Source organism: Adelges cooleyi, unplaced genomic scaffold (genome assembly GCF_023614345.1).
Source record: "Adelges cooleyi isolate 19-005CV unplaced genomic scaffold, UGA_ACOO_1.1 ACOO_flye_CR_arks_rails_tigmint_CR_PRNA_9, whole genome shotgun sequence".
NCBI classification, from domain to species: Eukaryota; Metazoa; Arthropoda; class Insecta; order Hemiptera; family Adelgidae; genus Adelges; species Adelges cooleyi.
Genome location: NW_026096579.1, coordinates 11,578,454 through 11,815,687, shown reverse-complemented (window position 1 = coordinate 11,815,687; position 237,234 = coordinate 11,578,454). Strand labels below are relative to the sequence as shown.

Here is a 237,234-nt window from a genome sequence, read left to right as displayed (position 1 = left end):
ATTTAAATAAAATAGTTATTTAAATAATGTTTATGTTAAACAAATGACAAAAAATAATTTAATTAAAAAAAACATTCAAACTAATCGAAACATTAAAATAATTAATTTGGTATTAATTAATTAATAATTAATTAAAAACTATATATTATGTGGACTGTTGTTGGTTTTTAAAGTTTCGACAATAACCTGAATATTTAAAAAATATAGAAATCTTAAACTATTAAAAAAAGTAGATACAAATTATTTACAAAAATACAAAATCATTTTTACGACAATATTCTTTGACTTTACTCTAGAAATCTTCTAGCATTGGAGTAGTACTTGGTAGGTCTAGCCTGACGCAACTTACAGTGAGGCAGAGACGTGCAGCTGCTTGCGCCTTGCACGATGTCGCCCGCGTGCTAGACAAAGGCCATATCTATTCGGTCCCTTGCATTCCCTCGCGGAGTGACCGCACTCGTGATACCGATAACGCCTCTTGAGTCAAAAACCACGGTTATCTACTCCTCGGTAGATACCAAAACCAAAGTGTCACCCAGCAGCCTGAGCGCACGAGGCACTCGAACCACTGCTATCACCTGAGCTACAGCCATGCTTACAGCCTCCATACCAGAAAGCCCCTGAAGCGTCTCCTCCACTTCTTTCGCCGTTGTTCCCTGGCTCGATGTTACTCATGATAACCTCAACGTGCTTCCCACTAACCGTTACTTCTACTTCTTTCCAGAGGGCGGCGATCACAGCCTCCTGGAGCCCTGCTGTGGATTAAGCCTCGAAAGGACTCCGAGTCAGTTGTAAATGCGATGAAAGAAAGATATATTTAAATAAACTACAGTTAACACGACTGAGGCGTTAACCGCCACCACCGCTACTAACTCATCTTACAGCCACTTACTCGTATATAATTTATAATATTATTTGTACACAATTTACTAGTTTAAAATATAACAAACGTATTCGGACAGTGCACGCGTGTACAAATAAAATGCTTATAGAAATGTTTATATAAAAGGCTTATAAGAGCAATACTTAATGTAAATGATCATTTAAAAACGATTCGAAATTCAACATGTTATTGCGTTTTCGCTAAAACGTAAGATCGGAATTAATAATTCGTTGGAAAATTATGGTCAAACTAATTAAGAAATGTATAAAACTTAGTGGAATAATCTTATGCAATTAGATATACAAAATTAGACACACATATATAAAATTTAACCATGAATTTATTATTACATAATATCTTATATTAGATTCTGAATTGCTACGTAAATTGTAAGAAATAGATTAGGGAGTATAGAGTGAAAACCGTGTATATACTGCGAGGAACGGTTACCGCGATAAACAAAAAGAGAAAAGTATAAGAAAAATTAAGAAGGCAAACACGGAATCAGAGGGAGCAAATAAAGTAAAGCAGAAGCAGGAGTGAGGACAATTTTCATCGACATATTTAATGCAGAGACATGTCTAATTAAATTAAATAAATTATATGTCCCAACTGCCATATAAGTTTCAATCCGATAATTGTTCTCATGTTTTAGTAAGCCAATTGTAAATTTTAAAAAGCGGCAATTTTTTTCTGATTTTATTAGGGGAAATTATTAGGAATAAATGGACATTTTATATTCAATATCAAACAGAGATGTTATGACCTCGTGTAAATCGGTCAGGTGGAAAATAGTTATTAAACTTTCAAACACAAAAAAAAAATTAATTATTAAAACCAATACCTCCTCCGCTTCCACCGAAGGTAAAACATTATAGCTCCAAGCCCAAGCGTGTACAATAGTCAACATGAACATAGTATAGTTTAGTACGTATAGTTGTTAATGTCGGTTTCTTTCTAATTTTCCTGAAAATTTCCAACCTCTAATACAAACATAGTTTTAAGGGTCAACATCATATACGTATTATAATATGTTTGCTTGTTTCTGTAATGAGAAAAGCTTAATCCCTGCTCTTCCCAAAACTTTAAATTATCCAAATTAAAAAAGTTTAATTGGTATTAGCAATGTATGTAAGATAATTAGTAAGCTAGGTTTGATTACGTGTTGTACGAGCCAAAATTAATTAGCTCTTCCTGGGTAAACATTTTCCACGAGCCTGAAACGTAAACATAGTATTTGAAAAATGGTTAATGATTGAAATACATGTTGATATAAAAGCTTTTAAATTTAAAAATTGCATACAACAACTGGCCAACAAAATTAATAGGTACTTCAGCCTTGAGCAAAGCTAAACTATTTAAGTATATATGTATTATATTTATTTAGCTTAAAAAAATTTGTTATTTTTGTTTTTGGCAAAATATAACTGACTCAACTCATGAAATAATTTGCTTGCAGTGAAAACCCTGAAATTAGACTTTATCCTCATCGAATCATCCGTAATTTCTAAATTCATGTCTATGTTTATGAGACAGTACCTATGTATTTTTTTTAAGTATTAAGTGTTCTAAAGTTTTATAATTTATTCTGCAAATTTTTCTCAAACTAATAGGTAAGCGTTAAGCGTTTGTCAGGTGACATTTTTCTATTTAATTTTTACCATAAATGGACTTTTATGAATGCTATTTCGCCTGAGGGCTGAGTAGTATTCCAACATTTCGGTACCGTTGACTTAATTGAAGTATTAAATTATTGTTTATAGTTTATATTAAACTGATGTCTGATTACGGCGAGTTGTAACTGCACCCGTTCAATAATTTTCTTTTCAAACTTACAATATTAAAATAATTATTATTTAGCATAGCGCTATCTACTGTTCTACTCGACATTATCCCGTTTACAGTAGAAAAGAAACAGTTTGGCCATATTAAACACTTTGTAGTGTTTTATTTTATTAATAACAATTTTAGCGTTTTACAATAAATGTTTGTTATCTAGCTTGCCTCGGCCTTTATTATTTTAAATTTACATCCAATCCAACAAAATATAAAATACAATATGCTTGAAGAGAATTTTTTTATTATTACCTACTAAACAAAATATTAAATTTGATCATGTGTTTCAGTCGCTTGTGTTGTGAACTTGAGGGTTATTGTGATATCGCAGAGCTGATTATACTAGTGAAAACAGTAATAAGAAGGGGAATTCGTGTTTTGTGGCATTGTGCTTCTGCGCAACCCACCTATCTCACTGTCCTAGTGTAGTTTTCATTACCGTTACCACTACCATTACCATTTATACCAAGTATCAGCGTGCCGTCTATTCCATTTCAATTGCCAAACAACGGAGGCCAGAGCGTTGTTGCTGCTGTCGCCGCCGCTCTGTTTATTTGAATTGTAGAAAATTACATATCTTTTTTCATTTTGCGTGTCGATATCTCGTCGGCCGTCGCGTGCCGTCCTTGTGAGCTTCGAGTGCGTGTGTGTTAATGTGTTGTGTTGTATTTTTCAATCCAATGGCGTATACGTTTGATGTGGACGACGACGACGGCAATTAGTCTTCAATTGGATTTCGTCTGCTTAAAAAAAATCGCTACATTTTATTTTTATAAAAAATAAATTAAGAAACCATACCAAACGCCTAATATAATGTTAAAAATGATGGCTTATAAACACTCTTGATATTAGGTCTCCGCGCGGTGCTATTACCACTCGGAAGGCCCCCTAAGTAACTGTTTTCTCTTAATTCTTAAAATTTCTTTTTAATTTTATAAATGTTTAATATTAGTGTTTTGAGTAGATATTTTTTGTATATATGTGTATAAATTCGTTTGTCACGTTTTAAGTGTTCTGAATAATATCAGTTAATTGCAATGGGAAATCATAACAGTTTTAATTTAAACCACAAAGATCATCTGCACAATGCAAGGATTAATTCCCTACACAAAGATCCGACTCTCAGTATGTTGCCGATGGAAAAACTAGGAAAGGTTTGTTTCCAGATATTTTTCTTAAGGTATTCGGTAATTCGGGTAAACATTTTAAGCTATAATTTATAATTAAAAATAATGATTCATTTCTATCCAAAAAAATGACTAAGATTATTCATATTATTTTTTTTCGGTTATCCTGATATTTAAGTGCTCTAAAACGTCTAGCTATAATGTCCAACTGTCTTGCTTCTGTATTGATAAAAAATAAATGTAGTCTACAATATTGTTTTAGCTTTTATACTTTTCGCTAGAGCCTAAGTATAGACTGATTAAAACAAATTTTCTATATCACTGGTTTTTACTTTTTTAATATAGATCTAAATGTCTGTTATCAATATTCACCTCCCTTTCCACCATTTCACTCTACTCCTATCCAATACATACAGATAACAATTTATTTGGATCTCAAATGATCTTAAGGATCTGGAAAAGCAATAACGAAAACTTAACGTGTTGCATATTTAGTATTTATTAGTTATGCTCTATCATTGTAATTTTCAACGAAAGTATATAATTAATATATTAATAGTAGAATAATAAAATATTGCAAGATACCAAAAGATTGAGTCTCATTCTATTAGAGCAACAATTATAATAGCATTGCTACCGAGATACACATATACAATACAACTGAAGCATGGACCTTTTTTTTGTTGAAGGGTATCTTTTATTATTTTATTACTTAATTGTGTATACTGCACAAGTTGTGGTAAGGTTTTTCTAGATTGTCATATTAATATAAGGTATAAAAGTTGTGTAAGTTCTTGGTGTAATCTTAAATATATATATTTAAGTACTTGAGATTACGTGTCTATTAATTATTTTATTGATTTTTATAGTTACTAGTTCAAAAGAGTTTAGAAGAAGATGCAATTAATGGGATAGGATGTGGTGTATTTAAGGTATTTATATATTTATTTTAATTCAAACTAACTTTGTTTTTTTATGTTGAAACTACTTTTGTTGTTCTTAATCTACCTATTATTAGTAATTAATTCAAACTAGAATTTATATATTTTATTAATTTTATATTATATACATGTGATATTAGATAAATACATTGGTAAAACTAATCCAGTATTCACACTTGGATCTTGTGTAAGAGTATTATACACTGGCCCACAAGAGAAGGAACTCGCACAAAAATTAAAACACGATACTCTCGTATGTGCCTGCAAAATAAGGAGTAACGCTTTTTATTTTCTGCGTAGGTTCCTTTTCTGGTAGTTCAGAATATATAAATCTAAGTTCTTCCTAAAATATTTTGAAACTAAAATTTACTCACAGGAATAATTAAAACATAGCCCAAAAGAAATATAATTATATCTCCAAAAATATTTTATATTAATTTTATTTCCTCATATAAACATTATTGTTTTTCTTTAGCGTTATTTGTTTCCACAATACCCAGAAATGGCCCGTAAGCTTTTTGCGTTTTTAGTCACATCATCTGGGGGTCCTGCATCTTCTCATGTCATCAGTTACTCCAACTTCAAAAATCAAACGGAGCGATTGCTAAGTGTTCTGGCTGATGACCGCCAAGTATTGATGTACGTCATGGTGAGCAATTAATTTTATTTATTTTAAGTTTTAAAAATTGTCAATTTGATTTTTATTTGCTTCTGGCTATTATTTGAACCCTAGTATACTTATCTTATTTTTACACATTTATTGCTAATAATTTGTCGAAAATGACAATTATAGTGTACATAAATATGTTAAAATTACAATGATTTTTCTATTAATTTATTATAAATTTAATAAAATAAGTAAATAATTATATAAGATCGCTTTTTTAAATTGAATAGCTTCATGCAAAAAAGGCCTTGAACCTTAACTTTAAACTTTTGGAAAAATGAAAAAACTTTTGATATGTTATATATTAAATATGATATTTCATATTTAAGATGCTTGTTTACAATGGGTTCTAGTAATGGGACTAAAGCCGTTTTATCATGTATCGATGCGTCTAAGTAAAGTGATAACGAATCTGTAATAATCATGTTTTTGATAAGATATTGACTTAGGCCCTTTTTGCACAGTAATTTAATTTTACTACAAATAAAAATTACAAAATAGTTTGTAACATTTATCTGAAAAACATGCCTTAAACATCAGTCTTAAATTTAATATTTTTCAACTATAACAAAATGTAATTTTAAGTAGATATTATCCTTCTTAAAAATCTTCTATTTTGTTATCCTGAATTTCACTATCATCTGAATCTATCTCTTTCAGTGTACACATTATGTCCTTATTATCTATAGTTTCACATGCCATTTTTAAAACTAATAAACAAAAATGTAATACTTAAAATAATATTTTACCATAATTTTCATTACATTACTATAATTTATATATACTGTTTAAAATCACCCCTTATTTATTTATAAATATTTGTCATATCAAAGAATCTATAAACGGCATGTACTACAACTATTTGTCAAATGGATGAATAATTACTTACGTGTATTACATACTATTAGTTGATTTGACGATATAGGGTTTGTGCGACCAATGCTTGTTGACTGACTGATAATAGCAATAAGTCGTTATATCTTTTCTTTAAATATACTTATCAACATGTATGAGAGATTAAGTGGGATAGAAGGGCCTATGATAAACATGCTAAAAATAACATCACAAATAGATGTCGGTTCTAGGGTTAAGACAGAAATAATTGTTTTTTTTAGCTAATTGATTTTTTTATTTTCTGTATGGTAGTTTTAAAAAAAAAACTAATTTAAAATTTAATTAAAAACAGATTTTACTAGTCTAAGTTGTTTTTGTTGAATAAGTTAAGAAATATAAATAATATACCTAGTATGTAACACGTCCTAGATTGACATAAAAACTAATTTTAATACATTTTGTGAACTGATTTTAGTCTGATTTATTTATTAAGTTCTAACTATTTTAGTGTTAACAAATTACTATTAGTAAAACAGATTTTGTTGTTTGAAAGAAGTACTCATTCTACTTATTCATATATTATATCTTCAACTATTGAAAGCATTTTAAAATTTAATGTATATTTTTCATTGACATTTTTATAACAATTCTAAAGACCTATAGAGATATACACTATACCTAGTATATTTTACCAATAATGTCCAATTTTAATTTTAGCTTTGATGTGGAACTAATGTAAAAGGTATTATTTTTACAATGTTTTTTTTCTGGACTACAATTTCTTCTCAACTACTGAAACGATTTTTTCAGGTACCAAGTTTACAGATCATAAGTCATACTGGAAAGGTACTTCAGAAGACTAAAAATTTAATAAGTTCACTCTTTCCCCTTCAAAATTGAGAAAATGACCCAAAAAATTTACATATTTTTCAACTTAAAATTATGGCAGCTATAATTTTTTTTAAAATAGTCAAATTTGTATGGAATATTCTTAGATAATTATTCTACTATCAATAAACATAAAAAAAAAAAATATCAAAAACGGTTCTTTAGGTGTAGTTCAGGGACTAAAGCGCTGAAAATTGTACTGAAGGTAGATCTAGAGTGAGACAATTACAAAAACAATTTTTTCAAAAATCTAAACAAACTTTTTCAATATAGAGGAAAAGTCAAAAAAGAACTCAATTGACTGATCCGCTTCCGCTGACGTAGGTTATATTCCGTACTCTCTGCCTCTTCCCGTCACTGCCAGCTGTTTTCTTTGGCAACCCCTCTTCGTATTAGCCGTTTATCGTATGATTGATTTTAATTTCTGTTAACAAAAGTTTCTTGCTGTACTCCAGGCCCTCCCCCACTCTATCCGTCCCCATTATCTACTGGTCCTCTTTTTAACTGATGTATCACTGGTTTCCACGTTTTGCTTAATTTCTATCCATCTTCTCGGATGCAAAACTAATATCAATAAAACTGATATTACTTATATTAGCCGATATTCCATTTTGTTTGTGTATTAGCTGACCTTTAATGCATTAACTTAAGGTTTAAGCACACTTAAATGTTGTATTTTATGTTGCAAAAGGTATTTTATTGTGATTAAAAATACAGGATTCCATTGGCATTGACAGTTAAAGACATTTAAATGACATCTATATTTGTATCTAATAGATCCTTAATGACTCAAATACTATCTATTAAGATTTGAAATATGTAACATTAGATCATAAGCTGTTAATGTTACTATTATACTATTACACATAAAATAATTCATTTCAAGTTTAAGTATAAAATTTTAAATTTATACTTAAATAATAAAAATAAAAACTCATTTTTAACTAATATTGTTTTATAAGATACAAGTTTTATAGCAACAAAATATTACTATTTTAAAAAAAAATTATAGCTGCCATAATTTTAAGTTGAAAAATATGTAAATTTTTTGGGTCATTTTCTCAATTTTAAAGGAGAAAGAATGAACTTATTAAATTTTTAGTCTTTTGAGGTATTTTTCCAGTATGATTTATGCTCTCTAAACTTGGTACCTGAAGAAATCATTTCAGTAATTTAGTAGATATTGTAGTCCAGAAAAAAAACATTGTAAAAATAATACCTTTTACATTAGTTCCACATCAAAGCTAAAATTAAAATTAGACATTATTGGTATAATATACATATATATTAGTGTTTTGGGAGGCCCCTTTTAAATAAATTTACTGATAAAAAGGCACTGACAGTGACCTTAAGTATAGAGTTCTAATGTTGTAGATTGGCTAGTTACTGAACATCATGTTATAGTTGCATGATAATTGATACTTGTTAATTTTTAAGAACGATTTTGGTTATACCAAATTAATAGAAAGAATTACAATAGATAGTGCTATTTCTTTCATGTGGTCAATCTTATTATGTCAGATTGACCACATTGGTCAGTATACAATGTACATTATTTTTTTATGTTATATGTAAATTATATTATTAATAATTGGGATATACTTTAATAATAATGAAAGCATAAAAAACATATTTATAGATCATTGATGGTAAATTATTTTAACATTATTAATTAATTGTATAATATTATCATATAGTTTTATATATTTAATAGTATAAATAACATTTTAATTATGAGTATAATACTGTCAACTGAGATAAAAAAATAATAATAATGAATTTAAGAAACTCGTTATAATTATTATATATTTCAACAATAAAGTAAGTAGAGTTAAAAATATAACTAGTTATTATTATAATTTATAACATAATGTAACATCAGTTAAACAAAATTAAATTAAATCGTGTATATTTTAATAGCGATTTGGCTATGATTGTTGTAAATGACCTAAACAAATCTCAAAACCGATTAATGCAGATTTAAAAAGTGATTTTATATTTTATATTAAAGAAATATCAGTTTTCAGAACAAAAAACTATAATACCATTCGACTGTTTAAATGTTATCACATTCGCCGTCATTTTAAATTAAAATTTGTATTTTGTTGAAACTATAAAAACGCTATTATGGCATTATGAATCACCAATTTGTAATATCACCGTGTTGTACATAAATAACAGTAATAATAAAGGTCTATGTGGTAACATTTGTTGATAAACAAAATTATAATGTTAAATTTAATTTGCATTTGAGCATACGCAGATTAGAACACATAATTTTCTACACTTATTTGAACAAATTTAGGTTTTATTGACAATATTTTAGCATAAATATTTGTTTTTGTTTCTACTAATGAATAACATTTGATAAACATGATTCAGATAACAATGACTAATGAGTAATACATATGTATTACTGTACGTTCGTATTCGTATTTTTTTTTTATAAAACCTTTTGTGGTCTCTTGCAAAGTTACACATTTTTATTGTTTTCTTTTTTTCCTTTAAGTTACATCGTAACTTATTTCATCGTATCGTTTTATTTTATTTACTTATGTTAGCGAATTAACCCATATTTATTTTTCATTTTGCTATAAGTGATATATTACTTGCATTTACGAACCAAATAATAATTTAAACGAATCGTTTTTTAATTGTTTTTAATGTCTACATTACCTACGATAAACTTTTCAAGTATATGGGTTAATGGTAGTATTAAAAAGTATTTATGTTACTGTTCTAGTTTTTCGATCTACTGATAGTGGTTTAGTTTCAATGTCGTCGAGAGATGGTTTTTTTTCTTATATTTAAGTAAATATTTTTGTAAACTGATACTCGGCGTGTGTCAATAGTGTACACCATGTGTGTCGTTTGCCTAATGATTTAGTGTCGTTATAACAATACGTTCTTAGATAATTGTTCTAATTTTCCTTTTGTGTAGTTGTAAATTTACACAAGACGATTGTAATATTACCATAATGCTTTGTCGGCAAACAACTAACAACAGACTGTTAGTTGTTTGTTACTAAACTTGACTAATTACTTTTTCCCTATGTTTAATTATTATTTATTATTTTGTATACCAGTTACACCACCTTTCTATTCTTGTCACACGCATCATATTTTTTTTACAACTTTAGGACTTAACGAATTTAATTGTCGTTTTAATCCGAAAGTACTCGCGTGTTAGATTTGTTTAGTACCTACGAGTACATAATACATTGTTACTATTTGGTAAATATAAAAAATCCTAACATAAATAATATAATGAACATTTTATACTTTATTGGCATCTGATATTTTTTGAGTTAAATTTAGTTAGGTATAAACTATAAAGCTATTTATTTATCTCGTAATAAATAAAATAATATGTTTGTTAGATTTTTCTAATGGTTTGAGTAACCATTTTAATGTTATAAACAGGACAGAGGAATAAAGTGTATCTTTATTAAGATACTAAGCGCTTAGCGCAATGTGTCTATAATTTATGCTGGGATAATTACTATAAAAATTATATATTATATAATTGTGCCCTTGTCCTTGATATTTGTACTGTAATATATATATATGCATAATATATTTGTTGAACACGTGCGAAACGGTTGGTATTACAGAATTTTTGACTGCGTGACGTCAAACAATAGGTAACACGAGAAACTTTTGTCAAATAGTTGTAGATTATTAATAGTCAGTGGTATTTATAACTAATGACTGTATGCTAGTCTGTACCAATTTTTAGGAACTTATGTACTGAACGCGATGAACAGACTTTTGAAAAGATATTTTTTATATTTTTTAACGTCTTTACGAAGAAATTATTATGTATAGCACAGTCGTTAAAAAATAGCACTGTTAATCTATAATAGTTAGTGATTGGATTTTTAAAATAATATACGTTTGATAGATTAATTAACCTTACAACAGAGGATATATCAATGTTATCTATTAAATTCTCAACATTTAAGGTGTTCAGCGCTTGTACTATCTCATGAACTTAATGAATCACTATGACAACGATTTATATTTTGTTTACTTCTAATAAGTTTTGGACGTCAGCCATCTATGCAGAATTACATTCTGCAATTTAACAAACGACTGTGACTAGTTTTATAATTTCAAGTATGCAGTTGTCCTATAGCGCTATTGTTTTTAACAATATACTGTTTTAAGAAATTTACGGGCAAGAATGCATTTTGTCCTAGATAATTTTACACGGTGCAGAAAGTTTTTCACTTGAGGCCATTGTACATACAAAAAATAAAGATATTACATATAGATATATTGTGCAGTATATAAATACATATTTTGCACTCTGAATTATTAGAAAAATTAAAACAACCGTAAATTGTGCACGTGACCCTTTCATTGTCCCTCTTTAATTTAGCTTATGCTCGTATTTAATTAAACACATTTTTAATTTGGGTTTGGATCATTTTTGACAATTAGTTGGTTGTTTGTTAGATGTATGCTGACGGAAAAGAAGAAATCGATCAAGATCAATTCCGGGATCTCCTCTTGGCCGTGTATAAACTTGCGATGGACCATTATCCGGAAGGACCTCAATCGTGTCGATATATATTTAAGACTGTTCAAGCCATCGTCGACTCGGCGGTGAGACCACCTGTTATTATTTCATCGATCGCTGTTTAACTAATTTGTTCGTAAATATTTTTGTAAACAGTTCCACAAAAAGCTAATCCTCAAAGTGGGCTACCTGACTAATTGGATCCTCCAACACTGTCCCCGGCTGATAGTGTTGCTCCACCGGTATATCGTGCACATTCTATCCACCGGCTACAGGTCCGTTATCGAAAAATGTCCGTATTCCAAACCCAATGTGAGTATTACTACCTACTGATGTGTACAGATATTTGTTATTATATTATATTGTGTTGTATCTTTGTAATACATCTCATGTTAGGAATCTAACGTGAGTAATAAACATATAGCGTCGTCATCAAACTTGACGTTTTGCCACCTAACAAAAATGATGGTGTGGTTTTAGGATCTCGAATTGACCACTCCGGTTCTAGAAAAAGAAAACGTTTTCACAGCCGAGAAGAATCCGTTGTTACCGCTGTCTCAAGTGTGGATATTGTCTACCACACTACCGGCGTTGTACACTCAGCCTATTATGCATTCCAAACCGACGCCCAACTGTTTCAACACTCAAAACTTCCTATCGAAATTTGTAAGTGAAAAACTTACTTATTGTACATATTCACACTAGGCGTAAAATACAATAAAACCTAATTATAAATAATCCGTCGCACTCTAGTCATAAACGTCGCCTTGTTCGGATATTACTAGGATTAGTTGTATCGTTAACACGTGCTTTGACGTGCACGTTCACATACATTTCAACGTTTATTCATGTGTAGTCATTTCGTTAAAATAAACAATCATATTATTTAAAAGTTCTTCGTCGTATTCCGGTGGCCTCTTTTCGTTTGGCGTTTTATAATACTGTAACATGTAAGTGAAATTTAATATTCTATTATAAATAAAAAATATTTTTCTTTGCTCACGTGAAATCGTTTAAGGCAACGAAAAGTTCAAATACTTGTTTAATAAAAAATAAATAATAAATTGTGTTATTAAAACGCGGGAGGACAGTTGTGAGTGTCGAGAACATAATTTAGTTGAATTGTGAAATGTTATTTACTCTGTGTTCTGAGGTTATTTCTCGTTTAATAAGAGCAAAAGTATGACATTGCGTGAAAGTTGCTTGAAAATTTCTTCTTTTTTATATCATTTACAGCGGCGCAGAACTCGAATGTTCTAAATGGTATGCAAATTGTTTTTTTTTTCTTTTTCTGCTATCGACCAGTCAACAACTGATGGCTAACCATTGACGATTCTGCAGTCCGAAAAAACCAGTTTCTGTTAACTGTAAAACGTGTAACGCATTTACACACGCGCAGCAGGGGTTTCATTAATTATTTCGCTACTACCTACTATTTATTATTATTATAATATATCATTATTATAATTTACCGTTAGCTTTACAAAGAGTTCGGGTCATTAAATTGGCTACGTGCAAAAATAAAAACATAAATAATAATCTTGATTTTCAAAGAGTGTGTGTGTGATGGATGACGCCGCTACGGCTTGTTATTATGAAATCTGTGAATCTTATTTTTGGCTCAAAAAATATTAATAAACAAATTCTATTATCACAAAAAATAATACCAGTATGTTTGTGTGTTTGTCTAGATAAACCGATTTAAATTTTGTGGCTATTATGTTCCATTTTGACGGGAACTTTTTCTCAAGATCTATTAAACGTAGATGTTTGAAATTTGTACAGTTGATGTGGTTGGCTGAACCCGATATGTGTTAATAATTTCGGCTCTCCAGCTGACAGCTCGAAAACTTGTATAAGTTATAGCTATTTTTGCTTTTAGTCTAATTTAGGTACAAGTAGAATTCGATTTGAAGAAATTATGTGCGATGATTTGGCAGCGAGGTTTTTCATGTGTAAAATGGTTGTCCTATTCTAGAAACATATTTTTTCTTGAGGAATAAAATGTGAATTTTGCCGGAACTTTATCCGGACCCTCGCTAAAAATACTATCGTGACTCAATGTACATCATATCCCCATTGGGTTTCGCTTGAAGTTTCGACCAACTACTACTATTTACTTGCTCATAGTAGATTTATAGGTTTACGATTTCTTTGCTTTCAAAATTAGTCCATATACCGACTTGAAAATGTGCCAAGTATTCCCTAAATGGTACAGGCCTGGCCGTCTTATGACCTCAGGTTAAACAACTCGCTACGCAATGATCTAAAAATGAATTTTTTTACCAACTTGTAATTAAACGTAACAATCCATTTCCTTTCTTCCATCTTTCGTCTTAATTTAAAAATTGTGTATTATCGTGTAGAATTAAAAATAAATAGGATTTAATGGAATTATTTTTATCGTTCAACCGTTTCTCTTCTTTTGACCTTTCAAGTCATATTATTTTGTTTATTATTGTTTATGATAATGATATGTCAAAATGCATAATGTAAATATTATTTTAATAAAACAATAATATTAACTTAATGCCACAACTCGTATGACAATCATCTTTTATAATTTATTCGATGTCGTGTCTATTGATGGAACTTGGGATATAATGTATTCGGTATTGTTTTTAATATAATAACAAAATTGCGATTATATAAACCACGTGTGAGCAACGTGTGATGAGTGCTGCGGTTTCCTAATATATCGTACCTTGGTTATTATTTTTATAGCTGTGTTCCCTATTCAAAACAATTTATATGAGCCTGTATTCGCTATTGGTGGTATCACATGCGCGAAAGTGGTTAATGAAAAAAACATTTAAGTACTAAGAATATTACACTCCATGTTATACATACGCCTTAATTATAATTATTATTAGACGTTTTTTAATTAATTTGACTTTCGAAGATGCTAGGTTAGCGTATTGTAATAATATCATACCTTGTGCTTAGTAACTACAAAACTAAAAAACCTTTTTATATCATACAAATAACCCGCCCAGGCCTCTCAAGGATATTTTGATTTTGATATTACTTGATAGATGTAATCAAATAACATTTGGGACTGCGCGAGTTCTAATCAATTTATTCAATATTGGATAATATTCGTTTTGTTACTACATCGTTTTTGATCAACTACGGTTTATTACATAATATATTTCATAATAATTTAAATTGCGTGTACTTACATTTCATATCCTTCGAAAACTTTCCTGGCATGATCCGTTTAATTTCTTACTTACCGGTACATCACCTATGTTTTTTTTTATATTATCTTTCAGTTACTTATAAGGTTAATCCGAAAAATAATTTTTTTCTAAGCTAAAATATAGACAGGCATTATAAAAAATTGTAGTTGCTTATCAAATACGATTTATAATAGGTTATCGAGGTCAACAAATCATACGGTGTATGGTATGATCTAAATTGCGATAAAATGGTAGCAAATATAAGACTGAAATAGACCAATAACGGTCGCCGATGTTTATTAAATTTAAATTTACTATAATATTAAAAATAGAATGTTAAACTGCGATACATCCTGTAACAATCTTTCACGCGAACTGCTTTTCAATATATTTTGCATTATAAAATTATCGCTGGACTATTGTTTGTATAATATTATTATATAACGTATCGTTTGTGTATATTGTGTGAATCGAGTGACCGTGATATACTATTCAGCCGTTAAGGTCAATGCCGATTGTCCTTGATAAGTAAACGTTCAAAAAAGTGCGAGCACTAGTTGAATTTCCAATAAATCAATCAACATGTATTGCACGGTGTGTCGCGTCAGCTAAAAATTAGTTTGTAAAATTATGAGCAGTCCTCATTTTCCACCAAAATTATATGAGGAAATAAAACGCACAACCTTGACTAAACTTGTCATCAGGGTTGTTATTGGGGAAACGATTCACCCGCCTGTTCAGAAGTTTTTTCATTAGTAACGTTTTTTTATCATTTAAACTATAATCGACGCTCTTCTCGTTTGACCTCGATGTAACCGCTTAATGGGAGTAATGGTAATTTAATTGTTTGTGAAAACGATTCGTTTTGTGTGAGTGACAATCAATAATGTGGAACAATAAATAATAGTAGATAGTGTTTTCCGTTGATGTGGGTTTTGAATGACTTTTTATCGTGTAGGACAACCGCAGCGATAAAATTTTAAATGCGAATTTGTAATACAAGACTTATTTGCTTGTGCATAGAATAAGTTGTAGTAGTTATTTATGCGTTTATCGTTTTCTAATTAATCAAACGGAAAGAAGGTCTAAAATAATGCACATCTCTCCAGTAAAGAGGTAAAACTTGTACCTTTGCTAGACTTCATAAACTAATTGTTTGTAAAATGTGTTACACAATTATTATATTATTAAATAATAATATTAGCTTACATCATTACTTGTATAATAAATAAATTCAGATAATATCGCTACACGAACATAAGTAGGAACGGTTTATCGTATTATGTTATTAATCTAATATTTAATAAATAACCGTTAGTTATAACTTACAAGTATGAAAAAATTAATATTTTTTATTGATAAATATATTACTTAACACATAATTATTATTATTTTTGCTGGCTCGCCAATTGGACAGGAGGACCCTCGTGATTTGGCACTATTATCGCTTTTTTAACTCTTGCGTGGGTATAAAATATATGACTTTTAAAATATTTAATTTGACTGAAAATACATTTTTGTAATTAAACAACTAACGTGCTTTAATTGTGTCATTTTAGCGATTATACATAATAGCGCTTCGAACGTCGTTTATCGCGAATTAAAATTTTTTTTGTTTCGAGTTGTATGTAATGTATGCAAACGTAAATCCTCTCCCTTCTCTCTCTCAGATTGAATAATCAAACGATAAAGGCGTGACCGCTTTCTGTTGATTTGCAAATCTTTGTGGTGTCTTTTTGTAGACTAAAAAAAAAAACTAGTACTTGTAAAAGTTATCTAATTCGGACAAGGTATTTTGCCTTCAATGTGGGTCAGCGTCGTCGGGTGTGCGTTAAGAAGTTTTGTTTCCTCGTCGGTTTACATTTCAAGGCGACTGCAACTTGTGTGTGTGTGTTTTTGTTCAGTTTTTTTGAAATTTTATTATTATTATCACTATTGCTCGGTGTGGAGATAATTCTTCCATATCCTTTTCGGACACGTATGCCGATTAATAACGTTATTATTGATAGTCATCGAGACTAAGAATAACGGACTGAGCAGCGTTGAACATATTACAATAATATAATATAGCTGTTGTTGTAGTGCGCGTGTGCTGTGTCATGTGTGAGAGCATAAATACATTATCTTTAAAAACGAAATATGCCGATTGTTTTAAACGGCGAATAAAGAGACTGTGAGAAAGCCAGTTAGCACTAAATTATGAATAACTGATTTAATGATACGTTTAAATTGACCGATGACGAATTGCTATTTTTTTAATAGCCGGTGGTTAATTTCAATTACTTAAGTAGTGTGACACCAACGACGTTAATAATAACTATTTAGGTACTAGAATAATAGCTGAGTAGGAACACGGCAATTTAGAAATATAGGCCTTGATGGGGAGGGGGGGGGGCTAAAAAAAATAAGGGAACACTAGTATTAGTTGGTAATAGAAAACAAGCTGAAAGCATCCGAGCTTTTATGTTTTATATTTCTATTACAGTTGGACTTTTCGTGTCCATCACATTGGACACTATTGTACAACAGCAATCAACACGGTATCGGAAGTAATAGGTAATTATTTCCAAATAACTAATTTATATTACTTTTATTTATTAATATTTTTTTGATTGAATTCATACGTCCCCAAATGTGTTTGTTTGTTATTTACGTTTCATGTTGTAACAATACCGTATATCACTAAAAACGTGTCGATGAAACATTTTCTTTTTGGTTTTTGTTTTTGTTTTTTCTTGCACAAATAGATTTTTACATCACGTGTTAAGTTACCGAGGACCAACGTTAACGTTCCTGCGTGGCGACGAAGGCGTTCTGTTCTGTATAGGCGCGACTACCGAATGGCGGGAATCCCACCAATACTGGGGCGGAGACGATTCCATCATCTTGCAAATACTTCCCCAGTACAGAGTTGTAAATCGTATGTCTTCCATATTTGATTTTCTTCCGTTATGATTAATTAAGCGAATGATTCTATACTCAGGTGGCCCTAAGTCCATGTATTTGAACACTACTATTCGTGGATATCCTAAGGGCATCAGGGCTGGTAGCGATCCCAGAAAACCGGCCATACAAGTTGACGATTCCTTTCAACACGTTGTCCATTGTGGTATACCATATAAATTGGAAAGCATCGAAGTGTGGGGTTGTGGTACTGTAAAAAACAGGTAACATTTTTTTTTTAACGCAAATATTTTTATAACTACTTTTCCTAGTCTGGCTCGGATGGTAACGGACAATATTTTTTCTCTTGGTAAGCAACTGTAGACAAAAAAAGAAGGAGCAGCCAATCCTCCACTTTTGAGTGTCCAGTATATGTATGATCTGTGTTAAACCCTATTTAAGTCGTGTCTGGTAGAATTTTAATCATAGACAATATATATGTTATATATATATATATATATACACACACACACACATGTATATATATATGTGTTCAACAAGAAGAAAAAAATCAAACATCACCACAAATTATACTTTAAAAACAAAATTGTTATGTTTATATCTAGGGAAATGCAATTGGACATAAAGACATGGCAGATAAAGGAAGCCGAGAAGAATAAAACATTAAAAATGACATCTAAAGAATGGCTTGATCACCCAGACCGATACCTACTAGAGCTAGCTGGCCGACAGTCATACTCAACTACTTAAAATGTTTATATAGTAATCATTTTAAGTTCTTCTCAGTCCTATTTACAGATGTTAATTTAATTTGTGTTTGTGTGTACATGTTTTTTTTATATATATATATCTACCTATCTAGATGAACCATTAATACTTAATCATTTTCCGACGTACTTACAGCTACAAAAGTATTATTTTATCAGTATTAACCGAGTACCAAGCTAAATTTTTATTAAAAAAATCATACGTTTTAAAATTTGACCATCAACTTCTGCTTAAAACTTCTAAATCTTATTGTAGAATTACAATCCAACATAAAATTGGACTTGAGAGTAATGTTATCAGTAGCTGAATGTTTTTATTTCTTTTAAACTGCAATTAATTAACTTAATAGACTGTTCAAATAAATTTGTCAATTTTAATCATCTAAAAGTGGAAGAATATAATTCTTTATCGAGTGATAAGCCTGTGATACACCCATCAGCTCATTGTATAAGCAATTATTTTTTTAAATTAAATTACCGACGAATTTAGTAGCGAGGCTGAGGGATTTTCAATCTCAATATTTCTTAAAGAATTAATTAAAAATATAATCATATTTTTAGTGTTCCATTTTTGTGAATTATTGTCTTTTGTGTGGATAAATCAAGGAAATTATTCTTGATATATTTATTTGGCGTGAAACACATATTCAGAGTTCAAGATTTGTATCTATATAAAGCCATATTAAAATAAAGTGTAACAATGTATAGTTATTTTATTTATTTATTACTATTTATAATACAAATAAGAAATTAAGTTAGTTAATGTAATACTAAATTGTAAAAAATCACCTTAAACCGTTCTGTAGATAAAGTATACAACCATTCATATTATCATAACAAATAATTTTGCAATAAAAAAAATTTTAAAAATAATATCTTTGGTTTTAAATTTGTCATTGCTATTCATTCCTTTCTACTAAATTATAATATTTTTTCTAAAAAATTTAAATTATTCTTGCTTACATAATTTACCATCAAAGTTTGTTTGGCCCTTGATCAACAACATAACCACCATTAGTTTGAAACTAAATAAATGAAAATTATATGTAATATTTATAAGATTAAAAAACCTGTTTTTTAATGTTAATATATTTATATAATACCTTATCTAAGTCCGTTTTGTACAATGTATAATTGTTTTTTGCACTGGGTTTCCACATCATTGCCGCTACAGTATTTTGCACTAAATAATTGGGTAGTTTTTGCTGACAAAAAAAGTATAATCATTTTTAGTATAATAATTATTGTTATAAAGCATTGTTCTACTTTTCTTATACCTCGAAGAATGGTCTACCAAATCTTGGAACATCTGAGTAAAGTTTGATTTCTTCTAAATGAAATGTCTTGCACATAGGCGAAGGCTGTCTGAGAATAATTTTAATCTTGCAAACATTGTTCCACGCCTAGTTAAAACAAATATTTAAAAAGCAATATGGCTATAATTGTGTTTATACATATACCTCTACTGTGAATAGAGAAAAGTAATCTTGTGCATCGTTCTCATAGTGAGGCCATTTCATTAGAGTACGATTCTTAATGGCGACTTCCCAGTTCCTAGATCCCATTGGTGCGCTTTGATTGTTTGAGCGCAACAAAAGTACACTGACGCTAGCTGTATAATAGTTCCTAAACGTTATTTCGCCTACCTACAATATACATTTATCGGAAATATAGTTATATTTTTAATATTACTATGAAACATAAATAAGAGTACCTTGGAGTTTTTTTGTAATTTTAGTTCTATATAAGAACAACCGGTAAGTACTTTCTGTTTTTTATGTATATAAATAGGAACAGGTCCTTTCACATTAAAATCCAAAGGTCGAGCCATAGATGGACAATACAATAAACAATTTAAGCCTAAAGGAACAAAGAACAAAAACGATTTGAATAACAAAAAAGTGATGTTAATCAGTTAAAACCTTGTTGGTTGACGTTCATTGTGATTATCTTGATTTTTCTTCTACATTATCCATGAATACGATTGAATTGAATGTTACCAATAATATAATAACAAGTAAGATCAATAAGTTGTATAGTAGTTGATTTTTATTCGTGCTATATTTTATGGCTTAGAGTTGTATCAATAATTGCCATAAAAAAAAATGGTTGTCTTAGAAACAAACATTTATATGAGTGATCGAATGTAGAAGTAAAACTTCAACTGTAAGAGAAGTAAGTACATAGTTAAATATTTCAAATCTGATCGTTCCCGGTCCCAAACGTGATATTATCAAACTTACTTATTGAAAAACGTATTATCACATATTATCCATTATTTATGCCTCGCTGTATAAGAAGTAGGTTAATATATGGGCTGAATGTAAAGAAGGAGTTACTGACACCTTGCGAATATATTTTTTTTACTATTATTCTATATTATTTCTATTAAATTTCGTTTTTTTAAATTATTTATTATATGACGTACAATATTGAATGTATAGAAATTTAAATTTTAAATATTAAAGAAAAAGGATTATTTATTTATTACAAAAAAATATTATTTACAAATTACAATGTATACAGTATAATAGTATAACTAATTTATTTCACATACCTATAGTTATTAGCAAACCCTTAAAGGTCGTCTTGTATGTAATATGTTAAATTTATCAAACAATTATGTACGTATATAACTTATATCAAGAACAGTCTCAATGAGTATTTATTATAACTAATAAATATCAACACTGTTAAAAGTATAGTAGAGTTATTTAAATAGTTTAGAGTTTTAAATAGTAATTTTCCTTAATAAAAAGTTTTATAGATTTTTGAAAAATCATATGCATTTGTAGGACAACACTCTTAGATCTACTTACAAACCTCAAGTCCAAAAACTACACAAATAAAAAATTATTAAGTTAATTTTAAGTTAGAAAAAATGTAAATATTTAGAGTAATTTTCTCCATTTTGAAAGGAAAGTTGTGTACTTCAATATGTTTTCATTTTCTTCTGTAGTTTGTGTGTATACTTTATGGGACATAAAGTCATATCAACCTGTGTGTAAATTAACTAAAAATTAGTAAGTAGTAAAAGCTTTTACCAATTCCCCTCCCTCAATTCAAGTGCTACAAGTTTAACATCTGTATAGTCCTTTCAGACTTCTTAAGCCAAACTATTCAACATCATGCAGTCAAACAAGTTTTGGCACCTAAGGAAGGGGCTAAAAGTTATTTCTTTCTGAATTCTGCGAACAGTTGCCTGTCCAAAGAAAGGAATGGCCAGAGCCGAGAGTCAGACCACCGATTGTCGGTTCCCATGTTGCAAAATCATCCAATACGGCAACAGAGCTCGCCAATTGGAACTACTAGTCAAAGACAAATTTGTGATACAAAAATAAAGTCATAATATAACCAACTCCATAATTAGATATATGTTATGAGTAAATATATTATATAATGCAGTAACATTCAAATTTTAAATTTTATAAAACTAAAACAAGAACATTTTCTGTGAAACACACAATTACAATTAATATATTTGAAATTTATTTGGGCACAAATATCAAAACTGAAGTAGTTTTACATTAATAAATAATACAAAATATCTCAAGAAGTTGACATTTTTTTTGTCAAAAAGAAAGAAAAAACATATTATCTATAACTTATATATTATAGCCTTAACTATTAGTTTAACTTCTAAAACATTAACTAAATATATATAAAAACCATAATATAACTTATAAGGCTATTGATAGTAATAGTTAGTACAATACAATAATTGTAACAAAGTACCATAATTAAATAATTTAAGTTTAATATATCATTTTAAAACAAATGCAATATAGATAAAATCATAATAGGCCCTAAATTAATATAAAATATACACACAGAATTTTCTACATTTTGTAATTTAATGTAAAAACTCTGGAAGTTGGACAACAATAATATTTCTTACTTCTATAAACACGATAATAACAAATTAGGAGAGAATCCATTATACAATTTCCTTATTTTATCAGACTTTGCTCAGAAAAACTTGATTATTTTTCAGACTTAATTTTTTGTTTTTTATAAGCCATGTCGTAGTTAATATGTTGTGTCATAACGGCTGAAAGTACAAATTCTGAAGAGTAAATACCTGAAAAAAATAATAATATAATAACACAAAGAATGTAAAAATAGGAATATTTTGTTTTATTTCATACATCTATTAATTTACTTGTAATAAAAATGACCTCTACTAAATGTAACAAAATGAAATGATTAATTAATTAACGCATACGTTAAAGAAACTCACCAAAACTTGCTCGAATAAGATCAGCGACCAAATGAAGATCGTTATTGCAAGCAACTACAATATACATGTTGGGTTCAATTTCTTGTATGGATCGCAATGATCGCCTTTGTTTTTCGACTGTGCCACCGGCAGATTCTATTATTTGACGAACTACAAAAGCTGGAGGATGATTCACTCCAGGTGTTACATAAAATATTTTGTCTTTGAACAACTCCTGACGACTTGAATTTGATAATATTTTAGGTACTTTACAAACTACTTTCTGATCAACTGAAACTTCTTCAATAGTATAAATAGCTTCTCCTGAAAGTAAATATTATTTGTTTTTAAACATATTTTCAACACTTAAGTATGAAATTATCAATTTTAGGCTTACCTAAAAACATATGTTGAGTAGACGAATCTTTGAGCCAGTCTGCAGTTACAATGTGTTTGACTGTTGACAAACAACATAAAAATTTAGTTGTACGGACAGACTCTTTCATTACTAAATGGGTGGCATCAGAAAATTTTTTCGCTATTGTACCACCAAGTTGTAAAACCATCTAGTGAAAAACAATACAAAATGATAAAAACACGAATATGTAATATTTTACTACTAAAATATACTCGTTGTTCTTCTTTGGCCAAGCCAAATCCAGAAAGCATAACACAAGGTCGATATTCAATTGGTGGTGGATTGATATTTGTTATTATTATGTCAGCTGTACTCAAATCATTATTTTCTTGATCTATAAAATCTGGAAGACCCGCACCAGGTCTCGGTCGCTTTCTTTTCGTAGCTACAGGATTATTACGTATTCTGTCATACAACTCTTGAGTAACATTAATCGGAATTTTCCAAGCACCTAATTGCAAATACAATTATAAACTAACAAAAATTCTATGGTTTTATTAAAATTGTTAAAAACTGCAAACCCATTAAATGATGCACTAAGCTATAATCAACTCGAAACGGATTACTGAGATTAAATTGCTGATATTTAGCATTCTCAGGCTGGTACATACAAGATAAATGACCAAACAGAATTTCGTTTAACCACTGTACATTTACTACAGGTCTATTAGTATCTCTAGCTTTTTTTACTTTTTTACCCTCCAATCTATAACAAATTAATTTTTATACAATAAATATATTTAAAAAGTAATTTTATTTATTTATTTTCACTTACTTTCGGCTTACTAAAATGTTATTTTCAGCAGAAAAATAAGAAGTTACACGAGCACCCGTTAGTTCTATCATGAATTTAACACGATTACGCTCTTCGCTCTCAAAGTTTGTCAAGGATATCATCATTTGACGGCAAGGCCTTTCTTCGCAATATGGAGTAGGAAAATGAAGAGCATACCACGGGGGCATAAGTTGTTGTTTTGTAATTATGTCACTAAGCCAATACGCTGTAATACATCTTTTACCATCTCGTAATCCCTAATTGTACGTTATAATTATATTTTAATCAAACAAGTAAAATCGGGTATATATTTTTACCTGTTGAACAAGCGGATGTTTTTGTGTTTGACAAAGAATGTGGGTGAGACGCAATGTATAAGAAGGCTCAATTTCACCGCCGTGATCTAATATAATTTGTTTCCAAGTTGGGACATCATTGATTGTATCTGCACATCGATCGTACTCAACAATCAGGAAAACACAACCAAGCAAACACTTATCAGGGGGTACTGAAAAAAGTATGTACTTAATAAATGAAGAACTAGTTGAAACATAAAAGAAAACTGACTAACATTTAAGATTAGGATTGTGTCCGAAAAATCTAGCTTGATGAGGTAGTTGCTGTTGATGACCGACTGTTTGTCCTGCTGCACTTTTAGCTAAGACTGCTGCTACCCTTACAGCAGCAGACTGGTTATAATTTGCAGGAATTACTTTATTGTTTACTGGAGTTTGGAGAGATGCTCGACCTACTACTTGAGCAGCACGATTCGAAGGAGAACTGTTTGTGACGTTATTTAAAACTGTTCTTGACTATTGATCACCAAAAAACCAATTAAAAATATTCTAAAATTAACAAAACTCACATCTTAAATACCTGATATGCTCCTTGAGTTCCTTGTGGTTGATTTTGATGTTGAGCAGCATGATGTTGAGCAGTCATTAGTCGCAATTGTCCAGCGGCACTAATTTCCTGGCCAGACATCTGTTAAAAATAAAATAAGTTTAAAACTCTCTTAACAACAATAAACTATTAAAACTGAGGCTGGATTTATTTGTATGGGGCTAAAGTGATTTGTTTAATTATAAAACCAGGACAAAAAATGGAAAAGTAAAATAATGCCTTAATAGTCATAATAACATAATACTTTGCCTAAATCCAGTCCCATTAAAAATTATTACATATTAACAAATACTGTTAACACATTAATAACATAACTATTTTACAAATTGATTTGTTAATTTCATAGCATGCTTATTAATATATTAATAGGCATTAATATACAGAGTGGCACAAATATTCAGTGGAATATTTAATAGTGACAATTAATAAATTGAACTCATAGATTTGATAGAGTAACCTAGTATTAGTAAGCAGCTAAATAATTTTAATTAAATCTCAATATATATATATATATATATATATACTAAGTTAAAAATAGTCAATTATTAATTATAAGATTATAACTTTTTTGTAAACAATGTTAATACAAGCAACTAAAGTAGTTTAACTAAACTATTTACAAATAAAAATTAGTTTTTTTAACATTATTGTACATTTAAAATATTATACTACAAGCTATAGAAAAATGTACATACTATTTATATAAAAATAGTAATTGTTAAACATTAGAAATATTTTATGAAATCAAGATAAAGAAGAAAAATTGTATACAACATATAAATTTTAAATTTTAATTAAATAATTTGTTTTTTTTTTTTTAAATACAAATTAAAAAATGTCACAATTTGGGTTATGTTCACACAAAAAATAATAATTAATTCTACAATCTGCAGAAGTATAGTCAATAATGTTTCTTGGTTGCTATTTATTATGTTCTGCATGTCACGCAATGACGAATTTACAGAAGTGTCAATACTTTGACCGTATTTAGAAAATTAATTAAAATCTCAGAACCTCATTAAATTCGCCATTACATAAAATATGGACAATTAATAAAACTGATCATGCATTGGTAGAATAAATAGAAAGAAAAAGATTAAAGAAGTCATTGTTTAGAGATCACACTGCTATACTGCAAAGAAAAATAATTGGCCAAAAAACACATTGGTCCAACATTTTCTTTTATTTTTACCTGTTGCGTTGAACTTGATGATGATATGCCATTTTGTAAACGTATACTTAACATATTAGCAAGAGCAGTTTTAGTCTTTGGATTAACAACCAATGCTTGTTGATTTGTTTGAGATGTTTGCTAAAAAAATATGATTTTGGATGCTTTGAGTAGCAATTTATCTTTTTCCAGAATAAATTAGTTTTAATAAAAAATGTTACTTTTATTAAGTTTTTAACAATCCGTAAAAAGATAACTTACTATTTTTCAATTTCAATAAACTATGCTTACAATAATTTTATCAATAATTTAGAAATTATCTTTAATATTATTATTTTATTTGCAATTATATAAATGATCGATTAGAAGATTGTAGTAATTTATTTGTATAATTATTTGCACATGTATTTGTGCAATAATGCTTAACAAGCATTATTCACTAAACTATTTACACCTAATTAATATTCTGCACAAAACAAAATTAGACTTCTTACAAATATTATTGACTATAAAAAAACAATACTTACAGTCCAGTTACAAAACTAAATTTATAATAAATAAAATATAACATAGTTACATAACATATTTTATACATTATAATATAAGTTAGGCCCTTTCAACTGAAATATTACTAAATGCAAATAAACAATATGTAAAAAATGCAATCTTAAAGCGTGTTTTTGTTGTCAATAAAAATATAAAATTTACATGCCTACTTCCAATAAACCGCATTTTAACATAAATTACCCAAGTGAATGGAAAGTGCTATTTATTAAAGGGCAAAAAATAAACAATATATTACAAATATTGATCTAGTAGCCATTTAGTTATTTAAGTTTGCAAACAAAATTAATTCTTTTACTTTAGTGTTATATTATGAAACTTTTATTATAAGACTCAATCAGAATACTTGAGTACCAATAAATATACTTATTGAACATTTCTATTATTATAAAACTATTGACAGGTTTTCTGTCTAGTAACAAAATAAGGTTTGGTATTAAATTAGATACACATCTCACATACAATACACTACTTATTGAAATATCTCTTAGACAAATTCCGTTTTTTAAAAAATTAATTTGTCTACAAATGAATAAAAATACTATTTATGTAATGCAAAAAAAAAACAAATTTACATCCCAGAATAATATTTACAACAATACAAAAATCTTCTGTAACAGAATTATAAAAAGCCAATTCCCTTCAGGAAAAATTTTCTTTGAGAATAATTTTAATAATACAAATTAGTTACATTCTAAAATTAGCTTACGTACCAACAAAAAAGAAAATATTCAATTTTCTTAGAGACATTATTAATAGGAGATAGGTTTGTAGGCAGTTTAAAATACCAGATTAGAATACATTCATAAAATACACCGCTGTAGTCATATTTCTAAATCTGTAGCTAATTTATAGTGTTGAAACTCAGCATTCCAGGTGCCAACGGGTACAGATACGACGGGGGGAGACTATGGAGGTTATATCCACTCCCTTATATACTTAAGTTGTATTTATTAATAGGGAACTTTCATATTATTTTTTTTAATAATATATTATACCTATATTATGTATTGGAAGAGAATTTTTTTTTAGCCCTACCCCTAATTTTCCGTCATAGATCCGCCTCTAGGTCCCAAAACATGAATTTCATCTAAAATTTATATTTTGTAGGTGTTTATGCATATTTTTAATATCTTAACCGGTTGTTTATGTTTCATAACAGTATGTAATGAATACACAGAAAACATGGTATAAAATATAATAAGTTGTCCGTTACCAAAAGCCCATTACTAATTTAAGTACAATGATCCTTCACCATTATAAATTTGTATTAATTACTAATAACATTGATTATAAATATTATAGATAGCCTACTAAGACAAAGTTCAGTTCTGTACATTGACACAGGACGGACGCAAGTAGAATCGTTTCCATAGAAAATGACACTACTAGCGCCTGTTCCTTGTCGGAGTACAGAACTGAAATTTGTCTAGGTGGGTGATCTATAATATTTATAATCAGTACTAATACTTACAGCAAATGCCTCTGAACCCGTAGATGGCGTTTCTGTTTGATCATTGGCTGGTAAAGGTACTGTTTGTTGATTCTGTGCTATTGGTGTTGAAACTGAAGCAACTTGGGAAGGCTGCACAACATTTTGTTGTTGCATAACTCCTGTAATTGGCTGACCAGAAGCAACCTGCTAATGAAAATTATATTACATTATTTCATTTTATTATTTCAATTAAAGCCTACCTGTTGTTGCATGACCTGTTGCTTCTGTGTAGCATCCATTTGTAATTGTTGCTGCAATCTTAACTGATGTATTTGTTGACGTTGATGTAGTTGAGCTAACTGAGCAGAAGACATGTTTGCAGCTGGTGCTTGTTGATGTCCTATGTATATATATATATATATTTTTTTTTAAGTTCTATTCTTAAGTTTAATATTGGAAATTAAATTTCAAATAAACCTTGTTCTGTAACGGCTGACTGTTGCCAAACAGTAGTTTGTGGTTGGTTGGCCTGTTGGTTGTTTACCAATGTGTTATTAACAGTTTTTACATTTGTAGGCAATCCAGTCGTTACTGTTCCCCCTGCCATTTGTTGTTGTTGTTGTACTAATAACTTAAAGATAAAAAGTTATACTTATTTTTTTAATTTAAATATGGCTTCGACTACTAGGTCATTAGCCTTTAGTTTTATACTTATTTGTCATAGTATGTATATTAAAATATATAAATTTGAATAGGCGTGTAATTTACTTGCTGCTGTCGCATCTGATTCCATTGAGCTTGTTGAGCCGGTGTCATTCCAGAAGTAGATATAAGCTGATGATTTAAAGTACGAATTACTGTTGTTTGTCCATTAGGAGTGTTTTGTCTAATATTTGAGCCCCCAATTCCAGCTACTTGCTGTTGACGTGCCTATAAATAACAAATTCTAGCATTAATGATTAAATTTATAATAATCTAATTTAAAATGACTTTTTTACATTGAATTGTTGTAGCACAATATTTCTTTGCTTTGTTAGTTTATTAATGAACACTAATCTGTCAGCTGGGTTCATAGCTTGTATTTGTTGATGAGTTTTAGCATCCATGTGTATCATTTGTTGGGGTCCATGCTAAAATATAAAAGTTTATTTGTGTAATTTATTTATATAAATAAAACATTTAATAATTTGGCTCTATTCGGCTTACAGGTGATTGCTGTGACCAAATAAGTCTTTGATCTAAAGGTTGCTGAATAGTTCGTTGAACAGTTAATGTTTGCTGTTGTGCCCACTGGGTCTGAGTGGTAGGTTGTGTATTTGCTACATTAATATTATTTACAGGCTGTTGTGCTTGTTGTCCAATAACTAAAGTTTGCTGTTGTTGAATTTGTTGAGTTTGTTGTTGATTAACTTGGACACGAGACTATAGTGAAAATTTTATTACGATTATGTGTGATATAAAATTATAATATCAGAATAAATTTACCATATTTGCTGAAGGAGGCGCCATTCGCCACTGAGTTGAAACAGTCCCACCACCTTGTTGAACAATACGTTGCTGAAACAATAATCTTTGCTGTTGTTGTTGTTGTTGTTGCTGCTGTATAAGTATTTGCTGTTGTGTTTGAGATGGTGGCATTTGTTGACCATTGGATACTATACATATTTGTGATGGTTGAGAAGACTGAACATTCTGCAACTGTGGTTGTTGTTGTTGCTGCTGTTGAGTATGAACTTGTGCGTTCTGGACCCCTTGTTGTTGTTGTTGTTGTTGTTGCTGTTGCTGCTGCTGCTGCTGTTGCTGCTGGAATTGTAAAGATTGGTTGTTTCCTGTTTGAAATTGTAATTGTTGAATTTGTTGACCTTGTTGTAATTGTTGCTGTAACTGATTAGGAATTTGTTGCTTTTGTAACTGAGACATCTGAGCTTGTTGGATTTGGACAGATTGTTGTTGAAGTTGTGGAATTTGAACCTGTTGAGGTTGTCCTGATTGCATTTGGACATTTTGTTGTTGTAATTGAGATATTTGAGTTGAATGTTGTCCTGTTTGTAGTTGCTGAACATTTGGTTGTTGTTGTAGTTGGATATGCTGCTGCCCTTGCTGCAACTGGACAGTTTGCTGTTGTAAGGTAATCTGTTGCTGGCCAGGCTGTAGTTGTGGAAGTTTTTGCTGTGCTTGTAAATGTTGTTGATTTTGTTGTTGTGGACCTTTATGCATTAATTGTAGATGAGTTTGTTGTGGTTGAGTTTGTTGTAGTTGAGTATGGTTTTGTTGAATTTGCGGTTGTTGCTGATTTGGTTGAAATTGCAATTGTTGTCCATGTTGTAATTGAATTTGCTTTGCTTGTTGAATTTGTTGAGCTCGTATTTGTTGCTGCTGCGGAAATTGATTTTGTTGTTGAGGAATATGTATTTGTTGCTGTGGCAATGTTTGGTTATTAACGTGGGTTTGTTGTTGTAATTGTAACTGTTGAACTTGCTGTTGTGAAAGACGTTGAAGTTGTGGTGTTGACATCAATGACATAGTTGGTTTTTGTTGCGTACCACTTATCAGTTGTTGTGTTCCCTGAGATACTTGAGGTGATGAAACCTATTTTATTAAAATTTATTAAATTAAATAGTATATATATATACTTATATTTATATGCTGAGATAAACTGGTAATGAATAGGCATATTATGACATGTAAAAATACAGCAATGTTAAACTTTAAAATAAATAAACATCAGTTATTACTTGAATGGGTTGAGATGTTGGAGGAGTTGATGGTTGATTCCATGGTAAGCGTTGTTTCAACTGTTCTAATCCTTGGTTTTTAGTAACAACAACTTCAGGCTGTTCAACAGGTGCTTCAAAATCTGCAAAACCGGTAATTGTTGACAAACCGCTTGTTTGTACTTCTGTAAAATAATTATATTAAAAATGAATAATACAAATAATTACTTATAATACTAAATATTAAATAGCAATAGTTTACTATGTGGTGGATTATTCGAAGTGACTGGTAACATAGGCCTAACAAGCAGTCTAGGGTGATAGATATTCTCAGGACATAATTCTCTTTTTTTCAAACTATCAATTATCCAGTCAGGAGTAACAATTTTGATCTTCTCAGAAGCTTGAGATAGCGCAACATCATATTTTTTCTAAATCAAAGAAAAAAATGGTAAATTAATTATATTAAAAATGATAGAATAGTCTTAAATTATTGCATACCCCTGATGGTTTAGTTATTACTAAATGTGTGGTTTTATTTAAATCTAATGTCAGACTAAAAGTGCCTCCATTATAGGTAATCAACGCCCATAAAGTTTTACAATCATAAGCATTAATTTGTGAGACACATGCCACAACACCTTTAAAAAGGTTATCTTCAAATGGATTAAACGGTTTTGTTCTAGAATTGCATTCTTAAGGAATATTACACAAATGCAATTAATCTATGTTTCAACATAAATTTTGTTAATCAATATTAGGTTAGCTATCTGCTGTAAATTCAGTATATCAAATCAAAATCCTAAATCTATAATGTACATCTACTTATTCAGTCATTCAAAAATTCTGTTGCAGGAAATATTTCATCATAATATATAATATATTAAAAATCAGTCACTTTAACCAGACCACCTTCGATGTTGGGGCCTGGGTATTTAACACAATATTTTCTAGGGGAAAAAACTATAAAATAATGTAAATTGTAAAAAATATGAAATATACAAATCAAATTTTTGGTGGTCCTTTAAGAGCCAGGCCGACCTTGTTATAGACTATAGTATACCTAGATTATAGTATATTTAAAAAAAAAAATTTTAAAGCTTTTAATTTAATTAGTTTATCTCAGAAACTTAATTTTAAATTTACAGCATCCTAAGGTTTAAAAATCTTTTCTTTTACAATGTATTTAAAGGATACGGCATAAGTCTGTTACATATGACAGACATACGAATCCATTCAGGAGCTACAGTTATCACATCATACAGTTCTCTTGCAGCACTAACATCATCTTCAACAAAATTGTCACCAACAATGCAATGTGTAACTGAATCTGACAATAAACATGTAGATTCTGCATTACTATTTTTAAGAATGGTTGATACCTAAATTAACATTAATAAAGATACAAAAAAATTAACATTAGTTTTACTTAACACAATATTTAATGAATTTATATTACTTACGTCATCTCCAATTGAACCGCTGGCAAAATACACAATTTTCGCAAATAAATTATTTGCGACTTCAACAGGCAAAGAATCTTTGATATCATCAGTTTTTGAAGTTGAATCCATATTTAGTGTTTATTTTTAATTTTGAATACTTCCCGGGAATCCAACTTACATTATATTCATAAACTACTAAACAATAATCTCAATTTAATATAATTAAATTCTGAATTAATTACTCAAGGACGATAAGTAATAAGATTGTGGCAAGTTCACATACTTTTCAAATGAAAACTGATTCAAGTAATTCCCATATTTTGAGTTTCATATTTATTTCAATTAAAAATGTAATGACTATACATCGCACTCTCAAAACTTTTAACTTATAAGAATTTAGATTGAAGAGGTGTTTTGATAATGTTGTAAACAAAATACAATCATAATAGCAGAAACGCTTACGGTGTTGCCAACGAAACGATTAATGATTTTGTATTGCGCTTATAGCTGATAACGACTACATATACCATTTATTGTAAAAGTTGGCGCCACTGAGAGGCGGTTTTTTGTCGGGCGGAGATTTGTCAGGCGAAATTTTGTCCGGCGGAGTCAATAGTCAATGAGAATTGAGACACAGATTGAGATTGAGATCTGTGATTGAGATCTACCACGGAATAGACCAAGGTTATAAAGAAGTAAGAAGTAAGAACTCTATTTCTTTATAATCGTGCTGTCTACATAGTTATCAATCTGTATATTGGTTTTCGGGGGTTGCTACCACTTATTCCATAGTGTATAAATTACCAAAGTCTAGTTTTTATCAGTAGGTGGAATTTGTATTGATACGGATTACGGACAGCAAGTCACTGGTTGTTGGACGCTCGCTTGGCACCGTCGCTTCGTTCCGCTAAACCAAAAATATACTTAGGTTTGCAGACTACAGTCTAGGAGGAGGTTGCAGGTTTAAATTTAAATTTAAGTTAAAAAACTGTTAAGAAACTGGTCACTGGGAAAAAATTGTCCATGGTAACGTATGCAATTTGGGATAAGTGGTGTTGGCCCGTTAGCAGCACGAATTGAAATGAATTATTTTAACTCATGGTTTTCAGTAAACACTGTTCCTAAATAGGAGAATGGTGTGGTGGTTTTTTTTGGCCAAGGGTCCGGATAAAGTTCCAGAAATTGTTAATCATTTGTTTCGGAGTAAAAAAATGTTTCTATTTTATTTGTTCCGGAACAAATCAAAATATTTGTTTCTATCCGATATTTGTTATGAAACAAATGAACCTATTCGTTCCTATCCGATATTTGTTCCGGAACAAATCGTTCGTTTGTCCCAGAAAAAAAGTTTATTTGCTTCGGAACAAATAACTATTTTTTTCGGAGCCAATAAACTTATTTGTTCCGAAACAGATGTCGGATCGAAACAAATAAGTTGATTTGTTCCAGAACAAAATAATATCGGATAGGAACGTTCCGTCGTCTATTATCCATTGTCTCGTGTCCAGTCCTATAATCACCAACTCAGACACGACTATTTTTTAAAAAACTTATAGAGTAATTTGAAGTTAAAAAATGTGTACGTTTTTAACAAATTATTATGAATATTAGGTATACCTATGTATATTGTATAATATTGGAATATTAGACACTTATAGGGTTTTTACTTGGTATTATATATTTTTGTAATTCTAAGTGTTAATTCTAGTGTAATTCTAAGTGTTATTATATAAACTATTTAGTTTTAGAAATAAACTTATACTAATTATATGGACTATAGGTATATTCAGTAGCGTATCTAGGATTTTTCCACGGGAGAGGGGGGGATATACAGATTTTAACAGCCATACCTATTCAATATAAACATATATTCATATTATTATATACCTGTTGCATGTAAACAAAAATTTGGATTCTTAACTACAAAACAAAGTCTAATTTTCTTGAGGACAGTGAGAGAATATTGAGTACTTCAGCAGGCATGACCGTTATATTTTAAATTATGTTTCAAATAACCTCCCGGGGGCCCGGGATATAACCCCCCCCGTAAATATGTCACTGGGTTTAATGATATAATATATGACTATTATTGTTTTCATTAATTGCCACAAATTCCAACAGAAAAAGTATATAAAACCAAGCATACGAAATACAATATAATATTATGAAGCTATCTAATAATTTAATTATACATTAAAATAAAACAATAAATGCATATACAAATGCATAATTCCAGTTCATTGGCTATCCTGCATACAGCCCGTTTTTTCTGAAATCCCCCATTTTTAATTATTAATTTAAGACGACAATTCATATTCATACCTATGAATAGGTAAATTATTTATTAAAAATAAATAGTAGGTAGTTCGTAAAATGATAATCACGATTTCGTACTACTAATTAACTTGGTATTTACAGTTTAGTACATTAATTGTTACTTGTTAAATATTTATTTTATAATCTCCATATTTTCATTATACATTATAATTATTATAGTAGGTACTTCTAGAAATATGTATTTAATGCAAGTACAATGACAAATGTTAAGTTGGCTACACCACAACTCGCAAGATACATCTCTTATTAGTTCAGTGGCCGCTACGACGGCAAGAATGGTAGAAAGTGTAGTCTGCATTACCTGAGAATTGGACAGTAATCAGTATTCATTGGTACCTGCTACGTTAGCGTAGCTGTTGCTGGACAAAAATTCAAACGTAATTCAAACTATACTTAGTTTTAATGGAAAAATTCTGTACCAATTTCTCTTCCAGTAAAAGTAAGATTTTTTGTATTATTATATGTTTTTTGATAATAGTATTTACAATAAATTATATTAAATATTAAAAATGTATACTTTACTACAATAATATAATACATATATTTGTATTAAAATATTATATGTATTATATACACCAGTCCATTTTTTTCACAAAGATTTAAAAAGCATTTAACAAATTACTATTGTGTTAAATTGGGTATATTATGTACATAATTGGTTTTCATTGAATTGGTACCACAACACTTACCTATTCAATTTTATTAAAATAGTACAGAAAAAAAGAATGTACGCACAATATTCATTTTTTTATAGTTTTTTATTTTTCCAAAAAATCTACAATTAAATTATTATTTTAAGTGTATCTGCTACGCTTTAAAATAATTTTAAAAAAGATATACCGTAAGGAAAAAATGAATTTAAACAATATTGTTTTGAATCTATTTTATTTTTAAATAAGTAGTTGTCCTTGACACTTTCTTCTATGAGTCTTAAAAATAATGAACGGTATTTCATTTATATATATTGTTTCTTTTTTAAATATGTGGTTTAGTCAACAGTAATTTATTTTCTTGTATAATTAATGATATTAATTGTTTATTTACGTGTGTATTTGATGTAGTGGTATGGACGTTATGGACAGGACTTTTAAAATCTCGAAACTTTTCTTAACAAAGTTATAACTTCAACAAACAAATCTTTACAATAGTTATTCAGGAGAATTATACTTAGGTATCTATGCCCCTTCTTTCTATCATGTGAAAGCAAAACGAATTCTTAAACCATCTCCTAAAATAATAATTAACTTTCTCGGTCAGTGGCGTAATAAATATTTAAATAATTAAGACATTTTACTTGCAAAAACCTGAAGAAAAAAAAATACATACATACATAGGGTCATGATCTTTATCACAATCCTAAAATGCCATATGTTTTCTACTAAAAATGTATTTTTTAATTAATAAAGTATGGTAGCAGAGCAGATTTTCAAATTTGATTGAAACTTATTATATTTTACTCTGATGTATGACTAAATAAACAAACAACTTTAATCATCCTTATGTCAATATTAAATAACAATAATTTCTTTGCAGTCCCCCATTTTGGTCCTACAGTTACTCTACTACTTAAATATTATTAAATATTTTATATTATGTACTCGTTTCGATACTTGGATCTCAGAAAAATAATTTTAAATCATCGCGGTACGTTGCCTAGACCGATCTTCACTCCCTCAGTGTGTTCTCTACCACAGTTTGCTCTTATCATTAAGCAACTTAACGCCTACCTATATTTTTATTCATCCAGCTCTGATTTCTTCACCCATACTAAATATTTTTTCTTATTTTCTTAGTCACTTCCCCAAGAATCTTTCTTTTTTCCATTTTACAATATCTTTCTTTAATCTAATTATCCACTAATTTTCCAAAATTTGTATGGCTTCATTGACGTTTCCATATTGGCCTCGTCGGTAAATTGTGCATTTTTTATTCCTAGCCTTAGAATTTCTTTCTTCTCCAGCCTCCATCTGTACTTTTCTTCTTTTAATACATAATACACTGCCAAAAATTATGTTTGGTCCTATATAGCTAGTAGTTTTTTCCCATTATTACTATTCCGATTCCCGAAAAGGGCATGCCTTTTCGCTCTCTCTACCAATCCTTTCAATTTTAATATTTCTTTCTTTATTCAAACCATAAAAACTCTTGTACAACTGTCTCTGATACGGAAGTCTAGATCCATTGAATTCCGAAATCCACAGTAATAAAAATGTTAATTCTCTTGTTGAATCGTCCTCATTTTTCTTACAAATTCCTTACACAGATATTCTGCAGCTGTATAGTGTTCATCTCTCGAGCGTGACAAGCCAAATGATCTTTCTTCTTCCCATAATTTGCTAACTGGCGTCATCAGATCTATCGGACCATCTTAAATTCTCTTGATTTCATCTACCTTAACTCTCTATTATAAATTTTCCTCCTTTTCCAGCTTTAGAACTTAGTCTGTCTCATAAATAAGGAAGTCACAATCGGCGACTTTTCTCATTTAATCGTATTCCTACTCTTCTCTAGCCAACAATAGTTGGCTAAAGAAGGCTATTAACCCCACTATACGGAGTTAATGTAACGCACCTATAATATAGGAGTCCATCTTATATAGACTTATACTTTTGGTGAACGATTATAAAAATTATTTATAGTAAGAAATCAGTGTAGTGATTTAAAGTTTGTCATGGGTCCAGACGCAAATAAAATGAAAATTATAAAATGTAAGAAATTCTCAGGTCCATATTAAAGCTATAATATTTGATCATACATAGGTATTATACAGTTAAATTGAATGAACTTAAAACTAAGAAAGCCATAATGAAAAAATTGCGTTTATCCCATATTTCGACGAGATGGCGGTCAACTGCTGCTGCACCAGCTGTGTCTTCAGGAACTATCGACTCATTTGATGAAGCTGAAAACTTAGCTAAAGCCAAACCCTACTGTGATGTTCCGGGACCAACTCCATGGCCAATTATCGGAAATACTTGGAGAATGTTACCGATCATTGGTAATGACATATAACTATTGACTTTGATAAGTAAACACAATTGAATTATATTTGGTTAAGTCTTTCTTGGTTCCAATAGGTCCTTACCAGATATCGGATTTGGCTAATGTATCGTACGTACTTTACAAGCAATACGGAAAAATGGCAAAACTCGGTAATCTTGTTGGACGTCCGGATTTATTGTTCGTTTACGATGCCGACGAAATAGAAAAAGTTTACAGACAAGAAGGAGATACGCCATTTAGACCCTCTATGCCTTGCTTAGTTAAGTACAAGAGTCAAGTTCGAAAACAGTTTTTCGGTAGACTTCCCGGAGTAGTCGGCGTGTAAGTGTAGGAAAAAAGAAAATAATATAACTATTTAATACTTAATTAAATGTCACATTGTATATTATAGGCATGGAGAACCATGGAGAGAATTTAGAACTAAAGTTCAAAAGCCAGTACTACAGCCTCAAACCGTAAAAAAATATATACAGCCCATCGAAGAAGTCTCCGACTACTTTATCCAAAGGTATAAAATAATATTACGTAGTTGTACGACTATAGAATATAGTAAAACGATCCCGGATTTTACAAATAAATATAAATGTATTAATTATGTTTAGAATGCAAGAAATGAAAAACGAAAATTCTGAAATGCCTGCTGATTTCGACAATGAAATTCACAAGTGGGCATTGGAGTGCATAGGTCGAGTGGCTTTAGATGCTAGACTGGGTTGTTTGAGACCCGATTTACCTCATAATTCAGAGCCGCAAAAGATTATAGATGCAGCGAAATACGCTCTTCGTAATGTAGCTCTGCTAGAACTAAAATATCCATTTTGGCGTTATTTGCCGTCAACGCTTTGGAAGAAATACGTGTCTAACATGGACTATTTTATCGAGTAAGTTGGTACCTAAATCGTTGTTTGTTTAAATTCAACCATTGGTTAGTAACTTAATAGGTTAGGTTAATAGATAAATTAGTTTTATTAAAGAATGATTTTATAAACAAGTAATTTTACCTACATTAAAATAAACTATGATGTTTTAGAATATGTATGAAGTATATAGATGACGCCATGCTGAGATTAAAAACCAAACCAGCGATAGTCAATGAAAGCGAATTGTCTTTGGTGGAAAGAATATTAGCTAACGAACCCGATCCCAAAACTGCCTACGTATTAGCGTTGGATCTTATTCTTGTCGGAATAGACACGGTATTTTAATTAGTAAATAAATTACAATGTACAAAGTGCTAATTCAGATTATTATAATATTTTATTTATGGCGGATTTTCTAGATATCGATGGCTGTATGTTCAATGCTTTATCAAATAGCGACGAGGCCTGAAGAACAAGAAAAAATATATCAAGAAATGTTAAAAGTGCTTCCCAACAAAGACGACAAATTAGATGCGAGTAAATTGGAAAAAATGATTTATTTGAAAGCATTTATCAAAGAAGTATTACGGTAAGTTTGATCGTGTGATTTAAAGTTATGCAAATAATATTTAATGACATTTTTAGGATGTATTCAACTGTGATAGGAAACGGTAGAACATTACAGAAAGATATGGTCATTTGTGGTTACAGGATACCAAAAGGCGTAAGTAGAGACTAGAGTACCTTTTATTTCATATGTTTATATTAAAATAAAGCCTCAGATATGACATAAATGGCAATGTCAGTCATTGCTAACAAATATAATATCCTGAAATGCCTTGAACAATGTTTTCCCACACTGAGACGAAACATATAAAAACATTATTTATATCGTAAAACACGAATGAAGCTGTTGGGCGATTACTTTTATCGAAGTACTCTACGTAGCAGCCAAGATCACTTACAGTTTTTAACATTTCGCTCGACCTTTCTGTGGCCTGACAAACTTTAGTGCGATCCGAGAATTTCCACTTTGTATTTAAAGGATATATTTTATCTGTCTCCAAATTTAAACCGTATGATGAAAAATCGTGATCACATGACATTCTTAAGCCCTGGAAACTCAAATATTATGATCTTCAAAATATTTACAGCTTATCAATTATCATTATATATTACTTATGATGCACAGTGGTTTATAATCTAAACATACAGGTAGCAAAAGATAAAATTAGTATAAAAAAAAATGTCGTAATATATAATATGTCATTGTATAAATAAACTAATATGTAAATTATCACCCACTTATTGTCCGTAGTAATAATATTTCAATAATAAATGTAATCAATTTATTACAGATTCAGCTAGTATTTCCAACTATTGTTACGGGGAACATGGAAGAGTATGTGACGGACTGTACACAGTTCAAACCCGAAAGATGGATGAAACAGTCGACCGGATATATTCATCCATTCGCATCGCTACCATATGGTCATGGACCTAGAATGTGCTTGGGAAGAAGATTTGCTGATTTGGAAATGCAAGTATTCATCGCCAAGGTAAATAATTGATGCTCACTAAATCGTTTAATGTACAATATATAGTTCTAAATCAGAACTATATATTAGTTAGAACGTCTAAATTTCATACTATGTATAATTATTTTTTATAGTTGATCAGATCGTACAAGCTGGAATATCAATACGAACCGTTGAAATACAAAGTGACATTCATGTACGCCCCGGACGGCGAATTGAAATTTAAAATGACTGAAAGGTCTTAAATGATAGCTGATAATTTATAAGATATGCTATTTTTGTATAATCATAATGATTAATAAATAAATGTATTTTTTAATTTTTTTTTACCTGTGTTGTATAGGTTTGCTCGCCATTCTTAGCTTTTGGCATAAAACGAAATTTCATGTCAGTATCTTGAAAGTTCAGGTCTTTATGATTCCAAATGCGATAATCATAGCAACTCGTGTTTACATCACCCGATTCCAAAATTATATCTGTAGAATAATTCAATTAATTTTGTTCCTCTCTTTTTTTTAAACTACAGTTACTTCGGTATTTAATCGAGCGGAAGTTTTAACCCGTTGAACCACATAAATGTATTGTATGTTTCCCTTTCTTCTGGGAAGATATTTGAGTTCAAACTGTACTCCTGGCCAGTGCCGTTACGTGATAGTTCTTGTACTTGGTTATTAAACGATTACAACGTGAAATATCATAATCATATCGACATTGTTGTTTAATATTTTCTTTTGGATGTACACTGACCGTTTTGTTTTCTAAAAAATATGCATTTGACGTTTGTAATTCGTTGTTCAGTTTATGAGGTCTGTTGTAGCAATATGCAAACACATGGTCCCATTGTTTTCCGATTTCGGCTGTGTTTAAGGGTTGGACAATGTTGAATTGTTGTTCTTGGTTATTAAAAGTGTTTTTAAAATGATCATCAATTTCTGTTTGTTTTGTTAAAGTTTTACAGTTTGTTGAATCCTTGTGGCTTTCAGAGAGTTTTAGATACTTTGATAACCTATTATTTACATATTGCTTTGTTTTATCTAAATCGGATAGATTTTTAAACTCGTGTTCATTTGATAACTCTATTTCTGACAAACGGTATTTATTTTTCCAATATTTGACTGTTTTTTTGTTTTTATTGTAAAACGTTCCTTCATGATTAATCATAACATCATCATCGCTTTTGTCATAAGATTTTTTAGACATGCTAGAAAACTTCGGAAATAATATTGCTCAAATCTGTATCTTATATTAAGTAACTGAAAAGGATAAATGATACAATTATTATTATAATCGTGGGTATACCAAAAAAACTAATATGAAATAGCATTATATGGTATTAATCTAGATTATTTCGATCTGTATTGTTCATAATATAATTAAACTAAAAGGTTACATGTTTTATACCATATAATGCTTTATACCATGTATAAAGCGATACATATAGGCAATTTTTCACAAAAATGTAATTTTACCTAACTTTATTTTGTGAGTATTAGCGTCATAATGATTAAATAAATAACAGAATTTTGTTTTTAATAAGTACATTGTACAATTTTACTGAAAATGAAAATAGAATATAATGTCTTAGCTCTTTAGCCTTCTCAAAGAACTCAAAAATTCCCCCTCCAAGAGATCTTTTAATTTACTTCAAAATCTATGTTTAAAATCGTTTTTTTTTTTAATCAAATCAATGTAAACCAAACAAAATATTACGAAATTAGAAAAAAAGCTCAACCTCAAGCACTTTTAAATTGGCTGTAAATATTATTCAGACTTGAACGTACAAATTACAAAGTACAAATTTACGAATCTTAGCCTATAATCTATAGAAGAAGAAAGTCCTAGCTGAAATTAACAGGTTTCTCGTGCATTTCTATGCACTGACAGTGTCCATCTAAAATAGCTAGATAGGTCATGAGTATGTAAATCAAAGAATGTAGCGTAGTTTTCCGTCCTTTCACTATTTTTGCAAAACTCCATTACTTTTTCTCTCAAACCGGTTAGACAGGTTTTAAATCTAATATTGGCTGTACACAAATGTAAACAAGAGGAGGAACGTAAACGCTGGCTATGCGCACACCAAGCTGGCTAAAACTGTGGTCAATTTATGAAAGCGAAAAACCCTACCCATCCGCAATAATAATGTTATGTTTTGGTGTCCTGTCCGGCGTGTCCTAGAGTAGTATGTATTAAGTCTCGGCGATATGATCATGGAATGGTGAAAATACTTGATTAACATAGTGAAGGCGTGCACCGTAAAATCATTTTTGTTCTTATTCTTCGTTGTTCTTCGTTACTAGCAACATTAAATGTTAGAAAATCATGATATTATATCGTGTTGTGTGTGATTGCAATGTCAATAGTGTAAATTTCAAATCAAAATTTTCTGTTATTTCTTTGAACAAGTAATATATTTTCATAGCTGCAAAATTCGTACATAAGGTAAACAGTATATTATTAAAAACTAGTAAATCGATAAGTCGAATTAGAAATTCATTATGAAATTAGGATTTTCATTTTCATTACAAACTCTAAATCATGGGTCTTAACTCTTAGTATTTTCTTTGGACAGTCAGGAATTCTTTATCTTATAATCTAGATTATAAGCTAGATTAATAGCTTTATTTCAAAGAACATAAGACCTTTACAGTTTATTAAAACAATAAGATAAAGTTTTTAATACGAAACAAGAGCACACATGTTATAGACAAAAGTTAAGTAGCTAAAATATATAATAGAAAGCTAAAATCAAAATGGTATCACATAGTTAAAATAATACGTAGTTATGGTAGTGAATGGTGACTATGACTCAAATTAATTATTTAATTTAAACAAGTAACTAAATATTTTTTCCTAGAGAATTTATAAACATATTATATTTTAATGGTTTGATTAATATTGAATATTTTTTTAATAAATTTGATTAAAATAAATCTGAAGCTTGGTATGGCCACATAATTTTATTTTACGTTTATGCTATTTTTATTTTATTTTATTAGCACGAATTTAAATTTCTTACTACAAAGAAAATTATTAAAAGAGCGAGGAAAAAACAAAATGTATGTGTATTTAATTTAAAAAATGTAATTCTATAACTTAATTATAAATTATGTGAATCGCTAAATTTAGAAAAAAAAAACAAAAGAGAAAGGGTCAGCTTCAAAAATGTTCCTATTATCATCATTATGTTCTAAGCACACATAGCATACATCATTTACTGCAAAAATGTTACCGAATTCGATAGTCCAAACATCAAAAACTAGTACACAGCAATTATTCTTTTGTATTAATGTCTATGCCAATATTATTTTTAGTTTAAGAGACTCAGAATGATTATATATGCTAAAAACTATTGAATGTAAACAACATCAGTCACTAAAAACTGCCCGTCAATTTGATCAATATTTATAAACGCTCTTATTACTTTTTGACTTTCTCTTTTCTTCACGGCTGAACTATTTGACTTTATTACTGAGTATACAAAGACATATTTTTAGGTGTTCGTAATTATATATGATTTACTATTTATCTAAATACCCACTCGTTGACACAATTTACACAAAATACGTGATTTGAAAATCAATAACATTCCTTCCATACCCTAATTTTTAATTATATTACCTGCCACACATGGTATCGGTCACTTTGTCCGAATTTCAAAGAAAATATTTGGTTAGTAAACAGTACTTACACCGGTCAAATGACCGTCGAATACCATCATATTTATTTTTCGCAATCTTACTGGACATTAATAATTGTAATTTCAAGAAGCAAGAACACAGTCACTATAGCGAGAAAATAATAATAACCTACCATTAAAGATTTTCTTGTATGCTCTATAAGTATATACATATACACCAGAGCTTGAATTTAACAGTTTATTTTTATTAAAAAAACAAATAAAGTTATAATTTTATGTGTTTTTACTTTAATTTTTAAATAGTTTTATTTAACTTTTAAAATAAAAATGTTTAATACTTAAGTGATTAAAAACTTTTTTGTACAAAACTAGTATGCAAGTTTTCTACAAAGCAACTTTTTTACAAAAAAAATGTTTTTAAACATTTATTTCAAAAACTTTTATTTTAGATAACTTTTATAATAAAATTATTAAATAACTATTTTATTGAAAAAAATCTATAACTGTTTCAAGCCCTAATATGAATAGTAGGTATTCATATTAGGGATTTTCTTCAGTAGTAATTTACTAGAAAGATACATTAAATGATTCATCAATCATTAAAGTTTACTCTCAGTTGAATGTCCGAAGCTAAATAAACTTAAAACTAAGTATAGACTTTGTATTTATTTTGTTAGGACTTAAACATGTGCTACGCATGACTTAATAGTCAACTCATGTTATTATAAGCGGAATTTCTAATTACCATAACTTGACCGAAATCATATATCTATTTTTTCGATTCAACGTCCTCAAAAAAAGAAAGTAATATCTTCTTATAAGCCGATTGTCTTCGTAATCATAATAAATACTTAATGACACCCATTAAATTAACAACAGATCCGTGATAGTTTGACAACCATGAACTGCGCGCGTACAATACAATAGGTGCTCTCTCTACTAATACATTATATATATAATCATACTATCATGCATTTTTGTCAACATATTGACAGCGATAAATAACCTATAGCATTAAAAAAAGAGTTCCACGGACGATGCTAATTCAGTCTGTTCGCAGGGCTTACCGACGCGATAATGTCGTTACTAAGTAAGCGGCTCCGAGGATTGAGCTCTGTAGCTGGTCATCGGCTTAAATCGAGTTTAGTAAGTGCTAGCATACAGAACGATGCGGACTACGCCAAAGACTATGAGGACATGCCTGGTCCGAGCCCGTTGCCTTTGCTAGGCAACAATTGGAGATTTTTGCCATACATCGGTACGTAACCGTTTATTAAAAGGAATTTCGCCCAACTTTTTAGCATAAAAACTGAACTACGCAGAATGCATTTTTCTCGGTTCATGATAGTATTAAAAAACAAAATAAAAATAATTTTTTTGAAAAAACAACATGTCTGTTTTTTTAGTTAGTTTTTCTAGAGTATTATTCACTGATATTTCTCGCTTGGACCATGTAAAACGCATACTACGTTGCTATATTTAGGTTAAAAAGAAGTTTAAAATGTTGTCACTTGTCAATGAACACTGTGGTGGTGTGGTGAAAAAAATAAACTGCCAATAAAAAATCTCCATAACTATATTGTTTAACTTTAAATACTAAGCGGAACTTTTTATTCAGAACCCCTTAAATAATGGATAATAATGTCTTCTGAAAAGTATACATGTTTGCTTATTTTACAGGTGATTATAATATTACCGAAATAGACAAGTTATCGCTGAGACTATGGAAAGAATACGGAGACGTGGTGAAAATTGGAAAACTTCTCGGCAGACCAGACATGGTGTTCTTGTACGATGCGGACGAAATCGAAAAGGTTTTCAGAAACGAAGAGCTCATGCCACACCGACCATCGATGCCTTCCTTAAACTATTACAAACATGTACTGAGAAAAGATTTTTTCGGTGAACTAGCGGGTGTCATAGCCGTGTAAGTATAGTTAGGTATACTATGGTAGTAGAATACAGATATATGAACATAATACACCATGGAATTCGAAAGGTAGTAGCTCATTTCATGTACAGAGAAAACAACGTGGTAAAAGCGACGAGTGCGGCCAAAATTAGTCACCACGCTGTGCACCTAGAGTTATTTCATTGACGGTTTAATTGTTTTACCATAGGCATGGCGAGAAATGGTATCAGTTCCGCAGCAAAGTGCAACAACCTATGTTGCAACCGAGGACGGCTAAACATTACATTGGGACCATTGAAGAAACGGCCATATCGTTTGTGAATAGGTAAACACTTAGCAGGTGGACTCGCTCTTTGTAGATATTGAAAGCTTACAAACATTTAATGTATCATTATGTTTTATGATTATTATTAAAAGGATTAAAAAAATTAAAAATCACAATCAAGAGGTTCCACATGACTTTTTAAACGAGATACATAAATGGTCTCTTGAATGTAAGTTTCCATATTTAACATACATAGTTTACAAAAATTACACAGCATAGTATTTGATTGAAATTTAATCATAACTTATTATAATTTGGACAGCTATAGCGAGAGTGGCATTGGACCAAAAACTCGGGTGTCTCGACGATGACTACGCGATGAACTCAGATACTCAAAACTTGATAAATGCCATAAACACATTTTTTGAAAACGTACCAGTCCTTGAACTAAAAATACCTTTCTGGAAACTTTTTAGTACTCCGACTTGGAAAAAGTACATCAAAGCGTTAGACACCATTACGAAGTGAGTAATCAATGTTAATATTTGTTCTACGAAATTTGTAATTAAATACCTACCTATATTTTCGCTGTTGTCTAGGATTACTTCAAAACATATTGATAAGTCTTTAAATAAACTTTTATCAGAAAAATCATTTTGCACGGACCATCAATCTTCGCTTTTAAAACGAGTGCTTAGTTTAGATCCATCTAATCCGAAATTGGCACAGATACTATCGTTGGACATGTTTATAGTTGGGATCGATACTGTAATGGTTGATTAGTTTTATTCATATAGTATAATAGAATACAATTCTATCAATATTTGTTTAGACATCTGCGGCTCTTGCGTCAGTTCTTTATCAGCTAACTCAACATCCAGACAAACAAAAGAAAGTTAGAGAAGAAATCAAAAAAGTATTGCCCTACGCAGACACCAAGTTGACATCCGCTAAATTAGAACAACTACAATATTTAAAAGCTTGCATTAAAGAAACGTTAAGGTTAGATATAAACTGTATTGGATTTTTACTTTAATAAATTAATTATTACATAATATCTTGGCACCAGTCTTAACTTTTAACGTTAACGCTTAATTGTTTTATGATTACAGAATGTACCCGGTTGTACTTGGAAATGGCCGTTGTATGACCAAAGATACTGTTGTAGGTGGATACAAAATACCAAAAGGCGTTCAAATTGTATTCCAACATTATGCTATTAGTAATAGTAGTAAATATTTTTCTCAACCAGACCAATTTTTACCGGAAAGGTGGTTGAAAGGAACTCATCATCGTCATCATTCCTTTGCCAGTTTACCATTTGGCTACGGTAAAAGGATGTGTTTAGGCCGTAGATTCGCTGATTTAGAACTTCAAACAGTTTTAGCTAAAGTAAGATTGTATGACAAATAGTTTATATTGGCTGCAGTACTGTTACAGTTACTGGTTACATATATTTATATAATCCTTATAACCAAAATTATGTTTTAAATGTTATGAACGATTAAATAATTTAAATGTGTTATTGCTATAGATTTTACAGAATTTCCAAGTTCAATACGAATATGGTAGTCTTGATTACACTGTTCATCCGATGTACATGCCACATGGACCATTAAAGTTTAAAATGATTGAAGACTAGTGCAAATTATGATAGTTAAAACTATTAAACATCAATAAAAATCTAAATTTATTAAATTATTTGTACATACTATTGTAGTACATTTTTGTAAAATATTAAATGAATACATATATTTTAGTATTTAACCAGTTCGAATTGACTAATGACATTTTTTTCTATCTAATGTGTATTTTAGCTAATAAGTAAGATTTATAACTATCAACAAATTTATCCAAGAAGATTACAAAAAAAGCTTAACTTTGAAGAAGAACCATTTCAATTCTCATAAATCATAACTAAAATAGGTATAACCAGTAAACTGTAGAGTATTGATAGATTAGGGACATATAATTATTTCGTTTTTTAACTAGGATATATATTTTAACCTAAAACTCAAATGGTACATGGGGGGCAGAAGTAAACTTCTCTTCATTTAAAAACCTTAACCCCTACCCTTAACTATCCTAAAACAACTCAGATAACATATAACATATTATACAATTTTGTGTTATACACTTGTAAATTTTGGTCACGTGGTCATTTTGTAGGTTGCTATGTGTGAGTGAATCAATTACCAACAGATATTTGAAAATGTTTTCATTAACTGATAATAACGAAAAATGGATTATGGCTAACTTAAGCAATGAATATTATTATAGACGGACGATCAACCTTTATCGTATCCATCCTAACACAAAAAACTCATATATAAATACATTACTGTCATTACGTACAATGCTTTTATCGATATTCATATTTGTATTTTTCCAATGTGCTCCGACCCTATTGTAAGGTCTTTTTTTAATTTTTAATAAAGTATCGATGAAAAGCATCTCAAAATTCAAACGGCCACACTGTAAGAATCGATATAATAACATTGATTGTTTCTTGTTATCAAGAAAAAATGTTATCACTTAACATTGACATCAACAAGGTATTATCATTTAAAAATTATTATTTAAATGTACTTGGGTCTTCAATTGTTTTTCTTGTTTATGAGCTATTTTTCTTAATAGCTATTAGCTTATATTAAAATTTCAGAATATTAGATACTTATTTTTATTACTTTGAAAGTCTTGGTAAAGAATTCATAATGTCGTATATGTTAGCGCATTTATTTAATGGCTGGCAAGTCGACCAGGCTATTCTTTCTGAAGAAGACAGAGTTGTGGTAAGATTATTGTTTTTTAAAGAAAACGTTGTTAAAAATATGTATGTATGTACAATTATTTTTAAACAGGTTATTCGTTTTGGCCACGATTGGGATCCGACTTGTATGAAAATGGATGAAGTTTTGTACAATATTGCAGAAAAAGTAAAGAACTTTGCAGTAGTTTATTTGGTGGACATAACTAAAGTACCAGATTTTAATAAAATGTAAATCAATAATTTTATATTTTATATTGTTTTAAAACAGAACCAAGATACTTAATACATGTTTTTATGTTTATATTAGGTACGAGTTGTACGATCCATGTACAGTTATGTTCTTCTTTCGTAACAAGCATATAATGATTGATTTGGGCACAGGAAATAACAACAAAATTAACTGGGCACTTGAAGATAAACAAGAAATGATTGATATTCTTGAAACGGTTTATAGAGGTGCAAGAAAAGGCCGAGGTTTAGTTGTATCACCCAAGGATTATTCAACAAAATACAGATACTAAGAATTTATATAATTAACTTACGATATAAATTTTAAATTTTTAACCTAAAATAAATAATTTCGAGGAATGTAAATATTATAATTTTTAAGAAATGTAAACTAATAAATTTAAACGTAATACAGATTAAAAAATAATAAGAATTGGATAGTCTAAATATTGATAAATGATTAAGAGGACGTTATTCCCCCTATATATTAAGGAGTTTGGTATAGGCAATTTTTTGAAAAATCTTAATTTAAAGGTTAAACTGCGATGTATAATTATTAGTTCTGTAATTGGGACTCTTTTTCGGCGGTTAATTAATTTTCCTTAACAGCGATTTCAAAAAAATACAGAACAAAATAACATAGCTACGTCGAATGCGTTTTACTTGTTCCATATTGGTTTTAAAGCAAAAACTTCTATTATAAAATCGATAGATATCAACATGTCATAGGCAATCGACTATGACATATCTGATTTTTTAAATAATATCGTAAAAAAAAGTTGTGATTTTAAATGTTTAATATTAAGTTTTTTAAAAAAATGATATGATCTTGTCTCCAAAATCTTGTAATCTTTTGTTCTGTTTAGAATTATAAATAATAAATAAATAATTGTGACGCGCTTGAGTCATGAGTTAAGGAACTAAAATATTGGTTTTATTTTTAAACTGCCACCACGAGGGTTTGTCAAACCCGAATCATTACGACCATAATATGTAAAATTACTCAGGGTAGGTATAAAAACAAATGCAGTAATAGGTATCCGGAAATTAAATACATCTGTATTTCAACATCAACTTAAACAACACTTATAAACTATTGTAATTGTCAAGCTACAATATTGTTCAATAAATGCTTATAAGGTTTTTTTTTTTAAATGTATGATATGTAAGATTTATAGTTATTTATTGACAATATAAATTTAATTGGATATAAACTAAGATTTGAATTTAGGTATGTGATAATAGATTAAGAATAAAACTATTAAAATTAAAAAAACAATTAAGTAGTTTTAAACTTACGTTAACACTGGTTGTCTCTAATATATGTCATAAACAGGTTTTGAATATCGGCCCACCGACACTTTTCACACTTACTCCCGTCATTTAGCGTGATGGTCGTAAGTTTTTCATTGAAATAAAAAGCTATGTAATATTCATCACTATTGCTTTTGAAAAGTACAGCCATGAAGTTTGCAATCCATGGAACCATTTTGGAAGTTCTCCAATAACGGTCCTCCATGTTATTGTAGTTAGTTGACTTTAACGGAGCACTGTCTTTGGCTAGACCCAGTATCACATATAAATGAAGTATGTTATGAGCGTTTCCAAAATGAAAAGGACCATTTGAGCTGCGTCCTTCAGTTTTTGTTCTAAAAATAAAAAGTAAGTTATTAGTTAAACAGTATAAATAATTACTTATCAAATAACATTTCATTTTAGGATTGTATAGTATGTAGTTCTGACAAAAATTGTGAATTATTGATCGACATAAATTCACACAAATATTAATTACTAAATTCCAGAGATAACGTCTAGATTATATTGTAAAATTTACACGAACCAGACTGTTTATATTGTCACAATATACACTAACGTCGTATAAACTAAGCACTATACAATAAGAACTTGGAGCAAATAGAGGTTAAATATCTATAAACTTGCAGAGGAAGGTTTAAATTAAATTTTAAAAGTATTATTAGATAACTAATATTAAATGACTTAATAACTAACTATTGATTTTTGTCATACTGCGGCAGATTGAGTGAGCTGATTAACTTTAAATTTCTGATAGTACCTTCTGGATTCAACTTCCGAACCATCAATAATCCAAAAAGTCTACGATATGATTATATATTAAATTTTAAATAACTTGTCAAAAAAGTCAATCACCATATCTAAGTCAATACGAGAATCAAAAAATAAGAAAAATTAAACGTGAGTTATTTTAAAATATACCTATTTACAAAACTATAATACACAATCTGAATACTTAAGTTAATTAGTTTTCCTAAAAAAAGTTATCAAAGTACAATTCAAACATATTTATAATGGTCATAATCGATAAACAGTAACCTAGTTGACGAATAATCATTATACCTGAACATTTCAAAAAGACTTGTGGCCATAGGACAAGCTTGTTTTAAGTTCGAAGGGTTTCCATAACCAGCAGTATAGTACCATTTAAGTTCTTCGATGTATTTCAAAGCCTGAACAAATGTTGTTACATATCAATATTTATTAATTTGCAGCCGTTAATATAATAATAATTATCATAATAAAACACTTACTTTGAGATCTTCTCGGCAGAATATCCTGCACGACGTGGGAAATGATCGGTTGTTATAAGACCTTTCTAAGAGACACGCCTCATATGCATAGTTAATGAAACCAAAATCTAACCATCAGAGGTTGTTGTGCAAATTACGTCTTTCGAGTTTACCAAGTTCTCCAGGCTCAACCCCCATTTTGATTGCAACCCTTTCTAAAACATTTTTTATAACGTCACTTTTTTTTAATTTTTCAGATTCAGCAATATTTTTCGAATAGTTTTCATTGAGTTCATCCACCTAATGAAATTATCATTTAATTTAACTAAATCCACCTCATCATAATTTAAACAAGGGAAAACTCAAGTGCAATTCACCGTTACCATTAGTAACTGGTTACTATTCTCCCATTCGGTACGCTGGTAATGCTTTTGATTTGAAAAAACGTTGCAAAAACATTTCTCCAGTATCCTTACATATTTGCTCTGGCCTTGGCAATGCCTGCAGTTTAAAAATGAGGTATACCTTTTAAAATATTATGTTAATAGGGCACATTGTCATGGTAATGTCATGGCATGCCGCATGTCCGCATGTCCGCAAAAATCTTAACTGGTGTATCACCTATTTTACAAAACAAATTGCATGAACATTAATGTCCAATTTGGTTTATAGATTGTTCGCACCATTTGAAACTGAGAAATACAAGTAGATGTACTTACTCGGTTCTTTTTTAATTTCATCAGAGGAAACCAAACTGTATGCTTCGTGGAAAAATGCCAATATGGATCGGAATGTTTGTAGTCCGGGTAATTTGTATCGATACTTGACCTACAACTATAGTCTTGGATATATTTTTCTATCTTCTCTTTAATCTTTGGCCACGGACATTTTTCACATTTACACCCGTCATTTAACGTTATGGACGTAAGTTTTTCGTTAAAATAAAACTGCACGTAATATGTTTGTTTTAAGAGTTTGCCGGTTTTGAAGAGTACAGCCATACAGTTTGCTGCCAATGGAGCTATCTTAGAACTTCTCCACATTCGGTCCTTCACACTTTCATAGTTGGATGACATTAATGGAACTTTATCTTTGGCTAGACCTAACATGACATACAAATTCAATATGTTTATTGAATTTCCAAAATAAAATACACCTTTTAGACCTTTTCCTTGTATTTTATTTCTGAAATTAAAATTAATTATCGTGGTTGCAATAAATAATGTTATGTATACTTTACATATAGTGTATGGATAAAATGATTTGTATAAATTTACTTTACCGGACACCATTTTTTTTGCCGTACCAAGTGCCGTGCCACTAGAGGGCTGAGTAACATACCACGGTACCGTGACACTAGTGTCATATATTTAACATTTTTATTATGTGACCCGCGTGTTATTCAAAATTCAAAGCACTTAGTATCATGCTGCAGTTTCATCGTGTGAACGAGTTTTTAGTGTGACAGTGCTTAACCCACTCGGTCACGTCACTCGCTCTCGACACATTAGGTATGTTCGTTTAAGAAATAAACGGTCGACACGAATCATCTTTTCGATCAACCTATGATGCAATCCCCCGGATTTGATCTCCCCGGTCCCCAGGAGACAATGGATAGTGCTTAACAGACTCAAACCCGGATATGGACGCACAGGAAACATGTTACAATCGTTTTTGATGTTTTGGTTTTGCGCCGAAAATCCGTTACGACACCTCCATTTTCACTTTTTATTTGTCTAGCTTATAGAAGTAATATTATAACTTAAATAATTTGAATTACTGATGTAGAGTGGTTTTTAATTAAACTATTAGTATTATGCGAAACCCCTATCAAGTAAGATTGTGTTTCTTCCGATGCGTGTTGTAGCACAAAAAAGTTTAGTTTAACAAAATAGTTTTATAAAACCATTTTATTTCGCAGTTTATAAAATTCCATGATTTCAATGTAATTTTATTTGACTGCCATCTTGTAAAATTTGATTATAAATTCTCTATTTGCGTCAAGTATAATCATATAGGACTAGATCTATTCTATATAAAAACTGATTATATAAATATATATATATACAACACGGGATAACCTAATTGCACGCCAACTCTCGTACAAAGCGTACCCCTCCAATGCTAAACGGTTAGTTTATCTACCTTTGTGCTAATCATAAGATCATATTATTATTGTTGAACACGTAACACAGTATGCACTATGGAGTATTCGGTACCGCTCAGTCGTTGTTAGTGTTGCGCGTTGTGCTGAAAAGTGGTCAACGTCCGAACACGGGTGCTGTAACGTCGCGATACTCGCTATGCGTAACTTAATCATTTTCGTAACGGTGGCCGCCGTCGTTGCGGGACAAGTGGCATCGTACAACGTGCTGGACGCCAATGATGGAGCGTTGTACTTGACGCCAATGATTCGCCAGGGGGAAATCGAAATGGCCAGGGACGCGTGCAAAGTTAAACCCGTAAAAGGCAACGTAGAAAGCTATTCCGGCTACTTGACCGTCAACGACACGTACAATTCTAACATGTTCTTTTGGTTCTTCCCCGCGGCTAACTCGCCGGCCAACGCGTCCGTATTGCTATGGCTGCAAGGCGGACCGGGCGCGTCCAGCCTGTTCGGTTTGTTCAACGAACACGGCCCGTTCTCGGTGGCCAAGAGCCACGGCCTCAAGTTGCGCACTCACGCCTGGACGTCCACACACTCGGTACTCTACATAGACAACCCCGTGGGCACCGGCTATAGCTTTACCGACAACGACGCCGGTTACAGTACTGACGAGTCGCAGGTCGGGCTGAACTTATATGAGGCGCTTACGCAGTTTTTCACATTGTTCTACGAATACAAGAACAACGACTTCTACGTTACCGGCGAGTCTTATGCCGGAAAGTACGTACCAGCCGTTTCCTACGCTATTCATTTGAACAACCCGAACGCGCCCGTCAAGATCAACTTAAAGGGATTAGCGATCGGTAACGGACTTATTGATCCTATTAACCAATTTAACTACAGCGAATACCTGTATCAACACGGTTTCCTCGACGGTACGATTTCATGTTTTAGTAATAAATAATATTATCGAATCTTTTAATTCTTAACCTAAAGCATGTCAAATATAACTGCATATTATGCCAATGTTTGAATTTATTTAAAATGTAACTGCTCATTATACCAGTTATGAATACTTTGTTTTTGCGGTGTACCTACGCATCTAAGACTGTAAAGACTAAAGAAAAAAGCGCTGCAACGTAACTATAAAAAAATAATAAATATATGTCATTATAGGTATATATTATAGGTAATAATATACCTATTATTTTTTTTAATGTATTGGTTTTTGGGTTTTGCAATGAGTTAAAAGCTTTAAAGTTTAAATTATTATTGTAAAATAAAAATCAATGAGTCATACTATAAATTAAAAATAATATATTATATTATAAATAAATAATAATAATATGAGCTACATTATAATAAAGTCATAATTTTAGTCTATCATAAAAAAATTGGTGGTTCATAAAATTCTGAAGACCCTGTATGCTGTATAATACACATTCGACCAACTATATACAGTGTACTGTGTATATACAACACATTTTTAAGAGCCTTTTTTTTATTGAAAACGAGTTTACTCTTGACCCCTAATGGCTTATGTATTTTCTGGCTACGACTTTTGATCGATTGAGTAATGTGTTGCTCGAGTAAGTCCGTCCAACTGTTCCAAAGATACAAAAAGCATGTTGTAAAAATCAATATTTGCATTGCTTCGCATTGATACTAAAATATTTTTGAATTTTATTCTAATAAATTGTTTAAAAATTTGTCCTCAACGTAAATACATAGTAAACTTCGCATAGAAATATAATGATAAAATATAAATAGATGTACTTTGTAGTTAGAACATATTTGTAATGAATTATGTATTTAGTAGATTCTAGTTATCTAATATATTTATGATTTATATAATACGTTCTCGACGTTGTGGATGTTGCATTATTTTCATTACGTTTTAATAATTATAATTATTCGAATACAATTTCGATAACGATATAATTAACGACAGGTCTTCGTCTTACCTGCCTTATAACAACCAACGCTTTGGTTATTTACACAGCTTAAGTACAATTATAATTGAATAGAAAACGGAAAATATAATATATAAGAAATTAAAACTAATTACTCGACTAGTTTTGCTGTATTGGTATGACCGCATCAACTTGAAACACTATTAGTTACGCCTAAAATAATATTGTATTTTTTTATCTAACTCATAAAACTTAATATATTTGTGCAGAAAACGAGAAATCGAAGTTCCAGGAACAAGAAAATATCGGCTTACAACAGATTTTGGCGGAAAATTACACGGATGCTTTTCTAACGTTTGACCGTTTGATGGATGGCGACATATATCGGTACCCTACACTGTTCCGGAACTATACCGGCATGACGTACTACTTCAACATGCTTTGGGCCAAGGAACCAACACCGTACGGTGACTGGGAATCTTACGTTCAACAGGAGATCATGCGACAAGTGTTGCACGTCGGCAACCGGCCGTTCAACAACGGTTCAATGGTCGAGAAACACCTTACGGACGACGTGATGCGTTCGATAAGCTCGTGGCTGGCCGAGTTGCTCAACTCCGGGGAGTATCGCGTGCTCCTCTATTCCGGTCAGCTGGACATTATCGTCCCGTACAGGGGCACGATGCGTTTGGCTAAAGCGTTAAACTGGAAAGGCGCCAAAGACTTCAACCAGGCATCGCGCACTATTTGGAGAGTCAAAGGAGACAACGACAATCAAACCGACGTAGCTGGATACGTCACTACATCAGGCCCCCTGACCGTCCTGTTGGTGCGAAACGCCGGTCACATGGTGCCGGCCGATCAACCGGTGTGGGGTCTAGATCTCATTAACAGATTTACCGCAGGCAAACCATTTTAAAAGACGGTTTATATTATTAATACATTTTGTTTAAGATGTTAACTCAAAACGAGTTGGACTACAATCTGCGAGTCTATGATTTTGTGTTAGTTTTTAAAAAAAATATTTTATGTTTTAACACGTCATATTTAGTTTTAAGTGTCTTATAAATAAAAAGTAAATCAAATATTATACCTACAGACACCACATTCTTACTTATAATTGTTTATTTTTCTTTTGCATTCATAATTATATTAAAAGAATAAATATTTTGGTAGATTTAAAACTAAGAATAGTATAAAGTTTAAGTTTAAAAAAATCAAGAGTCTGAAAACATGAAGTACTAAGGAATATTATCACGATCAATAGAGTAGTCTAATAGATAAAAACCTCTATTATCCACCAAGTTTCGGTAATGAAACACAAATTATTAGGTATTTGTAAAAAACATGATATTACTTAAACGTCACAGTGTTTTTTTAACTAATAAGGATAAAACCAAATTAATAATAAGGACTTTAGACTATCCACCTCTGAAATGATTTAATTTAAAAACTTAAATTGTTAGATCTACTCTTTTGAGCACCAAACCACAGAATTGATTAAATCAAATTTAATCTATCCCAATATGTGTACAAAGTGTATGCAATATAATCATTGACGTTACTTAAATAACATTATTTTGCTATTAAATACTTTTATTTTGTTTCATACTTACAAAAAAAAAATTATGTTCATAGTCCAAACGAATAATATTAAAAAAATATTAATGGTTTTACAAAATATAACAGTACTACTTAATACCTATTTAATAAGTTATCATTCCACTTAGGTACAGCGTACACATTTAATACATATATATTGTAAATTGTTTTATTATTATGTTTTTATTAAACGTTGATGTACTTTGTTCGTAAATGATAGAATGTAATTATATGATAATTCGCAACATGATAATTACTGAGTGAAGTTCTATTTTTATTCTATTTAAAACCGTCGTTCTTATTTTCATAGGATTGTTGGAAATAGGCAACAGCCAACTCATTTTATTTTACTTTGGTTTTTGGTATTTGATTGGGGAAAAACATTTATATAAAGTAGTTTTCTAATATTAAGAGTAAATCGAATGTAATCTGTTCAGTTATTTAAAAAAAATAATTTTTAATATTTTTAGAATATTCTATGTATAGATATTAAAATTATACTTGACATTCAAATAGTTATCAACTAGAAATATTGTTTTAAGAGCATTTAACTTTCATAAAATATTTAACATTATGACCCAATCCACAAATACATTTATAATTTATTAAATTTTATTTAAACTATCAACTTTATTAAGGTTTTGGACTATTAAGATTAACTAATACATTTTTTTATTTATTAAAGAATATTTACAATCTATGCTGCAAGGCATAATAAGCAAATAGTTACATTGTTATAATATATACAGAGAGAGAAAAAAAATGAACAAATAAAAACGGTGATTTGGTATGAGGAGGGAGGCTATCCAGTGAAAGACCCAACGTGATTTTTGTTCTAATTATTTTTAATTAGATTAATTTGAATTATTGTACTAACAGATCTCGACACCAATGTCTTCGGAGTCGGTGAGGTGGATTTCCGGGGAGTGAATTTGACTTCCGAGGATATTGGGATAAGTACTCCTTGGAATTGCGGAGGGGTGGAACAGATTTTTTTAGTGTGAAGGGAACAACTAATAAATTAAAAGCCAATAAACCTTTTTTTTAATGGCGAGTAAAGTATTTCTTTTTCGTTATTTTTATTTTTTTTTAGTTTTATAGGCATTACATTTTTTATATTTATAGTCTCTTACATAATCGTGTAAGGACTAATAATGTTGTTTAATTTTGCGTTTCCAACATTACTTGGTGTTTTCATTTACGCTATACAGGGTGTCTTGCTGGGTTTTTACTATAAAGAAACGAGTTCTTTATAAAATAATAATTTAATTGAGATGGATAAAATTATAAAAATGAATATTTTCATTTCCTTTTTTCGGTTTTATAATTTTTTTAAATAACTGTTATTATTTACACACATACAAAAATAATCTTTTTAGGATCTACATAGTAATCGTCATCAGAAAACCATTGTCCATGTCTAGTGTCATGCAAAATTCAGATTTTAATTGTTTTCTAGATGAAAGCAAAACAAATTCGAAGAGGTAATGCTCTTGATATGTAAGACTTAAGAGTAGGTACAAGTGTAGTGACCATTTTTTAAAAATCGAGTTTTTGAGTTTTGACAATTTTTACCATTTTTTAATAATACAATTTTCCACTAGTACAGGGACATTGACAACATTAAGAAACAAATGAGACTTAATAACAACATAATTCTTATAAGATAACACTTGCAAAAAAATATATAATAGATATTGTAAATAAATTGCATGTTTTAAAAGCAGTCATATCATGTCTAAATTAATACTCTATTAAATGAAAACATATATTACTATAGGTTATCCTTGTTATTAGAAACGATAATGTAACCTATAACCAGTGAAGTATTAATTAATAATTAATGAGGTAAAATGTAAAGTTTGGATAAAAATAAAATATTTAAAGGTCGAATATAATATAAATAGCAACTTATAATTAGTAGTTTATTAGTTTTTACTTCCAAATCAAAATATTATTCTGGAATTCCTATACATGATATAACATTTTTCTTCCTCACTCCTCAGGATTTTCTGCTTTATTTTACTCAACAGCAAGTACCATATAGTGTTACCACAAAGACTTCCTACATAACCAAAGGTATTATCATATATTATTAGGTATTAAATTCAATATCTAATAATAAATTATTTCTAAATAAAAATATGAAAATGAAAAAGAAAAAGTAAATTATTTACTAAGTTATTTTTAAAATATTATTTTTGCGATGTACAGAGACAGAGAACAAAAGAACTCCGTTCACTTATGGCCGTAAATTTTCAATTAGTAAAAAATTAATTGCATACATCTTAGGTGCAATATAAATGACCAAAGTCGAACGATTCACAAAAAAAAATTGCTACATAAAATCTGAATTCGGAGACTGTATGCAGTACAGCGTTATTGTAAAATAATTTTTTTTTTTTTTAATAATTGAATTGAAATATTTTTTTTTAGAGTTGGCCATTCCGCCTATTTGACCACCCCAATGAAATTCCTTTCGGTAACGGTCGTCGTGCGACCTGGCCTTGGTATTTCGGCTATACTAATATAGTAATATATAGTTTTGGGTTATGTTCGCGGATTAAACTTATGTTATCAAAAAGCTAAAATTTCCTATAAGATATAACTATACTGCCCTACTGAGCAAAAATCGAAAAAAACACTAGCTACAAAAAATAAGTTCCTACAGTTGCTTTTTTACTTGGTTTAATCGGTTTTTTACAATGTTTCTTTTTTGAGTTACGGCACTTTGGCTTAGCAGGCCAGTATAGTTTCAGAGTGTAAGTACTCGGCAAAAAATATATCTTAAATATTTTTTTGAACGCGACTCGCGACATAAGTAGGTATGCGGAACGTCAGTTCCATCGTCCATCTATGTCCGGCCTGTCGCACATAATATTTATATGGGACGGCCTCTAGCGGTAAAAGCAGGAAATTCGTTATCATAAATTGATAGAATAATATGGAATTGCTAGCTTCATATTGTTGTCAGTTGAAAATATTTAATTTAAATTTAAAATTATAAATGTAAAATTAAAAAAAAAATGTTTTACTTCTTAATAATGTATACTTAAAAAAATGTATTGTTTTAAAACGATTTTATTTAATTAACGATTTATGGAAATTTGTTTAATTCCAAGATATGGTAAGAATTTATTATAAATTAAATAAACCACCGTTTTCAGTTTTAGATATATTATTTGAGAATGGCCGCTAACTTGGAATGTCTAAAATGGAACAAGTCTGTTTATAAACTATCAGCAGGTATTTTTTTTGTCTATAAAGCCTTTGGATAGAATAATAATTTTGTTGTGTAACCTAAGCTGATTTATTTTGAATAGAAATATGTAGAACGAAATACTCTCTTGCTCTGAAACCATCATGTTTAATGAATCTAGAAACAAAAAGTGTACCAATAATAAAATTAAGATTTTTAGCAGAATCAAATAAGTTAGCTTCACTGGAAAGTTTGAATATTATTAAGATATATGACTGGTCCAAACCTGATATTAAAATCTCAAGGTATGGTCTTGTTGTATTATAAAATAATATCAATAATATAATATGATTGACCTATAAAAATTATTTTTAGTGCAAAGTATATGGGAAAAGGTAAAGTTTTAAATTTAACTAGTAATTCTACCGGACATCAAATAGCTACTTGTACGGATGATGGAAAAATTCAATTATGGAAATTCAAAGTAATTAATCACAAAATTTATAACATTTGTTTAACTTATTTTCATGAAATACTATTTTTACTGTGAAATTCGTCTTTATAGTTGTCAAATTGTGTAATATCAAAAGAGTTGAAAGGGCATTTTCAACAAATACGTGGTATTGAATTTTCTTTAGACAATAGTAAATTAGTGTCATGTTCAAATGATAAAACATTTAAAATTTGGGATTGTCAAACTATGAAGTTCTTAGCCAGCAACATGTTTCATCGTAACTGGGTTAATATGGCTAAGTTTTTTAATCAAGATAAACTTGTAGCATCTTGTTCCAGAGATTCTCTTATCCAAATATTTGATTGTTGTTCTGGAAAATGTGTTATGAAGTTTAGTCTCAATCCAGGTTGAGTATTAATACATTAACTGTCCAATACACATTTAATTGATTGAAAGGTATTTTGTTACTATACATATAGATTATGCCGAGTCGCTTGCACTTAAAGATGAGTACAATGTCGCTGTGGGTACTGAACAAGGATCGGTGCGTGTGTACGATTTAAGAGTACCAAAAATTGTGCAAGTATATAACGAGCACAAATGTAAAATAAACTGTATTCAGTACCAAAATAAAACACCTTGTTTAATTTCTGGATCCCAAGACCAGACACTTAATGTAAATATTTTTATTTAACAGTAATTGTCTATTGAATAATATTTGTTATGTGTGGTGCTGTTGCTTATTATAGGTTTACGACACTCATGAAGGTAGGTTTTTGTACTCCATCAACCATGTTGATAGTATAAAAACTATGGATATCTCTTTAGATGATCAACTATTATCAACAGCATCTTTTGTTGCTAAAAACCAAGTATTAAAAGAAATGGTTCCTTATTAAAACTATATTTATATAATTCAAACTGTTTTCTCATTACAGATTACCATATGGAAGTCGGACTCTGTAAATGTTTTATGATATAGTGTAATTAAGACGTTATTTAAACTCGTATAACTGATATTTTCTTTTTAAGAGTAATTCATTCCAATGATTATAAATGTAAAGGCGGAATATTTAATTTTAAATTAAGTGTGTAGGTATTTAAAGTATTTTTTGTTTTTAAATAATTATCGAGTTTTAACAAATTGTTGTCGTTAGTAAATATTTTTTATGCTTACTGTACATTTTTTTAACTGACTGATTGTAATTCATAAAATAAGTATTTAAAGTGTATAAAACATTACTATTTGAAATTAAAAGTTTTATAGAAACACGGGTAAGATTACAATTTTTTAATTATAATATAATTATTATTATCATAGAAATATTTCGCATAAATTCATCACTCTCTGTATATATATATATATTTAAACATATTGTACTAATGTCATAATTTAATGGTGAATGAAACTGTATCTATATTTATAGTAATACATTTATTATATTATCAATAATAAAAAATTATTAATGTCATAATTAAGTTTAATTTTAAACGGTTGATAAAAAATATTTGTATTACCTAATTTTTATTAAAATAGTACAGTAAATATGATGCTGGGTGAAATATTATTTCAAATTGAATAAAAAAAAATTAATGATTCATTTTTTAACGCATGATGTAACGATAATTTTCTTATTTGTAAAAAAAAAAAACATCTTAAATTGTGTGTACTTAACAATTATTTCATAAAAAAAAAAAATGACGTTAATGGTATGTATATAAATCATTCGCCCCCCCAAAAAAATGTAGTAATTTAACAATAAACTTATTATTTTATCCATATTTTAAACTATAATTTACATTCATACAAAAATAATCCCAAAATTCAATGTGATTCAAAATTATTAGTGACATTAGATAAAATAGTATTTCACAAAGAATAATTGGTGATGAGAACAAATGTTTAGTTTAACAATAATTAACGAATTAATATCAATTGAGATAGCAGAGTTTTTGTTTGAACACTCACCATATTGTTAAGTAAAAATAAAACTTTAAATCAGCTGTGTTTATTAGGGTGAAAATAGGTACAGTTTAAATTCCCAGCTAATTGCTCAAAACTGTGTAAGAATACACATAAATGATTAAGTTGTTGCCATCGTTATCGTAATGTATAATACATTTGGTGTAAACCATTGATTAAACGACACGACAGTTAATATTATTTATAGTGTGTATTATATTTAATCGGCAGGTCTCTTTTCGCCAAATTTCTTGGCATATTCCTCGGCATTCTTGAAAAATTTCTTACGGTCTTTTAAATACTCTTCAGCCAACTCTGCACGTAGAGGATGCTCAGGTTCAGGATCATTGACTAGTGCTATAAGAGCTTGAATTACTGTAATAAAACAACAAATTATTATCCAAGTAAATACTGCAGTAAATAATGTAGCACATTGCAATATACCTTGGTCAGCTTTAGTAGCAGGTTTCCAATTTTCAGCACTGATAATTGGCAAACATACTTGACCCTTCTCATCTATGTTGGGATGGTATATTTTTGTTTTAAAGTTAATTTTAGGTGGTTTAAACGGATACTCTGCTGGAAAATTAATTTCTATTCTAAATGCTCCTTTATTGTAAGGTGGATTTTCCTAAAATTACAAAAAATATTTTTTTGTATTACTAACTATTTATAATCTTGACAATCTTAAATCGAAGTTCATACAAATAATTTATTCCTCAAATTACACGCCAATGAACTACTTAATTTTTCACATATATACTTAATGTTTTTATTAAACATGTCTTTATACCTATAATAGTGTCTGTAATCAACTTTTAAATGTTATCACTTTGTTTTTTTTTAAGTAGTTTGTGTTTGATAAAGCGGACAAATCGCATTCTATTAATGGCGATTAGCGGAAATTGAACATGTTAAAATTACAAACTAATAAATAACACCAAAGAGGTACCCAAATTAAATCATTTTTACTGTCAAGTTAAATTTATAGTTGTTTTATATTACCTATTTAATTGGGGTACCAAAATTTATATTAAGTAGAACTTTTCTGTGACTAAGCATATTGACACAGTTCATGCAAAATACATTAAATCTTGTTTTTTGCCAGATTATTATAAAACATCCTTAAACAGCAATTAATTTTTTAATCCTAAATTTTAGTTGAAAATATACATCTACAACTTACTGGTAAAATCAAACCTTGCCAAGCTAATATATTTGATTCATCAACTTGAATATCACGAAATGATTTAAGTCCAGAGTCACGAATATCTGCAAGTTCCTAAAATATAAAAATAATATGTAAAATAGGTAACAAGAATACTTGAATTTATAACTACAAATATATCCGGTAAAAATGCCTAGGCAAAAAAATGGCCATAATTACTTTATTTATGCAAAATTATACATGTTAACAAAATACCTACACTTGTTGGCAAATATAGTATTTATAACATTATACTACAATAAAATTACCATTTAATTTAAAAGCCAAACTTGGGTAGGTAACATAATATGCTTATTTATAAAACATGAGTCTTCTATAAATGAGTGCAAAACAATATTTCTTAAAAATGTAAGTTTCTTTAGCATACCGACTTTCTTTATTTCGTATTGTGATAACGTACTACACAGTACATATAAGAAACTTTGGTACATGAACTAACATTTTATAATATATATCAATAACAAATAAAAATCTTTGAAAATTGTATTATACACTTTATTGTAAGTAAAAAATGTATAATGTTAAGCGCGTAAGGATATATTTCCAACCTACCATTTTAAAAGAACATACAAATTTAAGATTTAACAAAGCGCTTTCAACAATTTACATAAACTACTTGTAGGTCATAGCATTATATACATTATTATAAATACTGATAATATATATTATATTGATAATCGTGATTTCACTAAATTAGATTATAAATGTGTTTTAGTATTATTAAATAGAAATGAGTTGAAAACTAAAAATTAATGAAACCTCTATAAAATGTTGAGAAAAAAATGAATTATTAAGTTAATAAAAGTGAAAGTTTATACATTTTTAAAATGGAAAGGCTAAATAAATCAATAAGACACATTTGTTTAAATTGTCAAAAGTTTTACGAATTATCATGGTCCTAACTTAGTTAGTACAATTGAAGTTTCCACACTCATTACCTAGTGAACACATCACACATTTACAAGCAGATGATAAAAATGCATGTCATGGTAAAATATTGATGATTTTTAGAACAAATTTTGTGATTTAATGAATAAAATTATGTAATTTGTACATCAGTGCAACGAAACGCAAGTAAACATATCTCTATACTCACTTTTTGAAGTCTTCTAGTAGCAGCCATGATCTATATAATGAAAGTGCTCACCAAAGAATATTTGACAAGACTAAAATGAATCACTATACAGGAACGATGGCCGTCGAAGTATGTAATAATTGTATGTAAATGCAACAGTATCAGTAATGAGTATTACTACTGGTAAACACGAGTGTATAATTCAATAAATAAGTCTCAATATACTTAAGTAAACATTGAAATTAATAAATTAACAAAATTACACCTAAAAAATAAATCTGTTTTCGAGTCTCGTCTCGCTCGATGCTCTTGATTTCCAGTTTTTTTTTTTGTGTAATCAAAAAAATACCTACTGATCGACAGTGTGGCCACGCCTGGTAATTATTATTACCGCACAGCATGGAGTAATGACTTATCGTAGTGACAAATTATGCTGATTAACAAATTCATATTAATATGAGACATAGTAATTAAACGTATTAAAAAGATATAGGTACTATTGACTAGCATCAAACCATTTTCAAAGCACAGTCGAAAATGTAATATTTAATGATTTTAATAACTCCACAGGGCAAAGATACAGAAACCATGATAATATTGTAAATTTACTTAAAAAACGAAGGATCCGTTTTACGCGTATTAAATTGTTATAAGCAACAAACATGTTTTGTCAAGCCTCTACATAAATATTATTTAAAATTGGCTGTAGTCAATGTTTGGCCTTGATAATGCGACCTGGAAAGCTAAGAAGGGACTTTACATTTAGAGGTACCTACCCCGCAATAAGAGTTTTCCCAACAGGTCGATGTGCCATCAGTTGTACATTAATACAACGAAATCTAAAAAGAAAGCTATTTAGGCATCGCCAATCAAATGCTCAAAAACACTTGTTAACTACTCGAACAAACATAGTTTGTACCACTTTAATTATTACCAAATACTTCCAACTTGATATCACTTGAATTATTTATTTATTAATAGATTATACGGTCTGGGCCCTTTTGGATATAACAATTAAGATAACACATAATACAATACAAATTGAAATATAGATACAATACAATACAATATAGAAATTATAGTTTATACAAAATTAAATTAATAATAAATCATTAAATTGGCAATAATTTTAAAATTTGTTAATTACGTCTAGTTACATTGACAGTTTTAAAAAATTAAAATAACCTAAAGCAGTCTGCGATATTTAAGCTACAAATTGTAAAAAAACTATGTGTGTGTAAATACTTTTGTGATACCAAATTAATTGTATGATTAATTAAAGAGTAAAAAAGAAGAACATTGTTTTTATAGAGATGAGAGGGAAGGGAAGGGAATTGTCTATAATTTAGACAATTGAAACACAGTGTTCTGTTTTTGTAGTATTTGTGTTAAATGATGGATGATGGATTTTATTTATCATTTGATAAACTGCCACCCACGATGAATATCAAAAATAATAGCTAACCATGTGTGTACCTAGATCTTGATACGGTACGGTATGGACTTGATTCGAGTTTTATATATTCCCGTTAACAGTCACTGTTCAGCCAATGGTAGATTGGCTTACAGGGCTTAAAGTGGGAAAAAATTCCAGGGGGGACTAATGTCTCCATATAGTTTTAAGCGTTCCATATTATATAATTTTATGTATAATGTCTAATGCATATAGTATATGTAATATATAAACAGTGATTGTGTTATATACTCATCTCACTTTTAACCCTGAATAATGTTCAAATTTGTAATTTATTTCATAAAAAATTTAAATCACAAAAAATACTACATTTTTATGACAAGATATCAATGAAGAAACTAATGAGTGCTCTTATGGTGCGCCGATACTAAGAAGTGAATTTAATGCCAGTCTTAGAGAATTGAAAAATAAAAAAGCCCCGCGAGGTTAGGTTGGGTCGTGAAAAATGGAGAGAAAAGTTAAAAACGTTGTAAACCAACCTAATACAAGTTGAAAAAAAAACTACATTTTTAAGAATAACTAATGTTTTATACAAATTTAATATTTTGAAAGAGAATATTTTTTCTCATAATATTAAGTTGTAAGTAGTGGTTGTCTTTTAAGAAAAATAAAAAAATCATCCAGACAAAAAATATTTATATCATAAAAATGTAGTGTTTTTAGTGCTTTAAATTGTACAAGATAAAATTCAAATTCTACGCTTGGTGGGGTGAGCATGCTTAAAAAGATATGTGATAACAATTTCTTAATAATCAATGTGCATAAAACCATGGTATTAATACCATAAAGAAACCACAGAACCATATAACATAATATTATATTTTGTTATCACTAATCGAATACCTATTATAGCCGTTTACAATAACTAATAAAAGCAATTATTTTTACACTTATATTAGATAGTCCATAATTTTTATTAAATACATTAATTGATAAAATTAAAGTAACAGTCGATTTAAATAAAAACCGATTTAATTTCAACGGAATTCTGAATTATATTGACTAATGTTTGGTTATAATTGGAGCGTTCCGGCGTACCTTACTAATAATTTGTTAAAGGGGACGCTTTTTAACCACCATTAGAGGTAGAGGGACTGAGTCCCCTTGCGCCCCCCCCCCCCACTTTAACCCCTGGATTTAAAGCAGAAAGAGCGATTATTGTAATTACTGATCTCGTGTGAAATGTTGTATAGAGCGTGTAGAGCGATGTACATTAGTAGTGTATGATGAGAATATCTGCTTTACAAATTTACAAATCTAGATTACCTATTAAACTCTGAATTTTGTCGGATTATCCAGAATATCCGAAAAGGATTATTTTATTTTTTAATCTAGATTTTAGATTATTATTTTAAATAAATGTAATAACACATTATGCAAAAGAAGTTTTATTATTTAATCTGAATTCAAACAAAATGAATAATAGTAACAAATCCATTAAATATCCGGTTATCCGAAATTTCAGTCTTATCCTTAGAATACCCAATATGCTAATATGCTAAAATATGCTAAATTACTAAAACTACACAGTGGATCTGCACGTGTGATATTATGTGGTGGACCGAGTGACAATTACCATAATATCTTCTTAAGAGGACGTTATTCCTTTAAAAATAATCGTAAAAAACGTGTTTATGCCAAAGCGTGTTGATCAAAGTGAAATAGTCATAGAAAAAACACGTTGATACCTTTAAAAGGAGGAAAACTTTTAACTAGGTTCTCTCGACGGTATTTTTAGAAAACCTAATTTTTAACTTAAATACAAGTATTTAAAAAAGTTTAAACAATTTTAGAATTAAAATATAATTTGTGAATGTTGGGTTAATAATATACAAAAAAGTCGACGAGAGAACCTAAATGAAGTTCTCATTATTTTAATTATATAATAAAAAAAATGTTTACATTTATTATTCAGCCAATAGGCATTAGAGAATATTATGGTGAATTACTATTAATACCGAGCGCTTTACATAGCACTTCACCTCTCGTTCTAAACTTAAAACTTAAATAACTTTAAAAATAACAACCTAAAACTGATTATCGACCAGTCAACATTTTATACCAGTATTATATACCAGTCACAAATTATATAAAATTGCAATTAATTTAGAAGATATTGATTGTCTTATTTAAATAGAACACTCAGTATTTAGCTTGTTTACGTATCAATTGAAATTAGTCATCACGGGCTTACATACTTACACGTCATTTGTGTTTCTTCAAAATGTACAAGAATATTGTTTATTAGTTATTATTATTTATATTTTTCATCTCCGGTCAGTGAGTCATACATACAGTAATGAATACTAGTATTCAAGCATCATTTGATTATAATATCCGTTCTATTCTTCAGAGTCGATATACAGTTGAATCAGTTTCCCGTTTACTCGTTGCATGTTTTAGGAGTGGGAGAGAGTTGCAACATAAAGAAGTACAGCAGCTCTACCTGGAACCACCATATGTCGTATGTATTGAATAAAAACCGATTGTTAGACTCATCGCAGTCATCAGCGAGCCTTGTGGTCACGCTAGATAACTTGAATTAAACAAGACGTAAGCGGTCAACAAGCAGTTGCCTGTTGCGATTTAAAAAACAGTAAGTACTAAAAACCCGTAATTGAAATTATAAAATGCTTAACATATTTACAGTACTTTTTGATTTTGTTAGTAAATTTATAAGTAAGACTACCTTGAATATGATAATGATTTAGCCATTCAATTGATAAAACTTGTAATTAAAAACGGTTCAATAACATATGGTAACATAGAAAAAATTTGTTTTTGTGTAGACAACAATTGATATTACTCTATGAATACATTTTTCATTGTGTTTTGTACTTAAATCCTAAAATAAAATAAAAATTCAATGATAAACTGATCTTTTTGTTAAATAGACTTCGAAAAACATTAGGTTTCAATTAATTCGTAAGCGATTGCTTGCTAAATACTCACTAACGACAAACTTTTACTAGTAATTACATCTGTGAAGTTTGCAGTCCTAAGATTACGCGTTAACTAATTTTAGCAATAATTTTTAAAAATAATATTATACTAATACCTTTTTTTTGTTTTTATTGTAAAAGCATTTTTTTTTTTTTTATTAAGAAATATATTTTATTTATTTATAATCTATACAATATGTATAATCAGTAAGTCTGATGACAAAGATACAGTGACAATATTCAATAATGTAGGAATAGGAAGGCTCTCAGCAGTGCCACCTGACCAGAAAAATACTAATACCTAAAAATAATATTTATACAATATGTAAATGCCAACTTTAGTATTAAAGCTATCGAGACTTTCAAATTTGTAAACAATTTGTTTTATAGGTACAATTAAATGTTATTTAACAACTCAAATAATAATAATATAAAAAAATAATATATATTTATTCAACATATTATTATAAGTGTGAAAGACTAATGAATGGTGAAAAAGTATTTGACCGTGTATAAAATATCTTACTTCCTCTTTCCCATCTGTTACTATTGTACTGTTAACTATTTTTCACTACATAAATGTATTTTTGTAGAATACTGCTACTTCAATCTGCTTCAGTTACTAAAAATTATAACTTTATAATCTAATATAATGCATATTTGTTATTGTTAATATGTTCACTATTTTCAAGTTTTTCTCAATTTAATGTTTCACTACAAATGATTGTAATTTGTATTTTGTGTAGTGATTTTTAGTAAAGAATATTTCATTTTTTACCAATAAAAACGATTTTTATTTAAAATTATTTTTAAGTTCCTATTCTATACAAAATAATAATAAACTACAATATAGTTTGATGTTTATTGTTTACACTTACACACCATCAATCAGTAATTGTACAATGTTGAGGGCCGATAATAATCATCAGTCACAATGTACTAACTACTATTCCATATTTACATTCGAATTATTTAGAGATATTAAAAATAAAATTCGTTTTTCGAGTAACATTTAATTTATATCATAAAATTGCAAGAAATTATGAATTTTTGTTTTGTTTTTTAAATTCATATTTGATAAGTAAAAATGTAAAAAACCAAATTTTGAAACTATTTTAAATTTACAAATAATTTTTTTTTTTAAGTAGCCATCAAATCAAATTCATATAAATATTATACACTAAAATTGGTACATCTGAATGTTTGCTAATTATTTTTACATATTCAGATAAGCGATGCTATACACAAAAACGGCCACCGATTTTATGCGTGATTCCCGCCGTCAACAAAGGTACCATCGTCATTGTTTATGGATGGGCGGATGGTATACTATGGTGAGGGTACCTCTGTTGACGTCGGTAATCACGCATAAAATCGGTGGCCGTTCTTGCGTATAGCATCGCTTATCTGAATATTTAAAAATAATTAGCAAACATTCAGATGTACCAATTATTAATTAATATATAATATTTATATGAATTTGATTTGGTGGCTACTTCTTAAAATAAAAATATTGTAAATTATTGTGGTACAATAATCTCTAATTAGTTAAAATACTTTATATTTCAATATTAAGGATATTTTTAAAAGTTAATTATGTAACTATAAAATAAAATACAATTGACTACACTATTTTTTTAATACAACCAAATATTATAAATTTAAGTAAATATTGTACCATAGGTTTTTACAAAAACAAAAATATGTATTGTAAAATATACTAAGGCCGAATTTTGGGGGGTTGGAAAGTCAACCTCTTTCATCAACTCCATTTACCACTTTTATAATAATGAGTAATGACTAATGACTATACAAGTATTTTATGTTTTCTCGCATGATAAAAATTTAAAAAATCGAAAACCCTATCGACTTTCTTTTATACTACTTACTTTATATTGTCCTCTTGAGTAATTTAATTTTTTATGTTTTTAATAGATTTTAATCGTATTCAATTTACACCGTCATACAATGGAGTTCAATAGATTATGTCTATTATCTGTGTTGCTAGCTTGTTCTTTGAATCGCATTTCGGGACATTCTTATCATTTAGGACAATGTCCAACCATGGAACCAATGCCTGATTTTGTAATGGAAAAAGTAAGTCTAAGGAATGAGTTTGATACTTGGTATAGGTTATATTATTATTTTTATAACATAATAAAACAATTAAGTATCAATTTTGATTTTTGTAAACCACAACTGAGATGGTTATCGGTTGAGCTTAAGTAAGATGCCGCAACAGAAATGGATTTGGGATTTTAGAATATATTACTTTTATAGTGAAAATTCGTGTAATTTATTTTCACGAATCGATTAATAGTTTATTGTCATTAAGACAAGTTAAAACATAAATATATATTTATTATTTTATAAAAATATTAAGCATTTTTGAGAATACGGGCTTGTCATTTTGTGTTAGTTCACAAAATAGTCGTAATACAAATTATACAAATATTAGTTAACTGATTTTTTCATACAAACCTTACCTTACCTCACATTTGACTCGGCCAATGCAAATAATTTAAATCGATATCAAAAATGCAGGGTTTCACAAATATTGATACATTTAATGGACTATATCGCGGACCACATAATTAAGGGACCCATAAATGTCTAGAAAAAATGTCTATTGAATCAATAAATCTTCAATTAAATGTAGTTTAATTACAAAAACTCTTTTATTTCAACAACTGTTATGTACGGGAATTATCTTGTAGTTCAAGCCTTATTTAATTGTAAATGTATTAGTTATATTGATTAATTATTAATTCATCAATCACTATTTATATTTCATAAAAAAAATTCAAATTATTGTCTTAAACAGACGTCATCGATTAAAGCGTTGATCATTTTACTAAAATCTAAATTAAAAATGCGATATCAACTATCAACTGCAGTAAACAATGAGTAATTAAAATATAGTTTTTATCGCGTGTTTGTACGATATTTATATTTAAAATTAGTTAGTTATTATTATTAGTATTGCCCAATGTCTTATGTCCATAATGTAGTTAAATAATAATAATAATAATACAAATAAGTTTGTATGTTAAAGAAATAATAAAGTTATTATTATATAAAATATAATAATAATTAGCAATAACTAATAAGTAATAACTACCTACATGACATAATTATGAAATTAATAATAATATTATAATAAGACGTAATAATATCGAATGATATACAATCGCTTTATATAATTATACAAGTGAAACAAACATTCTTTGTGTTTTGTTAATTGTATGACTTATCATTGTGTGTATTTTGCATGGGTTTTTTCCGTATATTATAGCTATATTATTTTTTTAAAGTATTATTATTGCAGCATTATCATATTCAACTGCGCAAAATTACCCAGTAGGCTCTCCACTATATCTATGTAAAAAATGAAATAATGACGTTTATCAATAATAGGCATTCCATTATGCCTTGTAGCCAGGATAGGATAACCTATAATATAGGATAACAATAATATTATATTAAAACATTGCATACATATTTTAAACGTTAAGTGATGATTAATACAAGGTATTTCACAAGATAACATTATGACAAATTAAACAATTTTTTTTCTAGGGAATATTTTTAAGATTTTTTTTAAAATTAATTTATAATTATTTGCGCTATAAACACCACTTCATTTAACTGTTTTACTTTTTTTTTTAAATTCAAGATAGCCATTTTATTAAGAATAATTTGCTGAACACTGACTGGTCGACAACCAGTTTTAGATAATTACTTTTAAACTTAAATAACTGTAAAAGTAACTATTAAAACTGGTTACCGACCAGTCAAAATTCTCAAATTCTTGAATTAAAAAAAAAATGTAACAAAAAAAAATTAAACCACACAAAAATTTCACACCCAGGTACTTAAAATACCTGGGTGTGAATATAAACGCTAATAATAATATGCACAATGAAATAAATCTGAGAATAGCGGCAGCAAATCGAGGTTATTTTGCCACGAATAAGATGTTCAAATCAAGATTAATGTCAAAAGAATCCAAAAAAAAAACTCTACACTACTTATCTTCGACCTATCACCATGTATGGTTGTGAAACATGGTCAACAACAAAGGGTGACGAAGGAAAGCTGTTGAGGTTCGAGAGAAAGATTCTAAGAAAAATCTATGGACCTATAAGAAACCCAGATAATGGGGAATATGAGCGGAGAAAAAACGCGGACATTGGAAGCCTATTCAACAGACCAAGCATTAAATTTTTCCTACTAGTCAAAAGAATAGAATGGGCTGGATATGTCTGGAGGGCCAAACACGATCTGATCAATAACATTTTAATCAATAACCCATCTGGAAAGAGACCACGACGAAAACCGCGACAGCGCTGGATGGACCGTGTAAAGAATGATCTAAAAAGAGTTGATGAAACAGCAGAAGTAGAGGACGCGGGTGACAGAGATCGTTGGAGAGACTAGTGGAAGCCTTCAAGGCGTGTAAAGCAAAAAAAAAAATATATTCACTAGAACAAAAATTATTTAATTTTTCATATATTTTTGAAACACCCTGTATATATATTCATTATACAGTTTCTATATGGTTTGATATTGTAAATAAAGCGATAATATATTACATAGCTTCCGGTTAAAATAAATATATTTTATGTTTTCCTTGTCTCTTTGTCATTTTAGATGTACTTCGTAATTTTATTATATTATAGACCGATCACGAGTCTATATAGTACAAACTTATTATAATTTAACGTGTTGCCATTCATAATTTCGATATCTGACAAAATATGATTACATTTCAGTCAACTAATTTGGAGCGTTTTATAAAAAACACGTAGGCCTATATAATTCAACGTTAATATAAGCAATAAAAATATCTATTTTTTTTATTCTCTGCAGTGGGTATAACCATAATGAATTAACTGTGCATGTTAATAAAACAAAGCTATACCGAGGTGTCATAATAAATAATTATAATTAACACTGCCTTCATTACTTTACCATTTCTATTAAAAAGAAGCCAAGTTAAAAAAAAAATATTGTATTTTCTATATAATAATTTATAAGTAAATAATAAATAATAATACAAGTTGAATGTTGTTTATTCTTATTTATTTAGACATTAATTTATATTTATTTAAAAAAATATTTATAATAATAGTATGATAAAGAGTAGGTTTAATTGAACCCAATGTACTAATCTATCAATGTTTTTAAAGTTTTTAGGACCATGGTACGCCGTACAAAAGACGTCGACGTCAAGTCGGTGTATGGTGTATAATTTTACAAACACACAGGAACCCAATACATACAAATTGGAACAAATTAGCGAAAACTCTATCATCAATGTAGCTAAATCCAATAATTACCATTATATTGGAAACTTAAAGGCCGATTCGAGTTTACCATCTAGAATGTCTGTTTCTTTTCCTCTGAGTAAGTTCTTGAATTTTGAAAAATTAATTATTAAATTCGCTTACTCTCGAGCTTTTTGATACGTTATGATCTACACATATGTATAAAATCCGATCTATTAAACTTATCACCACTAAATTTTTGCCACTCGATTATCCTAATCGTACAATTTATTTATACAATACCGTTTTTATATTATGTTTGTTATATAAGTATATTAAACAGGGTGTTAACTACGACTTGGCAGAATTATACAAATCTTTAAGTAAATTTGTACAATATATAAATTTGTAAAATAAATCCAATATACCAAATATTTATTTTTTATTTTATAAACCTTGATTTAAAATTAAATTAAATTTACTTAACTACCTAACTAGTAATTTCTATAATTTACATTACAGATGTTGCGGGAAAATCGTCTTTTGTTGTGTTCGCGACTGATTATATAACCTATGCAGGTGTATACTCATGCCAAAAAATACCGTTTGGCCATAGACATTCTGTAACCATTTTATCAAGAACAAAGGTCCTAGACAAAATGTACCTGGATAAGGTAAATCCAAAACAACAATTGCTTCTGTATTATTAAAATACCAGGTGATTCTTTTAACGCCCTATACTAGTTTTTCTTTTAAAATAATTGCAATTTTGTAGTGTTTCTTTTTTAGAACATTATATAAATACAATATTTTTCAGACTATCACAGCATCCTTGATAGCAATTTAAAAAAAATTATCTAAAAATAGCTGTGGAGAATGCATTTTACTCGGCCCATTGTGATTTTAGAGCAAAAACACCTATTAAAATCAAAAAATACAAATATTTCGGAGACATCATATTCGATTTTAAAAAAATTAACGTAAATAAAGATGTAGTTATGTGAAATAAGTAAAAAAATTTTTTTTAAATATTAAGTTAACCGAAAAAATGATTTGCCATTGTCTCTAAAATGTTGTAATCTTTTTTCTTGCTCTAAAATCACCACATAGCGAGTAAAACGCATTCTTGGTAGATATGTTTTAATGCTAGAAAATTGGGTGTGTATAGTCGTCTTAAGAATAATATGCTGAACATTTTGACTGGTCACCAGTTTTCAATAATAAGTTTAAAAGTTGTTAAAGTTTTAAATTTAGGACGGGAAATGTTTTGCGTTTGAGTAACGTGTGCACAATGCAGATAAAAATAACTCTATCTCCCGTCCTAAATTTTAAACTTTAATAACTTTAGAACTATTTATTCAAGACTGGTTATCGACCAGTCAAAATTGTTGACAAATTATTCTTAATTTAAAAAAATATATACGCCACCATATAAGTTTTAAAAGTTAATAAAGCTCTAGAAAAAACTAAAAAAGATAAAAACTTGAATGTTGTCTAATATTGCAATGTAGCATAAACAAAAATGTTTTCAAAAATAAAATCTACAAAATATAAAATATTTTAAGAGAAAACTATTCTAGGGCTTCAAAAGAATTACCGGGTATATATTATATTGAAATACCGAGAGAGATAAATTAATCGAAGTTGAATCATCGCAATTTAACATTGTTTTTAAATTTATAGATGCGCAGCCGAATAGCTTCGGCTAACGTGAGTCCATTTGATCTGTCGATCATTGACCAATCAAAGTGTAACCATCTTAATACATCTATGCGTGTGGAAATAAACGATGAGACGTTCAGTGCTAAAAATATCGGACACGCGGTTTCTAAGGTGGGTGAAAAAATTGGACAAGGCGTTGAGTATGTTATTGACGGCGGCAAGAAAGTCTACAGTTCTATCAAATCGAAGCCCGCCGAAGAACCTGACGCCGAATGGATACCTTAAGACTGGCTAAATGCGAATAAATCTTATATTTTTATAATATGACAAAGTTCAGCTAACTTATCAGTATAAGCCGAGATGCAGCTATATGAACAACATTACTTTTATACATATATATTTTGTTTACATAATTAATTATCTATTTTTTGTTACTATTGTATTGTAGTATACCTTTGACTGTACGTTCTCCTAAGAACAGAGACAATATATACCCATAGACTTATATACCCAATAAATACTTGTAAACTATTTAAGTCTAATATACTTAGACAATATTCTAATAATAAACTATAATAACTTAACAAACTATTTTTATTCGAAGAGAAAAAAAAGAGTGCCAATTTTTTAAAAAAATAATATTTTGTTACAATTCATGTTTTAGTATTTTACAAGACTTGTAGTCTTGTAGTTATGTGTAACGATGTGCTTTTTAGCTTGCCTAGTGTATAATAAAATATATTTTTTTATTAATAGATCCCTCAGAGCAGCACTAAACGGGGCCCCAAGCTCTGAACCGAACTGATTATAATTAGTTGGTTCAATTATCTTTATTACGAGGTCTAACCTTAATTGGTTGGAGTAGTCTGGTTCTCCAGGTTGGGGGTTAAGCGTTGGAAGGGCTAACCACTCAGTGGTCCAAAAAGAAAAAAGGTGGCCAAAAATAAATGAATTAAACGTTGGAAAATATATTTTTTGTTTAGGTTGTTACAATACCAGTCAAACAATCGAAATAAGATATCAAAATATTGATTTGAGAACTTACTTACGACTTGTTGAAGTTAACAGAATCGAACATAATTTGGTTGCTAAGTTACGATTTTAACTTCCATGCATGATCGAGTGGAAATTTAAACAGCATGAAAGAGGAGGGGAGTTTTTTTTGGTTTTTGTGTGTTTTAGCCGTAATTTTAGGACTTTTTAGTTTAAAATCTGTCAGGAGGTAAGACTCATATGTAACCATAACTTAGTGAACAGTGAACAAATCGGAAATACAATTTTATTTCTTTGTATTGGCTAAAAATAATTATAATGTACGAATGGTTATAATAAAAATATTTAGTCGTATATTTTGTTAAGGGGGCCGCAGCATGGTTTTTACAAACAAATATTAAGTAGAGGTATCAAAAAAATAAAACCGCCACCTCATAGGTAACGTTTTTCTCTATACATTGTGAGAATTTTGTAAATTTACCCCTTAAGGAGGTCGGAGCACAACTAGTTTTCATGCGTTTTAAATAGAAACATTTAAAAACTAAAGGGACTCTTTTCGGACGTTTCAGACGTAAAACCCTGACAAAATTAGTCCTACCTAGGTTGGATCGATTTCAATTCTGTAAAACTTTTTGAGTTTATCGGCCTCTTATTTAGGTTATTGTTGGAATAGATATTCGATAATTTAATTAACATATTAATTTCTATTGATAATTTTAATTTCTCAAATTCAGTTTTAAGTAAATAAAACAGTTATTCAAAAATCAACTTCCACAATAACCTAGAAAGAAGGCCAATGAGATCTAACAAGTTTACAAAATTAAAATCCAATCATTCTATGTAGGCGTACGTAATTTTATCAGGCTTTTAGGTCTAAAGTGGGTTCTCGCACCACCGAAATAGCTTTAACTATGTTTAAATAAATGATAAACGTTAAAAAATATAATACCCTAAAGCTTATACAAATTAAACTGGAAATAATTGATATGGTCGAAATTTATTGAAACTACTTTTTTCTTAAATATTGCCTATATAGAACTCCTTAAAAACCATCCACTTTCAATTCCCTTAACACCCATTTTTTGACAATTTGAAATTTAATATTGAATCTTATAATATCCGATGTTATAATTAAATTGAAAAAAACTGTTTTATTTGTATTAAATTTCATAATTGATTTATGTACTGGATAAATAAATAAATAATATATACGACTAGTTTATTTATGTAATAATATTTAATATATTTCCATCTAAAGTAACATAATATGATACCTACCAATTCGTTTGATTTTTAATTTAAAATAACGATATACTTTATTTTATTTGAATTATTATGTATTTTTTCGATTAATAATATATTGTATTTTTGTTAGGCTAGATATTGCGTATACGAACGTTTAATTAAATTACAGATGTCGGACCAGACCGATGAACTATACCCAGTGTTTTACAATTCGCCCACGAAGACATCGGTCGTTATGAAGTCGGAATAAACGAGCCGTGGGCCGTAGGCCAGACAACATTAGTCGAAGATATTGTTGTTTTGTCGCAGGATTCTTATAAAAGGTAAGTATTGTCTATAATATTATGAATTTGGTGTTAAATGAGTGTCTTGTTCCAAACGCTATTTTTCGTGTCTCGTGTAATTAGTATTGTATATATGTATGCCTAAGTATATGGTTATTTCCAGATCCGAGCTAACCCGAAGATCGATTTCAACGTGACAGAGAAGTAAGAAAGACGGTGACGCAGTGGCATCGTGTCTCGTGACTCCAGCTGTTGGTCCATCGCTGGATGGCTACTACGTTCACCGGTCTGCTTTAGTCAATCCGTCCGGTCCGTAAAAACGAATACGAAAACATTCAGGAATGTGACGATTTGGTGCAAAGTTTATGTCTTTGAATTATTGGAGCCCAGCAAGTTTGAGAGGCCATCACTTTATTTTAAGACTGTTAAGTACACAATATTTTTGTCGGCCAATATTGATTATTTTTACATTAGAAATAACAAATATATTATTTATAATTCAGTTCGTTCATACATTTATTGTTTTGTTTTTTTTTGTTTCGTTTACTTTTATTTTATGTTTATACATTTTTAGTAATTAATTCCCGAAACGTATTATTTATCCGTTTTTAATATATCAAATTAACTGTTGTATAGTGAGCTTTAAAAAATAAAATTACAATCAATTTATAATTTTGAATAATTTTTTTATTAATTTCTTTCATCACCTTATTGATACATATTCTATGTCGCTAAACACACTGCATTCGTTAGTAGACATCCGTTTTGGTTAAAAAACTAGCTACGATATCTATTAGGTTAAAAAATAATTTGCAAAAAAAGAGAATAAACATTAAAAATTATCCAGATATTGCAGAACAACTTTTAGTTACGTGTGTAAATGAGTTTGCTTTAATAAACGGTAAGCAACAAATAAAAACATATTATTTTGTAAAATACATGGTCAGTCAGTCAATGAGTGTCACATGTTTGGTGTCCTGGATGATATTAACGCTATTACAGTGTGCGTCCAGCCTAAGATTGCGGCGTCTCATCGTTGGCGACCCGTCCGCGAGAGCCGGCGGCTTCTGTTGTTCATCTCTGCGGCGGCAGCGCCTGCGGCATTTGCGGCCAAACTGTCGGTGGCATGGTAACGTCCGGTGCAATGCGTCAGAAGGATTAGGATCTGTAATATTTAAAATAAAATAAATTAAATGATTTTTGATCTGTATAAGTTTGTGTAGACGGCCGTATGAAGATGAATATACGTAATACGAATGTAATATTATGGTGCTTAGTATTATTATCATGAAGAAATAGGCAGTTAAAAAGTCGTCGAGGGTCAAAGTTAACATTTTCTCCTATTTGTAGACCTGCCAGCTATGCAAGTATTAGTAGTTATTGCTAGGGAAAAGTTTCAAAATAAAAAAAAATTAATTTTTATAATTTCTTAATTAGTTACTGCCAACTTTGATAATATATATTATATTATATCAAATACTATGCATAATATATGTGGACAGTTGTGGCTCCCTAAGTACATTTATGTGTGCATTAAATTTGTTTATTGTTGTTTTCCGGTTTAAAACCTATAACGTACATTACAGATTATAGGAAATCCAGGACAGTAAGATCAATGGAGACGGGTCATAGTGATGTTGGCAAGGTCTTCAGGAATTATTATAACAGAAATTATAAAAAGTAATTAATATAATTAAATGTGTTTAGACACAAAACACATCTAAATACAAAAAATCGTGATTACAGAATTAGTAACGGTACATAATTTAAAAACTTTTTGAGTTGAGAATAATCTATTAAAAATTCAGACTGGTCGAATAGAAAAAAGTATTTAAAAAATAATAATATATAAAATCTACAAATTTACTTATCATTAAAAAAAATGTATCTTATTTTAAACTGATTACTACTGAATAATACATTAGAAAATATTAAATATCAACAAAAATTATGCATTACACGATATAATGTATGCTTATAAATATTATATAAATAAAAAAGTATTCCGTTTAAATGCGTTGCAGAAACTGATTTTAAAAGATCTGAAAATATGATGGTCAAAGGGATTTATACAATAAGAAAACTGAAATATGAGTGAAAATTGTGTGCTCAGTGTTAACTTAACATACAATGACGGATGACCCTGTATCAAAAACTTATTCTGTTGAAAGTAAAAAACCATTTTTAGAATTAGTGATAAATAGCTTTTGGTAGTAAAAAAAAAGAATCATTACCATTAATATTTATGTTTTAGCGAGGAAGTAAGTTATCCATCCGACAGAGATTCACTACCGTCTACCAATATAATAAAGTAATGACCCACCAAACTCCAAAGGACACAGTTCAAGTTCATAAACCTGTTTCTTGCGTGTAGTAGCAAAACGGTCCTGATATTCCGTGATAACAATATTAACTCAAATATAGGATTATGCAATTGTACTTATAAAGTTCATTAGTTCAATGACTTTGTCGGCACAACACAAACGTGGTAGGCAATATCCTTACACATATAACAGGTTTCTAGGTATTATAATCATGCCGCAACATAAATTCAGTTTGGGATAAATGGAAGTCGAAGCATATACTTAAAGACATAGCGGATTTCATAGGAAAAAATACTTCATTAATACGAGACTGATAAGGTCAACGAACTATTATATTGCTAATAAAGGACATCTAAAATCCAAAACGGTTCTTTTGTAAAAAAAAAAAAAAAACAACTTGAAAACCCTGTGAGTTGTGGGTACGATATTTTGTCGGTTAACACATTAAAAATGTGTATAAATGAATAGAGGAATAGTATACACGATGGGTAATTTGACAAATGCCACAAGCCGGTTCCGATACTTAAAGTTAAAAAAAACATTTAATTTTTTTTTTAATGTATCATTTAGTGGATTCTGTTACATGCGAGCTTATCTTCTCGACTCAAAGCATACACGGAAACCGCAGGATATGATGCTAAATGCGTCGGAGGGAGACGTTACCTGTATATATCCTTGAATTATTAAACACAACACACTACAAAAACACCAAGAGGTCAAACACTGCCGAGTACCGATCGGCGGTCGTCGCGGTTAGTTGGTTTTGGTGGTTGTGCGAAGATTATCGCGTGTTTATAGCTTAAGTGTTAGAATACAAATAGGAAGTTAAAAAATTTCCTTTGGTATCCTAATAGCTGTAACACAGGATATAACCTTATTGAAACTTGTGTTTTTCGCTACGATAAAGGCACACAGTTTTTAATAGAAAATTGAAATCCACCGGATAAATTCATCGCAAACGCCACAAAGCATCTAACAAATGGACCTTTTAGAGTAATGAAGGTAATATAACAGAAGTATATACAAATAAGTAGGCCTTTTTCTTTTTATGACTAAACCCCCTAATACTCAAGTACAAACATTTCGCGGGAAAATAATTATATAGAGATATTTATACTAATATTTTGTTGTGTTTTATTTAAAAACTATAAATAAGCAATAAAAAAGAATATATGTATGCTAATAATGTAAATTTTTAGACTTAATAACTAGTAACTAAAAATATTTTTTATTAATAAAGGCTATTAAAAAAAAAAAAAAAAAACTAGTTATAAAAATAAGATATAAGTTATAAAATGGAAATAATATTTCTTTGAATAACTTTTAACTTAATTAAGTGCTAATTTTTCATTATTTATAAGGCAAACTCGAAATCAATAGATGCAAAAGTCAGCCCCGACAAAAGTATAAAATTTAATATTTCCAAATTATTGTTAATATTAAAATAAATATGTTTGGTCTTAAACAGTTCAAAACATATTAATACCATTTTTACTATATTTTAAAATGATAAAAAACAAGTGTTGTGCTGTATGGAAGTTTTAGTTTAAATTCCAGTTATAAACAGTTATTTTTCAACAAATTTCAGTTAAAATTTAAATTTAACTAATTTAAACTGTTTTCAATTATATAATTACTGTATTTTAAAGTAATATTGATAAAAACTAAAATCGTTAACAATACGAATACATAACAACGTACTATAAAATTAACTAAATAATTAGAATTCTTATTTTTATAATTCAGCTTATCAATGGAGATTATATTTTACTTGTTTGAAATATTTTATTGAATAAGTAGGTACTAATTTATGGTAAACAAAATGGTTGTTAAAGTGGTACGTCGTATTATTTATTTAAACAGTTCGTGTAGAAATCACCTCCGGGTAATAATTCTGTTGGATGTTTCCTAGTTTCGTCCCTGAGTTCATCTCCGGAAGTACAATAATTCAAATAAATAATACCAGTCAATATATTATAAAAATACAATTCTCTTGAAAATACTTAATACTTTATGGAAATAAATTAATGATTTATATTTCAGATTACGTTTGTTGTATTTTTGTTTTTCATTGCGTCGCCTGTATTGGGCACGTTGATCATAGTAGAGAAGACCAAGGAAAAAGCCCTGGAAATAACACACAAGTACCCAAATTGTCGTGTTCATTATGGCAGGTAAACTATTAAATGCTAGGTCTAGTAGACAATAATTATTTTATGGGGTATGGAGGTACGTAAAATGTCAAGTATACTAGGCGCATGTGTTTTGTTTTTATTTTTGTCGTTAAGAATTATTTTTATTTAATAAAATAATAATAATGCACAAAAGTGGTTTAAAGCTACTGAGTAAAAATTCAAATTCAATTAAAAGGTTCTTCCAATAAGGTTTATTATATTTGTGTAAAATCTACCGCATTTTACGTAAATTGAAAACAAAAGTGCTACCTAAAATAGAAATACTTCTTTTTTGTGTAGTTGTTTGTCTGGTTATTCAAATTAATGATAGGTTTTACATTTTTTTTTCTAGTTCTTTGTTGATCCTGATATACTTGTTGTGTTATTGCTTATTACAAACGTCACAATAATAATCATCGTTTACGTAAAACCCCTTGTTTTAATTGATTCGTAAAATATAACATACTCGCTCCAATGCGTAACAAGTATCCGGTCATCGATGAGTTGGCAATTAAACTTATAAATATTAATTAATATTAACCAAGACGTCATAAAAAAGAAAAATACATCATCAGATTTATGATAAAACGATTTACGAGGACAAAACCTTATTATAATTTTGTTTTGTTAAGATTTCAGCATTTACATTTTTATAGCTTGAAAGCTATGTATGAAGGTTATTGTTATAACTATTTTATATTTTTTGTTAAATTAAATTGTGTAACTAAAACAAACCTACATACTCGCTCAATAAGAACGTCACAGTTCAATATTTTTTCTTTTTTCTTTCTACCATACACTTAAAATTGTAATATTAAAGTGAATGTCCAGTAACATACACTGTACAACACAAGTGGTCTTCATTAAGTTATCAGAAAATAGCGTTTTATAAAATCATTTTATTAAAACCTAATAGTGTTCATAGATGGGAAAAATTATTATTTGTATTCATTTTTCATATGAATATCTTATAACTACTTAAAGATCCGTAATAAAGAGAGAGAGCTTCGTAATAAAAATAAAATCAAAGAATCAAATATTACATTAAGTAAAACATAAATTTCAATTACATTGATTTTATAAAATATAAAAAAATGATCGAATACTTATTGCCATTGAATAAGTGTGGTGTTGTAGATCGACTCTTCGAAAATAGACAAAAAATAAAAATGTATCTGGTTTTGAATTAATTATAGAAAATAGGGATGGGCTGTACCACTTTTTACCGATACCTGATATTCCGATATAAAATTATTGGAATATACGAGCAGTTTGAGGAGACACCTAATTATATTTAAAATAAGAAGAAGTACACCGTTTTCCTTTGCCTCAACCCCCCCCCCCTCCCCTTACACCCTGGATTTATATTTATAGATATATTTTAATTTTATCCAAGATGTAATTATTTTTTAGATTTCGATCATTGTCTGTTGAAAACCTAACAAAATATTATTTTAAGCACATAATAATAATAACAATTGTATACTTTTAAATGAATACAAAATGTATAAAACGAATCAAATACCAAGTAAATATGATGGCGAAATATACTACAAAATATTTTTTTTAATAAGTAATTTTATAAAATTTCGTTTCATAAATTAGCAGATATTTGAAATTACTATGTTCTATATATTTATGAATAAATGTTTTAAGTCTATAAAAATAAGAACAAATAAAAAAATCGCAAATTGGATAATTATTGTTTATGCACCCGGGATGATCATTAAGACCAGTTTTTCTTAACAATAACAATTCGAGGCGTCATTAAGAATATGCAGATAATTGTTACATTACAGTCACAAAACCCGTTTTTAAGTATTGGACACGTTTAAATAATCGCTGATCAAATGAGGTGCGTAGTTACAAAACCAGTCGAACGATTTTTTTCCTTTTAAGATAACAGACGAAAATTAAATTGGTTTGACATTTTAAATTTAAATTCTACAATATCAATGTACTCATAATTTATTTGTTTTTTTTTAAATAAACTGGCGTATTATTAGTGTATTGTAGTATTATAAACTCAATTAAATAAAATTAATATAAACTTAGTATATGGAATTTACAAATTCCATAGGAATTATAGACCGGGGTTGGTTAAAGAACGGGAATTGAAAGCAGGCGGGATTAAGGAGTTTTATATAGGCATTATTTAAGCTTTAATGCTTATTCAGTTATGTTGGAAAACTACTTTCATTTTAAAAATTCAGTTTATTCTAATTAAATAAAATGAATTTACTCGAAACGTTTTTTATTTCGTTTTTGTTCTCACACCTACTGCATACTATAAATATAAATATAAAAAAGACTCACATAGTAAAACATTAACAAAGTTATTAACGAAGTTACAAACAAATTTTTAAAAATAAATTATAGTTTATTTTTAGCGATATTTTACTTATAGGTACTTACCTAATTTAAGCTACGTTACGGGAAGTAAGCCATACACAAAATAATCAATAAACCGAAGACTGGGTGAATACCTATTAGTTAGCATTCCAAAAGTGAGGTCAGTGACTAACCTTAACGGAGATGTATCTGTCATCAATATAACAGCCGTGTGTATAAATTATTAGGTTTACTACAATGTTTCAATTTCAGGCATGACACAGCTACCGCATTTAACGAAATTCATTACCCAAAACCTTGGGTTTTTAGCATTTTCGACCAAGTTTACTTCCTATTATCTTTATAGAATATTAATTTTTATTTTTGAACGAAATGCGCATGAAAAATAAAAACAATTACACGTGATCTAGGTGTTTCAACCGTTTAAAAGATACAATAGGCAATAATATTAACAGAATATAACCAAGGCCAAACGTTGTTGTTATTTAGGGACAAAGTGCAGCGGGTAATGTCAATAACAAAACCGTTGTTGATATACGAACCCCAAAGCGATCAGTCGATAGATTTACTTTCAAAAGTCTGCGAAACGGCATTTAAAGGACCAAGTAAAAATACTGGATTCATTTATCCAGGTGACAAAAATATCTAAAGGCTATAAATAAAATAAACTGAAAACTAAAGCAGGTTTACTTGAATTGCAGGAACAAAATGGTGTGGACCAGGTAATATAGCTAAGAACTATACCGATTTGGGAGTTTATAAAGAGGAAGACATGTGCTGCCGTGATCATGATCATTGCACAAGGATTTTGGAAACAGGCCAGTGTTATTTTAATCTTTGCAATACTTCTCCTTATACGAGGTATATATTATTGAGTAAACAAATTAAAATTAACAAAAACTTACCTAAAAGTATAATAAATACTAATTCCTCATTACATTATATATATATATATATATTTTTTTTTTTAAATGCGAGAAAAGTGAAAATTACTTTAATTTTAAATACTACACAAGGTAAGATTCGACCACTGTGTTTCTGTGCTACAATACAACAGGTGGCCAATAAATAGACTACCTCTATGGAATTCATCATAGCCAGGACAAAAGAAGGATTTTCAAAAGTTTAAACATCTTAAACCCAAACTGTATTTAAGGTACAATTGTACTAATAATAAGTTTAGATTTTTATTATCCTATTAAAAAGAATTTAGATGGTGAGACTATTTATGTCTTAATTTCAGTACAGGTCTGACTATACTATTGAATAAAATATTTTCTAGAATAATTAAAATATATATTTCCTTTTAACTGCTATTATACATGTTTTTGCTATTTACAAATATGAGAAGAGGTTGTGAGAAGAAAAAAATATCTAAGAGAACAATTTAGCTAAACCAAACTATCTATTAAAAAAACAAATGTTGATCAGATATTATGACTGTATAAGATTGAATAATATGGAAATCGTATAAATCTTCATCAATTAAAAAAATGATAGACAAAAAAATAAGATATATACTTAAGGTTTTAATTGACTAAATAGTACATATGTTAGACAGGCTTAATATTATACATTTTTTAATCTAGTATAAAATAAAAATTACCAAAAAAGTATTTTTTTTTTATATGTATTCCCAAATATAACCCTATAAAATAAACTCTTTAAAACAACATTTTCTATTATTCAGGAGAAAAAAAGGGGGTTTCTGATTTATTTGTGCTAAATGAATGAAGCACATATTTAAGAAGTTAAAAAGAAATAAAGTAGGCAAGTATGTATAAAAAAGCTATTATAAACTATTACTATGTACTAATTAAAATTTCTAGCGTGTAAAACGGTACTGTCGATTTTGTTATCAACGAAAGATTAAGTTACCCAAATACTAAGGAGTATCGACAGAGACGGATTTATAGTTTTAGCACCTCTAGGCTATCAACAATTGCAGCCCCTAAATAAGTTCATAATATTATTTTATAATTATATGAGGGAAAAAATCACCATAAGTTTTTTTTAAACATTTTTTTTCTTCAAATTTATATTTTTTGGTTTGCCACAAAAATTTGCTGTCCTTCTAAAAATGCCGTCCTAGCCTACACCTAAAATCTTTCTTGTGTATTAGTGCATCTGTGATTTATCCTATCAGATACTGCAAGTGTCAATCAACCATTGAAGAAGAAATGATCAAATATTTTTATACACTGTTCAAATTAAAATTTTAGGTCGCACTGTGAATGTGATAGAAAGTTTCAACATTGTTTGAACAAAATCAATTCACCAACGGCCCATACACTTGGTGTCATATTTTTTAACATTGTCAAAGTAATGTGTTTCAAAGAAAACTGTTTATTTGGGTATTATAATAACTTAAATAATAATACAGTATTATCATTTTTGATATATTGCCCTTACAATTTGTTTACTCAGGGAATGTATTCAAAGATTTGAAATCATACCAAATTACCATCAACAAGGACGAAGAAGCCAGCGTATGACAACAGACAGACTGTTTAACGTTTTTGTAAACGTCGCATCAGATTTTTTGCGTTTTGCATTGTAAAAATATTAATAATAATAACAAAATTTAGTGTTGAAAATTAATTTTTTTAACTCTATATTAAACAGTGAAAACTGTAAATATTGAAACTGATGCTTTCATATATTGTTAAATATTTATCGCTATTATTATTACCTAAATGTGAAATGTATTATTCAAGAGTATTGTGTCTCAACTATTTCTTGAAAATCTCAGAATAATTTATATGATTGTACTTGCCAAATGTAAATTAATTATATTATTTATTTATGTTATATATTTATTAATTAATGCATACCTTAACACAGTGATTTTTGCTGCTTTCCAAACACAATAACTAATGGTTTCCCTTCTATCACAACACCATTGTTTTCATGTAGTGCTTGGCTTGAAATTTCAGCATCTAAAAAAATTATACTTTAGCTAAATATGTAGTTAAAAATTAAAAGAACACTTTTTTTAAAGAAAATTCCTTTATTATTATAATTTTTTACACAGAAGTATAGTTATGAACAAATTCTATATACTCACTTTCGAACTCTATAAATGCTTGGCCTTTCATTCTTCCTTGTTTCATAAATCTATAAACTATATCTTTATTCTGCAATTTCTTATATTTGTCAAATACTGATATTAAATGGTTTTCGTTAACATTTTTTGCAATATTTTTTAAATAAAGTGTCTAAAAAGTATACAACATTTGATTAGTTCTCAAGAAAAAACATTAAGAGGATGCCATATCTCCCCTCCCCTTTAATTAAAGGGTTAGGCATAGATAATTTTTACAAAATCTTAATTAGAGGTTAAAATGTGATGTGCAATTATTTGTTGAGTAATTAGGACACTTTTTTCTAGTTGATTTATTTTTTGGACTATCACTACATCCTTGTTAGCGATTTAAAAAAAAATGTCATCTTAACATATCTACGCATACTCACTAATATTAAACGATGGCCTATATGCTTTTCCATAAACACGTTTTTACGGTTGAAACTCAAAGGTTATTTGATGAAAAAAATATTTTTAACTTAATCGAATAAATTTGATGAGAAAAAAAATAGTTTTTTTCTTTGTAAAAACCAAAAACAAAACGCATTGAAGCTAATCCTAATTATTGACTTCTATCAATTACAAGTGTGGTAGCATAAAATATTATACATAGCATATTGACATAATTTTAATAATAGTATTTACTTTTGATGGAACTCCTTTTTGATAATTTTTAAAAGGAGGTAAATTTTTAATCTCATCTTCAGTAATTTTTGTAAAGTTATGAAGCAGTATAGAACATGTACTGCTAGACACAAAACGTTGACCATTTACTGAATTCATTTTTGGAGGGTTGGAAGTTTCGTTTTTTACATTTAATACACCAATACACTCATTAATTTGCTTAGTGTCACAAGTGTAAAATTTAAGATTTTGTGTTTTTGTGCAATCTGTTTGATCCCACAATGTATTTGGCTTATTATAATGTCTAATTGGCTTGTGTGATATCTATAAAAAAATCAAGTGTTATTATAAAATAAAAACATATGGGTTTCTAACCATAACATGTTACCTCAATAGGTTTAGATATGGATTGCAGTAATTGTCTTCGTTTTCGTAATATCATTTTTGATGTTTTTATTGGACATACATCAAGGTGACTAAATTTTTCATCAACGATAGAAGGTAAATTGTTAATAGGATGATCTGATGGACGTAAATCATGTTTTTGTTTTTTATCAGCTTTACATGATAAGGCAAACTGTAATAATTTAGTTTCAGTACTATTCGGCTTTACACATAGTGCTAATTCACGTTCATGACGACTTAAACAACTAAAAGCCAAAAATGTACATGAATTACAATACATATGAATATTTTGCCATGTATAATAGCAAAAAACATAAATATAAAAACTCACTCCTCTATTTTCAATTCAGGATCATAGCTATTATTATAATTTCTTTGATCAAAAGCTACCTCTTCAGCTTTAGAGCAGAATTCTGGTAATGTAACAGCTCCTTTCGTGTACTCCGTAACTGACACATACTCATGACTAGTAACAAAATCTCGTTCTTGGCTCAAATGCCTGAAAAATAAAATCATATCATAAAAAAAATTTAGACACGAGCAACCAAATGTTAACCTTTTTATGGAGGTAAAATATAGTTATCTTAAAAAAATTATTAAGTGTATAAAATTCATTCGGATGATATCCAGCATTGTTTAATATATATTATTAACACACACTCTCTCTTACGTTTAACGTTCGTTATTCCACTGATCAGGGCTTAGACGGTTTAGATTTGGCATTTTTGGGCTTATAGCTGGCTGCCGACCTAACGCTTCCAAACAAGTTGGCCCGAGACAGGGGTGCAGGTGGCCATTTCTTCCCCCAGACAGTTACCTGCCCGGATGAACAAACCGCCAGTGGCCGAGATTCGAATCGGCGACCGTGCGTTGATACACTGCCGCCTTATCTCACTTCGCCACGCGCCTGCACCATATTATTAACTCACTATGGGTTTATTTTTTAGTATAAAGATACTACAGCATAATTGTTAGCATACCTCTAATTAAGAGAAAAAAATTATTACTTTTCTAATGTTAGACATTTGTCAGCTTGTTTCAATGCTAAATTTTTAATTAGTAAATCTGCATCAGACTCGACATGAGCATCAAGACGTTCAAAGTCATTAAGAATCAAATACTTCGACTGTTTAGAGTTGGTCTTTTGAAAAGCAGCCATATTTATTCAATGTAGGTATATTGTCAGTTCCTAAAATAATTGTATAATTTATTTTAGTATAATAATTAATATAATAAATGTAGTAAAATAATTTTGTCTTCTCTATCTCCGGCTTACACTCCCAACTATATGGGGTCAGCCAAGTATAATAATTCTATAATGTATGTTTTACAATTATACTATAACTTACTTTAAATTGAAGAAATTACTTTAAATATTTAAGAATAATAATTGATTCAATAAATGTTTAAAATATGATACTTTGTTATGTTTTAAGTGTCCTATTCAATATTGTTATATTATATTTTTAAGAAAACAAGCCTCTTTTTGCCTTGGTAGCTAATACTATTTAGTTTTTTTCCAAAATGATATCACAGATTGGATAAAATCTAATATGTGATAATATTATACATACTAGCTTTAATAAGGTTATACACTCATGGCAAAATATATAGGTATTTCAGCAACATGTGTTATCAATTTTAACAACATGGCGACCGGTTTTCTCTCGTTAGAAATACACGGCCACATTTTAAAACCGAAGATTATCAAAAGTTTCTAACATATCTTGTTGCTTTGTCATGCATGCACATGGTCAACTACACATTATCTATCTTTAATCTTTATCATTTATATTTTATAATACAAAAATTGTAAAACGTGATGTTTAAATGTTGTACTAAGTGAAGTTAAAATTATAATTTATACAAAATGTTACAATATTAAAAATATCTATATGTTGTATGTAACTGCTTTATTTTCTTAAACAAATCTTAACAGTTAGATACAGAATAAAAAATGACGTTTTTATTCCGGACATCAAATACAATTTTAAGTGTACTAAAAACTAATCAAAGTAAGCATAATATGTTAACATTAGTCTTTTTTTTAAACAAGAATTTAACTTAAACCAATACATGTAATTAGTTAAAAATCGACTGTATTTCTTTTTTGTTCTTTCAAAGTACAATGTATTATAATTTTTATTTAAAATATATCATTAATTTTATGTACAATAAAATTGCATCAAAATTAAAAAATACTTAAAAGACAATACTTATAGATTTTTACACTACATACATTTATCATTTTATGATATTATTTAGTAGATGATTAAAATTAACTATTAATTAATTTACAAAGTATAGTAAATATGTTTTTAATCCAAATTAATTTCTTAGGTATTATTTATTAATCATCTTAAAAATAATAGCTTTTCTAAAAAAATTTCATTCATTTTTATAATGTAGTATGTAACTTGCACGTTAATCTATCTATGTTATTTAGGTATTAGACAACCATTTCACAGGTGGGTTGCACCAACACTTAGAGAACTTAAAAAGAGAAAAGATAGATTGGGTCCACAAAAACCAGTGCACCGTAAAACATTTTTAGAATGGTAAGTTATAACTGTTATATGACGTCAAAAAACCCATCTTAAGGAGAAAAAATATATGTTGTAGTAAGCTTAAAAACAGGTAAAATTTATTCTCAAAAAATCATGTTTTAAGAATTCAACGGGAACTTGTTATATATAGCCTAGAGATAATTTTAGCGACCCCCATTAATTTATTCTGCTGTGTTTTTTGTGGGGTAACAAAAATATCTTTAAATTTGTATTTTTTATCTTAAGGTGGAACAAAGTCCTGTGACGCTAAAAATTGTTTAAACCCTTTTTATCAAGGGTTTTTAACTTTAAACAATTTGTTTATTGCTTAGGAATTATGATACAGAACTGTATGCATTCAGCAAACGCATAGGAGAATCATTTGATAATACTTTATTACAAAGAGCTCTGGTTGAACGATCCTACATAATAAATGAAGAAGAAAGACAGAAAGAAGTAGGAATTGAACAACCAACACTAAATTTAACTGATAACAAGGAGTTAGCAGAAAAAGGCTCAGCATTTTTAAATGACATCGTAAAAAGATATTTGCGTACTGTATTTCCTAAATTGCCTGAAGAGGGCATAATGTATGTATGGTAAAGTTATTGACATTTTAAGATTTTATACTAACTTTTGTACAATTTTAGAGGAATTCATGATTTTTTAACTAATGATGATTCACTTTCTCATGTATCATTCCATATTGGTACATCTGAATTGATTCTTTGTGCTGTAAGTATCATATGATATAATGTATAATAACAAAGAATAGTAATAAGCCATGCACTTTTGAAATATTTATAATTTTTTATGTAAAGGAGTGTCTTGGTACTTCTTATTCTCATTTAAACTCTTAATAATATACAACACCTTATTCTTTTTTTGGTAAAAATGTGTGTAAACTTCTGTATCTATAAATGCTAATTAAGGCCAGGGAGGTTTTTGTCACAATCTGTCTTAGAACAAGAGTACTATAGAACACGTTTTGATACTATTAAGTAAAATGTATCATTTATCCTCAATGAAGCTATTAATCCAGCTGAGCATAATAAATAAGATGTTTCAATAAATTACGCCTCGTAATCCCATAGTTATACATTTACCAACCCTTTGCCTGTTCACAGTAATATATTAATTTATAATTAAAAGAGAAAGTATGCTTACAAATGTATAAAAAATGTCAATGTGATAGTTATTCATATGTTTTATTTTAGGATTTTCCTGTTGAAAAATCTACTTTAGCCAACGTCTTGAAAGCATTAGTAGGTGCTTTAGTTGAAAGTTCTGGTGAGGAGCGAGCTACATTATTTGTGAGAGATTTTGTTATGACACAATTAGCTGACAAAGATATACATTCAATTTGGGATCATAATGAGCCTATTCAACTATTAACAGACTTATTAGCAAAGGATGGTATTGGTGCTCCTGAACCTAGAATTGTTGGTGAATCTGGCAAGAACACAATATTAGCTTGCTTTAGAGTAGGCTTATATACACCACATGACAAAAAAATGATTGGTCTAGGTAATTATTTTTATTATTATTTAGTCACTTTCTACTATTAAAAATAATAAATGTTTGTACAATTTGTACTTAAGGTTTTGGAGAAACTGTGGATATTGCTCATGAAATGGCAGCAAGAAATAGTTTACGGCATTTGTTTGGTACCGCTGACACTACTTTGATTCCATTTAACTTAGAATTAAATCAGCTAAGTACGAGAACTGAAAAAAATGCATCCATAAATGAATGGTCACAAAAAAATCTGCCTGTTCGACCAACACATTATAAACTTCGTCAAGCTAAAGCAATAAATACTTAATAAATTTATTTATGTATAGTATATATTATACATTTTTTAAATATTAGTTTTTTTTTATAATGTGTGTGTAAAATCAACAAGAAATAAAATTATCAATATGGTTGTTATTCAACTAAAAATTTGTTTTTCTTTTTTACTTTTAATGTATTATTACTAAGAGGTATTAAATGATTTTAGAATGCACAGAAAGCCAGTAATTAAACAAAATGTTTTTGATTGAATACTTAACTGTATATTAAGACTGTATCTTATGTATATATATTGAGAATGATCAATTTAACATAAAACACTCTCATGATCTATTTTACAATTTTAGATCATTTTAATCTTTTACATTTTTTGATGTTTACAAGAGTTATATTAACTTTTCAAACTTGAATGGTGACATAGAAAGTTTTTTCATCTACACAAATTACTTATTTGGGTTTGTATTATAGTAATAATAATTATTATTTTTAGTACTTACTAGTTTTTTTTGCAAATTGTAATAACATAATATCGCGATTCGCGGGCTTGGAAACTAAAGGTTCTCAATTGTTTGTTAGGGAATAATGTACAATTTTTATTAGGATTATTTGAATATTTTAAATTTTCAGGGGCTTCAGATCCAAACAAATAATTATATTGTCCAATTCTCCCTCCAAAAATATTAATGTGAGTTTTAAATAACAAAACAGTTATGAATTGTCCTAGATTATTTCTACTAAATTCGTCTGTATCTCATAGCGTATAAGTTTTGTATTGTACACAAATATTTTGGTGTGGTATGTTGGCTACCATGTCAAAAGTATATTTCTTAAGTTTGTAGTCTAATTTCAAAAGGTTCTCTCTATTGTTATATGGTTCTATCTATTCGGTTTACATTAAAAGGTTCTAAACTCCGTTTATTTTTAAATGTCGCTACTCGCTAACAAAAAGTTCCATCTCAAGACCCTTCTTGTTTCTCAACAGGAATTTTTTGGTTTCTTATTTTTCATAATTTGAATTCAAGTTTTATTGACAAAAAATGAATAGCTCATTATACTTTATGATTTAATGATATACAAATTAGAAAAATCGATAAGATGAAAGTATGAAATAAATGTAATCAAACCTTAAAAATCGGTTAAAAATGCTCTTCTGATCATTTAGGTAATAACGATATACAATCTATAGTTATTAGTTTCCAAGTCTGTGATATATTGAAATGTTTTATCTATTGAGATTGAGAAGCAAACATAACTGATTTTTTATTTTTATTATTATATTTCAAGTATTTTACAGAGGAAATTTTTGTTCGGTGACATTTTGTCGTACATAATATTTAATTTCTAACACAGTCAATTGAAACAAAATAGTAAAATGAAACTAGCTAACTCACTTTATGTTGATATTGGTACCTATATTACATTAATGTTATTAGAATGTAAATCCACGTGAGTTTCGATCACCGTTACCAAACGATTTAATTATAAGGATAAATCGTCTGTTTTTGTCTTCATGCATTTTTAAAACATAATATTTTTAATATTTCTACCTTTTACCAAACAAGTCACTGCCGGAAATAAGTTAGGGGGCTTATCCCAAATATTTCTCCATTTGTTTCTGTGTTGTAAATAGTATTATACTTAATTTATGCACCATTAAAAATATTTCATAATACAATCATTTCTTATGGTGAAAACGATAACACCAAGTAGAATGATGAAAAAGCCAAATTCATTTATATAAGATTTTAATCCTAATGACTTCGTCAAGTTCTTCTCGAGAATTTAAAACTGAAAAAACTTTTAATATATCATGACTTAAAAGAATAAACGTTGTCCAAGGAATATAATTCCAAGGACTTTGGGAACATTTGAAGATTTTATAAATTTGTTTTTTACATTAAGATTGTTTTATATATATATATATATATATATATATATATATAAATTGTATTTTTTTTTCATGTATAATTAATATCAGTAATAACAGATTACTGGGCTTCACTGAGAGAACTCGTGTGTAGGATAAGATATGTTTAATGTTATATTACCTAGTCCTATTTATAAGCGCTATGTTGTACATTAAAAAAAACACATATGAATGTTTATGTATATACACAAGTTGTACGTATATAGTTAAATGTCGATTCAATATGCCAAAAGTATGTGTCGGACGCTCGTGAGATATTTCAAAATCTGTCAGCATCCAGCAATAATATCAGTTCACACAGGATAATATTGTTCGACGTAGTTTTTAACATTATTGTTATTATTACTATATTATGTGCACTGTTTAATATAACCTGTGTCAACAAATCTAGCTAACCCTATTTTTATTTTCAACGTTTGTCGTCGACGATATTTGTCGGTGTAAAATGTTTATAATAAATTTGTTTGTTTACATAGATGTTTCGATGGTATTTTTTTATGTGGCTTTTACATTTTTTATAGTATCTACTGTATATTATTATATCCCTATAGCCTACCCGATAAAGAACCTTTATTTAAATCCAATAATAGTAGTTTCGTTACAAACCACTACCTTTAACGATAAAATAATTCCATCACCTATATATAAATGCCTAAGTTAGATGTCTTTTTAGGTAGTAGGTACATGGAAAAAAAGATATGCGATTTGAATTATTTATAATTATGATTTTGAATTATTAAAAGGGCACATTACATATAATAGTTAGGTAAACTAAATATTTAGTTAGAGCAACTAAACATTTAGGTAGCCTAACAATTTATTTAGTTATTCCGACTATACATTTTATCGTGCCATTATTTTACCTATATTATTTGTATGTTTAGTTATCTACCTATATTTCCTCTATGTATCTGATTTCTTAATTCTTCCTAAATTCGATAGTTTTTTAAAGTTATTATTATAATTTATAAAATAATCACAATATGCTCTGCATGCCGCATGTACCTATAATAATATATTATATTATATTTTCATACATTGTTTATGCGATAAGAGGAAACGCTAACTAGAAGTGTGGTAGAATACGAGTTTTATATGTATAACAAATTTTATAGTCCAATGAAATGAAAGCTGTTAGGCCATATGGGTTTGTCTCTTAACTCTAAACTATCCAGAAACACATTACATCAACAGTTTGAAATCGTATGTTAATTCTGTGGTCGTTTTATATTAATTTATACCTACCTATATAGTAGTGTATTATTTAAATTATTTACAAAATTAAAATAAAATATAATTTTTATAAAACTATAATATATTTATATATTTTATAGTTTACTAGTAATAACTAAATATAAATAAGTATTATATGTTTGCCTGTAGATAATATACTGCCGTTTGCTAATATATAGCGAAGCCTCACATTATTCGGTCTCGTAGGTATACCTAGCTACTTTTAAGTAGCTTTGCTCCTTTTTATATATTTCCCTGGTAACAAAAATTTTGCCTATCCACCTCTAAGCTAAATTTAATAATCTTGAAAACGAACGTATTTTGTTTTGCTATTACACCACAGAAATACAATACCTAAACGTAAACGTTACTGCGCTATAAACTAATAATAATTACATTAATTAAATATTATAGATTTCATAATATTCCGGTCCATCGGTTTACTTTGTATTTTGATATTGCTCTTGTAGAAAACCATCAAGAAACAATTCCTAATAAGTAATAACAAATAGCCATTATCACATAAAGCTATACGCAACGTGTTAGTTAACAAACGACCGGACGAAGAACTAGCTGACGTTGAATTCATCCAGCGGGTTATTAATTTTTGTATGTGTATGTGTTTGTGTGTGCACGAGAGCTAGGCGATGACAACTCGTATTGGCCTTATTTCCTGTGTGAGTTGTGCGTAGAAAATAAAACGAGAGAACACGAGGGAAATATGTGAAGTTTATAAAAATGAATATGCGCTTGCAGCTCGATGCGTGGAAGTCGTCGTAGACATTTCAACAGTATAATAAAAATTAGGTGCGCGCGTAAAATGAGTATAAAAAACACCGCGGTCGTGTATACAACCACTATACCACCGCATAATAACACACCAGCAGCAGACACCGTAGTCAGATTGTTCTTGGGCGATTTGGATATTTTAAAATAGAATCACTTAAACTGTTAAACAAAATATTTCGGTGTGCGTGAAGAACATAACGAGACGTACTTGTATAATATTATAATATTTTTACACAGTACGTAATAGCAATAGTATTCAAAAACTTACCTATGTCTTCAAATTGAATACGCTAATAAATTATTATAAAACAAAGCAACAAGGATTATTGTTATTTGATATTTAAAATATTAAAATTCAAACAAATTAAGACAAGGGCGTGCTGGTAAATACAAACGTTTTACACAGTTGGGCAAAAACTACGAGTAATTATTGATAATTTAAAAATAATTCCTAAAAGTTAAATTAAAAGAGACAACACAGTGCGGTCATAAGGCATATCCATTCCGGCCTCCTCCTATCCATCGTGGGGGGTGGAGCATAGTAAGGTAGGGTCAAACGTCTGTATAAATTATTATAACAGAGTGATTTTATTAAACTTCCAAAAGCTTCGATGCAAAAATTTTAAAATGTGTTAGGAGAATTCTAGTGGAAAGGGTTAATGATATTTTCTTAGGTTTGAACTATAATATAGTCTAATATATATATAATAATATATAATAGAGGCATTATTTTACAGTAGTATTATATATCAGTATTATATAAAAATACCAATACTCCATTTAATTTTGATTATTTTCGGAAGTTTATAGCGTACCGTAGGTATTTGATAAATAACGATTTTTAGTTTTTATGCAGAGATTAGGTAAATATTTAGATATATTAGATTTTTATGAAAATATGTGATTTTTTTTTTAACTTTTAGTCTTCTACGGAAATCGGAGTAGGTACCTTTCAAATAGATACCATTCATGATCTGAAAAATTAGCATATTATAACTCTTGTACAAACTCCGAAAGATATCAATTAGATTTTTCGTTTTAATTAACCAACAGTTCACCTACTTGTATTTTAAATTAAGAAAGTCAAAAAAAGATTAAGCATTTAAATAAGTTTTCTTTTTATTCATTTTTTTTTTTACTCAATATTAAGACAATATTACATTAATCATACATTCATATCAATAAAATAATCAATTATCAATATAATATAATATGATCATTATGTAAAAATTATTACAAGACTTTAAAGTAACAAAATAAAACCATCAATTATACGGAAGAATCGCACCATAAATGATAAATGTCGAAAGAAGGTCAGTGGATTTGGATTAGATTTTTTTATAGTATTAAAAACGGATATGAGTTACCTACTATATAGATACTAAAATTTGTCATGCCTTTATACTAAATGTTAAAAAAAATACTATACAGCTTTCTCAAAAAAAAGTATCCCGTTTAATAAAACTTAGGAGAGATCTAATGACTAATTTAATGTCCCGACTATATTTACACAGTATTGTTTTTATAATATCGTAGCTTTTGAAGAACAACGACCTAAGTGCCAAGACCCACTTTTTTTGAAAATGGGTTATTTACGGTTTTGGAATCAGAAACGATGAATTTATAAAGTCGATAAAGAATGTTGCGCTATTATTCACTGATAATTTGTCAGAATTACCGGGGTTTTTTTTGTACATATTACACAATAGTTAAGAAAATATATTTTTTTAATTGAAAAAGTAGAATTTAAAAGGTAAGTAAATTCACTTTCCTGTAAACAATTTAGTTTGGCCAACTGTTTATTTAGTTATTCCAACTAGAAATGTATTGTGTCCCTATATTAACCATAATTTTAGTTAGACCAACTAGGTATGTATTTTTTCCGTGTAGGTCGTTCTTGAAAAGCTGTACCGCATAATCGGTTTTAAATTCCACATACTTAGGAGTTAGGACCGACGGTCAGGTGTCGATTAGCAAGTATGAAACTAAAAAACTACAGGAAGAGCATCAAGGAGTCATGTGTGGCCGAAATATCCCTCTGTTAGCATATGCAAACGACGTCGTGATACTAGATGAAAGTGAGCAAAACATACATACGAAAAGCAACGGAGTCCTTGACTAGAAGTGCAAAAAAACTTGGACTAACGGTTAATGAGATCAAAACAAAATATATGCATGTCTCCAGGAATAGACGTCAATTGAATCAAACAACTGGGTTACTGGTCGGAGAATATGTTTTTGAATTAAGTATCTAGGTGCCAACATAAGTAACATAAATGATAACCACGAAGACATTTTTAAGCGCATTACAGCTGGAAACAAATATTTCTACGCACTATAGAGATTAATTCATTAATTGTTATCGAAAAAACCGAAAGAACGGTTAGGCAGAGTTTTAGAAATACCAGTGATAATGTACGTATGTAAAACGTGGCCTAAAACTCGATGTGAATATGTGAAAAAGCTAGCTGTCACGGAGAGAAAATTCCTCAGGAATGTATGAAATTAAGTCAAATATAGAAGTACATAAAATAATCGGAAAACCAAATATAATAGCTGAAATTCGATCAAGAGACTGAGCTGACTTGGTCACATAATAAGGGCCAAATCAATAACAAACTATGTTCAAAACTGAACTCCACGGGAAAGATACCGATAGGAAGGCCAAAGCAAAGACGGATCGATAAAAGCAAGAATGAATTAAGACTGTTAGGGATAGACCATTTTAGCGAAGTAGCACAGGACAGAGAGAAATGGAGGAAAGTTTTTTTGGCAGCGATGGACCTCAATGGCCTCTAAAGCTGTATGAAGAAGAACAAGATATGTACAATGTAACTATTAACTACCTATAGTGACTGTTTAATCGAATTTTTTGGAACGGATATTTCATAAAACCGTGGAGCTATATTGGAAACAATAAACATAAATATATATTTTACAGTTTTATGATGTCGAGAGCTATGAACCGGGAAAAAAAGGTGCGGAAAACCATCAGGGGCCGGCCCACGTACCGTACGGGGATGGGTGTGTACGCCCAGCGGGATCGGCCAATACTTGGTCCGGGCCAATCCCTTGACGGTGCGCGCGGCGATGTGTACAGCAACCAAGGCGAGAGGGGTGGAAGTGTGCGGGTGACGATAAAAATAAAATGCTTTTTTGACGGCAGCAAAACGGGATGACAGAGAAATGGACCAGTGTTGGTGAAAGGTTCGCCAGAGTTTCGGTGTTGTTGTTGTTGTTGCGCCACACCGTTCGCCAAACAACCCCGTCGATTTACATACGGCCACCGAACGTGTTGACAGGCCGATTTACTTGCGAGAAATATCTATTTTTTTTTTTTGGGGCAATAAAAAAATCATCGTCCATCGGTTGAAAGCGCTTTTTGACGTCTAGACATCGACCTTCAGGTCATTAATGTTTTCGCCGTAACGATTCCGCAATGCGATGAAACCCTTTTGTTTTTTTTAAATCATAAACATATTGCCATTGTAAAAAAACAAAACGGAAAACAGTATTGTGTTGACGTAATAAGTACCTATATTTTTTTCGAGAGCGGCAATGCACCCGTTTTACAACACCTACGGTTCCGGTGGTGACGCGGGGTCCGTGGAACAAAACCTGTACGCTGCCGATCATAATTGGACAGTGCCATCACAGTCTGTATCCAATAATACGCCCATGAAAGATATAGAAGGTAAGCAGTCGGCAGCGCTATAGCAATCATATAATAAACATATTTTGCTAGTAAACAGAAAAAAAGAGGACTTTTTTTTCATTTTATATAAAAATTAAAATATATTATGCCTGTTACCTATAATTAAAACTTGACATCTTAAAATGTTAGTTTGTCATCCTATCAATATTTTTTTGTCTATTAAATAAATCTTAAACTACAGTTAAACAATTTTTTAATCATACTTTCCAATTCATTTTTCTTAGTTAAAAAACCTAGGAATGTGAAACAGTCAACAAATCAACGATTAGTCATTGCAAATCTTAGATATTTTGTATAATAAACTGGGTTCTAAATATATTAATTATTATATACATTATGTACGTATGTAATTTTAGTCTAAAATATCTTATTTTAATTTCAATTCAATATATGAAATATTTCAATATAGAACATAAAGCTATAGACGTTTTAGTGAATTTAAAAAAAAGGTACTCGTCAAATGTTTATACTTTTACCTAATATAAAATTAAAACATTTTTCCATAATAACAGTAATTAACTTAACTTACTGTCTGAATTTCTTTCTTTAATTCTTACTGGAAAGCCACTTTATAACAGTCAAATAGATATGTATTATATATTTTATAAAATACATATATTAAAATATATGTAAAATATATTTTAATAAAGGCTTATCAAAAAAATTACAATTTATTCTAACTAGACAATTACAAGCTAGTCTAGTGTTAACTTTCACCAAAAAACCTAATGGTAAATTTTTTTGTACTAATTACAACACACATAGATTACATACATACGTGTGCCAATTTATCATCACATCATCGAATAAGACTAATTGTTATTATGCCAAGTAGGAGATTCATGATTAAAAATCAAGTTCAATTCTAAATTCAGTCTAACTTTTATACCAAATTCAAGTACAAAAACTACACTAAAAAATGTCATACAAAGAAAAGTTTCAACGCTATCTTAGTAGAATGGTTCATGATTTTTTTTTTAGTTTCGTCTGCAGATTTACAGATTACCTCACACAAATTAGTAACTATAGGTAATTTTATTATTTTTCAGAAATTTATAACTTAAAAACTTTAAGTTGCAAAATATATTAATTTTTAGTGTGTTTTTCTTTAAAAAGGGATTGATGAATTTTTTTAACAATTGGCCATTTAAAAAAATACCGTCGGGGACAATTTCTGAACTATAGCCTGGCGTTTTAAAGAAATTTGGCCAGTAGTTATTAAATTATTGTAGGCCTAAACACAAGAAAACATAACATGCACAATTTTCTCCTTTCCGCACTAAACTTAAAAATAATTACAGTTTTTTTTTCTTTAATCTCTTGAAATTGTAACTATAAAAATAAAATAAAAACCTTAGTTTAAATTAATTTTAAAATATTTGTTGATTCAAAACATTACCACTTTTAAAAATACAAACCTTCTCACATTTGTATCAAAGTTGAAAAGCAAAATGTGAGGCGAAAAGGAGACCTCTTGTGGCAAAAATCAAATTGAGTTACTGGTTATTCCAAATTCTGCAAATGTTGAGACCAGAATGGTTCTTCTATCTTGATAATTGACAGAGTTATATTTGTTTGAATTTATTTTCGGAAAAAGGGTTTTTTAAGAAAAAACGCTAAAGTTTTGAAATGCTGCCAACTTTTTATTTTACATGCATAAGGAATGAAACTTCACTAAAAATTCAAATAAAGTTCCCTTAAACACAATACATAATTTTTTTTTTTTACATTTGGTTCCAACCCTGATCGATGTTTTGGACTTTCCTGCAATTTGGATTCTCGCGACAGAGGTCCCTTTTCCCTTTCCGCCCCACGAATGATTGTTTTTTTTAATGAAATTAAAACTTAAGAAAATATAAATTGCTTTTAATACCTGAACACCGAAACGTTTGCTCTACCGTTTACAAAACAAAGTGATTTATTATTAAGTCCGTTCTCTAGAGTGCCGCATTCTATGTCAGATAATTTATATAAGTTTAATTTTTGTTGTAATTAGCGTGTTAATTATAATCTTAATCTTGGGTGTTCACTGTTCAATAAAATAAAATATAGTATAGATTTTATTTTATTATAACACCTTATATCCACAACAAAGATACGATAATATCAAGTTTAGTAAAATAGAATTTAAGATATCTCAAATACAAAATATAAATAAATTTTTATAACATATAATAAAATAATATAGATATATAGAGAAATGCAAATCGAAATATTATGTATGTGTATGCTAATATATTATACTGTTAAATATTATTTATTTTATGTAAATATAATACATAATTCGTAAACTAATGTTTTGTTGTAGCATGCTTGGAGACTGTATCTAATGCCAATATTCATGTCATTAAACCTGGATCCCATCATTCGTACTCAACAACTCTGCAGGACAATAAAAATCCGTCAGATCCAGTACCAAATAATCAAGAACATCCTAAATTGTCCGGAGTCGGTGCTGCGTTGGAAATGAAGCACTTGTGGGAGGAATTTAACGAACTGGGCACGGAAATGATAGTTACTAAAGCAGGCCGGTACGAAACCTTAATTATATGTACATAGGAGTTAGTATATAGCTATGTAAGTAACAGCCTAGGTTTTACCGAAATCCTATAATTCATTAAAACACCAGCACTATATGCTTTAATTACAACTATAATGATCAACTGCAGAAGAGGACATGTCGACCAGTTCAAAATGACTGCCAATGACACGCTTATATTAGTTTTTCGAAAATAAGTTGAAATTATCGTTTCATACGTATTATACTCTGTAGTATTATATAACGTGCTGCACTATAGCATAATTATATTAAAAATCGAATTTTTTTTTTTCATAAGCTACTTTGATTTGTAGGAGAATGTTCCCTACATTCCAAGTTCGACTGTTCGGTCTAGACCCAGTAGCAGAGTATATGCTTATGATGGATTTTGTACCAGTTGACGATAAACGATACAGATACGCATTTCACAGGTTCAAAAAGCATATTTGTAAAAAAATGTTTAAAAACATGTATTCCTGTTTATTAATATCCATCATAAACATTAACAGTTCAAGTTGGGTAGTAGCTGGTAAATCAGATCCTATATCGCCTCCGAGGGTGCACATACATCCAGACTCGCCGGCGTCCGGGAGTCAGTGGCTGAAACAAGTCGTGTCATTTGACAAACTCAAGTTGACCAATAACCAAATGGATGACAACGGCCATGTAAGTCAAGTGTTTTCTGTATTATATTATGTTATTCGGCAGTTGTGATGTGAAAATAGTCGTGAGAAAATTGCGGCAGTGGACCTAATACAATTATCGTCTATATCACACGCTGTTTAAAAATTAAGGTTAACGTTTTATCGGGGGTTGAGAAAGTACTTGATTTTTTTTTTAGATAATTCTCAACTCGATGCATCGGTATCAGCCCAGATTTCACGTGCTATACATTCCCGGACGGGACGAAGGTCCTTCACATTCCTCAAACAACTTTAAAACATTTATGTTCCCAGAAACCAAATTCACAGCAGTTACAGCTTATCAAAATCACAGAGTAAGTTACATGATTTACATGACGTGTGTGGTGTGATCTTTTTCAATAAAATATTTCCCAATTGTCATAAATTTATTAACATCAATCAAGATTCAAATTATGTGATACGATTCATTATTAAAATAAATAAAATAACTATAAAAAAATAATTTCTTAAAACCATATTTGGCATTTAAATATGTTGCATAAGCCTGGTATATAAATATAATATATAATAGCTAATTTATTTGTTCATTGTATCGGTGACACTGACATTATAATATATGTAACATAGTAGGACAAATATATAAGAAATAAAATCTACATATTTATTTACCACTAGGTATAGATATTGTTGCAATATCATAAAGCCATAAAATAAACTATACCTAAATTCACTGAACATAATTAACAACTATGTTATGTAATTGTTTGGAAAACACTTTGGCGTTAGTTTTAATTTATATTTTTAATTTTCAAAAAATTACTTTAACTTGTATACACGATATTCATTTTCTTTTCTATTTTCCTTTTGTTTAGATTACTCAGCTAAAAATAGCAAGCAACCCATTTGCCAAGGGATTCAGAGACTGCGAAACCGAAGAGTGGTAAGATCAATAGCGTACATAGTGAACATAATAAAAAAAAATCAATATTTCGCTTGAAATAGAGACATTGATTATGATCATGAATATGTCTTATTATCAGTTAATTCTCTATTATTAGTTATCCAAGAACTATCAATTTCCCTTATTGTCATCCCCAAAACTCCCACACTTCTCACTGTCCCAGCTCCTCCTCCCCCCCCCATCTCCAATTGTGTCACAAAAACGTCTCGCAAATTTTTGACAGACACAGTCATAACTCATAATTCATAAGACATATTTATGTCAAAAAAACACTTTCAACCTATAGTCTTTTGTTAGTTGTTTCGGTTAAAATATTTGACCATTATATGACGTCAATCTTAGTTATTATTATGCATAAACGACTTCCTTTTAAAAATATTGCGAAATGATTTTCTATACATTTTTTTTTATTTTACTCTTCTCTAAAATAATTGAACTGAATTCGCAAGTATTACACTGTTCACGATACCTACACACCATCCTAACAATTCGATTCTTACATTTTAATTATACATTCAAGAATAATATATTCATTCTGGAAGTAAACTGTTCTAGGTAAATTAGGTACACATTACACACAAACCAATTATAAAAAAAAAATCCCTGTTTTTTGGCAGACAGTAGTGGTAAGTGTTCGACGACCACGTGAGTTGACACATAAATCGCAATAAACGTCCAGTTACCGAAGAGTTTCGAAATGACAGTTCTTCCTTTTTTAGACACATTGCTTTTATATGAGAAACACATGTGTGATATTATTTTAATAAATTATTTTTTTAAGGAAGTCGTTATAATCGTTATTATTATTTTAATAGTTCGTTTTTTCCTTACGCAGCGGCTCAATGGCTATTGACGGCGAAACACAAGCCTCTAATAATAACAAACCGCAATGCAAAAAAAATGTTTCTGGAATACATAACAACAATAATTGCAGTCAGTTCCCAAATAAAGAGTCGGCCGGAAGTTTGGGTACGTTATTTATTCGTTTTTATACATAACAAAATTAGTACATAGTCAATTTACCGAAAAAATCTGGTCGGCTTGTAAATACATGTATTTATATGCAACAGCGTGTGTGTAAAACTAAAACAGTCGAAATTATATCCAAGTTTAGATTTTTTGATATTGTAACACAATTTAATCAAATGTTAATAGTATTATTACAAAAAACAAAAATATAGCAGTATAATTTTCTAAAGATTGTCATCTGTGACCAGTTAAACAATGAAATCTTAATTATCATCCTTAATCATCCTCAATAGTCACTATTAATATTCTTAAAGAGTAAACATTTTTTGTAAAAATTATAATTATCCACTATAAAAAATGCCCCCTCTCATCTTATGATGGTGTTAAGCTACGTGATGATGACTATGTAAAAGGCAATTTTCGTTTTTACTTGTAAGTTGGCCCCGGTCGATACATGGCTAATATATGGGTTGATCACTCTCTACCTAAAGGGATTGCTTCACAATCTTGGACCTTTGCTTCCAAATTATAACTTGACCTGCCCAGACGTCTCCCGACTGACCTAATCCGTCGGCTAATAGCTTTCCTGGTTCGGTTCCAGAACATATGCCATTATAGGAACGAAACAAAGAAAACAAATTCGTTTACTTATTGATTTCTGCTTTGTCTTGTGTCTCACGGGTCGTTTATAATAATATTATAGGAGTCTTTCTTTTAAAAACTCCACCAGCGTGTATATTTGAGTTTGTTTTAACGATAACCAAAATGAACATGGTGTTTTTGCTACGGAGCGCGTGCTTGAAGGTTTTTAAGTTACTATTTAAATCTTGTCAAACGTTTTAAAAAACATTAAAAATACAAGTGACAAAAAACCATTCTTACATACATTGTGCAGAGGAGACTTGAGCATAACGTTGATTACAAATACGGCGTACCAGCACCCGAGGACTACCGTCATTAATTACCCACGTTGTCCATTGCAGTCATTTATCATAATATTTTCGGGAAACGCTAAATAGGCAAGCCGCGTCGCGTTCCGTCACATTAGCAGCCTCTCGTCCGTATCTCTCTAAACGAGACAATTAAGAACTCGGGTGGTATCGAAAATAGACGCAGGGGTCTTATGTTTGGGCAATGGGCATAACGCGCAGTACTTTGCGAAAACTATTCTACCAAAGAAGAATTAATATCATACAATAATCGTGTGCTTCCAACTTGACGTGGAATTAAATCGAATATTATATTCATTTAGATTTAGTCGGATACCCCAATCGTTAGTTGCCGTTAGTTTCAACCCTGAACAGAAAAGCATCACTGTTAGGATCTGAAATTCATTTATTAATATACGAATTGCCTTCACTTTAAATACTATTATTGGTTAATGGGACTAATATTACACAGTACACATGATGTTAATGAGATTACCGCTAACAAAACATTTTATAAATTTTCTTTACTAAGAAAATATATAATTTGAAATGAAAATCTGAGTTATAATAAATAACAAATAATTAACTTCAGGCGGAAACAAAATTGAAATTATGTTATTGATATTATAGCACACAGACAACGGTTCAACGCATAGTTGTACCAAATAAATAAATTATGATTAATATACCATACAATGGTATATGTCCCTATATTAATCATAATTTTTATTGGTCCGACTACGTATTTTGTCAATGTAATTACATTTTTTTTATATTCTGATATTTTCTATTATTCTGTCTGAACACAAATTTGACCAATTTTATAATACTGAAAACGAAATATATAGTTTTCTATATCTTGATTTAAAAAATATCCCAAATTTTAAAAAAGATATTGTAAAATTTGAATATACTGTGTTTTACCACTACTGGGCATGTACACGTAATAAAATTAATAAGTCAAATGAATTTGTCTCGTTTAAACTGTCACGGGTGTGGGTTCGTTGGTTAATTTATTGCAGCACAACACAAACGTTTAAAGGAACACTGAACACAAGATGTATAAACGAAACAAATATCATAACTTATAAATAAAAATATCTTTGTAAACCGAGTATCCGACCGACAGTTATGTCAAACTATGTGACGTCTTGTGTGCCTTTGGCGTTTCCGACATGAGATTCTTGTGCAGTAGTACGCATATCTCTATTGCTCATAATACATGTATCACCGATCTTAATTTGTAAAACAATAAAAAAAAACAAAATTCGTAAAAAATATTTATATTAATAGTATCATATCAGATAAAAATAACTTTTTTTCTTGATTTCAATTAAACGTATATATACAAAGTTGAGAGAGTGTATTATTTCATGGTTAAAGGGTTACAAAATGTGAACAATTTTTTGAAGTTCATTAGGTCTCGCCAAATTATCAATGTTCGTCTAAACAAATGCGTTAATAATGTATATAATTCATACACAGTGTGAATGTATGTGCAGCTTCTTGCGTTATGCTTTTTCAAACGGCCGGCGAATCCCATTAGAATGATGGATGAGTACCATACCGCGTCACAAATATTCGTGGTCACACGTAGACAAAAATTATTCGGCATCAACTAACGTTTAGGGAGAAAAAAAATCCCATAAAACATCCAGACATCTTAATTACTAGTCGTTAACCTAAAAATAAACACAAATATTTCTAATACAAAGTATGTTTTAGCGTTTATAAAAGCCGAAATTAGTAATTATTCATTTTTATTATCATTATTCATTCGTATTATTGTTAGGTATATTATTATTTATGAATTAATAAGCATATAAAATAAAATAATATTAATTAATAATGCGTGAATATTAAACATAAAATATAATTAAATTTAAAGCTGTAGTAAAATATGAGATCATAACCCGCAAATCGCAATCAAATTGCTAAAAATAACAAACACTTTAATTGCAATTATTGTTATAATTGAATATTATATTAATTTCGCTTTCGTGGGTACCTATTTATGAAGAAGTTCTCTGATGCTTAAATACGTTACACCAGCTTTAACAACAGACGATATAATGTATTCAGTATTATGTAATATTTTAATACGAAAATTAAAACGTTAAATATACTTTATAGATGTTTTCCCATACAGCTAGAATACAGCGTAGTTTGTATATTGTTATATTTTCAAGTGGATTTAATATTGTGTACTTCCTTACCGTGGGTACCATTATCGTCGATACATAATGAACATCTAAACACGTCAACGGAATACGCTACTTATAGACATTTTTTTTAGTTATAATTTTATGTAATGGGAAATTATTCAAGCATAAGCATTATGTTTCACTGTAAACGTTTTATTTCATCAACACTTAACAAATTAATTGAACTCTAAAGCAATACTATAACTAGGTAATAACTATGCCTTAAAATGATTAGTTTACTATTATAGTCTCATTTCTCCAATATAGAAATAAGTGTTTATTAAAAATTCCCCAGCACAAGCTAAGCTTTTAGGAGTGCTGCAGTATTGTTATAAAATATTATATATTTTGTATTGTTGCAATAAAGATTATTATTATTAAAAAAACACACTTTAACTATGTGAAAATATAGCGAAACACACATTATAGGTATTCTATATTTTTAGTTCAAGAAGGAGACTCTGCGTTTTAACAATTAACTAAATTACAATTAGTTTAAACTCTAGTTTTTGATTATACTATTATTAGAAAGCAAATTCCTAGGTCAGAGTCAGGGTTAGCGGTCTATATTCTATTTCTTAACTTCTTTTATTTTTATTCACGTTATTTTATCAGTCGGAAAGGAATAACAATATAATTAATTTAACTATTAACTATCAACGGGTTTCGATAAAGAGTTTTTTAAATTTCCTCCCATTTTTAGCTTAGATGTGATAGCGAGAAGCTATTGTTTTTTTTTTACTACTTTGTAAATAATAATACCTTAGTGTCGTTAAATCGGCTAATGATGGAGTAATTAATTTTCTCGTTTGTTTTTTCTAGGCGTGGATAACATGTATAACAGTGATAGCTCGTCGTCGTCATCGACATCGTCTCCATCGCCGTCCCACCTGACAGTTACTATGCACGGACAACCTCAAGCGCCGACCGCCACGGCTACCGTTTCAGCAGCCCCTTACCTAGGCCAAGTGTGCAATTACGGACCAATATTCCCATCGCCGGCGTATCCTCACCACGGTTACTCACCGTTTCACGGATACGACAGGTACTTCTTCTCCTCCACGTCTTCTCTTATAGCCACCAAGGTTTAAACTAGCATAAGAGTCGCTGTTTAGACATAAGAGCGTGACTGGTGACAGTAGAAACGACACACCGGAACAAAAAGCCAAAAGCGCAACTGAGCGACTAATCTTACTTTATTAATGTCGTGGCGCCTAGTACGTAGGGTTTGGTTGCCAACTGTAGCCACTGCTCACATATAATATATTATAATTTTGACGCTGAAATGCATTTTAGTATAGACTAATCGACAAATATTTAGAGATTTGAGATTTCCATTATTAAATTAAAATTCACTCTTAAATCACTCCAAACATCGATAAGTACACGTATAATTGTGTGACTAACTATAGTCAGATCAAATATATTGAAGTATTTGTTCTTATGCCTTTTTAAAAATGTCTACTGACTAATTATGACAGATAAGTAAATAGGTATATCTAATGATATCGACTTTTAGATTAGGGTTTGAAAAAAAAACCGGAATACTTTATTATTTTATATTTATATAAATATGTATAATTGTTGTGTAGATTACACCAAAAAAACTCGGCAGCAGACGTAACGACCGGATACCATATGCCTTACCAACATCATTACCACCACAAGCATTCAGCATATCACGGTACCCAAAAAATAGCAAATACATTTGTGCAAAATGATTACTCGCCTAGATAAAAATAATATGTACTAAGTTTTATAAAAATCGATTTAATACTTAATATAGTATACTTTATTTTTATACGCGTAAATATTTTATTTTGTAATAGTTCTTCATTGCATTTTTTTATAAACGTGTACTATAAAAAGTTTTAGGTGTATACCTATGTTTTTTTGTAAATAATTTATACTGCACTTTTCTCTAAAAAATAACTACTTATTTAATACTGTCATATGCCATTGTATAGTTTATAATCTTGCAATATTTATAATGTAATATAATAAAAAATGTATTTAATATTCTAAATATAATTGTGATTATATACTAATTAATTATAGGCAGCAGATATTTTAGTAAATCGTCACAATTAATAGATCTAGTCCAGAATTTGACTTATATTTTTAACTGTTAAGTGTCAACATATAAATTAACAGATATTGTTCACTATATTATACGTACATACATGCTTCATTAGGTGATGTAGATGATATTTCTTGTGTAGTGTTAAAAATCATTTTTTCTGCGAGTTACGTATTTTTTTTTTTCATAAACGACAAAATATTTCCAAAAAACAGTTCTGAGATTAATTAAGAGACGAGTCCTAAAATGCGAAATCACTTAATATGTACACAAACAATCCGAGGCTATCTATTTATACTGGCATCTAGTGTTTATAGTATATAATGTATGTTATATGATAACTTCATCTCGAAACAGTATTACAAAATGTGTACCTACCAAATAACCACCACGCTCTCAAGTATTAAGGTTCTCTCAGCGTATGTGTTCGAATGAATAATTGACGGTGGGTGCAGAGGTCGCGTGTGCCAGTAGTTTCTCGGTACCACCCGGGTGTTTCTCGCTGCCATTAGAGGGGTGAATCCTGTAGCTCACATCCTTAAAAACGATATTTACAAGATGACGGTTAGTGGTGCACCTCACACGTTTTGTATTCATGGCTCAATCATTATCGACGATACGGAACAGTTAAATATGCAGTATTTACGTTTCGGACAAAGACAGATGACAATTTTGTTGTATATATATATATATATATATATATAATTTATACATCTTTCTTCTGTCCGTGTGTAAGTATTCAAACTCCTCCTAAACGGCTACATATTATATATGCTCTATTACAATAGTTTTACAAACCATGATTAAGTGTATACCTACCAACATTAAACAGGCAACCTAATAAATCTATAAAAAATATAACGATTTTACGAATAGCCCTAACCACAGTAATTTATTTTAAAACCACCGCTAAACTATAAAATTGAAATATTGTTGAAATCAGCTAGATTCAGTCTTAAAATAATTATCTGATCTTATAACAGCTATCTACTAAGTTAAATAAGCGAGACAATAAGTTAACAAATAATTTAGAGAAACACACTTCAAAATACAAATTATTCTCATTCTGAAATCGCACTCTCATTATAATTTACGCCTATTCCTTTAAGTATCCGGTGAATTGGTCGTGATGCTAATGAAAATCAAGTATAGGTGCATCGACTAATAAGACTACAACTAAATAATTGAATAACAAGAAAATTTACACTACGACGCAAATAAAAATATTATAGAAAATATATAAATTGTTAATACAAAATATATTACACATCACACATTACGGATTTTCCCGGGGTCGGGAAGCAGTTGATATGAAAACTGAAAAGTATTCACTATTTAACAGTAGTCGTGCAATTAAGGTGCACCGTAAAACGGACACACAAATTAGAATGTAAATTTAATGATACCGTGCACAAACAATTTAAAATACATTATGAACGAATAAAGTATTTAAAAAAAATGATACTTTTTCATAAGAAACGGCCACAATTTTTAGCTTCAGCAATAATTGTATCTTATTGTTTTAACAATTATTTCCGCCGCACTGCAAAACAGACGTTGTCCGTCTCTACCACATAAGGTGGGGAGAGGCGTAAAAAATACATATACGTATGTATCCTAGGTTGAGGACAAGATGTAAACATATATTATAAAAACATCAAGCGTATTTATTTATTCTGATCAATTCGCCACCATCCTAAACCTACATTTATACGGGCATAATATTTGATTAAAAGTTGGTAAGGGAGCCTCAACGAAGGATACTGAAATAAAATATTATTTTGATCAACATTTTTACCGCAATCATAAAAGTAGTTTTTATGACTTCTTAATGGTGCTGAGTTAAATGTTATGGCTTTTTTTCTTATACAGCCATACAGGACCTCCTTGAATGAAAAGTAAGTAGGTGCTAAGATTAGTGTCTGAGAAGCTCTTACAATGACAGTGACCGTTAAATGTTTAACAAGTATACTGCGTTCAAGCATGACGAAACTACATTAAGTTCACATGTCGTAAGAACTGTGGTTGGGTCAACCATGTCTCCATAAAAAAACATCAAAAGAGTCGTTTTATGGGCAGCCGTTTTTCGATATTATTCACAAACTTCAATAGACCGTGTCCTAAAGCAATATGTATAGTAATTAATAATTATACTAAATATAGCGAGTAAGTAATATACAATTAGAGGTACTCGTGCAAATGATTATTCGATTTTACTACTTATAATATTGTTTTGAATTGTTTAGTTAACTTTCTAAACTCTTAGTCCAAATCAAGTATTCTGTAAATAAAATGAATTATTTACTTACAATGATTACATAGAGTAGCTTTGAGACATAGTTCTTACTTTTTTGTATACAAATTAAAATGTTTAAAAGAAATAGTTTGTAAGTAGCGTAAATAACCTAAAAATAAGGTTAACATATCTTATTTTTAAGTAACCAAAATACATGCATTTTTATCATTTTCTTTGTTAACTATATAATATCTCAAATTGTACTCAAAAAATATACATGGTATATACGTCTAATTTTAGCTTTGATACGATGCTGAGAAGGTACTGTTTTTACAAAGAATGTGTTTTTTAATTTAATTTTTGTTTCTGAACACACGATATCTCCTAAACCGCACAAACAATTTTTCACGTTTAAACTATAAATATCAAAAAACTATGAACAAAATTGATGCGCTAAAAGACTATTTTAAGAGCTGAGCTTCCTCTAGTAGTCTACAATAATTTTTGTTAATTGGACACCACACTAAAAGTTATAAGAATTGTACATATTTTGTGTCTTAACATGATGAAAATATATTTTTATTTAAAAAAAAACGGCAAATTTCATAAACTTTTTTTAATTAAGAATAACCTACTACAAATTTTACTGTAAATTTATAATACTGTAAAACAACAAATAAAATTATGTTCAACGAGAAAAATCACAAAATTATTTTTTTCTCGACAAATATTTTGTCTTGTTGACTGTGAAATTTACACGTGTCATTTACATTTACACTATATTTACACGTGGTAAAAATATTGAAAATCACATAAATAATTATCAAAACGTGGCAATATTATGTTAATGATCGAATTAATTATTTTTTTCTCAATAAAATAAACATATTTGAAGGAGAATGGATGAACTTTTATACACCTATTTTGCATACGATGTCTGATCAATATATTACATGAAGAAATTAGTTCATAGGTAAAGAAGTTATCGTGGATTTAGACACAAAAAATAGAGCACATCATCAATGACTTGTAGTCATTAGCGTAACGTGTAAAACGTTTCGGACCGGGGTACTTCGACTTCTAATTCGGTTCTTCAGAAGTCAGAACCCCTCAAATATATTAGTATATTATATAAATAAATATATTAGTTAAGTATCGCGTTATGGATTACAATAAAAATACGTATCACAGAGTTTATTAAAATTTTGTTTTAAACGATTTTAAAAGATTTATACACAGCATTTTGTTGTGCAATAACAAACATGCTTTTAAAAAAGACATATTTTTTTAGGTGTCGTATATTAAAACCATAATATAGGTAACCACCGAAAATATTGGGGTTAATAGCAAACATATGTGTCGCGGCAACGGTAGTTAGCATTATTTAGTGCGACATAAAGCTCGGTTCGTCTCAGTGTCTGATTGTAATTTACAACGATTTGTATCTACAAATAGATGGACGAGAAATGCCGCCTATAGCTATAGCTGCCTGTGTGAGCTACCGTTTGGCGGGTACCGAACGGTACAAAGCAATAGAGCTGATGTGAGTGTGTGCGTGTGCCCGTGTTCATTGTGATTTATGAATAAGGCCACCCCGGATGATGCCGTGTCGTTGCTGAACCCGGCAGCAATAATTATTATACTATTGTACGGACACCACGAGTCAGTTCAAGTACATATTTGATATTATTTAGACAATTAACAACACATTCGGGCCTTGTCGCGTGTAACTGCTCTCCACAAATACCCATCAGGTAGTCGATATACTTAAGTGTACTACATCAATATTGATAATTGGTATTGGGTCGGCTCCTAAAAATGGATTTAAAATATTTCTATACTACATACGAAACAAGCTCATCGATGTTGGTAATTGTTTTGTTTTCAGCTATTTGGTATACGCTTAAAATGTTACCTACTTAAGTAGCATAAATGCAGGGCGGGCGGACTCTATTTGTGCTTATGTAGATGGACAACTATTTACAAAAAATAATTTTCGGCTATATTATTACATTATTTTTGAAAAATGTTTAAGTTTATTTTTTTTTTGGTGGGGCGTAGTGATATATGTTGACCTTATGTTTCTTCTGATTTTATTTAGTTAAATGATTCATATATTAGATTCCATTTTACTAAAACATTATTCTATTTTTAACTTATAGTAGGGATTGTGCATAGTGGAGGTCACAGGTTTTTTGGATTTATAACACGATAAAATCACTTTCAAATAAATGCGTCTATGTAAATTCATATTCCATAGATGATAAAATATACTTAAATAGACAAGGTTTCTTTTTGCAATAAAAATATAACCGCAGACCTAATTATTTTAATCTCAATTAAATTGTATTTTTAGTACTAGGGAAGAATGAAGATACTATTATATGGTTGATCTGTGATTACCTGTCTATTCTAATAATTTGTTGACGTTGTTGCTAATTAAGCAATATCATAGTCAAAACTGCGCTCAAAAATGTAAAATAAAGAAAAAGTTGCCACCCTTCTCAAAGTAAGGTTTATGATATTTGTATGCCTTGACAATGTATATCGTTAGTACAATATCTATATAGTATCCCACACAATTTCGAAACTAATTCGAATATTTTTCAAAAAGTTATAGCGCACCGTAATTTTAATTTGAAAGTATGTACATATTTTTGTTTTTTCCTCAAGTGGTGAATTTTTAATTTTTGACCCAATAAATTACCTTTTAGGTACGATTTCTGATCTATAGACTGCTACGTAAAAACAAATCGGTTCAGCGGGTTAGGCGATATCGTGAGCCCAGACACAAAAAATAAAATAAAAACAATAGAGGTATTCTTAGCTTCTTATCGAAGCAAAACTATAGATACATAAATCTGATCAGTAGACTGTAGAATGTAGATTACTGTTGTTTGTGTTAGAGATAAACCATCAAACTAACAAACCACAAGTATATTATGCTGCCTTGCTATATATATATTGAGAGATTTTAAAGGGTCCTATCCGTTAGGTCACCGCTAAAAGGGATAAAACAAAACCTCGTTGTCGGCAATGGTAAATCATCTGGCCAACTGCAGGTTTGATCCCGTTTTTTTATGACTCTCCAATTCATCACGTGTCTACTATGTATACATTCTGCAGACAGATTGCTTATTTTCGTACCCTATCCTTGTTATTAATCGTAAAAAACCTGACGTCTGGTTCGGGGTATGTTTCTGTTTTGTCCCCATGGATGCTGCATTATATAGTAGTAATACAACACTCTGCACCTTGCGCACGAAGCGTTTTAAAAAGCCACACACAAACAATTATAAACAAATGCGTAAACCCGTGCTCGTTAGGCGACTTCGTGATGCAGGTCCTGTCTTTTCTGTCGTATTTTGCACGGCACTTGAACACGTCAATCCGATATGGATGGCGGTCATGTGTTATACACTTTGACACACAAGATAGAGTAGATGAAAATAATGTAAAACTTTAAAAGAATAATTTGAAACCAATTTGGGATATACCTCGCAGCAACAGCAGGATAAAAAGGGCAAAAATTATTATAAACACGATATGAGACGTGTTGAAAGAAGAAAGGGATTATATATACAATATAATAAGGAAGAATGTTTAAGATAAACAGTAAACTCTACGCAGTATACAATGCATTAATAACCCGCACAAAATTCTTAATCCGCCCTTATTGTTGATAAAAGACAAATTATAATATTGACCCACATTTTACGCGTAAACCTAAGTTGTTACCGTGGGCACCGCAAAGTAACTTTGGAGTTTAGGGTGTACAATATTTTTATGACGTTTCTTAGCGGTATATTTGATTACGATGTACATTGATTTCGAACTTAACTTTCCCATTGTTAAGTACTGAAATATAAAAACGCATCGATACTTTTGGCTATCTTTATCGAAGGAATTGAAATTTCACGTTTATAGACGCGGGTATATATATGTACGTCAGGCAAAATGGAACACCGGCCAAGCCGGAATAGCGCGGATACCACTCAACAGTCAATTCCCATTCCTGAACCTTATATTACAAGCAACAGGAACGTCAAAAATGGTCGCACGTGGCAAACATCCAGATCAAGCCGTTCGTAACGTTTCACATTATGATAGTCTGATAAAACAAATTGAGTACATTCTTCGCCAATGTTTACCTGCTACAAAATTGAAAATGATGTCACACGTCATGCACCACAATCACTAGCCAGAAACAATAATAATTATAATTTTGTAATTTTAAAATATCATCTTTCGTAAAAAGAGCTTTAGTTAGTGTTGAATAGGGGGTTTGTTTCCCCTGCTCTATTAAACATACTGAAAACACATAAACAAAATATGTTCTACTATATTTTTATTAAGTACACACTATAGTGCGCTGTGGGGTGGATTACATAAACAAAAATGAAACTGATAAACATAAGTCGATATCGATTATATTATACGTTTCCCAAAATAATATAATTATAATATATATTGCTCGGTTCCATACAATTTATAACCTAATGTGTTGAACAATATTACCTGTTTACTACAAAAATATTGTAGTAAATGTTATTATGTTTTACCTCAAAGGACAAAGAATAAGTCCGGGAAAGGTGCATACCTCAAAATTAATATACTTAAACAACATTATTACCAAATTACAGTTAAATTAGGAATTTGAAACAAAAGAAGTGAAATGTTGATTTCAGTGTGCAGTTACAGAACTAAGAGCTGAAAATTAAGCAGTAGCATATTTAAATCAAAATATGTATATAACCTAAAAAACAATTGTGGTCAATAATTTTTAGGTATAAATCTTAGTTTTGAAAGCTGAAAATGGGACTGATGAATAAGATTGATGTAGTATTTCTACAATACTTTATACACATATATGTATGATGCGGAAAGCAAAAAGGGTCCTCTTGTCGGAATTTTCCAAAATTAAGTTAGTGATAAATTCTGAATCTTGATTGATTTTTTATCAATAAATTTGAGACCGGATATCTTTGTAGTTAAAAAATAACTAAGTTATTTCACTTTCAAGTTTGCGAATGTTACTCAAAATGAACTTTGCCAATAAAATACCCTTTTTCGCTTTCCATTTAAAATTTATATATATATACATACATTTATAGAGATTTCAGATTATTACGGTCGTTTTTTTAAACCGTAGAAAATGGGTATATTGTAATCATTATGGTAGATAATTCCGGATTTGTCGTCCGGTTTCATTGACTAGCGAAAATAAATCCGTGCAACGAAAATCATATTCTAATGTAGAGCATATAATGAACATGAACTAAACGATCTCTTGGGAAAACGAAAGCGTGCGTAGTCAGGAACAGACTTATCGGGTAGATGCACATATTACATACAGCTGGTACCTAAACGTTGATGGCCGATCAGTACACATTTTTGTCGACAAGGTTTGTTTGTGTGTGTAAATCTAATATTTTAAGCGAAAATAAATAATAATTAATATTATTTCTTCGAACCGTGTCACAGTGTTTACCCAAGTGACACGACGGATACGTATACACACATAATACTTGAATAGTAACCCGGATGGGAAGGGAAAACGACGACGACATTCCCCAACACCTATTCGAAGGGTGAGTTTTATGCTTTTGACAAATTGCTCCGCATCAAGGGTGGTCACGTCCGCGCCACCATCTTGTCCGGTGTACACCTTCCGGACAACTCACCGACCCCCACGGAGTTCTTGATAAAAATAACATAACAGTGTGTAAATTATTATTAGAGGCCACGTGAATATAGTAAATAACAATTAATGTCTGCGTAAAACGTATCCGTTAATAATTTATGCACTACAAACATATCCAAATACTAGTAAATTCAACCGAAGCAGATTAATGGTTTCCTCTAAAACAACAACATTAATTCGAAACACACGATTCACAGACTAGTATATACATAGATACGAATTGATTTGACCTTATTATTTTACCTAATCACGGATTATTCCAATAGCGTACTAAATGGAGAAGACGACGGGGTACCTCTCCTCTTGCTAGATAAATTTTAAATACGTTTTTTAGGAATTTGAAATGCATTTATTTAAATATTATCTTAACATAAAAGTATAATTTTGTTTCAGAAGAATACGTTTAAATAATTTGAAAAAAAATTGAATACAATAGAAAAGTGATTTCACTCTTGATAAGCAAATAATGAACATAATAATTTAGTACGGGACATTTTATGTTCATTATTTACCTTTTCAACTTACACTTAATTAACTATAAATGCATGGTAATGTTATAGTATAACAAAGGTCAACAATGAAAAAAGATTTAACTAAATTATAATTGTATTTATCGCCTGACTATTAAAATTATTTAATAAATAATTCCTAAATGGTTTCTAATTATTATAATAAGCAAAATCACACGTATACTGTAAACAATTTGGTAAAAAGACAAAAACAAAAGTTAATTAGTAGTTTGATAAAACTGACTTATTTCAATCCTAATAAATGGTTAATTATTTGTATAAGACCATTAATTATAGGTCCCCATGCCACAAACCAGCGTAACCAATCCAATAGTTGGCCGTATAAAACATGGGGTTTTTCCCATCTGAATAAAAAAAGAGTCAAGAAAAAGTAAAAGATAGTTGTGAATAAAAACTTTGTACCATACAAATTAAAAATTATATAACTGAATGATCTTTAGTAATATACTTGATAGGACACCATATCACATTTATCAAGAAGTATAGGCATTTTTTGCAAAATCTCAATTTAAAGCTAGAGCTTAAATAAAACAGTAATGAGGATTCTTTATCCTAGGTTATTTTTTTTTATCAGACTCACATTTTGCAAATATTTAAAATAAAATGCCTAACTGAGGGAAAAATGAGCTCGCTTTATACTTAGGCAGCCTTATTTCAAAACTGAAATGATGCCTTTGCATACTGTTGTGCCTGTGCTACTATTACTATGATCATTCAGAGACTACAAAAAGAAGTTACTAATTAGTCTCTATTAAATGACTCTATTAAATTAGTCTCTATTATTATATGATTCACAATAAAGTATAACTATACAAAACCTAACATATATTCAAAAACTAATAAACAAAAAGGATACGGATTACGGAACATGCGTTTGAGATCAACTTTTTCCTTGCAATATGGACAAGTTTGCTTTTTTCCAACAATACACCAACCTCTTATGCAGAACTCGTGAAATCTAAATTATAAATAATAACATATTTTTTAAATGCATAATAATTAAACTAAAAAATAAATCTTACATATGATCACAGGTCAATTGGAAAGTAGACTCAATTATTCCTTCTTCACCTGCGTTCAATAATAGTTTATTACCACAAACAGCACAAATATTTTTTTCCAAACTCCTGGTAGGTATTCCTTGTGGTGTATAATACTGCAAAAAATATACAATTAAAAAACAGCAGCTTTCAAGGTAATTAAAATATTTTACATTTCTATTAAAATGTTCCATTTAATAATAAAACAAAAATTCAAATTTAGAATATTACCATAAAATATATCAAATTTTTATAATATACCAGCACGTGGTTAATAATAACATAAATATAAAATATCGATGGCAGAGTGCACATTTTTGGAAAAATGAGTTATGACTTATGAACATCAAAATATAGTCTCCACACATTGTGTACAAATGTGGCAAGCCAGAGAATCATAGTTTTTATGACTTAAAAGTTTATACACACATGATATGGCATTATTAATTTTCAAAATATGCACTATGCCTTCAAAATGTATAATATGTATATTACAGTAGTTGTTGTTCTTTGAAGGGTCCACAATATTATTTTTTAATACTTTTCAAAATTAAAACCATTTAATTCTAAATACAATAGAAAGAGGCTACTTCTTTTTTGTTGCCATTGGCAAACAAATTGCATATATACGGTGGCCCTTGGTTTCCTCTTTCAGTAATTGTTATAAACTTATTTAAATTAAAAATACTTACTCCTAAATTGGATGCCATAGTAGATGCACAAATTTCAGCGACATCTTGCCCCAAGACACCAAAGTATAATCCATAGTACATGATAAGCAATCCACAATCCACCCAGACAGCTGGATTGACGTTGAAAACAACACTGATCCCAAAAAATGAGAGAATCATAATGGAATAACCAATGATACCCAACACGTATGTAAGTTTGTAGATGAAATAGAACCATTTGTACACCAATCTGGAGAACATTTATGCCATCACACTACACATAACATGGTACAATATTTTACATTAAGTGCGCGCCTCGAAGATGCGCTAGAAAACTATATATGACAGATTGCATTAAATTACCTAGGCGTTGATCCTTGTAAAGGCTTTTGTAGAGCTTTGCGTACAACTATTCCAGTCAACAATGAAAATAAAATCCAAAATATTATAAATCTCCAGAAAGCCATTATGACACACATAACAAACGGTACAGACCACAATGCTAAGGATGTGACAATCTGCAAGATACAAAAAATAAAAATAAAATAAGCCAAGAAAATATTTAGTTTTTTGACAAATATTATATAGTACATTTAAATTAAGAAGAATAATTTGTTTCTTTTGTCAAATGAAAAACAACACTTTTGATTGATAATCCAAGCTGAAGTGTTGCTTTTGGTTGACAACTTGAAACAAGCCATTTTTTTTAATGAAACATTAAATATTTATAAAAATAAAATACTTGGAAAGATTTAAAATGTCTTCTTTTCCATTCAAGTAATGTTATTTGAGCAATAATCATGGTAACCAAAAGAATTAAAAGCATTTCAGCATGCATTGATTCGTGACCTTTGTGTTCTTCATGTAACTTCCTATGATTTTCTCTAAAATATTAAAATAAAATTCAATTAAAAAAAAAAAAAATTGTTGCTCTAAAATTTATACAAGGAAAGAATAAACTAGATAATGAACTCTTTCAAATTTTGATTTACGCAGAACTTGATATGACATTTTTTTGAATTTTTATGTTTAGACCAATGATAACTTCTAAAATTATTAAAAAGATTTCCTAATATTAACTTATTATTTTATATTATATATAAATTAAGAAGCGTGTTAACATACAATAAAAAAATAATACATAATATTTTACCTTTTTTTTTGGAAAAATATCTTACATTCTAAATGTATACACTTATTCAGTTTTATACATTTTCATGAACATTTTTATCTCTATAATATGTTTTTATTTAAGGGACCAGGATTTGCTTCTTCCTTTTTTTAGATGCCAACAGGCAAAAATTTCTTTTTCATAGAGTGGTCTGATATTGATAAATTTTTTGAAATCATAATTTTTAATAATGTAATTAAAAATGTAATTCTAATGCGCCTTATAGAAAGTCTTTCCCTCAAAAAATACAATAATGGTAAGCTCTATGAAATGTGATAATTTCCTATTAAATTAGTTTCACTACCAGAATGGCAACAAGTCCTATAAAATAAATTCTTTGTTAACAATTATACACTATAGCTAAAACAAATAAACCTAAAAAATTGACGTTGTCAATATATTCAACTATTGCCTATATTTTACAACTATAATTTTTACAACTAGGCCATTAACATCTTTAAAATATCATTGTCAGGCAGGTATTATAAAACGTATGATTTAATAAATATTACAGCTGGATATAACACGTTATACTCTACAATCATAAGAAATACATTTTTTTAATAAATTATAATAATTTAATAATATGTTTTATATTATAAAAAGCTATGTCAATTTAAAAACATAAAAAAAAACCAATAAAATTTAAGGTCTTATAACAACAAATAAGATGACATTATTTACCTCATTATTTCTTCGCGAGTCATAGTAATATTTTCAGCTGAATTATCCTATGAAAAAATGAATTAAGTGTTGGTATTATTAATACCTAATTACCTTTTTTAGATATTCTGGTATAAATTTACTTCACCGGGCACACTTTTATTGTCAATAAATATTGGATTTTATACCAATTTCAAAAATCGGTAGATTTTTCTAGTTTAAATGTTAAAGTTACTTGAACTTTAGGACTTATTGTTTCACAAGTACGCAAGTATGCTGTGCACAAATTGGTCCAATCACAATTTGATAAAGTTAATGAGTTCTCCCACGTTTGACACAATGTGGAGGGTGGTTAACAACAATATTTTGTGTGGAATTGACAATTAGTTCATTGGAGAGGTGTGAATCTTTTACGTGAAAATTTGATTTTTATCATAGTGTGGAGCAGTCAATCATGTTTTAGAACTTTATTATTATTATTGGCTACTTATTTCTGACCCGAAATAAAGGCAATTCATGTTTGGTGTTACGGTTAATAACATCAAAGACACGACTAATTTTGTAGCATTTGTCCGTTAAAACTGAATAGAGTGCATTGTATTGTCTACCGGTGGTAGGGTGTAGGTTTCTGATAAAAACACTAAACAGCTTAATTGGGCAAGGTATAAACAAGTTGAAGGAAATCTGCTTATTATTGGATAGATAAGATCAGTGACCTGTCGTAAAAGGCGACTAATGTGACGTAGAGCCCTCCGAAAAGTGGCCTTCTGACTGGTCACTTCATCTTGAGACACACCTTCTTCGGCCCGCAATTAGCACCTAGTGCAACTAGTCGGTTTGCAGTCGTAGGGGATCCCTTTGGGGCGAACCATTAAAGCCAAGGAACATCAGATAAGATCAGTGAATATGTCATAATTAACCGAGTCGTCGGTGTGAATAATCAAATGTTTTAGAGTAGTTTTTAAACGATAAGCTGATGCAATTTAATTAATAATTTTTGAGCACAGATAACATTCATGCGCTCGCGCGGACGGCAAATTGGCCGTCCTTATAAATTTTTGCAAATATTATTGTCCAAAGTGCCAAGGAAGTGGTGAGAAGTAGTTATACATCTCTCCGATAGAATATGATCGAATTTGGTCAAACCAGTCCACCCCAGCAGTTCAGTATGACCACAAACTCAGTAGTGTCAGTATGACGGCCAACTTGCCGTCCACGCGAGCGAAAACGAGAATTTTTGCCTGTATTTTTTATACTTACGATCTGGATTTATATTATGAAAAAGGAGACATATAGGAAAGGTAAGTGTCAATAGAAATTACAAGAACCTTTTACCACTCCCTCGGTGCTCTGAAGAAAATTTTTCTCGAAAATATAAAAGGACGGCCAATTTGCCGTCCATGCGAGCGGATGAAGGATATTTCTATTATTTTTTAAATAAACATTTTTGGTCAACATTTTTTATGTTCCAATGTTGTGTTAGAGGTAATTGACTCTAAATATTTCAAAACATCCACCTTAAATAAAGAATAACTCACGAAAATGATAAAAATATAAGGACGGCCAAATTGCTGTCCTCGCCAGCGGCAGTGTAACTTTAGGAGGCGCGAGCGCATGAAGGTTAAGTTGTAACTCCCACTTATATAAATGGAGAGGCAATGAAAACATGTTTCTTAGGAGTAGACACCTAACTGATAGGTGGAGGGTTTGAGCTTTTGAGGGAAGTTGGTTTCAGAACTGGCAAGGCGGAAAACTCGGCTGACTGTAAGTCTAAAGTAGCGTATTTGTTTGGCAATGTGAATTTTTTTTCTCTTTAATTTTGGGAGTGACAGATGATGAATAATGCTGTTTAGGTATAAATCTTCATTACCGGGTACCTTTTTTTTTTTAAATCGATAGTACTTTTAATGCTGATTACGAATATGTAAGAATTTTGCCCCGCTCACACTTAGTTTGGAAGTTATATCAACATACGCGCGCACCCGGCATCGTACGATGCACGTCTACCCGCGCACGCTTAGACTTTGTCCGTCGTTCGCCACTCGATTATGATCGGATTCCTTGTTTACCTGCCTCCCGCCCATCGTGGTCCTTTTTTATTTTTGCTAGACACGATAATATTAAATTGGTGGTGCTCGAGAAAAACCAACTAAGTCTAAAATTTGGAATTTTCAATGTTCAAAAATTAAAATTCTAACGAAAATTAGAAATAAGATATTGTCTTATTTTTTCACATATGTATAACGAATGATAGAATTGATGTTTGACTTAGGTCATTTTACCCATAACACCATGTAATTTTTTTGAATCTAGGTATGACAAACTAATTTTAGTAAATAAAGATTTAATGCGCTTATTCCGTATAACGGGCGTCCATTATGACGAGAGCGGCGATCAACGGATGAAGTACCCAGCGGGCACAGGTAGACGTGCGGTGCCGGGCGCGCGCGTATGTCGATATTGGCGAACTTTAAAAGTCTGTAACTTCTAAGCTAAGTGCTAGCGGGGCAAAATTTTTACACATTCGTAATCAGTATTAAAAGTACTATCATTTAAAAAAAAAAGGGTGTCCGGTAAATTAGATTTGTTTCGTTGTTTTTAAGAGGATTTATTAAGTAGCATACTAGACATGAGACGTAATATGAGTACAATTAAAATAAATGTGATAGCAGAGGGATACCGGGAGTATGAGCGATAGATATGATGGCTAGCACCGAACTGATTAATATTAATTGCGCTTTAGTGATGACACGAGGTGCAATGATTATCTTGCCTACAGAATACTCAAATTACATGATACATAAACAAAGATAATTTTCAAAGTTCAAGTAGCTATAAATTTTGAATAAAAGAAGTATGTGGATTGCTAATTTGTTATCAGCGTAAAAAACACCGTAATTTGACAAAAATAAAAGCGTACTGATAAAGTATATTTGTTTCAATATTCCATTTATACCATGTGTAGATACTTACAGCAATAGCAGTAATATTTACAACTTCCATATTATTCACTTGAGTAGAAAATTGTTTTAAAATCAGTCAATACAAAAACATTGTTTATTAAAACTGTGTTGTTTACATCAACCCACTTCTAAAAGATTAATAAAAACATTTATAATTTTTTTAATATTCCATTCAATACATGCACTTTACTTACTTGCAAACGCCATTTACAACTAATAACTATACATCATAAGAACACCAAGTCCATTATTGATTACTTGTTTAAGTAAAATTAAAAAAATCAATAAACTAAATAAGTAACTTTATAGTTGAGTGTATGAATCCAATTTGGCAAAAACTACATTATTAAGTTTTAAATAAATAAATAATAATTAGTTATCATTATAAAATAAATATAATACTTTTATATAATATATTATACGGTAAACCTATACAAAATACTTTATGAAAATTAATGATTAGATAGTAGAACTCCCTAGCCACCTGGCGGCATCTCTTGCCGCTTGCGCACCTTGCACTTGATATCCATGTGTTGAAATCGATAAGAAAATGGGGTTATATGATATTGTTCTACGAGCAATTTGTTCTTATATTATGTACTTCTGGCAAAAAATAATACAAAATATATAATATATTTCAAGTTGATTTTACTAAAGAGACAAAAACTACTATTGTACATAAAAAATATAACTACGTTGTTCTCTTCAATGTTTTTTAGATCTAGGTAATTTTGTAGACTGTAGTAAATACACATCTATTGAATTTGACGTAGTGGTGTTTGGTTATTTTGAGTTAAATAATATTATCTATAAATTTTGATGGTTACACCTCAAAGAGCCACTCGACACGGAGCCACTCGACAAACAACCACCGAAAATCGACACGGAGCCACTCGACAAACAGCCACTCCAAGGGTTGTGCTACAAAGAGTTGTGCTACCAACATATACAATATTTATAAAAAATGCACGATTATTATTCGTGTATGTTGTGCGGCTAGTATTGTTTATTTAAAGGAGAAAACTTGTACATTTCATAATTAATGCAATAAGGCTTGGAATATTTTTAATTCACTGTGTGACCTGTCTCCTGTGTTAGTTTCTTTTTCTTAAATATCAACTTATATTTGACTTACTTTTATTTATAATGATAATGATAATTAATATCCAACAAAATATTGTAAGACCACTATCAAATATAATGACTTATCAGATATTCTCGATATAATGGGCAATGGCCGTATATCATAGACTTATAAAAAATATAACATTTTATTTAAATACATTGCCGAGTTCTTTTCGAATTAAACATTTAAAAATACAGTTTTGAATTTTTTTATTTAAGTTATAAACAAATCAGTTTTTATTATTGAAATTTATATAAATCAAAAACTTAAAGTATATGAAACAATATTTACAATATTATATTATAGTGATAATTAACCAACAATAAATTGTCTCTTGAGTTTGTAAAAAAAAAAATGTTTTTCAAAACATACTTACACGTTTTATAATAAGTAAAACAGAATGTTCATTGATAAAATTTCAATGAAATTATACTTTTTTTAAAATGATTGAATACCGATGTATTATACCTATCTATTTAAAACAATACATCGTGAATACCTCATACGAAACCATTCGATACCCGACAATAAAATTAAACACATTTACTTAAATACTTTACAACTTCCAATAACACAATAATAAATTATAGTTAAATATTATTTAATTTTGTATTATGTATTTTCATATCTGTGTATTAGTTATCATGTTATATATATGCCGAAAATAATAATTCCGAAAAAATTTAGAACCGAAAATATAATATCCAAAAAATATTTAAGTCGAAAATAATGTCATTGAACGTATTTTAGCTGACACTTATTATTTGAACCTTATAAGTTATAAATTATAATAGTATACAAAAACAGTGTTACGCGCGCCGTGTGACCGCGTTGTGTCTACTGTCTACACTATTTTTATAACATCTGTGATAAGTTCCATTTGTTATTGAAATATACAGCTATTTTTTATTTTGTGGTTGACATTTTTTTTCCATATACACTACCAATGCTTAATTGTTAGTATTTGTTTATACTTAGCTACACAATAGTAAATTCAAACAGGGACAACCTATGGTAGACTGGCGCCTTGCCGATGCTGAATAAAATGTTTATACATTAATGTATATTATTAAGCCGGCAGTAGTTTTTTGGGGTCTAAAATAACCGGTATGGTTCTTTTGGATCTAGATATGATACACTCATCAGACTTATCACTAATGTCCAGCTAATATATAAAATAGATAACTCCAGTTTATGTGTAAACAAGGGCAGATACAAGGGGAAGGCTGGAGTTAATAGTTAATAGTTTGTAATACAATCTATATTAAAATATAAACCAAGTCAAACTATAACGATAATTTATGAGTAGTAAATTCACATGACTTCTTAAAAACAATCCAAATTAACTCAGGTGCTATAATATAATATACATAATATTATCATTGATTATCATTAATCAAAGATATTATGTATAAATGCACAAACAACAAAAAAGTTCAAATGTATTAAATTTATATTTATAAACACAGATTTCCTTATTTCACACTATTATAATATACAAGTTAATAGTTAGCTATAACTCAAATTTAAGTGACATGTGTATTGGCGTTATCGATTGCATTATCTAGATGTTTATATACGTGTACTTAGAGTACACAAGGGTTTCACAAAATAATTGATACTTACAATTATTAGTGTGTGATATTATAATTATCGTGAAGTGCGTCTCATACGATTAAAAAGTTATTAATGAAAAGTTAATATTACTAAGTTTACTATGGTCAAGTTTATACAAACTAACGGTTGGTTACCAACTGCGGCCATCCATCACTGATCTTAAATAATTATAAGATTCGAGTTATCAAGAAATAAATTTAATGGGTCAACACGTTGACGGTAGCCAGTACATAACAAAAGACTGCAAGGAAATAGTTTTTATTAAAAAAATTGATGATTTTACTATTTTATCTATTTTTATTGTTATTATCGGCAGTAATAAACATATAAATTATAATATTAATCATTTGTTGAATAAAAACTAATAGCATACGTATTATTAACACAACGGATTTCATACAAGTTATTTTAATATTAAAGTTAGAAACAATTGTACATTATTTAAGAAAAATACTCAATTTAATATAATCAAGTTGATAAAAAATGTTTACTAAATTATTTCCACTTGGCTTAGTTTTTAAATTTTGAACATCGTTGGAAAAATAACAAAATATAGGTAGAACATTACAAATAATTATGGTATTAATCTACTTTACCGGGCACCCTTTTTTCCGATTTTTTTTTTAATCGACAGTACTTTTAATGTTGATTACGAATATGTAAAAAAATTTGCGCCGCTCGCACTTAGTTTGGAAGTTACAGACTTTTAAAGTTCGCCGAAATCGACATACGTGCGCGCCCGGTACCGCACGTCTACCCGCACCCGCTGGTTACTTCGTCCGTCGATCGCCGCTCGATTATCATCGGATTCCTCGTCTACCTGCCTCTCGCCCGTTGTGGCCCTTTTTTTTTTTGCAAACATAATTTCATCACGCTAATATTTGACTTGGTTGGGATTTTGCTATAGCGAACAATGAACAATTTTTGCCTCGCCCTATGCACATTGTTGAGACTTGAGGATGACTTAGTAGTAAATATTAATGTTTTATCGCGCCCCGCTAATATTATAAAGTATTACGGGCTAATACATGTTAATATTTTTTTATAATTTGGTTATTCATTTATATTTTATAATTCTACCTAATACATATTAATACAAAATAAATATATAATGCTGTTTTTCTACAAATTCTAATGAAAATTGTGGGGGGACACACACATCCATACACACACCTATATATATATATATATATATAGATAATAAAAATAGAAATAATTAATCAGATAAAAAAATCCAATTTATATAGATGGCCTATGGGTTATAACATAAAGTTAATGGGTGGAAAATATACACATTTGCGAATTAGCTAAAAATGTACTTTTTTAAAATTTTTATATCGGTATTTATCTCATTCTAACACTCTGCTTCTGAGTTTTTAATAATTAGTTCTAAATCAATAAAAAGTAAAAACCTTTATCAAATACTTTTTAATTTTATATATAATATATACATGGATCATTCATTCCGATACTCATGAAAATGCACACAAATTAAACAATGTTTAATAACTTTATTTGTTTTATACTTAAAATATATTTGTAATTTAATTGGAATACATGAAAGCAAGTTACAATATTATTCAATTAATATCGTTGCAATATAAATATTTTTTTTACCTATGTATTATATTAATAAATAAGTATCAATAATTTAAAAATGTATAATTATTTATAATAATAGAGTAAAAGTATTTAGAAACATAATAATTATTAATAATAGCATGAGTTAACAATAAATCCTGTGAGTAAATTGAAATGTTTACAATGAACATAGTAACAGTGTTTACTATACAATAGGAGTTTTAATAAAAATATATTTTTTTCTACAAAGTTACTCTGCTTTTATTTTTATTGACATACAATTTGGAAATTACATGTTTTGCTATTACTCCGTTAGAATACGTGGTGTCGGCCGCACAACATACACAATATAATCGTACATTTTACATAAATATTGTACATGTTGGTATCTCTTCGGGTGGCTGTTTGTCGAGTGGCTCCTTGTCGAGTGGGTCCGTGTCGTGCTCCCAATTTTGATGGTTTATAGCACTGTCTTGGTTTATAATATGAAAATAATTGTGATGTGATAAATAGCTATTATCTGATTATAATCAACACGTGACAAATTTAAATTTTCGACATTCGTGAAACGTGATTCGATCATCGAAATCGATATAATATTTTTATAATATTTTACATTACCTATTATTTTACTAGTATAATAATTTGATTTTTATACACGTTACTGTGTTAGGCAATGCAAACATGGCTTTACCTCCTTCTTTAATGTGGGAGGATTTAAATTTGTCAAGTCCGATACTTAAAACAATCAAAGAAAATTTCAAATTTGATCGGATGACTCCAATACAGGTAATTAGTTAACTCTTACATTATTCTTGTTGAATTTACAAGTTTTATTAATATTATCTTTTAATAGGCCGAATCAATAAGGAATTTTTTAGAGAAAAAGAAAGATGTGGCTGCAGAAGCTGTTACAGGCAGTGGAAAAACTTTGGCATTCTTGGTACCAATGTTAGAAATAATTTTAGTAAGTATTATTTTATTAATTGTTAAATTTAGTTAAAAACTAACTATCCTAACTTAAATTTTATATTATCTTAATCTATTATTAAATTTTTTAATATTATGTTTTTGCATTTAGAAACGTAATGACCCTTTAAAAACACATGAAATTGGAGGTCTTATAATATCTCCTACTCGAGAGTTAGCTACTCAAATTAGTCAAGTATTGGCTGAATTTTTAACCAATATTGAAGGTATTACACAAATGTTATCACTTGGAGGTAACTCTATAGAAACTGATGTTAAAGCATTTAATAAAAATGGAGCAAATATATTAGTTGCGACACCGGGTCGTTTAGAAGATCTATTAACACGAAAAATACCAAAATTCAATATTCAAAGATCTTTAAAATCAGTGGTATGTTATATGTTTTTACTTTATAGTATATTATATTTGTTGTTATCTTTATTTTGATCAAGTTATTTTTTTAGGAAATGTTAGTATTAGATGAAGCAGATAAATTATTAGAATTAGGTTTTGAAAAATCAATCAATACTGTTTTACATTATTTACCTACCCAAAGGAGAACTGGGCTTTTTTCTGCTACACAAACAAAACAGGTTGCTATGTTGGTGAAAGCAGGATTGAGAAATCCTATTATGGTTATTGTTAAAGAGAAACATTGCTTAAATCCTAAAAGGTAAATTTTTCAAAATAAATATTTGCAATTAGTGCATGTTTGCGATTAAACAAATTTTTAGATTCCCTTTTAATGCTTCGTACTAAATGACTATTTTCTGTAAATATTTTTATATTTACAAAAAAGCAATATAATGTATTTGTTTTGTTGTTTTAGCAATCAAATAGAATCTATGTCTACACCATTAACATTAAAAAATTATTACACGATTTGTGAAGCTGATAAAAAGTTGGCCTATTTAGTGCAGTTTTTGAAAACCAATGGATTAAACTTAAAATACATGTTGTTCTTATCAACATGTGCTTGTGTTGAGTATTTTTCTATAATTCTTCAAAGGTAATAAATTAAAGAGATTTTCTAAATGTTTATATTTATGCAAAAAAAAAAAACCGATTTAACAAATTTTTTTTAGATAACTAAATATATAATAAATCAGCAAATTTGTTAGTTAATTTTTAAAAACATTTTTTTATATTTTTCTAAGTTGTAATAAAATTTCAGTTATTGCTTTCTATGACATATATATTTAATAGTTACACGAATAAAACATAATATAACTAACATGGACTATTTTTTTTAATAAAAAATATTTTTCAGTTTAATCCCTAGTATAAAATTATTCAGTATACATGGCAAAATGAATAACAAGCGATACAAAGTATTTCAATTATTTTGTGAAGCTGAAAAAGGTAAGGTTTTATTGATGACTGCTAAAAAAAAACAAAATTTAATTATAACATAATTTACAAACCACAATTCTTCTTTCTTAGTTCCATTTCTAAGATTTAAGTAGAAATGATTAAATCACTTTACACTTATTTTATATGTGTGTAGATAAATCCTGAAATTCTCACTTTTATTCTATAAATATAAGTTTTTTTATATCTAAAAAGTAAAAATGTTAATCTTTATTACTTAGGGGAGGACCTATTGAATTTTAGAATTTTAATGAAAACATGAATAGTGTACACCCTGATTAGCAAATGATTAATTTAAACTCTTGTATTTCTTAAATTATAATAAAAAAAGTATATTTTAAAAATTTAATAATTAATATTTTGTTTAGGAATATTGCTATGTACAGATGTAATGGCTCGAGGCGTTGATATACCAGAAGTTAATTGGGTAATCCAATATGATCCTCCTAGCAATGCTTCTTCGTTTGTTCATCGAGCTGGTAGAACAGCTCGAGTTGGTAAAAATGGGTCTTCATTAGTAATGCTTATGCCAAATGAAGACGCCTATATACATTTTATTTTTTCTAATCAAAAAGTAATTACTTTCAATTAGATATAAAATTTTAAAAGTAAACGATTTTGGAATTATTTTTTATTATTTAAATTAGGTGGTACTTGAACTTTTACCTCCAATTAAAGTTGAAAATGTTGATCAAGTTGTTCAACGAGTTAGGAAACGCCAGCTAAAAGATAGGACTGTTTTTGATCGTGCCAATAAAGCATTTGTATCATATGTCCAAGCTTATTCGAAACATGAATGTTATTTGCTACTACGTGTAAAAGGTAATATATTGTAAAAATTATTTTAAATGTTAGTATATATTATTAATTTTAGTTTATCTCTCTCTCTCTCTCTTTCTTTTTGTTTGTATATATTTAGATAATATAACAATTTTGATGTCACCCATTAAAAGTATGTGAACAACATGTTCTCATACTTATGTACATGTCCACATCAATAGATCCTATATTTGTTAAATTTTTTCTATCTATTTTGCGTCAATTTGGTACCTACGCTGCATTTAAAGTTAAAATGTTTGATTGAATTGGTTTAAAAATTAAATAATAATTTTTGTAATTATAGAGAAGTTTAATTTATTTGTTGATATGTGTCCTCCGGACTTAAAATATGTTTTTCAAGAAGTCAAAAACCTACATTGTTTTTTTAAAGTTATAACTCTAGTTTAATTTTAATATTTTATAGATTTGGAATTTGGAAAACTTGCTACTGGGTTCGGTCTTTTAAGACTTCCAAAAATGCCAGAGTTGAAAAATAAAGTAATTAGTGATTTTGAGCCTGTTGAAATTGATTTCAACTCTATTAAATATCAGTAAGTTAAAATTAAAGTTATTTAATAATAGTACTAATATTAAATAATAAACATATTATATTATACTTGATATTTTTTTCATATATAGTGATAATTATTCATTATTTTGTATTGCCTCAAACATACAATTGAAAAAAATTTCAACTTGACCTCAAATTGAGGTTTAACCCAGATTAAGTATTCAAACCCGATTTGTTTTTTTTTATCATTTTTTTATAGCTTAAGTCTAATTTTCAATATTTTTGAGATTGAGAAAAAGTCTATATCCTTTACTATATCAATAAATATATTATTTGTTTTTAGAAATAATGAAAGAGAAGAGTCACGACAAAAAAAATTACTAAGTTATATAGAAACTGGTATTTGGCCTGGTCAAACCAAACATAAAAAAGGGATGAAACCAACAGTTGCTTGGGCAGATGCGAAACAAAAAAAATTGGAAAGAAGAGAGAAACGTAAAAGAAAGAAAGAACTTCGTAAACAAATGGAATTAGAAGGAAAAGCTAGGACTAAAAAGAAGCGTGAACAAGTTTTTACTGTAGATGAGCTTAATGATTTGGCAAAAGATATTGCGCTAATGAAGAAATTAAAAAATAAAAAGGTTGGTAATTCACACAAGAGTGATCAAAACTATTATGTATTTATTCAAGATCACTTAATATATTTTAAAAAATTGGTCAGTTAGTTATGTTAGTCTAGGTTAATATTTAAGTATTTTGGTCTCAAAATTTTATCTCCTTAAATATCGTTACCATAAGAATTTAATATGACTCGAATGTAATTTTTCTTTTTATGGTAAAAACTTGAATTTTAATTTAAATAAATTTTTGTATTCATAATTGTTAAATTTTATATGGAATGGCTCGTTGATAAAAAAGGATAGGCAGCCATAGATATTTTGACATTCATTACATTACATTGAGATCAGTATAATAATTAGTTAGAGTATCAAATTAATGAAAATCAATCATTTTACTAACGATTGCCAAAAATTCTGAACAATTGTAATTATGAACATTATATTATGATACTCAAATTATTATGAGCACATTACAAAACAGGAATATTATTATTTTAGTTTGATTATAACAAAACATTATATAATTTTATTAGACTTTTTATGCAAAATTACTACTAGAGTTTAGTTAAGACCTACAATAATGATTACAATCAAATAATAGTTGAATAACTTCTAAAACTAAATGGCAAATACACGTGTATTCTTAAATGCACATACATTATATTAACATTGTATGTAAAATAGGTACACAAACTTTTATTACACGTATCTTTAAAATAACACAAATAAAATTGTAGCCTCTAGTTAAAACAAATTTTTTTATTTTCAATGGGCGATTTCCTAAACAATTACCAATTTAACTAAATTATTATTTATGATAAACATCGTTAATTTTAGTAAAATTAACTATACTCATATTATTTTATATGTACATTAAAAATGTTTACAGCAAAGAAAAAATATTAATTAAATATTCAAATTATTATAGGACATTTTTAAAAGATTATTCTTTTATTGATTTACTTACATTAGTTTTTCCTTTAGATTTTTTTTCTATTTACAGTTTACCTATCACTTATTTAGAAGTATTTCTCGCTGTTTTTGCAATTTTTTATAAGTTCCATTTGTAAAATTGTTAATTGTTACCTAAGACTGTATAATGATATAACTTAAACCTATACACAATATTAATATGTTATATAATTATAAACCACTTTTCACATATTTGCAAACATACCCTTATTATTATTATTATATATATATTATATATTATATATATATATATATATATATATATTACATTAAATAATCTATTTATATGTTAGATATCAAAAATGCATGCCAATTGGCAAGTGTACAAGACATTTTTATGTGTCGAAATTCACTAGTAACTGTAATTTAAAAGGTCATAATTCATGACAAGTGACAACTTACGATTGATATGTCATTTTTAATAGCCGGTGTTTACTATAACTACATAATTCTAGTAACTTAGGATTTTAAACTGTCGTTGTAATATTACACAGTACTAACCATAATTAAAACAGTGAGCTTTTTGTACTTATTTAGTTAACTTAAGTATTACATTTTGGTTTCAGATATCTAAAGAACAGTTTAACACGGAATTTGGAGAAGTATAACCTAATATATAACTGTTGAAATCATGATTATTTTATTGTTAAATAAAATGTTTAAATAGTGTTTGTATTATATTGTAAACAATTTTTTTAAATAAAAAAAAAAATCGTAAAATTGTGTCACAAAATATTTATGTATTATTATTGTTACTTTTGATAAACTAATTTTGCATAATGTTCAAAAAGCATTGAAAACTTTTTTTAAAAGATGTAGTTATAGAATATAGAAGTACATCTGTACAAAATTAAAGATAGACCTGTCTTCATCTACATTTTGGCTCAAGTCCTAAATTTGTCCTCAGTTTTTGATAACATAAGAGAATGATATACCTTCTATTTATTATGAGATTTAGAAGGGATAATTTTTCTCAAAATCTTAATTTTAAAATAAAGAGTATTATTACAGTTAAGCAGTTGTTACGAGTGTTATATTTTCATGTTCTCTATTTTTAAACTAGTTCGCTATTCTCTTTCATTATTTTATTGTTCTAAACCATCTTATTTTGTCTGTAGTGGTCAAACTCTTAAAATTCTGATAAATTTTTAAAAAAAACATGCTACATGATATACATTGTCGGCTTGTTAATTGATTCTGTAAATAAAAAAGTTATTCTATTAGAAATATTAATAAAAATCGATAACATGCAGTGTATGGGATTTTTTTTAGTGCAACGTAATTGAGCTAAAATTTTCAGTCATATTATATAATATGTATCAACAGCAAAAATAAATTCATAATGGTGATGTTTGAGCCGTCGAGCAAAAGTGGCGTAAGTGTTGAAAATTTTAAGTTGAGAAACAAAAGTTTAACTGTAGAAATGCTGTATACATTTTGAAAAAAGGAAGCAAAGCAAGACTAGACGCAGGCATTAAACTGAATGTAGAACTATTGCCTTGTGGTGTCAACTAGATTGTGTGAAAACTTAACTTCCACCACTTATGCTCTTGACGGCTCATTTAATATTTGTTTTTAATCTTACGTTGTGTTATTTATTATTAACAAAAGTATGATACTAAATTTCTGCCTACGCTATCCTTTTAAGCGTAAAAAAATACGTTTTTTGAAAAAAGTAAACATTAACTTTTTGTATTTACGGTCAGTAAACTTTTTAAAAAATGTAGTTTAAGCTTAAAAGTGGTCCCGACCGGTAAAATCTGACTTCACCGTCGTTTTTAGCGTACAATTTTTAAAAAATTATTGTCAATAAACAAAAATTTGAAACATATATATATATTTTTTTTAAATGATCGTTAATAATCATACTGTATATTATTTAATATTTGTTTTTGGTTATAATTTGGCATTATTAAAATAACAAATAGAAGGGCAATATTCAAATTTGAAAAGAATAAATCAAACACAAGTCTAGTTCAGATATTGGTATTCATAAATCATAAATAAATCGGAAGATATAATGAATGCAAAAATTATAATATATTATGTTTTATTTGTGAAATACTGAATATGAGTTATTAAATTTTTAAAACTTGCGTTCGTTATGGGACATCCTTTACATAAATAAAGGTAAATTATTTTTTTTTTAAATAATTGAGAATTAAAAATTAATTAGTTTGCCAATTGACAATCGTCATTACTCATTTCACATTTGTTATAAATATGAATAATATGAAATAACAATTTATAGCAAAACGGACAAGCAAGTAGCAACGGTCCGTGTTTCATGGAAGAGAAAATTCCGGGAAGAAAAAATGGTTGGTGACGTAACGTCCGAACTACGCTACGCCATTTCACTTGGTATTAGCAGGCGGCCGTCGGCGTTCCCTTTTCGTCTCGCGATAACATAAACAAACATTTATTTTTCCTTCTTCCGAATTGTCGGCTCCATAAACCGTATTTTCTCCCCAAATGCTCAGGTCCGCACCAGTAACGTACCCCGTATCATAGTAACTATAAAAACATTAACGACACAACTAAATAGACTCGCGAAATAATGGGCGACAATGACAAGCTGAACATCGACAACATCATATCGAGACTATTGGAAGGTAAGTCGCCTCCGCCGACGCGCCGAAATTAAAATCGTTTGATGTCGGTTGTCCGTCATCCGTTTGTCCATTGTTTCATTTTGTTATTGCATTATAATTTACTCTTGTGGTTTGTCGTTATTTTCTATAGTACGCGGAGCCAGGCCTGGCAAAAACGTGCAACTGTCTGAAGGTGAAATTCGAGGGCTATGTCTAAAATCCAGAGAGATATTTCTCTCTCAACCAATACTGCTAGAGCTGGAAGCACCGTTAAAAATTTGTGGTGAGTATCTCAGAAAATTCAATTATTATGTAATTACCGAAATTACATTTTATCACGTAAACCAGGTATTATGAGTTTGTTGTTGGCGCTTTTTGTGCAAAAACACACTATGTTTGAATTTAATTTAATTATTGTGCGGTTTATGTTATTTTATTTCCGGACCTAAGTAATCTTATAATAGTAGTTAATAACTGATATTTTAGATTGATTCATTTCAATATAACATGACTCATGTTGTACTTTGATAACTAATGATGCATATATGTACGAGGATCGTTCGTAAAGTAATGCTTGTTTATTTTCAAAAAAGCCTAGTTTATTTTTTTCTACTAAATTTGTAGTTTTTGTTATAAATACATTAACTACATTTCAACTACATGTCCCCACATTCCTCTTTACTAATTCTAATACATAAAGGTCATCTTAAAAATTCTCTCCTTAATTTCAAACAGTTTCTTTGATCTCTTCATCTGTTGTGAACCGTTCTTTGGCTAAGCTTTTTTCAATTTGGAGAAAAGCCGAAAATCTCTTGGTGCTAAGTAAGAGCAGTAAGATGCATGGTTCAAAAAGTCCCACCCAAACGTGTTGAGAAGATCAGTTGTGGTACTAAACAAAAGAAAGAAGGTGTTGCCTACTACATGACAATTTCTGTCTTTGCACAGCTAGGCTCACAACTGGCTTGGCATCAGTTGATTTTCACATTTTTTTCAAAATCAATAATGCTTTAGCCGGAAAACGATCGACAATTAATGAAGCGATCAAAGAAGATGTTTGGAATTGGCTAACGAAAATGGTTGAAGACACTAGAATCTGATCCCTGCTTTGACTATGTTAAAAATAGTTGTATTTATTTACTACAAATCCTATACATTTTGTAGAAAAAAAATTTGATTTCTTAAAAATAAACAGGCGTTACTTTCCCAAACACCCTCGTATTATTTATTCATTATATAAAACTTGTTTATGTAAAATATGGTAACATAAGTTTGATGGTACTTCATGTTAAGCTTGTAAGTTAAAGAAACAGCTTGTGATGATTGCTAGTAATAATATTATCTCTTAGTTTCGAAAGGGATTTTTCTGTAGTGTAGATGATATTGTTAATACTATTGATTTTAAAATATAAAGGTAAGCTTTACTATTTACAAAAATGGTAACATTCATTATTTTTATATGGGATTCCTCCTGGCAAAAGATCCCATCTACCATCCACTTGTCTGTAAGCGAGGGTACCTCTACTGCTAGCCCAAATTGATTTCCGGTTTTTTTTGTTTAGCACCACTTATCTATATATTATAAAATCAATGACCATACTCTATAAATAGATTTATCAAAAAGGTATCGCACATCTCTGACATCATGACCCTAAATAACATTTTTTGAAAGTCTACCATAAAAATTATATTTTTGTAAAAAACAAAGTTTTTCCCTAGAACGTAGAAAGAAAGTTAAGTTGTAAGTTAGTATTGGAAATTATTTTCCTTCTGCTGTTAATAATATTCTTTTGCCTGGAAAAAGTCAAATGTAGTACAGTTATTTAAAATTTATATAAAAATAACAAATATCAACAGGCAGTAAAAGGGTATTTATTTATTAATAATATAAGAATCAGCATTATAATAACCAATATTAATATTAATTAGTAGTGTTATATATTTTTCAATAAGTATCAGGAAAATGAATAAATATTATCATATAAGCTACCAACGTTTTTGTTGTCACCTAATAAATACAAATATATATGCATTGTATCACTTTTACTTGAGACTTCATTATAATATATATTACTAACAAATTATAATTATTGTTAATTAGTGTTAATTATTTTGTGCTTTAAAATATTCTTTATATCTACTTGATAATATTGTATTTTTAGGGGATATTCATGGTCAATATTATGACTTGTTGCGACTATTTGAATATGGCAGTTTTCCACCAGAATCTAACTACTTATTCTTGGGTGACTATGTAGACCGCGGAAAACAATCATTAGAAACAATATGCCTGTTACTGGCGTATAAAATAAAATACCCTGAAAATTTCTTCCTGTTACGTGGCAACCATGAGTGTGCCAGCATTAATAGAATATATGGTTTTTATGATGAGTGTAAGTTACATTATATTTAACCATCTTAGTCGGCATTAACCTAATTTAAAGTATAAATTTACTTTCTTAAACAACGTAAATTTATTTTTTTTAAGTATGTGTAATTTTTTGTTTTACGTAGTGATGAAAAATGTATTACTTAAAACAAAATATTATTTTTTATCATTGTCTAAAATATTAAGGATAATTAATATGTTTTTCATTATTTAAAAGTAAAATTATTACTCTAAATAAGTAAATAAAATAATATTTTATTCTATTTTAAATTTTCCTAGGTAAACGGCGATATAATATAAAACTATGGAAAATATTTACGGACTGCTTCAATTGTTTGCCTGTGGCAGCAATAGTCGATGAAAAAATATTCTGCTGCCATGGTGGACTTAGCCCAGATTTGCAATCAATGGAACAAATTAGGCGAATCATGAGGCCGACAGACGTGCCTGATCAAGGATTATTATGTGATCTACTATGGTCTGACCCAGATAAAGTGAGTTTTTTTTAATTTTTAACTGGCCATAATTAATTATTAATTTTTGTTTGTTTCAGGATACTATGGGCTGGGGAGAAAACGATAGAGGTGTTTCTTTCACATTCGGTGCCGAGGTTGTGACTAAATTTTTGCATAAACACGATTTCGATCTCATATGCAGAGCTCATCAGGTTTGACAATAAAATATGTTATTCATCTCTTGACTATAAAAGTGATATTGTCATCTTAAATATTTTCTTAAATTAATGCTTGTTAATCTTATAGGTCGTGGAAGATGGTTATGAGTTCTTTGCAAAAAGGCAACTGGTTACATTGTTTTCAGCACCAAATTACTGTGGAGAATTTGACAATGCTGGAGCAATGATGTCTGTTGACGAAACATTGATGTGCTCATTCCAGATACTAAAGGTAAATAAATAGAGATAATATTGTAGACATTAGATTTATTTAGATTTTTTTTTTATAAAAGAACTAAGTTTTTGGTTTCCTAATATAGATTTGTTGTCCTTTTAAGTGGAAAGGTGGTTTATAGTAATTAAGTCAGATTCCCTGTTCACCTGTTAGTCGTCTGATTCTTAAGATAAAAACTAGTTATTAAAGGCAGCCTGGATGATCTATTTCTACAATAAGTTTTTCATAATGCATTTTAGTTTCTCAAATAGTTGCCCCCTCCCAAAATGATAAATACATTTTTAAAATAATTTATTTTTTATGAAGACTGATAGATTCAAGTACTGGAGGCGTATAAAATTCTATGATGCTAATCAATCTTTTCCATTGTCCAATTAGTAAGTGTTATTGGGACAACCATATTAATCCTTATCCCCTTGACTGAATTGTCTTGTCAGTAGGTCTAATCTTGTTAACAGCACGTACTTATAATAATTTAGAACTTCCAATGATCACCATATCTGTCCAGTGGCCACTAATTAAACATTATAGTTTAAAAATAATATTAACTAAAATGTGACTTGTGTTATTTGCTTTAATTTTGATTGGCATGCTTAGTTTTAATTAGTTCTATATTTTTTGGGGTAATAAATGATAACTACGTATGTTTTCCGATTATAATATGTCTTTAAATTTAAACAAATCTTAATTTATTATGGTTATAACTAAATGTATTTTAAAAGTGTCATACTTGTGTACTAAACTTTAAATGTTATAAACTTTAAATTAAGAGCTCATGTTTAGGCAGGGCCTAAATGCCTTCACCTTTTAAATGTATGGGATGCAACTTGATATAGGAAATTAAATGTAATTAAAATACAATGTGCATACAATATTATGTGTTCAAAATCGTTGCATTCGCATGTGAGCGAGTATAAAAAATCGACCCAAAATATTAAGTATAAAGGCCCCCTCTATCATAATTTTTGAAGTACGAAATACATCCCTATTGCCTTGTTTACACGTGACGAGTGTTTGGCCGAGACAGTGATATCGGCCGAGTACTTGACTATCTAAACAACACAGGCACATTACTCGGTCTAGTAAATAGAAACAGTTTCTATTCGCTCGGCCAAGTAGCAAAACAAGATGCTCGGCCGATAACTCGTCTTATGTAAACAAGGCATATGTAATGTTATTTGTTTTACTATTTATTATTTTTTGTTCATTGCAAAGAAATACATTATTTATATTTCACTTTAGAGTAGCAAATCGAAATATACATAATGCATTGACTATATTTAACTATATTTAATTTTCATAACTCGATTATATTTTACATAAATAATAAGATAACAAATTTCACTGCCCACACAACGATAGCCTACCTTAAACTCAATCTAGTCTGGCCCTATAAACATTATAATTGTATTTTTGAAATATTGTTTTTAGTAATAAGTTCTCTAAGTTTTTTTTTTTTAATTGTTTTATTAATTTGGTTTTATGTATAAAATTTATATATGTATGTATATAAAATGGAAAATGAATATTTGTAACACTGTTATTTATATACTTAAAAATTTGCTTATAACACATAGTTTTATACATTATAAATAATTATTGTGTTTGATTTTTGTTTTAGCCGGCAGACAAAAGAAAATACATGTATGGAGGGTTGTCCTCCGGTAGACCAGTAACACCTCCCAGAGGATCTGGTAAACAAGGAAAAAATAAGAAATAACCAAACTTGATGCAATATAAATTACTATATTTAGGTATGCTACAGCAAAGAATAATTTTAAAAAATCAATGTTATTTATATAAAGTATGGAAAAACAAATGAAATTTTTTTTATATAGGAAAAAATTGTATCGAGTAGCTAGTTAAAATAATATTGTATTTAAATCATTATGTACCTTTAAACTCCAACTTAACGTAAATCCCAAGATCATTTTTATTAACTTTAAATTTGGAGTATTTTTTTAATAGTTTAATATTATTGATATATTGTATTTGCACTTATTTTTCCAACTCGTCATTTCTTTTTTTTTTTTTAGTTAAGGCCTTTTAAGTTATATTTTATTTTTTTTAACTTAGTTTTTTCCATACATTTAAAACTGCATACAATTATATAAAAAAAATGACGTTGCCATTTATTCGGATTAGTTACTCCAAATAAATTGAAACAATAAAATGATCCACTTAATAGTTTTAATTATTACCAACTCTTGATAGAATTTATGTTTTACATGGATTGACACTCAATTTTCATCCTTAGGTATTTTTCTATATAATTTTAATATTTTCTTTTTTATCAATACTTCTGTTTAAAAAAAAATATAGTTTATGGTTATTACAATTGTTAGGTATCTAATTATTTAAAATTTTAATTTTTTTTTGTGCAATAGTAAAACAAAAATAATAATCATTACATCAGTATTTTATTTGATATTCATATTTTTCTTTTAAATAGAATGAACTGTTATTCATATTATTTACTATTTTCAGTGTTGTAAAAAGTACATAGAATGCAAAAACTATGAAAAATGGTGTTGAATTGTGAAAATCTGTAGAATCCTTGTAAAACTTCAAAATATATTGTAATGTACATTTTAAGTAAATTTGAATTTCTAGTATGGTGTCAACAATTGATTATACTGTGTACCTAGACTATGAATTTTTAGTAAAAAATTAACATGACAAGATTTTGTACAAATTTGGCAACATATTCTTAAATGTAATAACTTTAAACACCAGTGTTCATCATTGTTTTTTTTTTTGTACAACATCTTATTTACCATTTAAATTTTTGAAATACAACATTCAAGTTGAGAATTTCATATAAATTTCACTTTGTTTTTGGGAAAAAGAATATATGGTTTAAACCTATATTCTAGGATTTTTATTAATGCCTACGTGAAGAGTTATGTGATATCCATGACCAACACGCTAACAAAGGGTTAATTAATAATTTTAGGGCGGTAATTTAGATGACATAATTGTGTCTTGTGTTTGAAAAATTATTCTTAGAATCGAAATGTGTTGTATTTTTTAAACTTGATAGTTAACTGGCATTTTAACAAAAACATTTCTGTGTTGTAGTCAAATAAAGAAAAACAATTGGGGGCCACAATTGGTCAATGTTAATTGAATGTAGATACTAGACAGTTTACAGGTTATTTCTTACTCTTTTATAGTATAGAATAAATTTGACTTTTAAACATGTATTATAATATTAATTAACAAAAAGAACTCGTTATACTATTGCACGTCTAAATTGTACATTGAATTTAAGATATGTAATTTTAGACATTTCACAAATGCATCCTTGAGGGGGCTTTGGCTCATATGTGATAAATGTGCTCTAGTAGTAAAAATAGCAATAAACAATAAAATTATAATATACATTTTAGAATATAAAAAGGTTAAATAAATTTTGTTAGAAAGATGAAGCCATTTCAATAATGAAGGAGTCAATGAATGATAAAGGTGTTAACTGATATTTTTTCGAAAATTAATTTTATTGCATGAATATAAGTGTTAGTATATTTATAGAGCATCCCTAAATTGATATTTTTACTCTTATATTTCACTTTGCTAAGTTTTTTTATGTATTAAATATTATAAAAGTTCCACAGTTTTTTAATACTTAGTAGTTCCTGAACAAATTCAAAAATGTATGTCAGTTAACATACCTTTATCCACTAACCCCTTCTATTATACGAACTAAGTTCTACATTTTTATAATTAGTTTACTTTAATATACTAGTCTTTGTATACAAATACCTCTATATACATATAACATAGGTCATAATTTAGTGTAAGACTCTGGATAGGACGAGTTTTGTTTAACAGCCTCCCCCCCAAAAAAAAATATATTTTTGGGACGACAGCTGTATTATAAAAATGTATTACATGTACAAATCTTATCAACTTCTGGTCAAGACAATTGTTTTTACAATTGAATCTTTTCTCTACTATATTTTACTCAGCGACTGGAGTGCCAAGTTAAGTTTTATGGGTGTTATGTGATGTGCATACAAATTAAGTTTCGATCTATTTTTGATAAATTAAATTAATGAGTGAATATTTCTTAAAAGATTGTTTGTGCGATTATTATAAATTATCAAAGTTTCTAAACTGGTGCATTAGTTTCTTGCAAGTTGGACTTATGGCTGATACCATATATAGCTCCAGATTGGTTTCATAAGTATGTTTTGAAACAATATTGATGCTAAGTTTTTAAGTAAATAGTTGATGATGTAAGAGTGGATACTTGCCATTTGGAATGTGTTGTCCAAGTGAGTCACTCTTCGAAATAAAGAACAAGGTATTGTGATGTATGGTTTTTCTTTAAAGTAATATGTATATATATTTATATATATGATATAAAATGTTATATTTCTCCTCTACATTGATATATACAAAACACTTAAGGTATATTTTTAAAACAATTTGTCGATTTCATGTAAACAAAGAGAAACAAAAAAATGAGTTGCACAAAATTAATATATTAATTCTAAATTTAAAATTATTTAATTGGCTTATTGTATGACATTACATTATACTAAGTAGAGAGATTTCACAGTTGGGTTTGACACAATAAACGTATGGGCTCACCTTATAGTGAAGTTGGTACTGACTACCATCGCACCTCTTTACAATAAAAGGATAACTTAACTGTGGCCATAAATAATTACTTACAACTTAGATAGTCATATCCTGTTGAGAAAATGGGGCACGTCTATCATGAATATCAACTGCTCTAAGGGCAAAGTAATATTTATGTCCTGCAGTAAAAGCTGCTAAATCACATGCCATTGGTAATGGCTTTGCTTCAATTTCTCCCATTTTTTTCCACATAGAAGAATTGGGTATGGCTTTAGTTTCTTGACAAGCATACAATTCATACAACTTAACATCTGCCATGTTGGAAGTTAATCTTAAATCCCATATTAGTTGTACTTTATCACCATCAACAGTTAAACTTAATTTGGGTGCTGGAGGGACATTTTTCCATGATGGCTGACTGTTGTGAGGTGGTACTTTAGGCAAAGGTGGCGGGTATTTCATCTTTAATCCTCTAATATCATTAACACCATAAAACATCAAACCAACATTTGAATTTTCTTCTACACTAGTTGTAATTTGTGGTGGATTATGGGTTGTTACAGACGAGTGAGCATTATTATTTTCATTTGGTGTAGTTATAGCTTGTAAAACTGAATCAAGAGTAGGGCTATTTACGGTAAATGGATCCGGTGTACTATTTGTTTCAACAATAGAATTGTATGTTTCCGAATTATTGTTTTCATTGTTAGAATTAGTAGTTATTGATTGTGGACCATGATTATACATATTTTTTGTATTGGGTAAAATATCACTATTTGATGAACCTTGAACATCAATAATCTCAGGCTGAAGTTCTTCACAATCGCTATCTGGTTCGTGTTTTATATAAACTCTTTTAGACTTCGGACAAGGCCTATTGGGCATCTTTCTAGTGGTTGATACATTCAAGGTATGCTCATCGCTTGGCTCAGTTTTTTTAACAGAGTTTAAATTACGTTGCTGAATATTACTTGTAAAATGTTCATAACCAGTAGTTGCATCTTTTGAATCATCATCTGATATAGTAATAACTTCTGAATTACGAAATTTTCGAACAATTGGGGTAAATCTAAAAAAAAAATACAATATTTTAAGTACAGCTTCAATGTAACCATTGATTATAAATATTACAGATAGCTCAATGGTAGGTTTTATGTTTGTATGTCGATTGGGACCAAAAAACTGGCCAGTGAGCAATCTATATTTATAATCAATGAAGAAACCTTTAGCTTTAATTAATCATTTATTCATCAATAAATAAAATTTATTAGTTAGTTAATGGTTATTCAAATGTACATGTTTAAAAGGACATATTGAAACATGTGAAGGTGAGTTACAAGAAGTGATTATATAGGATAGGTATTTATGAATATAAAAAATTAAGATAACCTTACTAGATTCAATGGCCTGTTAAAAATTAATTTTAATGTTTTTAAGGGTGGTCAATATAGTTAAAAATTATATTATTCCTACCCTTTACAATTGCTCTAAATTATTTTATAAAAACTTACTACCTTTAAGAGAATACCATACTCATTGTTTATAAAGGGGTTCATTAATAGGTTAGTACATATTTCTCTTACGTTTAACGTCTGTTATTCCCACCGATTGGCTGCCGGTTAAAACAAAATAATTAAATGTAAATTTAATTAGTTGTTTTACTTACAATAAAGTTTTAAAACAAAACTATATTTTATGAAATGATGACCAGTAAGTTATTTATCTTTAGAATAATTAAGGGTACTTTTTAAAAGTCGAAAAACAACCTGTGTATGTGTATATATATATATATATACCTAGCATGATCTTATTATAGGTTTCTAAAGACGTGTTTAACAAACTAATATATACAAATTTAAAAAAGTAATGACAATTCGCTAACCATTAGTGTATACGTTAAAGACGCCATTGTAACTCATGATGTTTAAAAAAAAATATCAATCAATATGGTATACTTACGTATTGTTAATCATATTTGGAGTAACTTTAATGCCAAGCTTTACTGCATGATTAACTTTTATTGCTTGGGCAGCTTCGTTAGTTCTTAAATCGTTCTTGAGTCGGCTGTAAATAAATTCTAGTTCCTTTACTTTCTTTTCAGCTTCACCATATTGGGTCTGCCATTTGTTAACCAGTAACAAATTGGCACGGCTTACAAACTTCTCATTTATATTTTCATTATCAAGTATATACTTGGTAACTACATCGCTTATTACAGTATCAAGATCAGACATAGTCATCGTAGTAATTGTGCCGTTGAAGTTAATTTTTATTTGAGGTTCGTTTAATTCTTCTAGTTTTCTTTTTTTGACTTCTGTAATATTATTTGTGTCGGAGGACATATCAGTTTTACCTTCACAAGTATCTGAACTCGTTTCCATTTTCACAAAACCAAAACGTACAGAATAATAAAACTAATTATCAATTATCTTCAAGAATGTGAGAAATTACTACTTAGCATAATGCCTGTGCACAGGTTGTACTCAGGTCGAATGCGTGTGGTCAGTGGTGTAAACAAACCATATGGTATTACTATGATATGAAGTCTCCAAAGTAGTGCTACCACTTCAGAGAAACAATTATTACTTTTTTCCTTCGACGTCTTGACCGGAACGCTTAACGCGGTGTTGGCCAATGCTTTCACACGTGTTTCAAAATTCGAATCTCGGACCTCGGTCACTGAGCATTTCTTTCGGTGGGCGGGAAACCGTCTGGAGAAAAAAATGGCCACCCTACTGGTGCGGAAATGAAAAGAGAAACCACTGCACGGCGCACCATCATCCACTTGGCCAGGGTCGTAGAAAACAAAAAACCTGTCCAGCTCCATAAAAAGGTCCTTTATGCTATAATGGCCAACAATTGCATTGTACGAATTGAAAACAAAACGTATTTAATATAAATTCGGATTTCTTTTTGCAAATATATTACTGGTAATTTTAAATTAATATTAAGTTTCAATAGAAAATTGCCTATTTTTTACTTATTAATACATAGGGGAAAGGACTATAATTATTTAAAAATTAGGGATTATTAGAGAACCTATTTATGCTAGATTGCTGTATAGGTACATATATATATTTTTTAAATAAAATCCTCAAGTTCTGTATTTTTAAAAATGCTTCACATTTGCTTGTCATTTGTTGGAATTCTCCACTCTTCGGATGGATTATAGACTAATTAGATAGGTATAGTAAGCATCTTTATAAGTAATAAAAAAAACGACGCCTTCGCAAAAAAACCGTTTGAAACAAATAAACGCAAGACTTTCGATTTATATATTGTTAGAGTGGTCCTTAAAATAGCTTTTGAGAATTTCGACCGAGACATCCCATTAAATCGGTTCCAAACATAAATAATGAGCCACTGAAAATCTTAGTCATTATTTTTGATGTCAACACGTGCCTGCAGACACTTTCTTTTTAATGTACTAGATTTGGTCATACATGCAGCTCAAGTCTGGATCCAATTTTTCAAATAACTTTTTTTTGGACACATGTATTTTTGACGCTGAAAACGAAGGTGAAGTCGGATTTCGGTTATCGAACTTATTTTTAAAGTTGGTAGCAAAAAAAAATTATTATTTATTATTTTTTTTTAACGCACTAACTATTTATTTGTATATTTTAGTCTATAGGGATAACTTTTGGTATTTGGTTGTACAACCAAATCACTTAATTATTAATATGACGATAATATACAATGAAATAAGTAATAAATTCAAATTAACGGGAAAAAAATTTATCATTACAAGAAGTTAGCTGTCCTGCCTATATTGTAACCGGAAACGTTTTCTTGAAAATGTTATAGGCCTAGTTTGAAGTCTTCTTCAATTCAGTGGTTTTAACTTCTAGGTAGTACTGACTACTGTAGTTACTTTAAAAATGACTACTATATGCTATTCCCCTGATACGGCCTACTTTACTTAATTTTAAATTATCCACAAATTCACATTGAAGTATTCAATAGAGTTAAATTATTAACACTGTAAATTAGTTCCTATAAAATTTGACGATCGTCTAGACTCGGGTCTCTGCTGTGTTTACTTATTTTGGTGTTTGCTGTATTAAAATTATAAAAATTAGTCTTATAATTATATTTGTAGACAGTAGTAATAAAACTACTCTTTTTTTTTTTCAAAAATAACATTCAATGTGAATTTATCTCACCCAATAAAATGTTGGGTATATTATGTAAGATTCTTTATTACAAATTTATCGAAAAATATAAAAATTAATATGTTAAAAAAATGTAGATGGTTTTACTATAGGAAATAGGTTATTTATAGACAAACAAAATTCGCAATTGTGTTGGCGTGGTTAGTGTTTGTTGCCTGTTGGTCTACCTAAGCAAAACCTAATGTTATTGTTAAATACATTTTTATTCAATTTTATCAATATTTTGAAGTAGGGAATTATTATTATTATTATCCTTAAGAATTTGTAAGTAAATACATTTTCTAACAATTTACAACTTGTTATAACTGAATTAAAATGTTTTTTATTTCTTTTTGTTGTCACTTTATAAATAAAAAATATTCTTAAAAACAAACAAATACATAATTTAATAAAGTATTTAACTTATTTATTTAAATTAACAATAACAATAATAAATCGACTAAATTTACATTGATTTTAAAGGTATTAATCCTAAAATTGTCATTCCTATGCTTAGAACGTTTTTAGCCCTATTGAATAATAATAGTCTTTGTTCTGCAAGTGGAGTAACAGAATTTTTAACATTTAAAACTTTTAACGCTCTGTTAATAGAATTACATAGTCTGAATAAATAATTTACTAAAATACAAGCTTCTAAACTCTGTCTGGTTTCAGCTAAGATGTCTTCAAAACTAAAACAAAATTAATATAAATGAAAATCCCAAAAAAGTTTAAAATGCAAGTATATACATACCGACATAGTTCTAAAACTAATTCAATAGCAACAGGATCTTTAAGACATTGAATATTGACTTCATTGGGTATTTCTATATTAGAGTTCATTTGAATTAAACTTACTAAACGGCAATGTGTGTATTGTAATTTTATACCAGTATCCCCATTTACCTTAAAATGCAAAAAAAATTTTTTAAAAATGAAAACTAATTTCTTATTTAGAACTAATGAGTACTTAATAAAATATTATAACATTCAACATAAGGTTATATGAAATTTTGGTAGTTATAATATTTAAAAATGAGTAAGTAAAAGTAAAAATGTATTAATTGATTTTGGAAGGAAAATATTTAACTAATATAATGTATTATAAATACTAATTTATAAACATAGATACGTCTAGATATTTTTCACAGGTCGTGCACAAACTTAATTAGTATTTGCCTTTGCCAGATACTAAAAAAAATGATTAATGACCATTTGCACTGTCTATACTTAAAATTGATTTATTTATTAGTTACTTCAAAATGGACCGTGGCCTAAAGTACAGATATATTATATAGAAATGAAACATAATAAATACTAAATTAGGAATAAACAATACAAATCTAAAAGTATAAATGAACAGCGAGAGTTTACTTGGCTCAGTAATTCAGGACAGTCGATAAACCCCTCAAATAGTTTCTATAGGAATGATTGATTTGCAAGAACATGCCTATCTGCTAAGGACTGTAAACCTAATCTTATTATTATGGGTTCTTAGTTGTGAAGCTCATTGTCAATTTTCAATATATAAGAAGCAAAATTTAGAAATTTTAATATTCCTGGACTCTATCCTTATAAATTCACAGTTCATGCAACAACACGTCACTATGACCCGTAGACATACCTCTGTCTATATAGGTTGGTAATTACTAATTATGCATAATCCTCTGTATTGAAGACAAAATCGTAATAATTAATAAAACAAAAATTGAACTAATTGACATAAGCTAATTTTAGTATTTTTCAGAAGGATATCAACTTAAATAACAATTTGCCAAACATTTTAAATGGTTGATTAACAGTTTGTATAATTACCTAAATTTTCATTCATTATTTAACCACACTCCCTCTGCAGTCATCAATTTTAACATATATAAATATATATTAATAAATCAAAATTTATTTTGTAATTTTGAGGGACCAACAACTAAATTCTGACCCAGGAGCTATATTTGTAAACGAAAATTGGGCCGATAAAAATTTTTCCCCACCCTAAGAAAAACTGAAATGTTGTCGCCCCTGAACTCGAGTGGCTCATTTTGGGCAATTGCTGCTTCTTCCTAGTATAAGATTCCCTAACAATTTGCTTTAAAAAAATAAAATATATCTGGACTTAACTGGAGCCCCTAGTTCCCTGTAACACTACTGATTATTGAGGAACACACTTACTTGTAACGCCGATTCCCAAGAAAAATTGTAATCCTTTTTACGTTTTTGTTTAAGATCATTAATAATAATTGCTGATACACCTAATATATCTGATATTTCATTCTCATCTTGATCGTTTAATTTAGTTGCTAAAAACATAATTAAATTAATACCAAAATTATATATATATATATTTTGAATGAACATTTTTTAAAATAATTTTTAACAGAAAAATGTTAAACGTTATAAAATTTAAAAAAGTATTATTATGATTGAGTTGAAGCTTTCACGGGTTGAAATATCACGTGGATGATTTTCGGATATAACCATGTCAATGGTTGTTAACTGACTATTCGGACTCTTCGCAGAGTCCATCTTAGGGTTGTCACAACTGTTCCGCTGCCGTGACTGTACACTGTACGGTTAACAACCATTGACACGGATATATCCGAAAATCATCCACGTGAAGTATTATTATAATAACGTTTTTTAAAAGTATTAAGAAAATCTGAGTATAATACACTTACTTTGAGAAAATTTTCGTCTCAAAGTCATTATGGATTTTGCTTCATTTAGAAGTTCGTCTAATAATACTCCTTCACCTTTTCTAGAACGCATTCCATGAATTCGTCCAAATGGTATGTGCTGAACATTGATTTTTGGATCAATTTTATGCATAATAGATTTTAGTTGATAAAAATGTTTACTTTGAGTACTATCAACAATATAAAATAAGTTTTCAGAATTATAATGTTCATGACGTCTAACTGCAGCAGCAATATCTCGCGTTAAATATAAAGTAGATTTATCATTTTTCAAAACTGTTGTCTCTTGGTTGTTACAATATACTATAGCAGACCCATCATCTTTGTATTTTAAAATACCTAGATGTTCGAGTTTTTCTAAAATATCTTGTATACTTTCTTTAGCGTATTTAGATTCCCAATCATACCAATCAAATATAACACCAAGTCGTTTATACGTTTTTTCAAGCTCTTCAATGGTTATTGATCTAAAGTTAGTCCATAACTGAATGATATCTGAAGAAGATTTACTAAATTCAAGCTCATTAAATATAGATTTAGCTTTAACATGAACACTGTCGTCTTTTTCTGCCATTTTATTTGCAAGTATATAAGCTTTATGCAAGGATTCTATTGTAAAGCAACAATGAGGGTCTTGTTTTTTGAGTAGTTCTAAACCTAATATTATATAACCAAACTGTGGACCCCAATCACCCAAATAATTTAATTTTATAACTCTGCCGTCCATATATTCCATTAATCTGGACAAAAAATTTCCAATGATTGTAGAACGAAAATGGCCTACATGAAAAGGTTTTGCAATATTGGGTGAACTGAAAAAAAAACCTAATTAATAAATGCCTTAAAAGATCAATGTTTAAGATAAGAGTTATGTGTTTATAAATAACTTACCAATTACCTGAATTCAATAATATAAGGTTTCTTATTTAACAATTCAGAAGGATCAACTTTTTTAACTACATCGTTTTGAAGGACATTTTGTAAAAATTCATATTTATTCAAATGTATGACTAATGTATTTGAATTTATTGCAGTATCATGTAATGATTTATCTGAAGTTATGCTAGTTAGTAATGAGGTTTTGTTTTCACTTGACTGTTTCTTTAATACATCCAGTGACATGCGAAATCCAATACTATCTTCTGTAACTCCAGTCCCTATTTTCAGGTTAATCATTAGGTTATTTATTGTATCTGGCGTTTTTTTATTGATTGCAGTAGCCACCTAAAAAATACAGTTTAATTAGAATTGTTAACAAATTTAGATAGTATATATTTGTATTCAATTTTCTAAAATATTAATCAAATATAATTTTTTCAAGTATACATTTAAAGCATACAAATTAAACTTGCTTAAACAAAATTATTGCAAGATGTTTCAGACTAAAACAAAAATGTTGGGTTGTTAAATATTATTAGATTCTATTTTACTAAATTCCATTATATGTACGTTTGACTTTTTTTTACCTTTTCTGCTAAATTCCTTTTATATAAACTATAATATGTCCTTAAAGGCATATTATTTCGAACCATTTTTATTCAGCTAAAATCTCAACTAATGAAAACTTGGTGTCGAAATGTTTAACACATAATATTACTTGTAATTTTAAACAAAAATTAGTAAATTAATAAAAGGAATAATAATTATAATTGATACTATATATTAAAATACACTGTCCACTTCGATACTCTTAAGCCTGTATTATCATTTAACAATCATATCATGTTCAAAAAAAAAATCACATCGGTTTCAATTATGTGATAACTGATAACACTAGCAAAATCCATGCTGGCCAACAGCTACAATGTGAGCGCTGGTTAATGGTTAAACGTTACTTAGGTTATGATAGAAAAATAGTACCTTAATACTTTAATAGTTAATACAATAATAAACAAGTTTACATTTATTATTATTAAAAATAATATTTGAAATTTATATTTTATATGGCATGATATAAATTATAAATAATCATTTGCATAATAACGATATATTTTTTCACATTGGTTTGGTATTTAGAAGAAATTATAGTTTTTTTGTATATATTTATTACTTCTTTTTTAAAGTATAAAAACATTAAACTATAGTAGCGCTCAACGCTACAGCCTAGTGCCTACACGCTTTTTTTTATAGTGGTGAGTTTAAGCGTAAAACTGGTACTTTGATTTGGTGAGGGGGGAGGGTTGGATTGTCAATTAGAATTTAGAACTCGAAATCTGTAAAATCGTTGTAATCATTGGTGTAGCCAGAAATTAACCATTAATACAAATTATTCATTGATGCCGAAAATGATTTCACAAATTTCCTGTTTAAAAGTGAACAGTATCGCCTGAAATAAGAGACAATTTATCTTTATACTGCCTACTCCGATTCTCCCACAGATCACAGGTGCAACAGAGTTATTCCCCATAAGAACCCCCGTAATTCTTGAAAGTGTATCTTCTGGTTATTCTATACTGCCCTGGCCCCTGTGGTACATCTTGAATCTAGCTGAAACTGATAAGAGGGTGAGAACAGCTGTCAACTGAGAATATTATTAGACAGAATACCGACTACATTTTGCATACATGTATTACCTTGAACTTCGATTAAACATATTTTAAATCGTGTCCACACTCTAGTCTCTACAGCTAGCTGCATAGGGTTGACCGTTGAGCTGTTAAAGCGACATTCCATATCTTAGTTGCACAGTAAAGGAACTTTCAGGCATGATTGCCCGAATTGAGATGAATTCTCAGTAAAAGATTCGTGTTTCTGGGTAAAATATTTGAGTTGTGTAAGCACTAGGCTGTAGTCTGTACTCTATGTAAATAAGTTTTAGAAAAATGTCAAAACGTCAGTGGTCGAAATTATTGTTATTATAGTGTAATTATTTATTTTTACTGTCGGAATTATATTGTGTTCTTAAGATATGGTTCTTCGCTAAAATGCATTGTAAAATACCATATTTCACATAAAAAGCAAATTTTCTCCCTTCAACAATCGACAATTGACTTAATTCGTTTTTTAAGTTTGCTTTATTTTTAAAAATTTAATCTTCACTTATTTTATTTAAAAATTACGGTTGTGCGAGAGAAGCTTGACCCTGACCCTTGCGCAGGCGCACATGATTCGAAATTTAGCGCCTGCGAATTAATAAAAAATAATCAAATAAGAATCTATGTTGTTTTATGAAAGATTAAATTTCTTCTTGAAAATAAAAACTTGTTACATTTTTATTTGTATAATAATTTTGTAGACGTGACAGCGATCTACCGGCAAAAAATGTGACGCCTAATTGAATAGTGATAACCAAAATTTGTTATTTTACCATTTTCATTATCAACAGCAGTTTAGTCGACGTCTAGTTTGCGAGTCAAGTGCCGTGACTCAGTGTCGTGGTAAATATATTTTGTTTGAATACGTGCATTTAATGCGATATTTTGAACTAGTTAAAACGGTCGAGTGATTAAGGAACGACACTTTCATCACTTTCGTGAGTTTGAGTTTTATTCTGCTAAGTGTTACTGTCGTGCCGCCCTAAGACGTCTATAACACAATGGCTGGTCAAACGATCCAAGATAGACTATTGGCGGCTAGACATAGTTTAGCTGGACAAGGTTTAGCGAAGTCTGTGTGTAAAGCTACCACCGAAGAACTGATTGGACCCAAAAAGAAACATTTAGATTGTAAGTATTTCAGACATCTTTATCTACATGACCTATTATTTAAAAAAATATTAACTAATCGAAAACATTTTTTTAAATTATTTTCCTAAATTGTAAATTTACTGTCATCAAATTTTTTAATTTCCCAATATTGTGGGTCCTACTATTGTACAAGCCCACATTATCCAATAGTTTATAATACAAGACACGTACTTGTACATCTTTAGATTAAATTGTTGTTTGAATGATTAATCGAAAACAAAATTGTTCTTTATCCCTTCAGCTATGATTTGATTATTCTTGATTAATTAATTTTCTTAGTTAATTGGTTAATTTTATATTATTTATTATTATTAAAAACTATTTATATGCTTTTTTTGTTTTTTATTGTATATTTTAAAAAAAAATGATTCTTTATTTATTGAATAACAGGTCATTCCTAATTTTTATTATTTATTCATCGTTCAAAGCTTTTTTGTATAACTCTGACAAGACATGTAAGACATATATCAACAATAATTTATTGTTTATTTCGTTTACATTATGTACGTGCGTATGACATTTACCCACCTCAGGCAGCTTAGATTATTGTTTTGTTTAAGTGGAACAATATTACCATTACAGCTGGTTGCTAACCTAATGCTATCTAAACTTTACCTAATTTTAACTTTTTTAGAGATGTAATGAAAAAATTCTAATCAGCAGCAGCTGAAAAATAGTTTTATAATAACACTACGAGTGTTAGAAAAAATATGTAGGTATATTTTAAACAATTATATTATGAGAAATAAAATAAGATGTATCAATAAACATTAGTCAATAGAAGATGAAAGAGTTTCAATAAATTGTTGTCATTGTTTATACTACTTCATCTTAAGAGTATGTTGTACAGCCAATTTTCTAACGTTAAAACATACCTATGCAGAATGCATTTTACTCGTTCCATGATGATTTTAGAACAAAAATATTTATAACATAAACGAAAGATGACAAGAATTTTGGAGACAATATCATATCTTTTTATTTTTAAGTGTTACTTTCAAAATCGGATATGATATTGTCTTTATAATGTTATTATCTTTCGATTTCTTAATAGATGTTTTTGCTCTTAAACCAAACATCGACTTAATAAAACACATTATTCGTAACTATGTTTAAATTAAAAAGTTTTTAAAATCGTTGACAAAGATTCTGTAATCCGAAAAATACATTAACTATTTAAAATTAGTTAACTAATTTCAAGCTTTAAATTAAGATTTGTAAAAAAAATGTCTATACTTAACTTCTTAATAAAAATAGGGTGTATCGCGTCCTCTTAAGAATATGCCATACAAATTTGGAACTAATTTGTCTATTTTTAAAAAAGTTATAAAGCACTGTATTTTTAAGTTAAAAAATTTGAGAACTTTTTGTGTGTTTTTCTTGATATTGAAGAAGGGGTGAATTTTTAATTTTTTAAGCTTAATTAAATACTTATATGGTATAATTTCTGATGAATTTCTACATAAAAAATAAAAATGGTTCAGCGGTTAAGAAAATACTGTAGGTTCAGACGCACAAAGAAAAAAAAACGCACAATTGTAAAAACAATACTTTCTCAACTATACTCCGAAGCTAAAAATTAGTGTAGTCGTTACCGTTCAGTTACTGACTCATAATACATTAAATTAAATACATTAGAAAGAATATTTCACAATGGTATTTTGACACATTTTCATACATATTATGGAGATTTCCATAATATCAGATCTGATTGGTCAGATTAAAGTGATATACGCTGTGTACCTGAAATGCCTATGTAGTATGTATTATTTCCTTAATTGACTAAACATTAATTATGATTCAAGTGTTAGCATAACCAGTACTAGAAGTTTAAAAGTATTCATTACCCAAAATTGGTAGATGCCTGATCGAATGAAAGAGCACTTCATCATTATGGTTACCGGGTAATTGACTTTCTTGAGTACTTAATCGTTTAGACTACTTAGCCGTTTAATGTATGTACCGGGTACCCGTTATGTTTCGGGTTGTCAAGAACCAAGCTGTTCCAGGTATTACCTAATTAGGGAGACCCGGTAATGTAGGTGTACGGGTATTACCGACTAAAAGTTAAGAGCTCTCATAAATTTATATCCACTACTTTGACATTTTTGAAAACAACAAACATTTTTTAATACAGTTTTTTATTTTGTTAAATTATTGTTAATAATTAAAAATATGTACAATATGTGAACTAATATATTATTATTATATTAAATAAAAGTGAATAAACTTAAAGTCCTTTGAATAAGAAAAAGAAAATAATATAATTTATAGCCATCATCATTTTTTAAACAAAAATTTTCAAGACAGACTTCTATACTAAAGGGTTTCAAAAAAATGTTTTTTCCGTGTTCTACCCAATATTATATTCCTTTAAATAAAAAGAAAAGTGTCCTGATTCTTCTAAATTAGTTGAATGACAGAAGTTCTTAATCTGTTATTAGTCTTGTGGTGAGTGCGGCATGGCACTCAGCCGATTTCATTTTATTCATAACATAATATGTTTTTAGTCCAAAAGTACAGAATGTAAAATTACATTTCTGTTACACATTAAATAATCGAAAACTCATATTTAAATTTCACTGTTTTTATGGATCGTTTAAAAACAAAATATGGTTTTGTATTTTTATTATAGCTCCATCATATTAGTAGAACTGAAAAAAAGAAATATCATGTTGATGTGATCTGTTGAGTTCAGGGTTTTTTTTTAGTAGTTTTTTTTAGTTGACCTTGACAACATTTAATCCAACAGTTATTGGTTAGGACTTAGTTATCAATTATCAGTTATCACTAATTAATAGTTACTATATTTTCGAAATTTTATGTTTTTTCAAAATTATTGAGTCATTTAAATATATTATTCTTGAACGCAGATGAGAAAAATTGTATATTTTATAAGTATGCACTAAATCATTTTTAGTCTTATACCAAGTTTAAACTCAAATAATATATCTAAACTACAGGTGTTATTAGTACCTATCCATACTTTGTTTATAAAACAGAAAAGTTATAATGTTTAGATTTGTTATTAGGTTATTATAGAGGAATTTCAAATGTTTTGCTTACTAATATGTAGGTATTGCCACTTAGAGCTTATTTGTTTAATAAGTTAATAAACCTAGTTTGTTTTAATGATGTTGGATTAACAAATATGTAAGTAGTGCGGGTTTCTGATTGTTGTAGGATTAATAATGACCCATGACCCATGAGTTATAATGGGGATAAAGTAACATTCCGAATAGCTATACACCCTGTTGAGTATTGGTTAACTAGGTCATTGGGTACAAAAAGGGAGACGACAAAGTCCATGACCTTCCGAGTATTGAACATTTTCTTGACTTCCCGTTTAACTTCTACATAGCATTGTGAAAATGTTCCGTAATTAAACCGTGTTCAATAATAATTTATCTTGATTATTCTCAATAAAAAAAAACAAATTTCTTAAATTAACATAATGTACTTTTTGATGTGTTGGTTTTTTTTTTGTACGATACTAGTATACTATGATTTAGTACGAATCTATACATTTTGTTGTTATAATGCTGATTTTTCACCTAACTTAGTTGGCAGCATGCCAAATGACGTGGTGTTGACGAAATAAGTCTCTTTTATAATATTTGGTTTATTTGGAATATTATGTAGCTTTATCATTCGTGTCCAAAACGAGTAGCCGCCACCAACTAAGATAATAATATAGATTATCTTAGTTCATGGTATCCGCCCATGATGAAAAACATCCTTGTCGTGCGATACTGTCGTCGGACCAATATAATTAAAAAACTACACCATAAATATATAGTCATGTACCACAACATGAAACAGGACTCCAATGGTTGATAAAAAAAAGTAGTCATTTGGGATTTTTTAATAAAATGGTGTCCGTATGGTATTTTTTTTTATATTATCTTGCACGGATACTCTAAGGCGGGTGCGCCGATCGTTATTGCGGCCGGATGACAATTAGCTACAACTACGTGTTTTATAATATAACATTGCCCATTGGATAAATACCAGTATGACGATTGAGGGAAAATTACTTACCGGTTCATTGATATGAACTTAAAATACAGACAACGACGTCAAACTTTTGGACAATACAAATGTGTACACCATTGTTGGTACATAAAATATATGCATGTATTCGCGTGTATATGTGTATATATGCGTGTATATGCATGGTTAGGCAATTTCAACAATGAAATACTTTATGCGATTCGTATTTCGAACGGTCTTCAAAATAAAACTCCCTGATAAAATGATACTATATTTTTAGTCCATGGGTACAGAATGTAAAACTATAATATCTCCAATGTACATTAACTAATCGTATTTTGTAATCAGAAACTCGTATTTAAATTTCATTGTTTATATGGTTTTGTTATTTTGTATATGTACTATAGTACTATCTCATAAGTAGACTGTAGAACTGAAAAGAAACATGTAAACATGATCTATTGTTAGAGTTCAGGGTTTTTTTTATTGGGGCTGATGTGTGACCTTGACAATATTTAATCCAATAGTTTCTGGTTAGGCATCAATTATCATTTATCACTGATCACGTAGTTTATTTTCGAAATTTTATGGTTTTTTTTTTAATTTTATAAAATATATTATTTTTCAATAGTTCATTTAAATAATATATTTATATTCTTAACCACAGTTGAGGTCAAAAAATATAAAATCCCATATCGTAAACAAATTATGACAAAATTGAATTGTTCAATAACAATTGTATTCTACCACTGTAGAGGTTTTTAAATTGTAATTTACTAGTTCCATTATAAAATAATACAATACGTACAATATAAATCAAAATGAATTGATGTCCGCCGTTGTCGATTATTGTCCGCCAACAACCTGTGAAATATTAGTAGAAAACTAAACTGGACAACAAGTCGTTTCAGTGCGTTTCTAGATAATGATTATTAGCTATACAGCTTTATACCTTTATAGATGGTTAATTTTACTTCGAGAGAAAAGCCCAGTTCTTCAAAAAATTCGAGGCGAAAATTAATGGCGTTTCTTAGAAAAAATTGGGGAGTGGGGGGGGGGGCTTGGCATAATTAAACCGAAACGAATAGAAATATTATTGTCAGTATGAACATTTGAATATTATATGTATATGTAATATTATATCTGTAACAACTGTGAATAAGTGTGTAAGTCAAATTTTGGTCATAATTGACTAAGTACGCTAGGATGTAGTACGAAGTGCCTAGCACACCTTGAATAAATGTCTAACTCGTTGGACCAACAAGAAAACCTTGAGAGAGTTGTAAGTTCCTGATTATTACACGCTAACTTATGGCAGCTGGTCAGTTTAAAATCGCTCCCTTGTAAAATCACTGAATTCGACTTACATACTTATTCATTGTTGTTACAGATATATGATCCAAAATCGGAATCGTTTAATATTGTAGACTATGTGGGCTGCTATATAATTAATTGATTTTTTTTAGGCTTATTCTCAAGTTTCCAATCGGCCCTCTCCATGTATTTATGGTTTTTAATTAATTGATGTTAGATAGTATATTATCATGTTTAAACTACCAGCGTCATTAGGATATCCTATAAGTCAAAGTCCTAAATACGTTTATAATTCTACTATTCATTCATTATCTTGATAAAATAAAAAAACACCTTATGAATTCAGTAGTAGCGGTATGCTGATTTTAGACATAAATTTACTCTATTGTCTATAAGATAAATTAAAAAAAAAAAATGTATTGGAAAACCTGTAGAATTCCAGTTACTTATTACATCGGCGTGAAATTTAATATTCATACTTTATAAGTATTTAAACAAATTAGGTTCTTAGCTTCTATACGATTTTTATTTGGTAATTTCATTTTGTCAGTAGGAACGATGTTTTGATTACATAATAAAAAAAAGTTGGAAAATCACTGTTATATTCTCATATAGTATAATGTGTTTTTAATTACTTTTTTTTTTGTTTATTCGTGTATTTTTCATTAAAAAAGTATTATTGTTTTAAAAAGTATAAAACATATTTGTATGACAATGTATTATATGAATTAATAGGTCATTAAAATGTATTTAATATTCTATATTGATTATGTAAATAAAAAAACTAATATGCACTATTTTTAAACACAAAGATTTCACATATTTCCTATTAATTTGTATTCATAAATTTGTAAGTTCATAAAAAAATGATGTAGAAATCATTTTTTGCAAAGGTATTATGTGTAAAATAAAGAAGTCAAAACATATTTGAGAAATTTTTCTTGGGTTTTATTCAACTGGGCGCTAAAATATATTTATAAGTTTTGAAGTTAAGACGATTTTAATGAAAAATGTTCAATGGGGAAAATATAGCTCTATAGAACCGATTAGATAGAGATGTCCTAGAAACTAAAAATTTAAGCATTTCTTCTTTTGGACACAAACATTTCGGGGAATAGCAAACAACTTTTAAGATTTTAGAACAAGCGCCTAAGTACAACTATTTTTTTGGATTTGGCACAATTATTCTAAATTTGGTGCCATATTTATGCAGCATGTCTAATTTTTTTTTGCAAAATTGTAAAAACACGTTTTTCTTTAATTTTCAACATTTGTATAAAAAAATTCTAAACAATTTCTTATCTCTCAATGCCGAAATTTTTTTGAGTCCAAGTTGTTTCATTAAGATCTTAAAATATCTGAGTAAAAAGCATCTTTTGCATCAAATTTGAAATTTATTTAAACTTTTTTAACCGTCACAAAAATTGTAAAAATCAATGTCAAAAATATAAATTATAAAAGTCAATATTGAGTATTGACAATTTATTCTAAGCGGAGGAAGTCTTACCTAAAAATTATTTTTCAATAGTTTGAAAATATTTATTTTTGTTCAATATCTTAAAAATACTTACAAAAACAAAGATAAAACGCCAGTAATTTGAAGTAAGAGATCATAGCACGACAGAGCATATTGGGAACGAAGAGGTCACAGGTTTACAGGAATTATAGCTGAGAGTGATAAATCACTTTTAAAATAAACACTTTGATGCGAATATGTAGATAGTTAAATACAAAAATCAATAAAAACATTATAAAAGCTAATAATATGCTAAAAATGATATTTAGAGCATTAAGAGGATACTAACAGGGTTGATCGTCTGTCTGTTATAATTATTATTTTTTGGTGCTGTTTCCCAAGTATCATTATTAACAAAATAATGAAGTTTGACTACAGATTTTTAAGAAAATCATAAAAGTTTTCACTCCTTTAGGGGAAAGAGTTGGTGATATTTTTTTGATAATGCTATGTCTAAAGAATATTCTGTACACATTTGGAACTAATTCGAGTTTCAACTATTTTTAAAAACGTTATAGAGCACGGAAATTTAATTAAACAAATATGTAAATGTTTTGGATGTTTTCCTTGATTTTAAAGGCGAAGAGTGAACCTTTGGCCCTGTATAGTACCTTTTATGTATGATTACTGAATATAAGAGTTGATACATGAAGAAATCGGTTCAGAAGTTTAGGAAGTATCGTTAGTCCAGACAGTCGAAGGTATTATATAGAAATTATTTAAAAAAATATTTATAACAAGAAATAGAAGTTGCAATAATGGTAAACACAAATGACTTTTAAGAAAATAGTTATTTAAAAACTGTCCCATTAAATTATTTATCAACAATAATTGTTGATAAGTTAGTTTGTACCTAATTATACAGAATTTATTATTTAGCCTAGCAGACAAAATATGTTAATATGTGTTAATTATACCTATTATATTTAATAAATGTTAAATTATTCTTATATTAATTACAATATAAAAGCATATAATTATTATGTTTTTTATAAAATTAACGTGACATTTTTATTTGTGTTACAGATTTGATACATTGTACTAATGAACCTAATGTGTCAATCCCACAATTAGCTAATTTGTTAATTGAGCGATCACAGAATGCAAGTTGGGTTGTAGTATTCAAGTCCTTAATTACAGTTCATCACCTTATGTGCTATGGAAATGAAGTTTGTTAATTAAATTTAATAATACAATTTATACTATTTATATTTATATTTTATTTTATTTTTCTAAATGTATAGAGGTTTACACAATATTTGGCTTCCAGCAATAGTTCCTTTCAACTTAGTAATTTCTTAGACAAAAGCAGCTTACAAGGTAAATACGAATGTAGTAATCATTTTATCAATTATAGTAAAATACTTAAAATATTTGTATTTTATTTTTAACATAGGCGTGCACAAAAAGGGATTAACTTAAAACTATTTTATCCCTTTTTCATGAGGTTGTCTTAATATTCATTATTTACTTAATTAAGTCTATTATTGTACATGTTTATTTGTTCTTTTTCGGGGAAAGATTACTGGACTTATCCGGTTAGTCTGGTTTATCAGACAACTGTATTAATAAAATAAAATAAATGTATTGTATTTTTTTGAGGTTCTTATTATAGAGGCTCAGAGGAATGTGTTATACTTTTGTGCATCTGGATACTATATGAGAAATGCCTGCGCACGCCTTGTTAATAAATATTAGTTAATTATTAATAAATCATTAGCTTAAACTTTGTAATAAAAACGATGATGTTTTATTTTTATGAATGGTACAAATAGGACCCGTTGGAGTACGATCTGGTAAGAATACCGTTTTTAAACCAAAGTTAATTAAAATGTGTTTATGTACACAATTTTCATACATGTATTGCTTAAAGGAGTTTTGTAAATCTAAAGCCTTTATGTCATGCATTTCTAGTTCTACACTATACATTTTGAAATTAAAATATATCAGAGAAAAATTTATCATCATGTGTTCAATATAGTTTAGAATACAATCTACATTATTACATGCATGCAAATATTTATATTCATAGCTTTTTAAATGTAGTTTTGTGTTTAAGATTACCTGGTGTTAAGTATATTTTTATACTTTAAGTATTTTTTAAATGTTATAGGTTATGATATGTCACCATTTATAAGGCGTTATTCAAAATACTTGAACGAGAAAGCCTTATCCTATCGCACTGTTGCATTTGACTTCTGCAAAGTTAAGAGAAGGTAATTTAAAATATATTAAATATTATTTTATTATATACAGGGTGGCCCACAATAATTTCACAAATGAAATAACTATTGTTCTAGTAAATATTTTTAAGATTTTTTTTTTTTTAATAATTTATGCTCATTTGCGTTATAAGCACCACGGTTTTTATTGCACTTACCTGTTTTACTTTTTTTAAAATAATTTTATTAAAAATGTAACAAAAAAATTAAAAAAAGTTAAATAGTTAAGTGCAATAAAAAATTTGGTGCTTATAGCGTAAATGAGTATAATTTTAAAAAAATAAATCTTAATAATATTTACTAGAACAAAAAACTATTATACAAAAGTTATTTCATTTGTCAAATCGTTGTAGGCCACTCTGTATAACCATGAGTTGCTCAAGTTTTTTCTAGAAGGTAATTTATATTATACATTAAAATTTATTAGCACTACTCAGAATTAATTTGTAAACATATATGTATAATTTTTTTTTAGCAAGGAAGATGGAGTGTTACGTACAATGAATTCAGAAAAATTGTTGAAGACGTTGCCTGTTTTACAATCCCAATTGGACGCATTATTGGAATTTGATTGTACTGCTGCTGATCTCACTAATGGTGTCATTAACATGTCTTTCATGTTGCTATTTCGTGATTTAATTCGCCTTTTTGCTGGATACAATGATAGTATTATTAATCTATTAGGTATAATTTATACATGTAGATCTTTACTTATTGCAGTGTTGGGCATCTAACTACAAAAATTAAATGAATTTTTTTTTTTTTTTTTGGTCTACATTTTAAATTTAGAACACAATATTAAGTTTCTTTCTAAGGTCTTGGAAGCAACTGTCAGTTGGAAGAAAAGCATGCATTTTGACGTGACATATTGGAAAGAAAATAAAATTAATTCTTGGTTTGCCACATTAAATAGTACGAAATTTGTACTATATTTTATTAGTACAAATTATATACCCAGTAGATCGTAGTTCTGTTTAACAGAAACAATCGTTGATGTTAAATTTTTGATTAATAATAATTATTTAAGTAGACATCATTAGGGTATATAAAAAATTTTAGTTTACAATAATTGAAGGGTCATGTGGAAAGAAGATGATTAATGTCAATTTTTTTGTGAAAAGGAGCTACTAAGTAAAAATGTTTTTTCTTGCTCAAACCCTTGATAAAATGTCATTTTGTTGGTTAGTAAATTTAAAAAAATTGACATTGACGTTTTTCCCCCGTGACCCTTCCAATTATTAAATAGTTTTATATTTACTACGCATAATGTTATATATTTATATATTTACTCAGTTGAAGCTATCAGATAAACTAGAATCACAACATACAATCTCTAAAAACAATTTTTATTTTGTTCCGATAATTTAATATAGTTTGTGCTCATCACTGTACATTATTAAGTATACACATTTTTATATATTGATGAATTTTAATGGTATTCCTTGGTGTTATAGAAAAATATTTCGATATGAATAAAAAACAGTGTCGAGATGCTTTAGATTTGTATAAGAAGTTTCTTATTAGAATGGATCGAGTTGGAGAATTCCTCAAAGTGGCTGAAAACGTGGGCATTGATAAGGGTGAAATTCCGGATCTTACAAAAGTATGTCATTAAAAATAAAAATAATTTATGATTATGTGTATCTGTATATTTGCATACAAATTTAGGCTCCCAGTAGCTTATTGGATGCATTGGAACAACATTTAGCGTCTATTGAAGGAAAGAAGTCTGCAGCAAACACTCCAACTCAGGCAACTAGGTATGACATTTCAAATTATCTACTTATTTTTCTTAGATATTAATACAACTTTATTCTTGGAAGACATTGTCGATTGTTTGTATAGTATTTCAGTTATTGCTAAATGGGTATTATCATTTTATAACCACATGATAAAAATTAATATTAATAAAATTTCATTTTTTTAAAAATATTTATTAAAAATAGAATATATTAATACTTAAACCGTGATAAAATTAATTTTAATATATCAAATTTTCATATCTTTGGAAGATAGGAGTTACAAATCGTTTCTATAAGAGATAAAGAAAATTAAATGTTATCTTAATATTTAATAAACCGAAAAATGATAAAAATCGAGTTACATCCTTCTTCGTTGGACACGTCAATATACTTTTTCTTTGCTGTGTGTTGTTCTCTATGAATTAAATATACATTTTTTCTTTTTTTTACCTAACCTAGCCTAACAAGATATTTAATAAATTCAACATTTATTCTCAAATCAAATTAATCTGTTGCATTATTATGCTTTTAAATTTGTTCAATATTTTAAGGACCTAGTGCTAGTGCGGTATTTTGCTCAATAACATGTCTAATGGGAATAGGGATAAAGATACCTCATCAAATGATCAAATGTTTATAATTATTATTTTGTTTATAAGAAGATCATTTCTTTCAGGACACATAAAATTTAGAATTTCAAAATCTTATCTTTCTATTTCTGAAATAAAAAATTGTTTATATTAAAAATTACACTCCAAAACCTAAAACAAATTAACCACAAAATAAAATTGATATCATTAAAAATGTATTTTAATAAATACTATTATTCTTCTCTATGAGCTAAAGAGGCTCGATACTTCTTCCAATGAGACAGAGGTTTCTTGAATCAGCAATTGTGAATACTCTACACTGATTCCTTACCCTACCCACTTGGCTACTTGGCATCCTCATTAATTTGGCAAAATATTGCTTTTACTTTGGGTTATAAGGAAATTATTATTATAGGCCAGCACAAGTACCTATAAAAGCATTTGTAGTATCAATGTTAAATTATTTACTTTAATGAAATTCATAATAAACTTCCACTATAATAGGAACACTATCATTGATGTTCTTCATTGTGTTCCTTATCAAGAAAATAACTCGAGAGTTAGAAAAAAAAATTTTTTACCTAATTTTAAATACAATTAATGGTGATAATCAATATTTCCAGTGTGCGTAATATTGCAAAACATTTTTTACTTGGACATAATTCCTTAGGACGTTTTTTAACACCTAACTAAACTAAAACATTTTTTTTATTTGTACCAATTTTGTTTGTGTGTGTTTTCAACATTAGCCTAGCACAGTTCAAATGATATATGTTAAAATATGCTGATATTAGTGTGTGTTAAATATATGCTTTTTTACATTTATAATTAATAGACATTCTTATTTATTCATATTGACTGGATATTTCAAAAATTTTTAGAAGCCTTTTGATAATTAGTATCTTTTAGTTTCAGTGTTGTGTACCATAACACTGAATGCTTATACTATTTTGCTTGTTCCATGGTTATACGATTCTAAGGTATAAAATTTTTTAAACCAGAGGCGTACATGAAGGGAGGGGGGCGAAAGAGGCTAAATCCTCTCTTATTGCTTGTGTTTTACCTTTTATATAGTGTGTTGGTTAAATGGAAAATGAGTGGATTTTAAACAAATGCTCCAATCATTTATTTGAAAACCAATTTTGAATCATAAAGTTATTTGTGTAGGTATCCTACTTTTTAAGTTATTAAACTATTTTAAAATAATATATACAATATATACATTTTTTGTTTTCACATTTAAATTACTACTATAACTTCTTTATAAAAAAAATTAAATAGAATAGGTAGTTTTTGTAGATTTTTAGTTATAATTTTTCTTTTTTTTGTATTTGATTTTGTATTTTGTTTTTATCTGCTTTTCCCCTATCCTATCCTCGCATAATCTTGTAGCATCCATCGGACTGATGTAAAGACTGGTGTATCTGCCCTTTCTTCTACTAGCAGCTCTTTTGGAACAATAGCCCAACAAGCAGATGGTGTTGAAGAATCACTAAAACAAGCAGTTCTAGCTGAAGAAGAAGCTGTATTGAACCAATACAAGGTATTACCCCATTAAGACTATTTCTAAAATGCTTGTTTAAGTAGAAAATTAAATTAACAAATTAACTTAAATAAAACAAACCTTTTTTATGTGGTTAAATATTAGGCAAAAGTCAATAGTCCAGTTAATGGTGCTTCTGTAGCTGCAGCAAATAATCCATTTTTAGTATCATCAGAGCCCATTGTCGACTTGTTTTCATGTCCTGCTCCATCTTCACAGGTAGTATATTGTACTAATTGTTTTTTAAATTTTTGATTGAACAATGTTGTATTATATTTTAGTTGTCTGCCAAGGCCTCAGATGATTTACTTCAATTAAGTAATCCGTTTGCTGACATGTTTTCGGGATCCATGACAACTTCACAAGGAAGCGCTACTAGTACAATTGACAATGCGTCTGCCAACAACTGGATGAGCAATGGCTTTAATACAAATACCAGTAACGCTTTTGTTGATGACAAATCATTTACATCTGTGTTTGGCCAGACTGAACCGATCCAAACTAGTTCAGTTACAAACGCAGGTAATTAATAGTTTGCTTAGTATAATTATTATATACTTTGTTGTTAAAAAAAAAAGAACATTAAATTTAATATCATTCAAATTCAAATATTCCTGAAAGTTTATGTATAACTTTTAAGCTGCATATCCTGGGACATCTTTTATTTCCTCAAACATTTTATCATCGGAAACAAAACATAATGAGTCTGTTACTACGTCAATTGAAACAACTCAATCTAGAAAATCTAGTGGAGCTTCAGTACCTCCTCCAAGACCTCCTCCGCCATCCAATCCTACTTCATCCGTTTCAGACTTAACAGGTGATCTATTTCTTTCACAAAACACCCTTCAATCTTTGTATGGATCTCCTAGCAAATCTGATTTGAACGAACTTTCTTCAGGTATACAATATTATAAAATATTGTATTCACATTTCAGGCATAATATAAAGCCAGACTGCTGTTCTGCATATTTATAATTTTATGGTTTCAAGGTAGTTTCATTTTTAAGTTTAAAATACTTATAAATTAGAATTTAAAAGATTGCAAAAACTTTATTTAGTTTGAATGATTAAGGGGACATCATACACCCAAATTTCTAATGTAATTAACTACGTATGTGACTTAAATACGTAGAATGCAAAGAGAGTGAGTTTTTAGAGTAAATGTCGCATCAGATTTAAAAAAAAAATTTCTAAGGAAATAAGTTAAATTTTTTAATTTAACAATAGAATTTAATTTGTATAAAACAGTACCACATTTTTGTATTTTATTTTTTCTCTTGTATAACTCTTATAACTTATAAAATAATAACCAGTGACATGTTATGGGAGAGGAACTAAATAATAAAACATACGTGACTGCCTTGAAACCAAGTTTTTTAACATTTTTTATTTTTTAAATTTATATTATTATTAAAAATTATTAAGTAATGTTATTAAATATTATGGCCCATACTTTAGCCAGTTTAATTATAGTTTATACATAATATAACTATTTTTAAGGTGGTCCTAGTGTATAATTTTTTTCACCCCCTCAATTCTTACAAATAGGGTTGGCCAGTAAAATACTTATCACTTAACATTATTTCATGTATTTATATTTTATAATAACAACTATGGTTGAAAGACAATCGCAATCAAAATGAAAAATTAGAACCACCTTAATGCATTAAGCATGTCAAGTTATTTGTTTTTAGAAAAATAAGGCATATTTTTTATCAGATGCCAGTGCTTTTGCTGTTTTAATTCTTATACGTGTATAAATTTGGACTTTATAACAACATTCATAAAAATCGATTTTTTTTTAAATTTAACTAGGTTCGTCAGATTTAAATAACAAAAAAGTATTGACTGGAGACTTAGACAGCAGTTTGGCATCATTGGCCGAAAATTTAACCATCAATAAGGCTACACAACCACCACCGTAAGTATTTTATTCAATTTTTAAAAAAAAATTTGTTTTATAATTTAAATGTGTTATTACTTAAAAAAAGGGTTCAATGGAATTCGCCCAAAAATACTCCAAAGCCAGGAAGTGGGCAGCCTGGAATGGGTTGGAGTCCTCAACCTATGGCGGCTACAACTGGAGCAAATTACAGACCTATGGTATGTACTACTTTATTTAATAAATGAGACTTAAATCATTATAATGGAACTATCAATTGGTTTTAGATTCGTACCAATATATTTTAAGCTTAAGCTTAATTTGTAAATACAGTTGATTAGTTGTAGTTTATCACATTTTCTGTAAATTTTTATTTTGCATGTAATTATTTTTTCTGCTTGCCAAATATTGAATTACAGGGTCAAGGAATGATGTCCAACCCTTCACCCTTTGTATCATCTTATGGTCAGATGGTAAGTTAAAATAATTTGTAAAAAGATTAAGGTTTAACGCGTTTTCAAATTATTACTGCACTCTTCTTATTACTACTCTTATTATACTCTTCATATTTTCTTTATGGCTCTTTTATGGTATTGCTATTATTTTCTTAAATTGAAATTATTTTTTGTAAAGATTGTTAGTTAAGCCAATGCTGCTTGTTATTTAAAAACTACTTTACTGGTAGAAATTACATATTTTTTTATTTTTAGCGTTTATTTGTTATTATCATACGTGGACAAAATTGTAATATTTTTGGCATACCGATATTATATTTGTATTTTATTCTAACTTATTTATTGTTAATCAAACTAGTATAAGTATACTGCATTTATAATTATATTGCATATTATTCAAGTTTCATCTAAGTATACGTTGTATTTATTACATTTGTTTATGGTATATTTAATTATACTTTAAACTTGGAATTTCACTTACAAATTAATTATTTTTCATTACTTCAAACATGTAGTTATGTGTCAGAGATAAATTAAAGTGTTATATAAACAAAGTTACCAATAAATACTATTATCACCTATTAAAGAGAAATTTATGCATTTTTTAAAATTATCTTTCGCAGCTGTCTTGATTGTTGTATTTAAATAAAAAGGACTGTTCATAAATATTCAAAATGATGTTTTAATATTTTATTAAAATTAACTAACACTAATAAAAAGGTTTACTACAATTCAGCTGTAAAGTTATAGAACAAAACCAATATTATGTGATGATATCACTTTTATATTTCTCTATTATCCTTACCCGTAAAACAGATAGTAATACAAATGGACTTAGACCTTTCTAAAATGACTGATGTTTCTTATATATTTAGATAGGAACTGTTATATTTATTTGTGTTTTTTTATAAAGTATACGTCTACAAAAAAAAAAACAAATTAAACAATCAAAATTTATATGTGTAATGGAACATTGTTTTGTTACGATTTTATTATTGAATTGAAACTGGGTAATATATAAATCTCAAGTTTGCAAAGTAAGCAATATTAAATAACTAAAAACAATATCTTAACATTTTTGTTTGCGTAGATAATGTGGGTATGATGATACAAGTATAATAATATAGTATTTGGTGATAAAGTGTATTAGTAATTTTCATACAGATAGATTATTTTAGAACATAATATTTTCACAAGCTGTAATAATTACAATTTATTATATTAATTTTTTCTAAAATTATAAATTTGTATAATTATTAGTACACCTATACTATAATTTTTAATGATTTAACACGTAATAATAATAATTAAAACATGCAAAATTTCAATAACAAAAGTATTTACTTCCGAGATAATAATACTATAAAATGTCGAACCAGTTATACAATGGCATATTATTGACTTCATATGTCAATACAAAATAGGATATATTTCGTTACATAAATATATTTTTAATATTTCCCTGTGCTTAGCAATAATATTCTTAAAAACATGCTCTATTTTTATATTAAAAAATTTAGTTTCTATCACTTCTTTTTTATGTTAAGTTTTTGTTATTGCTTAAGGGTGTACAGCCCAGTTCTGTTGGTGGTAGCGCAGTAGGTGGTGGTAATCCTGGAGTAGCTGCTTCTTCCAGCGCTCAGACCTCTCAACCACAGCCGGCTATGGATCCTTTTGGTTTGTAAGGTAATTTTCTTGTGCTTTATTAGTATTTAGTTTTTCCCTTTTTTTTTAACACTACAGATGATGTATATATATGTATATATTTTTTTTTTTTAATAATATTATTGGTTTTGTTTTAGGAGTTAAAATGGGACTAAACATCTACCAATTTATGTGTGGCCAATGTATTCAATTTTAAATGATGATAAACGAAATATTATCATAATACTATTTTTGTGCCATACGTTTCATCATTGAGTTAGCAATGCGACAATTCAAATTGACTCTTATTGTTATTCAATTAAATAGTTTGATATGAAACAAAATTTGTATCTTTTTGTTAGAATTCCAAGTTGTTTGGTTTACTTTAGTTGAATTAATATTCTTACAATGCTTAAATTTGCCTTAGTTAATTTTTGAAAAATATCCAGCTAGAATTGAACTATATAATATATTTATATATATTTCTTTTTTGTGTAAAAAAAATTGTTCCTTTACAAATAAAATATGAGTTTTATAGAGATTTTAACTTAATTAAGTGCAATATAAAAATGAAATGTTGGCTTATACATATAAATATACCTCAATAATACTCCTTAATGTATTACAAAATTGTAAATAAAATACCATAATAGTTATGTGTTACATAAACACACCCATAATATTATATTCAAATATATTTTATTTATTTATTAATAAATAATTATTATAGTAATATTATAATGGCATATATTGCATTATATATATATATATTATATTATCTAGTATTAAAAATTGTATTGCTATTGTATTCCACAATGTAGTAAATTTGCTTTTAAATAGGGTTGGTTTAAATTGTATTATTTTTATTATAAGAATTTAGGGTTTTAATGAGGTTTGTATTCACAAATTTACCAAAATGTGGTAGTAGGTATTTGATATTAAAGATTACCAATATACAATATAAAACGAGTACACAACTCAACTGAATATTCTCATAGATATATTATTTCTTATTGGTATTTGGACCGATAATCAATGAAAAACATTATTATATTATATAAATTATTTAGAACTTTAAATTTCGAAATAAGTATAGAACGAATCTATCTAAAGGCAAACGGTTTTAATTTATTTATTAAAATTCCTCAATATAATTAAAAAACTACTTATAATATTATTATTACTCTTTTGAAAAATATAAATATTGTTATTAAATTTGTCAAAAAAGCTATTCAAATATGTTATTAATATAATATGTTATATTTTACTTTTATTTCATAAGGAAATCTCATCAATTTATGATTTATAATTAAACTATTTTAATTTTGTATTTTTTTTATCGTGTTGAATGACCATAATTTGTTATTATCTACCTGGCAAATATTATACTCACATTTAAACAATTGGGTACGAATGTGTAATTATAGAACTTTGAAGGAACATTATTATTGAATAATTTAGTAAAATGGGATAGTGCAATAACTATATTATCTGTTTTATTTGTCCAATTCAAAACAAAATTCTTCATATATACAAAAAAAAATGTACTTTTTCCTGTTAAAAATAAATAGTTTTTCTTAAACTAAAAACACTTAGTTCCATTTTTTATAAATAGTTAAAGTTTGTAGTTTTTAATTTATTAATAATTAATAGCTTACATCAAAGACTAAGTAAAGCTAAATACATCAATAATGTAGACATATGTTTAGTGTATACATAAATATTTTTAAAAAATGCAATCCTCACTGTTGTAATTTTTAATTTAAAAAAAATGATTATACTCACTTTTAACACCAATGATCAAAATAACATTTTAGAATAGCCACAGTTCTTTATTATTAACTCAACTATAACAAAGTTGAGTGCTACATTTAAATTGTATTTATAAAATAATGATTTAATAAAATTTTTAATAAACGAATAATTAATAGTTATTAAATAGGAGTGTTTAATTTTATTAATATGCTTTTTTCTCCATGGGAAATACAATATAAATGTATGGATAGATAGTTTAATGAAATAATAATTATAATAATAATAATATATATATATTAATGTGTTGTTTAGTTAAAATTACTTTGTATACTACCTTGGTTTATAAGAAAATATAAAGTTTAGTCATTTTTTTAATAATTTATTTTTTAAATATATTTTAGTAACCATTAAACACAAATGTACTACTTTTATTCATTTTTCAGAGCTGATTTTTTGTTAATAAATATGGCAAAAATTATTGAAGTAAAACTACTATTACCAACAAATAAAACTGGTTAGTTAATTTGAATACTTGATTCAAATTTTAACGTAATAAACTGTTGTCGTATTTATTTTATTAGTCTTAAATTACTAATTTGTTACAGTAAAAAATTACAAAACTTCTTGTGATGCAATATAATTATTAAATAAAGGTTGGTGAAGTATGTATTTTACATGATCCCATATTCTGTGAACATTTACTCTATTTATTGCATGTGTTAAATATATTAGTTTTATGTGTTGTAACCATTAATTACATTTATCATTATTACTACTGATTTTATAATATATAAGCGGTGCTTTGGAGTAACTAGTAGGTAACCAGTAATAACTGCCAGCAAAAGTACCTTGAAACTTCCTCTTGGGACTTTGTTTGTAGACGATTGAACGGATGTTAGAATCTTCTCTTGCCATCGGGAATCCTGCACACAAATGTTACTATTTTTGTGAATAGCACCGCTTATCTGTGTATTATAAAATTAATGTTATTACCTATTAAATAAAATTATTTCTATTATTATCAACTTCGTTTTAATTTTCTAATAATTGTATTTGTATAATCAATAATTTTAATTATGACATACATTCCAATTTAAAAATTAGAACTATTTATTTGTAAATTAGTATAAATTGAAAAATGTACACATAATGTTATGACTATTATTGCTATTATTATTATTGCAACAATACATGCCTAAAAGTTGGATTAAATATACACTACTAAAATAAATAATTGTGTTTTATATAAAAAAAAAAAACTATTACAATAGGTACCTATACCTTATTTTTCTATAACTTTTACCTTGTATACCACGCTTTATAAAGCTAATTAAGTTGAATGGATATCGAATAAAGGTGTGGTGATTCCAACAGAGTGGATGAGTGCAATTTAAGCATTGAGAACTGTCAATTCGAGATATAACTCCCACATGGTTGGTAGCCGCCCCGCCATTGCAAATCGTAGGTCTGAAATAAGTATAATAGGATATATCCACAGAATAAATGAAATCGGAAAGGACAATTTCAATGTAAACAAAAACGTGGTGGCCACGTTCTAAACCTGCTATAATCATAATAACTTATACCTATATTCTATACGCAATTCAAATAATAATGTATCATGAATAAAGCAGGTTAAGAATACGGCCGCCACGTTTTTGTGTGATAAGATTAAATTTGTTTTTCTTATGGCTTACTCTTTAAATCAATAGTGTTTTGTTAGAGAAGAAGAAATCCCTAAAATTTCAGATTCCTAGCTCAACTCTAAGCACTTACTAATGAAGAATATTGCAACGAACAAATTATATATTTAAAAAAAAAAAAATAACAAATAAGTGCACTAAAATTTAATAAATACTAAAATATACTATTTACTTATTAAAAAAATTAAATGATTTTTTTTAATGCACTTATATGTAATTTTTTTGTTTTAAATAAAAAAATTATTTTCAAATGCAATTATTTATTCGTACATGGCATTAATATGTATATAATTTTTTCATTGTAATAAAATAATTTTGAATTTTAGAAATTCCATAAGTTCGTTAAATTATTAAGTTTAATATTATTATTAAAATCATTAATTTTAATTCAATAAGAAAATAAAAAGAACATTTTCTGTAACTAAAAGGATCATTAGAGCTTTAAGAAAATAGTGACGCTCTTGTGTCACGAGATGAGGAACAAAAGTTTTTATTTTTTAACTCGCCCTGGAATTTGTCAAAGCCGAATTCAACACGACCATAATATAACGTCGGTCGTCGATAATAGTCTGTAACACAGGTTTGTGGGATACAATAATAAGCAAGTGGAAAATTATATAGAGTAAAAAAAAAAAGTAATGCAGTGTTAGGTACCTATTCCATAAATAAAATACAACTGTATTTTTAAAAGGATGTTATTTAAACTATTAATTTGACTTGGGTCTGGGAAAGGGAAGATAAAACCCTCTACCCAAACCCCACCCCTACGCCACTGCTTACATCTGCCTTTTTTTTCCTTTCTCATCTCTCTCAATTCCTTCCCATACTGAATCGTAACATGATGAAACTGCTCTGTGTCATTTTTCCCATCTTCTTTTACATTAGCCCACTTTTTCTTCTAACAGAAATACTCTTTTTAACTTTCTTTCCGTTATGGCCTATGTGTGTTAACAACCCCCAACCCATCCGAAATCTTTAATTCTCGTTCTGTTTCCATCATAACTCCCATCATTGGATTTATTTTACTTTTTAGGCCCTAGTTTTTCTATTTAATTAGGAAAATAATTTACTTGCGATATTTGTTTTTTTGTATTTATTATATTTAAAGTTGATTTCAACATAACACCTATAAAGTATTGTAAATGTTGAGCTATAATATTGTTCAACAAAGTCTAAAATCATTTTTAAAAAAATGTATACGTAAGATTTATAGTTATTTATTGACATTATAAATTGAATTGGTTATAAACAAACAAGATATGGTTTTAGTTAATATATATATATATATATATATATATTATTTTATGTTACAATAGATTCAGAATAAAATTATTAAAATGGAGAAACAATTAGTTTTGTTGTCAATCTAATTACACACATGACACATTTTTTTTAAATATTGCGACAAAAATATTATATCATAGAAAATAATCACTTTTAAGCTTGAAAAAAACATTATGCTAAGTGTTGAATGTTATACTAAAACAATATGAAATAGAATTTATAATTAACGTAAAGTGTATACGATTTACAGTTATTTATTCACAACACAAATTGAATTGGTTGTAAGCAAATACGATTTGATTTTAGTGTATTATACACGGTATATATTTTGAAAATTTCGAAATTTGCAAAAATAGAAAAGGAAACTAATCATGTCGTCAACCTAGTGGCTAGTGCAACCATTTTTTTCAATGTATAACGTTAACAGCTTTTCAATTTCGGACCACGCACATACTTCACATGTACGACTGTCATTCAACGTTATGGGCATGCGGTTTTCGTTGAAATAAAATGATACTTTGTATTCGTCATTATCGCTCCTAAAAAGTACAGCCATGCAGTTTGCAAGCGATGGAACCATCGTGGAACTTTTCCACTTACGTTCCTTCATGTCAATGTAGTTAGTTGACTGTAATGGAGCACTGTCTTTGGCTAGACCCAGTATAACATATAAATGAAATATGTTATGAGCGTTTCCAAAATGAAAAGCGCCATTTGGACCGCTTCCTCCAGTTTTTGTTCTGAAAATAAAAAGTAAATTAGTTGTACTAATGCATAATATTTTTTATAACTGATTAAAAAAACAATACGAATAGAGATACATTTATCAGATAACATTTTTTTTTTTAGGATTATATAGCATATAGTTCTGACAATAATAATTGTAAATTATAGGTCCACACACAAACATTAAATAACTACTAAATTCCAGAGATAATGTTAAGATTATAATTGTAAAGTTTATACGAACCAGGCTGTATATATTGTCTGACCCTCAAAATATACACCAACGTAGTGTAAACTAAGCACTATACAGTAAGAACTTGAAGCAAATAGTGGTTAAAGCTATATATACTTGCAAGGGGAGGTTTAAATGAAATTTTATTTTAAGAGTATACAAAATAATAACTAATTATATTGTTTTTTGTGGTACTGCGGGCGTTGGAGTGAGCTGATTAACTTAAAAAGTCTGATAGTACCTCCTGGATTCAATTTCCGATCCACAAATAATCCTATTAGTCTACAATATAAAGGGTCGCGCAATGGAAAGAGCGATTTTCCAATGTATTTAAATGGTGAAATCGCTCGTTTCTTTGCCCCACCCGTTATATATTACATTTTAAATACCTTGTCGAAAAAGTCAAATGCCACATAGAACGGAGTCGAAAAATTAGGAAAATTAAATTTGAGTTATTATAAATACCTATCTACACAACTATAATACAGAATACTTAAGTTTCTTTGTTTTCCTAAAAAAAGTCATTAAAGTATGATTTAAATATACATCACGGTCATGATCGATAAACAGTAAGTTTTTAATGAAAAAACTTGTACCTGAAAGTTTCCAAAAGACTTGTAGCCATAGGACAAGCTTGTTGTAAGCTCGAAGGGTTTCCATAACCAGCAGTATAGTACCATTTTAGTTCTTCAATGTATTCCAATGCCTTAACAAATGTTGTGCATGTCAATATTTATTAATTTGTAGCCGTTAATATAATCATAGTAAAATAATATTTATCATAATATAATACTTTGAGATCTTCTTGGCAGAATATCTTGCACAACGGGTGAAATGACTCGTCATCGTAAGACCTTCTTATGCGACACGCATCATATGCATAGTTAATAAAACCAAAATCTAAACATTTAATAAGACATCAGAGTTTGTTATGCAAACAACGTATTCTGAGTTTACCAAGTTCTCTAGGCTTAAGTCCCATTTGGATTGCAATCCTTTCTAAAACATTATTTATAACGCAACTTTTTTTGAACTTTTCAGATTCCGCAATATTTTTATTGAGTTCATCCACCTAATTTAAAATATTTATCATTATTAAAACAAGAAAAACCTCAAGCGCAATTCGCCATTACCATTAGTAACTGATTACTATTCTCCCATTCTGGTACGCTGGTAATGCTTTCGTTGTTAAAAAGACCTTGCAAAAACATTTCTCCAGTATCCTTACAAATTTGCTCTGACCTTGACCTCACCTGCAATTTAAATATAAGGTATACTATCTATAATATTATGTTTAATAGGACACATTGTACCTTATAGTTTTCTAAATTAAACGGTGTGCTAAATAAGTTCTGGAAAGCTCGTCGAATGCGTTTGGCTATGTCTTCTATTTTACTACGGAATACAGTGGCTTTGATATCTTTGTGGGGATCTCCATCCCAATTTTGAATGTTAATTATATCTGCCCTGCTTATTTTTGCTTTTGCGGTAATTTTGTATTTATAACCCTGATAACGTGTCCATTCTTTGAGAAAGTCGTCAGGCGGCAATGCCATGTTATGCCGCATGACCATAAAAATCTGAACTGGTGTATCATCTATGTAACAAAACAAATTTCATGAACATTGATGTCCAATTTGGTTTATAGATTGTTCAGACGATTTGAAACTAAGAAGTACAGGTGTACTTACTCTGTTCTTTTTTGATTTCATCAGAGAAAACCAAACTGTATGCTGTCTTCGTGGAAAAAAGCCAATACTGATTGGAATATGAGTTGTCCGGCTGAAGTGCATGGATACCTGACCTACAACTATAGACTTGTATATATTTTTCCAGCTTCTTTTTAATCTTTGGCCACGGACATTTTTCACATCCAGACCCGTCATTTAACGTTATGGACGTAAGTTTTTCGTTAAAATAAAACTGCACGTAATATTTTAGTTGGGAGAGTTTGCTGGTTTTGAAAAGTACAGCCATAAAGTTTGCTGCCAATGGAGCCATCTTAGAACTTTTCCACATTCGGTCCTTCATACTTTCATAGTTGGATGACATTAATGGAACTTTATCTTTGGCTAGACCTAACATGACATACAAATTCAATATGTTTATCGAGTTTCCAAAATAAAATACACCATTTGGACCTATTCCTTGTATTTTATTTCTGAAATTAAAATAAATGATCGTGGTTGCAATAAATAATGTGGTGGATAATTTACATATACTGCGTGGATAAATCGATTGGTATAAATTTACTTTACCGGACACTTTTTTTTTGCCATATTTTAGTGTTTTTTCCTCTTAAAAATAATCCCGTATCAGCGTTTCATCATGTGAACGAGGCTTTAGTGTGACAGTAAGTGCTTACACACTGCCGCTTAACCCATTCGGTCACGTCACTCGCCCTCGACACCTTAGGTATGTTCGTTTAAGAAAAAACGGTCGAAACGAATCATCTTTTCGACTAACCTATGATGCAACCCCCCGGATTTGATCTTCCCAGGAGCCAATGGATAGTGCTTAACAGACTCAAAACAGGACACGGACGCACAGGAAACATGTGACATCGATGGGCACTAAGGCTCTCCCCAATTGCGATTGTGGGCATCAAATCCAATCCTCAAAACATGTCGTTAAAGAATATCCCAGGAGGACTAACAGAACTCAACAAAGTTACCGCGGATACAATTAAATGGCTTGAAGACTTAGATATTAAAATATAGCCCTCCTATTATTCAACAGCCTATGTTACTTATTTAGAGTTATATTTTATAGTATTAATCTGTTATAAATGTTGAGTCTTGTAATTTTCATATCTTTTAATTAATTCATAATTTATAATTTATATAGTTTATATTGTATTGGTTATGTGTGTTAAAGATGTCATACGAAGAAATAATTTTAAAAAAATGGTATATAGTATATACACTAATAGTTTAGTGTATTTGAGGAGGTGTAGGGTGTGCTGTTTCAAAACAATCTTTTTGACGTTTTGGCTTTACGCCGAAAATCCGTTACGACACCTCCATTTTCACCGGTGTGGAAAGTGAATACACCAAATCAATACTTTTTCAAAACGTACAGTATGTACACTACACTATTTTAAAACAAACACTTTGGTGTACACTTTTTATTAAAACGAACAAATCTACAGAATGGTGATTTGATTTGTAGGGGATGGGGATGGTGATAAGAAAAATCGTACACTTTTGGATAGCTGATCAGGGATTATTGATAAGGTAATCAGCTGATAAGAGAAAATTCATAATCCCGGAAAACTGAGAGAGGCAAAAAATCAACTGACCAACGGTTTTAAGTACTTCAACTCTATAATTATGCAGAATCATTCAATTTTGACATTATCACTATAAGATATGATTCGCGTATCACATTAATATAATATAATAGTTTTTAGGAAAAATAATTTTACTTGAAGCTTTCTAGTAAGCGAATGGCCATTGGGCAAGCATATTTTACGCTAAACATATTCCCATAACCTTCTTCAAAGTAGTATATGAGATCTCTCATGTATTCTAAAACCTACAAGCAATTCGAAGATAAAGTTATTATGGTTCGTAGCATTGTATAAGCCTTTAAACTACATTGCATACTCTGAGATCTTCTTTGCAGAATACACGACACAAAGGTGGTATTGATTGTTCATCGGAAGACCTTTCTATGGCACACGTGTTGTACAAAGAAGACACCAATTTATAATCTGAAGCATAATAATGTTACAATAAGATTTCACTTCCTTATACTTTATTTTTATAACATCAAGCCTACCTCTAAAAAAACCTTTGGGTTCACGTTCAATTTTTTTTAAAATCTTTTGACTAACATTCTTTATATGATCGCTGTGCAAGAAGTTTATACTTTCTCTATTATACATCTTTTTCACAGATCGATCATTTTCCATGCAATAATCAATCTAAATCAAATAATGAAACTTAAAAGCAAAGACTTACGATAACACTGAGTGTATTTCTACTTGCCATTAGTATTTTGTCGTCTTTGTCACACACCGGAACAGTATCAATATCAATGTTTTGATCATTGAGAATAGTTTTTAAAAAAAGTCCTCCAGTTTCTTTACAATGTTGCTCCGGCCTTGTCAATGCCTAGAAGTATATTTTTGTATAAGTGTAGAAAGTAATTGTTATCGTATTATCTTATGTTAAATGATGAATCGTACGTAATAGTTTTCAATCTCGTATTTCTCGGTAAATATATTTGAAAAAGCATTTCGAATCCGCTGGGCTAATTCTATGATTTCAACGCGGCCTTTTTCTACTAATCCTTCTGCGTTTGTTGTAATACTTTTTGGTTCCCAATCATTAATTGCTTTAATATCTGATGGACACATTTCAGAATTTCCAGAAATTTTTAATTTATCACTCATCTGATACCGATCATAATGTTCCACCTTATTATCGTCCCAAGACGGATGATGCGTGCCATGTTTAGCTACCATGAAAAGCTGAATTGGAGTATCGTCTATATATTACAAAAAAAAAAAAATAGTTAATTTCAGTTATGTCCGTGCCATATTTGAAAGTAATAACCCATGTTGGTTATGACTTATGACTTATAATATTTAATATTATCAACTATATAAAGTTTTAAATGTTATCGTTGGTAAAATAAAAAGCAGTAATAATTCAAAATAATAAAACATACTTGGTAAATTTATGCTCTTGGAAGAAACATAATTGTATGAGGTTAACGTGGAAAAGTACCATTCAGGATCTGCTTCTTCATAGTTCGGACAACAAAGGATTTTCCAACCACAGTTAAAGATAATATTTATTATTATCGACCACTGCAATATACATACCAGCTTCAACATCGTATCGCTTGCCTGAACAGTGATCACTGACACAAAATATACCTATTTCTTAAAACTATTATGATGGTACAATCCAACGGCAAATAGGTATAGCAAATATAAGAAAAAAACAATACATACATACATTTCTCTCAACAACATTCAAAGCAACTCTCGAATTGACATCATATTTGTTTGAACACATGCATAACATACTTTTATTTTTTAACTTGAATTCGATGCGCAGCCGAATAGGTATTGTTTTTAAAAAAATATTTTTTTTCGTATAACTACGTATGGAAATGCAAGTACAATACGAATTATAACTATTATAATAATAATAACCTGGCATATTTATATCTAAATATGTGGTGGCGGGGGGTAAATATTGGCCATTTTGTAGGGCCGAACGTATTGGGAATACACTTTATAGGCGCTGATGTTTATGTCTTGCGAGATAATTTAAAAAATAGGTCTTGGGCACTTAAAATGTCTACACCGGGTCTTAAATAATTTTACTAGGTATTTTAATTTATATATTCATTTAAAACCTTAAGAAAATATTATATGGTTTTATCATTGTTATTACTTTTCTAAATAATTGTTTACTTACTTTCTTACACGAAAACACGTTTTAGGTTGTGTTTTTTATTGAAATAAGAAGAAAACATATTTTTTTGTGATGTTTTCTGTGCTTGTTTAAACAGTTACCTATTAGTCATACATCAATGCAATAAATAAGAAATATATCAAAAACCACATCTTTAACATCATTAAGTTATAATATTTTTTTAAGTGTAAACTATTAAAAATATAATAAAAACAAAAACAATAATTTCTATTATGAACGATAGTTTTATAGCTATTCCTCCAGCCTATTTATCAAAATTCTAATAACTCCATAAACATTTGTCCAAAACTTGATATTAAACATTTTTTTTACTGGATATTCATGATATACCTAATAAATATTTAAAAAACATATTTATTTACTATATATATTTTTGTATTTAGAACATTTTTAACGGGTAGAACGATTTTGTTCCAACGTGTACAGAACACTTTAACCAGAGGCCGAAATTTGGGTTTCCAATTAATAATGTGAGAGGTTTTAATTTCTACCTACTCTGAATTTTCGTTGTATAAGATTCGCTAGTATATTTATAATAAATGATAAAGTTTGTAAAAACACACAATAAGTATTATTTGTTTTTTCCGTCTAACTTACCTTAAATTAGTATCGATATGATATAACATATCAGTAGTAATAATACATTTAAAAATACTTAATAATGGTCTATGTATCCAGATTTATCGTACTATCAAAATATGCGCTAGTATATAAAACACAATTATTTGTAATTGTTATTAGTGTCTTATGTTTTTAGTTTTGTATCGGTATCAACAACATATGTGTAATAGCCCACACAAAAAACTTCTCTAAATCAATACACAATCACATAACAATTTTATAAATTTGGAATTTAGCGTACAATAATGTGTTGAAAAATAATTTTCAATGTTAATCAAAATGCTTTTCAATTAAAAATATGTGGGATTAATTTTTGTACCCTGAAAATATGTTCTAATATAAATCGTATTTAAGCCAATCCCATACCAATCTGGTTGGTTGGCCATCCAAATTAAAAATATAATTATTTTTCATCTGGAATTTTGATAGTTTTACATTTGCAATTACTAGTACATAACAGCGAGCATTATTTGAGAAACATTTAAAGGTAATTTGACACTAAAAATCGGTGTTAAGATCAAATTTGTAAACATAATATAATATAATAACATAATAAAGAAGTATCTATTTTGATATTTAATTATTTTCTTCAACTATATTATATCAAAACGAGGTCTATTTTTGTACAAAAACTTGAAAAACGTGTAACATTGTAATCAATGTCTTATTGTAATCGTAGATACCTGTACAGTTTTCTTTTGAAAATGTTTGTGTTGATGTGTGGACAAATAATCTAAATTACCAAACTCACTAAGAAGCGTACAGATATATACAATTTTTTTTCAGCGTAGATAAGAAACGGATAAGCCATGACGGAGTAATTTTCTCTTGTCCCTTGACCCGAGTTCTTGAAACTACATCAGTAAAACTATGCCGGATGTATTAGTTTTGCACAGTCTGTTTAAACTATGTGTTACTTTGTAGTTTTGGTGTGTTTCGTATTTTGGCTGTCGAATTCGCTTGGATGGGATCGTTTTACAGTATAAAGCGTCCATACGGTAAAGCGGAGCATAAAGATCACCTGATATTATTAAATAGGGCTAGCGTCGCGTTAGTAAATCGCACAAAACATAGTCTCTATTTTTATACCCGAAATACTTGCAACTTGGTTTTTTCCTAATTCAAACTCTGTTCATACCTAGTAAATGTTTTTGAATAATTGTAATTTCACGTTTTCAAAGTTCGATCCCTCTAAGTAAAAACAAAGTCGTCTTTTAAAAAAATTTCGTGTAATACAATATTCTACATTTCAGTAATATCTAAAATGACCTTTATAATTTCGATTTGTTCTTAGTAGCTAATAGTATTTAACTTAAACCACGTATATTAATATTAAAATAATTAACGAGCAATAATATTATTTGTATTATGTATATTTTATGTTTGTGATACATATTATATTGTATTGCAGTATAAACCCCTTTATTATTTGAATGTAGGCAACATAATATACGTTTTTTATTTATTCCTTATCAAAGTACAAAAAAGAGCTGATGTTATCAAATCAAATTATTAATAATGATTATACTAACTTTTGACTATCATATTTTATCATTTTCAAATTAAAAATGTCACATTACTTTTTTGTAACGTTTTTTAATAGTATATTTTAATTAATCTGTATAATATTACTAATGTAAGTTTGGTATGATCTTATTATAGTATAACAAATTATATACTATACTTATACATTTTTTTTTATAACACGTATTTATAGGAAATGGAAGAAGCATTACAATCTTTGTTAGGAGTAGGCGTTACAAATCTAAAGAAATCATACGGAGGAGGATGCATCAATAAAGGATCAGTTTATAAAACCATGGATGGGAAGAAAATGTTTGTAAAATTTAACTCTAAGGAAGGGGTAATTTTATTTGTGTACTGTATACATCTGCTCTACCATAATACAAACGTATTTTCGTACCTAATTAAGTATTAATAACTTTTTTCTTTCATAGGCAGATTTAATGTTCAAAGGTGAATTTGAAGGGCTGAAAGCAATTGGTGATACGGAGACAGTCAGGGTTCCAGTTCCAATTGTGACAGGTTCTACGAAAAATAGTCAACATTTCCTTGCTATGGAATTTTTGAATGATTTGTCGCAAGTTTTTAATACAGACAGCGAGGCATCAAGGACACTTGGTAGTAATTTAGCGGATTTGCATTTGCACAACCTAAAATCTGGAAAACCTATTAACAAATTTGGATTTCACATAAATACGTCTTGTGGATTTATACTTCAAGACAACACATGGACCGATGATTGGATTGTAAAATTAACATTTTATCTGAGTAGTTGTTTATTGCATTTAATAATAAAGTATTCTCTTAGACTTTTATTACGGAACGACGTTTACAACAACAAATTGATTTGCTGTCGAAAACTAAATCAGAATGTCCGTTAAAAAAGGTATAGGTATTAGGTATTAAATAAAAAGTACGAACTAAATATAATATGACCTTTTTTTTTAATTTTAGAAAATTGTTGATGATTATTGGCCTCGATTAAAACTCAAAATACCCAAATTATTTGACGGAATAAAAGTAATGCCGTCACTACTTCATGGGGATTTATGGTCAGGAAATGCTGCATTGGCTACTCCTAAACCAGGTTGGATATTAGTAAACATTTTAAATGATTATGTTTAAAGCTACACTGTTAAAACTTTAATTACAGCTATTTTCGATCCGGCAGCATTTTATGGACATAGCGAATATGACTTAGCTATTACTACCATGTTTGGACCATTTCCAAAAGGGTTTTACAAAGCTTATTATGAAAAAATTCCAAAACCTGAAGGTTATGATGCTCGAGAAAAACTTTACCAACTATTTCATTACTTAAATCATTGGTTGGTGATAGCTATCTACAAATAAATATGTCTTGTTTTTTTTTTATCATACAGTTTGTATAGGAATCATTTTGGAAGTAGTTACAACACTGTAACAGAAAATACTTTTGAGACTTTATTGGATGCCGTTGGATAAAACTCAATTTCTAAGAGAATCTGTAATGGAAACGAAAAAAGCAAATATGAACACCACAAAGATGTATAATGTCTTATTGGTTTTAGATGTATTCAGAGTTGGGATTTTTTTAATCAAATAACAAATAATAACTAATTAATTTGAATAATCTCTTTATTCGACCAAATCTAAGATTATTTATTTAAATAAAAAAAATTTGACGGTTATTCAAATAAAAAAATTATCTAAAAAATTCCCCTACTATGGATGTGTTTAAAAATTATTAATCTGTGTTGAAAATGTTTTTCTTTTTAAATGTATAATGGTGAACAGGTATAAACGAATAGGACTATAAAATCACCTCAGAAAAAATTCAGCCAAAAATAAAATTTAAAAGTCTTACAATATGAAAGTAGCTATTAATAATAATAATCGTATGGTGAATTTGACCAGGAGGGCTATATCTAACTTATGCCAGTTCAATCGCCTGAGGACACATGGAATTTCTGCCATGCTTATCGTAGGTTGATGGTGTGTGTGGGTCGCCGCTCAAAATCCGGGTGGTCACCCATCCAGGTTCAAGCAGCAACGGCCACAGCTTAACCTCAAGTGCCATGCGGCAGCTGAGGTGTCCACTGCGCCACACCGCCCTGATAGTAGCTATTGATAAGAGTGAATACCAATTGAATAAGAGTTATATTTCAAATTATGGGACATCTAAACTGCGAGACTTTTAAATATATATAATTTTTTTTTTATTGAAATTTGTCTGGAACAATTTTCTACCCCCTAACCCAAGGTCCATCTTAAAGAAAACTGTTTAAACACAAACCTAATAATTATGATTATTCGTTAAAAATAAAACTCTATCAAAAAAATTAATTCAGATTTTTATAGTTAGATATTTTTTGTGTGATACAATCTTATTTACATGATTATATTGTGAAGTCTAAATTCAAATGATAATAATATTTAATTTTTGTATTTTAAATACTTATTAAATCATGAATTATCGACATTAACTTTCACAGTTTGTAGTGTGAATTTATTATTCTTAATTAATAGTCTGTATAATATTTTATTAAATAATATTTAATGTTCCTATGTTTTTTTAGTTTCGGTGCAGAACTGAGAAGTTACCTAATCATACAGTTTGTTTAGTTCACAACGTTTTTTTGTTACTATGACCAGAAAAAATTAATATACTTTGTACATAAAAATTTATATTTTCCATTTACGTATATAAAATATGTGCCTTAGTTTTGTATTTACTACTTAGTTTCAATATTTGTATGTTTTGTTATTATGTATCTGAAAGAATTTTTGATGAGTTGTTAATAAACCAGTTAATATTAAAAATTAATTAACAATATTAAAATTCTAGGTTTAAACGTTGGCAAAACTAGTGAGAACGGCTACCTATTCAAACAATAATTAAGAGTTATTATTTATATTTTATATCAACTGATACTATTTTTAAATATTTAACTGATATCTAAATTCTAAAATAATTTACAAATATTTACAAAGACACTTACTTGAAATTTCAAACAATTATAGTTAAAAAAAAAAAAAAAATTGTAATAATACTTATATACAGATGTAGGTATTTATTAATCTAAAGACGTGTTGCTTTCTTAACACATACAACATACGTATAGACAAATAGACCAAAGGCCAGAACAGTTTACCTGTGTAATAGTGGGATCGCCATCATGGGCGTCCGCAGGAAATTTATCAGGGAGGGGCATAATGAAATAACGTTTTTTTGGGCTTACATTTTTAAACTTCTCTACAGATATAATATTAGAAAACAATTTTTTTCCTTCATCAATTTTAAATTTATAGATCTATACTAAAGTCAAAATATTAATGCAATGTTTATTTAAACAATAATAAAAGTTAAAATTTTCAAAATTATATTTGAAGTCCAGGGCCATCCTAGTCCTACACCTCCATAGAGCTCGGTCTTCTGCATCTCGTTCAATCATCCCGCGTTATAACAATATAATAAATATATATTTATTTGATTATTATATTCAAGCTTCGGCAACTTAGGCCATTAATATTTGAGGACAATTTTTTTTAGATAATGTTGTCGCATATTCAATTATTTTTCTGTTAAGTTTAGTATTGGTAAAGCCATAGGTATCTACTATAACTACACGAAAGTCGGGTAGCAAATTCTTACCTCTCTACGACAATTTACAACCACTTAGCAGAACACCATTATTAGTATTAACGATTTACCGTGATGGACTTCGTAGTGCAAAAAACTACTGTATTAAAATAAAAAAAAACCAATACAGTGCGGGTCAAAGCATATGGTGACAGGAATTATTATAGTTCACTTTCAAATAAAATCAATTGGTTTGTCAACGTTTATCGATAGTACTTAATCTTAAGAATAATCAATAGAAGTACAAATTAGGAAATAATTCAACTATTTTTAAAAAATGTATGGAGCGCCGTAGTTTTAAGTTGATAAATATGTAATTTTTTCATTTTGAATGGGAAAGGACGGATGGTCCATTGTATGGTCCATTAAAGTACATTTATTAGGTACGATTTCTGATCTATAGAGTTGTTGCATGATAAAATCGATTAAGTGATTTAGAAGATATTATCTTGTGTCCAGACACAAAAATAAAATTACATAATTTTAGAAACAATACCTTCTTGGTTAAAAGTTTGGATTTTTAGCTTGCTCTCTCTCTTTCTTTACAAAGGCCATTCGGTACACACAAGTCAAAACTATAAATTGCGGTTTTACAATTTAACTATGTCAATAATTGTCCTTGTCAAACGTCACTAAAAACCTACCTACATTTCTCGTTTTGTTCGTGGCCAAAGACGTTGCTGGAATTTTGTGTTCACGACTTTTTTTAGCTATATTGCGCTTCGTTTAGACGAAAAAAGTACCTATTTACTTATAATTTTGTAGCCAAAAAAATAGTGGCGAAATTTTACTGAAATAAACTCATCATTCTGGTGCAAGCACTGAACTGTATACAGTATATAGTTCAGTGGGTGCAAGGCACGCTCGAACCTTAACCGACCTCAGAACTGTTTTTCGGTATACGCAGAAGCCTCGTACAGCCTTCTAGCCTTGTATACAGACTAGCATTTGCGGAGTAAGAACCCATCTGTAATAACCCATTTAATATTTTTATAGTCATTGCATTCAGTACCTGCCCGCGGGTTCGTCCGTATGGATTGTACGACGCCCTATTCGAATATCGAGCGTACCGGCAGCGGCGGCGGCGGCGGCAACAGAGTATAGGTGTAGCCTCCTCCGCCGCACCGTCCTGGCCAAGGTCGCGGCGTCTGCGCCGGTACCGCACACAAACGCCGCCGCGCACGCCACGGTACGCCCGCGTAAACGTGGGGGCCGAGTGGTACGAGGAGGGGGACGCCGAAGTTTCACGATAACGCCAGCGTCATCGGGCGGCTAGTGTACGCTCTCAGTCAGTAGAACACGAGCTCGCGCCGTCGATGGCCCCGAGTTACACGATCGCCGCGACTAGTCCACCACGTTGTTTCTCCTTGTACGCGAGTTTTCTTCGCTAGCTTTGCCCGTTACGGTTGTGTGCACCGCGGTGCGGCTGCTTCTCGCGTTTGCACTTGAAACGTTGTCCACGGCCGAGAAGACGTGGACGCCGCGCGGTGTGCCGGATAATGGACAACCGCCGGACACCCGCGAACCCTCGCCGCACGCCGCTCGTCCAGCTCCAACTATCGTAGCTGTAAGTTCATGTAAGTTTTCTACGAGGGTGTCTTTTTAATTAATTTTACTCTATTTATTCGGTAAGTATATCGATTCGAGTATCAAGTATCAACAGTGACTCAGTTATCGTCCGTGTGATTACTAAATATTTGAACTTAATAACGACGTTTGTCGAAAATGTAAGATAAAATGAGCTTTTTTCCAATGGAAAGACATTACGGATAATAAATTATATATTATTGCACTAGATTTTTGCCCAGAAACAACTTGAGTTTAAAACATGTCAATAAGTTCTGAACAAATCGACTATTATTGTATTTTACGGGTTACTGTTATTATTTATGTAGTTTGGTTGGAAATAAAAGCACGGTCGATCGGCGAATATGTCAACAATAACAAACGGAGCGTAGTAATTTTTTAACAAGTAGGTTATTTAAATAATAGTATTATTAAACAGAGAAAACATTAGCTTCCACCATCAAGTTTTATCTTGGAGTAGGTATTCTGTTTATAAAGTATTCATTATTATAGTAATAAGCACGAATATTTGGCCTTTACGATGATGAGATTAAAATTTTTTTAAAAAAAAAAAAAAGCATTTCCAAATTACTTTTGTCAGGCAGTAGCCAGTAATTTTGAAGATGTGTTCTCAGACCTCAATTGAGGGGTTTGCTCTTGGCTATTTATTAAGGGACAAAATAAAAGCAATTTCTATCTTGTAGACACAGGCCGAGATCTTTGTTTTAGTTGTAAATGATTATTAGTGTTAGCGTGTTGTTAACTACAGTGTTGCATTTCTAAATAATTGTCGCCCATGGAGGCAAAAAAAGCCATCTCTCATTTTACATAAGAAAAAAAAATGTTTACAGTACTAATAAAAACAATAAACAAATAGTTGTATAATAAGTTTACTTACTATACAATATTCTGAAAAAAAAACTTTTAAATTACTATTATTTCAAACCCATAAATTACCTCTTACGTGAAATGCGAATTCAAATATATTACCAAAGTAGTTGTTTGTTTTTTATCTGCTATTAAAAAAGCTGATCAAATAGGTACATATCAATCCAAACTATATGACAATAAAGTTGTACAGCCTAATCTAATCTGGATTTAGACGATATTATTATTATTATTTATATATATTAGACTCTTTTTTTCTTACAGCTTACCCTTTCAATAAAAAAAAAATGTATTTTTTGAGTAAGTAACATGAATGTGTTATAATTACATAATAATGCGACGATGGTTAACAGTGTTAATACCACCAGTGCCTCGTGAATTTTAACCAGCGTTATCTATTGTCAAAAATATTCTACTGCATATAGGTAATAGAATAATATTATACAACTAAAAAAATACTATAATGCTATTCTAGGTTGAAAACATTCGAATTGGCTAATCCAGTTTACAGCTTGAAAAACGAGTTTTTGTACTAGTGTCGAAAATGAACTAGATACATCTCGTTCGTTTTTTCTCTTTATATCTTCTACATTTCCAATTTTGAACGACTAGGAGTGGCTGAGTGGGTAAGGCGGCAGTGTGTTTGCGCTCACTGCCGCCGGTCCGACACTTGGTCACGGGCGGTTAGATTAGGTTAGGTTCGATCTCACGATGGCAGCGTTGAGCCATAAAGGTCCGTTAAGCTTGATGGTGATGATATAACGTTTCCAATTTTATGTAATATGCTATCGTTAGTATAGTAAGTAAGTATAAGTTTAAGTTGCATGTCATATACTGTACGAATTAATCAATGTTTTGTATATGTTTACACTTTAATTTTATGTATTATTGAACTTAGGGGAGAACTGTATCCATGCAAAATAGACAATGCTGTATAAACAAGACAATATTAACAATTAATCGAAAATGTCTGAGTTTGTAATTGTTTCTTGTCAACGAGTTCCGCGTTTCAATGAAAAATAAACATTACCGAGTTGAACGTTACTTGGATTTTAATGAAACCCTTTGAGGCGAATGTGAATTCGACACGATTTTAAGTAATCAGTCTGGACGGATTTTTATAGCTAATCAGAATTATCATAGAAAATGACACGGAGCAAGTATAATAGATATCGTTCCGTCGCAATTATAGTTGTAGAATGTATGTTTTTGTCTTTAAAAAAAGAATATAAATATACATTTGTGTATAACATTGGACATAAGTCATTACCCATTAATATGTTACTGGTGTGATGCCAATCGCTTTGATCTGGTCAATAACGATCCGAACAACTTGTCTTGAGTACAGATAGATTGTTGTGATTTGTGAATTATTATCGTCAAAAAACCATATTACATATTATTTTTATGTATAAACGATATTGTGATAGGATCGTGGGTGTTTATTTAAATTGATTGCTGACGACTCACGACAAGCGTTTAACAAGTGTACTCGTTTTCAGAATCGTTAGCAGGTTGACACATGGAACGCTTTGACATTGTTTTAAATAATAGACACAAACGTTTTCAACAAAAATTATTAAGTGTTTTTTTTTTTTAGAAATATAATGCGCTTCTATTTATTCAAAATTTGTTTCGTTAATTTGTGCCGGTGTCGTTTAGAGCTTTAAATTTAAATACTTTTAAAGACTCTGTAATATATATAAATATATTTGAACAGTTTTAGAAAAGCTAAAGAAATACTCGGGTATTCTTCGACTACTCCCAGAGCACGTCAAAGCGAGACGTTTTGGATCACAGTCGGTTGTTGTCAAAACAATGAAATCCCAAAAGCCGATAGGTAACGGTTTTTAAGTCTGCCAAAACAATCTTTAGTTGGTTCGCTTAAATTAAAAATGATATTCTATTCGATACGACACGGTGAATATTTAAATGCAATTCATCTGATCTGGAGACGCGAATAATGTTATGTTTTTTTTCGTTTTCGGTTATCGCAATTATTCCGTTCAGTCTATTGCTTTTTTTAAACCGAATCTGAACGCGTCATCATCTCAAGCGCTGACAAGTGACAACGTTTTGTTTTTTAAATATTTTGTTTATCATTTCCCCTTAACTCTTTGGGTATTATTACCGTAATTTGGCATTAGTTATACTGATTCAATAACGCATCAGCTCACGATTTGGTTGTCTATTTGTAGTTGAACAGATAAATTTTAGTTATAATATTATATAATACGTACACGTTGTTGTGCTTATTTAATGACTATTATATTTCATCTGGAAACGTTCAGCTTCAAAACCGAGGAGGGTGTTGGCTTGTTTCTTTTGTCGAGAACCGTTTGGGTACCTGTTCCATAGTCTGTTGATAATAATACAGAATACTATCCATGGGCTTTTGGTGAAAAATAAAAGCGTAAAACGATGTTGAACAGATGCGAATGCGCGGTTGTTTCACTTGAGCAAACATTTAATCTGTTATCAGAAGTTTGTGTTTGCGATCTACTGTCAAAATTTATTTTGTATAATATTATCGTACTTGGCTCGGTCGGCACACTCTACTGTGTCATGCAGTACATCATGCACGACCAGAACAACAATACGGACAAATCTAGGTATTGACTATTGACGTATTATTATGACCAGCTTGGAAAACTTGTTCAATTCCATTACGGTTGCCGAGGGACAACAGTCGTCGACTTTAGTTGGTGATATTGTTATCATGTACTCCAATAGACATACCACTTCTTATATATGCCAAGTACAGCGAGGAAGAGACAAGCCAGCAATATCAAAAATTGTGAATAATAAAATAAACGTTAGTTATAAAAAATATAGTAAATTTCAAGATTCAACACAGTTATGATCGAACAGAATGACAGTCAGGAGGCAGGAGTCGACCTTTTTTTTTTGAGGTTGATTTTAAAATGAACGGATTTAACAGCCCAGATACCGGTGTATTTTTCTAAATCTACGTACATCTTGTTAATAAGTTTATCCGCGTTCCGGAACGATTCGCTTCGCTCTTGGTTTTAATATGTTTTTCGTAGACTGACAACGCGATTATGTAATTTTAACCCTATTTTTTTTCGAATTCTTATAGTTGAACACATTTAAGTACAATAATCCGAGTAAAGCAGTGTTGCCAGTTGTTACATATTATTATATTTAAATTTTAATATATGGAAAGTTGCAAATTAAGTTTGTTTGAAAAATAATAATAAGCCAACACACTCAGAATACGTCTGCGTAGGAACGTAGTTGTCTGAGGTGGCAACTGGTTCGGTGTACACAATAATATTGCTTTCAAGAAAAGCCTTTGATGTAAATCTGTAAACGGGGAGTTTCAATCCCTTTTTTTCTTTTATTACATACATTATTTGTGATGTTTAGGAAAAAGGCAGATTGTATCGGAATTGCGCTGTAATTTGTTTTATTTTTTTTATTTGGATTATTAATATTTTATTTCTACTTATCCCGAGACTAATTACAAAAGCCTGGGAACAAATTTTAACATATGTACGTTAATTCAATTCAAAAATGAACAGCTGTTCAAACACTTTTCCATCTCTTGAAGCCCATCAAAACGTGTACGTGTCAAAACTTGGTATGAAATTGTTAGAAATCCATTTTACTAATGTTGTGAAGATATCGAATGACTGTGTCAAGAAATCTTATAGCACCCTTAGACGACAGTAAATATGTAATGTAAACCTTTTTAATATCGCTAGGATAAAATGAAAAACCAATCTAGCTTGATAAAATTGTAATACACAAAGAATGCAAGTAAAATAAACAAAACCTTATGTTAGTATAATAGCTATACTATAGCTAATATAGTTCGCCTAATGATGTGTAGGAAATCCGTTACCTATAGTAAATTGTGCAAAACATTTAGGAAGGTATTTCATTTAAAAATATTAAATTTTTCTCAATGCCTATGTAACCCCGCCGCAATATCCGCAAATGAAATATTAATTTGAATAACCATCAATGTGAAGTATTGATTGATTTTTTTTTATAACTTAGAATAAGCACGAATGTGTTAAGCGATTCAGCGCCTATCGAAAAGTGAGGCATAAGTCGTCCGAAATTGTTTTTTGTTCAAATATTTTTTTTTTATCGCGTTCTGTTTGTTAATATCATATCGCTTGTACAGCTAAGTCGGCCGTCGTTACCATAAAAGGTTACACGTGTTTTACAGCGTTCTGTCCGTTGCATTCTTGCATGTGGTTATTATTTCATAATAAGCAATAACATTTTGTCTACACAACCTAAAACTAATCGTTTTGATCCACACGACTTGTCGCCATACTGATCGAGAAGAAATTGATACCCATCAAGTTTTATTCTATTATCGTAGCTAGATATTTTTTTTGTTTTTGAGGGGTTCTTATTAAGGCTTAATACATATCCTACAGCTATCGATAGTTTGCATGCCAACCACCCGCACATAACAATAATATCTGGAGGGGGGATGGTAAGTACATTTTTGCGAATGGACTCTTAGCTTGCCTGGTAATTTATCAGGACCGGAGACGTCGCCAACGTAACTGGGAAAGTGAATAACTAGATGTAGAACTGTAGTTAAACTTGGATAGGTACTTACATTTTGCCATAACCAAATTAAAGCTTCCGCCCGTGCTGTAATATCATTATGTGCGTGTCGTTGTACCACCTTGACAACACCGCTATATAGTACTATATAGTAGTGGCGCTTAAATTTGTGTCGTTAATGAAAAGGGTAATGTTATTATTCTATTTTCTATATTATTATATATGTATACACACATATAACAGACTACAAAGTATATTGCTGTCCGGACCCAAATGCAATTCAATTAGTTTTATTGAACTGTAGAGTGGTTCCAATATAATATTAAGTATTGAATGAATTGAATAATCGAATTGGGCCAGTACACAAAAGAATGTCTTCATTCGATTCATTTGGCCGCTATTAATTCAGTACTTCGATAATAGTATTATTGTTATCCTTTCTCCTTTGAAGACATTTAAAATTAAAAATTAGATCCGATATTTGGGAAATAATTTGACTACTCGTTAGTTCTGACATCCTACACAAATTGGGGTGCTCGAAAAAAAAATTGTGATTATCTCAATTGAATTTTATGATTTTTAATATTAAATATTGATATGATATTTGTACATTACACTTGATTGTTCCTACCATTTTGTGTACCAAAAATATAACCATTTTAATAAATATCTTACGTGTTTTATAAACATTACCTGCGTACGTGTTTAGTTCTGTACCGTATGCGTGTCGTACCCGATGAAAGCATCATTGTACATAGTGTGAGGATGAATTATGTAAGGGGTTTCTTCACTTAAATATCTATTCTCGTTCATTTGAACCCTACAGATCCTCCAAATTCAATAATACATAATAAATCGTTGAGTTTTATAAGTGCGTGGTAGTTACTAGGTACATATCATAAGCATTGGGATTTCCCATAATCTTTTCTAAACTCCATTCCGATTTCCTAATAAAAAACGTGGAGTTTTATGTGTAGTAACATTTGGTTTGTGTGGTATACGATTCTGATGCAATCTTTATAGTCATAAACTTTTGAAACCGTTTTATTTTTAAAATAAACGCGTTAGTATCGGAAACTTATACCTGCAGCGTATAAAGTCACCATTAATTTTAATTATCTCTAGAAAGCAAGGTCTTATCTTTATTCTCAACGCCACGACTGAATTTTTTTTTTAGGAAAAGTAACCCTCGTCGTTTTTACTTGACCATAAAGGTCTAGTAAATACGCTGTTTTCGTTATGACATACTTACTTTGTTAAAACGCTATTAATTATAGTAATAAGTATAAGCTGTAAGAGAATGTCCATAAAGCTCGTATAATTATGCATTATTAATACATCGTGATTAATCGGTCGTTAATATATAGATGTTAACATTTATCATTTATTTGTTATTAACTTAACGAATACAATGGTCGTCCAAACCAACTTGTTTATAAACCTCGCTACCATATCATTACCAGACATTCCAAGACGTCGCGTCGTCTTCGCTGGAATTGGCCAAGGGGTCTGCTTCAGTAATTGCAAGTAAAAGGAAGTTCTAGCTGTAGGACTCTCCCCTCAAGAAACGTCGCTGTCTAGTTTTTGTTTATCTTTTTTTAAACATTAGTTAATTGCATTTTGTTACAGATAGTAAATATTCAAATGAAAGTCTTATTTTATAAAAATAAAAAATACAACTTATTGCTAAACAAACAGTCGTTTATAAGATATAAATACAAAATGTAATAACCAATACCGAATTCGGTCCACGATTTATATAAGTTTGGTAACGAGAAAAATGACAGCAGAATAATATCTGATATAAAACCGAAAACGCTCAAAAGGTTATAACGGTAAGTGCGTTTTTTTTGTTATGATAATGAGCGTATAACGAAACATACGCTTTCTGATGGCTCAGTGTAAAGACAAAAGATTACATATTATTATATAATATATATTGGTACATTGTACATACTGCATATACTATATGTCATATACTCATACAGTATATGCTGTACAATGCGACGTGTTTTGCATAACAACTATTACCATTTAAAAAACAACCGAAATCGTTTAGTTTTCTTAAGTGTCGCTCTAGTGATGATTCTCTTGGATAAAAAACAGATGCCGTTAACTTTTTTCTATAAATGACGTGTAAATGTGTAGAATTATAAGTTTAGTAAACTACAATATGTATTATTGTACATAGTAGTAATTATTGTAATTTTGGTTGTTCAATATTTTGGTTATCGCCTAAACGTTTCCTAAAACATATTATTATTTGCATTGTCATAATATATCGTATCGTTTTTGGTGGGGCACAAGTCTCAGGTTTATAGATTCTATTTAAAAAGAAAAGTTGTAGTTTTAAGTTGTGTTATATTGGTAACTAGTGGAAAATTGACAAGTTTAATGTACATGGTATTCGGACTAATCATATTTGTTCACATCTATAAATCCAAATGTCCAAATTCTATGCTGTAACGTCATTATACGCATGCAGTATACTTAATATTATATTTATAATAGAATTTTGTCAAGGGGGGACGCTTTCTGACAAACAAAACATTTCATTGACGAAGGGGGTTTCGCTTCCTAATCACCCCATCACCAGTGTATCTCAACCAGTGTGAGATTTAAAAAAAAAAATATTTAGAATGTCTGAATTAAAAAACAGAGGAACATAAAAGTAAATAGTACATAATATTGAGAAATACGAAAACAATGTAAAGAAAGCAGCCAAAGGATGGATCTATTCCAGCCCCCCCCCCCACCATCATAAATACGTCACTAGTTTATACGACACGCGTTTTCCGGCCAAGGTTGTCGGTAGTAATTATCGTTTCAACACATTTTTATAGTTACAATATTTTATGGAAATTCATATTTGTACTATTATCGTGTGAATATATAAGCAAATAGTTGTGCTCTCGACAAATAGTAATATGAACAAACCATATGGCGACCGCATTCGGTCGAGTTACAACGAAATCGTCACCTATTTCTGATCACGGTTTTTATTTTATTTGAAATAACAATTGGATTGATTTCATTAAAGCATTGTCATATTGGGAGACAGCAAGTGTACGTTACATCAGTGTAAGCGCGTGTGCGTGAAAGTGAATTTACTAAGTGCCATATGGTCTTCTTTCAACTGCAGCTAACCTGAATGTTGCAAAAAAAAAAAAATACGAATTGACAGTTTTATTATTAAATTATCAAGTATGTATTTGATTCCACAGTGAATTTTAAACTACACAATGGACAAGGAATGAGTTACGGTTACCTAATGTTATTTCACAATTTATTCCAACAAAGAAATTAATGATTTCTATGTATAAATATTATATAATAATGAATAATTTGGCTGCACCTCCATTCTCCAATGTTTGGCCAATACAATCCCATAAATACTACAAAAGCCTCCTATTCTTCTCGTGTTTAGTTCTTCTAAAATATTTTTTACAATTAATTTGATAACCCAAATCAAATAACTATAAATTATTATACTAATATAAAAAAACAGTATAGTTGTTTATTATAGTTAGGATGCGGACCTGAAAAGGTGTCGTTCACGCTTTTCGTTAGCTTCACTTGTTTGCCACAATAAAGATGCGTAATTTTGTCAAATTGTTTTAGTCCTCAATAGATTTTTCGCAAAAACACGAACCGAACAATATACTCGTGATGCCCAAAAACCAACTTTCGGGAAAATCCCATTGTTGGATTTTAAGATAACAAGTAAATATACAAAAACAAGTATTGTTAATGTAGGGTAGGGTAAATAAATGTATAAATAATACATAAAAACTGTAATTGGTTAAGTTCGACTATAACGCCGAGAATTATATATCCGCTTACAAATAGTATTAATAATTATTTATGCATTGTGTAAACTAAAACTGTGTATTATGCGTTTATCCAAATTATTAGAGCAGAAAACGTTTACCGATTTCCGAACCTTAACGAATAACCAAGCACATTTTTATTATCATTTAATACCTTCCATCTGTTTATTAACCGATACAAAACATCTGAATTTATTCAACATAACATTTTTTCAAAATGGTTTTTTAGATACATCACTGGAACGACCACGGACCAACCATGTATAATAACACTATTATAATAATTCCATGACCTAAAAAAAGTTGTATTTTTTTACAAAAACAGCTAAAAAATTTGCATTTTTTTTAGTAATGAAATAGTAACCGTTTAGTTAAAAGTAATGTTTACACCACAATGAGCCCGCTGTAGGTACGGTGCACATTGAAAGTCGTTCTAAATAAAGTTCAATACCGATAAGACGACACATGAATCACAGTAAGATTTGCATAATGTGGTCCATATTATAATATTCGAGCGTTTGTTTGCAGAACTCGACTTCGACCCGTCGTTATAATAACAATTTATAAGAACTGTATACTCTTCTTTACATCTTAATGTAATTCTCTATTATATACATTGTACTATAATAGTAGTAGTGGTATACAATTGCGCGGGTGTCTCATTTATCGCTGTATTTCAGAACTCGCTGTACCGTGCAATAACTGTAAAACTGATTGAAATGTAAAAAAAATAAAATAAAAAATACTGCCTTAGTCATTACCTACAAGATTATAATGTATACGAAATATTATAATAGGGCACGTAGTGTTATTCTACTTCCTGGGTCGTGGTATGAAATTAAGGTTTTCCTGTGGCTTACTATTATAATAGTAGATTTGAGAAAAAGAAAAAACCTAGAGCCGAAACATATTCGGCCATCTTTAGACCGTGTAAAACCGTTTTTTGTTCATCACTAAGTCGGAAAATCTAGGAATTAACTACGATTTTTTTTTTTGTGGGAGAGGGCGAAAATGAAAATTGTGTCTGCTCTTCGTGTTTCTTTTTTACTAATCCAAAGTAATATGCAACATTTTATGCCGAAATTAAAATTGGTTTTGAAATGAATTAGATATCTCTGAAAAGAATTATAGCTTGAGAATTCCTGTCGAGCCTACAACATATAATTAGTACCTACTTACAACGTTTGATTGGTTAGAACGTGTTGTTATAATTTGCTGTTCTGGTAAGTATCTCACTTCGAATCAGTGATAGAGATAAGACTATAATACTCGGTCAATCAATAAGTGTTGTTTTATGTATTATACAAATATAAATTATTTGCTTATATTTACCGAGTATTATCGATGGTTATAAGACTTTTGAAGTATGTAGTGAGCAAACACGACCCGATAGATTATTTTCATTCTTCGCGAGTTTTGCATCTTACTATATGTATTATAACTTAAAAGTCGTTAGCCGCTTGACTAATAATATGTATTATTTTTTGTTTTATCTATATTGCACAACTCTTAATCACTTATTAAGTTCTTAGTTTACAGTTACAATATATTAACTCTAGTGGTACAATTACACAAGTAAATTATCAACTTTTGTCATTTTACCACAAATATAAATATGTACTTAAAACATTTGAATACTTTTGAAGTTTGAACGTAAAACGTTTTATTTTATACAGACAAAAACAAACATTTTGTTATTATACACTAGTGATTATAAGGTAAATTTCACAAACATGTTGAAGGTATATAGGTATAATACAACAATCAACTAAGTGTCGTGACTATACACGTGATCCCGTGACGCAATACTCTAAAATATATTATAATATATTTTCTCAAGAAAGTGGCTATTTAGTGAAATGGACTAGAAAAAAAAATCGATATCTCTTATACAATATTTATTATTACTTCAAAGTTTATCATACGAATCTCGGCAACTTGGCCCTTCCCTTGATCGCGTGCCTCTTCACTATACTTTGACTATTACAATTACACCATGCGCTTGCACACGCGGAATTTTTTTGGGGGGTCCGCATAAGATTTTATAAACACCCCGGGCAGTAAAAATGAATTTTGTTTCAATGTTCATATATCACACTCACGAGACCCTAATAAGATGTTTTTTTGGTATAGTTTGCACAATATTACTCTAGAGACTAGAGTAAATATTAAATAATAATAAAATTCCATCACAGTTTGATAACTTCAATATATTGAAACATTTTTATGGGTACAATATATTATTACACATTGATCAAATAATTACATTTATGATATTTTTGTATTATGTGTTATAGGAATATTATTTAAGTATTGCTAAAAATTAGGTAAATGAGTCTTGTGCCGTGTGCAGACTGGCATAGTAGATTCGCTGAAACTTTTTTACTTTCAAAACTTGTAAATTGATTTTACGTCAGACATATACATTTTTCAAAGTAGTTTTGGAGGACGTCATATGGTCAATCCGAGGTGACGCTACAGCTTTTTGTTTAACTTGAAAACTGATTTTAAAAACTTTTCTGCCTTCCAGGTGGTACTTTTTAGAGAAAAAGATTTCGTTTGTAGTTTACTACAACATTTCGCTTAAAGAAAATTCAAAGACAAATATTAACAATCAACTTGTTTGGATGTTTTTTTTTTTTTGAAAGTCATAACTATTGCGTGTGAAAATAATTTACATTTTTTATCTTAAAATTAACCGTTTTAAAAATCGTAAAACTACTAAACATCTAAAAGATATACCGATACTAGCGATGTACAGTGAAAATCTAAATAAATATCCTTAACCCTTTCTTCCATAAAGGGTAGAACTTTTTTCTTTAATTTCGCTTTTTTAGGTGTAGTTTTATAAATTTATTGATGTCTGGAAATTACACTGAAGGAAATGTGTATAATAGTGGGTCTTTATAGTGTACCTAGTTGAACTCTATTCTTATTTAGAAAAAACCAAAGGAGGAAAAATAGCGCTTTTGCCGTTTTAAATTTCCAGGGTGTTATGAGTAAATTAATTAACAGCCAAGTGCCAACAGGTATCCGACAACAATTTTTTTTTTTGCTAGTTACAATATATGAGTAATATACGGTATCTAAATATTTTTAGGCAGACGATCAATGCTAATCGTATCCAACCTACCTATTACTAAAAATACAATTTTAAGCACATTATTACCTTTACAATGATATGATCGATATATTTTAATACGTCTACTATCTCAGTTTTGTATCAAAGCATTATTTTTTTTAAGAATGATTTTACACTTGACAATAATTTCTACAGTCCTGTGACTACACCGGCCGACCTCATCACTATGCTCCGTCCCCACTTTGCCACAACCTCAATATACTGGCTTTTTTTTTATACTTTATTTGCACAAGAAGAACCGTATTATTACTTTGTGTAATATTTTCAAGTGGTTCCGAGTTGCGCTTTGTTCGCGTTCAACGTTGCGATTTGCAAATTGTGTTTAAAAAACTAAAAAACATATATATATATATATATTATATTACAGTAAAAACCGAAAGAGTCCTTGATATATCTGTTGATACGATCTGTTTTACTAGTATTTTTTCCTCTCATATTTGATTGTACCGTGGTCGAGAAATATACCTATAATATGATGTATAATTTCCAAGATGGCCTCGGGTCGCCTTGCACTATCCGTGTAACACTGTGCGGCGCCACGGCATGGCAGAACCTATTACACCTAAAAAACTGTTGGTACATTATACACAATGTCATTGTACACACGACATTGTGTGGATGTTATAATATATTATTATGCACGATACGCCGTAAAAGACACGCTGGTTGAGTTTAGTGAATCCAGAGGACATCAGAATATACAGTATAGTGTACCAGCAGCTGTACCGTTAATTAACCGATTACACGTTATGGACCACGGTTCTTGTGTACACCTGATATAGACAAGCAGAACTTGCAATACACAATGGGAAATTGTATATGTATATATATATATATATATATATATATACATAAAAACACTGTACTCGAGATGTTCGCCACTTATATATAGACATAGTACACACGTAACAGTTTTTGAGATGACTTGTTAATTTGTCAATCAAAGTACGCAGTGAACCATTGAACTCAAAATAATAATATATTTCCAATCTAATCGTTACTCAAGTACACCGTAAAAAGTGTATGGTGGTCTTAAGCAAAATATCGATTTTGAAATAACGAATAAATACAATAGTAATAACTAATAACCCGTGGCCAGTAGCCAATTGGACAAGACCTAAGTCGCAGATTTTAATGGACTGAGGGAGTATAAGGAAAAGTTGGCATTTGGCTTTATTTCAGCACATTATCCGTTCATTTGTTGTATTCAGTATTGTTATAAATATATATCATAGTTATCTTCTTGAAGTTATTGTCATCGGATAACACTTATAAGATTTAACGCTAATGTTATTTTTTCTTTTTTCCCCCGTAAATTTCATATCGGACTCTTGGTTGGAATATAAAACATCTAAATGAGTAAAAATCCAACTACAATTCAATTAGTTCATCTTTGCGCTGGGAGATAACTATAATATAGTATCATATTTTCCCTAATAGTCATTTAAACAAAATCATTTGTCTGAAAAGTTCAAAAATAATTTTTAATTTATAACTATAATTTTTTAATATTTTAATATTTATTACCTATCCATACCCCTTTTTTACTGCAATATGTTATACTTATACTAATTTAAACATGACCGTAAGTGACTTAACGAACACGCGATTATAAATGGTGCCAACCTCTGAGCGGTGAAAACTTTACATGCGAATTAGCGCTTAAAATTCTTCTCCATTAGATCGTAAAAGGAAACATCTAAACAGTAATTAAATAAGATAAAGTAAAACAAGATGTAGGGAAACTTTAATCATCTCAAGTGGTAACTTTATTAGTACCATTTATCCAAAAAAACTGAACTTAAATAATAAAAAAGCGAAGGACAAAAAAGTACAGTTGTGATGTTATCCGAGAAAGTTTTACATGGAAATAATATGGTCAACAGATATTCATAATAGTTTCTTTGCCCACTTGCAAACATTAATTTTTTAGACACCCGCGGCAAGGTGTGTCTTCAGACTTTACTGCTGGTTTTATGTGAATTGTAAAATATTGCCAGTTAACAGTCTGTCAGTCTTATCGCTTGAGAGAACAACAGTGTTCTTTTCTGTACTTCAATATTTTTCATTAAGTCTAAAATCAATTTGTTAAATACACTTACTGAATGTAATAATTATTCATATACATAATAAACCCTTGCGTTTTACATTATACTTCTTTTAAAATGTAAAACGTTGCCGGAACTAGGTTATAAGGTACTCCAGATTTGATTTGAGCCGAGGTTAAAACAGTAAACAGAAAAATTCTTCCCATTAAGTTTAAAAATGTCATTGGACCATTAAAAAAAATGTTAAGGCTATATTAATGTAATTATGTAGTATGTTGTGTAGTTGTGTAATATGTTATAGGCTATGTTGTATATACGAATTATAAGATCAAGATATGCCTATCGTTAAAACTATACATTAACTGCAAATAAAAATACCATATTAAAAAATTTTAGAGCAAAACAGTATATTTTCGAAATACTTGCTATAAAATCGATAATAAACGTAAAGAAATAACGATAAACTGGTTAAGACGACGCGACGCTAAACAGGCCATTTCTAAGGAGTAAAGAATAGGCAATTTTTCGAAAAATCTTAATTTAGAGTTTCAAAAATAATGTATACTTATTAATACAGTAATGAGGATACTTTGTTAATTACCATTTTTTTGTCAGAGTATCACAGTCATAGGATAAATTACAATTTTTTTTTCCTGTCAAAACAGTTTTATACGGATTAATTTTTCTCAGGCTTCATATATATAGTTAAGGAAATAAATTCATACATATAATATATAACAAAATTTCTGTGCTCCGCATCCGTATTTTTTCAATACAACCAACTCTATATCATTTTTAAAAAAAGTCCCTTCTTAATTAATTATTCATCTGGTTGAAATATTTAAAAAAGGGCCATGGTAGACAGACAATGTTGTTACGTGAAAATTTGGTTTTTTAGTTTTGATTACAGCTTTTGTAAAATTAATCAGTTTTTTGAAGAAAATAATGGTTGTGTGTCAATGATAAGTTTAAACAATGTAAGCTTAATCTGAAAATCGTATTATTTAGATATGAAACTAAATGTATAAGTTGAACACAGACTTATAAACAACCTAACAGTGCTTTGACCCTAGCCCGAATTAATCCTTATAAACGTCAAAAAACCGAAACCGCTATAACCCGATTACTATTGTTTTATTAAAACCGTAACCAATTTCAATTTTATTATTTAGGTTTTAGCAGTAAGTAATGAATATGTACTAAAAGTTGGTGTAAATTATTAGTTTATGCTGCTGATATGCGAGCTGTTCATGTTTGTAGCCTAAACTATATGTGAAAATAACGTGATTCTATTAACAATTGTATATGCTATAATCTCGTTTTCCTCGTTTTATTATTATTCTTACTTTAAATTATCTTGTACTAACAAACAAATAAAATATAAGACGTTAAAATATAATATTATGTGGGGAAAACAGTGGCGTAGCCAAGGTTTTATTTCGGGGAGAGCTAACCTTTTATTTTCAAAAATTAAAAAATTGTCATTCTGCACTGTCATTGACAATTTGTATTTCCTGAAATTTCGAGGAAGGCTGCATCCCATTCCCTAAATCTATCACTGCCGAAAAATGAAAATGTAAAATATATTTATGGAAATTGAGAAAAGCAATTTATTAGTTTACGCTAATGTAACGAAGCGCCGTAATATCTGTGCACTTATGCTTCAATATATCTCTGCGAGTATATGTACAAGTAGGTATCCGTATATGTACTGCGTTACCCACTGAACAATGAATACAGCGTTGCTTAAAAACTAGTATGCTCTTTAATATACAAATAAAACACAAGAAGGCGAAGTATTACATAAATTGTTTTAATAATTTTGTTAATATAAGGTGTCTTGAAATTAAGATGTCGACAAGTAAATAATGATTTTAAAAATCCGGATATTATCTATTTTAGAAAATAACTATTGTTCTCGTCATACAATATAATAATTATGTTTAAAACAAAATATTTTAAGTTACTTGCGATGTATTATTTTTGCATAATTTATAATTATTTTAATGAAAGTAATGCCAGCACAATGGTAAAAGGCGCATATTGGGGTAGGGAAGGTCACAGGTTTTCAGGAATTATTATAACTGAAAGTGATAAAATCACTTTCAAATTAACGTACCAGGGGTGTATTTATGGGTGTGGCTTAAGGCGCTGGAGCCACTCCCCCTCCGTAATTTTTTTAGTCTGCCTTTGGACTTATATGATGAGAATTGAAGAAGTTTAATATTGTCAAGTTTTTATTAGGAGTTAGTGCCTCAGCCCCCCCCCCAAAAAAAAAAAATATCTAAATACTAATCGTATTTAATTATAGTAGAAATATTAAAAATCGATAAAAACATTTTAAAGTAAAAAATGCGGCTTAAGCCTTAACACTACACCTCAAAAGCGAAATAATTAATAAAGATACAATGTTCACTCCTTCTATGATATTTATTTAGTTTGTCGACGTTTATTGATAGTAATTTAATATTTTATACAATTTTGGAAATAATTCGATTATTTTTAATAAAGTTATGGTGCGCCGTAGTTTTATATTGAAAAATATGTTGACGAAGATATCGTGTGTTCAAATACAAACATAAAAACACATCATTGTAAAAACAATATACCTTCTCAGTTCCGCATCTAAGCTAAAACAAATTAAAACGTATAGTGAAATATAAATAACTTATTACATAGAACTTACCACAATTTTCTTTACGAACTTGACAAGAAACTAAGATACTGTTTTTATTAGATATTCGATTATAAAAACCTAGTAAATAGAATATATTTATATTAGGTAAAATTAATATCATGTAACAACAGACGACGTTATTTAGATTTCCGTCTAACCTTTTTTTCGTGAAATTGATTTTTTCGCTTTCTATGGTTAACTTTGATGTACAATAAAACGTGTGTTAACCTCATTGAACGTGCATGTCAATGTACCTACGGAGTTTATCATTAGTATGAATTTGAATAATGAACATTTTTTATTTACCGGTCATGAATGGGCAAACTTTGAAAAATGATAAGCCGACCGACCACTTGAAGAAGGGGGACATTTTGTGTTCATTAGTGATTGTCTATTGTATTTTGTTATTTTACTAAAATCCATTAAATTTAATCACTATTTTATTATTTAATAGATAGGCAAGAACACAACACAAACACAAAAATGTAGTCGTTAGCTGAAACTTGTGTTTCGCGTTGTACACAATACTTTGTTATCGCTCGCAAGATATTAGTACGCATAGTTTTATTACTATTCATATCTATGTACTTTTTAAAATAGGTTAGTAAATCTGCAATGAATAAAAATGTCACTGTGTAATTTATCTAAATCAATATCTTATATCACCGGTTGTTTTATGTACCAACCATTATTAATTTCTAATTATAAAAAAAAAATAATACAGCAAGGGCCAAGGAACATATTATTTACGTTGTTTAAAAATAAATAATTTTTATAATACATAAACATTAAACCTAATAATTTATACGTTGTGATCTAATTAACATTTTACATACATTTTTAAAGTTATATAATTTGAATTAAAATTAGGATAGTGCTATTTTTTTCTGCTGTAAGTACCTACTAAAATATCATTTTAGGACGGGGTTTCCGTTTTGCTATTTCAGAATAAAATTTATAACTTAAAATTCTTCTTAGTTTTTCATTTATACATTATAATTTCTTATTTTATTTCTACGCTTTAAGAAATGGCAAGCGATTTTAACGACTGGTGGCCCGACCAGAGTTGAGTTATATTAAAATTATTCTTGGAGCAGAAACGAACATCTAGAGGGGAGTTGGAGAGTAGGGACGCCCCCACAAAAATGAATACTTTAGGTTGGTGTAAACATTTGATACATTTTATGAGTTCCATTTCCGAGGATCTGAATTTACCGTCTGTAATCTAAGCTACACTTGCACCACGTCCACCTGACCCGGACCTTAGACAGAAAAGCTTAGGATGCAGTAATGACTGAAAACAATTAATTTCGTTTGAAATAAAAACCATTGCATGATTCCAACGGTCGACTACGGTTTTTTCCTTGATAGATGACGTTGCAGTTAATTTTCAAACATACATATATACGTATTTACTATTGGCAAATACTATTATTATTCATAATAATGTTATATTCGTCGAATGACGTACATTGTTATGCCGCGCATTACTCTCTGCCGACTTGCGAGGTCGGTTGACCGTTGAAATCTCCGACTTCTTAACAACATCGATATGGAGAATTCGCGCACCCTTGCTTCCTGAATCCTGACACCACCACACACATACACGGAGCAGAAAATCCGTTGAAACTTGAATTATTGAAGCGCGTGTATAGCGGGGTGGGGACACTAGCATATGGGGTGAGGCGAGGTGGAGGGATTTCTGCTTGTGAGTGTGTGTGTGTGAACGTCGCTCGATCGGTTCCCACCGCGCGCGCGATAACCGGTTTCCGCATCGAATACGGGTGGAGGGGTAGTTGGGGGAGGGGGGGGAGTCCGACGGGAATGTACGTTACGAAATTTTCTACAGCGCGGCGATGCCAGTAGTCACTAGTCGCACGGGTCCAACCGTCGTTTGTCCGCCCGCCGCCGCCGCCACCGCCGCGCTTATCACTGTCCATCCCCCGCAACCCTTTTCGATTTATTCGTTTATTATCGTTGCTGTTTTTTTTTTTTAATTCTAAATTTGTTATGAAAACACCGCCATGTTCGGTCCGCCGTCGTGAAAGAGTGCGCGTTAGTGAGTGGAAACAATTGGTATAGTATTAATAAAATATAGTGTTTGCCGATGCGGTGGTGATAATGCCGTTGTCGTTCAAGAAGATCTTCTCGCGCAAACTGCTGTTCAGCCCTTCCAAAGCGATGGGAAGCACGGCGTCGCATCACGAACCTCTGGACCGGATCGGCGGCAACCAGACCGGCTCGTCTTTCCGACGGGCGGCCAGCTGTCGACACAGCAAATCCAAGGTAAATCCGTCGTACCGTGTGAAGTTTAGTCGACGGTTGTCCACTAGGTATAATACAAACGTTGTGGTTCGCACACATTCTCGACCGACGACAATTTTATAGGCCGGACGGGCAACTTGTAGACATGTCTACGCACATGTGCGTTTTCCATCCATCACGACTAGGTCGGCATAATGTAAAAAAAAAAAATTAAAAACAACGTTGCGTAATGACGGTGTGGGTGTATTTTTTTATATTTACTATCATTATTCAGGTTTAATAATTATGCTCGAGCGTGTGTAACGACGTTTTTGTTATTGTGCCCGGGGTCGTGCGAAACTAGTAGGTTGCAAAATATACCCACTCCGAGATGTACGCGTCCGGAATGACTAGGAACCGCGTGAGAGAGACCTTGTCGTCGGCTTTGGCGTCACAAACCGCTTTGTGTATTCCATCGCGTATAAGTAATTAAAAAAAACGACCATCATTGTTTTTCCAAGCCCAATTCACGTGTACTCCGGGTAGTCGGGTCGGGGGCCGGAGAACCGTGAGAAAAGATAACGAATTTTCAGTCTTCGGTAGCGCTACCTGGCGGCGGCCATTGTCGTTTTCGCTTACACGCTGCATTCTGCACGCACCTAACCCACCGTGATCCTTTTGGTTTTTATTTACTATTAATGAGTAGAGTAAACGTTTTACTCGTTCCAGTGCACAATCTATGCTATGTGTCGATGTAGCCGGATGTTTTTGAATCGGCATACCTGCGTCGGGTGTCTAATGGCGGCCATTTGTGTCTTTGACTTGTATGTACCTACCTATACTGTCGTGGTCTAAACGGTTTGTCGTGTCCGACAACGGCACGGATCCGGTGTGAATGCACGTACATGAATTATGGGTTTGACATAGCCGTTTGATCAATAACGGCGGCTTTCGACCGTTATGATAGCTTTCAAACAGTTTCTTGTGCCTAAAGTCTCCGGTTGACCATCGGACTATAGCAAATGGTTGGGCTCTGGTGTGCTTAGTGCTTACGTATACATCATTTACACCGAGAAAATAAAAATGGTGTTTTTGCCATAAAAAAAAAAATCAGCCGACCTCTGGACGCAACCCGTCCGGTCTCCTCTACATGACCATCATAAATTATTATTGTACGATTATATGGAAACGTGTTTACCCAATTAAAAAAATTCGTTGCGAAGCTTGTGTAACCAATAATTACGCGGGTTACTTTTGACGTGTGATCACAAAAAAAAAAAAAAAAATTGCCGCGTTTGTCGTTACCAGCAGCTTTTTATATAATAAAACATTGATAATAATACCGATTATCGCATCAGTTAGGCGAGCGGCATTGTCGTGTGCTATGTGTTCAAAATGAATCTACTAAAGTCGAGTGTGTTGTTGTTTTGCGAGCTTGTGGCGCTCATGAGAAGTGCATTTGAACGATACGATATTTTCCGACTGAAAGGTTAAAATCAATTATTTTGATAAATAAAGATAATAGAAGCGGGTTAAATGGCTTTGTCGATAACGACATCGATTCGAAAACGCGGGTGATGGAGGCGGTAAAACTGTGTCAGATAACAATAATTCTTATGCGCCTCGCATAGTGTGTTGTATGAACAACAATTACAATTAATATAATTGTTTATCTAATTATCACAAACTGCATAGATAGAAGTCCACGAAGTGTTGTTGTAATAATCCAACGTTTTGCTGTAAAACCGAATTGAATAGTTTAAGGGTGGAATGTTTAAGTCCGGTTCACAGCAAGGCGACAAAATTTGCCGAATGTGACTTCACAGTAGTCGAAAGGTATATCGTCTAAATATAAACTGGGGTTGGTCGGTGTGGTCTTAAAATAGCCCGCTGTCATATGGCGCGAGACGGTGGTATGCTTGAGGGTAATTATTTTAGTTTTAAGTCGGAGCGACGGTATCGCTCTTTATGGAATTGCTCGACTTACAAAACCGATGGGTGATGAAACGGCATCGTCAAACACAATCGACGGGGTGGTACCGGCAAAAAGAGAAGGACCCGCAGGATATCCGTTTTTTTTTTTGTTCCTAATCATACCCACCTATTTTTTTCAATGAATGTATACTTGTACACGTTCTAATAACGGTCCGAGATCGACGGTGGCGCAAGACGCGCGTCTTGTCCTCTCCCCATCGACCGAACAATAGAAACGCACTCTTGTGTCCCCGACCGAAGTGTGTGAATTTTTTTCCCTCTCATCGCGAGACTACCCTTCTTTCTGGCAAACACCCTGATCGCGACTCGCAACGATACTGGTAAACAGGTTGACGGTCCGTCGCCGTCGTCTCGAACAGATATAATATAATATTTAGAAAAGAGTAATGACATTATTATATAACAACGTTATTAAAAATTGCCGATCGCGTAATAATCCCATGTACTACAATATCACATTTGGCTTATATGACGTGTATGTTTATATGTAGAATGTAGATAAACGCGCGTTTTGTATTATTCATTGGCCTCCAGATTTGTGCGTACAATACACACACACACACACACACTGTTGTAAACGCAGACATAACGCGCACAAACCCTGCTGCATAATTCACGTCGCACACATCCTGTCTCCGGGTCGACGTCGGGCGTATCCGACATCGCGCATCTGCAATGTTATGTCTCGGAGGGTCTGCTACGACAACTTCCCTTTCTTTGTATGCCGAAAAATCCATCTACCCCACGTGCTATCTAACACGGTTACCGCGACCTCGCCGTGAAAAAAAAAATTTCAATTAAACACCGCCTCGAACCAAATCCGCTTTGTGTCTCGTCGATTTCAATATATTATACCAGTATACTATTATTCAGTATATGTATTTTGTCGGCGGGTTTTCTGCGACAACGAACCGATCATAGTATTCTCAGGTTTTATTTTTATTTTTTATTCTTCATCACTGTAATATTGCGTTTCTCGCAGCCGCCGGTTGACCTTGCACGGAGGCTTTCACGAGGTCGTTCACACCGACCGAGGCATCCACTACTATAATAGCCGCGGACACGACGGTCAAGCGAATGAAATCGACCTAATCCGGCGATATCCCACTGCCGAGATGCTCTCCCGGTGCCCGTCGGTGGTTTATGAAAATGCCATTAGAAAAACGGTAAAAAAAAAAAATAAATAACATCCCGTGCCCTGCAGATTATCGGTGCAGCTGTGCGACAACCCAAGAGGCAGCAGGCCTACACACACGACGAGCATCTGGTGGTTGGTCGTGATGTATATTATGTGTGTAGGCGTAAACATAGTAAAAGAATATTATTATTATAGCGGAGGTAACGTTCATCGTACTCAAGTATTTAAGTCGGCAATGGTCGTTTGCCGTCGGAATAATATGTGAGCTCCGTAGCTACTCGTTCAATACATCTCGTATACCTATAATATTATATATACACACATCACAATTCGTCGTAAATATATATAATATGTATATTGTGAATCGTGTACCGTCGAAAAGAGGAGGCGGCTGGTTACACCTCGTACCGGTTACCTGAACGCACCACAACCACATCGGCTGAGCGTTGTATTTTTAAAAGGGAACCGTTCACACACGGTTCGGACGTGACGCTCTACTAAGGGCTCAAGTTTGGGCGCATTGATTAAAGAAAACCCGGGCTCGTCGAGTTATATTTTGTTAGAAACGTATGGCAAAAACGAGAGGGAATAACGTTTGGAAGTAATTGCTCTCCACTCTGATCGATGGCGTGTAGCCTACGTGTGTAATGCATAGCGTGCACGCAACAAAGGACACAGTGATTACGAAACAGCTTACCGGACCTCCTTGTCGTAGGTACTCTCGGTTTTATTGCTACAAATTCGGCTGTATGTTAAAATTTAAACGAAATCCTAACTTTTGCTCCCCAAATAATTTGACACTTTTCCCATAAGAAACACGATTTATTCACTCGAATGAACATAATTGTATCTACCTAGAGTAACCATTTTGAAAGCATTCATAACAATTTTCAATTGATAAAATGTTTTTATTTTTTAATTATTGACCGATACATTTTTTGGGTCTTAAGTTTTTTTAAATAATTTGGTTTTAGTGTTTTTTAATATTCGTATGTATAATATTTTTCAACAAAAAGGTCTAAAAAATATTAACACTACTAAAATGTGTTGCTGTGTAACAACTAGGAAGTGTGTTGTGCGGTGTAAAACAAAAAACAAATTGAGATTTTTTGATTTTTCCATCAACAACATCATGAACAAGTGAGGTTAAGACAAAACACATTTATGTAGACAGCCACGCACGTGTGTGTCTCTTTGCTGTGTTATGTTTATCAAAATAAAAATTTGATGTCGAAATCGTAAATTGTTATTTCTTGAAACACCTTGTAGACTGGCAGCGCATATTAAATAAATTATCGATAATATCATCTCATATTGCAGTGTTATAAAATAAATATTTTCGTTTTCGAAAACGTGAGTTCTAAAGTTCCAGTGTACTTAAAATATAAATTCCGAATTCGTGTTATTTTTATCGTTTTATTAATATCGGTATTCGTGTCGTCGACAAAATGTCTTAAACATAATCGTAGAAATGTATAGGGCCCCCTTCACAGTGCCAGCTGCGGTGCCCAGCGAGATATAGTCTATAACATACACATACCACCGGCGGCACGTTGTGTGTAATATTATTATTATACGCTATTGTACGATCATGGTCGCTGCGTCCTTCGGTACGGTGGACCCGGGAGGGTGTTTCTCTCGTAGCAGTGGCGCAAACCCAACAAGACAAAAGTCGCCTTTCCCACTCTGCAATCGGGTGAGTAAAGATACACCGGCTATTTCAAAACAGTAAAGCAATTTTTTTTCGCAAAGAATCTTAATTTAGTACTTGAACTATAGTGTACACTTATTAATACGGTAATGATAATTCTTTATCGATTGCCATTTTTTTCGACTAACTATCACAGTCATTTATATAGGATAAATTACAACGCTACGGCATAGACAAAGTTCTCTTTCTATCCATTGTAAAAATGTTTATACGGTTACTGTAAATACCGCCCTCACATATTTGTCCCCCGAAAATCATTTTTCACGGTTAAATGACGGGTGTGTAACGGGCGTCTTCTTAATAATAAGTTTATCTCTTATGGGCGGGTCAACGGCTGAACATTATCTGATTCTGATGTTTCTTGATGTTTTATTCTCACCTAGTCATAACGGTGATTTGGGTGATTCACCGTTGTTCCCACTATGAATCACCGGTAACGCTAATTGCGTATATTGCGAAAAGCCTTAGAACAGTTCACCGTATTTTCGTTCAATATTATATTATGCCGCCGCGTTTGTTTTTTTTCTCTCATAAATTTATGTTTTACAAAACTTGAATACTGCGCAACGTAGTCGGCGGCCGCTCTTGGTGACATTGAGAACGCTTTCTACGGTGAAATGTTTAGATAATATTAACAATAATAATAATATCTATAATATACTGTGATCCTACAACATACAATAATAAATATCGACCGCGTAACGAACGAGACCGAAACGTGTTGGACAATAATGATTCACGTCATATGTGTGTGTGTGTGTAATGACACGTATTTACTGTCTCGTTGTATACAAGATATATAATATAATATTATGGTATTATTGGATACTTTTATAAAAATACTTTTACCTCAGTTGGTGTAACAAAATACAAATCGGGATCACACTATTGTTCTGCTGTGTATGCGGTGAATGCGCGTGACGCACGCGTAACAGGGTCACTGTCAACAACGACCTCCTGGCCTGTATGGTTATGTGTGTATGTGTTTTTTTTTGGAAACAATGGAGCGTTGTTGCGACTGTCGCTGATAAAACAACAATATTACAATTTATAATCGAGCTTTACCGAGAATTTCCTAGACGACATTATTTGTTTTTTGGCACTCACCGCATTTGTCAATTCATCGGTTTTTTTTACCGTATTTCCTAGTTTTCCATCTCTGTCCAATGATGACTGGTGTTATTATTGTAATAATAATATTATATTATCATTACTGTTATTAATACTATCGCCGTGTGTCGATAAGGCGCGTTCGGCGAAACTCGGCTACCGAATGTCTTGGGATGAGGTGAGTGACTCACCCGCGGTTTCTGCCAGCGACGCCGTATTGGTCGCCGCCCGTTGAACCGTATGAAGTCACGCGGAATCATCACTTGTTGTATGTATATAATATAGCATAATAATGATCGTTGTGTATTATAAAACATTGCATAAGTAATAATATATTATACGATAATAGTCGTGTACTTGAGCCGAAATTAGGACCTGGGTAATCGTCTCTGTCATCTGTGGCGATTAAGTAATTAATGAACATAAGTACACACTACACGCATTTTGCCAGTGCCCAAGTTGGTTACAGTGATTGAATACAAATCGCAACTAACACAGTGACACGTCGGCTAATTCGACGCATTTAAACCGCACTGTTTTAAAACTATCATTATTTGCTTGTCCGAACATAATAATACCCGCATTACCCACTCACGGAAAGGCGATTTTTCAATAAATTTTAATGTTAAAAATGGATTTTTTTTTGGTACGTTCGCAGACATCCTGTGTCATTAGGAAATTGTAGCGAAAAAATATCCGTAGTAATCGAGTTGAAATATAAAAAGAACAATAGTAAAAATATATGTATTATTTGGCAAACAAATAACAATAATGATAATTATGTGTACTTTTTTTATATTATGTCGGAAAAACAACAATACCTTGAGTTTAACCGATTACCACCTTCATATGATAAACCATTTATTAACCAAAACTATTCGTGGTGTGTGTTTCTGTAATACGTTTTTCACACGGCATCCAGGTATTTCTAAATAGCGTTAGCTAGCATGCGCCCCGTGTATACTGAAGACATTAGTAAGATAATGGTTGCCTTTTTTTCCCCTCATGGGAATGCCAACGCCGGTAGCAGATGCATTCATAATAGTGTTGGCATCGGAAACAACCAGCACCGCGCATATTATTACTTACATAGGAAGAAGCGAGAGGGTCCCGCCAAAACCTTAAAAAAGGGACAATTTTCGACCATTTTTCACACAGGTCTTTTTTTCCCCTTGGCCGCCGTGTGAATTATCGTGAAATGCATACCGATTCCCATTGATTACCTCGGCGAAACACACTATAAATTTTCAGAATTCATTCTTTATATTTTGGCGAGTGTGGTGAAATAGAGCAAAATATTTTCCCTCTGAGAAACTCCTTGGCCACTGTATAGTTCACTCATTTTTGTACGTTGGTTTTCGAAAATCTCTTGCACTTCTCCCGAGCCAAACGAACGTTTTAAGCAGTATTATATAAATATTATTTTTACTCTAAACGAATTGCCAATAATAATATCCGAACCCCACCGTCGTGTGAAGATTAGGTTAAGTCGTGTTAATGGCAGCCTTTTGTTTTGGATTAAGATTTACTATTTTCGTCGCGTGACATGACTTCTCCTAACGTCAATCATATTTTCTACGAGCAGGTAGAAAGTTTACACTACCGACGTCCAACTCGCTTGTTTTTTTCTTATTAAAAATACAAAAACTTTTCTCACGGTGCGTACAACAATAACACGATTTCCCTAACCAATGCTAAAACCTAAAAACAATAAACTGTTCACATCCTAACAGTAGGCGTTACTTTTTTTTCATCATCATCATCATCATTATTGTTACTACTATTATTATTATACTTTTGGTTTTTTTTGGTTTATACTCTTACGACTTCGTTGTCAGCCGGTCGCAACACTCCTCTGGTAGCTACGAGTTTAATAAAGAGATAAGGACATTTTTTTTTTCATTGTGAGGGGGTGTTAATAGCGGCCGTTGGGAAAAATCAAAGAAGGAAGTCGCACGCGGCCATAACGCCGTCGCCGGGTCGGTGCCACGCGCCTACGACCACGACGACACGTGTTTAATATACCATAATATTTCACTTGTCTTCTGCACACACACACACACACACACACTTAGTTGGTTGAACGAGATAAGTCCGTTCGTCGTGGGAACGGGAGCGATACGCTGTATAAAAAGACACTCGAGAGTTTTTTATGCGATACAAAAAAAACTAATATTAGTAACGGATCCGGCAGAGATAGTTACGATAATACCTACTTATAATCATAATCATAATATGGTGTATGGTATAGCATAGTATGGACGCAATTAAATGTGTACTTGCAACTTTTTAGGGGTTCCATTGGTTTACATTCTCACTTCAGCGTGGCAATCATTGTAAACACAGTACATGATAAAATATCTAATAAAAAAAAAAATACCACACATTGTTAAACCAATACCTTCTTTGCATTTTGAAAATAATTTCAAAACCGCAAGTTTTTAACGGAGAGCTTTTTGGAGAGCCTAGCCTGCTCAAGCTCTACAGTTAACATTTAAGTAAACCGAGCACGCGATCTGAAAAAGAGACCATCGCTCGTTTGTATGTAAAACTAAATAGGTATATTGGTTTACTATGATTTGTATTGCTTTTGATATTAGTTATTGCTCTTAGTCAATTATAACAACGCTATAATACCAACTATGTGACAGGTGAAAGGATTTAGCCCTAGAATAATTTGTGAAAGTACCTATGTAGGTATGTAATAAATATTCGCGTCGGGTGTAACGGTATACCACACGTCCTATCTATAGATAATATTATATTTCGTCGTCGAATACACTATTGCATTAAAAAAAATACGCCCTATTCGCCGTGTGTTTTGCATGCTGAGGTTTCCCCCCTTACTTTTTCCTAATCAAAAAATTACCCAGCAGCATTATTGATACATGTTTTGTAAAAAAAAAAAACTCGTAAAAATATCACTTCGCTCGTGCAACACAAAACACATGTCCCTTCATCAAATCAAACTATGCCAGATAAAATGTTTATTTACAATACATACATAAACAGCGTTCGGTTGTACAACGGAAACGATTACATTCTTTACGGTTTACACAATATATGTATATGTGGTGCATGTATAGGGTTGTATAGAAAAATAATATTTATCATTATTATTTGTAAGACATGCTTATTAATAATATTTTCTAGCATAAAGGATATTTATTTTTACATAGTTGTCAGTTAAAACAATGTTATGGTAAAATAACATGTAAAAGCCCTGATTCCCCGTTACAGCTTATTAGTTTTTTAATTACTAATTGAGTATTATCATTAATAAGCAGATAAAAAAAAATCTTAAATTTAATAGAATTTATTTGTTTGCTTGTTGATGTTTTTTTTTTCTAATTCAGATTCACAAACCGATTTTGTCCCTTATTCTCCGTACCGTTTCCTTCTGCGGGTAACCTGCTGTAAACTTCATGCCTGTTTTACGCAGAATTCAAATACCGTGTCCCTGGAGGTTTGGTGACCAGTTTAAACTGTAGACAAGCCCATCAGTGCTGTTAACATTTTGCGTTGTACGAACCCACATTCCACAATTACCCTCTATTATAGATGTCGTGCCGACACTGTGAAATTGCCTTTACGCAGTAAATCTCTGGTTGAACGATGTTCACCTTTAGACCCCATAACAGTTTTACCGTTTTTTTGTTAAAGTTTTGATGATCATTTTATGTTATTATTATCCGAAACGCTATAAAGAGCCACAGTTCTTACTCTACTCTACACCTATAGATTCAGTGCAATTTTCTCACCCTTAATTGATGGCCCGTTAAAATTACAAATATTAATTAACGAGTAATTATGTTTTTTTTTTTTTAATTTTTATTACTATTATTATTCGATTGCAATTCGATAATAGTCTACACGGTTATATCCACCCGGAAAGAGGGGCCACGGAAACGAACTACACAATAGACCAATTGGCCAATGATCTCGCTACCGTTTCTGTTCACCTTTGTGAGCACTATGATCAGTAATGTCTCCCGTAAGCGTCATCTGTGCGTGTATGTAGCCAGAGTATGCACAGACCGACATACGCATAATCTGCAGTGTAGTGTGGTTGTGTACCGCATGTGGAAATTCGTGCTTGGCCGAGCGTGAACGCGGAAGCGTCCGTTCGTCAAAAGGGTTTTTTTTTTTTTTTTTAATTTAAGTACATGGGTGTAGGTAGGTACACACGATATCCCACGGTCATCGTTTAACCGGCGATCCCGGGTAATACGATTAATAAAACAATAATAATAATAATAATATACGTTAACGGGATTCGGTCAACGCACCCAAAGTGATAAATAAAAAATAAAAAAGATATAAAACGACAAGCGCAACGCTTCTCTAGCATAATATGTACTTGAAGCCACTAGACGTGGCAAAGGGGCAAGCGCCATGCGCGTTTGTTTGTGTGCTGGCTACAGTATTTATTGTGTGGCAGTATTGGTAGATTCGACAACAATCGACGGATATGCAAACTAAAAAAAACGAGTATCGGGAATTACAAGTACTGTGTGAGAATAAAAAAAAAAAAAACTAGCTCAATTACGTATTGGAATTATTATTATCAATTTAATATTGTAATTTGAAATTGGATAACTTCACCTCCCGGCCTAAGTGTTGTAACTTAAAAAGCAATTATTCAAAACTGGTTACTGACTAGTAAAACGTTTAGCAAATTATACTTGAGTTAAATGGATCTACTATTTGTATTATTATCCGTGATTCAGTTTTGTCTCTCTATTTTTGTGAGATTCCTGTATACTCTAAAAGTAGCGGACGTTTAGGTATGTTGATTTTGTTCTTAAATTATGACTGTTTTTCAAATACCCGCGTTAAAAAAAATGATTTGTTTTTCCTAGTCGAGAAATAGACACTCGTGGGGTTTATGTTTTGATAATATAAACGTGTTTTCGTAACGTTTGGGTGTTTAAAAATGTTTTGTTTGTCAAATAAACACAGCGTCTCGTTTCATTTAACCGCTTCTTTAGACACTGTATTTTATTTTTATAGAGCACTAAAGAAAAGGAAACAATTCGGGGTTTAAAGATACGGACAAAAAACGTTTTTTATAGGTTGTAGTAAAACAAGTACTAGAACAACATAGTGGCTATCACATTATCGTTAACCAACACATCCAGCGACTTATTCTAATGTATTAAACTTTGTTTTAATTTTTTGTAATTCTAACAAACTATTTTTTTTTTTTAATAATCAAGTATAGAGAAAATTGAACAAATTCTCTGTTTTCTTCGTATAATAGACGATTTATTTTTCCGTTCACGTCGCGTTTATACAATCGATGTAATGCTTATTATAGCTATCGTGTATAATAATAACATTTAACAGTATAATATACTCGACGTGCAAATCGTGTTGGCATTAGGATTATCAAATTGTGAGTCATAGTCACTGATTTCCCATAAACGTTACAAAAAGCTGGAGTTTGTTGAGTTGAACAGATATTATAATTCGATTTGATTTCTATAAACGCAATATTTACATACAATCTGAAAAACAAACGTCATAGCGCAATTAAATATTCTAGTGGACTTGGAAACATTAACTCGTGACAGACGGCTGATATAAATATCGGATGCAACCGAAATACCGGTTAACTTGTTCCGTTCAAGGATAATAAAAAGTACCGTACAAAAATAATATTACAACTTGTCATCAGCCAATATTAAAAAAATATTTAAATTACTCGATTGTAAAATTGTGGAAAGAAAATATGTTTATGTGATTTTTGGGTCGTTTAAAATGTTTCGAGGTTTATAGCTTTATTTATTAAAACTGATTACCTACTAGTTAATTACAAAATAATATGTAACCGCGCTTTGTGTAATTCATTATATATAAGCGTAAGAATAAAAACAATTCAATACAAATTTAGGAGATGTAGGCGTGCGTTAATCCTCATAGAGCAATTATATAGTATCATACTGAATAATAATTGGTAATAGAAACTCATAAGCCTAACGGATGAAATGGGCTATTTTTTACATGTTATTTCACCACAGCACATATTACAAATGTTGCCCGCCCTAGCCCTACACCTAATACCTGACATTTCGTTAGTCATATCATCTCATAATGCAGTTTAAAGTATAAAATAATCATTTATAAAAATATGATCAGCTGAAAATAATGACTAGTCACCAACACGCTTTAAAAAATTATTCATTTAATTACAGAAAGTCTTACTTTTAATATGTGCACAAATACAAAATTAAATATATTATAATATTTATCTTAATTTGAATAAAAAATAAAAAATTGTAAAATCACAAGCCAATTTCTCATCAGTTATCCTTCACATCTATTACATAATATTATGATATCAATTAACTTAATCATTTTCACTGGTTCAGATGTTTAATTGTATGTTTCGTAATTGATACATACATCAACTTGGCTTTAAGTATTAGATAAGTAATTATATTCTTAAAAAAAAAATTGAATTTTAAAATCTAACTAATCTTTACCTAATTAATCTTTAATAGCGTAGCAGTTATTACTGATTGTTGATAATAATAATCTTCGTTTTCTCCTTATTAGTTATTAAACATAAAATACATATATATCATAATTGTCATATTTAATATTGTCTTAACTGAAATAGAAGTATTAATTCGATTTCTTTTTTGCAGAGTGGACGGTCTCCATCTAAAATGGATCGATTGCGACGGAGTTTTCGAGATAGCTTCAGACGTCGAAAGGATCTAGGAAATCACACGGGATCGCCAGGCCATCATTCTAACCCTAAACCACACTTGTGGGCCATGGACGAAGCGGAAGTCCGGGCCGGAATATGTTCCTTTCATGTTAAGGTACAAATCGTCTATGATTATATGTTGTACTTAGAATACACCAAAACAATGTTTGGTTTTCTTAACGTCATTCTACGATTAGGAGGTGAAAAGTTGTATGATTAAATTTGATCGTACGCCTGTAGTTAATATTACTGTTTTTCATGTTAATCATCATCATACACAGCTTAGAGTCCTTCTAGACCAAACGCTGCCATCACAATACTCCTCCATCTCTCCTTTATATTTTATCTAACTGTACTCTCTTCTGCACCTTTACAAGATCTTTCATCATGAAATATTTCCACCTAGTTCTAGGTCTGCCTAAGGGTCTTTTACCCCTTATCTCTGCTACTAATATCTACTTAATGATTTTCCCATCAGCTCTACATACGAGTACATACCTAGCCATTCAAGTCTATTACTGTGTACACTTTGCTTTATCTTTGGTCAATAATGTGAATAACCCTTGTTGTTAATTAGCAAATAAATAAAATTATAAAACAATATTTATTAACTTCGTTTATTTAATTGGATAAGACTCTATTGATCAATATACAATTAAATGATACAGTTAATATTTAATAACACAATAAAAATAAAAATAGGGGATTCGAAAGAGCCATTTATTAAGGGGCAAAGAATAGGCAATATTTAACAAAAGTTGATCTAGTAGTTTTATAAAATATATGCAGACTAATTTTAAGGTGAACAAATATTGATGTTACTAGTTAAAAAACTTAAATAAAGAAGTAATTTAATTAATTTTTACAGTATTTGGGCTGCGTAGAAGTATTTGAATCAAGAGGCATGGAAGTTTGTGAAGAAGCTTTAAAAACTCTTAGGGTAATTATATTAGTTTTTTTTTATATAAACTGTGAAAAACAATAACATGTTATATTACTTTAGGCATCACGTCGCAGACCAGTACGAGCAATATTCTACATATCCGGAGACGGACTGCGTGTTGTAGAAGAAGAAACGAAGGTATAATATAAATTAAACAATAAGCATTAGGCATCAGCCCGTTATGTAATAATAATAACATTAACAACAACAATTTTCAATCAAATAACAAATTCTTAATAGCTTTTTGTTTTCACTCTTAGGGTTTAATAGTAGATCAAACAATTGAAAAAGTTTCGTTTTGCGCTCCGGACCGAAGTCATGAAAAGGGCTTTTCCTATATATGTCGAGACGGGCTCACTCGTCGATGGATGTGCCATGGTTTTGTTGCACTTAAAGAATCGGTAAGGATGTTCGACATGGACAAAGTTTTTTGATTGTATAATGTCTGTTTACAATGTTGTTTATAGGGTGACCGATTAAGTCATGCAGTGGGGTGTGCTTTCCAAGAATGTCTGATTAGAAAAAACAAACGTGAAGAAGAGTGCTCAGTAACCATGACCTATGATCAAAAAACGTCTGTTTTCACAAGGACCGGTAGTTTTAGAGCACAATCTTTAACTGAACAACAGACGGAGCCCAACATACCAGTTAATGCACCTCCTCAACCTCCCCCCTTTCTTCATTCTAATAGCAAAGGTATTTTTATATTATTTTATCATTAATTATAATTAATGATTTATTAATTGTAGTAGGTAAATATGTGTTATAGCATCGCGACTTACTTAGTGTTATTTTATTTATTGTTTTAGAATTACCAGTTTCAACAGTGAAACCACTACAACAAAATATCACGACGCCTAAAATTAGCACTAAAGCAATTGAAAGACCTCATGCGACACTATCGATGTTACAACGCCAAGGATCTTTCCGTGGATTCTCTCAACTTAACCAAGCCTCGCCTTTTAAAAGGCAGCTGTCACTCAGAATATCTGAATTACCGTCAAACCTAGAAAGGACGAGGTCAATGAGCTTGCAGCCAACGGGCAATCTACAGACACCCTCTAATAAATTTATGGAACTTTCCAGTCAAGGTAATAATTCTAATCATATTAGAGTAAATATGGTTCTTGTATTACAAAAATGTAATTTTTTAGTAAGCCCAATTCCGGAAGTATCACCTCATAGTGAAAAGTCAATGTCAACGACAGATCAAGTCACTGCCATGTGCCAACAAATGTCGTTAGAGTTGGCTTTTCTTACAAACAGCACAGACAATGATGATTTTCCAGAGAAATTTAAGTCAAACGATTTTGGTAATTAAATTTGATATTTGGAAATCAAAATTTTATTAGTTTAAAAAATTGATGCAATTTTTTTTGTTTAGAAAATACTCCAAAACAAGGTCCAATTACTGGGAGTGAAGCGTTTCTGGCAAGTATTTCAAAAAAGTCATCTTTCCCTCACACTCAAAGTAACCCGTCTACACCAAAACCAGAGTGTCGAATCAGCCCTCAACAAGACGAAGGCTTTGATTCTGGCTCCAGTCTGTGGAACCTAAACAACAAAGCAGTTACTCCACCGACTCCACCTGCTACTCCTCCTTCTTCGTTACCGAGACCAGAACAGTGGTTAGGTAAAGTAGCTGCTGTAACTTTGCAATCAACAGAACCACAAGTGACACCCAAAAGACATCCCCACTTAGCAGCACATAGCCGTGCGTATTCTCTGGACACTGCTGAAGACGTTTACCGCTCTAAATATAACAGTATGTCTGCTAATCCTTTTGATCCCAACTACATTGCCCCAAAACAAAACACTAACCCGTTTTTAAGTAGTCCAATAGCAGCGGGTCAAAACAAAACTGTGAAAACGTTTGAAGTTCAAATGTGATACAATTATGTTGTATTTCTGACGATGAGTTAATTTATATTTTAAAAGACTACCTATATTGGACGTAATGGAATAATTGTTTATTGAAAATATCTTTATACTTTGCATAGTTTTTGGTTAAAAATATGTACTTCATTTTAATTGAATCTAAAAGCGTGCAATGATCTTCAAAACATTTACTACAATACTTAATATTTAATTTAATTTTAAAAAATATAAAAAAACGCAGAAAAACTTAAGTTCTTCTCGGTAGTTAGATAAATTTAATAATTTACAAACTTTTAAAGTATATCTATTTAAAAGTTTACTCAACTCAAGAGTATTGACAACTATTCTTCTTCTTAAACAAAAAATTTATTAATGTCAACCACCATCTATTAAAACTTTAAGTTGCGTACTTAATAAGGCGAAAATTTCACTTTTGCCTTGTTCTAGCAATAGTTTAAAAAATAGTTGGCCAATTAAAATATTAAATAGTTTTATAAAAACAAATGCAACGTCTTCAAATCAATATTTTGAAGAACATGGCATGTTTTGATATTTTTAATGTACATCTATATGAAGTATTACGGTACATACCTAAATAGTGATTTATACGTTATCGTAACTCATACATATCAATATTTTTTTAATGTTTAAATATTAAGATTCATGCAATGTTTAATACTATCAATGGTATGCTTACAGTTAAGGGTACTCACGAATTTTGATATAACGTAGTCAATGATTTATCTATAAATTGTTGTTCTCGGCCTTATTGTAGAACACATTAATTTAATCACTAGAACACTTAGTACAATACAATTATTTTCACATTAAATAACTATAAAGGGAGAAAATGTTTTAGAACATATTATATTTACATACATATTATAGCAATGTAAAGATTATAACAAATTAGTGTTTCTTCGAAAATTGTATAATTGATTTTGTTATTGTGTTCTTGAGAACTAAAGATACCATTAACTATTTCACCGACAATGATGAACCAAAATTGTATGTGTAACATGATACATAAAAAAATCAAAAATTATGTACTTATTCTTCTCTGCTCCTGTTAGATTGAAAAAAATATTATCTCTTGATGATCGTTTTCCTAGCACTAATTATAGAGATAAATAAATGTTGTACATTTATACTATACCACTTAAAAATTGATTCCATTTTTCTTTACACGTATTATTAAATATTTTCTTCTATCCTTTCGCTTACGGTATTACAGTACTTATACATATGTATATATGTATTTACACACACATTAACGTCTGACCGTCTTTCGTAGACATTTGAGTTTAGCCCATTCCAAAAATTGTATAACACGGTTGTTAATACAATCATATAGCTGCATATACTGATAAGGATTGCGTGCGTGTTCTGTGATATTTGTGTATTCAATAGTCTGTCTTTATTATTATATATACATATACATATATATATTTTTTTTCTATTGGTACACAACAATGTTTATTATTATTATTATTATTAAATGTATTATACCTGTATGTATTAACAGTAAATTTGCACTCGCTGCTGTTTGGAACTACATGTAGTTCCGCAAAGGTATTATTAATTTGTATTTAAATACATATAACTAAATAAAATAAATATATATATAATTATAGGTTTTTAGTAATTAGTAGTTTCGACGGTTATTATCATTTTAATTTAGTTGTTAAATAGTATACTTACATAATATAATAATTTGTTAGAATAGTTTGTATCATAATTATATTTTCTTAAACATTATATTTGATACCTTATACATACCCTCATATGATCGATTGTAATATGTTTGTAAAAAGTATTATTTATGTAGATTCAGAACAATTAACGTTGATTGTGTGCCAATTTGTACCTATTTTAGTAATGTTGGTGTGCGATTATATTGTTTTTAAACTCCAATTTCACTAGCGGGGCGGGGGCTCTTTACTATGATGGCACATGAATAAATATTTATAGTTTGGGGGATATTAGTATTATATTGTTGTTGTTGTTGTTGACGATGATTATGATAATAGTTGGCAGCCATTGAGTGTTTCATATAAATGCCTAACAGACAGTATTGTTCTTTTTTTATTATTATTATAAAAATGGCTAAGTGCAATTCATTTTTACAAGTATTGTATTTCCACCCACATTAAAAAACTTAACTATTCAATATTAAAAAAAAAAATCTACGCACAAAGCTAGCAGCTATAGTTATATTTTGTTTTGTACTTATTGTGATTTTTATCAGCTTGCAAAAAAAGTACTTCACAATGATTGAGCTTTATTATATTTTATATAATAACTATTAATATCACTTAACTATTTTGCAGTTGATAATTAAGAAATAGTATCTAGGTAGCTGTATTTCTTACTACCATACTGTATTTAATTTAATCATTAAATGTACTTAAACAATAACGTTTTTTTTTGCGTGGCATATTGTGCCTAAACAAATTATTATAAAACTAGACAATATTTTAGATATTTAAGAGCCTTTGTACTTAATAAATGTTGCCGCATTATATATTATATATGTTATATATTATGAATATAAAAATTATTTATTGTTTTTATGTCGAGTGTATTAAAGGTAGTAAAAATTGCCAATTATTATGTTTATATTTTATTTCTTCTTTCTTCTTTTATGTTGTAACTGATGGTGTGTTGTAATAGATACCTTTAGAGAACTTGGGATTTGTGTCTGTGATCAAAAGAATACATTAAAACAATTATTATTATTTTGCTTTTTGCAAAATATGATAAATATATACAGTGGCGCACAGAGTTCTAACATAATGTATCCCGTTAAAAAGAAGTTCTTTTATATTTTCATATATCCTCATACATACTACGTATGTTTCAGTCAAATTACTAATACTACCTACCTTTTTACAAAACTTCCCTTCTTTAAAGGGAACGAAAAATACTTTATTAAGGGGCAAAGGTTAGGCAATATATATAATGCAAAAATTTATCTAGTAGCCAATTATGCCTACTAATTATAAGGTGAAAAAATATTTTTCAAGTTATTTTACTCCGAGTTATGAAAAAGTTTTAATAAAAATGTACTCTATTGGACGAATTAAAATTTGTTTTTATGTGCAGCTTACTATTTTGTCAGTGGGAGTTATAAGACTAAATTTGTAACTAACTGTTAGAAAATTACTTAGAATTATTAGAAAAAATTAATAATATAAATGCTTATAATTAAAAGAAGTAACAAAAAAAAATTTTTTAATCGGTTCAGTAGACACTGACTTTTTGTTTTAGCCTGTATTTGAATAAATTTGGCGTTTTTAGTTCCTCTAAAAGAAAAAAACCAGTACAGTGGGGTCGGGGCATAGTGGGGACGGAGCATAGTGGGGACGGGGAGGTCACATGTTTATAGGAATTTTTAAATCTGAAAGTGATAAAATCACTTTCGAAAAAACGCTTCGATGCAAATCGGTAGTTAGTATTTTCAAGGCAGTACAATCTAAACCAAGCACAGTGTAAGCTAGCAAAGTTAGAAAGTATTAAATTGAATCGGCCATTTCAAAAACGACTTAGGTCACCGATTTTTCAAAACTGTCTTTTTATCAAATGTAATAATTATATACTTAGCTACGTATTCTGTGTGAAAACTCAATTTGTCAGACTCATATTTAATACAAATGTTGAGTACAAGAAATTTGAATCACTGCAAAATATTTTTATGAAGTTTCTTGTGGCTAGTGTAATATTTCAAATTTGTGACTTGTGTCGTTTTAAAAATATATTGTAATTTCTTATTAAACCCTATGAGATATGAGATATTGAGTGGCTCGTTATAAAAAAATCACCCTGTATTTTAATAATAATTAAAAGTCATGAATGATAATTCTTTATTTTATGACTGGATCAAATCTCGTGAACATTTTACTTTATGATACTGCTCCTATACTATTATTAAAAAAACACAATTTTTAAAATCTCCATAAAAGGTTTTCAACCCACATAAATACAAAGAACACAGCTAATAATGATGAATTTTGCTTTTGTGATTTTTTTTTTTTTAACTCCTTACTATTAAAAATACTATATAATTATATAGTAGCTATAGTTGCTCTTAAATGTGAGTTTCGGACCCTTAATAAACACATAACTGCGAAATAAAAATAACATTATTAAGATACATTTTTTATACGCATATTAATTGCATATTTTGGTCAACAAATATCTGATTTACTATCTGTCGAATGGCGAGTTAATGGAAAACAGAACCTGATCAATAAACGAAGAAGAGTAGTTCTTGTTAATCACCAGGATTTTATTGATGCAATAGGTGAATATTATATAAGCATATTACTTATTAATTTATGTCAGGCTGCACAAAATTTTGATAATCTTCTATATAAATGACATTAAATTTACATCATGATTCTTCATCATCTTCTCGCCTCCCCTTCTCTTCTCGAAGTTACTTTTTTTTTTTATTATCTTTTTTTTTTAGGCGGTATCCCACGACACGTATTAGGTGCTTTATTTCTCTACGATACAATGCACAAATAAGTCCGTATTTTCGTCCGTTCCGCCGGGTTTCCGGATTACATTTACGTGGCCGTACTCTTAGCTGGTTGAGGGGCGGTCCCAGAATCCGTGGCCGTACTCTTAGCCGGTTGAGGGGTGGTCCTAGAATGCATTGCCGTACTCATGGCTGTTTGAGGGGCGGTTCCAGAATCCGTGGCCGTACTCTTAGCCGGTTGAGGGGCGGTCCTAGAATGCATTGCCGTACTCATGGCCGGATGAGGGGCGGTTCCAGAATCCGTTGCCGTACTCTTAGCCGGTTGAGAAGTCCCGGAATTCGTGGCCGTACTCTTAGCCGGTTGAGGGGCGGTCCCAGAATCCGTTGCCGTAGTCTTATCCGGTTGAGGGGCGGTTCCAGAATCCGTTGCCGTAGTCTTATCCGGTTGAGAAGTCCCGGAATACGTGGCCGTACTCTTAGCCGGTTGAGGGGCGGTCCCAGAATCCGTTGCCGTACTCTTAGCCGGTTGAGGGGCGGTCCTAGAATGCATTGCCGTACTCATGGCCGGTTGAGGGGCGGTCCCAGAATCCTTTGCCGTACTCATGGCCGGTTGAGGGGCGGTACCAGAACCCGTTGCCGTAGTCTTAGCCGGTTGAGAAGTCCCGGCATGCGTGGCCGTACTCTTAGCCGGTTGAGGGGCAGGTGCGGAGGTCGATGTCACTGCCGACTGTTTTGGAAAAAAAAACATTATTATACTTACATTTTTATGTCTTATTTCTGGCACATAACCGATAAGAGATTAGAGATAAATGATGAGGGATGGGGTAGGGGTGGGGGTGTGAATGGATTTGGGGTTAGGGGTAGGGGTTGGAATGGGAGTGGGGGTAGTATATTACTTTGGCAAATTAATCGAAAAAAACTGTCACAAAAACACATAGGTATTACATATTATATGTTAACAGCTTGCGTACTTTTCCGCAACACCACGTGATACATTTTTAATAACCAAACATATTCGTCTGCTTATCGTAAGGGAAGCATTTTATTTTATGATAATGGCCTAACAAATTATATTTTAAAACAAATTATTGACCACATAATAACTCTTTGGAACATATATTTAACTTATCAATTACTTCTGGAATTTTCCCACACGTGCATAAGGAAACTACTATAATCCCAGTTTATAAACCGGAGAATAAAAGTATCTGTACTAATTATCGTCCGATATCTCGGACTTATACTTTATCCAAAGTATTGGAAAAATGTATAAAAATAAGATTGTATGTGTTTCTGGAAAAATCGTCTATTTTTTTTGAAAGACAAATTGGTTTAAGAAATAATAAATGTGCTTTTAAAGCGTTACAAAGTCGAATAAGTTCTATTTACAAAAAACTTGATGAGGGTGACGTTTTAGTACTTGGAATTTTTTAGATGTAAAAAAGGCCTTTGACTCAGTAGACCATAATTTGTTACTAAAAAAATTAGACACATATGGCACTCGTGGAGTAGCGAATAATCTTAACAAAACTTTTCTAACAAATTGCACACAGCGAGTTAAATTAAATAATACTCATAGCAATTTTTGTAGTCATATCAAATCTGTTGATTCTGTAAAATACCTTGGTGTGAATATTGATGGATATTTAAAATGGGATATTCACATTGGATCTACTATTAAAAAAGTTAGAAGCATGTTCTATATTTTCAAAACTCTAAACAATATTTTATTGACCAACACCACGAGAATGATTTATTGTGCAATTGCTCAGTCAGTTTTCTCTTTTGGAATTGCTGCTTGGAGAGGAGCTTATGATGCGCATCTAAAAAACTTATAACAACGATAAATTCCTTACTCAGGATTGCTTTCAAAAAACCCTACTATACACATACAAATATTATATTCAATACCTACAATTTACTTAATCTAAAACAACTCCATGCAAATTAAATTTTACGTAATTTGTATTACTCCAACCATAAAGATTTTAATTTTAATCTAACCATTTGACGTGTATTATATTAAAATTGTTAAAAATGTTTTTACAATTTTTAAATGTAATAGTGAATTTGGTAAAAGAAATCCGTATTATATGGGTTTGAAACTCTGTAATTCTTTGTGTATTGATATAAATAGTTTCCATAGTTTTAACCCTTCACTGCACAATGTTCCATAATATGGAACGATTGTATTTATTGTTTATGTCTGCTCATGCTATACATCTTTGTATACATCAATGTTCCATAATGTTCCAAATTCTTAAATTATCGTTTTCCATGAAACCAAAACTCAAAACAAATTTATTTTTATTTTCTTAAGTAGTATTAAGTACATTTATAGCATATGGTTAAAAAAAAAAAATTATGCAGTGAAGGGTTAAGTTATATAAAAAATATGTCATCTATAAATTACGAGTGTCAACATTTTGAAAATGTATGCTTACACGCTAACTTACTTACTAACTATTACAATCTACTTCTTTTTGTTTTTTATTTGTTCTTATAATATTGGTATATTATACTGTTATTTTTCATTTGTAAATTATCTAAATATTGAAAACAGAAAAATGTATAAATTTAAGACATGAGATATGAACTCTTGTCTCCTCCACAAGCATCAGGCTTTTGGAGACAAACTTTTTCCTTTATTACTCATGTATTGTAAACTATGTATGTTCTGTTTGGAAATAATAAATAAATCATCATCAAATCAAATCAAATCTTAATTGCTAAAAAAAAAATAAAAAAGATAAATAACTGAAATTAACATATATAAAATTATAAATTATTAAATATACATATAAATAGAAAAAAGTGCCTGCAACACACGTATCTAGCTCTAAAGGTGAGCTTCCAGGCTACTTAGCCAATCTTGGGCCTCACTGTTAGGGGGCATACCTCTGCAACGTGTTTGATGTTTTGTACCTGTCCACACTCGCAGAGTGGTGTATCTACAATTTTCCAATTATTGTAAACGAAATTACAATTTCCCTGTTCTGTTCTGATCCGGTTTTGAGCGGTCCACAACACGAGTTCAAATCCTGGGCCTTTTTGATTCGGATCATTGACGATGAGGCCATTAACCACGTTTTCATCTCTCCAAATTTTCTTCCACAAATCCTCCGGATTATCTGTTGTGCTGTCGATAGACCAAATAGTGCGAAAGTCATTTGCCCACACTACCAGCTTGTTCCGGCTAGCTTACTGATTATATTGCTTCTTGTTTTTATTTTGTTTTTTACTCCTTCTAAATGTTATTTGAAGGTCAAAGTCCTGTCTAACTTTAATTCCAGGTATTTCGGAGAGCCTTCTCATTGTATATTAACTCCCTGAGCCTCTAAGTTCAGTTTTCGTTAGGTCGAGGAAACCCGCCTCTGATTTTATTTTCTTCTGAAATCCGTTTTCTACATGCGTGACAAAACTTGCTCACAACAACTTTTTCCTGATCTGAAACCTGCTTGTTCCTTCGGTAGATTCTCTTCGGTTTGTGTTTTGAACTCTTGTTAACAGTACTCTTTCAAACAATTTATATACCACTGATAATAATGACATCGGTTTATAATTCTTTGGGTCATTAGTAACAATCTATATAATATATAAAATTCTCGTGTCACAGTGTTTGTAACAAAACTTCTCCGAAACGGCTTGACCGATTCTTATGAATTTTTGTGTGTATATTCAGTAGATCTGACAATAGGACGTTAACTATTTTTCATACCCCTAAGTGATAAGGGTGGTCCACCCCAATTTATTTTTATTTAATATGATTATCGATAGTATCAATAGTTATGAAAAATTACACCGTAGATCTATGTACGGTGCCATTTTTCATACCACAGGGATACAGCTGATTGTTTGTCTAATACATGACCATGTCTAATACATATATACCCGGGAAACGCCGGGTCGGGACAGCTTGCATAATTTGCCACCCTCCATTAATTTCGAATTTTTAAGCGGCATTCGTTTTGAGAAAATCGCAACTTTCAGAAACAGAGACAACTTTTTAATAGATCAAAATTGTATAAAGCCGGTGTCAGATGCTGTTTAATTTGTACTTACCGAATACCATCGGTGGTAATACCACCCGCCTATTGCGCCGGCTCCAAACACCGCCGCTCCTCCAGCCACTATCTTCCAGTTCACATATTTTAACATTGTACTGAAAAATTATAGAATTATACTGACGTCAAATATTAGATAAAAATCAAAATCACACAAAATGATTAATACATAATCAATATTTACCTTAACGACAATTTGATGCCACAGTAACATCATACAAGTTTTTTTCAGTCAGAAGTAAAAATTAAAGAGGATATCTTATGAAACTAAAAAAGAACCGTATACATTTAACTAGTTTTTCAAATTAAATACAAACCCATGTACGTCCAATTACGAAAATGAAAAAAGTTTATAGCACACATTAAATCCTTACAGACAAGATAGCTTACCATATGGAAAGAAAACGACGAAGCTACGCAGGGTCGTATTTAGGAGGGGACAACAGGGGGCTGTTGCCCCGGGCGCTGATTATTAGAGGGCGGCTAAATTTTATTATATTGCATTAAATTTGTATTATATTATAATAAGGCGTTTTTTTTGTTGCCCCAGGGTGACAAATTCCTAAATACGGCCCTGAACCTACGACTGTACTTGAATATTGGTTAAACACTATAGATGTAAAAATAAGTGAAAATTATGATTCAAAGGCTGGTTTCACAAAGACAAAATACCAACGACACAATATAACAACTAGAAAATTACCTAGAATCCTACCAACAGTATCAAGATTTGTCAAAAACATATCAAGACTCTCAAAAACTAACTTTGGGCTTAATTATCCACGCATACTGGTTAGGCATTAACCAAACATCATTAAAAGAAAATCACAAATTGGTACTTTTTAT

The 237,234-nt window shown here is 29.9% G+C and overlaps 24 protein-coding genes, 1 long non-coding RNA gene and 1 pseudogene across 46 annotated transcripts; 16 read left to right on the top strand and 10 right to left on the bottom strand.

Moving 5' to 3' along the window:
• Window positions 1-3,186: 3,186 nt before the first annotated feature.
• LOC126846085 (uncharacterized) lies at window positions 3,187-19,366 on the top strand. The gene is made up of 10 exons (XM_050585203.1): window positions 3,187-3,873; window positions 4,716-4,778; window positions 5,263-5,436; window positions 11,638-11,787; window positions 11,858-12,013; window positions 12,182-12,367; window positions 17,369-17,439; window positions 17,631-17,803; window positions 17,867-18,050; window positions 18,393-19,366. The coding sequence occupies exons 1-10, from the start codon at window positions 3,757-3,759 to the stop codon at window positions 18,535-18,537; spliced, it is 1,419 nt and encodes a 472-aa protein (XP_050441160.1). The 5' UTR covers window positions 3,187-3,756; the 3' UTR covers window positions 18,538-19,366.
• On the bottom strand, window positions 19,356-20,791 carry LOC126846086 (uncharacterized). 2 transcript variants are annotated; one of them, XM_050585205.1, is made up of 6 exons: window positions 20,477-20,791; window positions 20,269-20,414; window positions 20,015-20,200; window positions 19,832-19,957; window positions 19,658-19,759; window positions 19,356-19,579 (listed from the first exon to the last, which is right to left on the bottom strand). In XM_050585205.1, the coding sequence occupies exons 1-6, from the start codon at window positions 20,493-20,495 to the stop codon at window positions 19,529-19,531; spliced, it is 630 nt and encodes a 209-aa protein (XP_050441162.1). In that variant the 5' UTR covers window positions 20,496-20,791; the 3' UTR covers window positions 19,356-19,528. The 2 variants fall into 2 exon arrangements, with proteins under 2 accessions (XP_050441162.1, XP_050441163.1); XM_050585206.1 differs by having other exon boundaries at window positions 20,269-20,354.
• A 1,523-nt stretch (window positions 20,792-22,314) lies between these two features.
• Window positions 22,315-32,614, bottom strand: LOC126846547 (PAX-interacting protein 1-like). Of its 4 annotated transcripts, none has more exons than XM_050586109.1 (23): window positions 32,482-32,614; window positions 32,217-32,393; window positions 31,951-32,135; window positions 31,255-31,435; window positions 31,016-31,184; window positions 30,775-30,938; window positions 29,525-30,628; window positions 29,246-29,461; window positions 29,038-29,169; window positions 28,808-28,969; window positions 28,517-28,670; window positions 28,300-28,439; window positions 28,079-28,246; window positions 26,062-26,181; window positions 24,843-24,950; window positions 24,538-24,778; window positions 24,284-24,474; window positions 23,967-24,223; window positions 23,713-23,897; window positions 23,404-23,642; window positions 23,171-23,339; window positions 22,795-23,097; window positions 22,315-22,635 (listed from the first exon to the last, which is right to left on the bottom strand). In XM_050586109.1, exons 2-23 carry the CDS (start codon window positions 32,325-32,327, stop codon window positions 22,538-22,540), a joined length of 4,797 nt encoding a protein of 1,598 aa, XP_050442066.1. In that variant the 5' UTR covers window positions 32,328-32,393; window positions 32,482-32,614; the 3' UTR covers window positions 22,315-22,537. The 4 variants fall into 4 exon arrangements, with proteins under 4 accessions (XP_050442066.1, XP_050442068.1, XP_050442067.1 ...); XM_050586111.1 differs by having other exon boundaries at window positions 28,079-28,243; XM_050586110.1 differs by having other exon boundaries at window positions 32,217-32,390; window positions 32,482-32,600.
• A 2,214-nt stretch (window positions 32,615-34,828) lies between these two features.
• LOC126846951 (probable cytochrome P450 301a1, mitochondrial) lies at window positions 34,829-40,260 on the top strand. Its single transcript, XM_050586866.1, has 10 exons — window positions 34,829-34,974; window positions 37,295-37,533; window positions 37,613-37,859; window positions 37,930-38,046; window positions 38,141-38,419; window positions 38,569-38,734; window positions 38,818-38,987; window positions 39,044-39,122; window positions 39,757-39,957; window positions 40,071-40,260. The coding sequence occupies exons 2-10, from the start codon at window positions 37,341-37,343 to the stop codon at window positions 40,179-40,181; spliced, it is 1,563 nt and encodes a 520-aa protein (XP_050442823.1). The 5' UTR covers window positions 34,829-34,974; window positions 37,295-37,340; the 3' UTR covers window positions 40,182-40,260.
• Window positions 36,971-40,430, bottom strand: LOC126846969 (uncharacterized). Its single transcript, XR_007686949.1, has 3 exons — window positions 40,267-40,430; window positions 39,364-39,513; window positions 36,971-39,257 (listed from the first exon to the last, which is right to left on the bottom strand). It is a non-coding gene; the product is annotated as an uncharacterized LOC126846969 (long non-coding RNA).
• A 1,663-nt stretch (window positions 40,431-42,093) lies between these two features.
• Window positions 42,094-47,517, top strand: LOC126846952 (probable cytochrome P450 49a1). The gene is made up of 10 exons (XM_050586867.1): window positions 42,094-42,375; window positions 44,634-44,831; window positions 45,254-45,500; window positions 45,694-45,810; window positions 45,903-45,979; window positions 46,073-46,274; window positions 46,350-46,518; window positions 46,583-46,752; window positions 46,863-47,142; window positions 47,285-47,517. Exons 2-10 carry the CDS (start codon window positions 44,651-44,653, stop codon window positions 47,390-47,392), a joined length of 1,551 nt encoding a protein of 516 aa, XP_050442824.1. The 5' UTR covers window positions 42,094-42,375; window positions 44,634-44,650; the 3' UTR covers window positions 47,393-47,517.
• An 804-nt stretch (window positions 47,518-48,321) lies between these two features.
• On the top strand, window positions 48,322-49,908 carry LOC126846966 (thioredoxin-like protein 4A). Its single transcript, XM_050586882.1, has 3 exons — window positions 48,322-48,542; window positions 48,612-48,748; window positions 48,828-49,908. The coding sequence occupies exons 1-3, from the start codon at window positions 48,465-48,467 to the stop codon at window positions 49,039-49,041; spliced, it is 429 nt and encodes a 142-aa protein (XP_050442839.1). The 5' UTR covers window positions 48,322-48,464; the 3' UTR covers window positions 49,042-49,908.
• A 78-nt stretch (window positions 49,909-49,986) lies between these two features.
• LOC126846967 (multiple inositol polyphosphate phosphatase 1-like) lies at window positions 49,987-51,379 on the bottom strand. The gene is made up of 3 exons (XM_050586884.1): window positions 51,316-51,379; window positions 51,125-51,234; window positions 49,987-50,397 (listed from the first exon to the last, which is right to left on the bottom strand). The coding sequence occupies exons 2-3, from the start codon at window positions 51,151-51,153 to the stop codon at window positions 50,049-50,051; spliced, it is 378 nt and encodes a 125-aa protein (XP_050442841.1). The 5' UTR covers window positions 51,154-51,234; window positions 51,316-51,379; the 3' UTR covers window positions 49,987-50,048.
• A 2,086-nt stretch (window positions 51,380-53,465) lies between these two features.
• On the top strand, window positions 53,466-56,412 carry LOC126846954 (venom serine carboxypeptidase). The gene is made up of 2 exons (XM_050586869.1): window positions 53,466-54,336; window positions 55,584-56,412. Exons 1-2 carry the CDS (start codon window positions 53,598-53,600, stop codon window positions 56,231-56,233), a joined length of 1,389 nt encoding a protein of 462 aa, XP_050442826.1. The 5' UTR covers window positions 53,466-53,597; the 3' UTR covers window positions 56,234-56,412.
• A 3,492-nt stretch (window positions 56,413-59,904) lies between these two features.
• LOC126846960 (POC1 centriolar protein homolog B-like) lies at window positions 59,905-61,820 on the top strand. The gene is made up of 7 exons (XM_050586875.1): window positions 59,905-60,162; window positions 60,240-60,420; window positions 60,491-60,599; window positions 60,681-60,975; window positions 61,049-61,245; window positions 61,319-61,441; window positions 61,508-61,820. Exons 1-7 carry the CDS (start codon window positions 60,105-60,107, stop codon window positions 61,544-61,546), a joined length of 1,002 nt encoding a protein of 333 aa, XP_050442832.1. The 5' UTR covers window positions 59,905-60,104; the 3' UTR covers window positions 61,547-61,820.
• Window positions 61,821-62,562: 742 nt separating this feature from the next.
• LOC126846965 (ubiquitin-conjugating enzyme E2 L3) lies at window positions 62,563-65,157 on the bottom strand. Its single transcript, XM_050586881.1, has 4 exons — window positions 64,857-65,157; window positions 63,719-63,814; window positions 62,977-63,163; window positions 62,563-62,907 (listed from the first exon to the last, which is right to left on the bottom strand). The coding sequence occupies exons 1-4, from the start codon at window positions 64,881-64,883 to the stop codon at window positions 62,753-62,755; spliced, it is 465 nt and encodes a 154-aa protein (XP_050442838.1). The 5' UTR covers window positions 64,884-65,157; the 3' UTR covers window positions 62,563-62,752.
• A 3,605-nt stretch (window positions 65,158-68,762) lies between these two features.
• Window positions 68,763-76,771, top strand: LOC126846962 (apolipoprotein D-like). Its single transcript, XM_050586878.1, has 5 exons — window positions 68,763-68,905; window positions 71,187-71,348; window positions 74,444-74,660; window positions 75,044-75,195; window positions 76,205-76,771. The coding sequence occupies exons 2-5, from the start codon at window positions 71,220-71,222 to the stop codon at window positions 76,466-76,468; spliced, it is 762 nt and encodes a 253-aa protein (XP_050442835.1). The 5' UTR covers window positions 68,763-68,905; window positions 71,187-71,219; the 3' UTR covers window positions 76,469-76,771.
• Window positions 72,511-74,243, top strand: LOC126846964 (uncharacterized; annotated as a pseudogene).
• Window positions 76,772-79,408: 2,637 nt separating the features above from the next.
• On the bottom strand, window positions 79,409-91,190 carry LOC126846956 (uncharacterized). Its single transcript, XM_050586871.1, has 8 exons — window positions 91,019-91,190; window positions 90,677-90,858; window positions 90,001-90,168; window positions 89,653-89,914; window positions 89,286-89,588; window positions 88,623-88,773; window positions 88,390-88,494; window positions 79,409-79,870 (listed from the first exon to the last, which is right to left on the bottom strand). Exons 2-7 carry the CDS (start codon window positions 90,826-90,828, stop codon window positions 88,391-88,393), a joined length of 1,140 nt encoding a protein of 379 aa, XP_050442828.1. The 5' UTR covers window positions 90,829-90,858; window positions 91,019-91,190; the 3' UTR covers window positions 79,409-79,870; window position 88,390.
• On the top strand, window positions 81,732-88,355 carry LOC126846963 (phospholipase A2 phaiodactylipin-like). 2 transcript variants are annotated; one of them, XM_050586879.1, is made up of 6 exons: window positions 81,734-82,031; window positions 83,073-83,203; window positions 86,045-86,187; window positions 86,257-86,416; window positions 87,778-87,909; window positions 87,983-88,351. In XM_050586879.1, the coding sequence occupies exons 1-6, from the start codon at window positions 82,026-82,028 to the stop codon at window positions 88,113-88,115; spliced, it is 705 nt and encodes a 234-aa protein (XP_050442836.1). In that variant the 5' UTR covers window positions 81,734-82,025; the 3' UTR covers window positions 88,116-88,351. The 2 variants fall into 2 exon arrangements, with proteins under 2 accessions (XP_050442837.1, XP_050442836.1); XM_050586880.1 differs by lacking the exon at window positions 87,778-87,909 and having other exon boundaries at window positions 81,732-82,031; window positions 87,983-88,355.
• Window positions 91,191-91,466: 276 nt separating the features above from the next.
• Window positions 91,467-94,138, top strand: LOC126846957 (39S ribosomal protein L44, mitochondrial). Its single transcript, XM_050586872.1, has 6 exons — window positions 91,467-91,684; window positions 92,116-92,227; window positions 92,548-92,805; window positions 92,866-92,950; window positions 93,433-93,742; window positions 93,817-94,138. Exons 1-6 carry the CDS (start codon window positions 91,627-91,629, stop codon window positions 94,038-94,040), a joined length of 1,047 nt encoding a protein of 348 aa, XP_050442829.1. The 5' UTR covers window positions 91,467-91,626; the 3' UTR covers window positions 94,041-94,138.
• A 7,033-nt stretch (window positions 94,139-101,171) lies between these two features.
• Window positions 101,172-111,826, top strand: LOC126846955 (T-box transcription factor TBX1-like). Its single transcript, XM_050586870.1, has 9 exons — window positions 101,172-101,652; window positions 103,982-104,204; window positions 104,527-104,643; window positions 104,722-104,878; window positions 105,054-105,209; window positions 105,729-105,796; window positions 106,653-106,786; window positions 110,742-110,964; window positions 111,512-111,826. The coding sequence occupies exons 1-9, from the start codon at window positions 101,517-101,519 to the stop codon at window positions 111,654-111,656; spliced, it is 1,359 nt and encodes a 452-aa protein (XP_050442827.1). The 5' UTR covers window positions 101,172-101,516; the 3' UTR covers window positions 111,657-111,826.
• An 8,596-nt stretch (window positions 111,827-120,422) lies between these two features.
• Window positions 120,423-127,401, bottom strand: LOC126846961 (RING finger protein 121). The gene is made up of 9 exons (XM_050586877.1): window positions 127,172-127,401; window positions 126,988-127,105; window positions 124,036-124,082; window positions 122,923-123,064; window positions 122,544-122,698; window positions 122,202-122,430; window positions 121,492-121,625; window positions 121,326-121,427; window positions 120,423-120,813 (listed from the first exon to the last, which is right to left on the bottom strand). The coding sequence occupies exons 2-9, from the start codon at window positions 127,015-127,017 to the stop codon at window positions 120,693-120,695; spliced, it is 960 nt and encodes a 319-aa protein (XP_050442834.1). The 5' UTR covers window positions 127,018-127,105; window positions 127,172-127,401; the 3' UTR covers window positions 120,423-120,692.
• Window positions 127,402-131,838: 4,437 nt separating this feature from the next.
• Window positions 131,839-137,271, top strand: LOC126846947 (probable ATP-dependent RNA helicase DDX55 homolog). Its single transcript, XM_050586858.1, has 11 exons — window positions 131,839-132,090; window positions 132,158-132,268; window positions 132,383-132,661; window positions 132,736-132,944; window positions 133,101-133,280; window positions 133,542-133,633; window positions 134,011-134,216; window positions 134,290-134,464; window positions 134,886-135,012; window positions 135,316-135,613; window positions 137,131-137,271. Exons 1-11 carry the CDS (start codon window positions 131,986-131,988, stop codon window positions 137,170-137,172), a joined length of 1,824 nt encoding a protein of 607 aa, XP_050442815.1. The 5' UTR covers window positions 131,839-131,985; the 3' UTR covers window positions 137,173-137,271.
• A 1,646-nt stretch (window positions 137,272-138,917) lies between these two features.
• LOC126846959 (serine/threonine-protein phosphatase alpha-2 isoform) lies at window positions 138,918-145,049 on the top strand. 3 transcript variants are annotated; one of them, XR_007686948.1, is made up of 9 exons: window positions 138,918-139,176; window positions 139,307-139,438; window positions 141,315-141,545; window positions 141,821-142,035; window positions 142,095-142,208; window positions 142,303-142,446; window positions 142,756-142,826; window positions 144,071-144,203; window positions 144,937-145,049. XR_007686948.1 is itself a non-coding variant. In XM_050586873.1 (8 exons), exons 1-8 carry the CDS (start codon window positions 139,122-139,124, stop codon window positions 144,123-144,125), a joined length of 1,017 nt encoding a protein of 338 aa, XP_050442830.1. In that variant the 5' UTR covers window positions 138,918-139,121; the 3' UTR covers window positions 144,126-144,701. The 3 variants fall into 3 exon arrangements, 2 of the variants coding, with proteins under 2 accessions (XP_050442830.1, XP_050442831.1); XM_050586873.1 differs by lacking the exon at window positions 144,937-145,049 and having other exon boundaries at window positions 144,071-144,701; XM_050586874.1 differs by lacking the exon at window positions 142,756-142,826 and having other exon boundaries at window positions 138,919-139,176.
• A 1,712-nt stretch (window positions 145,050-146,761) lies between these two features.
• Window positions 146,762-149,553, bottom strand: LOC126846953 (activating transcription factor 7-interacting protein 1-like). The gene is made up of 2 exons (XM_050586868.1): window positions 148,999-149,553; window positions 146,762-148,108 (listed from the first exon to the last, which is right to left on the bottom strand). Exons 1-2 carry the CDS (start codon window positions 149,418-149,420, stop codon window positions 147,136-147,138), a joined length of 1,395 nt encoding a protein of 464 aa, XP_050442825.1. The 5' UTR covers window positions 149,421-149,553; the 3' UTR covers window positions 146,762-147,135.
• A 2,076-nt stretch (window positions 149,554-151,629) lies between these two features.
• LOC126846950 (probable arginine--tRNA ligase, mitochondrial) lies at window positions 151,630-155,598 on the bottom strand. The gene is made up of 6 exons (XM_050586864.1): window positions 155,353-155,598; window positions 154,785-155,110; window positions 153,869-154,698; window positions 153,363-153,490; window positions 151,948-152,099; window positions 151,630-151,885 (listed from the first exon to the last, which is right to left on the bottom strand). The coding sequence occupies exons 1-6, from the start codon at window positions 155,416-155,418 to the stop codon at window positions 151,660-151,662; spliced, it is 1,728 nt and encodes a 575-aa protein (XP_050442821.1). The 5' UTR covers window positions 155,419-155,598; the 3' UTR covers window positions 151,630-151,659.
• A 1,444-nt stretch (window positions 155,599-157,042) lies between these two features.
• Window positions 157,043-174,939, top strand: LOC126846948 (phosphatidylinositol-binding clathrin assembly protein LAP). Of its 5 annotated transcripts, XM_050586859.1 has the most exons (16): window positions 157,043-157,551; window positions 165,422-165,564; window positions 165,640-165,715; window positions 166,171-166,191; window positions 166,509-166,611; window positions 167,093-167,301; window positions 168,072-168,220; window positions 168,286-168,377; window positions 170,342-170,492; window positions 170,598-170,711; window positions 170,774-171,014; window positions 172,311-172,416; window positions 172,487-172,598; window positions 172,797-172,850; window positions 174,398-174,518; window positions 174,635-174,939. In XM_050586859.1, exons 1-15 carry the CDS (start codon window positions 157,422-157,424, stop codon window positions 174,515-174,517), a joined length of 1,821 nt encoding a protein of 606 aa, XP_050442816.1. In that variant the 5' UTR covers window positions 157,043-157,421; the 3' UTR covers window position 174,518; window positions 174,635-174,939. The 5 variants fall into 5 exon arrangements, with proteins under 5 accessions (XP_050442816.1, XP_050442817.1, XP_050442818.1 ...); XM_050586860.1 differs by lacking the exon at window positions 166,171-166,191; XM_050586861.1 differs by lacking the exon at window positions 172,797-172,850.
• A 4,605-nt stretch (window positions 174,940-179,544) lies between these two features.
• Window positions 179,545-185,038, bottom strand: LOC126846946 (uncharacterized). The gene is made up of 13 exons (XM_050586857.1): window positions 184,854-185,038; window positions 184,369-184,670; window positions 184,169-184,294; window positions 183,960-184,104; window positions 183,785-183,891; window positions 183,604-183,713; window positions 181,868-182,337; window positions 181,490-181,773; window positions 181,310-181,429; window positions 181,134-181,248; window positions 180,970-181,076; window positions 180,773-180,882; window positions 179,545-179,958 (listed from the first exon to the last, which is right to left on the bottom strand). Exons 1-13 carry the CDS (start codon window positions 185,020-185,022, stop codon window positions 179,601-179,603), a joined length of 2,523 nt encoding a protein of 840 aa, XP_050442814.1. The 5' UTR covers window positions 185,023-185,038; the 3' UTR covers window positions 179,545-179,600.
• Window positions 185,039-187,774: 2,736 nt separating this feature from the next.
• On the top strand, window positions 187,775-190,486 carry LOC126846516 (fructosamine-3-kinase-like). 9 transcript variants are annotated; one of them, XR_007686897.1, is made up of 8 exons: window positions 187,796-187,898; window positions 187,971-188,117; window positions 188,212-188,523; window positions 188,586-188,663; window positions 188,732-188,864; window positions 188,931-189,105; window positions 189,160-189,304; window positions 190,336-190,439. XR_007686897.1 is itself a non-coding variant. In XM_050585998.1 (7 exons), the coding sequence occupies exons 2-7, from the start codon at window positions 188,077-188,079 to the stop codon at window positions 189,239-189,241; spliced, it is 789 nt and encodes a 262-aa protein (XP_050441955.1). In that variant the 5' UTR covers window positions 187,775-187,889; window positions 187,971-188,076; the 3' UTR covers window positions 189,242-190,316. The 9 variants fall into 9 exon arrangements, 8 of the variants coding, with proteins under 8 accessions (XP_050441955.1, XP_050441952.1, XP_050441951.1 ...); XM_050585998.1 differs by lacking the exon at window positions 190,336-190,439 and having other exon boundaries at window positions 187,775-187,889; window positions 187,971-188,089; window positions 188,216-188,523; window positions 189,160-190,316; XM_050585995.1 differs by lacking the exon at window positions 190,336-190,439 and having other exon boundaries at window positions 187,775-187,889; window positions 189,160-190,310.
• A 2,206-nt stretch (window positions 190,487-192,692) lies between these two features.
• Window positions 192,693-230,038, top strand: LOC126846568 (protein numb). 3 transcript variants are annotated; one of them, XM_050586154.1, is made up of 9 exons: window positions 192,693-192,976; window positions 224,956-225,135; window positions 225,889-225,960; window positions 226,024-226,101; window positions 226,224-226,364; window positions 226,431-226,659; window positions 226,773-227,054; window positions 227,118-227,276; window positions 227,348-230,038. In XM_050586154.1, the coding sequence occupies exons 2-9, from the start codon at window positions 224,977-224,979 to the stop codon at window positions 227,851-227,853; spliced, it is 1,626 nt and encodes a 541-aa protein (XP_050442111.1). In that variant the 5' UTR covers window positions 192,693-192,976; window positions 224,956-224,976; the 3' UTR covers window positions 227,854-230,038. The 3 variants fall into 3 exon arrangements, with proteins under 3 accessions (XP_050442111.1, XP_050442113.1, XP_050442110.1); XM_050586156.1 differs by having other exon boundaries at window positions 192,779-192,966; XM_050586153.1 differs by lacking the exon at window positions 192,693-192,976 and adding an exon at window positions 212,066-212,390.
• Window positions 230,039-237,234: the final 7,196 nt, after the last annotated feature.

Coding starts and splice junctions, on each gene's coding strand:
- LOC126846516 (XM_050585994.1), top strand. CDS start 187,974: ATGGAAGAAGCATTACAATCTTTGTTAGGAGTAGGCGTTACAAATCTA. Junction 188,524..188,585: donor CATGGACCGATGATTGGATT/GTAAAATTAACA, acceptor GTATTCTCTTAG/ACTTTTATTACGGAACGACG. Junction 189,106..189,159: donor TTTCATTACTTAAATCATTG/GTTGGTGATAGC, acceptor TTTATCATACAG/TTTGTATAGGAATCATTTTG.
- LOC126846952 (XM_050586867.1), top strand. CDS start 44,651: ATGTCGTTACTAAGTAAGCGGCTCCGAGGATTGAGCTCTGTAGCTGGT. Junction 44,832..45,253: donor GAGATTTTTGCCATACATCG/GTACGTAACCGT, acceptor CTTATTTTACAG/GTGATTATAATATTACCGAA. Junction 46,519..46,582: donor TTATAGTTGGGATCGATACT/GTAATGGTTGAT, acceptor ATATTTGTTTAG/ACATCTGCGGCTCTTGCGTC.
- LOC126846956 (XM_050586871.1), bottom strand. CDS start 90,828: ATGGCTGCTTTTCAAAAGACCAACTCTAAACAGTCGAAGTATTTGATT. Junction 89,915..90,000: donor CCTGAATTGAAAATAGAGGA/GTGAGTTTTTAT, acceptor TTTGGCTTTTAG/TTGTTTAAGTCGTCATGAAC. Junction 89,589..89,652: donor CCATATCTAAACCTATTGAG/GTAACATGTTAT, acceptor ATTTTTTTATAG/ATATCACACAAGCCAATTAG.
- LOC126846966 (XM_050586882.1), top strand. CDS start 48,465: ATGTCGTATATGTTAGCGCATTTATTTAATGGCTGGCAAGTCGACCAG. Junction 48,543..48,611: donor CTGAAGAAGACAGAGTTGTG/GTAAGATTATTG, acceptor ATTTTTAAACAG/GTTATTCGTTTTGGCCACGA. Junction 48,749..48,827: donor GTACCAGATTTTAATAAAAT/GTAAATCAATAA, acceptor TGTTTATATTAG/GTACGAGTTGTACGATCCAT.
- LOC126846965 (XM_050586881.1), bottom strand. CDS start 64,883: ATGGCTGCTACTAGAAGACTTCAAAAA. Junction 63,164..63,718: donor GGCAAGGTTTGATTTTACCA/GTAAGTTGTAGA, acceptor TTGTAATTTTAG/GAAAATCCACCTTACAATAA. Junction 62,908..62,976: donor TGCTACTAAAGCTGACCAAG/GTATATTGCAAT, acceptor GTTTTATTACAG/TAATTCAAGCTCTTATAGCA.
- LOC126846085 (XM_050585203.1), top strand. CDS start 3,757: ATGGGAAATCATAACAGTTTTAATTTAAACCACAAAGATCATCTGCAC. Junction 11,788..11,857: donor AAGCCATCGTCGACTCGGCG/GTGAGACCACCT, acceptor TTTTGTAAACAG/TTCCACAAAAAGCTAATCCT. Junction 17,440..17,630: donor CACGGTATCGGAAGTAATAG/GTAATTATTTCC, acceptor TTGCACAAATAG/ATTTTTACATCACGTGTTAA.
- LOC126846953 (XM_050586868.1), bottom strand. CDS start 149,420: ATGGAAACGAGTTCAGATACTTGTGAAGGTAAAACTGATATGTCCTCC. Junction 148,109..148,998: donor CCAAATATGATTAACAATAC/GTAAGTATACCA, acceptor TTTTTTTTTTAG/ATTTACCCCAATTGTTCGAA.
- LOC126846955 (XM_050586870.1), top strand. CDS start 101,517: ATGCACCCGTTTTACAACACCTACGGTTCCGGTGGTGACGCGGGGTCC. Junction 104,879..105,053: donor AAATGGATGACAACGGCCAT/GTAAGTCAAGTG, acceptor TTTTTTTTTTAG/ATAATTCTCAACTCGATGCA. Junction 105,210..105,728: donor CAGCTTATCAAAATCACAGA/GTAAGTTACATG, acceptor CCTTTTGTTTAG/ATTACTCAGCTAAAAATAGC.
- LOC126846950 (XM_050586864.1), bottom strand. CDS start 155,418: ATGGTTCGAAATAATATGCCTTTAAGGACATATTATAGTTTATATAAA. Junction 152,100..153,362: donor CTTGGGAATCGGCGTTACAA/GTAAGTGTGTTC, acceptor TTGCATTTTAAG/GTAAATGGGGATACTGGTAT. Junction 151,886..151,947: donor TTAGTTTTAGAACTATGTCG/GTATGTATATAC, acceptor ATTTTGTTTTAG/TTTTGAAGACATCTTAGCTG.
- LOC126846957 (XM_050586872.1), top strand. CDS start 91,627: ATGACGTTTTTATTCCGGACATCAAATACAATTTTAAGTGTACTAAAA. Junction 92,228..92,547: donor CGTAAAACATTTTTAGAATG/GTAAGTTATAAC, acceptor TTTATTGCTTAG/GAATTATGATACAGAACTGT. Junction 92,951..93,432: donor CTGAATTGATTCTTTGTGCT/GTAAGTATCATA, acceptor GTTTTATTTTAG/GATTTTCCTGTTGAAAAATC.
- LOC126846946 (XM_050586857.1), bottom strand. CDS start 185,022: ATGTTGAAGCTGGTATGTATATTGCAGTGGTCGATAATAATAAATATT. Junction 183,892..183,959: donor ACCCAAAGGTTTTTTTAGAG/GTAGGCTTGATG, acceptor ATTATGCTTCAG/ATTATAAATTGGTGTCTTCT. Junction 179,959..180,772: donor AGTCTTTTGGAAACTTTCAG/GTACAAGTTTTT, acceptor TTTTATTTTCAG/AACAAAAACTGGAGGAAGCG.
- LOC126846086 (XM_050585205.1), bottom strand. Junction 20,201..20,268: donor AATTACAAAAAAACTCCAAG/GTACTCTTATTT, acceptor TGTATATTGTAG/GTAGGCGAAATAACGTTTAG. Junction 19,580..19,657: donor ACAAAACGGACTTAGATAAG/GTATTATATAAA, acceptor TCATTTATTTAG/TTTCAAACTAATGGTGGTTA.
- LOC126846959 (XM_050586873.1), top strand. CDS start 139,122: ATGGGCGACAATGACAAGCTGAACATCGACAACATCATATCGAGACTA. Junction 141,546..141,820: donor ATATGGTTTTTATGATGAGT/GTAAGTTACATT, acceptor AAATTTTCCTAG/GTAAACGGCGATATAATATA. Junction 142,447..142,755: donor GCTCATTCCAGATACTAAAG/GTAAATAAATAG, acceptor TTTTTTATGAAG/ACTGATAGATTCAAGTACTG.
- LOC126846547 (XM_050586109.1), bottom strand. CDS start 32,327: ATGGATTCAACTTCAAAAACTGATGATATCAAAGATTCTTTGCCTGTT. Junction 24,475..24,537: donor ACACAATCCTAATCTTAAAT/GTTAGTCAGTTT, acceptor TACTTTTTTCAG/TACCCCCTGATAAGTGTTTG. Junction 22,636..22,794: donor TCTTATTCGAGCAAGTTTTG/GTGAGTTTCTTT, acceptor TATTTTTTTCAG/GTATTTACTCTTCAGAATTT.
- LOC126846948 (XM_050586859.1), top strand. CDS start 157,422: ATGGCTGGTCAAACGATCCAAGATAGACTATTGGCGGCTAGACATAGT. Junction 170,493..170,597: donor CTGTATTGAACCAATACAAG/GTATTACCCCAT, acceptor GTTAAATATTAG/GCAAAAGTCAATAGTCCAGT. Junction 172,599..172,796: donor GAGCAAATTACAGACCTATG/GTATGTACTACT, acceptor ATTGAATTACAG/GGTCAAGGAATGATGTCCAA.
- LOC126846960 (XM_050586875.1), top strand. CDS start 60,105: ATGGCCGCTAACTTGGAATGTCTAAAATGGAACAAGTCTGTTTATAAA. Junction 60,976..61,048: donor GAAGTTTAGTCTCAATCCAG/GTTGAGTATTAA, acceptor CTATACATATAG/ATTATGCCGAGTCGCTTGCA. Junction 61,246..61,318: donor CCCAAGACCAGACACTTAAT/GTAAATATTTTT, acceptor TGCTTATTATAG/GTTTACGACACTCATGAAGG.
- LOC126846947 (XM_050586858.1), top strand. CDS start 131,986: ATGGCTTTACCTCCTTCTTTAATGTGGGAGGATTTAAATTTGTCAAGT. Junction 132,269..132,382: donor CAATGTTAGAAATAATTTTA/GTAAGTATTATT, acceptor TTTTGCATTTAG/AAACGTAATGACCCTTTAAA. Junction 133,634..134,010: donor ATTTTGTGAAGCTGAAAAAG/GTAAGGTTTTAT, acceptor TATTTTGTTTAG/GAATATTGCTATGTACAGAT.
- LOC126846954 (XM_050586869.1), top strand. CDS start 53,598: ATGCGTAACTTAATCATTTTCGTAACGGTGGCCGCCGTCGTTGCGGGA. Junction 54,337..55,583: donor TCAACACGGTTTCCTCGACG/GTACGATTTCAT, acceptor ATATTTGTGCAG/AAAACGAGAAATCGAAGTTC.
- LOC126846962 (XM_050586878.1), top strand. CDS start 71,220: ATGGAGTTCAATAGATTATGTCTATTATCTGTGTTGCTAGCTTGTTCT. Junction 71,349..74,443: donor CTGATTTTGTAATGGAAAAA/GTAAGTCTAAGG, acceptor ATGTTTTTAAAG/TTTTTAGGACCATGGTACGC. Junction 74,661..75,043: donor GTCTGTTTCTTTTCCTCTGA/GTAAGTTCTTGA, acceptor TTTACATTACAG/ATGTTGCGGGAAAATCGTCT.
- LOC126846967 (XM_050586884.1), bottom strand. CDS start 51,153: ATGGCCACAAGTCTTTTTGAAATGTTCAG. Junction 50,398..51,124: donor AGTCTTTTTGAAATGTTCAG/GTATAATGATTA, acceptor TTTTATTTTTAG/AACAAAAACTGAAGGACGCA.
- LOC126846961 (XM_050586877.1), bottom strand. CDS start 127,017: ATGGAAGTTGTAAATATTACTGCTATTGCT. Junction 122,699..122,922: donor GACATTTTAAATCTTTCCAA/GTATTTTATTTT, acceptor TGTATCTTGCAG/ATTGTCACATCCTTAGCATT. Junction 122,431..122,543: donor TTACAAGGATCAACGCCTAG/GTAATTTAATGC, acceptor AATGTTCTCCAG/ATTGGTGTACAAATGGTTCT.
- LOC126846963 (XM_050586879.1), top strand. Junction 86,188..86,256: donor TACTGGATTCATTTATCCAG/GTGACAAAAATA, acceptor CTTGAATTGCAG/GAACAAAATGGTGTGGACCA. Junction 87,910..87,982: donor AAAGAAAACTGTTTATTTGG/GTATTATAATAA, acceptor TTGTTTACTCAG/GGAATGTATTCAAAGATTTG.
- LOC126846951 (XM_050586866.1), top strand. CDS start 37,341: ATGAAAAAATTGCGTTTATCCCATATTTCGACGAGATGGCGGTCAACT. Junction 38,735..38,817: donor TTCTTGTCGGAATAGACACG/GTATTTTAATTA, acceptor CGGATTTTCTAG/ATATCGATGGCTGTATGTTC. Junction 39,123..39,756: donor GTTACAGGATACCAAAAGGC/GTAAGTAGAGAC, acceptor AATTTATTACAG/ATTCAGCTAGTATTTCCAAC.
- LOC126846568 (XM_050586153.1), top strand. CDS start 212,226: ATGCCGTTGTCGTTCAAGAAGATCTTCTCGCGCAAACTGCTGTTCAGC. Junction 225,136..225,888: donor TATGTTCCTTTCATGTTAAG/GTACAAATCGTC, acceptor TAATTTTTACAG/TATTTGGGCTGCGTAGAAGT. Junction 226,660..226,772: donor TCTTCATTCTAATAGCAAAG/GTATTTTTATAT, acceptor TTATTGTTTTAG/AATTACCAGTTTCAACAGTG.